Raw genomic sequence first — 288,358 nt, forward strand, 5'->3', positions numbered from 1 at the left:
GGAAGTGGTTTAGAGAACTACCCCAGAGATCTATAACAGATATAGAAGCATTAGATGAAGCATTTTTGAAGCAATGGGGAGATAAGAAGGACTTGCTGTATCATCATACAGAGTTTGGAAACTTGAAAAGAGAAAAGGGTGAGTCTTTGCCTGACTTCAATAAAAGATTTAATAGAATGTATAGTAAAATACCAGTTGAGGTAAAGCCTACCCCTACTGCTGCCAAACTCACATATGCCAATGCTTTTGATTCTGACTTTTGCTTATTGTTGAGAGAAAGACGATGTGTTACGCTGGGTGATATGCAAGAGGCAGCCTTGGAGGTGGAATCAAATATTATGGTAGCAGAAAAGTTAAAGAGTCAAGGTGACAGAAGAAGGCCTAGAGCTGAGGCTTCTTCTTCCACTGCATCAACTTCCGAGCCTAAGTTAGACAAAATGACCAAAATGATAGAGTCATTGGCTGCTGAAATTTCTAAGTTAAAGGTTGATCAGACCTCAGGCAAAACAAGGCAGCAAAACACATTTGTCCCAAGAAATCCAAACCCCTTCAGAAAAGCAAATGAACAGCTGCAGATTATGCAAAGGGGTGAAGAAGCAAGAGAAGATCATAAAGTAAAAGCTCCCTTTCAGAATGCAGTCATGGAGGGTGAACGATCCGAAGAAGACGAGGATGAAATTCACTTCTTGGAGGATAAAGGGAATGCTGCATTTTTAACATTGGCCGAGTATGAAGAGTCATTGCTGCAAGGGCAAAACAGCCAGAGGTGGGACAGTGGTGTTGTTCTGCAATCTGATGAACAGCAGCAAAGATATAATCTAAGATCCAATGCAAAGAATGTCAAAGAAAATACTGCGCAAGAAGCAGCTGCTCGAACAGTGCCACAAAATAGCAGGCAAAGAAGACCAGCAGCTGATCCTGTCACCCTCAGAGCTCCAGTTCAAGAGGTAAAAACTGCTGATAAAGTATCCTCTTCTTTTAGTTTTGAGTCAGAAATTCAGAAATTGAAAATAGCTGTGCCTATTGCTGAGTTGGTGAAGAGTGAATTGTTTAGGAAGACCATCTTTAAAGCCCTCGAGCTAGAGCCTAACCAACCCTCCATTGACTCTGTCAATTTGCAAGACGACAAACCTGCTATTGTGCTTAGCCCTATGATTGAACCTGCAGATGATACTTCTCCATCTTTTTATGTTTCATTAACTATCCATGATAAAATCCTCCACAATTGCCTGCTAGACACAGGGGCCAGCCACAATCTAATGCCAAGAACCGTCATGGAAGGGTTAGGCCTTGATATCACTAAACCTTATCATGATTTGTTCTCGTTTGATTCAAGGAAGGTAAAATGCCTTGGATTAATTAAGGATCTGGCTATTACCTTAACCCAGCTGCCCATGAAAAGTATGATGATGGATATAGTGGTGGCTGATGTTCCTCCTAAGTTTGGTATGCTGTTGTCTAGAGGGTGGATTAAGAGACTAGGAGGGACATTACAGAATGATCTGTCTTATGCAACTGTCCCAGTGTTTGGAGGAGAAAGCAGGAGGTTATATAGAGAAGCACAGCTGGCATATGTTATTAGTGATGAGAAGAATCCTACAAACCATCCCATATATGCAGTGGACACTGATTTTGGGGCTTGCATCCTCCAAATAGAAGAATCTCAGAAGGCTGCATTGCATATCTGGAAACCGGTAGCTCAGGCTGAACATGACATGGGTGGTCAGATTTGGGAAATGTTTTTTGATGGAGCATGTACCAAGGAGACTGCAGGAGCAGGGGTGGTGCTAGTGTCTCCACAGCAAGAAACAGTTCAGTTATCTCTAAAGCTGGTTTTTCAGGTGACAAACAACGTAGCAGAATATGAAGCACTGCTGCTGGGCCTTTATGAAGCCAAAGATAGAGGAATAAAAAATCTGAAGGTTTTTGGAGATGCTGATCTAATAATTCAGCAAGTAAACAGAATGTTCCAAGCAAAGCACCCAAGGCTGAAAGCTTATAGAGATGAGGTATGGAGAGTCAAAGAGTTCTTTGATTTTTTCTGCATTTCATATATTCCTAGAGCCCAAAATCAGCTTGCTGATTCCCTTGTTGTCTCTGCTAGTTTTTTCATCCCTCCATCGCCTCCCAAACTAGTTTATGAGGTACAAATGAAGTATAGACCCTCTGTGCCTGATAATGTCCACCATTGGAAGGTTTTTGATGATGATAATGAGTTAAGTAGGTTCCTTCAAGTCATTGATGAGTTCTCTGAAATGCAAATTGATCAAAACGATGATGCTTTGTTAGAAGATCCCAAGTCCCAGCTTAGAAATAAAATTGGCAAGAATAGCATAGTCCAGCTTCCTAGTAACCATATTCCTAAGGGTCTAATTCCTCTGGAGAAATTGTTTGACCACAATGATGTGCCTTACAGAGCTGCCCAAAAAGAAGATCAGTCTCAAGTCTGCAAGCATGATATAGGAGGTCCAGGTCAGCCCAAATTCATAAATTTGTCCACTAAGCTATCTGCTAATCAGAATGCTGAATATTGCAAATTAATGAGGCAATTTGCTGATGTGTTCGCTTGGGAGTACAGTGATCTGAAAACCTATGACAGGAGTATAATACAGCATAAAATTCCGCTTGAAAAAGGCACTATTCCTTTCAAACAGAAGCTGAGGCCAATGAACCCTATGCTCCTTCCTCTGGTCGAGAAAGAAATTAAGAAGTTGTTGGCGGCCAAAATTATAGTGCCTCTCAGATATTCTAAATGGGTGGCCAATCTGGTTGTTGTGAGGAAGAAGAATGGAGAAATCAGACTGTGTGTTGATTTCAGGAATCTAAATAAGTGCTCCAAAAAAGATAATTATCCCTTGCCCAAAATGGAGCATTTGTTGCAGCAGGTCTCAGGTGCCAAAGTGATGTCTTTCATAGATGGGTTTTCAGGCTTCAATCAAATCGCTGTGCATCCAGACGATCAAGAAAAGACAGCATTTACCACTCCTTGGGGCACGTTCATGTATGCAAAAATGCCGTTTGGGCTAATGAATGCTGGAGCCACCTTTCAACGCGCTATGGATATTGCTTTTGTGGGTGAAAAGGATAAATTCGTGTTGATTTATCTTGATGACATAACTGTTTATTCTGGCAGCCACCATGATCATTTACAGCATTTAAGAAAGGTGTTTTTGAAGTGCAGGAAGTTTGGAATTTCACTCAATCCCAAAAAGTCCCATTTCGCTTTAGAAGAAGGCAAACTGTTGGGGCATGTAGTGTCTGCTGCAGGTGTTCAGATTGACCTAGAAAGGGTAAAAGCAATTCAGGCCTTGACTCTTCCACGATCAAAGAAAGATATACAGTCTTTTCTTGGCAAAATTAACTTTGTACGGAGGTTCATCCCAAATTTTGCAGAGCTGGTCAAGCACATAACCTCTATGTTGAAAAAGGGAGCAGAGGTGAAGTGGACTGATGCGGCCAGAAGATCTTTTGAGTCCATTAAGATGGCTATTGTAGAAGCTCCCACTTTAATAAGCCCTGATTATAGCAAGGAGTTTCATCTATTTTCATTTTCCTCCAAGGATACCATTGCAACTGTCCTGTTGCAGCAAGATGAAGCAGGGCAAGAGCATCCAGTTGCCTTTTTCAGCAAAAATCTGAGGGATGCTGAACTAAGGTATGATATTATTGAAAAGCAGGCTTATGCGCTTATCAAATCTTTAAAGGCTTTCAGAGTATACATATTGCATTCCAAAATAGTTGCATATGTCCCTTCTGCCGCAATAAAGGATGTTTTAACGCAGCCTGATGCCGATGGAAGAAGAGCGAAGTGGATTGCAAAAATAACAGAATTCAACATAGAGCTGAAACCCACCAAGCTAGTAAGAGGTCAAGGGCTTGCTAAGCTGTTGGCTGAAGAAAATTGCAGGTCTTTGGACATTGATTTCTTGTTCAATATAGTAGAAATTGGCCAAATAGAAGAACATGAAACAGCCGAAACGCAGAAAGGACAGTCAGTGGCCAAGAACCTAGCCTCATGTAGCTGGTATGCTGCAATAATTAATTTCCTGCTAAAGCTAGAAGTTCCTTCAGAATTTTCTCAAAGTCAAGCAAGAACGTTAAAGCTCAAGGCAACGAAATATTGCATCAATGGTAGCTTGCTTTATTGGATGGATCCATCTGGAGTGCTTTTAAGATGCCTGGATAAACAACAGTCAATAGAAGTTATGCAGCAGTTCCATGACAGCATGTGTGGAGGACATCATTATTGGAGGACAACAGCCCAAAAGATTCTCAGAGCCGGGTACTATTGGCCCTCTCTATTTTCTGATGTATTTGCTTTTGTTAAATCTTGTGACAGGTGCCAGAGATTTGAAGGTAAGCAGCAGCTGAAATCCCTGCCCCTAAAGCCAATCATTGCGAAAGGACCTTTTCAGCAGTGGGGCTTGGATTTCATTGGTGAAATCAACCCACATTCCAGTGGCCAGCACAGGTGGATATTAGTCGCCACTGATTATTTTACAAAATGGATTGAAGCAATCCCAACAAGGAAGGCTGATCATAATGTGGTAATGAAATTTTTATCAGAAAACATTTTCAGCAGATTTGGTTGCCCACATAAGCTTATAACAGATAATGCAACAGCCTTCAAGGCAAAAGAATTGGTGGAAATGTGTGATTCAATGGGCATTAAACTTGTTCATTCCACCCCCTATTACCCCCAAGGGAATGGTCTAGCAGAATCCTCTAATAAAAGTCTGATCAGGATTATAAAGAAGCTGTTAGAGGAAAATAAGAAGAATTGGGATGCCAAGCTCAAATATGCACTTTGGGCAGACAGAGTGACTATCAAAAGATCCACAGGTTGCTCTCCCTTCAAGCTGGTATATGGTACTGATGCCGTTTTTCCCATTCAACTTACCCTCCCTGTGGCAAAGTTGCTCCAAACAGCGCATAATGAGGAAGATAACATGGCCAATAGAATCACTGATTTAACAGAATTATATCAGATCAGAGAGCAGCTGATTGAAAAGGCTACATCACATCAACAAAAGGTCAAGGAAGCCTTTGACAAGAACACAAAAAGTAACAACTTTCAGGTTGGGGATTTGGTCATGAAATGGGATGCTTTTAAAGAAAAGAAAGGCAATCATGGGAAGTTTGATGCTCTCTGGACAGGTCCTTTCATCATTTCACAGATTCAAGGGAACAATACCTTCATACTGAAAAGTATGGGAGAAGACAGAGTCTTTGATGGCCCAGTTAATGGGCGATTTCTGAAGAACTATGTGATTTAAGGTCTTTTGGCCTTAAAAGATGTAAATATTCTGCTTTTATCAGTTTTTAGTGTAGCTGTAATAGACTCCATGCCCAATGGAACACTAGGAATTTTGGCTAATTTGTTTGCTGCTGGAAAGGCATTGATCTGCAGGTTCTTGAGACCTCACAGGGAGGATCTCATCCCCAGAAGGAGCCAGTGTTAGCGCTGCTATGCAAAAGGCATAAAAAATGAATTTAAACACTCTCGAAGGCTGCAAATACCTTCATAATCATCCCGAAGGAACCATTGATGCTGTCAAAATCCTCATTGTTGGGCCAAAATGATCTATCGGGAGGCCTGAAACACTCCGAGACAAGCAAAAATTTAAAATCGCAGGCCTAGCAGTTCAAATGAGCGACAGCCGTTTGATCCGGCCGATCATCGGTCCAGATCGCATCGGCGGGTCGCAATCGGAGGCGGCAGCGGCAGTGATGTGGTATCACCGATGAGCGATCGCCGATATCGCATCGGCATATCGCTATCAGCATTTCAATGGAGCATGGCCTGTGCATATATGAGTGACCGCCGATGGGCTGGACCCGGCGACCATACAGCGTTATCTTCTATAGTGTTTTCGGATCCGCAATGTTCGCTGATATCGCATCGGCATTTCGCTGTCGGGATGCCAAAGTGGACAAGGTCTTTACCTTCAGTTATTTGCCGATGCGATGGGCCGGATCCGATGGGTGTACTGAGGTCCTTTTTATAAATTTCAAATCCGCGCTTAAGCCACTTTTAATGATTTTGGGCGCATTTTCTGTGTTTAATGAAATATAAAAATACAAGGGGCGGACCCGATAGAAAAGATATATGTGTGAGGGCCTTTGACATTTAAAAAATAGTAAGGTGGGCAGTATTTATAAATGGCGCGGAAATGATTAATGCAAGCATGCAGCAGTACAGCGCAGTAGGCAGCTGTCTTCAATCGACAGTATGGCCTAGCAGGAAAGAAGATGTGCCCAAAACAGATCAACATTTATCAGTCATGATTGACCCGTGGTTGGGACTTTCAAGTCCAGATGAAGCATTGTGGGCGGGAATGAACAGTGTAGCAGTGTTTCAGTGTCGCCAAGCCAGGCAGTCATATTAGAGCCGTTCAATAATTCAACAGCAGCATTTAATCAGCAGTATGGCCGAGGAGGAAATAGGACGCCACAGATCCAGTCAAAGCATTCAGTGGTTATGGGATTTGCCCATACTTCGTCTCACCTGCCCTAGAAGGATCGCAGAGCACCAGAGAGGGACAAACCTATTCAAAGCACTGCCAGATTTGTACCAGAGGCCCATTCTTGAATGTAAATATGGTTGGTGGCCATTTATAGGCTCCTCCACGCATTGTTCAGCAGAGATATTTTGTATTGTAACAGTATATATACCCAGAACAGAGATGTAATGGATTGATGAGTGTTTGATGAATGAGAGCTTATTGTAGCCTTTTAACTTCTGGAGACTGTAAATACTATGAGACCTGCAGCTTCTGGTCTTGATTTCTATTAATACAAGCTTCTTTTGCTATCACCTGCTCACTTTCCACTTCTTCTTCTTGTTCTAGACTGCGCCTGCTTGCATTTATTTGATGTGCTGTGAATTTTTGGCATCGGAGGGGCTGTCATCCCACCTCTATGTTAAAATTTAGTAGTTTATTGAAACTTGTTTGCAGGTTGCTATTGTTCAAATAGCAGAGAGCTGTCCTCCTCACTGCCTATTGAATAATAGTCGTGCTGATCCTCTAACTGATTGCAGCTGGCCATCACAGAGCTTTGTGCATCTGCTGGTGCAATCAGTCTTCTCCATCATCACCTTAACTTTAAGCTGTGAGTAGTTGGTGGTTGAAAGCCTTGTAGTCTGGGGGTCTTCACCCATGTCTGGGGTAAATCATAGTAGGAGTGGTTATCTGGCTTAAAGGTACTGCACATCTTCCATTTATCCATCATTTTATCCAACAAAACTGTTGAATTTTTAATGTTCCTGAGCATCACTGATTTACAACCTAGGTGAGTTTCTTGGGGTGATAACAGTATCATCAACTTATCGATGTTCATCACAAAAGAATAAGTCAACATACTTTCTAGAACTCGTCATAGCTCTCAAGGTACCTATGTTCTAAGCACTTGACAACCTAAGATTATAGGCCCTTTTATAGTGCACCTGCGACTTCTTCATAATTGCCTTAACTCAACCTTGACAGATCTCATATAAGTCAGTGGTTACCCTTCTTCTAGACCCTTCACATTTTCACATTATCATGAGGGAACTCTGCCCTTATACCAGCATCTAAACACGTTATTGTTAAGATAATTTAGGGATTTGGCCCTCCTTTATTAGCTCAAATAACTTTGGCCTAGTTTCAGATAAGTTTTTACCATCAATTTTTCACAAAATACATATCCTTTATTTGTCTTCCATCTCTCTCTTATTTGGCCCAACAAACACTAGAAGGACCATGTTGAATAGATCTCCTTATCTCTGTTAAGCCTTCTTTAGCTTTGGCTCAATCACAGAGATGTTTCTTCTTGATGTTTTCTCTTAGGATGAACCAACCAATGTTCAATACTTGTACTCAATCGTGCTCCCTCTCTCCCTTGAAAACATTCAATTTTGCTCTCCAAAAATACCTTGGATCTAAGAAACAATTTCTGTGGAACTTGGTCGTGATTAGGGCATCCTATACCTGCATAAAACGTAGATATACCACACCTACAGAGCTCCTTTACCTGCGCTACCCTTGTGGATGAATTCAGTCTATTCCTCGCAGCTTACCAGGCTGCTCGACCTCCCAAAACGCATACTTCCTTCCACCTGTGCAACACAAACTTCTCTTCCTGATCAAAAAGAGATTCTCCCTATTATCATGCATAGTATTTACCCACAAACACTGGACCTATCCTTCTAGAAGACTTCTTCTCCTTCGTTACTTTAATCTTCCCATATCATACCCAAAACACTCATGAGACAAGCCTCAGATCACGTCTTCTTCTCTTATTCGTTCAGGTTACTAGGGTTACGAATTTCTAAAGTATTCTTGGCCTCCTATTTTAAAGTATGCATGAGAAAGAATGCCTTTATTGAATGATTCAATTGAAGTAACAAGTCCTCCTTGAGTATTATCCCTTAACAACCCATCTTGCCTTTCAAGATCATCCTTCTCATGGACTATTTCTTAGAAAGAACTATGTCAAAGGACACATATCATTAGAGTAGTTTATGTCATAGTCATGCATTTCCTTTGGAATAGACAACACATATTATTGCATAGATAGGATTACCTATCTTCCATATAAAGTCATTCCACTGTAATACAATATCATTGTATCATTGCTACTAATCAGATTGTATCATTCTATTGTTGGTCGATTGCATGACCATATTTGTAGGAGCTCGAATCATGTACATTGTAACTTCTGAAGGGACTTAATTGGGTTTATGTCATGTATCATTGGTATTACTTCACTTTCCTCCATAGTAATTCGGAATGTATTCACTTGTAAGACTATAGAAACTTCACATTGCTATACTTCAGAATTCTCATTTTTGTTGAAATATTTTGAAATTGAATGCTAGCTAGGACTTGGTATGCCACTACTCCTTTCTTCCATTGATGGGGGAACTTTTGTAAATGGTATTTTCAACTAATGCCAACATCATTGATAAGAAATGGGGTAAGCAAGATGAAAAGAAAAAGGTATTTCAACCTCCTTTTGTCAAGAATAGTCATAATACATATCAATAGAGCCAGCCATTATAGAGTGGATCTAAGATGCCATAATTCTTTGCCAAAAGGGGAATAAAACCAATAAAATGTTGGGGTGTGAAGCATACATTTGTGCAAATATTTCCCTCAAAAAGAAGGAAAAATAAGGAACATGCATAACATATAGGAGGAAACTACAATAGAATATGTGAGTAGAAACATCCAATAATATATCTTATGGATATTTGATAATAAAATCATTATTCCAACATGATTGAGGTTAAAATTAAGATTATCAATCATCCTATTGCAATTTTAATTGATTCAAGAGCAAGTCATAGTTACATTGCCCTAGATTTGGTTGAAAGATTCATTTGAAAAAAAATCATGGTTGGTTTAATTGAGTACTAGAACAAGAAAGAAAATTAATGAAATTAACAAATGTTTACCATTAGATATGGATGGTGTCCATGTTGTTGACAACATGAACATAATATTGAGTGGTTGATATAGTGTTCTTGTTGAAATGGATTGATTAAATGTGCATATGGTTCTGGGATCTTGCATATGGTCTCAAAGTATGATCTTGCACTACGTTACACAATTCCTATGTTAGTTATAAATTGGCTTTCTCAGCGTTACATCTTGGCATCTCTGTGCTTATATATATTGGAATTATTTGTGATCTTGTTGGTATCACATTGTTATGTATGGCATCTATGTGATTTGATTCACATTGGTATCGACATATCTGTAATACGAGTATGTGTCGTTGTGATATAATTGACATTGATACATTGGAATCAATACAAAGTATGTATGTTCTCTTTGTGATATATGGAAATATGAAGGCTCTGTGATGTATATCTCGTCTCACAGTTGTATATATATGAATGATCTCGCACAGCGATTGTATGTATATCTTGGCTCGTAGTTGTATGTATGTTTCAGCTCACAGTTGTATATATATGAATGACCTCACACATCAGTATATGTATATGCATGGTATGTCTCACACTTTGCAGTATATGTATGGTCTTAATCTCGCTCCAACATTATATATGTACGATCTCGCTCGCTCTAGTAGTATATGAATGGTCTCAATATGTATGGCCTTGGATCACAGTTATATGTGTATTAGTATGTCATTATATGCATAGTTGTATATGTATTGGAATGATCATATGTATCTATTAGTGTAGATCATTTGTGGCATCGTCTTATGTATCTCTGAGATATGTCCAGAGAACTGGTCTCCAGTAACCCAAGAGAAATCCTAATTATTATATGTGTAGAGGCCTTGTTGTATATGGATGTACTTTGTATCTCAGCTAAAAAATGATTATCTAATAGAAGAAGAAGAATTGGTTGGGTTTTCCCCCTTGTGGGGTTTTCCCTAGTCTCTGACCAAATCCTGGTGTCCCTATTGTGCATGCTTTTCTTCTGTTGATATTTTTTGTTTGTTCATTTATTGTTCTGTCCACATAATTGCTAACGTTGGTAATGATGGTATGGGGTGAATGCAATAAGTAAATGTTGAAAATGTTTAAATCACAATTATCTTCAGCAGAAAACAATATAGCCGTAATAAAATTAACACAATAGGAGTACTGGGATCCCCATATTTCAAATTTAAAGTATTTCCCAGCATAATTTCATATAATTAACCAGTTACTTGGATATTAGGAGGATCTCGTTCATTTTACCTAGTTTCCTAATACATAAATCCCTTATACCCATGTTATATATCAATATTCTCTTGATTGCTTGGATTATAGGGATTTTTGTACACAAATTCTTCAATTCTTCCAAAATATCAAAGGTTGGTTGTGTAGATATCCTAGTATTTGTAAGCCTCTCAATAAATGGTGGAGATTGAACTGATCAGATTGTTGATTTTCCGTTTGATTCGAATCTTGAGATTTTAATTATATAAATATTCATCTTTTCCTTCCTCCAATAGTTGTTTTTCTTCACTCACATCCTTAATCTGAATTGACTTTGGATCTTCTAAAATTCTTTCTGATATTAAAGATGTGGCTTGATAATTAACTACAACAACAGTAAGGGTTGAAGTTTCCCCAGATTCATTCGTATAAATTGTTTTACTTGATTGAACAGCTTGATTTGATTTTGGTTGTTGACTTTCCCGACCCATCCTAATATTTGGATTTGGGTTCAGTTGAGCAAGTAATTGATTTGGCCTAGGTGGTTGATTGAAATTCTGCATTTGTGGCAAAGGGAGAAATTGTTGTTGTGGACAATTTTGATATGATTAGTTGAACTGTTGTGTAAGTCATTGATTGGCTTGTATAGGAAAAGATTGCGGAGTAAAATTGTTGGTTGTAAGGAAGTGTATAATTCCAAGGATTTGGAATAGATGGTTGCCAAGGTTGTGGATTGTTGGAAAATTGAGAAGAAGGTAATTGTTGTCCTTGTTTGATCTAAGGATTATACCAAGGTTGATTAAAAGATTGAGGATCTTGATTTCCTCCATGAAATGGTGGCCAAAATTTTTCAAATCATTTTTTATTAATAAAATCAACTTGTTCAACATGTTGATATCTATTTGGTATACTTCTTTCAAACTTGGTAGTTGTGGGTAGTTATTGACATTATTATTTTAAAAACAAATGTTGTAGACTTCTATTGTAACTAACAAACACTCATTCCTAGGATGTTTCTTGGTGCAGAGGATAAAATATAGCCAAATATTTTTCATCGTCTTATTGTTTCTTCTTTATTTGTAAAGAATCTAACTGCATAAAAATGAATTCAAGATATCAGTTTTCATATTTTCCAATAAATTTCCAATCTTAGTTTTTGTTACTCTTGAACTATTTTTAGTTGTAGGAGTCACTAAACTTCTTTCTCCTCTACCTTTCCTCATGTTTGCTCTCAAGTAGTTTTTAAAGAGTTACCTAATCTCATCATGAGTTGATAAATGTCTCCAGAAGCTATAAGATTTAAGGCCTCCATTAATTCCTCTCTAACTCCTCTCAGCAAAACTAGTTTGAGTGACTCATCATCCAATTTGCATGTTGTTGACCTTTTGTAGCTGAACTGAAAACATTCAGCATAATATTTTAAATTCGCACCTGGTCTTTGAGTCATTCTAAAAATCTCATCCCTTGTCTTTCTTACTTTAAAATAATCCTTATATTTAGTAAGAAAGGTACTTTTCATTTCTTCCCAGCTACCTATGCTTCCTCCTCCTAATCCCATAAACCATTCAAAAGAAACATCTTTCGAAGTTGAAGGAAATAACCTTAACTTCTTAGAGTGCATCGTATAATCATAAGTTCTAAATAGAACTTTGAATCTGAATAAGAAAGTAGCAGGGTCTTCTATAGGTAATCCATATAATACTAAAATGGAGGGGTTAATATTTTTCGTTTTGGCATCATCATTACTTTCCTTTATTGGAAAAGAAGATTCTTCCTCTTCTTCCTTGTCTCTTCTTTCTTCTCTTCTATTTCCTTCCTCACAATCACACATATTGAAATAAATGGACTCTAATTCAGGGTTAATAGGTTCATATTCCTCTATTCTAATCCCAAAACATTGTATTCTGAAGGTTTGCACTTAATGATTACTTGTGCTTCTTCTTCAGAAACTCTTAAACTAGAAGCAATTTCTTGCTCTACTTCTTCCTTTGGTATTGATCTTGGAGGGGGTTTTGGGAGAAATCACCCCAGCTCATCCCTCTTCCTCCTCATTCATTCTCAATTCACTCTTCTAGTTGTAGGTTTCTATACCAAAATGATTCCAAATTTTGGTGTTTCCCTCGCAATGACACCAAAAATGACAAGCTTCTACAACGTTCTCATATACATCTTACTTTAATATCAATTCAGGGTTGTTTTACTTATAAAATGTTCAACAAAATATACGCATTTTGAGCTTTATGCATTCCCTAACTCGAGATAATGATGAAACTATTTAAAATTATTTATAAATAATTAAAATTAATTACAAGAAAAACTATATAAATCATTGTAGCTGAAATTCTAAATTAGTTCCTATTTAAATACAAACATAAGATAAAATAAAACTAACTACAACAATTCTAACTAACAACAAATAAAACTAACTATAAACAATATTAAGTATTCTATTGTGTTGAAGAAAAATAAATCCAAATAAAGTTGCTACAAAAAGAAAATACAACTAATTAAGAGTAAAAATGTAAAGAACATAAAATAGAGTATGTTGTTGAAAAAGAAATGCTATGAAATTGAAATAAATATAGAAAAAAAATCTTGCACTAAGAAAATGGATGAAATATGTTCAAAATGTAAGATGAGTAAATTTGTGTAGTGGAAAGTATGTGTAGTAAAAGAAATTAAATTACAAGAAAATGTAGAAATGTATACCAGTAAGAAAAGAACCACCACGGTTGTAGAGTGGTCCATATTCTCTAATTTGTCGGTGGGTTGCAATGTCTTACATACTCACAAGAATAGGAAACAATTGATTTCTATTAACAGAAGATGATGATAACAAAGTCCAAAACAGGAATTTCCCCTCTCTGAGTGATTATAGCAGAAATTATTGATCAATCCAAGTCATAGGCCTATTTTTATGGAGCCTCAAGTAACTCAGGGAAAAGGAGCGGAGGAGAACTCATCCTCTTTCTTTCGTATGCTCATTTATTTCAGGAAAAAATTGTGTCTTAGTCCAAGGAATAACAACTAAGATGAACTCTTGGCCTATGAAAACATGTTGCTTTTCGCTTTAGAAAAGGGATGCACCCATATTTATTTTTATGGGGACTCAAAGCTCATAATAAACTGGATCAACAAAACACGAGTATGAGAAAACATATTTCTCATGCATATTCTAAAAGAAACTATGCAGCTCATAGACTCTTTTAATCTTTTTTAATGTTCTCACATTTACATGGAATGGAACAAGGTAGCAGAAAACCTCTTGAAAGAGGGTTTGGATATGGATCAAGGTCTATGGGGAATAATGGAGCAACGAGATGGAAATGCTTTTGAGTTTTATCACAGGCCTTACAAGGATGGTCTTTTTGAGATAGAAAGGACACAAAACTTGTAGAATCCAAATTATAAAGTTCTTTTCTGTGATTTTCAATTTACCACTCTATTTTTTTCCTTGTTGGGTGGAACTCAAATTTTCACTCCAGTCCTGATGTGATTAATAGAACAAACACTTGGTTTAATTTTCTAGTCAAATAGTTCGGATATTAGCTAAAGAGTTGTTTTTGAGCTCACATAGCAGTTTTTTTTTTTTTTTTTTTCTGAATTGAATACACACAAGGTGTGCATATACAGAATGAAATTTTCTATCATTTCTCAAAAGAATGAAATTACGGTCTTTTTCCTTTGTAAAAACAAAACAAAAAGACGTACAAAACATTGAACCCTTTGATTTTGGTTCTCATAGTTTATATACAAAAAAAAAACTCTTTCTAACTGACACAACTACTTGCCACTTTTAAGTGGTTCTTGTCAAGAATAAAGGAGGAAATCATTTTCAGTTATAGCAGTTAGATGTCTCAAAACTTATCACATATCCAAAATAAAACCTAACATAACTACTTTTCCTAAATTACCCTTCTTCAGCGAAATTTCAAGCCTCGTGAGCTGAATAGCCTGAAGTGGGTGTTAGTTTTTGTAGCATCGGATGTGTTCTAGCCTCGAAATTTTGTGGAGAGGCTTAAATACATGAGATCTCCAAAACCCAGAAATCGTTTCTGGAAATTCTGCTTAGAAATGGCTTAATTAGATTATTAGTCAGTTTTTAAATATTTCCTAAGTCTAAACTTAGGGAATATGACTAATTAATCATAATTAATTAAGTTAAGGTGTAAATGTTCTAGAAACTCATACAGATCGACTTCAAGTTAATCCTATCCAACGATTAAGATCTAATCTTGGTCTTTGAAGTCTCAATAGAGGACTATAAGAAGAAGTCGATGGGGCTTGGAGAAATCACTTGGAGGGTTTGATTTCTTGGCAGATCAATTTCCAGAGTAGCATCAGTCAGTTGTCAGAGAGAGAGTTAGAGATTGAAGAAATGAGAGAGGGCCAGGGACAATGAAGTCAGAGGAAGGATTCCATTTCCACTTAGTGAGTTTGCAGAGAGGCAAGTGAGCCATAAGGAGGCTAACGCAGAGCAATGCAGTAGCCTCTAGAGGCAATTTCGAAATTGCTAGGGAAAGTCGACTTTCAGTACCAGAAGTTGGGCATAGGTTTTAGAGGCCAGGAAAGACACTTTCCCAAGCAGTAGCAGACTAGACTTATTGAGGAGAATTTGGTTCAAGCTTAGTGCAGAAGTGACTGCGCTAGGGTGATGCAGTAGTTGCACAGAGCCAGCTTGGACGGCTCAACTTCAGCTGAGGTCATAGCCCATATTTCTCTGTGGAGTGAGGAAATTCCTCACTAGATTTTTCTTGCCATTTTTTCTCTGCAGGATTTCCAATTTTTGCATCCTTTTGTACTCATATTATTTCGCTCCTGCATAATAATAAAACCCTCAGCTGTTGCACCGGTTTTCCCAAGTTGGGTTTTTTCAGGGACATTTGTCCAAAAATAACTGTGTAAATTTAAGGGTGTGCGCTAGCATTTCTTCCAACATTTATTTCTTCTATAGTTTATTTGTGTATGTTGCAATGTGAATGATTCAGTATTTCTTGTAGCAAATAGTAAATAAATTATTAAAATTAATTTAACAATTAGGAGAATTATTTCCAGTTGCTGCAATAGGGTTCGGGTTTTCAAATTTTCACATGGTACCATAGCACAAATGATCAGCTGGAGAGCTCAGTAGCGAAGTAAGAGGGAGTTTAGTTGTTTATTGACGGGTAGCATATCGAAACCCCGGAGGCAGCATAGTCACCTTGGCCAAGAGGTCGAATTTCTTGAGGAGAATCGATTTTTCTGAGAGAGGTACAAAAAAATTCGATCTCTTTAGATTGAGAGTTTCAAGAGGCAAAGGGAATAGCCAGTATTTTTTGCAGAGCGGATCTCCAGCTGGACGCAGTAGTTTTGCAACATTTTTGTATAGCATAACTAGCGTTGGGTGGAAAAAGAGCACACAATAAGGGAAAATTTTCCTCAGGGAACTTCTAGTCTCTAGAAGTTCGATTTCCCTTGCAGATCAGCAGTCGTTGTGAGCAAAGTTTCTCACTCCAAAAAGGAGTGTGAATAGCCTAGCAGCAGCTGAGCAAAAGGGAAAAGGATATTTCCAGCATTTTCTAAGATGGCCACTACTGGACTTCGAGATTAGGACAGGTTGAATGGTGCTTCCAATTATGTCATCTGGAAGGCAAGGATGTCCTTCCTTCTAAATGAATATGGCCTAAAACCATTCATAGATGTAGTGGTAGCTATCCCCACGAATGCAGATTAACTGAAGGAGTACAAAAGTAGATGGTGTGGGTGAAGAGTTTGATCCTTTATGGTGTTCGGGATCACATTGTTTCACACACAGCTGGCAAAGGGACTGTCAGATAAATGTGGGAGACTCTCACCACACTATACCAGGGAACTTCCAAGCAGCGAAAGATGTACTTAGAGGAGAAGCTTAGATGCACCAGGATTCAGAAGAGGGAACGCATAGACCCCTTCCCCACTAGGATTCAAGATATCTGAGACCAGTTGTTAGCTTTTGGGGGAGTGCCTCAACCCACAGAGCTAGTGCGATTGGCACTAAACAATGTCTCTAGGAGTGGTAGGTATTTTTCCAAAGTATCTTGGGTAGAGACACCTTGCCGAGGTGGGATAGGATGTGGGCCAATTTTCAGTAGGGGGAGTTAAGATGAGACCTAGTGAAGAGCTCCATCAGTGGCAGAAGCAGCGAATCAAAGGAGGTGAAGTAGGAGGAGAATGTGGCCCTCGCATGAAAGGGTCCTAGTCAGGGGCAGGGGGAGAAGCGAAAGAAGAAGAAGGACTTTTCAAAGGTAAAGTGCTTCAGATGTGGTGAGCTCAGTCACTATAATACTCAGTGTCCTCTCAAGAAGAAGGACAAGGAGGAGAAGCAAGACCAGCAGGCAGCATCATCAGAGATCAATAAGTTATCCTCCAAGTTGGAGGAACACTTCGCCATGTTTGCTGACATACCCCCAGGAGTGAAATGGGGTGATTTGGTGTTGTAGCCCCAAAGTGCTACAGACAGGAAAGATTCTTGAGGAGGTCCACCTCTTGAATCAGTGCCTTTCTAGGGGATCCCACAGTATTTCAGTAGCAAGATGGATCGTTGGCAGCAATGCAGGTGACACAATGTAGAGTCAACAATAACACAGATGTCTCAATGACAGCGTAGAAACTTGTAGCAGTCAGAGACTCGGGAGACAGATGCATCATAATGATCAAATTTGAATCATTATTTAAGATGATTTTTAGTTGTAGTTGCAGCAGCAACAGATGAAGAGGGAGGTGCAGTGCAGATGCAGTGTTGGCAACAATTCAGTAGTGTCAACAGCAACACAGATGTAGCACATATCAGATTTGTGTAGTAGTTGGTGGGCAGCAGCAGTCAGACATCAGCAGTGTGATAGGAGATGATGCAGAGACAGGGCATTGCTACAAGAGGCAACAACTCTAGAACACATTCCTCACTAACAGGGAGTGTTATGTTTTGTAGCATTGGATGTGTTCTAGCCTTGAAATTTTGTGGAGAGGCTAGAATACATGAGATCTCCAAAACCCAGCAATAGTTTCTAGAAATTCTGCCTAGAAATGACTTAATTAGATTATTAGTCAGTTAAATGACTTAATTAGATTATTAGTCAGTTTTTAAATATTTCCTGAGTCTAAACTTAGGGAATATGACTAATTAATCAAAATTAATTAAGTTAAGGTGTGAATGTTCTAGAAACTCACATGAACCGGTTTCAAGTTAATCCTAGCCATCGATTAAGATCTAATCTTGGTCGTTGAAGTCTCAACAGAGGATTATAAGAAGAAGTTGATGGGGCTTGAAGAAATCATTTGGAGAGTTTGATTTCTTGGCAGATCGATTTCCTGAGTAGCACCAGTCAGTTGTCGGAGAGAGAGTCAGAGATCAAAGTAGTGAGAGAGGGGCAGGGACAGTGAAGTCAGAGGAAGGATTCCATTACTGGTGAGTGCGTTTGCAAAGAGGAAAGTGAGCCAGAGTGAGGCTGATGCATAGCAACATAGTAGCCTCTAAGGGAAATTTCGAAACTACTCAGGAAAGCCAAGTTTCAGTGCCAGAAGTTGGGCATAGTTTCTGGAGGCCAGGCGAGACACTTTCCCATACAGCAGCAGACCAGAGTGCTTGAAGAGAAGTTGGTTTGATCTGAGTGTAGAAGTGATTGTCCTAGGGTGACACAGTAGCTGTGTAGAGCCAGTTTGGATGACTCAACTTGATCTGAGATCAAAGCCCGGATTTGCCTTTGGAGTGAGGAAATTCCTCACTAGATTTTTATTGCCAATTTTTCTCTCTAGGATTTCCAGTTTCGAAATCCAGTTGTACTCATATTATTTCACTATTGCATAATAATAAAACCCTCAGTTGTTGCACTGGATTTCCCAAGTTGGATTTTTCCGGGGACATTTGTCCAAAAATAATTGTGTAAATTTATGTCTGTGCTATCATTTCTTCCAGTGTTTATTTCTTTCGCAGTTTATTTGTGTAGGTTGCAATGTGATTGATTCAGTATTTGTTGTAGCAAACAGTAAATAAATTGTTAAAATTAATTTAACAATTAGAAGAATTATTTTCAGTTGTTGTAATATGATTCAGGTTTTCAAATTTTCACAGTAAGTTGAGACAAAATCGTAAGGTTGAGTTGGCAAGAAAAATAATGATAATAATAAAAAGGAAATATTTACAAAAGGTAAAAAGCATTATTGTTGACATAAGTTTCAAAAACAATGGTCTTTTTTCTTGAAAATGTTTTTGGTTACAGAGAATCTTCGTAATATGGTTGTACAGATTGGTACAAACTTTAATGTTGTAAAGAAAAATCCTCATCGTGGATACCGTCCAAAAGATATGCTCAACTTCATGATTGTTGATGAATATTTCTGCAACTGTTATTTTCACATTTGAAATCATGAAAGGATGTCCTGCTTGATACCTGTAAACTCATAGCTAACCAACATTCACCAGGGAATCAAAAATTGTTAACTTATTATGTGTTCATTACCATTGGATCCAATCACTCTAATTATGATGAATAAGTGGAATAGGAATGGATGGAAATGGATGAAATAGGTGATTTTTATAAGGAAATGGTGATAAAAGGAGTGATTCGAAGTGACAAATGCAACCTTATTACAATAAATTCTACAACCATTAGTATGTGCAAAAATCTTATTGGTAACCACTGTTATTGAGAAATCCACTACAATTGGTAATCCTTGAAATCCCAACATTGAAATTTTTGGTGAGCATGCATTGGAGTAGAAGGAATTCAGATAGTCTAAGGGATTGTTAACCAAAGAAGGAGATCTCATCCCTTGGGTTGTGTAGATTGATAGGGAAGAAGGTTGTGGTTTTGGAATTTTGTAGGTGTGATTATTGATTGCAAACTTTAGAATTGTGTTTTGAGAAGAGAATTAGAGACAACCATAAGAAGAATTTGTTGTTGTGGATTCATAGCTTCATCTCGAGGGTGGCCTCTGCTTCAGAGAGAACTATTGGAACAAGGAGCTTATGGTTGAGTGGAATGTCCTTTTTTTGCAACCAAGTGGTGGACAATTCCAAACAGATAAGTGTTCATGAATATAATTATGCATTTTGTTGAATTAATGTTGAATTATTATGGTTTATATCATGGATTGGATTAATTTTGAGTTCGTCCAATTTGAATACATGTATTAGTCTGCATTCAAAACATATAGTCTCGTGGATAATTGAATGGTTTCATTATGTTGCATAAATATACATTTTCATCCCTACATATGGTAATTAGTTAATAATAGAACTCTAAGATATGGTATAAGAGAAAAATTTAGTGTGAATTTCGACAAAAAAAATAGTACCCCATATCCTCAAAATGTGCAATGGGTATTGGATATGTTACAAAACAAATCTCTCCTCGTCTGAAATTGATTTAAATACTTTTCCTAGATTATATGATTCTCAAGGCATTGAATAGAACACATAGCATTTTCTTTGATACCATAATAACACATGCTTCCTATTCTTGATTGCATATATTTTTTTATCCCTATAAACCATAGTTGAAAATCCTTGAGGGTTATGTTTTCACATGGACGTGAATTAATCGTAGCATATTCCATTCTAATGATTTGAGACCTAGCTACTAAAAATTCATATGTCACAATGATTATGTTTATAACTTTCCATTGTGTGTATGGTCTACGAGTTTTGTTATAATACATTTGTTATCCATATGCTACATAAAGGTCAATGGACATTCTATTGGTTGACTAGAACCCTTGTTCTTTTTATCACCTTTGTTGTAAGTCTATGTGAGAGTAAGATTAGAAGTCTAGTGTTCATCGTTAAATGAGACTCAAATATTCTTCTAAATGAATCATCTGAGAATTTAAATCTTGGAAACATAACACCATCATAGCAAAGTGGGGCACCACCTGCAGTTCATATCAAAAGGTCATGAGGTCACCCTACATGATTTAATGACCATGATGGTTCTACTACCTTCAGCAGGGGCAAGCTAGCCACTTTTGTGAGGTTCAAAGCCTAGTCAACACCCCACTCTCACCAACACAATTGATCTCTCATGGTTATGTTCATCGTTAAATAATATGGGGTGGTACCTATTTGATACGGTAGTGATTACAATATGATGTAACCTCCTGCATGAGGTTTTTTACTCAAAGGTTTGAACTAGTCATATATCTTTTCATAACGGTACAAGGACCGGACTAGCCATATAGCTTCCCCTACAAGTACAGGGACTATCCATATATAAATCAACCATCACATTCTTTTAGTTACTTGAAGTTTGTACACAAACTATCTAGCAAAATGATTTTCTTTGCTTATGTGTTGCTCTTCTTTCAGGTGTAGACTCTAGAGAGTTAATTTCCAATTCCCAGCATTTTCCTTGCTATACGTCCTTGATGATGTTTTTCTTTGAAACTTGTCTCATTTGGTACTAAAAAAATTGTGAGTGAATTTGTCTTAAGTTTCTCATCTTGGTATTCCAATTTATACATTCTAGCAAAGTCAAAACCCAAGACTTTGTAGTGGACTTTCAGGATCATCACAGATTAGATTGCTAGAAACAATAATTAGATGGTTGCATAATGTCAGCCATGCACAACCAAAGGACCTCTACCTAAACATTTTTTTGTAAATTTCACTTCAAGTTTGTAATATAAGGCTTAAAACTAAATGAACGAATTGTTTAAAAAGAATCACATTGTACATTTCAGTGTTACCAAAATCATGATTAAATCACGATAAAGTCACCAAATTGTAAGCTTTTCAACCAGACGATTTTATCAACCGAGTTTTTGGCGAGTTTTTCGAAATTGAAAAAAACAGAATTAAATCATAAAAATCATGACAAAGTCGCGAGTCAATTAAAAAAATCACGGGGCTTCGTCTGAGCCAATGTTAAGTAAAAAAAAATTGTGTTTTTTTTGTCATTTGGCACGATTAGCTCATCGAGCCACTCATTCAACCTATGAAGAGAAGAGACCAGAACCTAAGCACCAAGGAGGAGGATATTTGTTGTATTTTTCTCCATTTCTCAATGATTTATCTCTAGCAATCACGAATTTGCAAGTAGATGCCAAAATTTCTCATGTTTCTTTTATTTTGAATGGGGGATCAAGATTTCAAATGAGTGTTAGGTTGAATTCATTTGTGTCAAACCCACAAAATGTTGCAAAACATTAATATTAAATATTTAAAACCCACAAGGGTGGCAGCAGGGGGAGGAATTTTGATTAATCCTAAGGGAATAATAGAAGTCAGGTATGTTGGGGGCCTGGGAACCAAATTGAATAATCAAGCAGAAACATATGGGTTGCTTCAAGGCTTAGTCATTGCCAAAGCAAAAGAGGTCAACAATATTCTTATCTTGGGAGACTCCTTGCTCACTATTCAATTTCTCATTAAGGGGTCCAATCCCAAAGAAATTTTTTTGGCTAGAATCCTTTCCAGAATTCGAGATATTCTGAACAACTTCTCCTCCAAGGAATACTTCCATATCCTCTGTGATAATAATAAAGAGGCGGACAACCTGGCCAATGAGGCAGCCTCCCTTGGGGAGGAAGAATTAATGTTAAATAATATTAAGCAATGGTGTATAATCCCCTAAGGTTCACTGGGGGTCAGAGGGGGCCTCTAGGGAGCACACTTATAAGGCAATTAAGACAGGGTGTAAGGTGGATCGTGGGGCATAATGAAATGAAGGGACGTGGAGTAATGTTGATTGACTTGTATGTCTCTCTCTCCAGATGGCAAATGGTAGTGAGTTCTCCTTGTTGATCGTGGTGTGGTACAGGGTTGAGCGTCATGCATGCATGAAGCTACTGGTTTTGCATGAATTGGAAATTAATTTCATGTATTAGGAGGAGGAATTCACAAAATCCAGGATGGAAAATCTCGGTTTAATCCCTCAACAATTAAAGGAGTTCATGTGGAGTGGAGGTGGTCGGGATGAATTGATCAGGGATCGACTGATATTAAGGGAATATCTTGTTCAATTCGCCAGTATGATTCACTTCCAGGAGGCTCTAGTGTGGCGTTCTGAGAGTTTCAATGCCATTGATGGTGAATGTAGTCAGGAGTGATGGAAATTATGGCGTTGGTTCTAGTATGTGCAGGGATCAGCAGGAAGTTGTAGAAGAATTCGTTCTGGTAGATACATAGGTTGCAGTAGAAATTTTGGGTGTTGAGAATGTGGATGTAACGAACAAAGTTCGTATACTTTAGCGGTATGCTCTAATACCAATGTAACGAACAAGGTTCATATACACAGCGAAGTAATCTTTAGAATACTTCAAAGACAAACACATCCATTATAGGACAAGTAGTTGTATATTGAATATTTTATAAAAGAGTTGATGAGATGATTACAAATGAGGGTGAGTGCCTGCTTATATACCCTAAGCAGGTGCCCCTTAATTAATGGACATGTCCTTAGAACGTGTCTCTTCAATACTAACTATTAGTTAGTTAATCATTAATTATGATTATTATTATTTACATTACTTTTATTATTTTTATATAAATTTTATTCATAACATTACCTTCTTCTTGAAAAAGCTTTGTCCTCAAAGATTACTAATGAAAGGGCTTGATCTCTTTTCCTGTTTCAAATATCTTCTCGTCTCAGTTATTTCATCTCCGTTTATACAAGACGATGTGATCCTTGGAGTGATAAATAAAATTGTCAGATTGAGAATGGATCTGACCATCCTAGATTAATTTTATATGGAATCTTTTGATCACTATAAATTTGTAATGAATTATTATCATAAAACTGGATTCTGCAAACTTCAGCATTCCTTGGAACATAAATTTGTTGTTTCCATTCTGAATGGTTCAAATATGTAAACAAACTTAGTTGTCCTCTCTTGTGATTCGAATGTCGATAACGAGTTCTTCTGGTTGGACTTTCCCTTATCATGTGTGTGGCAGTTTCCTGTTTTACTTTAGATATTGTTGTTGTTGAGTTGGATACTGAATCATCACTTGGAATTTCCATTGTTTGAATTACAACATCTGAATATGTCTTAACTTCTATTGGTTGCTCACCTTTTTGAGTTGTGATATTGACTGGATTGGTATTTGTTCATTTATCTTCAACTTGGATTGTTATGGCTGGAGACTTCAATACTTCTTCTTGAGTAATTTGTTCTAATTTTTCATTTAGTGACTTCTTGTCACTTTTAAGCTTCTTTATTTTCATAAGAAGGTTTTGATTATGATTTTTTAGACATAAAATCTCTTCGCTTTCTAGATAGTTGGCTTTATTCTTAGTATCCTCCTCATCTTTTAAACTTTTGATTTGTTCTACTAATGTTTGATTAAGGTTCTTTAAACGTAAATTTTCCTCTTCTTGTTCTGATAAGTGCTTCTTGAGTTCTTTCTTTGTGGCCTTAGCTTTCTTGACTTGTTCAAGTAGTTTCTCAATGTGATCTTGGAGGCACGAAATTTCCTTGTCTTTATTGGAGATGACTTCTTCAAACTCCTACTTCTTTGGTATAGTTTTTTATTATCTTGAAACATTAATTTCGAAATATCCTTAAAGTCTTCTGATGAAGGCATTATCGATTTTGACTTCATTGTCATGTCTTGGAAGGTGAGCATCTTATTCTTATAAGGAAACATCAAAAAAAAAATTCTAAGTTTAACATAAACGTACCAAATTCCTTTAACCAAGGTTGACCAAAAATGATCCCAATTTGAGTTAAACATAGTTACGACACAAAATTGAGAGATGTATTCATAATGGTCAATTATTACTTGAAAATCCTTAATTTCATAATGGTCAATTATTACTTGAAAATCCTTAATTTCATATTCTTTGTCGCCAAAAAAAAAAAATTCTTTCTCCTATGCTTGACTTTAGAATTAATAGTTGATATGCCAAATTAACATTGACGTAATTCCCCTCAACACTTGTGCTGATAGCGATATTAATCTCCTTCCCTTGGGTATTCCCTTTTAATATAAGTCATCTACAATCTGCAATAGAAAGCCCGTTATAGGAAAACCTTTCTTCCTTCATCATTTTTTTCTAAATGTGTATAATTAATTTTTTTAACTAAATAATTTTTTTAATATAATTATTTTTATTAATACCACTTTAATTATATCACCTTTCATATAATAATGAAATGTATTTTTTCTATATTTTTTTCATAACCTTTTTCTTAAATCACCTTTATTTTCTCTTTTTATATAAATTATCTCCCAAATAAATTTAATCTCTTTTCATATTAATTCTTAAACTCAATTTTTACCTCAAATATTCCTAACCTTTATGTAAATAATCAACTTTTTAACCTTATGGTGGCGGCTAAGATCAAATGTCACGACCATAAAATTGCAACGCTTAGCTTGGTGTTCAATTGATTCAATAGGTGCATGTGTATCCTAATACCATAATCTCGATTTATGATTTTGTGATGTTTTATATTCAATAGGTGGCTACAGCAATGGGTGCACTAGCTTGTTTTAGTGGTGGAAGGATGTCGAATGGTTAGGTGGCCTCAGTGGGTATAGGAGATGACTCAGCAAAAAGACGGAAGGGTGTCGGGGGCTGTCGAAATTGAACGGCACAGTGGCGTGGATGGTGCACGACGAGGATAGGGCAAGAATGACGAATTGTCCGATGAATTAGGAGGAGTATTAATGCTATTTGAATGGGAAATTGCGGTGGATGATGGCATGACCATTTATCACGTGGTTGTGATTGTAGCTTCAGGACAAAGGTCTATCTATGGACGTTGGAGATAAGCGATGGTGCAAGTGGAATCAGCGGCAATGGATGGGTGTGGTTGTGCGGCGGTGTGAGAGGTTGGTTGGTGTGAGCAGAGGGTTGGTCGAGGCAATAGATAGCAGAGTAAGGAAAGCGGGCGATGGGAAATTTGTGTGTCAGTGGATAGAGCGGTAACTCCAAATGGTGGTGGAAATGACTAGTCCCCAGTGTAGAGCGGCGTTGTGGATGGGCGGTGTAGTGAAGTTGTGTCGTAGGATCATTTTGGGTTTATTGTGGAGCGGTTGCAATTGTTGGTTGTAGGGAAAGACAGTGGTCAGGGTGTCACTAGTGGTGGCCGCTAGAGGCAAAAAAATGAGAGGGTGGTTGTGCAAAATGTGGCATTGTCGATTGATGAGAGCGGCTACTCGTCCGAGAAGCGAGAGGTAAGTTTTGTTTTATATATATATATATATATATATATATATATATATATATATATATATATATATATATATATATATATATATATATATATATATATTAATAATCATTTTTATTTATTTATTTATGAATTCAATATTTTTTTTTAAATTTCCTCCATTTTTATTAATATATCTATTTGACTTCTTTTATTTTTTTATATTTAAGATTTTTTAATATATATATATATATAGATAATTTCTTTTTAACCTTCTGTTTTTTTTTCTTTTAATTTTTTTTCTATAATTTTTCCCTTCTATATATTTATATAATCTCTTTTCTTTTATGATTTTTTTTCTATAAATTTTTTTTTTACATGGCCAAAGGCCTGGTAGCGAACCCGACAGAATGGAGAACCTCCAACTCTATAGCGAAACGCTTAATCATGACAACAACTACGTTGACGAGGACTTTAATGGCCGATAGTCAGGATCAGAGAACATGGCTCTGATGCCAATGTAACAAACAAAGTTCGTATACTTCAGTGGTATGTTTTGATACCAATTAACGAACAAAGTTCGTATACTTCAGTGGTATGTTTTGATACCAATGTAACGAACAAAGTTCGCATACTCAAAGGAATTTTTTGATACCAATGTAACAAACAAGGATTGTATACGCATCGAAGTAATCTTCATAATACTTCGAAGACAAAGACATCCATTGTAGGACAAGAAAATGTATATTGAATATTATATAAAAGAGTTGATGAGATCATTACAAATGAGGGTGAGGGCCTGCTTATATACCCTCGGCAGGTTCCCCTTCACTAACGGACATGTCCTTAGAAGATGCCTCTTCAATACTAACTATTAGTTAGTTAATCATTAATTATGATTATTATTATTTACATTTTTTTTATTATTTTTATATAAATTTTATTCATAACAGCAGACATGGGCAGCAGTTGTTCAAAGGTAAATTCTATTCCTTTCCCTGGAAAGACAGACATTGGTCTCCTATTCTTATTGTTTTAGCTAATAGTTTCCCATGGTGTATTTGGAGTGTAAACGGAATCCCTGAAAGGGATGGAGGACATAGTTTGGGCTTGAAGGGATTTTTTCACCTCAGTTCTAAGCTCAGGGTGAAGGCAGAGAATGTGTTTTCTTTAAATTGGGGGTTCCTAGGGCTCGGTCGAAGCCGCTTATGGTTGGACATTGGAATTCTTGACTTGTATTTTGAGCCTTGGATGAAGTTGGATATGGGGTTAACTTGGAATCATGACATCACGTTGGATTGGAAAATTTTCATCTGCCAGTGGTCTTTGACTGTTCTGCCTTTTTTTCTCTATTCAGGATTTTGTATGGCTCTGTCAGTTAATTTTCATACTTCTATAGAACTTGACTCTGTGTTGGAGACCTCCTTGTCTAGCACATTTTTTCGATGTTAGGCAACCCATGATTCCTTCTATCATCTTTTAGTTCAAGTTCACCATCTCTCTCTCACTCAAATTGAACACTCAAATAAGATCATCACAATGCAAGTTTAGATCTACAAGGTGTTGGATGAACTTTTTTACAATACAAAATATGTTAATGGATATAAAGTTTTATGGGGAGAACTCCTCGACCAAGGATGAATAGGAGGAACAAGGGGATTGCATGGAAATCGACCCCAAACATTCTACTCTAGACTTTGATTAATCAACTCTTCAATTGGTTGGTTATGTGCATTTTGTTCTTCTCAGCATACCCGGCCAGAAGTTTTCCATGGGAGATTCGTTTTGGTATGATTGTATCTGATTTGAGGCAAATTTGGCCTATTGTTTTTTGATATGTTAGTATTTTAACTCATTTAGGCAGTATCATTTTTTAGTTTGCCAGTCTGTATTTGTATTTTGTTGTAATAATCAAAACTGCATTATGTGTTCAAGTTGTCAAACGTAGAGGGATAGTATTGTGTCACTAAATCAGCTAGCCTTGAATGCTAGATATAGTGATGTTTGAAACTGAAGTTTTATCTCTCGGGTATCACGCTGCGACCGAGCACGGATTTTCAAAAAAATTACTCATTTCTATTTTATTTTTAAAAACATATTATAACCCACAGTGATGGGCATCTTCCTGTAAGGGTTTTAGTGTTAAGCGTTTTAATGCGAATGAAAAACCTTAATTGTGAGGGTTTTAATGTTGGGTGTTTTCCTTTAGTTGTTAACCCAATCAACCAATTCAACCCTTCAAGCCATGCATTCCATGAATATATTATTCTGTTTGAGCATGGAAACATCCATGCATATGAATTATTTTTTTTGATAAATTGTTTTTATTTTTTTCATGTGATAGATAGTTTTTAATTTTTTTCAAATTCTCTTTTTTTTTGCCCTAGGTTCAACTTAAAACAAAATGTCAAGGCAATTGGACCCTATGTGGGGATATGGTGAGCTTGATGTTGTACCCGAGGGGGTTTCAATAGACAATATTTTACTTGCAAATAGTGAGGCAAGCATTTTTCAAGGGGAAACACCAAATTGAAATTCCATTTGGGGAAAATTCTGAAACAAAATATAAAACTTTGCCCATCAGCAACTCTAGAAATCATTCATAAGGCCATTAAATCACTACAAGATAAAGCTGACACCAAAGATAACAGGGCAGCAGTGAGAATTCAAATTGCAGGGGGGAGTGGGGGAAGTGATAATGCTTTTTCAATATAACCTTCCACATCCACATTACCCAACCCCTCAATTATATCATCTTATTTTGTTCCTAGTGTTTGAAAATCAAGATGGATGAAGATTATAGTTGATTTTCCTTAGCATGATAATTACTTGTTAACTATGTTGGCCTTTTATTAAATTATTTATGTTCTCTTTTCATCAAGCAATTATCAAAATGTAAACATCAAGATCAAAAGAGGTAATAGACACAAGATATAGGCTCCATGCCAAGATAAAACCCCACAACTTGGGGAAACCCAGAAAAATCTCCTTCTTATAGAATCAAATCAAAAGAGACCTCCAAGACCCAAAGACTAAACCTCCTCCAATCACCATGTCAACCTCCAAAACCCAAAGACTAAACCTCCTCCAATCACCAAGTCATCCCTCAAAAAGTCTTCTCTAATTGAGTCAACATTTTTCCAAGTCAATGATGGTAAAAAACTCATGAACGTTGCTTCTCCTTAAAGTCTCGGTCTTCTACTTTAAGTCTACAATTCAAACATGTAATCGTTTGCTTTGCAACTTGCACAGGAACCCTAGCATACTCACTTGTGTGAGATAAACTGTTCAAGGATCCACTCTTTCCTTTCTTTCTTGAGATTTTTGTCTTCCTTTAGACTTCACCCTAATTTTTTGGCTCCTCTTCTATACAAATCGAACTTCATTTTTCTCCTCAAAATGTGGATGAAATCTTCCTTATATATAGTCATCAAGAGAGTGAAAAGGTGCCCAGTAGAGTTGACTTACCATGGCAGGGCCGACTTGATGTTGGAGGATAGAAGGACTCAAAAAATATTTCTTCTTTTTAAATACAAATTTGCCCAAAACGGTCTTTTACATAATACAATAATTCTTTTTGACTCAATACAAATATTTCTTGACTTGACAAACCCTAGGAGCATGAAATGCATGCTTTAACTAGATGACCATTAAATGGAGCATGAAACCCATGCTTGAAAAACAATATTTCCTTTCTTCTTTTACATATTACATAAGATATACATAATGACATAATTATGAAGACCAAACCTAGTTACTTTTCCAACACTCTGCCGTAACTAGGGAGGTATTCATAATGATTCAACCAGTCCATCTCAAGTTGAAATATTCTCATAAGAAGGGATCCAAATTGATAAGCATCAAAATATCAACATAGTTAGCATTGTTCCATTACCAAGGCCTTGACAGGTACACTCTATCTCTCACAAGATTAGAGCAAAATGTTGAGATGCATTTCATGGGACATCACACCACCTCACCAAGGTGCATACTCCACCTAGGATATGCAGAGTATATCTACCATCAAACCATTTTCCTCAAAGAAATTTTTGTCCGTCAGACCATTCTTATCCAAGTCCATGTGATTTAGGATTTCGATCCTAATCCATCACATTACATGACTTAAGAAAGTATGTCCAAGATGCTTATCCAATCCATCATTATCCTTATCCATGTCCATGTACTTGACTTAAGACATCAGTCCCAATCCGTAACAGTACCTAACACAAGGAGAACCAAACTAAATCAAATCATCATTCTCCCTATATGTGATGCATGCACTAGACTTACGGTTGTTAGTCATGGTATAGTACATGACACGAGGAGAACCAATGTCCAACTTTACTCCCTCTCAACCAAGGAGACTTTATCAACAAGCCTCAACTTGTGTCAAAAGTATTCATACTTCTCTTACATCATCTACTTGAAATTGTAGCTTTTCTCTTACCATCCCTCTTACCATTTAAGATTGATCACCTTGCAAATTCAAGGGTTATGTTGACGGTGTTGGACCTGCAACATGTCAGGGGATCTCCCCGGTAAGAAGTCCCAACTAGACCTCAAACCGTTTGGTGTAGGAGTCCCAGCAATGGGTCGTACGGTATCACCTTGACCGCAATTGCGCGCAGAGGCAAGTAAGATGTCCATGTTGGTAGTAGGGGTGTGACATGCATAGCAATGCAAGGAGGTGCATGAACGATTCTAACACATGGAAAGTGAGGTGAGTACGCCCCTTGGAAACCTATGGAAGCACGCGGCTTGGAAGGGAACACACGAGTGAAGATGCATCAAAAAATGGAAAGCAAGTAAGCTAGCAATCCAAAGTGATGGTTAAACCAACAGCACATCTCAGTAAGATTCATACATACTTATACAGAAAGATTCCATACATGCATGTGTAAGAAAACAGATAAATATATCATTAGATTAAACAAGATAGTTGAAATACAATAACAACATATGCATGAAATGTGTTGGCTCTGTTATATTAAGAAGTGAAAGTTTCAATCATACATTACAACCATGACCAACCACTAGTCCCGATAGCTAAACGTTACAGTCAATTACGGCTGCTCCTCCAAAGAGATATACTAGCTCCCCACTATGGAGAAGCCAAGGCTCGTTACAATACTTTCCAAGCTTTCTCTAAGATACTCCTATCATAAGCTTGGCTGACCAAAATCCTCTAAAATGAGTTATGAGGTGCTATAAATATCAAAGGGTGGGGTGACCCTTGACATTCCCCTTTGTGACTATTCACCTACCCTCATGACTCTTCAACTACTCTATGACATGCATAGCAATCCAAGGAAGGTGCATGAACGATTCTAACACATGGAAAGTGAGGTGAGTGCGCCCCTTGGAAACCTGTGGAAGCACGCGGCTTGGAAGGGAACACACGAGTGAAGATGCATCACAAAATGGAAAGCAAGTAAGCTAGCAATCCAAAGTGATGGTTAAACCAACAACACATCTCAGTAAGATTCATACATACTTATACAGAAAGATTCCATACATGCATGTGTAAGAAAACAGATAAATATATCATTAGATTAAACAAGATAGTTGAAATACAATAACAACATATGCATGAAATGTGTTGGCTCTGTTATATTAAGAAGTGAAAGTTTCAATCATACATTACAACCATCACCAACCACTAGTCCCGATAGCTAAACGTTACAGTCACTTACGGCTGCTCCTCCAAAGAGATATACTAGCTCTCCACTATGGAGAAGCCAAGGCTCGTTACAATACTTTCCAAGCTTTCTCTAAGATACTCCTATCATAAGCTTCGCTGACCAAAATCCTCTACAATGAGTTATGAGTGCTATAAATATCAAAGGGTGGGGTGACCCTTGACATTCCCCTTTGTGACTATTCACCTACCCTCATGACTCTTCAACTACTCTATGACTGTTACATTCAACTATCGACACTTGGACTTCCACTTTACAAGATGTTACATACAATGTGCACATGTACCCATGTGATCCAAAATAGGGTTGAGCAAGCCATGCAAGACATCACTAACACTTGGATAGTTGTGGTAAGACCAAATCTTCAACATCCTTGCAATGATCGATGGTGGCGAACTGATGCCAAGCTTGGTCGTCTGTGATGGTGTCCATGCACTTCAATGGTGTCATCCTACTGAAAGAGAATTCTTGCCTCCGTTGCATCCGGGTACACTCATATGCCTCCTCTATCCAACTCGTCTGATAACATGCGCATCACTGTCTTGAGTGCAGTTGGAACAGCAACATACTAATGCATGGTGTCTGTGCTAATCTCCAAGTGTGTGTTGGTGACCATGCGCATCAACTTGTCAAAATACATGTTCAGCTCCAGTCGGACTTGCTTCTAGTCTTCGCCTCGATGAGTGTGCCAAATGGGTGGGATCACATGCGTGTGCACAATGACATCCATGCTCCTAAATACCCTTACATGTGATTGACAACACTGCTCACCCTGTCTACTCCATGCCAGCTGTTGGATGGGTCCATAACCTGTATGGGTGCAGTTTCATCAGTCTGTGCATGTTGCACCTCCTGCTATGCCTATTCCCGCTGCAACTCCTTCTGTTGTCTGTGCAACTCCTGTTCTTCCTTGAGTTGTTGCTTCAGCACCTGTAACTCCTTCTTTGTTTCTCTCTCTGCCTTCACGCGATCCTCTTGTCGCGTCGTCGCCTCATAGCCTCAATATCCAAAGTTGCTTTCATCACAAGTGGATTTTCTTGAGCTTGCAACTTTGTTCTGCCTCTGCGTTTTCAACAACCTTCCTCTTGCATTTGTCGCATGCAGGTGTGCTACCTTCCACTACTACTGATGGTGTTGCTCGTTGTGATGTCTCTGCCATTTCATCTTTATATCCTTGTCCATGAACAACTTGATGTCTTCATAGATAGGAACGTTCATAGACACTTGATTGACTGCATCCCCAGTTGTGCTCTGAACGGTGTCTTCGACTCTGCTCTCCTGGAATTCATTATACATGTGTTGTTGAGAGGCAAACGAACACCTGTGATATCTGGAGACAAGGCAACACTCGTGACAAGCAATTTGTCAGTTGAAAACCAAAACAAACTCGAGCATTGACATGCAACATACTTGTGTGACTATCTGTGAAGATTGCGCAATTTTCACAGGGAGGTTGGGAGACAGACTGCCAAAACTGCGCAAGGCACAGTCTGGGTTGTCGGGAGGCTGACTAACTGCTAGAACTACGTAATGCACAGTCCAACCTAGCCTGCCAAATACTAAAACTGCGCAATGTGCAATTTCAGTCAGCAGTGACATGCAAACCAGCAAACTGCATTGCACAGTTTATGGGGCCAGCGAGGCACTGCCTCCCAGAATTGTGCAATGCAAGCCTGGAGGTCAGTGCTGGACTAGACTTGCACAATTTCTGGAGGGAAGGTAGACCCTTCCCTTCTAGAAATGCACAATGCTAGACGGGCGAGGCAAGGTCCGGGCTAAGGCAGACCAGACCCGCCGATGGGCGACTGAAAACATGAGAAGTTTGGATGCATGGTGAAACTAAGTGTAAACAAGAGTGAATGATCATACATGCAAATAGAAATTCCAGGATTCAGAAAACGGGAAATCATGCATGTGTGTGAAACGGGTCACCACAACAGCGACCGTCAGTGCAAAAATAGTGTCATGCATGCGACAGCAGTGAGATGCGAACGAAAACTGAAACGGTGCTTCTACAAGCTAACATACATTGAAATGACAAAAAGCGCTCATTGAAATCAAGCAGACAACACTCACACAAAGTGAAACACAAAAAGCGACAAAAACGCAACGCAAGACATGAAAAACAAACTTACCCTGAAACAGCTAAGTTGAAAGTGTCGAAGACTCCTGGATGCGATGTGGGATGTCATAGTTGCAAGATCGATGTGAGGAATGAGCTCTGCAGCGTCCGGTTCATGAGTTTTGATAAGATCAAGGTTATGACGCGCATGCCACAAATCTAGGAAAAAATGACACTTGGCGAGAGGTTTCTGAAATGAGCTTTGTATGTAACCTCCAATTGCTAAAAATAGATTCCTGCATCTAGGGATGCCTTTTGCATGCTGCCTTTTTCTATTTCAGGAAGAGAAGCCCATGCATGCAAATCAGTTTTGCTCGATCCTGGAGGGAACCGGTCAACCTGAAGGCACATGCGACAGCCTGCTTGACTGAGAGAGGGATTTGCGCAATTTCTGAGAGGAACTGGGTTGGTTGTCCCAGAGGGATTGCATAATTTTTGGGAGGAGCAGGTGATTTCTGCCCAAAATTGCACAATTTCTAAGAGGAGTTGGGCTGGTTGTCCTAGAGGGATTGCACAATTTCTGGGAGGAGTAGGTGACTGCTTCCCAAAATTGCACAATTTCTGGGCTGAGCTACAGTGTTGGCCAGATTGTGCAATTTTTCCAAGGAAGCATGTCTGACTGCTCTGCGCAATTTTGGAGCTCAGTAGTCTGCCCAACTGATTTTCGCAATTTCTAGGCTGAGTTGCAGTGCTGGGCCAGATTGCGCAATTTTCCCAAGGAAGATTGTCTGACTGCATTGCGCAATTTCTGAGCCTAGCAGGTTGCCCAGCAAATTTGCGCAATTTCTGGAGGGAAGGTTGGTTCCCCTCCAAAATTGCGCAATTTTCTAAGGGAGTTGCTCAGCCAGCAACTAGCCCAAGTCCGGAGTGGCAGCCTGTGAGGGGAGTGAAGCAAACTAACATGCACAGGCTAGCAAGCTGCTAAAAAACCAATGAAGCCTATGTACTTGACAGTGCAAGACATGCTGCTAGGATGGTTGGTAGGGAGGCTCCAAAACAAAGCTAAGGCAAAATTTTGGAGGGTGGTTGTAGCTACTACAACAGGTTCCAACTCTACCTCCTAATAAATCATTATCCTGTTCTTGAGGTATTTTTCTACAACATCTTCAACTGTGTCCATCTTCCCTACTTCCTACCTTGAAGATAGTCCATCACACAGTTCTTTCAACATACAAGATTATTATAAGGTTAGCCAATCCATTATTTAATACAACTTGTTGGAAGGGTTGTCTTGGTACTCGGAGAAGTACTTGTTCTAGGATTGGGTATGTGTTGTCTCGTTGGAAGAAGATTCTATAAGAAGATAAGCGTTTACCATGTTTTCCCCTTGAAGGGGATTTTCTGTAGCTGAGAGCCTATTGTTTGTGTCCTCTATTGTCACTGTTTCGTTCTTTATATTTTTTTGATGAAAATATCTAACTAAAGAAGACAAGAATATTAACTAAGTTCACAAGAAAATATTAAGGTTAAGGAAAATCGATATAATAAGCTACAACTTTGAATTTTTCAACATGGTATCAGAGCTAAGGTGAACTAGAACGCAGTTGGAAGGAGTATCTTGTGGACACAAAGAAGGGCTTGATTGTCAAGGGGAATGATCTATGGAAAGAAGTAGAAGACTTGTTGATCTAGAAGGAGAATTTCTACATTGAAGAAGATCAAGGTTAAATCAATCTCTCATCAAAGGAAGGCTTGAGAAGGAGACTGCAAGGAAGGTTGTCTCTTGAAAGAAGGAGATCTATATAAAATCTCATTGAATGGCATGTTCAAAGGAAGCATCAAAAGGATCTTGGTTTCATTCATCACTCTTGAAAGTTGTTGGAGGAATCCAAGGGAACATCTTTCAAGGACATTATTCAGTTCCTTCAAAGGTCTTGAAGGCATCAAGAAGGGTTGAAGACATCATTGAGGAAGAAGAGTATCTTGGCTATAAAGTATCATATTATTACATTATGTCTGAATCTACTGTTCATATGGGTTATGTCTGCAAGGAGAGAAATAAGTGTTGAAAAATGTAATTAGTGTCGGTCTTCATAATTATATTTGAGACATGATGTAAGGTATTTGTCAGAAGAAAGAAAGAAAAAATATTATTAAAGGAATTGACTTATTAAGGCATGGGTTTCATGCTTGGGTCAATTGTTTATAGGTCAAAGCCTCCATTGTAGGCTTCTAGGGTTTATGTCAAGTATCCTTGTCCATGTCATAATATAAAAGACCCTTCTTGGGCTCTATTTCTCAAGAAATAAATTTATTTTAATGTAAATTAGGTCTTATGGGCCTCCTCAACCAAGTTGGCCTCAAACTAGACAAGTCAACCTAATTAAGGGGCAGAAACTCCTATATAAAGGTAGCAACTCGACCTCATTTGACACACTCACTCATCAAGTTCGATCTAAATCTTCTGGGGCCAGAAAAAGTGTGAAATTCAAGAAAGAAAAAGGAGAAAGCTAGCAAAGGAGGAGGGCACTATCTATCTAAAAAGGTCAAAATTTTATCTCTTGTATCTCTCACGTGCAAAGAAATTGAAGCCACTGAACGGTCAAAATTGCAGTTTTGTTGTTGGGCCAAAATTCTGTAGTTGGGGGTTGGAGTTTTGTAGTTGTGAAGTCGAATTTATAGATTATTGTTGAGTTGAAGTTGTTGGATAAGCAGAGACTATAGAAGTGCGTTAAATATTATTGGAAGGCTGACTTGGTGGAGGAGGAAAGTCCTTTGTTCTAGGGTCATGGTCTATGTCAATTTGAATTTACTAAAGGAAGAGTTTTGAATGGGTTTTTCCCTACAAAGGACGTTTAGCCCTTGATGAGAGCCTACATTTGGTGTCCATGATCTTCGTGTTTTTGTTCTAATAATTGCTTGATGAGAAGAAGATAAAGGAAGGACATAAAGAAATTAATAAGAACATAATAATATCACAAGTAATTATCAAGATAAGAAAATATTTTTGTCTTTCTGATTTTCTAACAATAAGCTTGTTGGAGCATCAAATTACCTAGCATGGAAGAAAAGGATTGACCTGGCACTCACAGAACATGAAGTAATGGGTTATATTATTAATGAAATTAGTGAATCGAGCAAAGAGAACTCTCAAGAACTAGCAAAGTACAAGAAAGGGGAAGTAAGGGCTCAAACGATCATAGTTGAATCAATCAAGGATCCTCTTGTTGCATTTGTTGCAAATTTGAAAACTTCCAATGCTATGTACAATAAGCTAGTGAACTTGTACTCTGTAAGTACATCAAGACAAAAGATGTCTTTGCGGAATAAGATATACAAAATGAAGAAGTCAAAGGATGAGGACATGGCATCCTTTTTTATGAAGATCTCTCAATTAAGAGATCACTTGCAAGGGCTAGGGGAGACTATTTCTAACTCGGAAATGACCATCTATGTACTAAATGCATTGCCACCGGAATGGAGTAGCTTTGCAACCAACATCTACTCCAAGAAAGATTCAACTCCATTTGATGAGTTGTGGGCACAATGCATTTTGGAATAATCCAAGATCAAGGTGAAAGATGACATTGGATCAAATGAACAGTCTCAAGCCTATCTAGCTTGAATCAAGAAGATGAAGAAGGGGAAGTTTGGAAAGTCCAAGAAGAAAGATATGTCCAAGGTTCAATGCTTCAAGTGAAATGAGTATGGACATTATAAGAGGGATTGTCCCAACCTATAGAACAAGAACAGAAAGGAAAGAAGTGAGGCTCACATAGTTGAGGAAACAGGTGAACCTAAGAAGAAGTTTGAGAAAGAACAAGTGAAAGATCTCTATTATTGAAGAAGGCATCTTGTTTGTCAGGTTCTTGGTAAAAATTGGTCTTTCCTTTAGGATAACATGAATTGTTGTATACTTTTGAAGAATCTTGATTTTGAATAACATCATAAAGAGAAGCTTGTGATATTAGCATATGTAGAGTCTACTTGGTTAAGTTGCTTTGCAAGAATCGGAGCCCATTTTTTCATATTGTTCATCCGAGCATTATCTAACAATATATTGGAAGTAGTCATATTGCTTAGGTGGATCATTATGATCTTGGAAGAACCATCATTTTGAAGCTTCTTGGGAGAAGCATTATGACAAGGTTAGTATACATTCCATGTAATGTGGAAACAATAGGGGATGAAGGAATGCAATGGGTCAAATTGTAGGCTCATTGTGAGATATACATATCTAGATAATGGACTAAGAAGCATAGGAATACACATTGAAAATAACTCTTGGATAAGATTCATGTGGGAATAATCTTGTAACATGCTTTCTATGATTATGTGATGTTTTAAAGAAAAAAGATTTGACTTAATTGAGGATATATAAAGAATTAAGACTTTCACTAGGCTAGAATAATGATTAACATCCAAGATAATCTTTGGAAGAAAAAGTTGTAACTTGGTAATCAAGTTTGATCCTTAGGAACTTTGATGCATGAAAGAAGACTCATATGGATATGGACCATGAGGACGTTGATTGGACGAGAAAGTCATCATAGTGAGGTAAGTCTAATTTAAATTACTGTTGGTTATCTAGTTAACATGTTATTTTTCTACCTGGAAGAATGTTGGAGGAATATGTGATGATGTATGAAGAATATTGAGGGAAGCTCAATATATGGTACCTGGCAACCGTAAAAGTTCAAATGTGTCCATCTTGGGATAGAAAAGTACCAAGGTGAGAAGATAACTTGAAGGTCAAGGAAGGTCACTTTCATGATCAGCTTGGAATTTGAAAAGGCTCAATGCAATGTCTTCATCTATGATGTCAAAAACGAAAGTGATGAGCAAAAAGAATTACCTGGAACCTATCACAAGATTGAATAGTGAAGATGGCTCCATGATACCTCGAAAGAAAGCAAGCTTGATATAATGAGATGCATAGAAAAGAGGGAGCCAAGCATCTATGTATATTTGGCAGTTGATACTCTTATGAATACAAACTATAAAGGCTTGTGGTGTTGACTTCCTAAATAGAAAGGAAGTCTAGAATCTCATGTAGACTTGAGAGGGAGAAAAGGAGTCTCCTTGAATAGGAACAAAGGATATATTCCTTAGTCAAGAAGGAACAGGGATATCCACTCTGGTTGAGAGGGAGTGACGTTGGACATCACATGTGCATTCATTCTTCAGGTAATGAAGAATAACGAAGGATTGGATAAGCATTTGTGGTTTCTATAGCATCCAAGAAAGGAAAGGGACTAGCACTCTTTGAGGATAGGACGGGTATCTAAGAGAAGAGTCGTCGAAGAGGACATATATTCTTTAAGAATTCGGGGCCAAGAATCCAAGATAAAAATATTCCTCGAAGGACATACCTTGTGAACATCTGAATGGGGTATGTTCCTTGTAGAGGTAGTGTGGTATCACACATAAATCCTCCCATCATAATGCTCTTGAATGAAGTTGAGCTTGTCAAGATAGGCCTCAACGACATTGTTGGTCATAAAGATGATGCTTACAATTATCTTATCAATCTGACTCTTCTTATGGGAACTCTTCCATTTAAGAATGATGTTGTACTGGTTGTACAATTATGAATACCTCCCTAGTTAAGAGGGAGCGCTGAAAATGTAACTAGTTTCGGTCTTCATAATTGTTGTACTCGGTTCAATATTTATCCTATATAACAAACAAACAAAAGAAAAGAAAAAAGATATTATTTTAAAGCATGGATTCCATGCTCTTATTGATGGCCTTCTAGGTAAAATCATGTTCTTCATGCTTCTAAGGTTTGTTACATCTTAGGATTTATTGTCGTGAGTCAAAGAAGTCAACATCATGTTTATATGACCCTTCTGTGCAAAATGTAATTGGAAAAAGAATTTATTTTGAGTGTAGAAAGTCCTGGCAAATCCAAAAGTACAATTCGGCCTTGGAAGCTTCAAGTCAACTTAAAGAAGGGAATTCGACTCCTTGGAAAGGCTATATAAAAGAGCAGTTTGGCCTCTTTTAGCATCCAACCACTCACAAGTTCGATCTCAAGAAGGAAGTTCGATCTGTAGCTGGGAAGTAGAAAAAGAAGAAAAAAGGAAGGACAAAAATATTGTTTTCAGGCTCAATCTCTCTCACATGTGCCAAGGATTAGGGTTTTTGTAGCTTCCAAGAAGGACTATGTTTCAGTAAGATGAAGTGCATTATCTTGTTGTTGGAAAGAAGAATACCCTATCTTGACCCATTGACCTTGGGAGGAGTTTTCTTTCTCTGGGAAGGTCTCAAGAGGAAGACGAACTAGGGTTTTTGCAACAATAACAAGGGCCGAAATTACAGGACGAAAATTGCAGGTCAAGTTGCACGGTTGAAGCTGGCAAGTCAAAATTGCAGGTTGAAGTTGGTTGATACAGAATCATGGAAGGGCTTGTTGGAAGGGATGACTTGGTACTTGGAGAAGGACTTGGTCTAGGATTGGGTCTTTTTTGTCTCATTGGAAGCAAATTCTATAAGAAGAGAAGAGTTCACTGAGTTTTCCCCTTGGAGGAGTTTTTCCTTTGAGGGGTTTTCCCTTGGCTGAGAGCCTAATTTTTGTGTCCTCTATTGTCAATGTTTCGTTCTTGATATTTGCTTGATGAAAAGATCTAACTAAAGAAGACAAGAAGATTAACTAAGTTCGCAAGCAAATATTAAGGTTAAGAAAAATTGATATAATAAGCTACCACCTTGAATTTTTCAACAAATTGGGGTACAAAGTGTAAATTTTCTTACGGCTTATTGTTCTTTGCTTTAGATAATTGCATTTTATCATTTACATATAGAATTCACCCCACAACTTCATAACATTATTCATATTTACCACATTATTCAACAACATATGAAACTATATAGAAAGAACAATATCATCATTAATGTAGCAGAACATAAAGGAAAAATAGAAGAAAAGCAATCACACATAGAGACACCAAGATTGGTCGGAGACCAAGGAAAAACCCACTATAGGGAAAACCCTTTCAAATTCTTCTTCTTATTAGATAGTCATTGAATGATTCGGCAAAAGAGAGTACAATGATCCATATATTCAACCATAAACCTATCCAGCAAAATCAACTAAACAATATCCATAAAACGAACCCAATAATGCTAATAATCCAAAACACTGATTTAGAAGCCTGCAATCAACTATCATTGTATGTGGTCAATTGTCGAACTTTGCGGTTAACTAACGAAATCCTCAATCAATTGTAAAATTTAAACCCTAGGTCTCAACCACACGAAGAGTGTAGTGTTTGTGGTTGAAACCTTTCAACCACACGCATAGGCCTACATGCCTACGGTTATAGCCGAAATTTGTTTGTGACAAGCCTACGGTTGTGACCCAAAACCCTAGAGACGTGTGCAAGCTTCAGGACTGGTAATTTCAAACCTATGCGAGCCAATCTCCGTGAACTGCCTTAGACATGTCCAATGAGGTTGAGGTCACTTGTATTTATAGACTTCTAAGAGTGTCCAATTTTTTTAGGGACGACCTGATCAAATATGCACATGTGGGATTTAATTCAAAAATACCCTTTCCCTTGTCCAAATTGAGCGCTTCAATAGTCAAAATTGGTCCTCTCGAAAAGAGGAATCTCGTCCCATGGTTGGCATTTGTCACTGAGTTTGCAAATTAAAACTCCCTCTCAGCTAGGGAGAAATTCCAACTGCATCGTGTAATCATCGCAAGTCTCAAATCATATCCAATCTCAAGTATCTCATCAAAAGTCATCATTGTTCATCTTGGTCCATCTTTGTTTATCTCTTGATTGTCTCTACTCATATGTTGAACATTCTCGAATCTAAAAGAAGAAGAATTTGATATCAAAGGGGATCCTAAGCTACCACCCTCTATTCATTGAGGAGCCACTGCTACCCCCTGGAATCACTGCCAACAGGGAGCCTAATTCTAATACCCGGGAAACATTATATAGCTTAACATCAGGGAGAACATCTCAACCTGAAACCACATCGGGGAGCTTAGTCTCAACCCGAAATGACAATGAGGAAGGTTCTACGGGACACTCTCACCTCAATGTCCAGGATTGTGGGGAAAGTCCTATTGGACACTCTCAACCCAAGTCATCTCATAGGGGAGAAAACATCTTCCACCTTATATCAAGGAATAGGATTCATTGCATAGGGGAGCACATCTCATGCCATCCTATTTCCCGCTGATCTTATCATAAGTACCATGAATCAACCTTACTTTCATATGTATGCACGAGCCATCTGTGAAGGTGATATTCTCATCATACCTTAGGGCTTACCTTGCCATCCAATATTGCATTTGAAATAATACACCATACATACCTTGTAATATTCAGATACATGTGCACTTTCTTATTCGACATCGATAATTGGAGCACTTTGTCAACTCTTCACCAGGTGCCTCCTTTCTAGCACTAGCTCTGCATTGGCCATCTTTTCATGCACCTCAGATGATCCTCAAGAAGGATCCACTTATCACATCTCATCAAGAGGTTAGAAGTTTCCAAATACCCACATATACATGCAGGAAGTATAAGCAATAATCAAGTCAATAAATCTAAACAAAAGTAAAGACATAAAGGAGTAACATGAATCGAAAAGTACTTATGTTCAATGGGAGGTGATCATATCCCTCTTGAACCAGCCTTCAAAAGTCATGACTGTCCATTGACCATATAACATTGTTGCATTCAATAATTCAACCAACTTCATCAATAATCAAGGCCTAATTGAGACTATCCCATCTAGGGCTACATCAAACATGTCACAAGTGCTTAGGGCATCTTCACACTGCTCATGTTAGGATTTCTAGAGTGCATATCTCAAATATTTGTCATAAACCAGGGTTTCTTCCAAACTCTAACCTCATAATATCCATCAAACCATAATAACCAAATAGCCTAGGGTTTCTTTCAAACCCTCATATTCTTTTAGGTCTCTTCCATCTTCTCTTGCTTCCATTAATTGTGTCTTCATAGGGGTGATCTTCGATGACTTTTTCTGCAGCCCAACTTTGATACCATGTTATATTTTCTTAGGGCTTATTGTTATTTGCTTTAAATAATTGAATTTTATCATTTAGATATAGAATTCACCACACAACTTCATAACATTATTTAGATTTACCACATCATTCAAAAATATATGCAACTATATAAAAAGAGCAATACCATCATCAATGCAACGGAACATAAAGGAACAATAGAAGAAAATCAATCACTGAAAGAGATACCAGGATTGGTCGGAGACTAAGGAAAAGCCCACTACGGGGAAAACCCTTTCAAATTCTTCTTCTTATTAGATTGTCATTGAATGATTTAGCAAAAGAGACTACAGTGATCCATGTCTTCAACCATAAACCTATCCAACAAAATCAACTAAACAATACCCATGAGATGAACCCAACAATGCTAATAATCCAAAACCTTGATTCAGAAGCATGAAATCAACTATCATTGTTTGTGGTCAACTGTCGAACTTTGCGGTCAACTAACGAAATCCTCGGTCAACTATAAAATTCAAACGCTAGGCCTCAACCGCACGGGGAGAGTAGTGTGCATGCGGCTGAAACCCTTCAACCACATGCATAGGCCCTTCAACCACACGCATAGGCCTGCATGCCTGCGGTTATAGCCGAAATTTTCCTATGACAAGCATGTGGTTGTGACCCAAAACCCTAGACACGTGTGCAAGCTTCAAACCCTACAATTTCGAACTTGTGCAAGCCAATCTCTGCGAACTGCCTCAAACCTGTGCGAGCCAAAACCAAAGAAGAGAATAGAAGAATGTATCATGATGATGTCCAAATGAGGTTGAGGTCACTTGTATTTATAGACTTCCAAGAGTGTCCAATTTGCTTTAGGGTCGACCTGATCAAATATGCACATGTGGGATTTAATTCAAAAATACACTTTCCCTTGTCTAAATTGAGCACTTCAATAGTCAAAATTAGTCCTCTCTAAAAGAGGAATCTCGTCCCATGGTTGGAATTTGTCTCTAAACTCCAAAATTAATACAAATCCCCTTCCTATGAGGAGTTAAGAGGGCATATTCTTCAAAATGAAAAGGTTGATTACACTGCTAGATTGGAGAAGTTTAGGGCATTATGGGAACACACTGGATGCATTATGATCTCAGATGATTGGACTAGTCAAAAGGGTAGGACCCTTCTTAACTTCTTGGTTAGTTGTCCCAAAGGGCCAATGTTTATGAAATTTTTTTATGCATCTGCACATCTTAAAGATACAAAATTATTATGTGAGTTGTTGGACACTTTCATTCAGGAGGTAGGTCCATGGAATGTTGCCCAAGTCATAACGGAAAATGCTACAAATTATGCCATTGCTGGCAATTTGCCTATGTAGAGGTATCCTAAGTTGTTTTGGACACCTTGTGTTGCACATTGTATTGACTTGATGCTGGAGGATATAGGAATGATTCCTTTTGTGAGAGATATTGTCGAATCATTTAAGAGCATAACAAAATTTATATATAATCATGCATAAGTTCCTAGCTTCATGAGAAGATTCACTAACAACAAAGAGTTGGTGTGTCTGCCATCACACGGTCTGCCACCAGTTTCACATCTCTTCAATCTCTGTGGAATTCTATGTTGGATGTGAAGACCGTGTTTCTTTCACCATAGTGTCATGTTGTATCTTTTAGCTGCAAACCAAAGGGAGTGGCCATGTGCATACTAGTTTCATATCAAGAGAGATTTTGGGCAAGGTTAGAGGAGGTGTGTGCCATTTTCGAACCTTTGGTAAGGGTTCTTCGATTGGTTGATGGAGATAATCCCACAATGGGCTACTTCTATTGTTGAAGAATCAAGGGAAGTTATGTATAATAGGATTCTTCTAAACTTGATAACAATTTGTGAAGTACTTTTACAATTTATCTTAGCTTGATCTCCTTATTATTAGTGTGTGTGTTTACTTCATCAAACTGCTACCAAAACATAAGAAACAAGAACACAAGATATTGGCTCTCTGCCAGGGCCAAAACCTCTCTCTCTTAGAGAGGAAAACCCTTTTTCAAATTTCTTTTATTGAAGCTTATTATTGATCAATGTCAAACCCTATACCCTTGACTAGAATATCCTCCAAGCACAATTCAAGTCCTTCCTCCTTCCTGCACTTTGTTCCCCGACACTTAGTCCTCCTTCCGGCACTTCGTTCTCCTTCTTCCGGCACTTTTCTCTTCTTACAATTGTTGGTAGTCCTTGTTCTACTTGCCCTAGAAGAGACACTTTTCCTTGGTCTCTAGTGAATCCCTTCACTAATGATGATTTCTTCCTTCTTCTTGACCAACCGAGCTCCTTTTTCAATGTGTAGGTATAGACTTGATATGACATCTCTACAACCCTAAATTCTCACACATGCGGGAGGTTTAGTAGTGTATTTGGTTCCTTTCTCCTTCGTATGAGAGAGTCTCTTCTTCGCTCTAATGAGAGGCCTTGTAGGCCTAAGTTTCAAGCCCAAACCAAGATGAATATATGACTGTGATTTTGTTGTTGATATAACTGCAGACTGCCCTCCTTTTTCTCGCACGTGTGACTATACTTTTCCCTAGAAACAATCCCAAAACTTCGATTTTCTTCCTTCTTTCTTCGCTGCACTTGGAGACCCCTTAAACTTCGTCCTTCTTCACTTTTCCTTGACTTCTCTTGCTCGCTGATTTCAGAGGTGAGTATTGGTCATTATGAGGGAGTGGACAACCTCTATATATAGAGGATTGTCCCTCCTTTAGGCTGACTTGAGGCTGACTTGTTGACTGTAGGCCGACTTGGTGTTTCTTCATCATTTTTGTTGCTAGGAGGATGTTGTTGCATGGAGAGGACTTGACTTTGCTTGGAGATATTTCCTTTGACTCTTATACAAGTTTATACATAGTGTAACATGCCCTTAAGGGTCTTCAATAAATACATTGACTCTTTGACTTCTTAGAAGCACTTAAATATGTGCTTGACCTACTTGAATGAGAAAGAAACTCATTGATAAATATAACAAAAATAATATTTCTTTTCTTGAATAAATACAAATATCAAAAGTACATTTATGAAGACCTAACCTAGTTACACTTTCTTCAACACTCCCTCTTAACTAGGGAGGTATTCATAAATCATTACAAGGTGTTTGGTTATTTTTTCAATCTTGGAGAATTCACATAAGAGAAGCCGGATTGCCAATCCATCTGTTATAGCATCATAGTAACCAACATTGTCCATAGCAAGGCCTTGACTAATAGCTCTATCTCTCATTAGATCAGAGCACAATGTTGGCGAGACCAATGACTTATAGACACCTTAGTCATTGTCTCTCAAGGTACATACCCACCCAGGTGTTCATTGAGTATGACCTTCGAGGACTATTCTTGTCTTAGGCTCCCAGCCCTCAAAGAACATCGGTCCTCTTGCCTACTCTTGTCTTGGATGCCCTACACATCCTCAAAGAGTATTGGATGCCAGATGATTACCCAATCCTCCCATTCTTTCTTCCAAAGTGAAGACAAGAATGTTGTGTCTATCTCTTCCTCTCAATTGAGGAAGATATGCCCAAGTATCCTCTGACAAGGTACTTGTCCAAGTTCCTTTGTAATTGGGAACTTGTTATAACTCCCTCTTAGCTAGGGACTTGTCCATTCATCAGCAACTTCTTCTTCGTGGGTCCTTCAGCTGCTTGATCTCCTTCTTTGATGTCATGAATTCTTTGTTCTAACTTCTTCTTGGTAGGGCACCGGCCATCGATCACTTTCCTTCTTGGCTTGTCATGTCATTGCTTCTTCGTGGAAAGTGTCCTTCTAGATGTGTGTCAGGTTCTTTCATCATTTGGCTACTCCTTTGTCATATGTCTATGATTTTAGAATACTTATCACATAAATGCTTAGTTGTACTTGCTTGTTTCCATGCTTCGATTTGGTAGCCCTTCATGACTTCATCCTGACTTGCTTCAACATTAGATAGTGATTTTGTTGGATGGCCTCTTCATCATGACATCTTCGTAGAGTTGAATCAGCTATCTACACCTTAATATCTCCAAGGCCTTCCTATGTGTCAAGGGTCCTTTGATCTTTTTCTTCCTTTGTCAGAGTTGTCATGCCTTCTTTTGTGAGATGTCTTTAATGGATCTTGTTGGATAGTGATTCCTTATGACCATGGTGTTCTTCACATGCTTGATCTCTTTCTTCATTTGCTTTTTCTTGAGTTGTTTAGATAACAACCATATACTTCCCCATGAGAGCACTTTCTTCTTTTCCTGCTTACTTGAACTAGTCAGCGTTTCTTCTTCACATATCTTTTAGTTAGCAATCTTGTTCTCCTTAAGAGAGTATTTTCTTCTTCACTTGCTTCATGACCTTATGCTCCTTATGTGAGCACTTCTCTTGTTGACTTGTACATGCTCTTGAGTATGTCTTCGGTGAAAGAGATCTTTTTGTACTTGATCATGTCTTAGATCTATTCCCATGACTTTAATAATATATAAGATGACATGACTTTACCTTTTAGTGCATACATACCTCATCTTGATTCTGATTTGATCATCTCGGCTTCATTTGATGGTCCTTCTTGATTGATGTAGCCCTTCTTTGCTTCATCCATTCTTGCCTGCACATCATTCTTCCTTGTATTCCATGAATGGAATTCTTGTTGACACATCTGCTCTTATTTATGAACTTTCTTTTGAAGATTCTTGTCATAGGATCTTGTACATCCTCATCCTGCAAATGTCTCTTTCTTTTGATAATGGTGGCCTTCTAGGATTTACAATCACAATCACTTATTCTTTTATTATTTTATCATGGATGAGGTATTATAATAGGTATGCTCCTTCTATATGAATATTTTGAGCTATATGTACACTATGCTCCTATATTCTAGAAGATATTTCTAACCATGCATTTTGTTCTATTTCTAAATGCTCCTTCTACATGAGTATTTTGAACTCTATGTACATCATGCTTCTAGATTCTAGAAGATGTTTCTAGCCATGCATTTTTATTCTATTCCTACATGCTCCTATACTACTCAAAACTTTGAAAGAAGACTTTAAGTAAAGAAGTAGACTTAGTCATAGTAGAGATCTGGAGGATCTTCCTTCTTTTGCTTCTTGTCTTCTTTTACCTCTTGAGTCATGTGAGCTTCTTCCCTTTTTCTTTTGTTGTTGTTGTCCTTCTTAAGTTTTGGACAAATCCTTTTGTAGTGTCCATATTCTTGGCATCCAAAGAAATGGATTTTGGACATATCTCTAGAGTCTATTGTTTGTTCTTCGTGGACCAAATTTGCCAAATTTCCCCTTTTCCTTGGCCATGGTTGCAAATTCTTGCTCCTTTGATCCCACATCCTCTTTTGCTTTGAGTCTAGTTTCCTCTATCTTGCATAGAGACCATAATTCACTTAGTGGGGTAGCTTCCTTCTTGGCATATATGCTTGATGTGAAGTTGCCCCAATCCTCAGGTAGAGCATTGAGTACTACAGTTGTCATTTCTCTGTCAAACATGACTTCTCCCAGCTCTTGAAGTTGATCCCTCATCTCAAAGATCTTCATGAAATATGGAGCTATTCCTTCCTTTGATATCTTCATCTTATACAAATCATTTCGAAGAGATATCACTTCTCTAGTTGTGCTTATCGAGAATAGCTCTATTAGCTTGTCATAGATTTCTTTTGATGTTTCAAGTTTGAACACACAAGGAATGAGAGAGTCTGATGGATTCTATTAGAATCCTTTGAGCTCGTGTCTCATCCTTATTGTACTTGGCTAAGGCTTGAGTTTGTTCCTTAGCAGGGATAGTGATATTCCCTTTGATGTGTTTTATAAGTTCATTCTCCTTGAGAAGTAAATCAGTCCTCTTCTTCCATACAAGGAAGTTAGTGGTCCCAACCAATTTATTTCTTTCCTTGCAAAAAGACATTGATGTATAATCAGAAGGGGACATATACTTACTTGATAGAGTTTGAGATGTAGTGGACTTGCTTTCTTCTTGAAGACTTGATGGCTTGCCTTCCTTGGATCTTGATGTTCTTTAAGTTGCTTTCTTCAAATGGACTTGATTGATTGCTTGATGACTTGGCTTGATGTAGGTCCCTCCTTGATTTGCTCTTCTTGTAGGTGCCTTTATACAAAAGGCTTCTCCTTTTGCTTTGTAGTCTTCTTGTAGTCCTTTCTTGTCCTTGATGAGATTGAGACTTCTTGGCTTGATGCTTCAACTTTTGTAGATGTCCTTCCTTGATGAGTGTTCTTGAGATGCCATTTTCTTGATGTGTCACCTAAGCTCTGATACCATGTTGAAGAATCAAGGGAAGTTATGTATAATAGGATTCTTCTAAACTTGATAACAATTTGTGAAGAACTTTTACAATTTATCTTAGCTTGATCTCCTTCTTATTATTAGTGTGTGTGTTTACTTCATCAAACTGCTACCAAAACATAATAAACAAGAACACAAGATATTGGCTATCTGTTGGAGCCAAAACCTCTCTCTCTCAGAGAGGAAAACCCTTTCGTAAATTTCTCTTATTGAAGCTTCTTATTGATCAATGCCAAACCCTAGACCCTTGACTAAAATATCCTCCAAGCACAAGTCAAGTCCTTCCTCCTTCCTGCACTTTGTTCCCTGACACTTAGTCCTCCTTCCAGCACTTTGTTCTCCTTCTTCAGCACTTTGCTCTTCTTACAATTGTTGGTAGTCCTTGTTGTACTTGCCCTAGAAGAGACACTTATCCTTGGTCTCTAGTGAAGCCCTTCACTAATGATGATTTCTTCCTTCTTCTTGACCAACCGAGCTCCTTCTTCAATGTGTAGGTACATACTTGATATGACAGTTTTGCAGCCCTAAATTCTCGCACGTGTGGGAGGTTTAGTAGTGTATTTGGTTCCTTTCTCCTTCGTATGAAAGAGTCTCTTCTTCGCTCTAGTGGGAGGCCTTGTAGGCCTAAGTTTCAAGCCCAAACCAAGATGAATATATGACTATGATTTTGCTATTGATATAACCACAAACTGCCCTCCTTTTTCTCACACGTGTGACTGTACTTTGCCCTAGAAACTGTCCCAAAACTTCGCTTTTCTTCCTTCTTTCTTCACTGCACTTGGAGACCCCTTAAACTTCGTCCTTCTTTACTTTTCCTTGACTTCTCTTGCTCGTTGATTTCAGAGGTGAATATTGGTCGTTGTGAGTGAGTGGGCAGCCTCTATATATAGAGGATTGTCCCTCCTTTAGGCCGACTTGTTGATGGTAGGCCGACCTAGTGTTTCTTCATCATTTTTGCTGTTAGGAGAATGTCGTTGCATGGAGAGGACCTGACTTTGCTTGGAGATATTTTCTTTGACTCTTATACAAGTCTATATATAGTGTAACATGCCCTTAAGGGTCTTCAATAAAGACATTGACTCTTTGACTTCCTAGAAGCACTTAAATATGTGTTTGACCTACTTCAATAAGCAAGAAACTCATTGATAAATATAACAAAAATAATATTTATTTTCTTGAATAAATACAAATATCAAAAGTACATTTATGAAGACCTAACCTAGTTACATTTTCTTCAACATCTATGAGGCCATGGATAGGGCCAAAGAAGTCATCGATACCTATTACGAGAATAAGGGGGATGAGGGGTTTGACAAACAACAATCATTGTGGAGAGATTGATGAGCAATGGAACAATACCCTCCATCGCCCCATTCATGTTGCAGGGATCTACCTCAACCCCGCATTTTCTTACTCTTGTGGTTTCAAATTTGATGGCGAGGTGATAGATGGATCTTTCACCTGTGTTGAGAGGATGGTGTCATCTGAGGCAAAACGTGAAGAGATTTCTAACGAAATTGATATATATAGGATGTCAAGTGGCACATTTGGCTTTAACATGGTTGTTAAGGAGAGGGAGACTAAAATGCCAAGTAAGCTTCAATTTGTTTCAATTTTCAAATTTCATTCTCTTAATAATTTACTTCAAGTTCCAAATTTCAATGTTTTTTTTATTTCTTATGTTTCTCTTATTTGTTTTAACTTGTAGATGTTCGGTGGACAAGCTATGGTGGCAGAGCACCTGTAAGATTCCCTGTTAGAAACAACCCCAACAACCATTGTATTTGAGTTAATGGAGTTTTGCCCAGTGGGAATTTTTTTCAAACAGTTAGTGGATAGGCTATTCTAGGTGTAAATATTGCCATGTTATATGAATGATAGAGAGAAAAACCAAATAAATGTTTGCACAAGCAACAAGCTCACGAATAATAGTCATGCATATTTCATCACAACATTCAACAATGATTATTGGACAAAATAGCCAGTTAAATCAGTGTTTTTCCTCAACATAGAAAACTCAAAATATATATATATATATATTCAATATTTGCAAACAGTACACAGTGACCATGGCAAAGTACAGAGAAATGAAATACATAGGAGAACCTGGTTATGAACAACAACTAATCTTCTTATTTTCGATGCCCAAATGTATGAAGTGTCACCACTACATATCAACTCCAACTCGACCCTTTTTCATGACAAGATTTGTTAGCATATGGTTCAGCTACAGGACATAATTCGTGCCTCTCCTACACACACTTTCAACCATCAAAATGTAGGCATACTCATCCCTTATCCGTTGAATAGCACTTGGCTTAGGCAGAATATGGAAGGTAATAGCACATGCAACAAACCAAAAGGGAACTTGTCCCTCAATCTTCAGCAACTCGCACTCATTCTTCACCAAGGAAACCAACCACTGTAACAAGGTTTACGCAGTCTCCTTCAGCAATATATAACGACCTCTTCAAGGCATTTCGACCTTCAAATCAATGTCCATGTGACCAACAATCTACTCATATAAACTCGTGCCCTTGAATGGATGAGTTTGGCACCATTCAACCTTTTTAACCCAGCCAACTCGTGGTCCTTCGAACACTATATTTTGGATCTTCTTTGCTCACAGATTCCCACTCCTTATAGTTCAGATTTGGCTTATAAACTTGATGCATTCATGGGTATTCTTCAAACTATCAAAATGAGGTAGAAAAACACTATATGAAAAGGTAAAATCAATTGATAAATCCTCTTTACTTCAATGTCTTATGAAAATCATTTTTTGCTTTAAACCTCAATGGTGAATTATGAGCGATTTCACTCTCAATACAAACTAGGGTGTCTAGTTTCAACACTGAAGTTAGCAATGACAGCTAGGGTTTCCAAAACTTCAAGTTTTTCTCCAAAAACTCTCTTAGAGCTCATTTTCTCCAAAAAGCAAGTCATAGAATGAAAAGAAACTCTTCATTTTTCTCTTTTTATAATTGAGCAGTCACTTTTGTCTCCATTTTGTTTTTTTTATTTTTATTAAGTCACTTTAGGAGACTTTCACTTTATAAAATTAAAGTGATTTTTCATTAGCTTAAGATGTCTCCGTATTTACCCCTTACACAATGATAAAATTTTCCTAAGCGAATTATATTCTCTTATTAAAAATTTCCCTCCCCTTAACCTCCAAAAACTTATTAAGCTAGCAAAATCCGTCTTATTTTTCTAAGCGGCCGAGAGGCTTGTCATGGAATCAATCCATATCTGGATAGAGGTGGAGACATTATAGGAGGTAGCAACTATAAAGGAGACAGAGGTAGAGGAGGAGCAAGAGGAAGAGGTGGTGGAGCAGGAGCATGAGGAGGTGACACCATCTAGCATATGTAGTAGCAGAGGACAAAATCGACCTCCTATTTTTGCTTCTAGAGGACATCAAAGTCCATTTCTAGCCCCAAGGGCGGGACCTTCTTCCTCTAAAGGAAAATCCATTCCCTATTCCCATAAAAGGGATAGAGGAACTCAGTGACTCACTAGTTTATGACATGTAGATTACTCATGGTGATGAGATACATTTATTATATTTTTTGTTGTTATTTTGACTCTTGAGACTGAGTTATGACTCGGGATTCAAGACTTGATTCATTGTGAATATGTGATGTAGCACTGGACTTCTTATACATTTTATATGTTAGTTTTCATTTCATATTAATGTGGCAATGCATTTATCTAATATTGTGGATACTTTAGATGCTAGAAATTTATTTTGCAAAGTTTTTGATGATTTTTTCTAATTTCTCTCAACTTGTATGACTTTTTCAATTTTTGGACCCTTGCCTATTTATTCCCAAGTCCGACTTTTGCAATATTGGTACATTTTCTTCCTGTGCTTTTATACAATGACATTGTTGTTGGAAACATCAACAATACTGGGGTGAATCAGTATTGAGCACCTTCAAAACTTTTTACTTTATTAACAGTCAATAAACTAGTATGAAAGAGATCATCAACAAGAGTACATCAAATAACATGGAACCTCAATAATGAGAATAATATTGATACAACCATAATCATATACATATATATGAGGAGATAACAATCTCTAGGATTTATGAGCACCAACTCAAAGGAGGCTACAACCCCCTGGGATTTTGTCAACTGCAACTGTCAGGGAGCACCAACTCCCTTGGGTTTTCCTGCACCAACAGGCAGGCTACAACCCGTTGAAACACAAGGTTCAACTTGTGCGTGTTCTGTTGCGAAGTGGTCTGCTTCAAAGGTACAACAAGTCACCCTCAGATCTGCTTTCAAACCTACTCAAGTCTGCTAAAATGAAGACCTCAGCTTCTTGTTGAAATCTGCTTCAGATTAGCCTCCGTTATGACATCGATCCTCTTTCCATATTCAGCCAAATGCTAGCATAATACAGCTGTCATTGTAATCCTTTGGTCACAAAGTTTCCTTTAACATATAATTATTCAATAGCCTTAGAAAATTTGGATAACAGAGAGCTCAGTCTGCTGCTGATGCACAGAAAACAAACTCGGCCTCTTCACCCTTGGTCTTTGCTCTTCATACCACAGAATTCGTCTTCTATTAGTCTCAGTCTGGTCCAGTAAGTTCTGAATTTGATACTTCTTTGAACAGATGCCACGAAAATTGTCCTTTTGAATTCCCATGGCTAAGTTACTTATCCACTTTGGAGTGAGGCCTATTTTAAGGCCGACCTGAACCTAAAAATATAAAAAATTGCCCTTTAAAAAACATGTCTATTGCTAGAGTCAACTTGAAGTTGTTTTGATATTAATTAATCATTTTGACTTTAAATATGAAGATTGTCTTGTCTACAATAGAAGCCGACTTCTCAATTATTTAATAGACCACCGTGATTACAGTTTGAAACATACTGACCAATTTTTGGTTTGAAACATACTGACCAATTTTTGTCATGCATTTTACATGGGGTCAAACTCATTCAATTTGGAGCAGATTTATTGAACAAATTTCAAACCTAAATATCTCTCCAACCAAGAAGACCCATGAGGCATGCAACCTATCAAATAAATGGCGTGATGAGGGCAACGAAATGGTGATATATCGACAAACAACTGCAGGGGTGTCTTAGGGTTACTTCCAACTCATCAATGGCATGTTCACCCTTTGACATCAGTGACAACTTTCTTCGAACAACATGTACCTGAAAACATGTGTACCATTTCATTTGATATGAACACTTGCAGGAGCTAGTAGGCCACAACAATATTTTGAAGGACACCTATGGAAGCTTTGCAATAATGCCCTTTTGTAGACGTGTCACAATATCTGATAAATGTGAAAGCATTTAAAGAGCAAATATCAAACAATTATGCGGCAGCACATAAAATTGCCAATAAATGCTGTCGTCTACATCAACATACTTCACAAACAAATAACAACTAGGTAACCATAGAAATAACAGACTTACCTCTTTCACTGAGAATACCAGAATTTCATTTCCAGTATCATGATACTCTTTATGCACATATCATCTATGTTCATTTCGTTAGAACAGGCCCCGAACTAAGATAATACATATTTTACAAAACGAGCCGCGAGACATTATATGAGGTTAGTTTAACAAGCAATCCATGTCCACAAATATGTGAGTGGTTAGGGCTCTATATCGATGTAATATCCCCAAAACACAATCTATTCTGTTATGATGCCATTATTTACCGCACTCAACTATTATAGGTATATAAAGAACATTGTAGAAGGTGTCATTTAAGACAGAAATAATGCAGAAACTTTCAAAAAAAATCCACCATATTTACTGAAATTGAACTTCAATAAGGAACTAAAGACAGTTATTGGAATGTGCTAGTAGAGCCAACAGCACAAATGTTTTGGTATGCCAGCCAAGCTGCAAAGACCAGTCATATTATAGAATGGAATGTTTAATCATGTCTTTGGTGGAAGACTTCAAGGGGATATCTTATGCTCCCCAGCATCTGATGAAAGCACGGCAGATCCTTTATCTTCTTGAACATTTTCACCATCTTCCGTATCATTGTCATCTAAATCATACTTGGCAAATGCATCTTTATTTTCCTGAATACATTTCTGCAAGGCTATAAATGGGGAAACACAATCTGAGCCCTGAAAAACAGAAAACAGAAGAGGCCGAACTGTAACTCAGAAACATATGATGTGTCTAATTAAGGAACCAAGAAAGAAGACAGGTATGGCTATCATTTTTGACAACTTAGAGCTCCATTAATGTGAGTGAATCAAGAATATTATCATACCAAAAAGAAGGTCAAAAGTAAATATGAGGATTACAAAAACTTAACTGCAAAGACAGACTTATAAAATAACTCTTATGTCTGATGTTTGCAGATTCACCTAGTTGAATCTCCATCTATTGATTGATCACAGCACATCGGCATGAAAACAGAAACGTAGAATTCAACCTGAAATTATACTCTCCAACACGTTTGATTGTTTCCTGACTCTTTATCTCTCCAACTTGGGCCCTCATAAGGTCATGTTCCACCATTTAAGGATTGGTTACTAACTTCGAAGTTTTCAGATTTAATTGGGGATGATGGTTTGATTTGTCGCAGGGCAGCATCATCTAAAGCAATGGGATTCCATCAAGGCAGTTAAATTCTGTTGATCCTATTGTGGCCTGCAATGTCAGTTCAACTAGCTGAGAATGTAGTATCATCGTAATCAGGATATCATTACCAAAATGGATATTTTTAACAAACCAAGTGTTATAGACTAGTGGTTGAGTTGAAAAGATTTTAACATCTCCAGCCTATTCTGAATCAGATGCCAGACCTCATAAAAATAAAACAATTACATGAATAAATCAGGAATAAAGGATTGGAACCTTTGGCATCAATAATGAGGATTTGGGTGCTTTTGTATCTTAGAGTACCAATAAAGTACAAAAAGAAAAGGCAACTAAAACAAAATACAAAAAGGCAAAGGTTTTGGAGATCCCAATTTCAGTGTTCACCTCTCTTAGCTAAGGTGTAATCTGTAGGTTCTGTTACCCACCACCAATGGGTGACCCCTATAGGAGAAATTTTCTCCTATAGTTGTCTTCAGCCGGCAGCCAGCAGCCCCTTGCAGCCACCTGATAGCTCGATGTGATACTATTATCTGCCACCTGAGCCAGTTGTTGTGTACCCTCGCTCATATGCCATGATCGATGTTTGAAGGTGGGCCATCCAACCCCGAAGGTATGATTTTTCATTTGCTTGTTTTTCTTGGGCACACTTGGGCATGGATTAGTGGGGGGCTTTTGAGGAAAGAAAAGGCTTGGGCTATACTCTTGTTTCCTTACCTCAACTTTGGGGGTTAATCTTGTATCCTAGTCCTGTGGGATCTCCTTTATTGGCCATTAGCTTTAGGAGTGGCACTACATGGGAAACCTTGATTTTGGTTGCATGGTCCCGCTTCCTGATACCATATATCTCACTTCCCTACGCTCATTACAAGCCCTTTTCACATTTTCCCCATTTGGGTCCACATTTTTCCATTGGGTCCACAAGGTGTTAGCCTCCCCCTCCCCTTGTCCACAACTTGGGTCGGGCTTGGAACAATGCCCCGAAGGTTGATGCAACTAAAAAGAAAGATAAAAGCATAATATGGCCACACACAACAAGAAATGTACCACAAAATGCAAAAGATGGTCGGGACAAAAAAAATTTAGCACATGGGCAAAAGCCAAGCATGAGCTCTACTCCTTATCATTACGGCCATCACCCTGGTTCCTAGGGCCCCACTGAGTGCCCCTCTCATCATTAAGGAACTCGTGCTTGTCCCAACCCCTAGTGGGCTATGAATTGCCCCACCTTAAGGGGTTAATCACTGCTATACCTTACACATCATGTTCTCATCTCCTTGAGCCTCGAGCAATAAAATGAAGAAAAATCAATAAAAGGAAAAAGAAATATGAAGAAGGGTTGAAAAACAAAGGTCGAGGTAACTTATGTACCACAATTTCTCCCTCTTGCATTCATACACCCAAGGCATGGGCCTCCCTCATCATAGCTACCCTTGTACCATGGCATGTGGCTTGGAGCCTCCCCTGTTGCCCCCACTCTATTCCATCACTATTTCACATGACACCTGCCATTTGATGGATGTACCATGGACTTGTCATTCCCTTAAAGGTTGAAACCACCTAATAGGGTCCTTTATTAACCTCTCTTGCCAAGGAAGGAAACATTTGGACATGTCTAAAGCCCCATTTGGAAGGGAAAGCCACTATGAAGTGTCCACTTCTGCTCTTGATTAGCAAGCTTACTCAAATGTAGTAATGAATTCTTGTATTGGAAGTTGAGAGATGCATTGGATCTTATAAAGGATTGCAGATGGGTTTTCATCTTGGACTTCGTCTCCCTATACGGGATCCAAGCCCTTTGGAAGGTCACAATGGAATTTATAGGGTGAGGGTTGAGAGCCATGGGCCTCCAACCATGCAGAGCATTGATTGGCACACCATGGGCTTATGTAGCACCACCACATTTCTTGTTCGTGCCCCAATTATACAGAGATGATAATGCACAGTCGTCTACACATTGCACTCAACAGTTGGCAACTAATCCAAGCCCTCCGGAAGGTCACAATGGCATTTATAGGGTGAAGGTTGAGAACCATGGGCCTCCAGCGATGCAGAGCATTGATTGCCACACCATGGGCTTATGTAGCACCACCACATTGCTTGTTTGTGCCCCAATTATACAGAGATGATAATGCACAGTCGTCTACACATTGCACTCAACACTTGGCAACTAATCCAAGCCCTCTGGAAGGTCACAATGGCATTTATAGGGTGAGGGTTGAGAGCCATGGGCCTCCAGCCATGCAGAGCATTGATTGCCACACCATGGGCTTATTTAGCACCACCACATTGCTTGTTCGTGCCCCAATTATACAGAGATGATAATGCACAGTCGTCTACACATTGCACTCGACACTTGGCAACTAATCCAGGGCCCAAAGGAGGTTTTGTCTTTCCTGGGGAGACATGGGAGGGCATGTGTCATCTTCTAGCCCTCATTGATGGAGCATCGACTTGATCTTGAGCCATGTGGAGACCCATGAGACCCACTTGGAGCCCACAGAGCCCAAATTGAGGTTTGGAGATGTTTTGCAGTATTTGGCGGGCATCCCCCTCTTATTCATTATTTTTTAGGCCCTCACTTTCATCCTCGGCACATGAGCCCTCAACGCTTCCCATTTTGGCCTCCACATCAGCCTAGTGTGGCCCTAAGAAGGCTTATTCAATTTATTTTATGAGCTAGCATGGTTGCCTTGTAACCATGGGTGGGTTACTACACATTTTAGGCATTGGAGGGGCTTCTTTTTATTTTTTAACTCTTAGATCATGTATAAATAAATGAGGCATAGCCTCATTCTCATCCTGATCATGATCACTTGGATTTTCGGCTAGCTCATTAAAGATTTTCGGCCTACAATTTTGTGGATTGATTTGGACGAATTAAATGCATTTTGATGTTTGGAAAAATCTCGTTATCTCTCCTAGAGCTTCTTTTGGCATTTTGAAGGATGGATATATTCCTCATTGTCTAGTAAGTGCTATTTAATGCTATATTTCTGCTCTAATGAATGTCTAATGCATGGAATATTGTCTTATGGTCTTTAATGTTCCCTAATTAATGAAATTTTGTTAGAACATTGAAGCTATTGGAAATTTTGCATGTGTTACTCATGGATAATGAATGAATGAATGTTCCTAGAGGTTATATTGCATCTTGCACCCTTGAAACTCCATTAAATTTTGCCATCGAAGTATAAATATCTAGAGTAGTTGTGTAGTTGCCTCCATTAGGGCTAGCAAAGTTGCTTCTAGGTCTCCTTGAAGAGCAAAGTTCCCAAATCAAGATCATTTTGACTCCAATTCTCCCAATAGCTAGGCACTAGTCCTAAATCCTTGGTGATCACTCTTAACTCAACAAATCATCTTTATTTTCACCTCTTCCTCGCTTCTTTCTCTTATCCCTGTAAGGATAAGGAGGCCTCCCTAGGGCTTGATGCAAATTGCATTAGAGAGGAGATTTTGCAAAGCCGTTTGGACAGCTTTCTGCGTTGGTGTTTCCTCTAGCTCTCCTCCAGATTTGAGGCAATTCTCATGGTGGATTCTCCACAAAATTTGATGCCCTAGCCATTGCATCAAGAGGGAACCCTAGGTGCTAATCCTTCAACTTGGGGATTCTTTGAAGGCTTGTGCTTTAGTACTTGTTGAAGTATATCATTCATAGCCTTTTCTCTTACCTACCTTGACCTTGGATGAACTCATATATCGCTAAATATCTTGATTCTTAACCCTAGGTCTCGTGTTGTCTTCCTTTCAAGGGTTTTTCTTGGAAAGTATTACTAGCTTCTCCCAAAGCTCGCACTTTCATTGAACCTTTCCATTGAATGAGCCACCATGCCTCACTTCAAACCTATCCTAGATACATCTATCACAAATCTGAGAAGAGAAAGGGACTTAGGCTGTGGTGACTTAAGCTCTGTCCCAAGGTGTTATTGTGCCGTCTAGATTCTGCCTATTTACAAGGCCTGCTAGTTTGTGCAGCAACAGGTCCATTAGAATTTAAATCAATATTCAAGGCTCCAAAAGTGATATGTTTCTCCCTTGAGGTGTAGAGTCTAGACAACATTTAGTCTCCTTTGCTTTCTAGGGCACTTCCTCCAAATTGTCTCTTACCTATGCATCTTCCCTATGGTCTCTCTAGAGTGAATACAGTGTTTGGCCAACTTTTGACAATTCCTACAGTTTCGATGAACCCTACCATGTTGCACTTCATACATTTTCCTTCTACCCCACTATGACCATGCTCATAGAAATCATTGGATGGCCGATGCTCAGTCAGGATGAAACAGGTAACCTTACTTTGCTCTTCAATCTTCTTATTTTACACTGCCTGCTATAAAAGGGGATACTTGTCAGTATGCTAGAGACTCATCTCTTCTTCAGCAAATAAATATAGATATTAAGAAATCCAACTTTCTTGAGTCTTTATCAATAACATTTCCGTATTTAGAGAGATGTTACCACAGGCATCAGAGGCAAGATCTTCATGGCATACCTGAAAGCCACTTGGACTGAACCAAAAGACCCACTCTTTCTGAAGCTTCAATATTATTTCCTCTTTTACATGCAGTTTTAGGATGGCCGCATCTGTACTCCTGAGTATATCAGAATGCAGTTGCCTTGCTGCCTGAGAATCCCTCTAGTGCAGCTTAGAATCTGCTATCATCATTTTTTTTGGAGAGTCAAGACAGATCATCACTTACCAAGAGAGTATCATATCTGTAAAATCTGCCTAAAGGAAACTCAGACTGAAGAACAATTCATCTTGCAATGTCCTGTACACTATGAGATTAAAGGGAGGTATTATAGTTTTTTCATGGACTACCAGGATTCCTTGGAGACATTTCCACAAAAAGAAGACCAAAGGTGCTTGTCCCAACTACAAGATCAGTCAGACAGTGCACACACAGTGTCTCCATCCAACTTCTTTCCAGCATTGGATGTTGAGTGAGATGCTCGGCTACAGTGCTCCTGACCTACTTCATCTTCATCTTTGGGGTTCCTCACTCCTTGCTCATTTCTCAGCTAGGTGTTTTGCGTTGGTTTGCTTCTCTTCTCTGTTTCCTTCTTTTTCCAATTTTCTTTCTAGAATTTTGATGTTTCTTTTGTCTTTTTTTCATGGATGCTTTTGCACTCCCTATGCCTCTTCACTTATATGTATGTTTTGCGGTCCAATTGGCCAATCTTGGTCACTAGTGGATATTAATATAGAAACTAATTACAATTAAATTAAACAAATTGGCAGAACAAATACCAATTGCACCACTATTGGAGAATAAAGTGGCACATTGATAGGGACCCAACCCTTTTATCAGAGCGATGGAGCAGAGGGAGAAAGGAATAGTGCATCATTCCTCCCTCTCACCCTACCATCTCCTACCTCAAACCCTAATCGGGTTCCTTTACATATATCACAGGAAGAGAGTAGAAGGCCTAACATGGTGGGGTCATGGACGGTTGGAAATTGAGAATGGAGCAAATGCAGCTTTGGATCATAGCATGGTGGGTATATGCAGATTCTCTTGGTAGTGATTCCCTGTGTGTCAATCTCATATACTCTCTGTCCTGCAGTTTTTGCATGACAGCGGCTTCTGGTGCAGATTAGGGTTGTGCCTCTTGCTGGGGTTTTGGCACTTGGTTCAACTAGTGCTGACTGTGGATCTGACCTTTTGGAGGCTTCTTTTGGTGATGGTATGGCTTGGATCACGGTGGGGATGGCTCCAATGCAGATATGGCCCTTCGTGGCAGGTGTTGTTTGGTTCGGAATTCAGATGCTCATGTGAACAAGTTTCTTGGACCATCGACAATTTATGGGTATGATTTGACTTGGACACTGCTTGGGGGATTAGGAGTGCACTATAGTGGTCAGATCTGTGATCAAGGCCTAGCATCTGCCCCGAATTTTGTTTCAGTAGCAGCATTTTCTAGTCGATATGTAGCTTATTAGGGTCTAATCTAAGGCTTTTGAGCCACTTTGATTTTGATTTTAGTCATGGAGTGTGCTTTCGCACACACTCCATTGGCAGTCTATGGGGGGTGGTTCCTTTTTAGGCTCCTATTGCTCCTTTAGATAAAGCCAGTGCTCTGTATAGGGAAGAATTTAGTTTGTAACAGGCTCATCTAGGGTATTCCTAATGATGACAAATAGGCTAGATGCTAGGATTTTATTGCTTGTACTTGTAGATGTTGCTTATGCGACACATTTTTTTATAAAATGTTTACTTAATAGAGTTTACAGGAAGCATTTATTGAAAAAAAATTGCACCCAATTTCAACAACTACTGTCAAAGAGCAACAAGAATATCCTCTGTGAAATGTTTCCAAAACCACTTTCCCTCATCAAAATCCATTTTATTATCAAAATTGGAAACCACTGAACCTCTCTACTTGTGGCCCAATTCATGAACATTGTCTGAAGACAAGTTCTCAGAAACGAATTCTATTATGTTGCGGCCCTATTTCAAAACACAAGTGTCTCACTGCAGTACATGGATGGTCATCTCTTCCTAAGTCACCTGGTTTGTGTTCATGTTCAAGTTCGACTACCTTTAAGTTCAACAACAGTAGAAATTTTGGCAATAAAATTCGGCATTAAGTTCAACATATTACAGACTTTGAAAATTAAAAATATATATAATAAAAATTAAAATTCAATACTCACTAAAAATAATGAATATAGAGGCATGCATAACCCTCAATCAATATGGCAGAGGCAGACATTCAGAAGTTTGATCAAGATTTAAGGCATGAAAGGGAATCTGTGGAAATATATCAGAATGAAAAGGAAAGGCTTCAGAAAGAGGCCAAGCGACAAAACCAGCAGCTAGAGAATATATAGAATATCATGGCAGCACTGGATAGAGTTTAGAGAGTGTTGCTGCAGTTTCAATGATGGTGGAATCCCTTGTGGGCATTTTCGAGAATTTGCAGTCTAAATATTGGGAGGATTATAAGCTCTGTAATTTGTCATGTATTGCATCTGTGTTTGCTTTACCATTGCTAACAAGCGTTTTCCAGGGCTGGGAACCACTTCAGCATCCTTTTCATGGTTTAGAGATTGTCCAGTACATGGAGGTCGAGTTCCTATGCACAGTGAGCATCTGCATTCGAGCTAAATTGGCACAGAGTGAAGTGGGCAACGATATTTAACTAGGATTTCAATTTAGAGGTTTGTCATACATTTATAAAATAAATAAATCAGTTTGCCCGGTCAAACAGCGTTGAATTTCAACGATTAAAATCAATTTTTTTTCGAGTTCAAATTCGGCTTCATGTGTGATTTAAAGTTCGGCGATGCTATTCAAATTTGTTTGATTTAGTATGGGGAAAATTTTGAATCTGAAAGATTTTGTTCACCAAACCCAGTGACTTAGATCTATTCAATGCAGTTTAATTAAAAAGGTTTGCTGTAACTTATTTAAAACTCTGACTGCATCAAGTTTTAGGAAATGACGACAACATGTGACTTTGCTTCTGAGCATTGTTAGCAGCGCACTTAATATAACCTGAGTTATGATTTGCAACTGACTTCAGTATAAGGTGATGTGATGACAAGATGTTCTAGATAGGATAATATTGGCAGCTGGATTTCCTTTCCTTTGTGTGGTAGATTTATACATACTCACCAAGCAAATTGGGCTTTTGGAGTAGTAGTGTAAATTGTCTGCCTCAATCAAAACAGATGCTACTGATACAATTCCAGTTTCAGACTACGCACATTCTGCTAGCAAGCAATATCTTGCATATGATGAGATGAGGGTATGGGGTTGGAATAATCGAAAGAAATTTGTTGGGGATACAATTCCTCCCAAAAATCTAACATTTTTTGGAGAAAAATAAACAAAGAACCAGATTGAACCTAGTAAAATTTTGTGCAGCTAGATAGAAAATTTAAATAGTGAAGAGAGCAAAAGTTCAAGTTCTTAGAAATACTGAAAGGGGGTTGAATCAGTATTTCCTTCCAATTAGTTAATTTTTAATCTTTGGAGCATTAAATTCACATTAGCATTAGATGAAACATAAATCATCATCACTGTTGAAGTTTCTAAGTCTACCAGTTAGAAACCCTCCATGCACTTTATCTGATTTATTCCTACCTACTTGTTCTGTTACTTAACAAGTTATTTACAATGTAAATACTGAAAATAAACACTAGTGCATGCTCAACATATTACAGATCAACAACTGAAGGAAACAGAAACAATCACACCAAATGACACCGTTATTTTTGGACCAATGTCCCCGGAAAACCCAATGTGGGAAAACCGATGCAGCTATCTAAGGGTTTTCTTATTAAGCAATATCAGAGTACAATCTGGGTGCCAAAACCGGCCTACCCAACAGAGAATTTCCTTGGCAGTAATACCTCTCAGTTTGAGACAAATTTCCCGGCTGAAACCCCGAATAATCCTTCCGGCAGCTCCTCAACTCCAATCTGCCCCAGAAACCCCAGCGTCTGCCTTTCTGGACTGCGTCAGCCCCTCTCTGCCTAGCGCTGGCCCTGCATCACCCTGAATGGGTCTGTGTCAGCCTTAGGAGGCCCTGCGTCAGCCTTCTGGCCCTCTGCATCAGCAACGCTGGCCTCTTTGAAGCTCTGCACAGCTCTGGCTGCCTCTGCATGGCCCTACGTGAGCCCTGGTTGCTACTGCGTCACTCTCTCTAACTCCTACGTTGCTCTCCCGGCACTATCTTTGCCTCTCTGTCTCTCTGTACTCAATGCCCCTCAGTTGCAACTCCGATCACTGATTCTATCTCTCTTAGCAAACCCCGCTCTAGAGAATAGAATGACTGATCACTCTAGTGTGTTCTCCAAGTGACCCTCAAATCCCCTCTTATACTTTTCTCGTTGACATATCAACGGCCGAGATTAAGTCCCTAATCAACGGCTAAGATTAGATCTGGCTTGATCCATGTCTTTTGGACCATTCTAACACAGTTTCATATTAATCCACATTTATATTTTAATTTCCCTAAGTTTAGACTTAGGGACTCCATTAAAAATATTAATTATTTTAATATCTCCTTAATTGTTTAGAATTTGCCCAACCCCTTTTGGGTAATGGAGATCTCACGTGTCTTAGCCTCTCCACCAAGTTTCGTGGCTAGAGCACATCCGATGCTACCCCAAATCAACACTCCCTCTTAGCGAGGATTGTGCTCTAGTAATACTCCTCACTGAGTATCACCCTAATCATCTGACATCGGTCCCTGTGTTGATGTTAGGCCTATTGCCCACCATCCTCTGCACTGTTGTATCTTGTACTGTTGCCCATGGTTCTGCCACTGCCACTGCTGCATCTGTACGACAACTCCCTCTACATCTGTGCTGTTGTTGGTCCTTTCTCCCAGCACTGCATCCGCATTGCACCTCCTCTCATCATGTTGCATTGTGCTGCCCACTATTGCATTGCAACTCAGTTACTGAGAAGTAAGTAACTGATCTCCCAACTCTGACCTCTCTGTTGGGCTAGAGACCCTCCTGATGCTGAAGCTCCCTCTACCACTGACAAGTGCTCCCTCTCTGACCTCTGCGCTGCTGCAACAACTCCCTGCATCTCGCACCATTGCACACCTCTTTGTGCCATCCTGCACTGGTGCAACACTCCTGTGCCTCTCGCACTGCTGCAGCCTGCTAGCCTCGCGCTATCTCAGGACTCCTGCACTGTAGCTCTCTTTGCTGCTCCATCTGCATCCATCTCTACCCACATCAACCAGTCTTGCTACTCCTCTTCGGGGCTCCTGTAGCAAGGTCTAATCCAAGAGGCTGGGTACCTCGAGGATCCTGCCCCTCATCGCCTGTAGTCCGCCTAACTACAGCTCGATGTCTCCCCACTTCCGCTCAAGTGGTGCGTGTGCACTCATGGCACAGTCATCGTCTATCAAAACTTCCTTCTCTGCCCTTGCTGGCGCTACCTTAGTCTCGGAAGACTCTCCCTTACTCTTCTTCCTTGGACACTGGGTCGCATAATGACCCAACTCCCCATAGTGGAAGCACTTGATCTTGGAGAGATCCTTCTTCTTCTGCTTTTCCTGCTTTCCCTCAGATGCTAGGGCAACATCTTCCTCCTCCTGCTTGACTTTGATCCCCTTGTTGTTGCTACCCATCCTTGACTGTCGTCTAATCTCTTCTTGGCGAAGAGCAGCCCACATCTCGTCCCAAGGTGGAAGTGTCCCTCTGCCCAGTATGCTCTGGACAAATACCTCCCAGTCTTCTGAGACAGCATTCAGGGCTGTCCTCACCATCAATTCCTGATCCAGCGTGGCTTCTATAGCAGTCCACTAATCTCAGATCTCATTCAGTCCTCTGAGGAAGGTGTCAATCGGTTCTCTCTTCTTCATCTGATAGGACCGCAACTGATTCTCTAGTAACATTCTTCTCCGCACAAAAGTATGTTGCTACAATTTCTTGAGGGCCTCCCATATCTCATATGCCGTTTCCTTCTCGACAATGTGTGGTACTACATGGTCCTTGACCCCGTCAAGGATGATGATCTTGGCCCTCGCCATTGCCTCCTCATACTTGTCGTTATCATTTGGGTCAACTGGGATAGCTATAACATTCAAGGCGAAATTCTTGACACGATTTTTGTCAAGTACGAATAAGATTTTGGCCTTCCAGACTGCGAAGTTCGACGCTCCGTCCAGTCTGTCCTGGTCTCTTACTTCGTGTAGTGCCATGATGCTCTTCTACTTCCCTCCTGGAAGTTCTCAATCTGACTACCTTTGAGTCTCGATTTCCCTCCTGTAAATCCTTCTGTCGATCGTCTGTGCAACCGCACCACTGATCCGGGTTTCTCGGTTAGAAACCCTCGGTAACAACTCCCTCCTCTTGGCCTTGCCCTGTCAAGTACTGTTCTGACTACAGTACCTCACCAGCTCCACTCTACAATGTTCCCACAGCCTTCTAAATCCCAGCAACCTAAAGGTGAGAGCTCCTCGGCTTTGCGCAATCCCGACACCAGCAACCCGGCCTCCTCAGCCAACTGCGTCAGCCCTCCTAGCTTCTAGGTGGCTCTGCGTGATGCTCCCTTTGCCTTCCTTAACCTCTGTGCTGCCTCTTCCTGGCTCACCCTTGATGACGCAAGAACTGTGTCACCCTTACCTTGTTGCTGCTCTACTAGAAACAACTTTTGTCACCTCGGGACAGCTATTTTCTACTGCTATTGCTCCGCTCGGCTGATGTCCTCAGTCCTCCTGTGATCTGCAATCACGCTCTGATACCATGTTGAAGTTTCTAAGTCTACCAATTAGAAACCCTCCATGCACTTTATCTGATTTATTCCTACCTACTTGTTCTGTTACTTAACAAGTTATTTACAATGTAAATACTAAAAATAAACACTAGTGCATGCTCAACATATTACAGATCAACAACTGAAGGAAACAGCAACAATCACAGCAAATGACACCGTTATTTTTGGACCAATGTCCCCGAAAAAACCCAATGTGGGAAAATCGGTGCAGCTATCTGAGGGTTTTCTTATTAAGCAATATCAGAGTACAATCTGGGTGCCAAAACCGACCTACCAACAGAGAATTTCCTTAGCAGTAATACCTCTCAGTTTGAGACAAATTTCCCAGCTAAAACCCCGGATAATCCTTCTGGCACCTCCTCAACTCCAATCTGCCCCAGAAACCCCAGTGTCTGCCATTCTGGACTGCATCAGTCCCTCTCTTCCCAGTGCTGGCCCTATGTCACCCTGAATGGGTCTGCGTCAGCTTTAGGAGGCCATGCGTCAGCCTTCTGGCCCTTTGCGTCAGCAACGCTGACCTCTCTGAAGCTCTGCGCAGCTCCCGGTTGCCTCTACGTGGCCCTGCATGAGCCCTGGCTGCTATTGCGTCACTCTCTCTGGCTCCTGCGCTGCTCTCCCAACACTATCTCTGCCTCTCTGTCTCTCTGTACTCAATGCCCCTCAGCTACAACTCCGATCACTGATTTTATCTCTCTTAGCAAACCCCGCTCTAGAGAATAGAATCACTGATCACTTTAGTGTGTTCTCCAAGTGACCCTCAAACCCTCTCTTATACTTTTCTCGTTGACATATCAACGGCCGAGATTAAGTCCCTAATCAACAGCTAAGATTAGATTTGGCTTGATCCATGTCTTTTGGACCATGCTAACACAGTTTCATATTAATTCACATTAATATTTTAATTTCCCTAAGTTTAGACTTAGGGACTCCATTAAAAATATTAATTATTTTAATATCTAATGAACTGTTTAGAATCTGCCCAAACCCTTTCTGGGTATTGGAGATCTCATGTGCCTTAGCTTCTCCACCAAGTTTTGTGGCTAGAGCACATCCAATGCTACCCCAAATCAACAATCACAGCACATGAACAGTAAACAACACTATTCAACAATGCACGACATCAAAACAGTACACGAGAGTTTTAGAAACCCTTCTAAGAGAAAAACCGTCGAACGCTTCTTAATATAGGTCTTCAAAAATTTACATCAATTAGGAAGCTCCAACTTCCAAGATTTTCAGCATCAACTGAAGGAGGCTCCAACCCCCTGGTTTACAAGCTCCAACCTGAAGGAAGCTCCAACTCTCTGATTTACCAGCTCCAACTAAAAGGACGCTCCAATGCCCTAATTTACTAGCTCCAACTGGAAGGACGCTCCAACACCCTGATTTCCCAGCTCCAATTGAAAGGACGTTCCAACCTGCCCTAGTACCACTTGCCGCCCTAAAGTGTTCTCAAGCTCTGACCTAAAGGAGACTCCACTCTCTTCCTTGCACCACCCTGGCACCCTGTCCAACAAGCGGACAACGTTTCACAATTTTTACATCGGATCCACCTTTGCTTGGCAACAATACAAAACACAAAATTCTCTGCAAATACAAACTCTGCTCTACAATCAAATCTGCTTCTGCTCAAAATCTGCTCAGCATCTCTGCATCAATATACTATCAATCATTACTTCAATTGATTTGCACACTTGCTTCATAACCTAAACTTATATCAAGATCATGCCCATTATCCTCTGTTATCAACTCTCAGTTATTCATAATCACCAACAAATAGGTATAGCATGACAGCCCTGCAAAACACAATATCAGCTCATGCCCTGCATACAAACAAAGCCAACAATCTCTGATCTCTGCCACGGTCCTCTAAGATAAGATCAAATCAGCAAGACAATATTTTTCACTTGTGAAACTCCTGCAGAAGTCCTACAACAATGACTGCACATCAATGTAAACCCTAATGGCAGTACACACTGGCATAACCCTTGCTCATCAATTCATTCTATAATAGAAAATCCTAGCTTTACAAAGATTCAGTTAGCCTCTGCCTCATACTCACTTTTACAATACCATAACTTTATCAACATCAAACTCTAATTGCCAAAACCCTAGCAGCAAGATGGATCAATATAATAGTTGTAATATCGTCAAGCAACACAAGTTCTCCACTGCTTATATCTTTCCACAATGCACTGATACTTCCACCCTTAATTTTCACTGTAGTAGATGAGGCCTCTTCACAAAGAGGTCTGAAACTGATCAATAGGTACAGTGGCCAAACATTATATTAACTTTGTTCTGAATTACACCACAAATTTATAATGAGATCTGAGACCCTTATTCAACAAACTGATAGAGAAATTCACTTTGCCAGAGATTAGGAACTACTGAGAATACTTGTAGTAGAGGGATTAATGTATGTTACTGATTTAACGCCAAAGATACCCCTGCTACAGTCTGCAACACATCTAGTTGAAGAGCTCGAATTTTGCATCAAGTTGCACACAGTGGATCATACCTCAATTGAATGCACAATGTGATTTTTGAGACAGATCCCAGATTTGTTGGCAAGACGCTTTAGATAGATTAGACATTACCTATTACAACCAACCCAAAACGTCTACAAATGATGCTTAATATGAATACAAACTGAGTCAATTGATGACTGATTAGGAGGCAGAAACTCTCAACAACAATGGCTTGAGAACTCCACATATATTTCACCACAACTATGCCTCAAATCAGCTAGCAAAAGAATCCTCAGGAAACCTGAACGTAACCTTACCTCAGTCCACAAAAACTACTACAGAATGGATCAGATGAGCCTTACCAAAATGCCAAGTTGCCTCAGTAGTTAGGCTGAAACTTCACCTTGGATTTCAAAAAAAAACAATGAAAATACTACACTACAAATGCTCTCGGATCACTAGTTAGGGCTTGAAGATATACACCAGATTAGCTCATGAGAATTGATACAATTGCTTCTCTGAAGAACTCGCACTAATGCTTCAAAGGACACGAACAATCTCAGGTCTGCATTGACATACTTCTAGTGAACAGTCTGCAAGGATAGGCTCAGAAATTTAAATTTAGATGTTCCGCTCCAGACCATGTGACCTCAACAAACTCGGACAGAATGGGAAACAAAGAGACCGTATAGAAATAACCTCAGAGATGCAAATTAGATCAACCTCAGACTTGTCACATTTGCATTAGATGTCTCTAGAAGTTTCCCTACCACAGGGTTGAAGTTCCTCCACAGATAACCTTGGATCTATCCTCAATAAATCATGCAAAGAGCCTCAGAATGTGTATGAAAGTGCCCACAAAATGCTCCAGATAAGTCCAAATAGGAGGCCGAATGACCTCAAAACCCCAGCAAAGCCATTAGTCCTTAAAGAGATGCTAATTTCCTAGAAATCCAGCAAAGACCTGAAAACCAAAAATCAGAAATTCGACCCACTTCAAATCTCCAAGACTACACAAGGCTGCAGATGGTAACTCACACTAGATCAGCATTGACTTTTGGCTTCCTTAAGTCTTAGACTTGCCTCAGAAGAATTGGTTGAATAGCCTTAGACAAACCACTGTTCCTCAGCGAATAACCAATCCCAAAAACAAAAGAAACATCCCTACCCAATTCTCCAAACTTCAACCACTCTTGAGATTTTTTGCTGCTCCACAGGGTCACAGAAGGATCACTGAATTAGATTGCTTTTGATAAGCACATAATTACACCTCATGGAGGGCTGAAGTGCCCCTATATATATATATATATACTAGCGAAGAGGCCTTTGAGAGGGAGGCTTACTTGTCTTTTGAAATTCAAATTTTGAATTTTATTATGGAGCCAAAAACCCCACACGATTTTAGAACCAACTTTAATTATTTTTGAAAACTTTTTCCCTTAATAAATTTTCTTTTCACCTCAAAATATTTAATTAAATCCTTCAATAAAAAATCCATCTTGGTCTCATGATTTGACAATGATGAGCTGCTACATCATCTCATTTTGGGGACTTTGTCCACAAGAAGGGGACTTCAATCTTTGATCAAGCATATCTCCCAAAACGAGATGAACCACGAGGCATGCCATATACCATTGGAATCGCCACGACGAGGAGAATCAAATGAAGGTGATCTTGCAAGCAAATACACTGATCTTCATCCTCAAAATCTTCAACAAGTGCGGGGCTTCTAGGGCTTTCTCGAGCTTCTTGTCATTTGGAGCTTCCAATCAATGCAAACTAGAGACCGACGTTGGCATCAATGACAACACCATTCAACAATCTCCCCTTTTGTAATTTATGGCAACACACATACTCCCCCATCTTCATGCTTCTAATGTTCTCACAATTGTCGTTAGACCAAAACCGACAAACATTAGTCTCTGCTACAATCGCCAGAGTTAGGATCCACAAGAGGTAGTTAGTCCATGTCACAAAACACACGGGGAGCATTGAACCCATTGTCCAACAATCCCCCCCCCCCAATGCAAGTTGGGTGAGTTTCGAACTCGAGACCTATCGCTCTGATACCACTTGTTGGAATCATGATTGTCATTAGACCAAAACCCGCAAGCATTAGTCTTCGCTACAATCACCAGAGTTAGGATCCACGAAAGGCGGTTAGTCCATGTCACAAAACACACAAGGAGCATTGAACCCAATGTCCAACACAAGCATGGTACGAAGATTTCGGGATTTTAGTGAGACTAAGGTTTTCTATGCAATATGGAGGATGAACTTGTAGATTTCTCTAAAGATCCACTGAGGGACTAGCAAATCTGGTCTGATCTAGTGGATCTCTAGCTCAGATCAGAACCCCATCCGATCAAAAGTATCGATCCTAGAGTAGAACCATTAGAGGTAGAAACCATCACAATTCTGGGTGAGTTGGAATCAAGCCAAGGGAAAACCCCTCCAAGGGGTAAACCCAGAAAAAACTTCTTCTCTTCTTATAGAATCAATTTCAAGGAGAAATCCAAGACCCAAAGACCAAAGCCAAGACCTCCTCCAAGCACCAAGTTGGCCCTCCAACAAGATCTCTTCCAAACAAGACAAAGTCTATCAAAGTCAACGAAGGTCAAACTCTTTAAAGTCTACTCCAATCAAAGTTTTGGCCCTCAGTTCACGTCTGCAACTCTCGGCCCTACAACTTGCAGAGAAACCCTAGACTTTTGCACGTGTGGGCAAAAATAGGTCATATTTCAGAGCTTCTTCCTTCGCTTGGACTTTCTTCTTATTTCCTTGTCCTTCGCTATTTTTCTTCTTTTATTGTTGCAAATCGAATCTGTGAAGTGAGTCCAAATGAGTCAAATCCATCTCCTTTATATACCCTTCTCAATAGGTCAAATAGGCCTCTCCTAGGCCAACTTTTCACAGGTGGGCCGACTTGGCCTTGGAGGTCATTTTTGGCTTTCTAGACTCAAAAACAAATTCTTTTTCTTGTTACAAAATGCCCAAATGGATCTTAAACCAATAATAATGACTCTCTTGGCTCATGACATATATTCTCTTGACTTGACAAACCCTAGGACCATGAAATGCATGCTTGATCTAGTTGACCATTCAAATGGAGCATGAAACCCATACTAGAAAATAATATTTTTTCTTTCTTCTTTTGCTTGTTACATAAGATATAAATAATGACATGAGTACAATGACAATTATGAAGACCGAAACTAGTTACATTTTCCAACACTCCCTCTTAACTAGGGAGGTATTCATAATTGTACACAAGGTACAAGGATACTCTCAAACTGAAATATTCTCATAAGAAGAGTCAGATTGATAAGCCATCTTTAAGCATCAATATCATAACCAACATTGTCAACATAGTAAGGCCTTAACTGACAATCTCTTCTTATATCAGAGCATAATGCTGGGAGGCTTTACGTGAAACACCATTCTACCTCTTAAGGCACATACCACATCCAGATGTTCACTATGTATGTCCTTTTAGGACTATTCTTAACTTGGATTACCCATCCTCAAAGAATAACAGTCCTCTTCGACCACTCTTGTCTTGGACACCCTGTCCAATCCTCAAAGAGTGGCAATCCACTTCCTATCTTGGATTCTTTATCCTCAAGGAGTATCAATCTCAAATGCTTATCCAATCCTCCATTCTCCTTCCTAGTGCCTTCACTAGACTTACGGTTTTTAGTCTTGGTGTGGTGCATGACACATGGAGAATATGATGTCTAACATCACTCCTCCTCAACCAAAGAGGAGATCCTCATTCCTTCTTGATTAGGGAATAGATCCTTGCTCCTTCTCAAACATTTAAGGAGACTTGTTACTCTCTTTAAAGCATAGAGGAGATTCCTTACTTCCCTTTAACTAGGAAGACATAACCACAAGTTCTTTAGCGTGTCTTCATCAATACATCAGCTAATAGTTCTTCATGGATATCTTCAAGTAGTAGCTGCATGGCTCCTCCTTTCCTTTGCACCTCATCATATTGAGATTTTATAGAGCCAAACGGAGTTCGGGCCATCAACCTTTCATATCACTTTCCTCTAGTCATCATCGAAGGCATTATTTTAAGTCAATCAAAGTAGAGCTTCATCATAGCTCCCTCTAATCATGAAAGTGATCTTCATCATCATCGAAAAATGAACATCATGTTATCTTTTTGTACTGCTACCTTTTAATCCCAAGATGATGTAGACATCTTGATTACATAATCCTCCAAGGATTACCAAAGCCATCCACTCATCCATGTATTTATTGAACCAAGTTTAAAACACAGTTGTGGATACATTGCCATTATGTATTTTTGAAACATTCTTCCAGGTAGCAAAACCATATACTGACCAGATAACCAATACAATATCATAATTATCTCAACATGATCTTATTTTGTTAAAATATCAAATCTTGTTTACTTGTTTCCTTTGAGATCAACATCCTTCTGTGTGGTCTATCTCCATATTGTACAAGAATCCTTCTCCATACTTTCACTTTTAATCTAAGTGCCCATGGAGCAAGCTACAATATCTTCTTTCTTGGAGTTGTTATTATCAACTCTCTTTCTTTCTTCAAGAGACCATATTTGATGTTGATCAATATCATCATGTCTAAGTCATGCTATCTTATGGAAGAGTCTTGATCTTTAGCCATTCCAAAGCATACCAAACTTCTTTTTCCAAGCATCGAGTAATCATATGAAAGACTTCTAAGCACATTCTTACGACCAACTCTTTCTGCGAGATTCCTGTAGACATGATTTCTACCTTCTAGAGAAGAGTTACTAAAGACATGCATACCTTTTTCGTTAATATAATAATCTAGCCATCCTTCCTTTGAATGAGCTTGCTTCTATTTGAAGATAAACTTCCCTTCATAAGAGGAGAAATACTTCAATTTTGTCTTTCAAACTGCAATTTGACCATCATCATCCCTTCATCCTTCAAGACTATTGTTATTCATGTCATAATGCTTCTAAATATTAAAGAACCTTCCTTGAATGATGGTTCTTATTGGAGGATCTTGATGATCCTTTCTGCAAGATGACTACCTCTAACATTATGTTAGAAACTGCTTGGATGAACTATGATATACTAGATGGCCCAAACCTTCTCATTCTTTCCAGCTAGATGACTTCTTCCAAAGCAATTTGATCATTTAGACTCTAAATCTTCTACTATAATATGCTTCCTTCTATTATGTCATGCTTTATAAAAAACGGGACTCTTCTAGAGAATGCAATGATGCATGCTTACTCTAACTACTACTTTCTAATGAAAGAAAGATAAACTGCAAATGAACCTGATAGAGATGGAGTTTCCTTCAATAGTATAGATCCTTGGGATCTTCTCCTTTCGGCTTTCTTCTCAGGTTCTTCCTTTTCTTCAACCATGTGAACTCCACTTCTCTCCTTCATTTTGTTGTTCTTCTTGTTTGGACAATCCCTCTTAAAATGTCCATACTCATTGCATCCAAAGCATTGAATCTTGGACATATCTTGTTTTCCTTTGGACTTTCCAAACTTCCCTTTCTTCTTCTTGGATTTTACAACAAAGGCTTGAGACTTTTCATTTGATTCAGTGTCATCCTTTGCCTTTATCCTTGTTTCTTCCAAGATACATTGAGCCCATAGTTCATCAAAGGGAGTAGTATCTTTTCTAGAGTAAAAACTGCTCCATTCAAGCGGAAAAGCATTTAGTAAACAAGTAGTCATCTCTGAATCAGAAACGACTTCCCCAAGTCCTTGCAACTAGTCCCTTAATTGTGAGATTTTCATAAGATATGTGGACATATCTTCATCCTTTGACATCCTTGTTCTATATAGTTGATTCCTCAAGGATATTTTTTGTCTTAATGTACTTATAGAGTACAATTTTACCAACTTATCATAGATTGCCTTAGATGTACTCAAATCAGCAACAAAAGGAATGAGATGATCCTTTGTGCCCTCACTTTTGCTTTCTTGTATCTTGCTAATTCTTGAGATTCTCTTTGTCTAGTTGAGTAATTTCTCCAAAAACATATCCCATGACTTCATTTTCTATGAGCACCAAATCAATCATTTTCTTCCATGCTAGGAAGTTTGTTGATCCAGCAAACTTGTTGCTTTCCTTGCAAAACAAAGTCATTTGATTTATAGATTGAGACATGGAGAACAATATGGTACTTACTTGTCAAACAAGTGTCCTTGATGATGCCTTCAACTTTCTTGAAACCTTCAAGAGACTATAAAGATGTCCTTCAATAGCAAAGAGCCTTCAAGAGAGAAAGATAGATGTTCTTCTTCAAGATGTTGGAGTGCACTAGAGAGCCTTCAACTTGATGTAGTAGCCTTCCTTCTTAGACCAATAGGTCTTATTCCTTATGCCCTTCCTCGTGTCCTTAGCAAATGATTCCCTTTAACAAGCAACTTCCTTTTATGCCAACAAGATGATCTTCAAGCTACCTTCTCTTCACCTTGGCTCTGATACAATGTTGGACAATCAAGTATGACAGTTATTTAAACAATTCTCCTTGTCCTTGATAAAATCTTGTGAACTTATGTTAGCTTGTTATTACTTTTAGTTAGATTCTTTTCATCAAACAATTATCAAGAGCATAAACCATGAAAAATATATAAGACAATGGACACAAAGTATAGGCTCCAAGCCAAGGCAAAACCCCTCCAATGGTAAAACCCAGAAAGAACTTCTTCTCTTCTTATAGAATCAATTCAAATGAGAAATCCAAGACCCAAAGACCAAAGCCAAGACCTCCTACAAGCACCAAGTCAACCCTTCAACCAGATCTCTTCCAAACAAGACAAGATCTATCAAAGTCAATGAAGGTCAACCTCTTCAAAGTCTGCTCCAATCAAAGTTTCAGCCCTCAATTCAGGTCTGCAACTTCGCCCTGCAACTCTCGGCCCTACAGCTCACACATAAACCCTAGACTTCGACACATGTGAGCAAAAATAGGTCAAATTTCAAATCCTCTTCCTTCGCTTTGTCTTTCTTCTTATTCCCTTGTTCTTCGCTCCTTTCTTCTTTTCTTGTTGCAGATTGAACATGTGAAGTGAGTTTAAATAAGTCAAATCCATCTCCTTTATATACCCTTCTCAAGAGGTCGAATATGCCTCTCCTAGGCTGACTTTTCACAGGTAGGGTCTGTTGCACCCATTTTTTCAACATTCCAAGGAAGCAAGATCCAAGGACTTCAAAGTCAAAATCATCAACCAGCACTCTGTTCTATGTCATTGTAAACCCATTCTACAAAATTATAATGTAAATGATGCTAGTACGACCATTTTATTATGTAACAACCTAGGTAAGCCTATGTTTTGGCAACAAATTTCATCCTAGGAGCTTTTTCGTCTCACTAATTCATCTGTGTTTCTAAACACGGATGATTGGCAGAGTTTTTCCCTCCAACCTCACCCCAAAGCTAGGGTGGAATTTATCGTCGAAGTCTTAGGTGAGTCCTGTTGAAAAGTAACTAGGTTCAGTCTTCATAATGACGTGTAATTGTGATTTTATGTAATTGATGAAAAGAAAGAAAAATAAAATTATTGTAATGCTTGTCTCATGGGTTTCATGAGCAAGGAATTTTATTTTAGTAATGGCTCCCAATGTGAGCCTTTAGGAATGAGTAATCTAGTCATAAAAGTCAAATCTAGTCAATGTCATGTATGAAGGACCCTTCTTGGGCATGATACACTTGTATATGTGTCAATAGAAGTGTCAAACAGCCCTCCAAGACAAGCACAAGCATCCTCTTATAGGTCACCCTCAAATAAATAATAATATCTTCATAAAAAGGACACGTCGATTCACCACAAAGTCATGTCGGCTAATTATGAGACTCCAACCACTATAAATAGGCAACTTGGCCTAATCTCAAAACATAGAAAATTCAGAGAAGTGCGAGGTACAAGGGTTTGCAGTTAGAGAAGTGTGAGGTATAGTAGGTCTACGGTTAGAGAAGTGTGAAGCCTCATCAAGGAAGCCTCTCCCCAAGTGAAGGAGGACAGACTAGAAGACAAGACTGTTTTGGGCTAAAAATATCTCCACTAGTGCAAAATTGCATACCTATAATTTTGCAGTAAGGAGGCCGAAAAAGAGACCTATAAAATTGCAGTAACAAGGCCGAGAAAATCGAAGTTGAAGACATAAATTACAGCAAGGGGGTAGAGAAAGTAACAACAAGCAAAGGGTTTGACTATTGTTGACTCAAGGAAGAGGAAGAAGGCTTGGTGTCTTGGTTTTGGAGTGGCAACTAGGTCAAGAGTCTTGCTCTTGGTATTCGTCAATTTGAATCTCTATAAGAAGAAAAATTTGTTCGGGTTTTCCTCTCAATAAGTGAGAGATTTTGGCCCAGGTTGATAGCCTATATTCTGTGTCTCTTGTCTCTTTATGGTTTATACATTAGTAGTTGTTTGATGAAGAAGAACACTAATAATCTAAATAAAAGAAAATCATAATCTAAAGAAGTAAAAAGCACTCACAAGCAGTTACTAATAGAAGAGAAATCACTTAATTGCTATGCCCTAGATTTCTCAACATGGTATCAGAGCTAAGGTGACAAAGTCAAGGAAGGGCATCTTATCAAGGGACACTCAAGGATCAAATCTCGAGGAAGGCATCAAAGCAAAGATCATATTTAAGACAAGATCTACAAAGGAAGCATTATAACCCTAGATCGAAGGAGTCTACAAAGAAGTCTTGGGATCATCATCAAGAAAAGAAGACCAAGTTGAAGAGATCTACGAATCAAGGTCCTTACCATTAAAGACATCACCAAGAAGTCATCATTGATCTTCATCAAAGGATCCAAAGAGATCTCACTCTCTGTGGGATCAAAGATCACTCTTGAAGAAGAAGAGAAGTTTTCTACTCTCTATATCATTATCAACATCAAGAAAAAAGCAAGGAGAAAAAAGCATTCTACCAAGTAAGTATATGACCTTATATGAATCTGTCAAAATGTCTTTTTGCAAGGAAAGCAACAAATTGGTTGGGGCTTCAAATTATCTTGCATGGAAGAAAAGGACAGATCTAAATCTCATTGAAAATGAGGTCATGGATCATGTCAAAGGATCTATCACCAAACCAGGAGAAGAAGATGCTCAAGAACTTGCAAAGTATATGAAAGGGGAAATTAGGGCTCAAAGGATTCTCATTGAATCCATCAAGGATCCCCTCATCCCATATGTATCTAAACTCGAAACTTCAAAAGACATCTATAACAAACTAGTAGAGTTGTATTCCATAAGCATTGTTGGAGAAGTCATCTCATTAAGGCAAGAACTCTACAAGCTGAAGATGTCTAGGGAAGATGGAATAGCCTCATACTTTATGAGGATATCTAAGATCCGGGATCAACTACAAGATTTGGGAGAAGTCATGTCTGATAGTGAAATGACTACAGTTGTATTAAATGCACTACCGGAGGAGTGGGGTAACTTTACTTCAAGTATTTATGGGAAGAAAGAAGCTACTCCATTCCAAGATCTATGGTCACTATGCAAGATTGAAGAATCTAGATTAAAGGCCAAATCTGATGTGGGAGTAGGTGAGCAAAATCAAGCTTATGCTACAATGACAAGAAGAAAGGGACAATTTGGAAAGTTTGGTCCTCGAAAAAAGAAAAAGAACATGGCTAAAATCCAATTCTATGGGTGTCAAAAATATGGACACTACAAAAGAGATTGTCCTAAGATCAAGAAGGACAATGTTAGAATTAAATTCTTCTTTGTTGTTTGACTGTAACAATACACCAGATAAATTCTAAATGTAATATATATATATATATATATATATATATGATAAAAATTGAATGATGATTACAAGGTTGAGGCGGTGCTCCTTAAATAGGAGTTGACTGGCCACGTCTAATCAAAGAGACATGTCGCTTGGGGACTAATGTCTCTTCATTAGCTAATTATTTGTTAATTGATTGATTTTAATTAATAATATATTTATTTAAATAATATTTTAATTAATTGTTATGAATTTAAGTTCATAACATTGCCTTCCACTTAAGATGCTTTGTCCTCAAAGCATAGGTAGGCTTGGGTGTTGATGCAAGAAACGTTATGATTTCCAAGATGAATCTTCTTCTGGTAACCTCTTCCATTTGATGAGGTATTCCTTTATTGTCTTGGATCGTAAAACCTTTTCTCGGGTAGTGAGTATACCTTCGAGTTCAAGGATTATTCTTCCTTCTTCATCGGTTTCTATATTTCTGTTTGTGCTATTTGGTTTTGCCCTAATACTCTTTTGAGACTTGATACGTGAAAAGTATTATGGATTCAACAGTTCTTCGGTAACTTTAACACATAAGCTACACTACTTATCTTTTTTATTATCTAATATGGTCCATAATATTTAGGTGACAATTTATTCTTTCCTTGTTGTTGTTTTAGTGATAGTTGTTTATAAGGTTGGAGTCTAACAAAGACCAATCTCCCTCCTCGAACTCTCTTTCAGAATGGTGTTTGTCGGCTTGTTGTTTCATTCTATTACGAGCCATGGTTAGATTTTCTTTTAGTAAGTTGATGATCCTTTGACTTTCTCCTAGGTGGTCTTTAACTGCTGGTACCTTAGAATCAAGGAGTGTGAAGTCCTTCCACCTGGGTGGCTCGTAACCATATAAGGCTTGGAAGGGTGTCATCTTAGCTGACGTGTGGTACGTGGTATTATACCACCATTCTGCCAGGTGTAGCCACTGTGTCCATCTATTTTGTTTATCTGTAACGAAACAAAGAAGATATGTTTCCAAACATTTATTAACAATTTCGGTTTGCGCATCTATTTGGGGATGATGGGCCGAACTCATGTTGAGGGATATTCCTGCTTGATGGCAGAATTCCTTCCAAAATTTTCCCTTAAACCTTACATCTCTATCGTTGACGACGACCTTAGGAAACCCGTGTAGTTTGTAAACATTTTTACAAAACATATCAGCAATTTGTTTAGTTGTGTCAGTCTATCTAATAGCCATAAAGTGGGCATATTTAGTGAGCCTATCGACAACTACAAATATTTTATCCTTTGAGTCAGATGCAGGTAGTCCTTCAATAAAATCCATCGAAATATCCTCCCACTTCTGATTTGGAATGTGTAATGGGTGTAGCAATCCTGGAGTTTGAACATTTTCGCTCTTGTTTCTTTGACATATATCACATTCTGCAACATACTTTTGAATCTCCTTGCTCATACCCTTCCAATAGAATCACTGTCGGATGTTGTAGTAAGTCCTGTAAAATCCGACATGTCCGGCCGCTGGCGAATTGTGAGACTCTTTTAGTATTTTCACCTTAAATTTGGATGCGGGAGTTAGGTAAATTCTACCTTTGTACCATAAGATGTCATTCTTCCACTCAAAGTTAGTATACTGACTAATATCCTTAATCATGGAGTCACAATACTCATCCTTGGCATATTCAGCTCGTATTTCATCCAACCATTTTGGAACAACTATCATGGCAGCACATGTTGTGTGGTCGCCATCCTTATGTGAGAGTGCATCATCAACGACATTCTCCTTTCCTTTCTTCTGTAATATTTCTAAGTCGAAGGCTGACAACTTCTCCATCCTCTTCTGTTGTTCTGTTGATAATGTCTTTTGCTAAAGTAAACACTGAAGACTGTTGTGGTCAGTTTGGATTGATTTACTTCCGAGCAAATACTGGCGCCATTTTGTCAAAGTGTGTATGATGGTGAGCATCTCCTTTTGGTATGTTGATTTTAAGCCTTGTCGTTTATTAAGCTTCCTGCTCTCAAATGCTATACAGTGGTTGTCTTGCATGAATACAGCTCCAATTCCGAAACCAAAAGCATCACATTCTACTACAAATGGTTTGAAAAGTCAGGAGTTGCTAGTACTAGTGTGGTTGACATTACTTCCTTCAATTTCTCAAAACACTTGTCTGCTTGGTCATTCCACTAAAAAGTATTTTTCTTTAACAAATTGGTCAAGGGTGTTGTTAGATGTGCATAGTTTTTTATAAATCTTTTGTAATACCCTGTTAAACCTAAAAATGCCCTCAGCTTAAATATGTTCTTGGGTTTGGGCTATTCTTTGATTGCCCCGATTTTGTTGGGATCCACTTGGACTCCTTCCCTCGATATAATATGTCCTAGGTATTCAACTTCCTTCTGCCCAAACGTACATTTTGATAGCTTGGCGTAAAACTAGTTCTTTTCCAAAACAGACAACACTTCTTCTAGATGTTTGAGATGTTCTTTCCACGTCTTACTGTAGACTAGAATATCATCGAAGAAAACTAATACAAACTTCCATAGATAAGGGTGAAAGAGCTCATTCATGGTTGCTTGGAAGGTGGCTGGTGCATTTGTTAATCCAAATGGCATGACCTTGAACTCGTAATGCCCTTCATGAGTCCTGAATGTTGTCTTTTCGACGTCTTCTAACCTTACTCATATTTGGTAGTAGCCTGATCTTAGATCTAACTTGGAAAAATATTTTGCACCGTGTAATTCATCTAGCATTTCATCAATGAACGGAATCAAAAATTATGTTTAATAGTGATTTTGTTTAAGCCTCTGTAATCTATACATAATCGGAAGGATTTGTCCTTCTTTCTGACCAATACTACGGGTGCAGCATATGGACTTCTACTCTTCGTAATGATTCCATGCTTCAACAGGTCTTGTATTAAGCATTCTATTTCTGTCTTGTGGTGATGGGGATAACGATATGGCTTAACATTAACTAGTGTTGAGTCTGGTTTGACTTCAATAATGTGTTCAATTTGCCTTTTTGGGGGTAACTTCATTGGTAGATCTTGGAAAACCTTCTCGTATTTCTGGATCAAGGATGAATCTCTGATGGTTGGTGAGTCCCTTCTGTCAATAATAATTCCAAGTGCTGACATTGTGCAACAAATATTGGTGCCCCCTTGCGAATAAGCTTTTTCATCTATTGAACAAAGATGACTTGTGTTGGTGGTGCCTGAAACCCGAACAACTGATATTTCCTTCCATCCCATTTGAATCTAATGAATTGTTTTATGTGATTTGCTGAATATGTGCCTAGTGTTCTTAACCATTGTACACCCAAAACAACATCTACTCCTCCTAGGGGAACCGTATAAAAACTGGACTCCATTGCATAGTCGCTTAATTGCAACTTAACCTTATGGCACTTGCCCACTCCATCTATACGTTTTCCATCTGCTACCATAACTTTTAAGTCTGCTACCGGGTAAGCAAAGATGTTCAGTCTTTTTGCAACATTGACATCTACAAAGTTGTGTGTACTTCCTGAGTCTACTAGAACGATAACACTTTGCTTCTTGATGTGACCTTTAAGCTTCAGTGTCTGTGGTTGAGCTATCCCTATGATGGTTGCTAAGGAAATTCGTGGCATATCGTCTTCTGATTCAGGACTAGGGTTTGCATTTTCGTCATTGTCCTCTTTGTCAGAGTTGTCTTCTAAAGATTCCTCTTCTTGTTCAGCTTCACAATTGTACATTTTTGTGTTGCGCACTTGTGTCCTGCGTAATACTTGTCTCCGCACTTCCAGCATTTGCCATCATTTTTCCTTTCGACATTAGATTGTTGTTTCCCTTCATTTCGCAATGGTGGTGGAACGTACTTGCTAGTATTCTCTAACGAGGGTTTACCTACCTTCCCCTTGGAATAGTTGTTAGTCCTATCGTTATTGGCATTTGGTGCTTTGTGAAGTTTATATTTTCGTTCGGTAATTATGGCTGTGTGTCTGGCCTCCTCAATGGTTTTGGGTTTATGCAATTTTAATTCTTCACGAATGTAATCTTTAAGGACACATCAATACATTTTTAGCAGCTCTTCATCTGAGAACCCTCTCTACCTTACAGCTAACACTTCCCACTCGTGAGTATATTCACTCGCTAATCCTTTTTGTTTCAGGTGAACAAGTCTCTCGTAGACGTCATCCTCCTCCTCGTCATGAAACCTTTTTAACAGGGCGTTTTTAAAGTTTTTCCAATTGAACGAGCAACCCGTGCATTTAGACGACCACCACAAAAACCAATCGTATGCTTATGCTTCTAAGTAGTTGGATGCAGTCATGACTCTTTCTTGCTCGCCGAGTGGAGGGTTTGCTAAAAAAATGGCGTCCATCTTATTTACCCATACGACAACGCCCTTATAGTTCTTACCATCATACTTAGGTAATTCATTTTTTATTTTAAGATGGTTCCTTTCAGATGATTTAGTATAATATTGGCTTCCCTCGAAGTGAATTTGTGGTATTCGTTGCTTCTCATGTCTTAGGGACTCATGCTCTGGAGAGGCCTCACCTTCCGGAGTCTTGGGACTCTGTGTAGCTAACGGTGGATCAGTCTCTTGAAACGACGGCTCAGCAAGTTTTTTAAGTAAGAGATGTCACTGGCCATCTGGTCCTGCTTACTAACTGACTTCTCAACGTTGTCTACGCATTTATTTAACTTGTTGATGTCCTCTTGAATTTTTTTCATATCGTCATTATTGTTGCTTGCCATTTTGTTTCGCTTTTTTCTTAAAGACCCAATTTTTTTATATATTTATACAAATTATTATTATTATTTTTTAATTTAATTAATTAAAATATATTAATTAATTAAATCACAATTATATAATATAGTTGTTATATATATATATATATATATATAACCACAACTATTTGCGAAATTTACCTCCCATTATCGCATGGGGCATCTGGATAGCCAGAACAGGAGCATCTTCTTGGATAAGGATACCCCTTTTGAGACTATTGCTATACAATGTACTTCTATCTACACAAACATCCCCGAATCAGAAGAGGAGAGGACTCCCAGACAGGTCAAAGAGGAACAAATTAAGGAAGGTATACCCTGGGCATTTTTTGACGGGGCATCCCAGAACAATAGGGCAGGAGCAGGGTTGGTCATACACTTAAATGAAACCAGAACCTAAAAGCCTCTGTGGGATTAGGCACTGGCTCAAATAATTTCGCAGAATTGTCTGCTCTAAAACTGCTTTTATGTTGGCTTATCCACAGGAACATCTTCACAGTTCAGATTTTTGGGGATTCTTTGAATGTTATAAAATGGTCCAATGGGCAAAGTAGATGTCAAAATTATATCTTGATACCTTTATTAGAAGAGATTCAACAGTTAAAGCTTTCCTTTAATGTTTTCTCTCTATGCCACATCTACAGGGAACGCAATGATACAACAGACAAGCTTTCTAAAGAGGGTCTGCAACAAGATATGGGTCGTTGGAGAATAGTGGAGGAGAACCATGGAGAGATCCGTGTTTCGGATCAGCCTCCTTACTCTTAGTCTGTTTACTTTTTGGGACTCTTCAGGCTACACAAAGCCTGTTCCTTGGTTTTGTTTACAGCTGTTATGGTTTATTTAACAAATTGTTTTCAGTTTTGCATGACATTTGTATCTATTTTCTGTTTGGGTTGTTTTCCTCGGGGAGGAGACCCGGGAAATAGATGCACTGATTTTACTTTTCTATGGAGACTTTCAGTATATGGAAATGTATATTTTGCTATGACTGACCTTGAGACGGGAGTTGTTTTCCTCAATATGAGGAGGCTCACGGTTTCAGATCAGGGGTACCATTTTCTCTCAGTTTTGGACAGGAAGGGAAGTCTCTTCTTGTAGAGCTCTATGATTATCAAATCATACAGCAAACAGAATGCTTCGGCATATACTATGTAACTTTTTATTCTGATTATAAAAAGTTCGATTTTTTTCTTTGGAAAAAATATATAACCACAACTATATATTATATAGTTTTTTTTAAATAATTGATTGATCGGAAAAAAAATAAATAAATAAATAAAAAAAATAATAATTAAATTGAACCAACGTTACGATCTACTTGGTCACGTCCGTTGACCTTGACTGTGACCTCTTGTATTACCGCATGTTAACCCTGGCCCATTGGTTGACAACCCGAGCCACAACTGCAGACACCAGAACGATCGAACGGCGGTACGGTCACGACAGGCTGTATCCGAACCCGCAGACGCTTGCCACGAAGCCACGGGAGAAAACACGCAAATGTCTCACAGACAGTCGTTCCTTCCGCTACTCAACCTGGAAACCGCGGACGCAACCCTGTTCCGTCTGCAATAGCGAAACAGCCGAACAAGCCAGAAATGGGAGGCCTGTAGGGCCTAATAGCTAGTAGGCTGTCGTGTGGATGTCACCAGAAGGAGTCTAGCTCTGATACCACTGTTAGAATTAAATTCTTACTTTGTTGTTTGACTATAATAATACACCAGATAAATTCTGAATGTAATATATATATATATTGATCAAAATTGAATGATGATTACAAGGCTGAGGTGGTGCTCCTTAAATAGGAGTTGACTGGCCATGCCTAATCAGAGGGACATGTCCCTTGGGGACTAATGTCTCTTCATTAGCTAATTATTTGTTAATTGATTGATTTTAATTAATAATATATTTATTTAAATAATATTTTAATATTTTAATTAATTGTTATGAATTTAAGTTCATAACAGATAATAACAAAAGAAGAAGAGAAGAAGCTCATATCACAAAAGAAGTGGAGGAAGCTGAAAAGAAGAAGTCCAAGATAGAGGAAGTAAGAGATCTCTACTATGACTGAGATAGTCTTCCTCACCTAAGTTCTTTTCAAATTCCTAAGTCTTTTGTTGTAAGATATGGCTATCATAATTCACTAAATGGGATGCATCAAGGCATCATAGAAGCATTGAAAGAAAGAGCTCGGGACATCATCATAGAGAAGCATGAAATATGGTTAGAATCTATGGAAGTCAAGGATATAGCTCTTGGGAATCTCATTGGAAACATAAGTGGCAAGGTCATCTAGTACAAGGTTCATCATACATCTGACAAAAGGAAACATTTGCTGATGGAGATACTTTAGATCCTCAAGATTCTCTGATGGAATCTTCATTGAAAGGTTCACTAATCATGAGGAGAAGCAAGTGTTTCATCAAGAACTCCAATCTTGTGGAATTCATGGAATGATGATGTGATGAGATAAAAGTGAAGCAGTTCAAGGGATTGAAGCTCTTTCAATCAAGGAAGTTGTTGCAGGAAGTCTGAATGACCGAAAGGAAAAAAGAGGTATGTATGCTTACATTTGATATTATGGAAATCATGTCATATGGTTGCAAGTAACATGGATGAATGCTCTATCTTGAGCATGATCAAAAGAAAGGATCTCCTCCCTCAAAGAATGCAGGAATGCATGTGTCACACAGTCATTAGATGAACTCAACATAATATGTCCTCATATGAAGTATGAGGTGGTTGAATACAATTGAGGAACTTTGATTGGAAGCTCCTAGGAATGTTATGTGCGAAGAAAGGAAGGAAGAGATCATGGAATATGAAACCATGGTAAAGGCAATCAACATTCGAAAGACGAAGAAGATTTGACTAGGGTATCTCCATGGAAGATGTGAAGACTTTGATGGAGTCTGAAAAAGGAAAGAGACCCTTGACAATATATATAAATCTGAAAAAGGAAAGTGACCCTTGACAATATATATATCTTTGGGAGATGTGTCAATATGTATGCAGGATGTTGATGCAAACTAGAAGATGTCATGATGAAAGACCATCACAAAGGTAATGTTGATTTTAATGTTCATTCCTTTATTTTTGAATATCTGGATAGGTTTATGCAGGGTTGCCAAGGGAAGATCTATGGATGTCTTCCAACATCGATGCACATGTAGTAGGATGAAAGATCCTTAAGTAAACATGGCATGAAGAAAGCAACATGGCATAAAGGAAGACCAGATATGGACTGATGGATCACTTTCCGATGATGACATGGCTGACTCATGAATGAAAGTGATGGATGGTCGATGCCCTATGTAGAAGTCCCAAACATGAAGACTCCTAGATAATGAATAGAAGTTCATGATATCGTGAGGAGTTCTTCAAGCAGTTGGTTGTCCCATCATCTCCACCTGAGGCGCCGTTGTAGGTCCCTAATTAAGAGGGGGCCTGGAAACAAGTTTCTTACTGGAAGAAACTTGGAACTTCCTAAGCCAAGAGGGAGCTTAGGTACATTCCTTCTGTAGGAATGAGTACATTCCTTTATTGGAATAGATATGTTCTTCCTAATTAAGAGGGAGAGGTAGACACATCATTCTTGTCTTCACTTGGAAGACAGAATGGAGGATTGGGTAAGCATCTGGCATCTGATGCTTTTTGAGGATGTATTAGGGCATCCAAGATAAGAGTAGTCGTTGAGGACCGATATTTTTTGAGGACTGGAATCCAAGATAAGAATACTCCTAGTGGAACACACCCTGAGAACCTGGGTGGGGTATGTTTCAAGAGAGACAATGATGAGGGTATCTATACATCATTGGTCTCGTCAGCATTGTGCTCAGATCTCATGGAGAGATAGAGATGGTAGTCAAGGCCTTGCTATGTGACCATGCTAGTTGATATGATGTTATACAAATGGATTACCAATCCGACTCTTCTTATGAGAAATTCTTCAAATTGAGAAGGACCAAGTACCATTATGAATACCTCCCTAGTTAAGAGGGAGTGTTGAAAAGTAACTAGGTTCGGCCTTCATAATGACGTGTAATTGTGATTTTAGTAATTGATGAAAAGAAAGAAAAATAAAATTATTGTAATGTTTGTCTCATGGGTATCATGAGCAAGGAATTTTATTTTAGTAATGGCTCCCATTGTGAGCCTTTAGGATTGAGTCATCTAGTCATAAAAGTCAAATTTAGTCAATGCCATGTATGAAGGACCCTTCTTGGGCATGATGCACTTGTCTATGAGTCAACAGAAGTGTCAAACAACCCTCCAAGACAAGCACAAGCATCCTCTTACAAGTCGGCTTCAAAGAAATAATAATATCTTCATAAAAAGGACACATCGGCCCACCAAAAGCCATGTCGGCTAATTATGAGACTCCAACCACTATAAATGGGCAGCTCAGCCTAATCTCTAAACATAGAAAATTCAAAGAAGTACGAGGTACAGCAGGTCTGCAGTTAGAGAAGTGTGAAGTCTCATCAAGGAAGCCTCTCTCTAAGCGAAGAAGGAGAGACTAGAAGACAAGACTGTTTTGGGCTAAAAATATTTCCACTAGTGCAAAATTGCAGACCTATAAATTTTCAGTAAGGAGGCCGAGAAAGAGACCTATAAAATTGCAGTAAGGCAGCGAAAGTCGAAGTTGAAGACCTATAAATTACAGCAAGGAGGCAGAGAAAGTAACAGCAAGCAAAGGGTTTGACTATTGTTGACTCAAGGAAGAGGAAGAAGGCTTGGTGTCTTGGTCTTGGTATTCGTCAATTGGAATCTCTATAAGAAGAATTTTTTTGGGTTTTCCTCTCAAAGAGTGAGAGGTTTTGGCCCTAGCTTATAGCCTAGATTTTGTGTCTCTTGTCTCTTAATGGTTTATACATTGGTAGTTGTTTGATGAAGGACATTAATAATCTAAATCTAAAGAAGTAAAAAGCACTCACAAGCAGTTAGTAATAGAAGAGAAATCACTTAATTGCTATGCCCTAGATTTCTCAACACGTCATAGTGTTTTAGTCGAGTCTATTGTAAAAATGATTTGGGAATAATTTAAGTTATTTGGTTAAATTATTTTATTATAGATCACTTGGTCTATTAGATCATATTGTGTCACAGAATTGGGTAAGAATGTTAAGGGTCTATAACAAACGGGTATCCCCCCTTTGAGGGTTGAATTTGTAAAATCTTATGTAAATAATATTTGAGTGCGTGGTCCCTCATACTTAGACACCATGGCTAAAATATTTGAGGGTGGGAAAAATAATTAATCCCTTCATGAGTCAATTAATTAATTTTTCTGGCAAAATAAAATTAAATGTTAAGCCAGAAAACTAAGTAATTTAAAGTCTAAATTAAATATTAGAGAAATTAATTTCTCCAAGTAGAAAAATTCGTGGGTCTAAAGGAAATTAATTTTTGGAGGTCCCCATCAAGGGAATATTGGAAATTTCAAGGAAAATTTGACCCTTAGACCTTGGTGATTAAGTCAAAGTCAAATTTTTTAGGAAATAAGCTCGAAATAATTATTTTTGAGCTAATAAAAAATGGTTTTAATGAGAAATTCGAAAATTCCACAAAAATAATTATTTTCGACGATGGCGATTAAAATTTGATCAAGGATTTATCGACAGTCCAAATTATTTTGACAGGGATCAAGCCAACTAGCCATTATTTTCTACTTAGAGGATTTTCTCTATAAATAGAAGGCACTGTGCTTCTATTTTTCATCTTTTGATGAGCTAAGTTTGATGTAATTTGTAAACTGGTGTAAGGCCATTGTTTTGCTGGGAAGGTTTTGATCATCATAATAAAAGACTTTGAGGTGCAGTTAATGGTGTCTTTGTCTCATTGATTTGTGGTACATGTTGGATATGTGCATTCCTATATTGTGCTTCAAATATTAATTAAATCGTTATTTCATTTGTAGATGATAGGAACATTCTATTGGTAAGTTTTGGGCTTATCTTAGGTGATCTGATTCATTATATGTTCTAACGGTTTCTTCTTGAGAAAATATATAGAGTTTGCAGGTTCCCTGACCCTTGGGCTCCAAGTTCACAAACTATGGGCACAGGCTGACCATGTTTGGATTCTGAATATTTTATATGATTTTCTAACTTCACTAAGGCTGTGGTTTAACATTTATTTTTCGAAATACATCTAGCCATCATCAAAATTTTATTTAAAAAATCATTCCTCAAAAAATCTTTTCAGGCATTGTATATTTGTATAATTTGTAAATGATTCTTGTAAATAAATTTTATTTGATTTTCTAACCCTTTTTTTTGCAGTTGGGGTTTGGGGTTTTGGAATTTTGAATTTTTTGTATATATTGGGGTTTTGGGCATTTGTAAATTTATGTGTAGGTGATTCTCAAGAAGATTTGTTAGATTAGAGCTAGATCTAGGCCCTTGAGGGTAAGGTCTAGCCTCTGAAATTTTTTTGCAGGGCCAGTTATTGAAAATTTTGCAGTGAAATTGAAGATCTGAAGCAAAATAATTATTCTGACGAGGGTTTCCAAATTTTCAGGCCCCCTAGGCCTAGCGTCACCCCTTCTAGCCTCCGCGTCAACCTTCTCAACCTTAGTGTCAACCTTTAGGGCCTCCTCAAGGTTGGTCGTAGACTTTTAAGGCTTGCAGCTCCCTTTAGGGCCTCCTTAATGTTGGTCGTAGCCTTTTAAGGCTTGCGGCTCCCTTTAGGGCAGTTGTCCAGCCCTTAGAGGGCCTCGATCTGCCTTCTCTACCTCTGTCGTGGGCTTCTAGCCCCTCCAAGCCCTCTCGGACTCCCCTTTTGCCTTCCCGCAAGCCTGAAAAGGCCTTCCAGCCTCCTCTCAACCTCCTCGGTCCTCTTTCCCCTCTGTCTCCCTTTTGCAGCCTAGCCGCAGGCATTTTGAGGCCTCGGCCTCCCATAAACCCCTAGAAGCAGCCCTAATTTGGGCTTCCTTGCCTCATCGCAGGCCTATTAGGCCTTATCCCTTGTCTCCTAGCCTTCATTCTTTGCCTCCTTGCCCACTTTCCATCTATGATTGGTCATTCGATTTCTGGACTGAATATTGGTGGGTTTTGCAGGGATATTTTGGCATAATTTTGGTGTTTGCAAGTGTTCCAGCCATAGGACAAATTTGGGCAATCTTCTTCTAGGCCTAGGGCCTAAGGGTTTGAACTCTAACCCTCATTTTTGCTCACTGTTTTACTTCAGCAAGTTGAATAATTCATAACAGTGATAAAGGACACTATAAGTTGGCATAAAATCAACTCATAACTTGCTTGACATCTTAAGGAATCAATTGCATGAGTTGGATTAACTTTGTTTAAGCAAATTTCATATTTTTTATTTACTATCATAAGTGTGATCAGATCTGATATAACACTGAAAATTTACATCATAAGAGGCCTAAAGCATCTAAAATTTCATATTGTCAAGATTAGTGTGACTCTTGGGTTCTCAGTGCTCATATTTGACTAGTATATGCTTATCATTTTACACTTGAGTGAGCCCTAAATCATAAGTAACTTACTGTTGTCATAAATCTATCTTAACATTGGAATACAAGTTACATAAGTGCTTTCATTGCTTTACGTTCTAATTTGTTGCTTGTTTAATGGTTTGAAGTGTTGTCGTGGAAAAGGTTGCTAAGCATTGGAATCTGACATTTGCTTGTCTCTTGGAAGCTCTTTCAAAGTCTCTAAAGATCATTATCCTTGCACTAAATTCACTCATATAAGCACTTAATCCATAATCAAATGTCATTTGTGTGTCTCTTACGTGAATTTCTGAATTTGGTCATTCTTGGTTAAAAGCATCTCATAATAACCATTTTATTGTTGACTAATCATTGAAGAATATTGGTTAACACTTAATTGTCAAATTGGCATAGATTATTATAGTTGAGCATCATTGAACAATTTGTGATCTTGAGGTTCTAAGAATCTAGTTGGTTGTGATTCAATAACAATATCTTGGCATCTAAGTGTTCTTTGCATAAAGGCTTCTAATCTGTTTGAATGTCTCTTGATAATTGGTGTTAAGTAACATTGTCATATTTTGAATAATTGAGTAATATTGGCATTTATTTCATTGATATATCCTGAGAGTTTCTAAGTAAGAGCATCGATAATCTTGTGGTAATAATCTTTTCATCTTGTAGGAATTGGCTAGATTATTCTAATTACGAGATTTTGGCACATCCCATAGTTGTTGGAAAATTCTATCTTGTGGGTTTCTATCGTATCTCATTGGCACTTAATAACTTAGCACATTTTCTTATAGTTAAGATTGTAGCTTATTAACAAGTACTTATTGATATAACGCATAATCAAACCATAACTAAGTACTCCAAGAACACTTAAGCAATCTTAACTTAAGAAACACTCATTATCCTTGCATATCATCCTAAGTCAGTCTTGCATTCAATAATTTACCTCCAAGCATAAGCTTGGTTGATAGACATTTAAGACCACCCTTTCTCAATTTTGCTTGAGAAACTTGGACTCTCTTTAGTGGTTAACACGGTGACCTTGCAGTCATCAGAGCCACAGTCTCTACAGTGTTGGAGGCATCAGGTGGTAGGAGCACAGGGGGAGGTATCGTTAATCAAGCCTTTGCTTGCTTCCCATTGGCTTCCATCGCATAACCTACTCTAAAGACTAATTCCTGTTAGTTTTTCGCAGCATCGGATATGCTCTAGCCTTGAAAATTGGTGGAGAGGCTAAGGCACATTGTTGATTTGGGGTAGCATCGGATGTGCTCTAGCCACGAAATTTGGTGGAGAGGTTGGGGCACATGAGATCTTCAATACCCAGAAAGGGTTTGGGCAGATTCTAAACAGATCATGAGATATTAAAATAATTAATATTTTTAATGAAGTCCCTAAGTCTAAACTTAGGGAAAATAAAATATTAATGTGTATTAATATGAATCTATGTTAGAATGGTCCAAAAACATGGATCAAGCCAGATCTAATCTTAGCCATTGATTAGGGACTTAATCCCAGCCGTTGATATCTCAACATGAAAAGTATAAAGGAGGCTTGAGGGTCACTTCGAGAATACACCAGAGTGATCAGTCATTCTACTCTCTAGAGTGGGGTTTGCTAAGAGAGATAGAATCAGTGATCAGAGAGTAGCTGAGGGGCATTGAGTACAGAGAGACAGAGAGGCAGAGATAGTGTCGGGAGAATAGCAGAGTAGCCAGAGAGAGAGACACAGGAGCAGCCAGTGCTCATGCAGGGCCACGCAGAGGCAGCTAAGTGCTGCGCAGAGCACCAGAGGGGCTAGTGTAGCTGATGCAAAGGCTTAGAGAGCTGACACAGGCCAAGATAGGCTGACGCAGGGCCAGCATTGGGCTAGGAGAGGCTGACACAGTCTAGATTGGGCAGACGCTAGGGTTTCTGGGGCAGATTGGTGCTAAGTAGCTGCCGGAAGGATTATCCGAGGTTTCAGCTAGTAGATTTGTCAGAAACGGAGAGGTATTACTGCCAAGGAAATTCTCTATTGGGTAGGCCAGTTTTGGCACCCAGATTGTACTTTGATATTGTTTAATAAGAAAACCCTCAGATAGATGCACCGGTTTTCCCACATTGGGTTTTTTCGGGACATTAGTCCAAAAATAATGGTGTCATATGGTGTGTTTGTTCTTGTTTCTTTTAGTTGCTGATCTGTAATATGTTGAGCATGCACTAGTGTTTTTTTTAGTATTTACATAGTAAATAACTTGTTAAGGAAAATAACAAGTAGGTAAGAATAAATTGCATAGAGGGTTTATAACTAAGTAAACTTAGAAACTTCAACACACATGAGTTCTAAAGAACCCAGAAACCGTTTGGTGAAATTCCACCCAGATTGTATTTTATTAAATAATTAATATTTTTAATGGGGTTCCTAAGTCTAAACTTAGGAAAATTAAAGTATTAATAGGTATTAATCAAACTATGGGTGAGAATGTTCAAGAAAGCGAATCAAGTCAAATTTTAATCTTAGCCATTGATTAGAGACTTAATCTCGGCTGTTGAAGTCTCAACGAGAAAAGTACAAGAAGGAGGCATGGGGTTCATTTAGAAACACACACAAAGAGAACAAATTGATCTAGAGTTCGATTTCTGGGGCTAGGAAGCTGAGAAATTCGAACTAGGTGATCATTCTGCAGTAGAGGGCCAGAGATAGTTTGGGAACACTAGGCAGAGAGGCGAAGAGCCACTAGTGGAGGTAGCGCAGCATCTAGAGGGACTGACGCTAGGCCAGTCTGGGCCCACGTAGGCCTGACGCAGAGCCAAAAGGGCCAGCGCAGAGGAGAAGTTACCCTCACGCAGAAATTCGGAATTCAGTCGAGGAGCTGTCGGAACAGCCGGGAGAGGTTGACGCAAAAGCTCCAGGAGGCAGAAGAGAGCGCAGGGCTAACGCAAAGCTTGTAAAGCTGATGCAGGGCCAACATAGAGATAGTCAGGGTTAGCCAGTTCTGCAACCGGATTAGCCTGAAAATGTTAGGTGAAGTGAGGTAATCTCACTCAGTTTTCCACCATTATATTTTTCTTTGTAACTGGATTGTCCGAAGGGCATCCAGCATTGTATTTAGAACTACTACTTAATAATATAAAACCCTCAGAGTTGTTGCACTGGTTTTCCCACATTGGGTTTTTCCGGGACTATTTTCTCCAAAAATAACGGTGTCCTATGTATCTTGTTCTTTGCTCATTTTCTTGTTTCATGTAATCAAATTAAATTGGTGTAGGCCGCAGAAGTAATTTACTTCAATATTTTTCAGAAAATAACTTGATAATGTATATTAAAATCAAGTAGGAGAAGTAAATTCAGTTATGCTGCAGTAGGGGTTCCTTGAGTATAGGAATTTTCACAATTCCAAAACAGTTAAGACGAAGCTCACATCTAGAGTAGGCATCAAACTTAAAATCAACCAAGATCTTGCATCACACCTAGGTTCTAGAATTTTCATTTCATATAGGATAGTTAAGCATTCAAGCAGCGATTGTCCATTCGGTTACTTGGCATTTAATTGGTAATAAGCAAGAAGTTGACTTCATAAGGCACTGGTCTCACAATTCAATCTGATCTAATCTTTTAATCTTGCTAAAATTAACCAAGTAGCTAGGCCACTCAATTGTGTCTCTTCACATTTCCATAGGTACTACCCCCCATAGCCTGTTGTTGGGAGACAGCTAGAACGGAGAGGTCGAGGATCAAAGCGACAACCCCTGACCTGAGACGTTGTCGTAGTGCCTGTACAATCTGAGCGAAAACAAGGTCAACTTGGTCTTGGAGGTCATTTTCAGCTTTCTAGACTCAAAAAAAAAAATATTTTTCTTCTTACAAAATGCCCAAATGGGTTTTATACCAATAATAATGACTCTTGAGTCATGACATATTCTCTTGTCTTAACAAACCCTAGGAGCATGAAATGCATGCTTGACCTAGTTGACCATTCAAATGGTGCTTGAAACCCATTCTAGAAAATAACAGTTTTTTCTTTCTTCTTTTGCTTGTTACATAAGATATACATAATCACATGAGTACAATGACAATTATGAAGACCGAAACTAGTTACATTTTCCAACAAGAACATGGCTCCTCTAGAGGCTCTCCGTAAAAGTTCGCCAAAGGAAAATTCTCTACTAGAATATCTTCAAAGGAAAGTATGTAGAACTTGGAGATCCCACTAGAAAATTGAGATCCTTGCAAGACTAAATCGGGCAAGCAATCATCTGTTCTTTCTTCTAGTCAACCAACAAATGACAACTTGTGGTTTAGGTCTTGGGAGGTAGGGTTAAAGAAATGAATTTTGAACATGTTAATTTTAGATAACCATGATATGTTCTATGCTTGCAACAATTACTTCGATGTCCTTTAGATGGCCCAATGACATTTTCCAATTAAATCTCCAATAGCAATCACATTAACCATTAATCACATTGATAGTAATTGTAGATAGAACATAAACAATAAATGCAGAAGACAAGCCAAGACAAGAGAACACCAGTATTTGGCAAATGCCAGGGAAAAACCCCAAGATGGGGAAAACCCATTGATCAATTCTTCTTATTATTATATCAAATGTTTAGTAGAGAGAGAGAGAGTACAATAATAGATTCAAAGTCAAAATTTACTTGTCAAATCATTGTCCAAAATAGCCCTGTCAAATCTGCAATTTTGTCCTTGGTCAACAGCAGTGTGTGCCCTAACCAGTCAACGGTCAAGGGTCAAAACAACCCTTTAGCAGCTCAATCAAAGTGCATCCAACTCAGCCTCCTTAGCTAGTCAAACAACAATCAAAACAATCCTCTTTGGAGCGGACAAACCTAATCAAACAAAAGTCAACTTTGCAATCAAATAGGTCTGCGGTCAACGCAAGTCAAATAGCCCAGAAAATCTTGGTTTTTGTGCCAACGAATGCAGCCTATTGAGACAGAAATTCTCCCTGAAAATCGAAGTCAAAAGGTACGCAAAAAGTCAAAGACAACATTGGTCAAACTGCAAAAAATTTCAAAATTTTGGCCCTGTAATTTTTGTCCTCCTTCCTTCCACACGTGTGAGAAAATCAGCTGCCCAATGAGGCGTACGAACCAATTAGACTAGGAAAGAGAAGAATGAGTGAGTTGATGAGGTGCCAAATGAGGTTGGAGGTCACTCTTATTTATATGAATCCATGTGGGTGAAAAGACATGTCTCTTGGGCTTCATGAGCCTACATGATGGTGTAGCCGACCTTGACAATTTGCACATGTGGGCTTCACTTCAAAAACACATTTCTCCTTGTCCAAATTTAGTGATCTTTAGGTCGATTTTGGTCCTCTCGAAAAGAGGAATTCAATGCAATAATTATCTCCATCAAATGAGTTGTCCAAAGTGGAATTTGGCCCTAGTTTCCAATTTTAACACTCCCTCTCAACTAGGGAGAATTCCACTTGCCAATATCTAATCATCGATCATCATGCCATCCTGTCATCATGTACCATCTTTGCATCTCATCTCAACTCTGTTGAACATTGATATAGATAATGAAGAAGAATCGATCAAGAGTGAGTCACAAGACCTTGCCACTCTCCACTGACAAAAGTCAGTCCACATAACCAAGGATAGAACCCCAATCAGACTTGATCTCAGATCAAGTTGTTGAACACCATGCATCCTAGACATAGGGAGTACGACAGTACACGATGCGTCCATCTATAGTGCTATGGTCCCTATCCATTTTTCCCAACTCATTGGCCTGATGAGAGGTACTTCCCATGAGTCTCGGACTACATGGATAGGATGCATGTTGGGGCATCCGCAAGAGAAGGTGAACCCCTCATCCTGCTCATATGCCATAAGAGAAGGTGAACGACTCATCTTATGCATATATCATCAGCTATAGGGGAAGGTGAACCACTCACCCTATGCTCTCATATATCATCATGGCCCATGGGATATCACAGGGGAAGGTGAACCACTCACCCTATACACAGCATACCTATAGGGGAAGGTGAACCACTCACCCTATACACAGAGTACCTATAAGGGAAGGTGAACCACTCACCCTATGGTTGCTCATAGCTCCAAGAAGTACCCCAACCCCCCAAGAGCTCCCAGAGCTCAATGTCCAACTCAAGCGGGACCCTCATGGGATGGTACTTCCATGACTCTAAGTCTCTCTCGAAAGGCTAAGAATTTGACCTTCCTAAAGGGCTTCGTGAGGATGTTAGCAATCTGCTCATTAGTCCTGATGTGTTGGAGCCTTATTGCTCCTTATTGTACCATATCCCGGATAAAGTGGTACCTGATATCAACATGCTTGGAGCGGTCATGGAATACGGGATTCTCTGAAAGGCAAATCCCACTCTGGTTGTCGCAATAGATCACAGTGGTATCCAACACGTGCTCAGATAGCTCACTGAAGAGCTTCCTCAACCAAACAGCTTCACAACAGGCCATACTAGCAACAATATATTTGGCCTCGACAATGCTTAAAGCAACCAATTTTTGCTTCTTGCTCATCCATGAAATTGAAGCAGACCAAAATGAGAAGCAGCATCCTGACATGCTCTTTCTATCTACCACATTGCTAGCCCAGTCAGCATCAGAATATCCATGTAGCCTCAAATTCTCGACAATGTATCTCAACCCATAGTTGATTGTGCCACGAAGATATCTCAAGAGATTCTTAGCAACAATCCAATATATGCGATGAGGGTCAACCATAAATTGACTCAAAGTATTTACAGTGAAGCATATGTCCGAAAAGGAGTTTACCAAGAACATCAGGGCCCCCACAAGTTGTCTATACTCAGAAGGGTTTGCCAATTCGAACCCAGCAGCACTTCCACATAGCTTCTTGAAGTTGAGTTCCATCGAAATAGACACAGACTTGCATTCCACCATCCCACATCTCTCTAGCAACTTCACAATGTATTTTTCTTGGGAAAGGAAAATCTTGCTTGGCTTTTGTCAGACCTCCAGGCCTAGGAAATAATGCATCAGTCCTAGGTCCTTCATCTCACACTCGGAAGTCAACTCTCTCTTGCATTGATAAATGAGAGGGTTTGTACCTGTTAGAAAGAGATCATCAACATAAAGACCAAAATAAGAAGCATGTCCTTTTCAACCTTGAACTATAGGTTTGGATCAGCATAGCTCCTTATAAATCCCAGCTTCATAAGATAGCTATCAATTCTCTCGTACCAAGCCCTAGGGGCTTGCTTCAACCCATAGAGGGCTTTCTTCAGCCGATAGACATGTGTCCTTCTATCTTGAACTTCAAACCCCTGAGGTTGTTCCAAGTAGACTTCCTCCTTAAGCGAGCCATGCAAGAAAGCAGTTTTGACGTCCATTTGATGTAGGCTCCATCCTTGATTGGCAGCGAGAGAAATAATAGATCAGATAGTGGTATATTGAGCAACCGGTGCAAATATTTCATCATAGTCCACTCCTTCCTTTTGAGAGAAGCCACGAGCTATGAACCTAGCCTTATATTTTTCAGCACACCCTTAACTCCATGTTTAATTTTGTAAATCCATTTAGAAGTGACCACAGACTTGTCCTTAGGTCTAGGCACCACATCCTAGACATCATTCTTCATGATTGATTCATATTCCTCATTCATCGCATCTTTCCATACTTGGTGCTTTACAGGCTTCTTCGAACGTGCAAGGTTCAACTTGAACAATAGTACTCATGGAAGCCAAGTACCCTTGATACCTATTCGGCTTCTTACTTTCGTGAAATGTCCTTCTTGGAGCAATATGTCTTTCAGCATCTTCGAGAGTATCTTCGAGCCATAGTGGTCATTTCCTTGAGGTAGAGGGATCACTAGTAGGTGGATCAATAGGATCCATCAGGCCATCAACATCAGGCACAGGCTCATCCGTCATAGGTTCATCTTGTTTTTCCATGGCATCATTATCGTCCTTTCTTGAGATGGGGAGATCTCTAGCTTTCCCAAGGGCAGTGTCTTCATCAAAGGTGACATCACGACTTATTTCTACATCTCTTTGACCAGGTATATAGATTCTATATACTTTTGAATTTTCACTGTAGCCGACAAAAATACCTTTCTTCCCAGAGGCTTCCAACTTATTTCTTTTCTCTTTAAGCACATGAAAGTATACCAGACAACCAAATATTCTAAAATGAGAAACATCAGGTTTCATCCCAGTGAAGACTTCCTCGGGTGTCTTGATATCCAAAGCTTGATGCAGGCTTGAACATACACGGCAGTGTTGGTAGCTTCTCCCCATAAGAACTTCGGTAAACCTTGATCATAGATCATGGCACGAGTGGCTTCCATAATTGTTCAATTCTTCCTTTCAGCAACACCATTCTGCTCAGGAGTATATGGAACAGTTGTCTCCCTCTTAATGCCAGCCTCTCTGCAAAAGTCATTGAATTCATTTGATTCATATTCAGTTCCATTGTCGGTCCTCAACGTCTTGATCTTCTTCCCTATTTGATTTTCCACCAATGCCTTGAAAGAACAGAACCATTTGAACACTTCATCCTTCCTCTTCAAGAAATAGATCCATGTTTTGCGTGAGAAGTCATCCACAAAGATTGCATAGTATATGTATCCTCCCAATGAAGTTATGGGCAGGGCACCAGATAGGTCAGAATGGACCAATTGAAGAATATCAGTTGTCTTGCTTTCACTAGAAGGGAATGGTCCCTTTGTATGTTTCCCAACTACACAACCCTGACAAACTCCTTCATGGTTCATATTAAAGTCGGGCATCCATGTGACCATCTTCCTTGCCCCAGGTAAGGCTTTGTAATGTAAGTGGGCATATTTCCTGTGCCATAGCTCAAATGGAAGTGAAGTATCGCTTGCCAAAGCTCCCAAAGAACTTCCACCAACTTGATAAAGACCATCAACTCTAAATCCAAGATTAAATGCATCTTTAGGGTTTCTTTGCCAAATATGTACCTTTCCATCAATGAATGCTACCTTGAAGCCTTTGTCTTCCATCGCAGAAATCAATACTAGGTTCTCCTTCAAATCAAGCACATACAACACATCTTGTAAATGAATGGTTTGACCTTGATTCAAGTGAAAAGTGACAGTACCTATCCCTTTCACAGGGTAGGTGGCATTATCTCCAAGTATGATCGCTAAATTAGTCTTCTTCTCGACCAAATTTGAGAGGGCCTCTTTGTATCCAGTGAAGTGCCTTGAGGCTCCACTATCAATCAACCAATGATCGAAGGTATCTGAAGGAGAGGCAGTAGATAGGGCGGAAATAAAATAAAACTCATCTTGTTTTTCTACAACATTACTTTCATCATACCTAACATTTCTTGTCCTTTTGGGAGGTCGACCATTTCCATTTTGAGCAACGTGTGAAAATTTCTAAATCTAGACATAGAAATCCCACTGTAGTTACTGGTTTAGCATCTCCTACTTGTTATTTTATTCAACAAGTTATTTAATTTATAAACAGTGATGAAAAACACTACTGCAGACTACACTGACATACAGATCATAAATTGAAACAATAGATGAGACAAACACACAAGGGACACCGTTACTTTTGGACAACACGTCCCCGGAAAAACCCAATGCGGGAAAACCAATGCAGCAAATAGAGGGTTTGTATTATTAAGCAAGAAGAATCTGAGTACAATAGGTTGCCTCTCACACCGGCTAACCTTTCAAAGAAATCACGGTAGCAAGAAATACATACGAGGGTTTACCTCATTCTCCAAGTCACAACTAATCCACTGAGTGGCTTGACTCCAACAAACACTGCGAAATCCCAGCGCAATCACTGCTTGGGCCAGCGTCTTGCCTCTAGGAGACTGCGTCACCCCTTCTGTTGGATCGATTTGCTGGAGGAAGACTGTTGTTCAGCCCTCCCAGCTCAGAACCTCGCTTCTCCGGCAAAATCTCGGACTTCTAACGAATACTCTGCACTGCCACTGCAAGAGACCCTCCTGGCCTGCGTCAGCACTGCGTGAGCCCCTTCCTAGGTTGTGTAGGCCTCTGCACTGCCTCTCTGATGCTATTGCTGCCTCTCTGCCACGTACTCTTTGGCTCAGAACTCCTTTCCAATCCAAATCTCTGCTTCTACCCCTCTCACTACAACTCAGATCACTTATTCGATTTTCTCAGCAAACCACACCCCAAAAAATTGAATTGACTGATCACTTGGTGTATCTCCAACTGACCCTCAAGCCTCCTCTTATACTTTTCCTGTTGATGAATCAATGGCCGAGATTAACCCCCTAATCAACAGCTAAGATTAAAACAGACTTGATCCTCGTCTCTTAGAAGCTTCTCACCCATATTTTTATTAATACCCATTAATATTTTTATCTTCCTAAGTTTAGACTTAGGAACCACATTAAAAATATTAATTATTTTAATAACTCACAATTCAGGGGGAATGTCTCCAAACGATTTCTGGGTCTTGGAGATCTTATTTATTCTAGCCCCTCCACAAAATTTTGTAGCTAGAGCACATCCGATGCTACCCAAAATTAACACTCCCTCTTAGCAAGGAATGTGCGCTAGCAATACTTCCCTGCAGAAGTATCACATTGATCCACAACATCGGTCCTCTGCATTGTTGATGCTCAGCCTGCTGCCCTTCATCCACTACGCTGATGCAATCTCTACTACTGCCCATGACACTGCCACTGTCACTGTTGCATTTGTACTACAGCTCCCTCTCAATATGTTGCATCATGTTGCCCATAGCACTGCCACTGGTAACTGCTACACTGCAACTCAATTGCTGAGAAAAAAGCAACTGAAAAGCCACCCAAAAGCTGACATGCTGGTCAGTCTGGATACCCCATGATGCTGAAGCTACCTCTATTGTTAATCTGTGTTGACCCTCTAATGCTACTGCACTGCTATTGTATCTGCTCTATGCCTCCCGCACTGCTCAACACTCTACCATGCTGCTTCAAACTTTGGCACTCTAGCTCTACCACTGTCGCTCCATCATCCCTCACACCAACTAACTCTCGTCATTCTGTTGCTGCCATTAAGGGATCCCATAGCAGTATCTGATCCAAGAGTTTGGGTGCCTCAAGGACCCTACCCCAATGTAGTCCTCCCGACTACAGCTCCATGTCGCCCCACCTCTTCTCCAAAGGCGCATGACCACTCATGGCACAATCTGCATCATCGTCCTCCTTGTCAGCTTTCGCTGGAGCAGCGTTCGAGTCAGACTTCTTTTCCTTGCCCTTCTTCCGAGGGCACTGAGTGACGAAATGTCCCAGTTCCCCACACCTGAAGCATTTGACTTTGGTTATATCCTTTGTCTTCCTCTTTTGTTGCCCTTGATGTCCTGATGATGCGAGAGCTGCATCCTCCTCCTCCTTCTTAGCTCTAACTCCTTTGTCGCTACTCCCCGCCTTAGTTAACCGCCTGATCTCTTCCTATCAAAGAGCTACCCACATCTCCTCCCAACTGGGGAGAGAAGCCCTACCCAAAATGCTCTAGACAAAGGTCTCCCAGTCTTCAGTGACTGCATTCAGGGAAGTCTTGACCAAGAACTCAAGATCTAGTGTAGACCCTACGGAAGTCGGTTGGTCTCAAATCCCTTGCAACCTGAGAAGGAAGGGATCGATTTCTTCTCTCTTCTGCATCTAATACTGTCTTAGTTGATTCTCTAGCAACATCTTTCGTTGGACAGAAGTTCCCTCATACAAGGTGGTCAAGGCCTCCTACATTTCCCTTGATGTTTCCTTTTCAACAATATGTGGGACCACATGATCCTTGACCCCGTCCAAGATCATGCACTTTGCCTTTGCCTAAGCCTCCTCGTATTTCTTGAGAGGATTAGCATCGACCGGAACAACAACTACTTTCAAGGCATAATCCTTGATGTGATTCTTGTCCAAAACTGCTAGGATCCTAGCCTTCCAGATACTCCATCCAATCTGTCATGATCCCTCAGTCCATTAACTGCCATCTCTGCTCAAACAAGTGTAGAACAGGTTCTCTTCTCCCTCTCTTGTTGCTGCCCCAGCAAGACTCGGATCTGGATTTCTTTGGCGCTAGAAATCCTCTAAGGAACAAGTTCTTTCTAGACTCCCTCTGAGTCCTGATTTCCTTCACGGAAATCCTCCCGCCAAATAATGTCGAATCACCCCTTCTCCAATCCTCCTTTGTTGTTGCTCAGCAACCCGGACCTAGATTTCTTTTGGCAAGAAATTCGTCAAGGCAGTGACTCCCTCTACCTCGGTTTCGTCTCCACAGACACTGTTCTACAACAACAGCAACAGCGTCCCACCAACACCACAGATCGAATCTGCACTGCTCCTACTACCCCAGCAACTAATTGATCTGAGCCCCTCAGGCTCTGCGTTGACCCAGAGAGCTGACGCAGTCACTGCGTGAGCTCCTCTCGGCTACTGCGTCTCCTCCTCTTGGCTCAAAAAGTTGACGCAAGCACTGCGTGAGCTTCTATGTCACTCCTCTGGCACTGCGTCACTCCTTCAACTGCTCCTCTGGCTCTGAAATAGCGTTGTCACTCGAGACAGCTACCTCTCTGCAGCAGATTTGCTGGATCTCCCAGCTAATGGCTTCAGTGTCCTATGATCTGCAACGCTCTAATACCATGTAAAAATTTCTGAATCTAGACACAGAAATCCTACTACAGTTACTGGTTTAGCATCTCCTACTTGTTATTTCATTCAACAAGTTATTTAATTTATAAACAGTGATGAAAAACACTACTACAGACTACACTTACATACAGATCATAAACTGAAACAATAGATGAGACAAACACACAAGGGACACCGTTATTTTGGGACAAGTCCCCTGAAAAACACAATGCGGGAAAACCAGTGCAACAGATAGAGGGTTTGTATTATTAAGCAAGCAGAATCTGAGTACAACAGGTTGCCTCTCACACTGGCTAACCTTTCAGAGAAATCACAACAGCAAGAAATACATACAAGGGTTTACCTCGTTCTCCAAGTCACAACTAATCCACTGAGTGGTCTGACTCTGGCAAACACTGCGAAATCCTAGCGCAATCACTGCTTGGGCCAACGTCTTGCCTCTAGGAGACTGCGTCACCCCTTCTGTTAGATCAATTTGTTGGAGGAAGACTATCAAAACCCATAATAATTTTATCTTTTTCCTTCCTATCTACTTTTCCAAACCCTTTTAAGGCACACTGCTAGGGCTAGGCATCGGGTTGAATTCAATGAAGGTCGAACTTAGGACGTTGTGGCTTTTGAAGCTTTATTTCATCTTGATTGATCCTTAAAACTCAAAATCTAGCTCTTTTCACAGTGAAATTTGCCCTAATAGGGAAAACGTCATCTACCCTAGGCAATTTGTGCCCTAGTTAAACCCTAATTGTGGTTAAAGGTTTCAACTTGGGGTTTGATTTGAAGGTTTGCATCCTCTCTTTGTTTAATTCATCGTTAGCCAACCTTTTCTTTGTGCTTGCATGCCTAGACACTCTTTTATTGAACATCTTCAAACGCTAGGTGTCAAATGCCTTTTCTAAGGCTTTGGATATGGTAAACTGCTCCTAAACATTGAGAATTGTGCCTTTGTCCACTAAAGAAGTACCTTGTTGAGCCTTTGATCTTTATCACGTTGAACCAATTAACTTAGAAGTTAGAAAATCCTTTAGGTGAAAACTGAGAAGCCTCCTATGTGGTGAAATTCCCCAAGAGCAGAAGGTGGATTTCTGAAATAACAATGGTTGTCCACCTCATTGTTGCATCTAGACCTGGCCCTTGCCTTGTGAGGTATCTCACAAGGCCTGCTAGATTTTGAGCTAAGTCACTTGACACGGGGACAAGGACACGAAGGACACGAGGATTCAAGTGTCGGACACAGACACGTTGACCCCCCGGAACAGGACATGTTATATATTATTTTATTAAAATATATATATATATATATATATATATATATATATTAAAAATTAGATATTTCTTACATAAATTCATACAAATTCATTGATTCAAACATAGATCTTCATCTAGATGTAAGTTTTACAAAGATACAAAGTAACATTATGCATACAAATACAATTGTGACATATTCATCAATGATCCAATAGGAGAAAGACAAGATACTGTAGTTTTCTCATTAAGTCATCAAAATCAAAATGTGTTACATAGGTTGTACAGTTGCAATGGCAAATAGAAATAGCAAATACAAAACAACTGCAAGTCTACAAGCCTCAAGGCAGTAGGTAGCTCATAAGTCATCAATCCTCATCATCAAAATCAGCATCACTGTACTCATCATCATGGTCACCACTGCTCCTCCTCCTCTGCTGGTGTGGAGTATGACCCCTCTACAGTGTCACCATCATCAAATGTGACAGGCTCTAGCACCGGCTCATTTAGATCCAAGTTGGCCAATGCCAACTCAACACTGTTGTCCATATCCATATCATCAGGAAAGACATCCCACATCTTTGTCTTTCCCTTCAACCACTCATCCCTCTGCCTGTAAATAAGACGAAGATTGGTGTGCGCATACACCATTGTCTCTGCCCTAGACTGCTCAAGCCTGCTCTTCTTGACACTATACAAATTCCCATATGTGCTTCAATTCCTCTCGCAACAAGAGGATGAAGTCACCTAAGAGAGGAGCCTCATGGCTAACTGTTAGAGAGGAGGGCTTGTTGCCCCATGAGTTGCCCACCAAGAATAGAGCTTCTTAGCCCCCTGTCGCTAATCACATCATATCCTGCAAATCAACAAGCGCCAGTGGAAAACTCTGTAAAGGTATCCTCCGCCTCATCAAGGGATGCTCTATCCTGAAAAATCCAGTTGAATGCATCTTTCCTCCCCTGTGAGATGTCACCATCCATGTGAGGAGGGAATATGTGGGAAGGTCCACCATTCAGCCACTCATGGTTATAGTATTTTGGGTTCAATGAGTGAGCCAAAAAATGTAAAGGTGTGCAATTCTTGTCCCATCTGCTGACAAGAATATCTTGTATGGTGGTGAAGAAGGCCTCTGATGATGTCTCATACTCGGGGCACTCACTCTGTAAAATAATGCTCCTCACAGACTCAATCATGGAATCCCATCCCTCATAAACCTCTCCTAGGATGGGTTGGTCTGTATTTGCAAATCGAAGAAAAGAAATGATAGGGTCCATGATCTTAATAAGTATATCTACCCTCGCTCACCAAGCATCATCTAACACTGTGTCCTTCACTCTTTTTGAGGTTGTTTGATCTGTCTTTCTCCAAAAAGACCAAAACTTTGAAATAACCATGGCCCCAAGAGCGATCTTGAACTCCCTCAACCTCTTCAACATGATGAATGAAGAGGAAAACCATGTATCCACAATCTTCAACAATGATAGATTGGTGTACTCCTTGTAGATAGTGAGGGCATTTGTATGATTTTGTACAAAGTTGCGGATATGTTGTGCATCCTCAATAATGCTTCGAATCCAAAGCACATCAGAAGCAATAGATTTAAGTTCTAAGTTCAATGAATAGACAATGCAAGATGTCCAAAACACTTGTGTATATTTAGCTTCCACAATCTTGCCAGCAGTCTTGCAAATAGGTGCATTATCTGTAATGATTTGCACACAAGAATCAACACCTACATCTTCAATAACTTTAATAAACAACTCACCCATATATTGTGCATCCTTGTATTGTCCAAGTGCATCCACTAATTTCAAGAAAATTGGACCATTCAAAGAAGACACCATGAAGTTGATGAGTGGGTGTCATGTTGGATCTGTCCATCCATCAGAAACAATGCTAACCCCAGATGTTGGCCACGCTGATTTAATTAGCTCAAGCATTTTGTCCACCTCTTTTTTTGTCTTCGTCAATAATGAGGTTCTAAGCTTCACTGACCCAGGAGACACATACCCTGATGGAGCCCCTTGAGTTAGAGCTCGACACATCTCAATAAATAGAGGTGAACATGCAACATTAAAGGATATGAAGTTCTGATAGAAAAAAAAAAAGCCAATGGTGAGATCAAGCTCTTCCCGTTTCTCTTTTTGAAAATTCTTGTCCATTGGACCAAGTGCAATTGTTTTTCTTTTTGCTGCTTGTCCCCCACCAGAACTCTCAAATGGGAATTTGTTGTTGCTTTTCCTCAAGAATGGAAGGGGGTCATCATTCTTGTTTTTTTTAGATTTTGCAGCCACATTTGCCATACCAACATTAGCCTCTCTTTCCATTTCTTTCCTCTTTTCTGAAGACACTTGTGCACAAGCTACAATTCCACAACTTGGTAAAGCCAACAAATGAGCTTTCACATGATAATATGTGCTCATGAAATGATTGTTGCAATAGCTGCATTTCCAAGCAACATTGCCTCCTCCCTTCATCTTGTTGCCTGGCCCTTGCTCTCTTGTGACATATTTCCACAATGGATATTTGTTATCTTGAGGTTGTTGTCTTCCCTCAACATTTGAAGTTGTTGTTGCAGCGCCACTTCCAATAGAGGGAACACTTGCAAACCCTGATGAAATTGGAACAGAAGGGGCATCTCTAATGGGGACATTCTTCCCCTTCCTTTGCCCCTTCCCTGTTGCCCTTGATTTGAGCCATGAATGCTGTAAAAAAATAAACAAAAAATGCACAAGTTTGTAAAAGAAATGCACATGCAAATTGTTGTAATAAAAATGCAAAATAATAGAGAGAAAATGCACGCACTTGTTGCTTGAATCTCCTTGAAAATGCTCCCACACCCTTTGCTCTTTGCTCTCACACACCCACAGCAAACCCACAGCCAAGAGAAAAGGTAAATGTGCAAATAGAATGGCCAAATCGGCCTTTTAACGCCACGCGCCAGTCCCTTTTTTGAGATTCGTGTCCCAGAATCGGAACACGATCGTGTCCGATCGAGACACGATCCAAACATGATCGTGTCCCAATCGGACACGAATCCGACTAAATCATGTCCAATTCGCCCAATTCGGGACACGAGAGAGCAGGGGAACGAATCTGGTTTCTTAGATTTTGAGGTAAGAGTACCATTGTCTAGTTTCATACCAAAATGCTACATTGCCTTATGCTAAAATGGTCAATTCCAACCTAGACAACTTTAATTATCCAGTAAATGTCAAGCTCGAAATCTCTCAACTACCAACTAGACCAACAACTTTTCTTATATTTGTGATTAAGTTACTGGATCCGGCACAGGGGGGTCCAGGATCCACGGATTTGATCTAGATCCGGCACAGGGGGGTCCAGGATCCACGGATTTGATCTGGATCCGTGCAGGAAATGGCCACATGACGAATCGCGATTTGCTGGAAATGGATCCTAGATAGTGGAAACGCATCCCATGTTGAGGAAATGAATTCTACAAAAGGGAAACGGATCCCGCAAGGAAATCCGACCCTGCCACGGATTTCAACCTAATTGCAATGTGATTTTTAGATTTTAGGTTTTGTTTTGTGGTTAATAAAATGAAGTGGTCCATGCTTACATTACTCCACGAGTTTGTCGGCCGCACCTTGCTATATTTCAGACAGCAATAGAGAAGTTTCAGACAACAACAGACAATGATTCACCAGGCAGAACGCAAAAGCAACACGACCCCACTCAGTCGGACAAGAATCTCAAAAACGACCCAAATTTGCCAGGGAACCCCACTCAGGTTTGTCAATGTCCATGAATTCGTCAACAGTTTTAATTTTAAAATGCTTCTGGCTAAATTTTGGTTGTAAGATTAATAATTTAATGACATTTTTTTTTGAATTGGCTATCAAATAAATCATAAATAACAAAGCATTTTTTATTTTTTTATTATCACTAGTTAAACCCACTAGATTTTAACGGGTCCCCAACCTATTACTTAACCCAGCTAGATTTTGTTGCTATCTTTTTAATTTTTATTTTAATTTTTTTTAAGTTGTTGCTCCTTGTTCTCAATTTGAAAGAGATGATTGATCGTGTTGATTGATAGCGTCATCCATCGAATGGATAGCCTGGTTGTTGCCAAAGTAAAGCAAAGAAGGTTGATCTTGAGCGTCATGCCCTTAATTAATAGAAACAGTTTTGAATTGGACATCTCGTGAGCTCACCCACATATGGATATAGAAGGGGAGGTGGGTGGGAAATGAAGGCTAAACTCAACTTATTGAGTTTTCCCTATTTGAACCAGTCGCTCGATCCATCCATTCAATCGATCGAACCAAGGAACCATATCTTTCTTCCCTTGCCTAACATAGCATACATTGTCTCTTAATTTCAATTTTTTATTTTATTTTAATTAAATTAATGAAAATGTAATCAAAGCATGCGGATAAAACATTGTAAATGTTGTGTATTTTAGATAAATAAATTTTTATGTATTTTAATTTTTAAACCTTAAAAGTTAAATCTTTAAAAACTTGAACTTTGGAAATATTATGTAGTTTTAAATTTTTTATTTTTAAACCTTAAATCTTTAAAAACTTAAGTTTTTGAAACCTATAGGCTATATCGCAAAACCTTGAAAAACGACGGTGCATTTCTATTAAAAAATGGCTCTGGTTTTCAACTTTTCTTCCCTAGTTTTGATTAAGTTTTCATTGTTGTAAATTATTTATTATTATATTTTATAAATTATTATTCATAGTAGTTTAAATTTTCGATTTTCTCATATATGCAGTCACACACTATAGCCTACAACCTATAGAAATGGAACCATCACAACAGAGTGAAAGGAAAAACATCAAAACAAACCCAAAATCTCCTTTATGGCAGTATGTGGAGATTATTGGAAAAAATCTCAGAGGTGGTTCATATAAATGGAAGTGCAATGAATGTCAAGATATCAAAAATGGCCATATACCAAAGTGAAGGCCCATCTGACTGGACAAACTAACACAGGGGTGCAAGTATGCACCGGGCCAAAAGATGCAAATGGAAAACCTGGCCAAGGTTTGAGTCTTGCAAAAATTAAATTCTATGCATCTTTGCAAGATGCTACTGATAGGAAGCTTGCTAAGGGAAAACACCCTGTGCAAAGCTCTACAACTAAGCCTCCATTGCCATCTACGCCTGCCGCCACAACTAATGAAAGGCCCTCTTGAAGCAGCTTTAAATAACCAGGGTAGAGACATAGCTGATGAACATGTAGCTCGTTGCATTTATGCAAATGGGCTAGCATTCAATTTGGTGTGTTCCCCTTATTGGCAACAAATGATTAAGGTGTTAGTTTTTGTAGCATCAGATGTGTTTTAGACAAGAAATTTTGTGCAGAGGCTAGAATAGATGAGATCTCCAACACCCATAAATCGTTTCTGGAGATTACGCCTAGAAGTGTCTCAATTAGATTATTAACTGATTTTTAAATATTTCCTAAGTCTAAACTTACGGAATATGGTTAATTAATCAGTATTAATTGAGATAAGGCGTGAATCATCTAGAAACTCACACAGATCGACCCAGAAATGATCCTAGCCATTGATTAAGTTTTAATCTTGGTCGTTGGTGCTCCAACAGTGGATTATAAAAGAAAGTCGATGTGGTGATGGAGATCATCCAGTGCAGATACTCAGTTGCCCAGGAAGTTCGATTTTCTCAGTAGCAGCAGCTCAACAGAGAAGATAGAGCTAGAGGGTGAGTAGTAGGTGGAAGAGGAGCAATAGCATTCTGGGAAGAAGTTTTTCAGTTCCTGGAAGAGTCGAAGGAAGGCCGAAATCTTCAGAGGGCCAGTGTAGGCACTGCGCAAAGGGTGATGCAGGTAGCTTAGCGCAAAGGCTGGGGAAGCCATTTTCGAAGGCAGAAAATAGTTGTGGGGTGAGAGAAAATTCTCACAATATTTTTGCCAGTATATTTTTCAGATTAGATTGCCAGTTGGGCATCGAAATTATTGTACTTAGAATTGCTGATGAATATTAATAATAAAACCCCCATCTACTGCACCGGTTTTCCCAAGTTAGGTTTTTCGGGGACAATTGTCCAAAAATAACTGTCAAATTTATTGTGCGCTAGAATTTCTTAGTTTCCGGTATTTCATTTTTCATAGTATTTTTATAGTGAAAATTGCAACTGTGATTTTATTTGTTATTTTTCGTAGCAAATAAACTACATAATAAATTTTTGAGTTAGAAGAATAATTTCCAGTAGCTGCAATAGATAAACTTTCACATGGTATCAAAGCCAAGTTGATCAGTCGGGAAGCTCAGAAGCAAAGAAAGGAATTTCACTATTCAGAGGGAGCAGCAAATCGAAATTCCCAGAGAAACTACGCAGAGCCCAGAACATGCAGTTCAAGTTGCTAGGGAAGCAGTTTGATTTTTCAGTTGAAAGGAGGCAGGAAAATAGAATTGCCCAGATTAGTGATTCCAACAGTGAAAGGGAGCAGTTGCAGCACAAATTTTCATTGAGCAAAATCTTGGTTGGACGCTAAGAGTTTTTGCTACAGGCTGTAGAGCAAAATCCGCATCGAGCGGAGAAGAGGAATAGCACACTAAATTTGTTCAAGTATAGCCATGGAGAGAAGTAACATTCAGGAGACTTCAGATTTGTCTTCTAGATTGGAAGACGAATTTGCTTGCTTAACAAGATCAACTTCACAGGGACTCTGGTATATAGACAATGAAGCATCAGCTCACATGAGAAGGGTTAGAGAATATTTCTCTAGATACAAAGAGTAGCAAATGGATTTCCAGATTACTATGGGAAATAGAACGAAATGTACTCCAATAGAGAGAGGTACCATAGATTTTCAGGGGGAGTCAGAAGCAAGCACCAGCACTTCAGATGTATTGCATGTGCCAGGATTGGGTATGAACCTAATTTCAGTATCCCAGTTACAGGATAAGGGGTATGATATTCACTTCGTGGGGAAGAAAGTGTATGTCAAACACCCAAGCTGGAAAAATGTAAGACAGATTGGAGTTCGAAGCAACAGGTTGTACCGGTTACAAATCGATTCTCCAATGGCAATGATAGGTAGAAACAGTAGCAGTGGGAAGGAACTAAAAGAATTATGGCATAGGAGAATGGGACATCTACACCATGGAGCACTCAAGATGCTCAAAGAAACCGTAACAGGGGTTCCTGAACTTGGAACTTAACACGATGATGTGTGCAAAGGATGTGTACTTGGGAAGTATGCTAAGGCGGCATTTCCAAGAAGTGACAACAGAGCTGATGGCGTGTTAGGACTTATACACTCAGATATTTGTGGCCTGATGTCCACTAGAGCTCTTAGCGGTTCAAAGAAGCATTTTAAAGAGGTTCAAATGCAGGATTGCAAACCCATGTCTACACCCATGATTACCAACTGGAAGAAGATAGACGCATCAGATGACAAGGATGTCGACCCCACCTTGTATAGACAACTCATTGGGTCTCTCATGTATCTGGTCAACACTAGGCCAGATATTTGCTTCGCAATCAATACCCTTAGTCAGTTCATGGTGGAACCAAAAAGGGTACATTGGGCAGCAGCGAGACATATTCTGAGGTACATTCATGGCACAGTCGAGTATGGGTTGAAATATACCCAAGAGGATGACGTCAGACTTTGTGGGTACAGAGATGCAGACTAGGCAAGCAGTTCAGTGGACAGGAAAAGTACCTTCGGTAACTGCTTCAATGTTGAATCAGGGATGGTTTCTTGGTGTAGTAGGAAGTAGAAGTTAGTAGCACTGAGCTCTGCGGAAGCAGAGTATATGGCAGCCAGCACAGCTACATGCGAAGCAATATGGCTTCGGAAGCTGTGAGTAAGCTTGTTCAGGCAGACGATGGAGGTGACCAGTGTCTATTGTGATAATCAAAGTTGCATAAAGCTCTCTGAGAATCCAGTGTTTCATGACAAGTCGAACCACATCGATATGCGGTGTCACTTCATCAGAGATTGTGTACAGTGAGGGGCAGTTCAGCTACAGTATGTTCCCACAAAAGAGCAGGGTGCAGATATACTCACGAAAGCTCTAGGGAGAGCTAAGTTCATCTATTTCAGAAAATAGATGGGTATGGTGGAGAACCCATTTCAGTAGCAGGGACAGGCTAGTTTGGATGTTGTAGTTGCAGTAGCAACAGATTGAGAGGGAGTTGCAGTGCAGATGCAGTGTTGGCAACAGTTTTTCAGAGTCAGCAGCAGCACAAATGCAGCGTATATCAGAGTTGCGCAGTAGTTGGTGGGCAGCAACAGCCAAATATCAGTAGCGTAACAAGAGATGATACAAAGACAGAGTGTTGCTGCAGGAAGCAGCAATGCTATAACACATTTGTCGCTAAGAGGGGTGTTAATTTTTGTAACATCGGATGTGTTTTAGCCACGAAATTTTGTGGAGAGGCTAGAATACATGAGATCTCCAAAACCCAAAAATCGTTTCTGGAAATTCCGCCTAGAAGTGTCTCAATCTAGGAAACTGGATTCGTCCTAAACCCCCTGCGAATCCCGAATCCGGCGAATCCGACACGATTCGGTCTGGATTCGTGTCCAAATCACAGGACACGTCGTGTCCGAGGGCGTGTCGCGATTTTCAGGGGCGTGTCGCGATTTTAGGACACGTGTCCGGTTTCCAGGACTTGCTAAGCTCAGTGCGGGTATGAAAAGGGCGTGTTTTCTCATTAATATTTTCATTTGGTAAGTGATTTGTGTTGTTGCAGCAAGGAGTAGAGCATTTTGGCAGCTTCATAATCAAGTCTAGGCCCTAGTATTGATATGCTATTCATGGTAATGTTAAATTCTTAAAGTAAAAGTGACATTCTCCTTAATCTTCATTTTCATCCTTTTACTTAAATTTTTAACATTACCATGAAATGACTCAGGATGTTTGAGAGTGGTTCCGGCCTCATTGGATTTCATATGGAGAAAGTAGAATTTTAGATTTCATTCAAAATCCAGCAGACTTATCAGTTTTTCAAGATTTTAGGATTGGGGGATTGCAATGTTTCCATTGAATTTTTTCATGTATTAGGGTATGGAACTCGTATTTAATCAGGAGCACCAAACCAAGAGCTTCTGAATATGTCACTCCCGCTCCCGTTTTCGCTCCCGCTCCCCGCTTTCGCTCTCGCTCCCAAGTAACATTGTTCCTGATGATATGGGTCTGGACACCATTGTTGAGTTGGCATTGGCCAACATGGATCTCAATGATCCAGTGCTAGAGCCTGTTAGATTTGATGACTTAGAGGGGTCAGCCTCCATACCAGCAGATGCAAAGGCGACTATGGATACAGGGGAGGAGGAGGATGTAGAGGAGAGCAGTGGGGACCATGATGATGGGGACAGTGATGCTGATTTTGATGCTAATTGATGCCTTGAGGCTTGTATACCTGTAGTTGTTTTATATTTTCTATTTCTATTTGCCATTGGCATTGCACCAACACTACCTATGTAACACATTTTGATTTGATGACTTAATGAGAAAACTACAGTTGTCAGTGTGTTTATCTTACTATCTTGTAGTTGTAAGTTGTCTTTCAGTTATGAATTATGAATCATGATTTAAATTTTTAATAGATTTATCATTTATGTGACCAGTACCACTGACATTTATTTGAATTTTGTATGTACTATGCATGCTAATAGCTATAGATGAAGATCTATGTTTGAAATCAATAAATTTGTATCATTAATTAAAATTTGTGTAAGAAATATGATAATATCTAATTTTTAATATATATATATTTTAATAAAATAATATATAATATTAGAATATTCCTATTTAGTATTTAATACTCATTCTGTTAGCTGTTGCTATTTTTATTCGTTTAAGCAGTTTCTTAGATGAAACTGAGTGTTTCCATATTCTACATAGAAACTTGATGTTTCTATTATTGTAAATATCTCTGTATTATCATTGAGCTTCTTGCTCATTCTGAATTAATTCATTCAATATTCTTTTATGGTATCAGAGCCAGAAACAAAAAGAGATTTCTTGAACAGTTATTCTCTTCGCATCCTAATCTCTTGAGTTCTTTCATTCCTTTCTAAGGTCGAGCCCTCTGTAAGCCAGGTAGCCTTCACTGAGTCTTAGCCTCGGCTTTGCTCACTGTGATAAAAGCTTACAGTCGTCTATCTCGATACAGAAATGGATTCTTCTCCTGCATTATCATTTCTTCATGTCTAAGCATTTTTTTGAGAAACTCTAGGATCTGGTTTAGAACAAAATTGCTGATTCTGTTTGGATAATCGCAGTCGGTTATCTTGGTGTCAGAAGTGGGATCTCCACAGGGTTTTAAGAAGGGACAGGGCGTGCAGCCATATTCACATTCTCTTCAATCAAACGGTGGCATCGAGAAATTCCGCAGAGCCTTGCGCGTCATCCGCTTAGTCCATTTGATGGGATCGTGGTCAAACGTAGAATTGTTTGCCGTGGCACCTGTGTGTTGAAAAGGGCACTTACGACTTCTGATTAGACGAGGGAGACGGAATTGGCGTCAGCGTGTCGGGTATTATTTTTTTTCTCTCGCCCACGTATAATCGTTTTTTGCGTGTCGGGCATTATTTTATTTTTATATCGACCTTGCCCTCGTATCATCGTTTCTCTTTGGGTTTCGCTCTGCGGAGTTCTGTTTTGCCAAGGGTCAATCGATCGATTTTAGAGCTAAATCGACCTGATTCCAATCCGGAAGCTCTCGGATCACCGCAGATCTCAGTGATTCTGCGTGTTGGAAGTTTTTTGAACGGAATCGTCTGGCACTGTCGGCTTGGACTCAGCGGCAGTCATTACTATCAGCGTTTTTTTTTAGAACTGATATTTGAATTTCCCGTATAGTAGCGGCAGTCATCAGGGATTCAAACGTGGGTTCTCCATTGTTTACGACAGCAGCAAAAAAAAAATATATATAGCAGAAATTCAAAAACAGTGTGTCGGTGCTACTGTTCTCAAGCTGCCTCTGTATTAGTTTGACGTTGCAGAGTAAAACGAAAGGTTTGCAATTTTCTGTGGAGATTTATTTCTGCTGGGTAGATATATATATATATATATTTTAAAAACCTGTCTTGCAGAACAAATTCTGTTTTTTTGATTTGCACCAGGATAAGCGGGCAGCTTCATTAAAATTTGTGTCAGACTTCTATTTTGAAAATGGCCACGCTCACCAATCTGATGTTAGAAGGAAATCAACGTTTTAATGGCAGCAACTATAACATTTGGAAACAAAGAATGCTGACCATTTTTGAATACAGGCGTCTTGATCAGCTCATTTTGGGCAAAGAGCTTCGTCCCGGTACAGCTGGTACCGATCAAGATAAATTTGATGATCGAAATCGAGAGGCTGTTATGCTTCTCAAGCTCTCTGTCGCTGATGATCAGTTACCGCAGATTCCTTCTGGCAAGACAGCTGCCGAGATTTGGGAACAGTTGAAAGAACTGCACGAAACATCTGACAAAAGCAGAGCTTTTTTCCTCAAAAATCAGTTGTTCTCCATCATGATGGACGAACATATGTCTTTACAGGAACATCTCAACAAAATTAAAGACATTCGAGATCAGCTCGAAGCTATTGGTAGGACCATGGAGGAAGAAGATATGGTAGTCATTACTTTGAAAAGTCTACCAAAATCTTATGAACATTTCATAGAAACTCTCAACATTACCACCACAAATGTTGATCTGAAGTTTCCAGAGCTATGCACCAAACTCCTGCAGCAGGATCGGTGGAAACAGCAGTTTGGTAGTGGTGCTTCATCAGTGTCTTCGGAAAATGCATTTGCTGCAAAATATCAGTCCTCTCAGTCCTTTCAGCAGAAAGGCTCTTCTCAGCCTTTTGATCCTGCTAGGAAGAAAAGTGTGCAGTGTAATTACTGTCACAGGTTCGGTCACATGAAGAAAGATTGCCGACAGAGGATTGCTTCTGAACAGAAGAAACAGGGAGGGCCCCATCAGACAGCAAATGTTGCAGAACATTCTGAGCAGACAGATTCTGCCTTTTACGCCTTTATGGCTAAAAGGTCTTCAGATCATGTTCCTTCCTCTGCCTGGTACATTGATTCTGGTGCATCACGCCATTTCTCTCACAGGCGTGACTGGTTTATTGACTTCTCACCTTTCAGTGATTCCGTGGTATTTGGCGGAGGTGAAAAGTACACAGTAGTTGGCAGAGGTACAGTTCAAATCCAGTCTGGTGGGCGCACACTCATCTTTCTGAATGTATACTATGTCCCTGGTATGGAAATCAATCTGCTGTCTGTCAGTCAGATTATGAGGAATTCTCCTCAGCTTGATGTAGTATTCAGTGCACACAAGTGCTCTATTATTGACAGGGAGACTAGTCTAACAGTTGCTGTTGGCCTCGAAGACCATGGTCTATACAGACTACTTGACACCGGTGACTCTTCAGAAGTGGCTCTAGCAGCACGTGTCTCTCCCATCAGCACTCTATGGCATCAGCGATATGGGCATCTAAATATGCAGTATCTCTCTCAGCTCTCTCGGGAGGGACTTGTGTCAGGATTACCTGATATTCAGACTCAGCAGTTGGGGGTATGCAGCGCCTGTCAAGCGGGAAAGCAACATCGGTCTTCATTCAAGGATGGAGAATCTTGGCGCGCATCTAAGGTACTCCAGTTACTTCATGCTGATATTTGTGGTCCTATGAATACAGCTTCTATCACTGCTTGCAAATATTTTTTACTTATTGTTGATGATTTCAGTAGAAAGATGTGGGTGTATTTTTTAAAAAATAAATCTGATGCACTTAGTACATTTCAGAAGTTTAAAACCATAGTTGAAAAAGAGTCTGGTTGTAACATCATGACTCTTAGGACTGACAATGGGGGGGAATTTTGTTCTTCAGCTTTTGCCAACTTCTGTGATATTCATGGAATCAAACGTCAGTTAACCACCCCCTACACTCCTCAACAGAACAGTGTTGTCGAGCGTCGCAACCGCACGGTTGTTGAAATGGCTCGTTCCATGCTACAACACAGAAGTGTTCCAAAAAAATTATGGGCTGAAGCAGTATTTACTGCTGTTTATCTTCTTAACCGATCACCTACTCAGGCTGTTAAAGGGAAGACTCCTGAAGAGGTTTGGTCTGGCCGTAAACCTAAGATCAGTCACCTCAAAGTATTTGGCTCAGTTGCATATGTTTGGATTCCACCTGCTAAGCGCTCTAAGTTGGATTCCAAAAGCCAGAAACTCATGATGACAGGTTACAGTGATCATCACAAGGCCTATAGGCTGATAGATATAGCCACCGGTCGTCTTAGCTTCAGTCGTGATGTAGTATTTGATGAAGACAGAGGATTCTTTCAGTCTTCTTCTTCTGAGCAGTGTTCTGAGGATCAGCCTCACAGTGTTCTTCTTCCGGTCGGTCCACCTGATGGGAGGGATGATATAGCATCAGTATTTGATAATACTCTATCTGAGCTTCCTCCAGAAAACAACCCTCCTCTTGATGCCCCTATTGCTCTTGAGTCTTCTCCACCTCCTCCTGATATTGGTTCCTCTACTCTTCGGCCAAAATGGTGGGCTAAAACTATTGGTGATCTCCGAGATGATGAGCTTCTTGAAGGTAGAACTTCTAGACATAAGAACAAACAACAGTCTACAGTCAATTTTGCTCTTATGGCTAACCTTCACAGTATTTTTGAGCCTCAAACCTATTCAGAGGCTAAGGGTACATCTAAATGGGAACAGGCTATGGAAGCCGAATTCCAGAGTCTTCAGAAGAATCACACCTTGACACTTTCTGATCTTCCTGCAGGGAAAAAGCCCATAGGCTGCAAATGGGTATATAAAGTGAAATACAAAGCTGATGGAACCATAGACAAGTATAAAGCTCGTCTTGTGGCTCGAGGGTTCTCACAGAAGGAAGGCATCGACTATGAAGAAACTTTTGCTCCTACAGCCAAGATGAGTACCATAAGGCTTTTCCTTGCCCTAGCAGCTCAGTTCAATTGGAAAGTTCATCAGATGGATGTAAAGAGTGCTTTCCTAAATGGTGATCTTCAAGAAGAAGTCTACATGACGCAGCCTTCAGGATTCAAGGTTGCTGGTCAAGAACAGAAAGTGTGTCGATTAGCTAAAGCCATTTATGGATTGAAGCAAGCTCCTCGGGCTTGGTACATGAAAATTGATCAGTACCTGACAGATCAGGGCTTTCAGCGGAGCCCATCTGATGCAAACCTGTATATCAAGCATACTACTGATGATATCTTGCTTGTGGTTGTCTATGTGGATGACCTTATCATTACTGGCAGCTCTGCACATTTGATCCATGGGATCAAACAAGATTTATGCAGAACTTTTGAGATGACAGACTTGGGACTTCTTCATTACTGTCTGGGGGTTGAAGTTTGGCAGACTGAAAATCATATCTTTCTCTCTCAGTCCAAGTATGCAAAAAATCTTGTGGACAGGTTCAGAATGCAGGATTGCAAACCAGCCACGACTCCTATGGAACCAGGGCTCAAACTTTCATCACAGTCATCCTCTCCCCTTGTGGATGAAACTTTATTCAGGCAACTAGTGGGCAGTCTCATCTATCTTACTGCCACCAGACCTGACATCAGTTTTGCAGTAAGTTATATCTCCCGCTTTATGTCAGCTCCTAAAGCTGATCATTGGATAGCAGCAAAGCGTGTGCTACGATATGTGCGTGGTACTTCTGATTATGGCCTCTTATATACTCGCAGTTCCAATCCTATTCTCAGTGGTTACACTGACTCTGACTAGGCCGGTTCGGTTGATGACCGTAAATCTACAGCTGGGTATGTGTTTAGTCTAGGATCTGGTGTTGTTACTTGGACTAGTAAGAAGCAACAGGCAGTGGCTCTCTCCTCAACAGAAGCAGAGTATCGGGGAGCAGTTAAGGCATCCTGTGAGGCAGTTTGGCTTCGACGTATGCTTGCAGATATGCATGTTTCCCAGACCAGGCCTACTTCTTTGTTTTGTGATAATCAGGGAGTTCTCAAACTTGCCAAAAATCCGGTCTTTCATGAAAGAACAAAGCATGTGGAAACTCATTGCCACTACATTCGCCAGCTTGTTGAAGACGGCTCAGTTCAGTTGCAATATGTTCCCACAACAGAGCAGCCCGCCGACATCTTCACCAAGCCTCTTGGTCCTGATAAATTTGTAAAATTCAGAGGGTCTATTGGTGTTGTAAATAGATTGAGTATTAAGGGAGGGTATTAGAATATTCCTATTTAGTATTTAATACTCATTCTGTTAGCTGTTACTATTTTTATTCGTTTAAGCAGTTTCTTAGATGAAACTGAGTGTTTCCATATTCTACATAGAAACTTGATGTTTCTATTATTGTAAATATCTCTGTATTATCATTGAGCTTCTTGCTCATTCTGAATTAATTCATTCAATATTCTTTTATATAACGTGTCCTGTTCTGGGGGGTCAGCGTGTCCCGAATCCGACACCACGAATCCCGAATCCTACGTGTCCCGAATCCCCGTGTCAGGTGACTTAGGTCTCAATTAGATTATTAACCAATTTTTAAACATTTCCTAAGTCTAAACCTAGGGAATATGGTTAATTAATCAATATTAATTGAGATAAGGCATGAATCATCTAGAAACTCACAAGAATTGACCCAGAAATGATCCTAGTCATTAATTAAGTTTTAATCTTGGTCGTTGGTGCTCCAACAATGAATTATAAAAGAAAGTTGATGTGGTGATGGAGATCATCCAGTGCAGATACTCAGTTGCCCAGGCAATTCGATTTTCTCAGTAGCAGTGGCTCAGCAAAGAAGATAGAGCCAGAGGGTGAGTAGCAAGTGGAAGAGGAGAGCAATAGCATTTCGGGAAGTATTTTTTTTAGTTCCAGGAAGAGTCGAAGGAAGGAAGGCTGAAATCTTCAAAGGGCCAGTGTAGCCACTGCGTAGAGGATCATGCAGGCAGCTCAGCGCAGAGGTTAGGGAAGCCATTTTCGAAGGCAGAAAATAGTTGTTGGGTGAGAGAAAATTCTCACAATATTTTTGCCAGTATTTTCTTCAGATTAGATTGCCAGCTGGACATCTAAATTATTGTACTAAGAATTGTTCTTGAATATTAATAATAAAACCCTCATCTACTGCACTAGTTTTCCCAAGTTGGGTTTTTCCGGGGACAATTGTCCAAAAATAATGATGTCAAATTTATTGTGTGTGCTAGAATTTCTCAGTTTCCAGTATATTATTTTCCGCAGTATTTTTATGGTGAAAATTCCAGCTGTGATTTTATTCGTTATTTGCCGTAGCAAATAAACTGCATAATTAATTTTTGAGTTAGAAGAATAATTTCCAGTAACTGCAATAGATAAAATTTCACATAAGGTGGTTAATGAAGCGCCAAAAAGGTACAAGAGCCCTGGATATGAATAGGTTCGCACTACTTTGTTAGCATCAAAAAGAATCTATGGATAGACAGCTACAATGATACATGGGCAAAAATAGGGGTGTCCATCATTTATGATGGATGGAGAGACCAAAGAAATTGCCCACTAATTAATGTTACTGCAATATGCCCCTAAGGGGCAATGGTTTTGAAGGTTGTTGATTGCAGTGGAATAGAGAAATATGCATCTTTCATATCCACAATTCTTATTGATGCAATAGAAAGTGTGGGGCCACACAATGTTGTCCAAGTTATTATGGACAATGCACAGGTTTGTAGAGCTATAGGTTTGATTGTGGAAGGTTGATATGATCACAACTTTTGGACTCTGTGTAGTATATTCATTGAACCTTACATTGGCCAAGATTAGTGAGATTGAATAGATTAATGAAATATATGTAGCAGCAAAAGAAATCCAAATGTTCATAACCAATCATTCAATGTCCTAGGCCATATATCGAGGTTTTGCAAAGTTCGAGCTATTGAAGGTACTCTTTTTTTAATCAATATTATTTGTATTGGAAATTCTTAATTTTAATTACAAATTTATATATGATTTCTCATTTGAGATTTGACTTTTTGAAACTTGTAGGTTGTTGAAACTCGTTTTGCCTCCCACACTCTTGTCATAAAGAGGCTTGTGGAGGTGAGACAAGCATTACAAGCAATGGTCATTGACCCTCTTTGGGAATCATGAAGGACTTCCACTTATTATAAAGGGCAAAAAATCAAGTCCAACATTCTTGATGATGCATGATGGAACAAGGTCCAATACCTTCTGCAATTTACTGCAATTTACTGGACCAATCCTGACCTTAATCAAGACATTTGACACAGATAAACCTTGCTTGGGGGAAAAATGAAAACATTGATAGTATGCTAGAGAGGATAAGAGAAATTATAAAAGCAAGTGAAAATGACCATTTTGAAACATTTTATTATGAAGTGAAAGACATAGTTACCGAAAGATGGAACAAAATGACCACACCATTACACCTTTTGGCTTATGCATTGCAGCTCAAATATTATCATTCCAAAATTTTGTCTTTACCTAGTAGAACAACGTCAAACAAGGATTATGAAGTAGTACAAGGATACAAGACAAATTTGAAGAAAATGTATGCAGGTGTGGGAGTTGCAATGGAAGTACGTCAAGAATTTGGAGGATGAGTACAATCTACTAGTAGCTTTTCAAATCCAATAGCTATGGATGATTGAGTGTAACTTGATCCTATAACTTGGTGGAACTTCCATGGTGGGGATAGAATTCATCTCTCAACTCTAACCACCAGGTTGTTATTGCAGATTGCTAGTTCCTCATCAGCTGAGAGGAATTGGAGTACATATGGTTTCATCCATTCAGTGAAGCGAAACAGGTTGGGAGTGGCAAAGGTTGTGAATCTTGTGTATGTTCATTCTAACCTCCGTCTTCTATCACATGCTAAACCAAAGTATAAAAAGATCCAAGCAGGATGTGGGATGTGGAGCCTGAGATCTTTGATTTGAACATGACATTGAATGCCATGACTCACCTCAACCTACTTGAGGATGTTGTTCCACCACCAATACAACCTTCTGATGCAACTTCCTACATTCCAGGACCCCCGTCATCTATTCATGATGTAGAATCGCAATATGCAGAAGAAGAGAATGCAGATCCATTCGAGGATATGTAGTTAAACCTACTGCGCATTATCACATTAGTAGAGTGATCATGAATGAGACACTCATTTTTGTACTTACTATTATCATTTATGATATTATCCTTTTTGTATGAAGAAGGATGCATCATTTTAGTGTTTTAGTCTTCATATTTACAATATATCTAATGATTTTAGTTCTAAATGTTGTGACTTATAAATGGATTTGATTTTTGAACTCTAAAAGTGGTTTTTTTTAATTTAAAAAATATTATTATATTTTTTGTACTTTATGTATCCTTGCCGTATCCGGATCCTAGAATTTCAAATATCTAGCAGTTCCTGATCCTGATACGTATCCGAATCCTGGTATCTTAGATTTGTAACCAAACCAAATATTCAAAAACATTTAGGACCTCAAACATTCAGGAACTAACACTACTTTGTTTTGTAAAATACCATGTGCTCTTGGTCATTTCCTATGCTTATAAGTTTCTTAATATCTTCTTCGAAATTGTCCCTTTTCTAGTCTCTCTTTTACTCTGTTTGACAACTAATTTTATTTCTGTTTTTCAATTCTACCGCACAAGAAAATTTAAAAGTTCCAAATTTCAAGTACCTCTAGGGAAAATGTCATGTCCACCACACTTGATAGCCTATAGGTATGTCTCACGTTTACTCTCTGATATAGCAAATATTTGTACAGTATTGCATCTTTGCAGCCATTTACTAGAAGAACATGTATCTCATAAATCTGGCAGTTGTAGCAGCACAACTATGACCTAGTGTGGTTGTTATTGGGAAATTTTGTCAGGAATTACTGTCATTGTAGCAAATGACTTCAATGTAATAAACACACATTTTACATGATCCATTTCTATTATGTCTTTCATCTTTCTTATGCGTTCCAAAATCCAACAGCTCACTCCTACTGTTGCTGAATTTAGTGCTGCTGTTATCTAGAATCTTCTGTCCTATTATTTGCTAAATCTAATGTTGTTACTAAAGTCAGACCCAATGCTAAGACTTGGTCAAGGATTTGGCTGAGGGTCGACTCAGATTTGCTCGAAATCGGACTGGTTTTAAATTTATGACTCTTTACCAAAAAATACATAAAAAATTTATTTTTAAAGAAAAATATATTTTAAAGATTTGAAACCATGATTCCAAACCATTGGAGACAAAATATGCAGATTTTGCTAATGTATATGCTATATAAGGGTGAATATATCAAAATAGTGCTGAATGCAATACATATCAGAAACAAAATACACAGTCAATGAGGCTCTAAATGGCCTCTAGAGTCCAAAAAACAACAAGAGTCTGGTCAACAACTCCCCCAAGGTTGATAATGGGGTTTAAAGTTTAAACCTCCTAACTTAAGTGCCAAACCACTGCAAACAGTCCACGAAGTTTGTCAAACAAACTCCAAGCTTACTCTAAATCACAACTCTTCAATGCTGCTCCAAAAACTCCAAATGCTCACAAGTGCTCGATAAGAAAGGTGTGAGGCAAATAGAGAGAGGGGAGTGTGTGGAGTTATCTATATAGACTTTTTTTAGGTTTTAGGGGATGGAATTTAGGGTTTGTGTAAAAAAAAATTAAAACGAACTTTTCCTCAAACTGTGTGCTGCAGTGAGGAAACAGAACAACTAAACTGAGTATGTATGGACTCAGCCAAGTTGGACCAGCTTGGTACCAAGCCATACATTAACTCGGCCAGTTCAGTAACAAACAAGTCCCCAAACAGATTAGATAGCCAATTCGGTAGTTTTTGGTCAACTTGGTCAACTCAGATGAGCCTGAGTCCCAGTTGACCTATTTTTAAAACAATGATCAGAACCCACTGGATTTGGTATACAAATTCAGTAATATCAGTCTGCCATTAGATATGTTATAATATCCACTAGACAGTTCAGTCTTGCATCAGAAAGTCTCTGAATTTATAACATTCAGGTTCATAATGCTGTCTGTTTCTGGATTTATAATATTCAGGTTCATTACACTGTCTGGATATATATTATTCAGGTTCATAACAGTCTGTACGAGTGAGAAGGTCTTTTCATAAGATCCCAAAATCATTGGTCATATGATACACTTTTGACATATTATGTGAACGTTATTGTCATTCAAAGTTATAGATTAAGATTCATCACAATTTTTAGATTTCTCTGAAAATAAAGGAAATGTGTAATCTGGAGGGAAGTCATCCCATGGTAATGAGAAATGAGAACTCATTTTACCTCTCTCTCTCTCTCTCTCTCTCTCTCTATATATATATATATATAAGCTCATTTTACCTCTATACACACACATTATCCATTCATCTATACCAAGGTCAGCTTGGGAAAAAATTGTGGTCAGCCTATAACGAGTTTAATGTTGGGATATTGGTAGACCTGTACCTTCATGGACACACTATAGGTCGGCTCACATCACTCTTCTAAGTTGTCCTACTTTTCTCATTGTTATGCACTAAAATTCACCCCCTTCCGAACTTTATAAGGCGGAATTGTGGACTAAATTAATTAAACCCTTAAGTTTAAGGAGATCGAGATAGACGGTAACACGTTTGCGGATCTGAGCGGTTGATTCACTCCCTTATGAAATCAGCGGTAGAAATGGCTCATCGGATTAGTTCATGCCAAAAATTTAACTTTATTGTAAAACCTGACGAGCGTAAGATCCGATTAACTCTCATTTTCCTCGATCATTCGATGCGCAGTTGCCTCCCTGATCCTCTTCATCGCACCCAAACATGCGCGGAAGTTAGAGGCAGACTTACCGCCCGATGGATCGAGACCAAGCTGATTCGACAGTTCCCGATTCGCATCGGGTATGAAAATGCGCGATAGATAACGTGTTTCGCCGACACGATATCATCTCAGCCGTCCAATTCTCCGAACATCAAAGGTTGTCAAGTTCCTAAATGTGCAGAGTTTAACCATGCACTTATGTCCAACATGCGGGACCCATATTCTCAAACGACGAGTCTGCCAGTCATCGCTCGACAGTGGTTGCATTGCATTAATTGTTGATTTTGGGTAGCATCGGATGTGCTCTAGCCATGAAATTTGGTGGAGAGGCTAAGGCACATGAGATCTCCAAGACCCAGAAATCGTTTGGAGAAATTCCACCCGGATGAGGAGTTATTAAAATAATTAATATTTTTAATGAGTTCCTAAGTCTAAACTTAGGAAAATAAAAATATTAATGTGTATTAATAAAATATGGGTGAGAAAGTTCTAAGTGATGAGGATCAAGCTAGTTCTAATCTTAGTCGTTGATTAGGGACTTAATCTCAGTCGTTGATTCATCAACAGGAAAAGTATAAGAGGAGGCTTGAGGGTCAGTTGGAGATACACCAAGTGATCAAAGAATTCGATTTTCTGGGGTGAGGTTTGCTGAGGAAATCAAGTTAGTGATCAAAGTTGCAGTGAGGGGCAGTTCAGCAAGGGATTTTCATCCGAGGCTGAAGAATACATAGCAGAGAGGCAGCGTAGTGCCGGGAGAGACAGTGCAAGCCCTAGAAGGGCTGACGCAGAGGACACAGAAGGCTGATGCAGGTGATGCAGATGCCGTAGAGGCTGACGCTGGGCCTTAGAGGAAGCGTTGGGGAGATTCTGTGGGGCAAACTGGGAGCAGATCAGCAGTTTCTGAGCCAAGAGAGGGTGATGTAGCTCCTGGAGGAGTGACGCAGTTCCAAACTGGTGTTTGGTGCAACTTTCGCTATCCAACATTGGGAACAGTCGGAGTCACTGTGGGGTTTGATCATCCGGTTACTGATTTGCCGGAATATCTCTCTCCAGATAGAGGTACTACTGTCGAGGATATTCTCTGTTGGGTGAGCCATTTCTAGCACCCTAGTTGTATTCACAAAATTTGCTTAATAGTACAAACCCTCTATATGCTGCACCGATTTTCCCAAATTGGGTTTTCCCAGGAACTATTGTCCAAAAATAATGGTGTCCCTTGTGTTATTGTATCAGTTTATTTCAGTGCATGATCTGTATATTTGTGAAGGCTGCAATGGAGAGAACAAGTAGGAGATTGTAAACCAGTAATTGCAATAGGGATTTCTGATGTGTTAGATTCAGGAATTTTCACATTAATTATCCCCTGTAACCCTCATTTAACCTTAATGTCGCCAACATTTTACAATTCATTCGTTTTTCCTTTGCTTTTGCATGTCACTCCGGGAACTCATCAATGGCGAAAGCTAACCTCTAAGCAAGCGCAACATGCAGAATTCGTTTCCATTAAACTGGTAAGTTACTCTCGCTTACTTTGCTTTCGTCGGGCTGGTAATTTATTTGCAAAAGTTGATAATGTTTGAGTCTTCAGTTAAGGAAGCTCTGGTAAATGAGCTAGTCGAGGTTCAAGACACTAAAGTTTGTATTACAGACGTTCTCACTCTTAAAAGGACTTTAACCCTTTCCACCAGTGTATCAGATGATGATATATGCCTATTGAAGTCCGGAATCTTAGACACCACCCTCCCTCCTATTCATTTCGACCCCGACTCCATTCTATTGCTTGCTAGGCACTATGACCTCGAACAACAAGTCTTCTTCTTTCAGTCAAGCCGTAAGGTTTTCCTGAAATTAGATGAAGAAATATTGGCCAAGATGTTAGGCATTCCTGCCCAAGGAATTGATATAATCGATAAGGGGTTAGACCAAGAATTTATTACTTGGGCGGAAGATGATAAATTGGAATTTATGAAAACCTTATTCAAAAATCTCAATCCGAAGCTAAAGTTGCAATTTCCCATACCAACGCAATCGTTGAAACCCTTTTTTCAAACGTTGACTTCTCTTTTTTCCATTATCTTCGGGTTAGCGGGCAATACAAAAATGGATGAGTCCATCTTCTTAGCCATACGACTCCTCACTCTCCAACCAAACCGCCAAATGATTAATTTCCCTAAATATCTAACTCAAGCCCTTACAGTCGACCTGTCTACTACTATCCCATTTAGCTCCTGTCGCCACTGTACCTATTTAATTCATCTAGTCCTCTTCAATTACCCCTCCTATTTTCTATCTACCAAGCTCCTTATGAGCGTTATGAATGTTGATAATAAAGAGAAGGAAATTTACAAATGGACTGATGTAATCTATCCTCAGTGTATTCCTCACTCATACTCCCAATATATGGATTGCTTTGCATATCCTCTAAAGGTTAAAATAATAGAGGCAAAGGTAGATAGAATTTCAGAAGAGCAGAGAAGAATATTAAGGCTTACTAAAGAGCAAAGTATAGGGAGTTGGTTTTTATACCCTAATTTTACTGTGATTCGTTTATATGGTTTTGAAAAGCATCCCTTTCAACTACCAAAGTACGTTTTACCCTTATTGTTTGCTTATGAAGTTCTTAGGCAAAAGATTGTTGTGAATGAATTACATTTTGTCTCTAAGAAAAAAGGAGCATTATTTAACTATCCATATGCAATTTCACCTCTAATTGCTAAAAATAAAAATGTTATAGATATCCTGGAAAGGGAAATGTTGTCTTTTGGATTCCTGCAGGACAATATCTGGCATTATGATCCTTTGGGAATCATCTCGGGATTAAAGAAACAAGCAGGGTTATCAACCTATGTTCATGAGAGCAAGCCTGAAATGGAAAAGGTGGCAAATGTTTTGTTACCTATGGATGATATCATACAGACAGTACCACCTGTACCTACAGAAGACGAAGGAACAACTCATGTTGCTCCCAGCTTTACTGAAATACAGATGCAGGAAATCAATGCGGAACCAATAACCCATGTCGCTCTAGCCACTACAACGAAAAGAAAAGCAGAGGTTGTGACCTTGTCTGAAGTATCGCGATGGGTAAAGGCAAAGGAAGATGACATTGACACTGACATGTTTGAACAAGAGGTAGAGCAATTGGATAAGGAAATCCAACAAGTTATTAATGACATAAGGCCGAGAGATTCAGGGGCACAGGCCCTTGACATTAAACACAGTTTTACTGAAGGAAAACAGATAATGGAGACATGTGCGAAGTTGGCTTTATTATTGAAACAATCTCAGTCAGCAGAGGTTGCTGTGAAAATTCCTTAAACCGGAATCCCTACTGCAACAACTGATGATATTTCTCCTACTTTTTAGATTTACATGAACAAGTTATTTGCAGTTTCCTACGGCAAACATTGAAATACATACATTGCAGCCTACACCATTTAAAATAATATGTCGAAACAAGAAACTGAACAATAGAGAGATACAACAAAAATTACTGTTGTTTTTGGACAAATGTCCCTGAAAAAACCCCAACTTGGGAAATCTGGTGCAGCAGATCTGAGGGTTATTAAGCAGAAGTTATTTTTTAATACAACCTCTAAATGCCTTGCAAACAATCCAGTATAGAGAATATACTCGGCAGAAGAAATTAGTGAGATTACCTCACTCTACACTACAAGCCCAGCTGATCCGACAACTGAACCAGCGAGTCCCCGACTACTTCTGCGTTGCCCCTACGCAGTCACTACGTGGGCCTACATCAGCCTCTAAGGCCCTGCGTCACCTCTTGTTGGATCAATTTTCTCTCAGGAGCTGACTCCAGCCCTTCTTGACTCAGAACGTCAAACCCCCAACAAATCTCGGACTTCTGTGTGAAGGCTCTGCGTGGGCTCTGCGCAAGCCCTTCCTGGCTCTGCATCACCCTCTTTGGACACTGTGTTGCCTCCTTTGTGTGTCTCTCTACCTCTCTACTGAGTATTCTTAGCTTCGAAGAAAATCCTCCAGCGAAAACTATCTTTGCCCCTCTCCGCATGATCATTACGAAATCACTATGCTGCCTCTAGCTTCAGCAATTTGATCTGACTGATCAACTCTCTGTGTGTCTTCCAAATGACCCTCAAGCCTCCTTAAATAATCTCCTCGTTAACATTCAATGACCCAGATTAGAAGTTGATCCATGGCTAAGATCATTTCTACTTGATCCTCATCTTCTTCTAGAAGTTACACCCACAGTGAGATTAATACCCATTAATTATTTTAATTTCCTAAGTTTAGACTTAGGGTCCTGTTGTCGCGCGGATTGACACGACAACGCTCAGACCGGGGGGTGTCACTCTGATCCCCGGTCTCTCCGTTTAAGCCTGTCTCCCACGGCTAAGGGGGGTAGACCCTGAGGAAAGATGAAGGCCAACTGCCAGACAGTTGGGCCAGGAGACGAAAAGCACTAAAATGACTTGACGAATTGAGCAGACCAGTGCCTTAAAAGATCTAAATGATTACTAGCTAGATGATCGAAGAACATGAACCACGACCAGCAATCATCAGGAAAAGAGAGCAATGCTTTAAATATTTAGTAAAACCACAACGCTCTTCAAATAACGATATCCAGCAAACTAAAAGAAATAAATTGCTTCAAACAACAGAGAAACCAGATATCAATTTCGTGTTCAGATCTCAGCGTGAAAGATACAGCATGAATAAAAAGACTGAAACTGGCAAAATAAATTTTCCACAAATTTTTTTTTTTTTTTTTTTTTTTTTTTTTTTTTTTTTTTGATGCAACTATATATATAAAAAAAAGAATTTTAAATCTAAATGTTAAATCCTAAAGAACTAAAACCTATATAACAAAAACAGAACTATTCAAAATCTAAACAAGCAAATATTTTAATAATTAAAATCTAAAACTATCCAAATCATAACCAAAACATTTGATTTTTTTTTTATTTTTTATTTTTTTTTTTATATATATGAAATTAAATCTAAAGAAAAATTTGAAACGATAAAAAAAAATGAAATCTAAATGAACTTAACTATAACTAAAACCCTACTCTAAAATGAGACCACGCATTGAGCACATATGATATAATCAAAGCTAAACAGCTCGAATCCAACTGCCTGCGCCCGAAAACAAAGGGGACTAACGCATTCAAAAGAAATTTCGAGCTACGGGTTTGGACAGGTGAACGACAATCGACGGCGGCAGCAGCAAAAAAAAACGTAAGGCATCAACCACCCAATGCGAACGCCAACATAACAGATCAAAGGAAAATGTATTTTCGTTTAAATGTTTGCAGGATTGATGGCGGAAAACGTAACCATGTAAAAAAAAGATCATAAAACCAACGAATGCGTGAGAGGATTCAGAATCGTAACCCTAGTCTACATGCTGCCATATCCGCGCATATTAAAAAAAAAGATTATGAGCACGACTGCAAACGCTGAAGATCACAGATACGCTATATTAAAATTTAAGCCAGAGACAATGACGGAAATGCCCCACAGGAAATCACGCAGACGGGTTCATCGAGGATTTCAGACGCAGTTCGAATGTCAAAATGAAAATTTGGGACACGTTATTACTCTTTCGAATTTTCGTTTTTGTGAAAGGAGCCGCTTACCTGATCGTGTTTGCACCAAGAGAACTGACCCCAAAAACTTTGCGCTGAAGAACGAGACGTATTTAGGTGAATCGCCGTCACGTTTAGAGGGAGAAGCGAAAGCGGAAATGTTCATTCACTGCGTTTCTTCCTTGGCTAGACGAGGGTGTTGACCACCTGAGGCTTCTACGCAAATACTAACTGATGCTTTATTTGAAACCTTTCACGCTGGAGTTTGTGGATTGTCCGAATTGATTTCGCCTGAGCACTAATGTATTGTTGCCAGACTTTGATTTGAATCGAAACAATTTGCCCTTATGCCGGTTCCCCAGAAATGCTTTTATTTTCAGAACAGCAGTATGGTAACCCTGAAAGACAGACAACAAGCTCTCGGCAGATATATGCAGAATTTCAGAGTAAAACCCTTGAAAAATTACCTAGAATCACAAAATTTTTACAGCTCTGACACAGCCGAATTTAGCAATGATTGCAGTAACATTTTCAAGATATTAAACGTTTGAACTTTACTGTAAGCAGAAATAAAATTCTCTCATGTAAAACAGAAAATAAAACTCTTAATGATTAACCCAGGGCCAAAACCAGCTAGGCTCTACAAAGAAAAGCCTGTGGGAGTCGGCTGGTTCAGCCTAGAACTTCCCCAAACGCCCACAAATAGCCTTCAGCTAAAATTTTCCTGCACACCTCAAGCAAACATCAGCAAAGAGGGCAAGAAATGCTGCTCGATTTCAAGAAATAATGGAGATACCTGCCATTATTTCAGAAACCCTACAACATTCAAACCCTAGCACGTGAGCAAGATACCTGCACTCACAATGCTCTGAAAAACCAGCTATTTTAACTGCTGAAAACTAAAACATGCAGAAAAGCAGTAATCTCACAGCAAATTCCAGAGAGTAACACCAGCCAGTTTGAACCCCAAAGTCTTCCTTATTAATCAGAAATCAGATTACAAGAGAGCTTTCAGTACAGACTCACAGATCAGATCAAACCCAAAAATGACCCCCTAAGACCCTATATAAAGGAAATGATCCCAACGGCTAGTTTTGGGTGATCCACAAAAATATTATTATTTTATTGCTTAGGGTTTTTGCTTTATGTTTTTTTTTTTTTTTTTTTTTATTATTATTTTTAATTTTTTCAAATTTTTAAATTTTTTTTTTTTTTTTTTTTTTTTTTTATATATGAATTTATTATTTTTATTCATTAAAAAAAAAAAATTTAAATTTATTTTAAGATGGATCATCAAACCCAGCCGTTGGAATCATCACCTAGCACCTAGGACCTAGGACTCATGAGGGGATTTACAACATTTTCAACCCTCAAGACACATTTCATCATGATTTTTTACAATTTTTACAATTTACATCTCAAAGGGATGAATCCACTTAATACAGACCCTCATAGACCACCCAGTTCTGCGACACAGCTATAATCTAGCAGATTAACATGCTAGGGTTCTCCTAAAGTCCTAATAACAAAATGCATCCCGGCTTTGGGGTCGGGTTTGAAGGAAAACTCTGCCGATCCATGGATCGGTGAGACTAAAAACCTCCCGGGACGCAGATCATCATTAGAAAGTTAGGTCCACCTAGGCAATTTTACATACATGACTCTGATCTGCTTAGATTATTTACAATTCAAACATGCAGACTGGGTTTACAACAAAAATGATCAAGCTGTCGATGACTGTAGGCTGGCACGGACATGTCGCTCAGGAGCTACCCTTCTCTGCCAACAGGAAGGAGGTGTACTGCATGGGTAGTTGACCAGTAGTGGTCAACATCTGGCTCTACTTGGGGACACGTTGCTGCACTGGTAGGAATGTGAGAATCCAGAATCTGCATCCATACAACACACAAATAAAAATAAGTAGCGTCCATTCCCAAATCATCATATGCATTAAGTACAGGAAAAATAAAAGCTCTTCATTTATTGACTAACTAATAACATGAAAAGTAAATCTAATCCTAAAAACAGAAATGAAATGCTGAAAAGACAAGGAGTAGGGATAGAAATACAATACAAAAGATGCCCCATGGCATCAGATATCATCTCTGAAGAACAGCTTGAGCATTTGGCCGTTCGCTGGTAGATGAAGTGGTTCACCATCCAATCTGCTCAAGTAGAATGAGTTTGGCCCAGCTATATCTCTAATGATGTATGGTCCCAGCCACAAGCTGTCAAACTTCTTATGTTTTCCCGGTTTTTTCATTCTTGCGATCCCAAAGTAAAACCATATCGCCAAAATAATTCGCCCCTTCTCATCATAAGGAAATCCAACATGGATTGGTTTTCCATAAATATCTTCTGCATTTTCATTATCATTCTCAAAAAGATACACACGATCACATGCCCCGGCAATGCACTGTGGTTGGGTGTAAGTGCATCCTAGTTGAGAACTCTTTGTATCAAGACTCAGTGAAGGGTCCAGCAGCCTTTCCGTGACATAGGAAAAATTCTCCCAAGGTGTCATTGAGCTGGTATTTTGATCTTTACCATCTTTGCACAAATCACACTGGCATGGATTCATTGCATCTTTATCCATCACACAGGGTATTGGCACTGCTTCTTTGCCAAAGCTCAAGTTATTAAGTAATATGATAGTTTTTCTTTGGTGACCCTTTTTACTGTCAGATGAATTGAGCACCAAGTGGGTCTCTATATTTTCCCATGCCTCCTTGATATCAGTGTTTTTTGCATCCCCCTCAAGATCATTCACCTGTAGTGTAAGAGAATCAAAGCATAATTTAGGAAGAGGCATCAGCAGAATAGAAGGTTTGGGATCAGCCTTGGGTTTGCACCTTTTGGGACAAATATAACTTTCCCTGTGCCACTCTACTCTGATATTTTCCTCACTACAAAGCTTCACAGCCTTTAGAATTGTTTCCGGATTAGCATCACTCGAATGGAAATTGCAATTATTCATAGAATTGTTAAGCCTCTGTTGCTTCCTGTCAAACTGTTCGCAGGATACCGGGACTTCCGACTGCTCTTTCTGCATGATGGCATGTATGTTTTCACACTTTTCTGCGCAATTTTCAGAAGGCAAACCATTCATCTGGCACTGAGATAACTCTTTAGATCGAGAACCAGAATCAAACTCAGCAGTATCAAATTGATTAGGTAGATCAATTTCGTGCTCTCTGGCAGTCAGAATAGGTTTCTCTGGATGACAGTTCATGTGCTCTTCCACGTGATATGTAGTGTTGCTTTCTCCCTGAGTTCCTGGTTTTCTACGAGCTTTGAAATTGCCAGTTCCTTCCATTCTTTCATGTGGATGAACATCTAATCCAGTGGAGTTGTGCAAGTCAGTTATTGATTGGCTTGAGCTGAAATGCATAAGTTTTCTGGCATGCTCATCATTACATGCTCTATTATTGTCTGAATATCTGTCATCTGCATTGTTCCAGTTTGCTGATTTTCTAATTTGTGAGTTACTTCCACTGTCAGCTGTGGATGGTATCCTTCTGTATAAATTCAAGATTTTTTCTGAAAGTTTACCATACACCAAATTGACCTCCCCCTTCTTACACTCAAAGTTTAGCTGTGATTTTGCAAGTTCAAGTGAGGCCTCGATATCCATCTCATATTTCAAGGAACTGGCCGCCACCAAACACGTGCATATCTCAATAGCTTGTGCCAAGCTTCTCTGTTTAATGAAAAGCTGATAATTGTTGATCACATAAACAAGTGACTCCTCCACCACTTTTGTAACTCCTTCCGGTAAATGCAATACATGGCACAATTGTACAATCTCTGACTTCATTCTGATATAAAGATTTTGTTGTGTAGATTTTAATGCTTCATTATCCTCGCTTTTCTTTCTGGCAATTACAGCTACATGTTTGTATCTTACCGCTGTTTGAGACATTCTAAAGTTTGGCTTGTTAATCCTCCACTTTGGTTTGAAAAGCTCATTCCTTTGATTGAGATGGGGCTTGAATGTAGATCTGGAATCTAGATGGGTAGATCGATGATGACGTCCAAGATCTGGGAGAAGACTAAACTTCATCCCACAGAATCTACATGAAAATTTTTTCAGTGTGTCACAAATAAAAGTCCTCACTTCACCTTTGCCTATATCCTCACCATGAATAGACATACTAATGTGATTTCTTTCCATTTTATGCTTAGGATCAAACTTCCAATCTGATTCTTGCTTGGAATTACCTAACTTTAGAGGTTCATCTTGCTTGTCTTGCTCAGTCTTGAAAGGCATTGTTGATTCTGCACTGTTAACCTGCTCTTTAGCACCAAAGGAATTGTTGAGTTGCTCAGGGTGAGTGAGTAATACATGCTGCAACAGCTGATCACAATTCACAATGATAAAACGACTGTTACAGGATATAAAAAAATACTTTGTACATTTCTCAAGAGGAATTCCACCATGGTGCACCTTCACATGCCTCTCAAGACCTCTTTTGTAGGTAAATGAACTGCTACAATTGAGACAAGCATATCCTTTAAAATGATGTTCAGCTGCCTTCTTATGAATGGTGAGACAATGGGGACCGAGGGTTTGTAAATCAGAAAACTGCTCACCACAACCTTTGCACCCTTGGTGTTGAACTTCAACAGAAGAAGAATAATGAACAGCATCACAATCCTCCATCCAATCCACAGGGCTGTGCTCAGCTGTGCCATTGTTCACTGCTGCAACAGAACCAAGGGTTTTATGTGTGTCATCAGCCTCATGAACATCATCAATTGATGGAATGCTTGCTGTAACATTCCCTTCTATTGGCTGAAAACTGAAGTATGCTGCCATTTTCTCTTTTTCAGCTGTTACTTCCATTAATAATGCTTCTGCATCTTTCATATTTTTTGACAGCTTGTCATCAATGCAATCCAAACCTCTGTTCTCAAAATCTGAATCATAGTTACCTCCTCCTGACTGGCACATATTCATGTATTTATGTAAGAGATCCTTAGGCTGACACGTTGCTTCAGAGCTTGTAGTTTTGAAAATTCCATTCAACATTGATGCAGTATATCTATGACGAAACCCCAGTGAGTTTGGTAAATGCTTTTCATAATAAGATGAACCTTGTTTTGCCCTGCGTGTGCATTGGCCACCATGATTGCAGCAACTTCCAATACAACGCAAACAATTTGTACTCCTATATGAGACTTTAGAAGCAGCCCTTTCTGGCAGCGAAGAACCATGCAATCGATTCCTTTCAACTAGATAATTTTCATCATGCAATTTCTGGGACACACCTCCTGAAACTCTTTCCAGGTCTGAAATGGGCAGAAAACTTTGTTCATTTTGACTTCCTTTGTGATGAAAGTTTGCAGAAGTTGCTTCCTTCTCAGATGACTGTCTCTCAACAGACCCTCTTGCCCTCTTTGGGTTACTTCCTAAACTACTGGAACTTGGGTTTCCATCACAGCTGTCCAAACTATGGCTGTCCCGAAGCATATGTTTCAAACAAAAAGATGCTCCATTACGGGTTCGGTGGGTACACCTCCTTCCATATTTGGTCATTCCCTGACATATCGAAAATTTCAGTTCTGCATGCATGTTTGCTGATGAAGACCCAACCTGATTAACTCTAGGAACATTATCTGGAGTACAAAAACTTAAATGCTTCCAACAATAAAGTCCTCCATTGATTGCCCTAATCTTATCATCGGGAGGAATTATGAAATTGGACATGATAGAGTGTTTCCCGATGTCAGATTGTTCTCTAATTATTTCGTTATGAGGCTTCTTAGGATCTTCAACATGAAATTTCCTCTCGGGCTCTCTATTTAGCCTAATAAAACCATCACCGCTAGGAGAAGGAATCATAGCATATGACCAATTCATTTGAATGCTTCCTCCTAGATCAGAGGCCCACTTTCTAGATAACAACATACCCCAAGCATCAGGTACATCAACGACAACAATATCCATAACAACCATGATGTCTGGGTAAACTGAAAGATGAACTTGTAAATCCTTGATTAAACCATGTACTTCGATTTTCTTGGAATCCATGGCACATATATTATAGTAGGGTCTGGAAACTCTTAAATTAAGCTGTTCCATGACCCTTTTAGTCATAACGCAAGCAGATGCGCCTGAATCCAACATGCAGTTATTCAATTTATACCCATTGACCAATAAGGTGATAAAGAAGGGTTGATGGTCTTTGTTATCAGCATCTACGCTTTGCAGATAAATAGGAGCATCATGATAATCAACCTCGCGAATCTTCTGTTGAGAAGCGTTGACTTGAGGACCCTGAATTGCTTTTAGTAACTTGTCTTTTTGGGAAGGGATCTTAGCGATCTCAGATACAGGAACCCAGATTTTAGCATTATTAAACCAACTCCCCAAATCGACATCTATTCCAGAGTTTATGCCAGGGTTTAGAGTTTGAGAGGGAATTTGATTCCCGCTCTGATCTCTATCCCTTCTCTGGTATGTTAAACCCTTATCTCTAGCAATTTCTAAAATTTTCTCAGGAGAGGGTTTCTCACCATATAACCTGGCCAAAATGTCATCTTCCTTCTCAAGGTTATTTATACTAAAAGCAGATGAAGGATTCAAAACATCATAGCTCCTTTCCTTAACCTCTATCCAATCATTCATGGGCAAAGGAAACTTGCTCCCTACTATGTTTATTTGCTCACCTGTCCCAAACATTCCATTATCGAAAAGTCTTCTGATACTGAGACAAGAGGATTCTTCGTGAAAATCATCACAAGCACGACAGTAAGGAGGAGCATTATCCACCAGATTGGTAAGCGGATTAGGGGGCCTCTGCTCACTAGATTGACCCTTTCTTTGCCAGTTACTATTTCTGTTATTATTATTTCGAGGCTGAAAATTTTGCGGTTGCGCTCTTTCCATTTGAATTAACCTATTCTGCAAAGTGTTTATCTCCTTATTATGATTGATTTCCATAGTTTCAATTTTTTGAAGCAATTTAAGAACAAGCTCACTTTCTGGCTCCTGGGCTGCTTTTCCCTTAGGTTCCTTTAGTTTCGTAGCAGCCCTATCAAAGCCTGGGATTTCAGACTTCCCAGAAGCTGCCTTGTCCTTTTCAAGTTCTACAGCTAAGGCTTGGCAATCTCGATAATCAGTAAGTTTAGCACGCCTTAACTCATAAGATGGTTCAGGACCAAAGGCATCAATATAAAAATCTTGGAGAGTTTTATCTGAAGGTTTATAGTCTTGAGGTAATTCTCTAATAATACCATTAAACCTTCTATTAAATTCTTCAACAGTTTCGTCTTCTCTCTTTTTCATCAGAGTAAGAGCTCTTATAAGATGTCTTCCCTCTCTCTTATCTCCATATTTTTCTCTAAATGAATTAATGATTGATTGTAAGGAGTCAAAAGAATTAGGAGGTTTTTCTGTAAACCAGTCATGAGCATCACCTCCTAGAGTCAAGATAAAAAGGGTCATCCGGACATCTTCGTGATCAAAATCAGGAGATCTAGCATACTTAGCCATCCATATGTTGAAATCTCGCAAATGGGAATTAACAGTAATGGCATTATCTCCATGAAAGCTAGGCAATTTGTCTATCCCAACAGATGGAATATCATTGGGGGCTCCAGGAATGTTAGAAAAATCACAAGGGCCCAACAGACTCATGGTGTTGCGCCTAACTCGACCCCTAAAGAGCAAATGAATGTCAGAAAGGGCTTCTTGTCCAAGATTTGTAAGGAGTGTACGAGAAGCGAGTTTGTGTGATCGCACCCTGTAAACCTTTTCAGGATCAGGAGTGGGGTTGCACAGACTGCCTGGATGTCTTCTAGTGTACACTCTTGCAGATAATATGGGAAGTGGAGTCGCCACTTGAACAAGAAGTTAAGCACAGACAAGCTTGAAATGAAAGAACCAAGGACAGAAAAACTCTATCCCCGGCAACGGCGCCAAAAAATGTTGTCGCGCGGATTGACACGACAACGCTCAGACCGGGGGCTGTCACTCTGATCCCCGGTCTCTCCGTTTAAGCCTGTCTCCCACGGCTAAGGGGGGTAGACCCTGAGGAAAGATGAAGGCCAACTGCCAGACAGTTGGGCCAGGAGACGAAAAGCACTAAAATGACTTGACGAATTGAGCAGACCAGTGCCTTAAAAGATCTAAATGATTACTAGCTAGATGATCGAAGAACATGAACCACGACTAGCAATCATCAGGAAAAGAGAGCAAAGCTTTAAATATTTAGTAAAACCACAACGCTCTTCAAATGACGATATCCAGCAAACTGAAAGAAATAGATTGCTTCAAACAACAGAGAAACCAGATATCAATTTCGTGTTCAGATCTCAGCGTGAAAGATACAGCATGAATAAAAAGACTGAAACTAGCAAAATAAATTTTCCACAAATTTTTATTTTTTTTTTTTTTTTTTTTTTTTTTTTTTTTTGATGCAACTATATATATAAAAAAAAGAATTTTAAATCTAAATGTTAAATCCTAAAGAACTAAAACCTATATAACAAAAACAGAACTATTCAAAATCTAAACAAGCAAATATTTTAATAATTAAAATCTAAAACTATCCAAATCATAACCAAAACATTTGATTTTTTTTTTTTTTTTTATATATATGAAATTAAATCTAAAGAAAAATTTGAAACGATAAAAAAAATGAAATCTAAATGAACTTAACTATAACTAAAACCCTACTCTAAAATGAGACCACGCATTGAGCACATATGATATAATCAAAGCTAAACAGCTCGAATCCAACTGCCTGGGCCCGAAAACAAAGGGGACTAACGCATTCAAAAGAAATTTCGAGCTACGGGTTTGGACAGGTGAACGACAATCGACGGCGGCAGCAGCAAAAAAAAAAACGTAAGGCATCAACCACCCAATGCGAACGCCAACATAACAGATCAAAGGAAAATGTATTTTCGTTTAAATGTTTGCAGGATTGATGGCGGAAAACGTAACCATGTAAAAAAAAGATCATAAAACCATCGAATGCGTGAGAGGATTCAGAATCGTAACCCTAGTCTACATGCTGCCATATCCGCGCATATTTAAAAAAAAAAGATTATGAGCACGACTGCAAACGCTGAAGATCACAGATACGCTATATTAAAAATTAAGCCAGAGACAATGACGGAAATGCCCCACAGGAAATCACGCAGACGGGTTCATCGAGGATTTCAGACGCAGTTCGAATGTCAAAATGAAAATTTGGGACACGTTATTACTCTTTCGAATTTTCGTTTTTGTGAAAGGAGCCGCTTACCTGATCGTGTTTGCACCAAGAGAACTGACCCCAAAAACTTTGCGCTGAAGAACGAGACGTATTTAGGTGAATCGCCGTCACGTTTAGAGGGAGAAGCGAAAGCGGAAATGTTCATTCACTGCGTTTCTTCCTTGGCTAGACGAGGGTGTTGACCACCTGAGGCTTCTACGCAAATACTAACTGATGCTTTATTTGAAACCTTTCACGCTGGAGTTTGTGGATTGTCCGAATTGATTTCGCCTGAGCACTAACGTATTGTTGCCAGACTTTGATTTGAATCGAAACAATTTGCCCTTATGCCGGTTCCCCAGAAATGCTTTTATTTTCAGAACAGCAGTATGGTAACCCTGAAAGACAGACAACAAGCTCTCGGCAAATATATGCAGAATTTCAGAGTAAAACCCTTGAAAAATTACCTAGAATCACAAAATTTTTACAGCTCTGACACAGCCGAATTTAGCAATGATTGCAGTAACATTTTCAAGATATTAAACGTTTGAACTTTACTGTAAGCAGAAATAAAATTCTCTCATGTAAAACAAAAAATAAAACTCTTAATGATTAACCCAGGGCCAAAACCAGCTAGGCTCTGCAAAGAAAAGCCTGTGGGAGTCGGCTGGTTCAGCCTAGAACTTCCCCAAACGCCCACAAATAGCCTTCAGCTAAAATTTTCCTGCACACCTCAAGCAAACATCAGCAAAGAGGGCAAGAAATGCTGCTAGATTTCAAGAAATAATGGAGATACCTGCCATTATTTCAGAAACCCTACAACATTCAAACCCTAGCACGTGAGCAAGATACCTGCACTCACAATGCTCTGAAAAACCAGCTATTTTAACTGCTGAAAACTAAAACATGCAGAAAAGCAGTAATCTCACAGCAAATTCCAGAGAGTAACACCAGCCAGTTTGAACCCCAAAGTCTTCCTTATTAATCAGAAATCAGATTACAAGAGAGCTTTCAGTACAGACTCACAGATCAGATCAAACCCAAAAATGACCCCCTAAGACCCTATATAAAGGAAATGATCCCAACGGCTAGTTTTGGGTGATCCACAAAAATATTATTATTTTATTGCTTAGGGTTTTTGCTTTATGTTTTTTTTTTTTTTTTTTTTTTTATTATTATTTTTAATTTTTTCAAATTTTTAAATTTTTTTTTTTTTTTTTTTTTATATATGAATTTATTATTTTTATTCATTAAAAAAAAAAAAATTTAAATTTATTTTAAGATGGATCATCAAACCCAGCCGTTGGAATCATCACCTAGCACCTAGGACCTAGGACTCATGAGGGGATTTACAACATTTTCAACCCTCAAGACACATTTCATCATGATTTTTTACAATTTTTACAATTTACATCTCAAAGGGATGAATCCACTTAATACAGACCCTCATAGACCACCCAGTTCTGCGACACAGCTATAATCTAGCAGATTAACATGCTAGGGTTCTCCTAAAGTCCTAATAACAAAATGCATCCCGGCTTTGGGGTCGGGTTTGAAGGAAAACTCTGCCGATCCATGGATCGGTGAGACTAAAAACCTCCCGGGACGCAGATCATCATTAGAAAGTTAGGTCCACCTAGGCAATTTTACATACATGACTCTGATCTGCTTAGATTATTTACAATTCAAACATGCAGACTGGGTTTACAACAAAAATGATCAAGTTGTCGATGACTGTAGGCTGGCACGGACATGTCGCTCAGGAGCTACCCTTCTCTGCCAACAGGAAGGAGGTGTACTGCATGGGTAGTTGACCAGTAGTGGTCAACAGGTCCCATTAAAAATAATTAATTATTTTAATAAAACTGACTCCGGGTGGAATTTCACAAAACGCTTTCTAGGTTCTTTGGAATGCATGTGCCCAAGCCTCCCTGCAAAATTTGAGACTTAGAGCACATCCAATGCTACCAGAAATCAACAGTTCCAGCATTTAAAGATGCAATTTCTACAAGTGGACCCCGATTTATTTCTGCCACTGACTTTGAAACGAATATTTTGAATCTCACAGTTGTCCAGCCAGAAATTGGGGAAAATCAACAAAGTGTTGGGATCTCGAATTTCTTCCCTAGCTATTAACTTGGGGAAGGTGTCTGATATGGATGTTATCAATCTTCATCGACACATAGGCGAAATTGTGGCTCGGAGATTGCTGGACTCAACTGCAGGAAATAGAAAAATGCAAGCAATGTTTAAAAATGCTTTGATCGTTTGCATGTGGCATGTGTGGCTCTAAATACAAAAACAAACCAAATAAAAGAAATAGAAGATATAGTAGTCCGACAGTTTAGACAGTCTAAAGACACCAAGCCTGTTAAGAAGTTGTTGGAAGAGAAAGAAAAAGAGATCAAAGCTTTACAAGCTATTCTAAAAATACTTGATCACGACCCTCATGTTCTAATTCAAGCATTTGAAAGAAAAGAAGAGGTTGAAACCTGTCTCCAAGAGATGGAAATAGCCTTGCAGCTCAAGGAGGAAGAACGCCAAGAGACCCTTAAACAAATGGAGCTACTGAAGACAGAATCCCGCGAAAAAGAGGAGCATCACCTCAAGCTCTTGGCAGAATACAAAACCTTGAGAATTTGTGTGAAAATTTCTAAACTGAAATTCTACTACAGCAACTGATTTATTTCACCTACTTATTATTCACAATAAGTTATTTACGAAATCCCTTCAGCAAATATTAAAATAAATTCTACTGCAGTTATCACACAATTACCCAGAGAAAAAATACATGCACAAGAACCAATCACATCAACACAGTTGTTTTTGGACAATTGTCCCTGGAAAAACCCAATGTGGGAAAACCGGTGCAGCAGATGAGGGCTTTATTAATCTTCAACAGCAATTGCTTTTACAAGGAATGATTTTACAAAGAAACTGAAAGAAAACACCTGAGACTTTCCCTTTGAGACTTTCTGACACTTTGGAGACCCTGCTCCCACTCCTGCATCACCTCTGTGTCACTCTGCGTGGCTCAGCGTGGTTCTGGCTTTACGTCCCTCTACATCAGCCTATGAGAGGGTTGCGTCTCTCCTCTAGACTGCGTCTCTCTCTGTGCTATCTCCCACTGTCCCTGCATCACCTCCTCCTCAGTCACTGCCTGTTGCTGATGCCCTCCTCTTCCTCCACCCTGCAACTCTCCCTCTGAAATCGATCTCCTCTCTTGAGAATCGATTTTCCTTGAGATACTGAGTATCTGTCGATGTGTCTCCAAATGATCTTCAAGTCTTCTCTTATACTTTTCCTTTTGATGAATCAACGGCCGAAATTAAGTCTCTAATCAACGACTAAGATTAAAACAGACTTGATCCTCATCTCTTAGAAGCTTCTCACCCTTATCTTTATTAATACCCATTAATATTTTTATTTTCCTAAGTTTAGACTTAGGAACTCATTAAAAATATTAATTATTTTAATAACTCCTCATTGGGGTGGAATTTCTCAAAACTATTTCTGGGTCTTGGAGATCTCATGTGCCTTAACCTCTCCTCCAAATTTCAAGGCTAGAGCACATCCGATGCTACCAAAATCAACACTCCCTCTTAGTGAGGAATGTGCTCTAGCAATGCTTCACTATAGAAACATCACATTGATCTTGCGCATCAATACCTGTGTTGATGCTTGGCCTGCTACCTCACATCCCCTGCACTATTGCTTCCTATACTGCTGCCCATGACACTGCCATTGTTGCATCTGTACTGCAGCTCCCTTTCAACATGTTGCATCATGTTGGCTATAGCACTGCGACTGCTAACTGTTGCACTGCAACTCCTGACACTTATCCATTTCTGCTATTGAAATGGATTCTTTACCATCCCCATCTTCTCCCTGAAATAAACAAACTTTGCTCTTCCTAGACCCTGGGTGAGGATGTCTGCCACCTGTTCTCCTGTAGGAGTGTACTTCAATTGTACTGCTCCTCGTTGGACACAATCTCTGACAAAGTGACACCTGATATCAATGTGCTTCGACCAATCATGAAATACTGGATTCTCAAAAAGCTTGATGCAACTCTGACTATCACAATTGATCTTGGTCGCTTCCATCCTTCTCTTGAATAGATTCACAAGTAATTTCCTAAGCCATATGGCTTCGCACGAAGTTGTGCTAGTTGCCATATATTTTGCTTCAGCTGAGCTCAGAGCCACAGATTTTTGTTTCCTACTACACCAGGAGGTTATTCCTGATCTAATGTTGAAACAGTACCCAGTTGTACTTTTCCGATCTACTGAACTTCTAGCCCAATCTGCGTCAGTGAACCCACTCAACCTGATGTCATTGCCTCAGGTGTACAATAGTCCATCCTCAATTGTTCCTTGTATATACCTGAGAACATGTTTGGCTGCTGCCCAGTGTGCCCTCTTAGGTTCCACCATGAACTGACTGAGGGTGTTGACAGCGTAACAAATGTCTGGCCTAGTATTGACCAGATACATTAGGGACCCTATAAGCTGCCTGTACAAGGTGGGATCAACATCTTTATCTTATGATGCATCAATATTCTTCCAGTTGGTGATCATTGGAGTAGCCATAGGTCTATAGTCCTACATCCTGAATCTCTTCAAGATTTCTGTAGCATATCTCCCTTATCCAAGGAAGATCTCACCCTTCTGCTACCAAACTTCCAACCCCAGGAAATAATGCATCTGTCCCAAATCCTTCATGTCGAATTTTGTGGCTAAGTTCTTCTTGCAGACTTTGATGAGCCTAGATGATCCTGTCAGGAAGAGATCATCCACATATAACACTAGGATTAGAGGCTCATTCTCTACGACAAGATAGTAGATATTAGGGTCTACGTCACTCTTGACAAACCCCATCTTCTGCAAGTAGCCATCAATTCGACCGTACCATGCTCTCGGTGCCTGTTTAAGCCCATACCAGGCTTTCTTTAATCTGCATACATAAAATTTCTTCTCATGTGTCTCAAAACCTTTTGGTTGTTCAATGTATACTTCCTCTTCTATTACCTCATTCAAGAATGTTGTCTTGACATCCATCTGATGAATCTTCCACCCCATCTGTGCTGCAAGAGATATCATGGTTCTAATAGAAGTATACCTGGCTACTGGGGCGAAGGTTTCTTCGTAGTCTATCCCTTCCTTCTGAGCATACCCCTTAGCCACAAACCTAGCTTTGTATTTCTCCACACTGTCGTTTGCAGCATATTTGACCTTGTAGATCCATCTCGAACCTACCACATATCTGTCCTAAGGCCTAGGTACCACTTCCCAGACATCATTGACCATTATAGAGTCGTATTCCTCCACCATAGCATCTACCCATACTTGATGTTGAACGGCCTGAAAACTGGAAGGTTCCCCAACCTGAGCTACTAAGGCCTGCTATCTGTCTAGCTGTCTTCGCCCCCTTTTATTATTCCTGGGTGCACCAATGAAGTCCTTTGCATCTCGTAGAATCTGTCGGAGTTCCCGGCTCGTTCTTCCACTAGTAGTAGGCACATCTATCAGCTCTTCCTCTTCCTGAGATTCCTCCTGTTCTGAAGCTTTGTCTTCAAGAGAGTTTCTAGTGCTAGTTCCTACTAGTCGAAGTGGTTTGACCAACGGCTCGTCTTTCGACTGCTCCTCGGAAGGCATTTCTCGAGATTTCTTGAAAGCTCTGTCCTCCATGAACTTTACATCCCGCTGAACTACTACCTTCCTACTCCCTGGAAGATAGACTCTATATGCCTTAGCATTCTCGCTATATCTCACAAGATATCCTTTCTCAATGGTTTGATCTAATTTCTTTCTCTTTTCTTTGGGTATAAAGCAATACGCTAAACTCCCAAATATCTTGAAATGACTGACTTCAGGTGTTTTCCCTGTTAATACCTTCTCTGAAGTGATTTTGCCCAATGCCCTGTGTGGAGTCCTGTTCTGGACATAAACTGTCGTGTTGCATGCTTCTGCCCACAGAAATTTAGGCATATCTCGATCATACAGCATTGCCCTAGCTGTTTCCACAGTAGTCCTATTTTTCCTTTCTGCTACTCCATTCTGCTTCGGATTGTAGGGAGTTGTCCACTCTCTTATGATGCCTTCCTTAGCGCAAAAATCGGTGAAGTCCTTGTCAACATACTCTCCACCATTGTCTGAGCGCTACACTTTTATCTTCTTTCTTGTCAGATTCTCCACTATTGCCTTGAACTCTTTGAATCGACCAAAAACCTCATCCTTGGTTTTCAGAAAGTAGATCCAAGTCTTTTAGGAATGGTCATCGATGAAGGTGACGAAGTATTCGGCACCACTAAGAGATTTTGTGGACATCAGTCCGCAGATATCTGAGTGTATCAATCCTAGCACACTCTTAGCCTTATTGTTATTTCTGGAAAACGCTGCTTTGGCATACTTGCCCAAAGCACACCCTCTGCATACATCATCTCGTTCGATACTTAGTTCTGGAACTCCTGATACTGTTTTCCTGAGAATTCTCAGAGCCCCATGGTGTAAGTGTCCCATCCTCCTATGCCATAGTTCATTCAAATCTTTGTCTCCATTACTGCCTATCAGTGCCATTGGTGATTCTAGCTGCAACTTGTACAACCTGTTACTTCTGATTCCAATCTGGGCCTTCTTTTTCCAACTCGGGTGTTTGACATATACTTTCTCCTTAATGAAGAAAATGCCATAGCCCTTGTTTTGAAGTTGAGATACAGAGAGTAAGTTCATCCCCAATCCTAGCACATGTAGCACATTAATTGCTCGAAGCCATTCTCCTACTTCGGTTTGAAATACAACGGTACCTCTTCCTACTGGAGAACACTTTGCCTTATTTCCCATGGTGATCTAAAGATTCATTCTTTCTTCCTGATAATCTGAAAAACATTCTCGGATTCTTGTCATATGCCAGGAAGCTCCATTGTCTATATACCAAACCTCAAAGGAGGCAGAGCTTGCTAAGCAAGCGACTTCTTCTTCCAATCTGGAAACGAACATAGAATACTCGTAATTCATGTCCCTTGTGCATTCTTTTGGAAATCTACGTGAGTACCCTTGACTGGATGCCTCTGCTTCATGCTCTTGACCCATAGTTGATTTCCCTCTCCTGTTGCTCGATCTCTGCTCTAATACCATGTGAAAAATTCTACACTGAAATTCTACTGCAATAACTGATTTATTTCACCTACTTATTATTCACAATAAGTTATCTAAAAAATCCCTTCAGTAAATATTAAAATAAATTCTACTGCAGCGATCACACAATTACCCAGAGAAAAAATACATGCACAAGAACCAATCACATCAACACAGTTGTTTTTGGACATTTGTCCTCGAAAAAACCCAATGTGGGAAAACGAGTGCAACAGATGACGGCTTTATTAATCTTCAGCAGCAATTGCTTTTACAAGGAATGATTTTACAAAGAAACTGAAAGAAAACACCTGAGACTTTCCCTTTGAGACTTTCTGACACTTTGGAGACCCTGCTCCCACTCTTGTGTCACCTCTACGTCACTCTGTGTGGCTCTGAGTGGCTCTGCATCCCTCTGCATCAGCCTGCGTCTCTCCTCTGGACTATGTCTCCCTCTGCACTATCTCCCACTGTCCCTGCATCACCTCCTCCTCAGTCACTGCCTGCTGTTGATCCCTCCTCTTCCTCCACCCTGCAACTCTCCCTCTAAAATCGATCTCCTCTCTTAAGAATCGATTTTCCTTTAGATACTGAGTATTTGTCGGTGTGTCTCCAAATGATCGTCAAGTCTTCTCTTATACTTTTCCATTTGATGAATCAACGGTCTAGATTAAGTCTCTAATCAACGGCTAAGATTAAAACAGACTTGATTCTCGTCTCTTAGAAGCTTCTCAGCCTTATTTTTATTAATGCCCATTAATATTTTTATTTTCCTAAGTTTAGACTTAGGAACCCATTAAAAATATTCATTATTTTATTAACTCCTCATCCGGGTGGAATTTCTCAAAACGATTTCTGGGTCTTGGAGATCTCATGTGTCTTAGCCTCCCCTCCAAATTTCAAGGCTAGAGCACATCCGATCTTACCAAAAATCAACAATTCGGAAACCCTAAATCCTACTGCAGCAACTGATAATGTTTCTTCTATTTATTAAATTAATCAACCAAATTATTTGCAGTTTCTTACGGCAAATATCGAAACATATACATTGCAACCTTCACAAAATAAATATTGTAGAAGAAATAAAAACACTGGAAGAATAGATGCACAAACAATAATACACCGTTATTTTCGGACCAATGTCCTCGGAAAAAACCAACTTGGGAAAATCGGTGCAACAGCTGAGGGTTTTATTATTATGCAGTAGTAAATCTGAGTACAAATCTATGGAAGCTCAAATCTAGCTTTCCATACAGAGAAAATGACTGACAGAAGTCTAGTTAGAAAAATCTCACTTCCACTAGTGATCCAACACTGACCTTATCTCAAGATGAGCTGCTCCTTGCTACCTCTGTGTTGCCTCTGTGTCACCGTACACAGATCTACATCACCCAAATCGGACCAGTGTCTCTCTCACTCTGTTGATCAGCTGCTGCTCTGGAAACTCGAACTTCCTGGCCTTCGAGCTCCCACTACGGCTCCTGCCATTGAATCTCGACTTCTCCTCAGCAAAATACGGATCTCCCTCTGAAGCTTTGCGCTACCTCTCTGCATTGCATTAACCTCTCTGTGGAATACGTTGTCTCTCTATTATGCACTAACCATACTGGAAAAGCTTCCTTACAACCTTATTATCCCTGCCCCTCTCTCACTACTTCAAAACTACTGAATCACCTCCGACAACTCACAGCTGCTACCTGGAGTTCAATTTCCCAGCAATATCGAATTCCTGGTGGCCCCAAGTATGTTCTCCAACACCCATCAAAGTTCTTCTTATAATCTCTCATTGAGGCTTCAACGTCCAAGATTAAAACATAATCGATGGCTAAGATTAACAAGAACTCGATCCATGTCTTCTTCTAGAAGATTTCACCATGACTTAATTAATACCTTTTCATTAACCAAATTTCCTAAGTTTAGACTTGGGAACCATTAAAAAAAGTTAATTATTTTAATTAAGTCGTCTCTAAGTGGAATCTCAAGAAACGATTTTTGGGTTTTGGAGAATACATGTATTCTAGCCTCTCCACCAAATTTGGCTAGAACACAACCGATGCTACAAAAATCAACACTACCTCTTAGCGAGGAATGTGTTCTAACGCTGCAACCCACTGAAGCAACACCCTATCTTTGCACCACCTCTTGTTACGTTGTTGATGTTTGGTTGTTGTTGCCCACCAACTACTACGCAACTCTGATAAACGTTGCATTTGTGCTACTACTGACCGTGCTTAACTGCTGTCAACTACTGCAACTGCCTCTCCTTCTGTTGCTGCTGCAACTGCAACAACTGCAACGGAAAAGCATCCAAAATACTGAACCAACTATGGTAAGTATGATACACCTGTCACCCGAGCCCTGACTACTACTAGACTCTGCGTTGTCACTGAAGCCTCTGCATTGTTGCTGACTCTGCTCTGTGCCAACTGCACTACTGCCAACTCTGCTCTGCGTTGCTCAGTCTCTGACCACTACTAGCTACTGCATCTGTCACTCTGGCACCTGACTACACCAACTGCCACTGGTCTATCCTGCTGCTGCATGTCTTGGGCTCCCATAGCAAGGTATTGATTCATGAGGTGGACCTCCTCAAGAATCATGCCCATTCTGTAGCTCTTTGGGGCTACAACTCCAAATCACCCCACCTCATCCCTGGAGGTAACTAGGTGATCATGGCAAACTCTTCCTCCAATATGGAGGACAAGTTGTCGATCTCTGCGGATTCAGCCTACTAATCCTGCTTCTCCTCCTTGTCCTTCTTTCTGAGAGGACATTGAGTGTTGTAGTGGCCAAGCTCACCACACCTGAAGCACTTGATCTTGGAAATGTCCTTCTTCCTTTTGCGCTACTCCTGCTGCCCCTTAGATGCAAGGGCCACATCTTCCTCTTCCTTTACTTGCTTCATCCCACTATTGCTGCTAGCACCACTAATGGTGCTCTTCACCAATCTCGCCTCATCTCCTACTACTGCAGATCAGCCCGCATACGATCCCATTCTGGTAGTTTTTCTCTGCCCAAGATACTCTGGATAAAAACTTGCCATTCTTTAGAAACGCTATTCAGAGCTAATCGTACCAAATCTTTAGGCTGGGGCACTGACCCTATTGAAGACAGCTAGTCATGGACATCCTGAAGCCTAGTAAGGAAGGGGTCTATACACTCCCCTTTCTGCATCCTCGTGCATCTCAGCTTCTCCTCAAGATACATCTTTCGCTACTCGGAAGATCCTTCGTATAGCATAGCTAGTGCCTCCCACATCTGTCGGGCAATATCTTTGCCAGCTATGTGAGACACCACGTGATCTCGAACCCCATCGAGAATCAGCCTCTTAGCTTTTTCCATCTCCTTCTTGTACTTCTTAAGCGGATCTACATCTGCGGGTACAGCTACCACACTATCGATATAAGTCTTGAGATCATGTTCATCTAGAAGGCAAGAAATTCTAGCCTTCCAAATCACATAGTTGGAGGCTCCGTCCAACCAATCTTGATCTCTCAACCCTGCTGATGCCATCTCTCTGAAAATGTCAAACTCCTCCTCTTCTCCTTTGCGCGACTGTTGCCCAGCGATTCGCACTCCCTTCTGGAGTGAGAAACTTTGCACACAACTACTGTTGTTATGCTAGGAAAATTCGAACTTCGGGCTAGAAGCCCCTGAGGAAAGAATTCCCTCAGTGTGTGCTCTTCCTCCCTCTTGACGTTATTTTGCACTAGCAAACTGCTGCAAAATATCTGCGTCCCAGGTGAAGATCTGCTCTGCAAGGAAACTGTTGCTACTCCCTCTGCCTCTGTCAATCTTCGATCTAGAAAATTTAGTTTCTCTGTCAACTCTCTCAGAGAAATAAATTTCTTCAAAAGCTGACCCTCTTGGCCTTAAGGGATTTCGTTGCCTTAGAGGGTTTCGAACTGCTGCCTTTGCAGAGATTCAAACTACCTCCTTCTTTCTGCGTTGAGCTCTCCAACTTACAATCTATGCTCTGATACCATGTGAGAATTCAGAAACTCCGAATCCTACTGCAACAACTAATAATGTTTCTTTTATTTGTTAAATTTAATCAACCAAATTATTTGCAGTTTCCTACGGCAAATATCGAAACATATAGACTGTAGCCTTCACAAAATAAATATTGTAGAAGAAATAAAAACACTGGAAGAAATGCACACACAATAATACACTATTAGTTTTGGACCAATGTCCTCGGAAAAGCCAACTTGGGAAAACCGGTGCAACAACTGAGGGTTTTATTATTATGCAGTAGTAAATCTGAGTACAAATCTATGGAAGCTCAAATCTAGCTTTCCATACAAAGAAAATGACTAACAGAAGTCTAGTGAGAAAAATCTCACTTCCATCGGTGATCCAACACTGACCTTAGCTCAAGATGAGTTGCTCCTTACTGCCTCTGTGTCACCCTACACAGATCTGCGTCACCCAGCTCAGACCAGTGTCTCTCTCACTCTGTTGATCAATTGTTGCTTTGGAAACTCGATCTTCCTAGCCTCCGGGCTCCCACTCCGGCTCCTGCCACTGAATCTCAACTTCTCCTTAGCAAAATACGGATCTCCCTCTAAAGCTCTGCGCTACCTCTCTGCACTGTGTCAACCTCTCTGTGGAATACGTTGTCTCTCTACTATGCACTCACCTGACTAGAAAAAATTCCTTTCGGCCTTACTATCCCTGCCCCTCTCTCACTGATTTGAAACCACTGAATCACCTCCGGCAACTCACAGCTACTACTTTGGAGCTCGATTTCCCAGCAATATTGAATCCCTGGTGGCTCCATGTGTGTTCTCCAACCCCCATCGAAATTCTTCTTATAATCTCTCGTTGAGGCTTCAACGGGTAAGATTAAAACATAATCGATGGCTAAGATTAACTAGAACTCGATCCATGTATTCTTCCAGAATATTTCACCATGACATAATTAATACCTTTTAATTAACCAGATTTCCTAAGTTTAGACTTAGGAACCACTGAAAAAAAGTTAATTATTTTAATTAGTTTGTCTCTAAGTGGAATCTCCAGAAACTATTTATGGGTTTTGGAGAATACATGTATTCTAGCCTCTCCACCAAATTCATGGCTAGAACACAACCGATGCTACAAAAATCAACAAGCCTCAGTTAATCGAGCTCTTAACTCTGCTCAAGCATCTAAAACTGAATATTCCCAGCTACTACATATTAAGATAACTTGGTTAGAACAAGAACTAGAACTAGCCCATTCAGAGAAGAAAAGAGACGAATATAGAGGAGAGAATTTGGTAAATCGAAAAAATGATGAGATTGAGCAAATTCAAACTACTCTAAAGGAAAAGCATAATGAGATTAAGACCCTACAGGAAGTGATCAGAGTTACCCACACAAGTAAGCAAGTGTTAATACAGGCTAAAGGGGAAATATGGAGGGAAATTGGACAAAAGATTTCTATAGTCAGAGCTTACGTTGAAATCCTCTCCGACTATGAAAAGGGTATTATTAAGAGTGCAAACTTAGAAGCAAAAAGTACAGCCTTGGCTCTTGAGGAAAGATTGAAAGATATCAATTCACTCATTGATCTTATCAACACCTTGGAAGATGAAAATTTGGGAGAGTTGGGTCTGCCTGCCAGAGATCAATGTGTTTTCTCTCTCTGTATGTTAAAAGAAAAGCGTGCCGCGATGCAAGTGATGCGGGAAGAATTTGAAAAGGCTACTAAGGAAATATATGACTTTAGAGCCGACTGGAACTATCTTGGCAGGTTTGGCGTGCCTTCGTTTTGGGGAAAAGATAATTGGGTGATATCTCAGGAGGAATTCTGTGATAAACTAAAGAATATAGAACAAGACCTTGGTTGCTTGGCTATACAAGGTGAAGAGGCAATTTCAGCAACTACAATCATAAACGATCTTTTGCCAATTTTAGCAACTACAATCATAAACGGGAATAATTTCAGTAATTTCCAGAGACTTTGCCATTTTGGCTGGGATTAAAAAGATAATACAGAGCCTTCCTACAGCCCATTATCATATTAGATCTCGATTGGTGGTGGTTATAACAAAATATAAAAATGTGCCTTGGTTGCCGACTACAGAATGGGATAAAATGGCTAAACTGAGGAACCATTTGAAACGAAATCTCATTATTGAACAGGTCTCCTCAACAACTCAAGTTGTTCAACCAGTTCCACCAATGCAATCCATAACAGAGCAGCTAAAAGACTGGAGTGAAATTCCTTTAATCACGACTCAAGCACCAATAGTCAGGATGTGTGGGGCCCATGCTTTCTCCCCTACGGGCACAATGAAGAAAGTCAAGACTTCAAAGCCGCGAAGGCGTCATAACGTATAAACATTTTATTTTATGAGTTGTTTTATTTTAATTTGAATTTGTTACATTTAAGACAGTTACTCAATCAGTTATTTTTTAGACTAATTATTTAAGACCTTGTTTCTCGTAAAAGGGGGGTTGTTGACAAAAGTGATAATTTTCAATTTTGTGAAAACTGCTTGTACATGTTACACAGTCTATTATTACATCGCTGAAAGCTTTCCCTTGTGTTTTAGATGAATTTTGTTGTGTTTGTTTATGTGTGTGTGACAATCGCAGAAAGCTAAATCTGAGACTTGTTCTCGTTTAGAAATTATTTTGTTTGGTCGTTTATGTTCTGATATCATACTATCGATCTGAATGACTAGATGACAAACATTTGATTGTCGTTTGTCTTAGAAGCTTGTCTCTTAACTTATGACAATTTATGTTTTACATTTACGATTGTTACAGTGTTACATTTTGTAATTTGTCTGTGTATGATGTTATTCGCATTTCAAAATCTATAAGTTTCTATATCATCTTTGCAAGTTTTAGGTTTCAATATTTATTATTGAACATAGCTATCTTCAGAGATTTGGGATGGAAGCTTGGAGAACATTTGTACATGTTGCAATGATCTCTCATTATCTTTGAATGATTCAGCATCTCGTACCTTTTATGTCTGTTCTTATTTAGTTTTTCTTTAACTTTTTATAATCTAATTTCAAAATTTAATTGTTAAGGTTTATCTTTTGCATCTAGGTTATAGCTTTCAGAGATTGTTTTTTTTAATAGAAATTCCTCTTCTGTTAATACCATAAAGTTACTACAATGAAGAAATTATCATCAATTGACCTTATTATATTTGCTTATCGAAAATTATATAATTATCATCAGGGTTACCCCCTGTGGTGCACTGGAGGTCAGCCTATAGCACCTAGAGCGCGGGAGGGCTTTTGAGTCCTTAGTGAATGAGTATTCAAGTCATTCATATGAAGGGACGATTTGAGCACTAACACTCATCAAAAAATTTCTTCTTTTTTGAGAATTTAGAATGTCATTTAATACATTTAGAATGCATGAAGCTAACTATGTCTTTACAGGAAGACTCCATATTCAAGGCCGTCAGAAAGCATAACAGTGATAAGGACATTATTATCTATCTAATTCAACTGATCAAATGACCTTTTAAGAAATAAGCACTGGTTGGTTTAAGAAATAAGAACTATCCAAATGTATCAGCACGAATCAGCAACAGTCAAAACTCACTGAGCATCTGACAAGAATTAGACTTAAGCTAGTAAATATGGCAAAAAGTTACACATACTATTTGCAATCAATTAATGCACAAAGCGAATTTTTTTTATAGAAATGGAGGCTCTATGTGCTTCTCTACTACAGGAAATAAACTCAAATGTTATGGTCCAATGTCTTACCTTTTCTTCTGCTTGGCTTTTGATGAAACATACAAATGCTTCAGTAAAAGCCTCTCCACAAGGTCCATCTCGTAGTTCAGCAACACAGGGGCATTCTAGTGCTTTTTGAGCTTTCACATCCAAAGACTGGAAAATAAATGCACACCATTCTACTATAAATATCAAGATAGAGAAAAGTGGTTCTTCATGATTGATGCTTGCAGCTTAATGAGTTGATTTTGGGCTCTCAAATCTTGATTTGGCCAAAATAAAAATCTTAAGGTCAAGCAGAAGAGTAAAGGACATTGAGATTTTCCATCCGTGGCAGACAGAAATCAGAGGGACATTCTAGTGCTTTTTGAGCTTTCACATCCAAAGACTCGAAAAGAACTGCACACTATTCTACTGTAAATATCAAGATCGAGAATAGTAGTTCATCGCGATTGATGCTTAATGAGTTTGATTTTGGGCTCGAATCTTGACCTGGCCAAAATACAAATCTTATGGTCAAGCAGAAGAGTAAAAGGATATTGAGATTTCCCCTCAGCCGCAGACAGCAGTCACTCACTTAGTCAGCATCATGAAATATAAATGCAGACATCCCAATCATTTAAATATGAGAATTTTCAACCTGACCAATTCAAATTTTAAATGGGTAATACACTTACTCAAAAGGGCAAGGGTTACCAACCTCGGACTCATCACCGCCCATGGCTGTAGCTTCTGCAGCACGCAAGAACAGGACAAGTGCTGTAAGTATAACCCCCAACATTTTGAATAATAATTTCCATTACATAACTGTGTTATTTAAGTTTGAATTTGATCATCTCTTGAAGTTCCAAGCATCAGATGCAGTAGAGACAACTTCACTACTTTTATTATATATCTACGTGTGTCACTCTTTATCACCAGATAACAGGCATACTGTCACTGCCTCTTGAAATTGATAAAACATACAAGAATTTCTAGAACATAAGCATGAAACAGCAAAATCATTTTCTTATAGTTTAGACAATAGCTGGCATAGTTCAATTATTGGACCTTATTACAAATAATTTTTCAGTTATTTACAAATAAATGCAGCCATGGTGAACTTGTTTAAACCAAAGAAAAACAAGCAACATACATACATAAAGAAAAAATTATACCTCTGGAGAATAACCTGGTTGCCTAAACAAACCTTAAAAAAGGAATAAGCATTATCTGACTAGAGAGAAGTTATGCTTGTCAACTGCATAAGCTGAAGATAATTGACTCATCAGGAAAAGAAGACACACAGAGCTGACTTATAAGCAGAAAAGTATTTCAAGTTTCATAAAGTTGATCACAATTCAAGAAGACCGAACAAAACATAAGGTGATTTTCTCATTTAGAGAAAATTAGAAATCACAGATCTTTCCAGAGATTAATAAAGACCTGAAAATTTGCAAGCAACATGAACAACGAGTTTCTTAAATCCCATTTGGCCTACAAATATGTTTCTTGATTTCAGTTTATCACTTTATTTGATATTTTTTGATCTCCACTTCTTTCATCAATGTTCTCATGTGTCGTCTAGCATCAACAACCTTCAGTATGCAAGGACCTAAGTATATACTATATAATGTGATCACAGATCATCAATCACATGTAAAAGGCAAGTGAAATAGAGTATTTGTAATAAGAAGAAGAATTAGTGCTTATTATGCTTTCAGAGGTCCAAAAGACTTTCCCTTTTCATTCATATCTAAGTGACAGGCAGTGCCTAACTCCCCAAGATTCAACCCCTAAAATGCCCTGAGATGTCGAAACACGTAACATATGGGCTAGAAACATAGCAGAACATTTCAGAAAGTGATAAACCTTTTGAAATGTTCAGAGGTCCAGAAGACTTTCCCTTTTCATTCATATCTAAGTCACAGGTAGAGCCTAACTCCCCAAGTTTCAGCCCCTGAAATGCCCTGAGATGTGGAAAGTTGGAAACACGTAACATATGGGCTAGACAAATAGCAGAACATTTTAAAAGGTGTATCACGAATTGAAGCCATGTGGCGTTTCAAACACATTTCACCTTGAAGCACATGCACTCAGAGTCCTTAGTCAGAATTTTTACTTGGTAAATGACTTTTCGTACCCACACAAGAATGTAAGCTTGGAAGAAGAAATGATAATATTAAAAGTTTATATTTTCATTTATCTTTCCCTTTTTACCATTTTTACTTGAATCTTTTCATGATGTTTGTGAATGGTTCCAGGTTCTAATTTCATCAGACTTCATACAACGAAAGTAAAATTTCATATCTCATTCAGAATTCAACAGACTTGAACAATTCTGAGGAGTTCAGAATTTGGGATTGATATACAATAAAATCTTCATGGTCTTAACTTGTGTTGAGCCCCAAAACTACCTCTCTTCCAAGCATTTTCTTAAACCCTTTCTCTTCTATTTTCCCATGTCAGTGCATCCTAAGCTATCAAAAGTTGTTACATGTTGAATTCAGGAGTATATTTGAGTGATTTTCAAATTATATCATTGTGTGTGCTATTTGATCTAGGTTTTGTTTATCAGCTATGGAATGTAGCCACTTTCCACAGCTAACTGGCAATTCCGCAGCCATTTCCATTGTTTTATAGGTTATAGGTGTCAGGAGGAGGAATGAGACACATGGGCAGCTCAGGAATTGTCCACACGTGGATGAGGTCCTATTTACTTAGCCAGATTCGGAAGGAAAGGTCCCGGTCAAAGGGAGGTCAACGGAGAGTTCTATGCCAACTAGAACTCTGTTCCTGCACGTAAAAGAAGCCCGAAGCCGTTCCTAAACTCGTGGATCCGTTTTTGCCACTTGCATGCCATCTATATAACGCAATCCAACATCCACCTCGCATAGATTTACTACTCATGGCAACCGAGAGGCTGAATCCTCGGATTTTGACTTGTTCATGTGTCTATCATTAAAGAAATTCCTCTGAGATACAGTTATCCATTTTCTCTATAAATATAAGCGTTTGCAACACAAATAGGACGTTCTTAATATTGTTGTTATAGTGTTATTTTGTTGTTCTGTAACCGAGAGACATATTACTCTGTTTCATAATACAAAACTTTGTTTTTCACATGGCTGTTTGAGCGTGTTTTGAAGTAACAGCGTGCTAGTCCAAAGTTGTGCAGAGGGCCCCTGCGTAGCTGAGGTCCTTCTTTTGTTTTTGTATAGTTTTCATGTATATTTTCTCTCATTCAAATTGTATATTTCTCATGTTTTGCTTATGATCTTAATCATTCTAACCTTGTACATGTCTTTGCAGCTTGTCACATTTCTTACTAACACTGATAGGTGCACTTCAGAATAGGTCTTTAAGTCTGGTTATGCTCGAGCTTCTTAGTGTAATTTTTGCATCAAGTGGTGTTATTGAGACTTACTTCCTCTGTTAAAACTCAGTTTTCAATTTCAGTTGTTTATGCTTTTACTTTGTGAGATTTGTTTACTGTTCAAGATAGTTTAGATGTCAGTTCTTTCATGCTATATGATGATATTTCCAGAGCCTTTAGCTTAACCCCGTTTTAGAAGTTAATTGGCGAAATATTGTGATTATAGATGAAGTAATTGGCTTTGCTTTCATTAGTGTGCAATTAGATAATTTAGATGTCAGTTCTTTCATGCTATATGATGATATTTCTGGAGCCTTTAGCTTAACCCCGTTTTAGAAGTTAATTGGCGAAATATTGTGATTATAGATGAAGTAATTGGTTTTTCTTTCATTAGTGTGCAATTAGATAATTTAGATGTCATTTCTTTCATGCCATATGATGATATTTCCAAAGCCTTTAGCTTAACCCCGTTTTAGAAGTTAATTGGCGAAATGTTGTGATTATGGATGAAATCATTGACTAGTCATTAGTTTCCAGTTTCTTTACTTTTTGGTTTAAGTTGCAGCAATTTATTAGATTTCAATTTTGCAATTAGGATGAACAGCAGAGATAGTAATCTCATTTTCAGTACTTCATTTTTAGTTTGGTTTATATAGCTGCATATTCACACTCTCATTCAAGTTCTGATTTTGTAGACAGCATGTTTAAGATCTCCTAAGTTCAAAGTTTGGAAATTATCACAAGAAGCAAGAGGATAAGCCTTGTCTTCAACTCTACATCCACACTTGATCTTTGAAAAGTATTCTTAAACTTTTGCTTTAACAGCAGATTAGGATTTCCATTGCATTAAACCACTTTAGGAGACCAACAGAACAAAACCCCAAAACAAGATAAAACTGAAAACAGTGAGGTAAGAAAAGGGTTGTCTAGCACATACAGTGCACTACACTTCATCAGTTTACGACTCCTGGATTGATAACTTATGTAGCAATTTAGGACATACTAAATTGACTAAACATTTTGGCGTCATTGCTGGGGAAGTGTAACTAGGTAGCCTATCTCTTACATTCAAAAAAAAAAGGGAAAATTAATAATTTCTTGAGTATGCTCTCCTCTTGCACCTAGTGTGATCTAGAGGATCAGAAAAAAGAATTATTAGTCCAATAATTTCTTGAGTATGCTCTCCTCTTGCACCTAGTGTGATCTGGAGGATCAAAAAAAGAATTATTAGCCCAATTAAAATCACCAAAAACAAAAAAAAAATGACATGCATAGAGAAAGAGATTCTAGGGGAAGGTTTATAGCTAAGGGAAAAAGTTCGATTTTTACAACTCCAACTACTTCAAGGAATAGACAAGATACACCTCCATCCCAAACTCATACTCCCAGCCTTAGGATTCTTGGAATTCAAGGGGCAGCAACTGAATTAGAAGATTCTCCCACTCCATCTACTAAATCTGACCTAGGAGAAGAACCCTTCTTCACCTCCATAGGGGAGCCTATTGCAGTTGAAGAAGTAGAATTACCTAGAGAAGAAGAGGAGGTAGAAACTCTCTCTCATCAGCCATTAATAGAAGAGCCAGAAGATTCTGAGGAAACTATCATGGCAGAGGAAGATAGAGGCAGAGGTAGAGGAAATGATGGAGGAGGTAGAGGTAACAATGGAGGAGGTAGAGGAAATAGGGAAGGAGATAACTCATTTGGATTCCCTATAGTAGATGAGGAAACCCATACAACAATGAAAAACATTTCACCATCCGTCCTCCCAAACTTTTATGGATTGCGAAGTGAGGATTCTGAAACATTTCTATTTGAGTTTGAAGTCTTATGCCGAACCTATGACTATCTAGAAGACTCTCAAAAACTCAAACTGTTCCCTTCAACATTGAAAGGGGCTGCTCTGAAATGGTTTATGGGATTAGTCACTCAATCTATTAGGACTTGGAATGATATAAGGCAAGCATTTTTGGATAGATACTTGGATTATTGTGTGCCTACCAATCATAAGGATGAGGTATTCAAAATGATACAAAAAGAAGATGAGAACTTAGAGAATTTGCTTGAGAGGTTTCAATACAACTTAAAGAGAGAAAAAATGAACAATTTAGATGAGGAAACCTTGAAAGCCCTTTTATTGAAAGCCATTAGAGATGAATGGATAGATATTTTAAACATGATGGGGAAGGGAGACATCTCTCAAATTCCATTAAGTAACATAGCAAAACTATGTGTTCATCTCTCAAGAGGAAAATCTAAAACTGGAAAAGGGCCTAGAGATCCTTCTCTTATTAGAGCAAACAAATCTGCAACTGGGACAGTAAGTAGGGCAGAAATTGGCAATATGCTTGATGAGTTCAAAACTAACATTCTAGGGAGCCTTAGTGAACAGCTAGACACCCTCAAAATTCAAAACAAGCAGAAAATAGAAGTTGATGCCTTAGCCATCTTTTGCCCAAAATGTAGAAAGAAACATGCTCTAAGAGAATGTCCCTTAGATGCAAAAGTTGTAGAAACATGTATGATTTGCTCGGAAAGTCATGAGACCAAGGATTGTCCTTCAATCCCAGGTCTTAAAGCTATCTTTCAGGAGGAAGTAGTTCCAAATTCTGTAGAACCTCTTTGCTTTGTTTCAAGAAGACCTTGGCAAGGGCAACAAAATCAAGGATTTAACAATCCAATGAATTTTCAGCCCTCACCAAATTGGAATTCTTGGCAACAACCTTGGCCTCAACCTCAAAATCAGTATCAATCTCAATCATGGGCACAAGGGGTACAAAATCCTTATGGGAGATTTGCTCAATATTATCAATATCCTCCATCTTATCAGAGTTATCCTCCCCCACAAAACCAACAACAAAGTCCACAACCACAACTTTCATTACCATTTCCACAACAACAACCTCCTCAACAAAATCAAAATCCTCAACTCTTGCTTCCATTTCAACAGAAGCCAAATCAACTACCAACCCAACCATTACCAAATCCCAACAACAAAAACCCTCAGAATGCTTACATGGTAGAAGGACAACCATTTCCTACCTACATGATTGTTCCTCTAGATCTTAATGATGTTCAACTTAGATCTGGTAGGATTTTAGAAAAGGAAAAACCTTCTATAGATATTCAAGAGCAAGATGCTTCTGAGGAGGATTCTCTGAAAGTCAATAAAAGTTTTGAAGAAGCATCCCTTCAAAACCCAACCATTCAAAAAGAAAAACAAAAAGAGTCAATCCACACAACTCCTATAGTTGAGCAACCTGTATCTACATCCACACCTCCTTTTCCTGAGAGATTACAAATTGACAGGGGGGTGAAAAACAAATCTTGTTGCCTGACTATGATTTCCTAGATGAATTAAAGAATGTCTGTATCAAGATTCCCTTGCTACAAGCCATTAGAGAAATTCTTATTCTAGCAAAAACAATAAAGGAGTTGAGTATCAAAAGAGCAGGTAAGAAACCAAGAGACACAAAAAGAATCCCCCTGGTAGGAAAAATAGCAGATATCATGATGGGAAAGATTACCATGCAGAAATATGTGGATCCAGGAAGTCCAATTGTCAAAACACACATAAATGGAATGGAAATTCCAAATACATTGATTGACTTAGGGGCTGCTATAAACATTATGAGTAGACAGACTATGGAACAGCTTAAACTTCCTAATCTTCTTTTCACACCTACCTTACTGCAACTTGCAGATAGATCAGTAATCGGTGGTGTACTAGAAGATATTTCGGTCTCCTTGGATTCTTGGGAATATCCGGTGGATTTCATGATTTTGACTCCCAAGAATAATCTAGGAGGACACCCACTCATCTTAGGAAGACCTTGGCTAGCCACAGCTGATGCTTTTATTAGTTGTAGATCTGGTGACATGTACATTTCTGATGGTAGTTCAACAAAGAAATTTACTTTGTATCCTCCAACAAAAGCAATTACAGAAGTAGGAGACAATGAATGGGTCGATGATGAAGATGTTATACAACCTATCTTTACTCTTTCTGAAGTTAGTGAGGATAGTCAAATCCTGAACACATTAGAAAATTTTGAAACATCTTCAGAATATGATCACACACAATTTCAATTAGATTCTGATATTGAATATTTGTCATCAAGGCAAATGTCTCTCTACTCTATGGAAGAGTTTGGCAGTTCTGTAGTTGAAATTTTTCCAAGTAGAACATTGAATATCAACAAAAACTTGGAAAAGTTACAACAAGAAGAATTAACCAAAATCTTACAAAAACATTCTGCTGCATTTGCATGGGAGTATACTGATATGAAAGGTATTGACCCTAAGACTTGCATCCATCATATCTATATTGAGGAAAACAGTAGACCAATCAAACAACTTCAGAGAAGGATGAATCCAAATCTTAGGGAGATTGTGAAAGAAGAGCTCCAAAAATTACTCAATGTAAACTTCATTTACCCAATCTCAGATAACCAATGGGTTTCTCCCTTGGTGATAGTGCCCAAAAAGAATGGTAAATGGAGGGTGTGCATTGATTATAGGGAAATGAATAAAGCAACCTTGAAGGATCACTTTCCTTTGCCCTTTATAGATCAAGTATTAGATACATTAGCAGGCAAAAAGTACTTTTTATTTTTGGATGGTTTTAGGGGTTATAATCAAATTCAGGTAGCACCTGAAGATCAGGATAAAACCACATTTACTTGTCCATGGGGAACTTTTGCCTACCGAGTGCTTCCTTTTGGATTATGTAATGCACTTGCAACATTCCAAAGAGCAGTACTAGGAATTTTTTCTGATCTAATCCATGATTGTGTAGAGATATATATGGATGATTTTACAGTTTATGGTAATACATTTGAAGAAGCCTTGGAAAATTTGGAAAAAGTCCTCAAAAGATGTAAAGAAACAAACCTTTCATTAAGCCATGAAAAATGTTTTATGATGTTTACTGAACGTATTGTTTTGGGACATCATATTTCAGGGGATGGGATTAAAGTAGACAAATCCAATGTTGAAGTCATCTCCAAGTTACCTATTCCAAATTGTCAAAAAGATGTTAAAAGTTTTCTAGGATTTACTGGATATTATAGAAGATTTATAGAAAATTTTACCAAAATAGCATCTCCACTCTTCAAACTGCTTACAAAAGACTGTGAATTCAAGTGGAATCTTGATTGCCAATCAGCATTTGAAGCCTTGAAAACAAGAATATCTGAAGCACCTATCTTAAGAGGACCGAATTGGAAACTTCCTTTCCATATTTCTACCAATGCTTCAGATACAGCTCTAGGAGTTGTACTGGGACAAAAAGACTTGATTCCTTATGCCATTTACTATACAAGTAAAAATTTGACTCCCACTGAGATAAATTATACTGTGACTGAAAAAGAGTTCTTAGTTGTTGTTCATGCAATTAATAAGTTCAAACATTATATAACAGGCTATGAAACTTTTATTCATACTGATCATTCTACAATTAGATATTTGATGAACAAACCTATTACTAATGGCAGAGTTACAAGATGGCTCCTACTTTTACAGGAATTCAATATTACTGTGTTAGATAGACCTGGGAAACAAAACACAGTTGCTGATTTCTTGTCTAGGATTCAGAATATCAAAGAAGACTCTCCTGTAGAGGATAAGTTTCCTGATGAATACTTATTTGCAGTAACTACTAAAACTCCTTGGTTTGCAGATATGGCTAACTATTTGGTTACAGGGAAACTACCTCCACATTTATTTCCTAGAGAAAGAAGAAAGATTATTCAGGATAGTTCAAGATATTCATGGATTTCTAACGAATTGTATAAAACAGAGCCAAACTTTGTGATCAGAAGATGTGTCAGGGAAGATGAAATGCCTGATATTCTCAAAGCATGTCATGATGAACCGTGCGGTGGACACTTTGCTGACAAGAAGACAGCTTATAAAATCATTTCTTTAGGATATTTTTGGTCGTTCCTCTTCAAAGATGCAAAACAATATGTTAAAAGGTGTGACAGCTGCCAAAGAGTAGGGAAACCTGCCCCCTCAAATGAGATGCCATTACAACCTCAGATACTCATCGAACCCTTTGAAAAATGGGATTTAAACTTTATTGGACCTATTAATCCTCCATCCAAGCAGAAAAAGTATATATTGGTATGTATTGATTATGTCACTAAATGGGTAGAAGCCAAAGCATTATTTTCTGCTAATGAAAATACAGTAGTTAATTTTCTTTATGAGGATATTTTTACTCGCTTTGGTGTTCCAAGGGAAATTGTGACAGATCAGGGAACTCAATTCACATCCAAAATAATGGAGAAGCTTATGGAAGAGTACAAGGTCAAGCATAGGAAATCCACTCCTTATCATCCGCAAGCAAATGGTCAAGTGGAGTCCACAAATAAAGTAATTGAAGGAATCATTACCAAGACTGTGCATCTACATAGAAGAGATTGGGCAAAAAGGCTTCCTGAAGCCTTATGGGCCTACAGAACTACATGGAGGAACACAACGGGACACACTCCTTATGAACTTGTTTATGGGAAGGAAGTTCTACTCCCCATTGAGTTCCAAGTTAAAACCTTCAAGATGGCAGTTCAGTTGGGAATGGATCTATCAAAAGCTCAAAAGCATAGACTAGAGCAGTTGAATGAACTAGATGAGATCAGACAAGAAGCAGTTCAAAGAACTGATCTAGTTCAGCAGCAGAGAGCTAAGTGGCATGACAAATACATCAAGGACAAAAGGTTTCAAGAAGGAGATTGGGCATTGCTATTTGATTCAAAGTTCAAAGATTTTCAAGGTAAATTTCAGACTCATTGAAAAAGTTTTTAGCAATGGAGCAGTAAGAATCAGAACAATTGATGAGCACCAAACTCCTCTCCTTGTGAATGGTCATAGATTGAAGATCTATCAGAAGCCAATCTCAAAGGAAGAGTTTATCAAAATCTTTCAAGATAACTCTACAATGAGGCTGGTGAAGAAGAATCATTCTTCTCCACCAGCCTAGTCTTTGTTTTTTCATCATCATCTAAAAAAAAAAATAATAATGTATAAGCTTGAAAACCAATCACTAATTGGAATTCTTATACAGAAAATACAGGGCGAAAATCAGAAGATTTTGACGCCCTATATTTTCCAAAAAATCTCTCATTTCACTCATAGTTTGTTTCATTCCATTTCATTTCATTTCGCTCCATCTCGCCACCACATTCCATCAATAAAATTTCTTTCAGTTTCTCTTCATATTCACCTTTCCATGTATCATCCATACAGTCATTTTTCATTTCCATTCATTCGCCAAGTCATATGTTATTCACAATGTCATTTTCCGCAGCTGTTTTTCAATTCCGCAGCTGTTTTTCAATTCCGCAGCTGAATTCTAATTCCGCAGCTGAATTCTGATTCCGCAGCTAATCCTGTTACTCTGCAGTGACAGTCAAGTGATTAGCCAAAAAAAAATAATAATAAAAGCAAGATGCAGGTATGGAAGGAGAAGATCTTTGAAGACATCAACACCTGAAAAGCACCTACAGAGGCAGGCAATTAAAAGTTAGCAAAACGAAAGAGGTATGATTCCAAGATATGGACAAAACCGTTTCAAATAGCATTTCAAAAGCATAATTTGTATAGTTTGTAAATCACAACTCCTTAACGTATAATGATTTGACTTGATGGCTGCTTTAACTCCACCATATCCTCCGCATTAATCCTAACGGTCTCATAATCTATTTCCAAGTTTAACTTGTACTTAGTCGTACACCCTCATTACATTTGTTAAAACGGCTAATCATGCAGACGTGAGCTGATTGAATACGGCTCTCTTCCACCGACGTTCCACTCCGCAGCTTTTTTATGAACTCAAAATCATAAACTCCGTTCAGTCCCACAAATTTTCACGAGTGACACTCTGCCTCCACGCTTGCACACCAGTTTTTTTTTACAGTCTTCATGTCATTGTTTGTTTACACAGATTTCTACTCCGTAAACCCTCTTTCATTTCATGCTCAGTACTCTCCCCATTTCGTAACCACCGATTTTCTCCACGGCCCTCTTCTATTTTCCGCGCACATAACCGTTTTGCTTCTGTAAAATTGTCATTTACAGAGGTGTCTTCACAGTGAGAAGGAAGAATGGGTCTTATAGTGAGAACAGAGCCCAAAGGAGTTAAATTCATGGAAGGATACCCGCAGCTTAAGAGCACATTGAAGAAGGTAGGATGGTTGCAGTTCATTAAGAAGTTCAAGGGTCATCACAAGGAGGTCACAAAAACGTTTGCAAGATCTTTCAATGGTGCAGAAGTTGAAATTAGAGACATCAAATTTCCAGTAACAGAATCATCAATTGCAGCAACCACAAAGCTTCCACAAGAAGGAGAGAGATGGTTTAAGAACAAAGACTTCCATGAAAAGGTCTAGAGGGTCATTCTTCATAATCCAGGTATGGACATATCAATCTTTAAACGAAGAATTCCTATCTCAGCCTTAAAAGATAAGTGGAGTAGTCTGTTGTTGATCATTCAAAAATTCATTACATGCGAGGGCAGGTATGGCTCCATGTATATGTATCATATCAGATTATTAATGAATTTCTTGGAGAATGAAACTATCGACCTCCCTTACTTCTTGTTGAATAATTTGAGAAAAATGTCTACTATTGTGCAAAAGAATATAGATGATGTGGAACCTCATCTCTACCATCATGGCCTTATCAAGATCTTGGTTGAAAATCATTTGAAAGAGAGGGAAGATACATGGGAAAAATTCCTAGTTAGGAACTTCTTCCAAGACCCTCCTGAAGTGCCTGAGGGGAGTTCAGCAAAGAGAAGTAGGAGGAAAAGAACAACTTTAACAATCCAAGATACTCCTACTAGTGTGACTAAGGAAAACAGTGAAGAAGAATTGCCTTCTGAAACATTGACTGAAATTAGGAAACAAGCAAAACAAAAAGGAAAGAGGAAAATTGAAGACATTTACCAGACTCCTGAGCCTTCTTCAGAGGAAGAGCAAGTGCTTTCTGAAAGATTAGTTCATCTTAAAGAACAGTCAACTAAAGCAAAACAAAAAGGAAAGGAGAAACAGATCATAGAAAAGGGAGACATAATCTCACAAGGTCTAAGAAGAAGCTCTAGATTGAAGGGCAAGTTGAAGAAAACGCAAATTAAAGGAGCTCAATTCATAGACCTGGGAGGTGAAACTCCAGATCAGTCACCAGAAAACACTCCACCTGATCAAAGTCCACAGTATTCTCCTTCTCCTCAGTTAGATTTTGAAACTAATCCAAGGAAAACAACTCCAGAAATTGATCAATCCCAGCAACAGATATATGATTTCATTGAATCATTGGAACAGCAGAACAAGGAACTTCATCCAATCAGCCAGGTACAACTCAGGAAACTTTGATTCAGTCATTGAAGCAAGAAATTTATGAGCTGGAAGTCTTAAACAGACATATCCAAAGGGAGAATGAAACCTTAAAAGAGCAAAACAAATTGGACAAAGTTATCCATGACAATACCATGCTGCATTTAGGATTATGGCATAAGAAAAATAGAAAACTAAAGAAGAAGAATAGGAGGTTGAGTAGAGCCCTCATCAATCTCAAGTACAGATGTCTTATGATGAAGCCTAGAATGACAGTGACAGCAAGAAAGAAGAAGAAGAGGTTGGATGTTTTAGCAGAAGTTTCAAAGCAGATGCATTGAAGGGAGGATAGTTACAATTTTGGTTGCATGAGGACATGCAACATCTTCACAGTGGGGGTATGTTGAGCCCCAAAACTACCTCTCTTCCAAGCATTTTCTTAAACCCTTTCTCTTCTATTTTCCCATGTCAGTGCATCTTAAGCTATCAAAAGTTGTTACATGTTGATTTCAAGAGTATATTTGAGTGATTTTCAAATTATATCATTGTGTGTGCTATTTGATCTAGGTTTTGTTTATTAGCTACGGAATGTAGCCACTTTCCGCAGCTAATTGGCAATTCCGCAGCCATTTCCATTGTTTTATAGGTTACAGGTGTCAGGAGGAGGAATGAGACACATGGGCAGCTCAGGAATTGTCCACACGTGGATGAGGTCCTATTTACTTAGCCAAATTCGGAAGGAAAGGTCCCGGTCAAAGGGAGGTCAACGGAGAGTTCTATGCCAACTAGAACTCTGTTCCTGCACGTAAAAGAAGCCCGAAGCCATTCCTAAACTCGTGGATTTGTTTTTGCCACCTGCATGCCATCTATATAACGCAATCCAACATCCACCTCGCATAGATTTACTGCTCATGGCAACCGAGAGGCTGAATCCTCGGATTTTGACCTGTTCACGTGTCTATCGTTGAAGAAATTCCTCTGAGATACAGTTATCCATTTTCTCTATAAATATAAGCGTTTGCAACGCAAATAGGACGTTCTTAATATTGTTGTTATAGTGTTATTTTGTTGTTCTGTAACCGAGAGACATATTACTCTGTTTCATAATACAAAACTCTGTTTTTCACATGGCTGTTTGAGCGTGTTTTGAAGTAATAGCGTGCTAGTCCAAAGCTGTACAGAGGGCCCCTGTGTAGCTGAGGTCCTTCTTTTGTTTTTGTATAGTTTTCATGTATATTTTCTCTCATTCGAATTGTATATTTCTCATGTTTTGCTTATGATCTTAATCATTCTAACCTTGTACATGTCTTTACAGCTTGTCACATTTCTTACTAACACCAATAGGTGCACTTCAGAATAGGTCTTTAGGTTTGGTTATGCTTGTGCTTCTTAGTGTAATTTTTGCATCAAGTGATGTTATTGAGACTTACTTCCTCTGTTGAAACTCAGTTTTCAATTTCAGTTGTTTATGCTTTTACTTTGTGAGATTTGTTTACTGTTCAAGATAGTTTAGATGTCAATTCTTTCATACTATATGATGATATTTCCGAAGCCTTTAGCTTAACCCCGTTTTAGAAGTTAATTGGTGAAATATTGTGATTATAGATGAAGTAATTGGCTTTGCTTTCATTAGTGTGCAATTAGATAATTTAGATGTCAGTTATTTCATGCTATATGATGATATTTCCGGAGCCTTTAGCTTAACCCCATTTTAGAAGTTAATTGGCGAAATATTGTAATCATAGATGAAGTAATTGTCTTTGCTTTCATTAGTGTGCAATTAGATAATTTAGATGTCATTTCTTTCATGCCATATGATGATATTTCCGGAGCCTTTAGCTTAACCCCGTTTTAGAAGTTAATTGGCGAAATGTTGTGATTATGGATGAAATCATTGACTAGTCATTAGTTTCCAGTTTCTTTACTTTTTGGTTTAAGTTGCAGCAGTTTATTAGATTTCAATTTTGCAATTAAGATGAACAGCAGAGATAGTAATCTCATTTTCAGTACTTCATTTTTAGTTTGGTTTATAGAGTTGCATATTCACACTCTCATTCAAGTTTTGATTTTGTAAACAGCATGTTTAACATCTCCTAAGTTCAAAGTTTGGAAATTATCACAAGAAGCAAGAAGATAAGCCTTGTCTTCAACTCTACATCCACACTTGATCTTTGAAAAGTATTCTTAAACTTCTGCTTTAACAGCAGATTAGGATTTCTATCACATTAAACCACTTTAAGAGACCAACAGAACAAAACCCTAAAACAAGATAAAACTGAAAACAGTGAGGTAAGAAAAAGGTTGTCTAGCACATACAGGGCACTACACTTCATCAGTTTACGACTCCCGGATTGATAACTTATGTAGCAATTTAAGACATACTAAATTGACTAAACAACTTGGAACACTTATCTCATTCAAAATTCAATAGACTTAACAATTCTGAGGAGTTCAGAATTTGGGACTCATATACAATAAAATCTTCATGGTCTTAGCTTGGAACACATTGGGCCAAGACTTGAAACTAACGTATTCCTTGGTAATGAGAGATACTAAAAACTAATGAGAGATACTAAAAACATACTATATTACATTATCATTTTATCAAGTTTGCTTGATCATGCAAAAAAAACATTAAATCTATTTTTTTATATATATTTTCAAAATTGGGGGGGGGGGGGGGGGGGGGGTGACATTTCCATGGTGTACTCGTTTCCATGTTTCATTCAACTTTGATTCATACAGCATTTTCCATTAACTGCGATCAAGCAATCAAACAACACGATCGATCAATCAATCACATAACACCACCAAACAGCCAAAAAGATAGGTCGGCCAGGGTAAAAGTTTAAAACCACTGCCTTGCAACATCTTTCATACCCTGAAAGGGAAATAATAACCTGAGAGAGAAATCAATGTACACAAGCTGCCAAAAGAAGGAAAATGAACGAGTAGCCAAAATTAAGAGAGAAAATCTGCGTACAAAGAAAAATGTATATGGCCATTCTAATAAAAAAGAATATAGTTGACCCAAAATTCTCGCCTTTGCCTATCTGGCTCTTTCTTACTTTACAGCTTAGACAATGCAATATTGTTTTTGGCTTCTTAAAGTTGTTCTCTATTACCCGAGTTTGAGGCCACTGGCAAACAGCTGCCGCTTACAGGATATCTATGAAATATGGCTGTTTGGAGTAAGATATAACTTCCCATCTAAAAATAGATTTAAATCACTGCTAACTAACAAATTGAACCTTCCGACAGATAATCTTTGAGGCTAGAGCAAGATTACATGCATAGAAGTCACTTTGGACAGCATGTTCGATCTAAGGTTTAAAAGGTACATTTTGAGGGCTCAAACATAACTCCATGCTGATTAGGCGCCTGTATTCTCACTGTAGCTTGGGAGATCCGCACCATGGAATTTTCCAACCAGTGACATTGATCATGTGCCCCACAGGGCCTTACTTCTATGGCAAACTTAAGTGGGTATGCAGTGTTGGTATTTTAGAGTCCGTAGATTTCATTTAATTTAACAAGAAGGAAAAATGCAGAAACAAACCGGAAACTGAATTCATAAACATAGATATAGAATATATGTGGTAAAACTCTGACAATGTGTTAAGGAAATTTCCATGGAGTAAGGAATTAGAATAGTTCTATTAATTAAAGTCAAACAATATGACTATAGGATATGTTTTGTCTCTTGAACTACAATATTTTAATCAACAGGCACCATTACTAACTGCCTATTGTTATACAACAGCTTGATCAGTAAAACAAGATTTGCTGAAGTAAAAATTATATTTACAGATTTTTTTTATTGTTGTCATTTTTAACAATCTCCACCTTGACAACAATTTTCCTACTACCTTGCCTATGCTCATGCCCATTCATCATCTTTTCTGCAAGCCAAGAGAAGCCAAACACCACCGCAGCTTCTCTACCAAAACTGGTTTCGTGAACATGGCTGCACAATTCTCCTATATGTAGAGCTTTTTGAGAGCTACTTCGCTGCCATCAATTACCTGTCTTACAAAATGGTATTTTACATCAATATGTTTAGTGTTGCTATGATAAGTGGGATTAGTAGCAATGTTTTTAAAACCGGAACCGGTGACCGGACCGGTCCACCTAATGAACCGGTTTACCGACCGGAACCGGTCTAACCGGGACTGGTTTGGTCTAAACGAACCGGTTTTAAAAAAATACATTAAATAATTAATTTTTAATGAAACAAAACTATTTTTAAGATGTAAAACCATGATTCCAAGCCAATAGAGACAAAATATGCAAAGTTTGCTCATTTATATACCATGCAAAGGTGAATATATCAAAATGGCACCGAGTGCAATACATATCATCGACAAAATAGCAAAATACATAAGAAATGAGGCTCTAAATGGCCTATAAAGTCCAAAAACAATGCTGCAAGCTATGAGGCCATTGGCCTACTACAAGTCTACAGTGTACACATGATCAATCATCAAGTCCATCACCACTACTAGACACAGGATCATCATCAGGAGCTACACAGACATCATCTGGTTCAGAGTCTGAGGATGCCTCAGCCTGATCTGCAACATCAGTATCAATGCCACCAATGACAATAGAAGTGGACCTAATGGAAGCACGAGTTTGTCGACCTGCACGACTAGTGCGTTCCATTGGTTCCTTGCCTTTCCTTGATGCCGCTACTGATCTTGGTTCTGATGCCGCCACATAATCTGCCTCATCCCCCGCTAAAGCCATGTCGATATCAAAATCAGCCTCAAACACAGGATCTTCAGTCTCCTCCACCCATTCTGATGTTGGATCAATATCGTCCAACACAATGGGATCTAGATCAGGTGATTTGCTCATCATTTGGTTCCTCCTCAGTCGAAGGTTGTGTTGCACAAAAACAAGATCATTTAACCGTTTTTGTTCCAAACGGTTTCTCTTCTTCGTGCGTATGCGCTCAAAAACAGACCAATTGCGCTCACAACCTGAAGCACTGCAAGTTTGACTGAGGACTCTAATTGCAAACCTTTGCAATTGAGGACACTGGCCACCAAATGACTCCCACCAATGTGCTGCAAAGAAAAAGACAATAATTAGTAACTTAGTTTATAATTTGAATTGTAAAGAACATAAACAATTTTAACTTGAAATGAAAAACAAAATGGAGATTGGAATTGCTTACCTGGTTGGTCCACATCTCTTGCCATCTTTGCCAAGTTTTTGCCAAAAGTACCACTTGCCATATTGAAAATAGTAAGTTGTCTATGTATTTCCAACTGGTCTACATGGTTAGGGACCATGCGCTCCAAGCAATCAATCAATCCAGCTCTGACCTCCCCATCATGCTGATCTCCTAGCCGATTTTTATAGTGATACCTTGGGTTCAAAAAATACCCGGCTGCATGTATAGGACGATGGAGTTGATTGTTCCATCTGTTATCAATGATCTCCCATATACGGCCATATTTAGCTAACCTGTCCTTGTAAGCTGCCCGTATCTGCTCCTTTGCCTGATCCATAGCTTCATAAATGTAGCCCATGGCCAATCTTTCCCCATCCACCAACCTTAGCACCTTAACAAGGGGCTCGGTAATTTTCACAAGCTCTACAGACCTTTTCCAAAAATAAGTGTCTAACACTTTCTTTTTGGTGTCTTTTCCATCTGGTCTACGAGCCCACCGAGATTTAGACCATTCTTCAGAGGAAAACATTTTCTGCAAGTTTTTATGTTGACCATTGAGACATTGCAACGTGAGGAAGTGAGTTGCAAATCTCGTAATTGCAGGCCTAACAAGCTCTTTGCCTCCAGTGTGTTTCCTCATTAGGCTCAATACCCATGAGTGGTTGTAAATGTATTTTGTAATGCACTTGGCATGCTCTACAGTGTTTTTTACCCACTCCACTTTGCCTATATCCTCAAGCATGAGGTCTATGCAATGTGCAGCACATGGAGTCCAAAATATGGTCTTATATTTGGCCTCAAGCATCTTTCCAGCAAGAACATAGTTTGAGGCATTATCAGTGATGACCTGCACAACATGCTGCTCCCCAACTTCCTGAATAATGTTATCCAAAAGCTCAAATAGAAGGCTTGCATCCTTTACCTTATCAGATGCATCAACTGATTTCAAAAACATGGTTCCTTGAGGGCAAGAAACAAGGAAATTAATGATAGTGCGGTTCTTTCCATCGGTCCATCCATCTGACATAATGGAACAACCTGTTTTGAGCCATGACTCTTTAAACTCAACCAAATACTCATCAATGGAAGATATCTCTTTTTGCAAAAGAGCTCCCCTCAAGTCATGCATACTAGGGCCTTTGAAGCCCTTTCCTGCAGCTATAACAGAGTCCCACATAGCTTGGTAATAAGGTGAGCGAGCAGCATTAAATGGGATATCTGAATCATACCACCATCTAGCAATGTATTGGTGAGAAGTTTCTTTGCATTATTTTTTCCAATGTTGATCCAAAGTGGGTTGAGAACTTGGCTGGGAGGAAGTGGGATTAGATTTAGAAGAGGCAATGTTGGCAGAAGATGAGAAATAACTTTGGATGTTTGCTCTCTTTGTTCCTTTTGATGGTTGGCCAACTCCAACAGAAGGATGAACATAGTGAAAGGGGTCATTGGTGGAAGGGATAGAAGTGGAGTCTTGAATCTCATAATCATCATACCCACTCTCTTTCATGGCTTCTATTAATTCCCTCTTCCTTGCAATTTCATCTTGGATGGCCTTCTCCCTAGCCTTATCCTCATAAAAATTTTCAAGCTTGGCAATGTATTCTACCCTAATAGGACCTAACAGTTCTTTTGGTGCATCACATGGCTTTACTTGGCCTCTTACCCAGCCAAGTGTTGTTTCAACCTAAGAATACCCCCACCTCCAATAGATTTATGGCATAATTTGCATATCATTTTTCCATCAATTACATCACAATGAATCCATGCACTGTCCTTTCCTTTTGGAGCCATGTTTGCTTGAAATAATAACAATTTGCAAAGAAATCTGCCATTTAAAAAAAAATTGCAGCTAAGCAAAATGGAAAACCAAAGATAAATGTAGAAAAACAAATGCACATGCAAGGCTCAAGCTACAAAATTTGATAGCATAGAGCTAGAGAGTTTATAGCATACATGATAGATCATAGAAGTGAGAAGTTTATAAGTATAACACATTAAAAAAAAATTCATGGACAGCAGACTCAAATGAGGAATTATCAAGTGCAAATCCTTACCTGGAAATGCAAACTAGCTCCCTTAGCCTCCTCTTGAAGATGGCAACTCCACTGACAGCTACACACTATCTCCAAAATAGCTCCAACTCCAACTCCAAGATGACTACTTCAGCAAAAACTCCACACTCTCCAAGCTCACAAACAAACTCACAAACACTCCAAATCAGTTGTGTGAGACAAATGAGAGTGAGAGGGGTCTCTTATAGCTTGGAGAGGGTGTTTTTGGAGGGAAAATACCTTTACCTCCCCCCCAAAACCCCTAAACCACAAAACAACTGCGCTTTTTTTCATTAAACGGTGGGCTTGCCATAAACCGGCCGGTTTTTACCGGTTAGGGCCAAATTTCGGGCAAACGAGGGAGCTGACCGGGTTTTCAGGCCGGTTCGGACCGGCCAGCTATCTAACCGGCCGGTTTGACCGGTTACCAGTTTTTGTGAGCGGTTTTTAAAACTATGATTAGTAGCCAAATGAATAGCGCTCTGACTGCCACAGAATACATTCACTTTTTCCTGCATCCTTCCAAGCTCTCCCCGTAGACCCTTCAACCAGATTGCCTCTTTACAGGCATGTGAAGCAGCTATATACTCTACCTCAGTAGTGGACAAAGCAATGTTTCCTGAAGCTTTGACATCCAACTAATTACTCCCCCTGCTTCAGTAGTGGACAAAGCAATTGTTTCCTGAAGCTTTGACATCCAACTAATTACTCCACCTACGAGAGTAAAGACATATCTTGAAGTAGATCTCTTGTCAAAATCACTAGCATAATCTAAACCACTTGTTGGTATTTTAGAGTCTGTAGATTTCATTTAATCTAACCAGAAGGGAAAATATAGAATCAAACTTGAAATTGAATTCATAAACATGGACACAGGATATACGTGATAAAACCTGACAGTGTATCAAAACAACCTCCACCGGGCAAGGGATTGGACTACTATTATTATTAATAAAGTTCAATCAATGACTCTCCGATACGTTTTGCCTCTCGGACTACAATATTTTAATCAATAGGCATCGTTACGAACTGCCTATCGTTATACCAAGGCCTGACCGGTAAAACAAGATTTACTGAGATAAAAATTACATTTACATAATTCTTTTATTGTTTTCATTTTTAACATGCAAAACAGGAAAACCAGCCGGGCTCGACTACTAATCTCGTATAAAACCTTGTCTAGTTGCAGAGAAAATATATCATCAAGTCATGACGAATGTTCTTGAAGACGTGCTCTGGTCCGAGATTTCCTATTATAGTATTCCAGTCTATTATTATGATTTTGACCTGGTAAAGCTTGGTACTCAAGCAGGCTGTCCTTGAGATTAAAAAATAACATTGGAATAATCATCATTGATGAAGATTACAAAATAACATTGGAATAATCATCATTGATGAAACAAAACCAGCATTATCAAATATGGAGAAATGGAAATAGATAGAGATTGAAAGTACAGTAGCAAACGCATTGTCACCTGCAATCAACGCATCCATCGATGAATAGGGAGTATCAACACTAGTCTTCCTATTGTCGTCTCCAACATGGTCATTGTGCTCCTCTTGATGATGAATATCGCTCTGAATCTGACCCATCAGGAGCCGATATCCAAATCATAAATATTAACTAATACAAGTCACAGCATGGTTTCTTGTCCATGCGCTCAAGAATCAGATGTGAAATTTTAAGAGCAGCTCTGCAAATTTAGGGTGCACAGCTTTCTCATTCGAACACGAAATATGGATGAAGTATTTGGGTTGCTTCCCGCACCGCTTGACCCTGGCTAGGACTAATGGCAAAGTGGATACTGTACTTCTGCATATCTCAATGTCCAACTTGTCAATTGTCCATCCAGTCAAAATATTGGGCAGTTGGGATTCATAAAATTCAGAACTTCTCGTAGGATGAATAAACCACTGGTCAAACATGAGGGTTTAGGGTTTATTATGTTAGAGCGTTCCTTTTAAAAAAGAAATGAATGTCAATAGCGGAAGGAGAATCTTCTTAAAGTTGGGAATAGTTTCCATACGACACGCTATCTATTTGGAGATTCATGGGTCCCTCTCCTGTGTGTTGGAGTATATGAATCGATTTGCTTTAATGTAATTTTTTACTATTAATGTAATCTAATATAATATATTATGTTATTTCTTTTTTAATTATTATTTAACTCTGTTATTTATATATCTAGGAAGAAGATTCTTATTTTCTCATCAAAAGAAGATTGTGCTTAACTAAAGTAATCGCTAAAGGAGGGTGGGGAAATAAACATTGGGAGACTGGGAGAGAGTGGTAACAATTTAATTGTAAACTTAAGGTTCATGGCACTAGTCTCACTTTAGCCATTATCTCAAAATAAGCTTTTATTCTTCATTCGTATGTCCCTCAGATCAGCAAAGGATCCTATCGATCCTAAAGATATAAAAGGGGTATATATTATCCCTTGTTCCTGTGGGACCTTTTATATTGGTGAGATGGGTCGCTCCATCAATCAAAAAATTAGTGGACACGCAGCTGACCTTAAGCATAGGAGATCAAAGTCTTCGGCTTTAGCTGAGCATGTGGAAAAAAACCAATCATCATGTTTGTATTGAAGATGCTAGTGTCATTGCTAGGGTTTCTCAATTCCATCATCGGAAATTTAGGGAAGCTCTGGAAATTGAAAAGAGGCCGAGCAATTTCAATAGAGAGGATGGTTGGAAAATCAGTAGATGTTGGGTCCCTGCTCTCTCTTCCTAGTCGCTTCCTTCTTTTCCACCCCTCCCCCTCTCCTCCCCTCCCCTCCCCTCGTTTCTAGTCTTTTTTTTTTAATTATTATTATTATTATTATTTAACCATTAGTTATTTACTATTAAATAATTTTAATTTTTTTTTAACCTAATATTTAGTTATTTACTATTAAATAAATTATAATAGTAATATTATTAATAATAATTCATTTAAATTATTATTATTTATTTTTTTTATTTTATTTTATTTTATTTTTATTTTTATTTTTTTATTTTTATTTATTATTATTATTATTATTATTTAATTATTTATTTATTTATTTGTTTGTTTGTTTTTGTATATATATTTTTATTTTGTTTCTAGGATTTTATTGTATTTATTTGTTTATTTTTATTTTATTTTATTTATTTTTATTTTTATTTTATTTTATTTATTTATTTATTTATTTTAGTTTCTATGTATTTATTTAATTGTTAATCCCTTTTTAACAACCAATTAAATTATATTATATTATTTATTTATTTGGTCCCATATTTCAACTAACTTCATATTAAATTATTTTATTTATTCATCCCTTTTCGAGGTTAGGACCCTATTCCTTTCTAGCTGTTGGCCTAGTTAGCCGTTGGAGACTCTGCTCATGCTATTTAACATGCAAAGCTGGATCTGGTTCTTCAACTTGTCCTGACGATGAACCACATTGGCTGGTTCGAAACGCGTCGACAAATGATAGATCTTGTGATTTATGCCGAAAAATCTCTCATAAGCTTTCTCTCCTCTTTTATATGCATAACAGTAGCACTCCTCTATTGCTCAGCATCTACATTTACAATTTATGATCTCTTGCCCCTCCCACTAAGCCATTTGTCTTTTGCACTACTTTTGAGAAATAAGTAACATATGGGAGCAACGACAAGCTATATTCTCTACATCAAGGAACCTTATTAGCTAAGACATGGATATCACCTTCTCTTCTATAGCCCCGACTTCCTTATCTACCTCACCTGCTTATAATAGTTGAGGTTACTTTATGATCATCCAACCAACAACATGTGATTAAAGGACTAGGTGGAGCCCCAACTTGATGTTTTATGCATGGCCAAGCTCCCAGAAGATGCATTTTGCTCCACTATGAAAGGAGTATACATTAAGGTTGTAAAACTTTTCTTATAGATTTTTAATTATAAAATTTCCACTCCATATTTGGTCTTATAACAAATAGTCCTTCTACATTAGTTTTGATTTTTTTCCTTTACAACACACAAAATCACTTGTATCAATAAACCTATATAATTAGAACCAAATACATAAACTTCCATACTTCAAAATACTAATTGACACATCATGATATGCCTTCATTGTCATCACGGTCTATGACCTGTAAATTGTTGTGGATATTGCACTGGGAAAATTCATCACAATAGATCTTATAATATTCTAAAATCGTAGATTATGTAGATTTATTTGTTAGGGTGGTTCAAATAAACTTGACTCGGTCAAGTTACCAACAGTTTTCAGCTCCATGTTTATGAGAATGTATGGTATTGACCATGGTATTCATGTGGAATATAGGTGATTTAAAGGTGAAAAGACTTTAGGTAAATAGGTCCTAATGACCAGTGAGTTCCCAACAACATTGTCTTTAGACACCGCAACTTCTCTTGTAGTTTCATGATCTTATGTAGATTTATTTGTTAGGACAATTCAAGTAAACTTAACTCGGTCAAGTTACCAGTAGTTTTCGAACTCCAGGTTTATGAGAACCCATGGTATTCATGTTGAATATAGCCTATTTAAAGGCATAAATACTTCGGGTAAATTGGTCCTCGTGGCCTTTGGGATCCCAAGAAACTATGCATTTAAACACCGCCACTTCTCTTGGTTTCGTGATCCTAACTTTATTTCCTTATATTCTAAATTAATTAATCCTTTATTCAAACTTGTGAAATAATTAAACAAGAAACAGAAAAAGCTGGCACATAAAAATACCAACCCACAAATGAACACCAGATTTATCTTGAGAAATCCAATAAAAAGGAGAAAACCTAGCTAGAAGGTGAAGCCTATCATCTTCTCTTTTTGCTTTAGCTATAAAATTGCACATACAAAAGAATGGGTACTCCTATGGAGTTGCTTTTGACACTATGACATGAACAATTGTTATGTAATCCTCCTCCTCCTCTATTATACTCACAAAATACCACTCCTAGATGTTTTGCTCGACTATGGACCAACTACAATGCAAAAGAATGGAACCCTTTCTCCTCCTAACAACTTGATATTTAACATAGCCAGACAACCATCTAGGGTTAGGGGTTTAAATTCCATGACCCTGAATGTGATAAGGTTTTGGGCCTTATGTTATCTTCTTAAAAGTCCTCATGTGACTAGCCACACATGCGTGGGTAATGGAGGGTTGACATGGTATTCACTCATACTGTTAGGCCCCTATACTACTAGTGTAACCCCTTATTGTTATTAGTACAACCCCCTTATTATATTGGTGTACCCATGTAGTCCCCATATTGTTATTATTGTGCCCCATAGAAGCCCACTATTGTTATTATTGTGCCCTTACATTATTATTGTTATGTCAGCTCTGATTATATTATGACTCCTTAGACTCCTATATATAGAAAGGAGGTCTTGTCATTTGTATCATCCAAGAATTGTTCATTTGTGTAATGTAAAGGAGGTTGCCCCCTCAAAGAGGCTTATTTCTAAGGCATTCATCTATCTTTTCTATCTTTTTGTGAGCTGGTTTCATAACATTTGGTATCAGAGCTTTGGATTCTAGGGTTTCGCTACTCCAAACAAGTCATCGTGGAATTTTCACTATAACTTTTTTTGCGACGTTTCAAAAGCAAAAAAAAACCCATTTGAGAGAAATTGTGCTGAACCTTGGGTCTGAATTTCAAAGCTTGTCTCACTATATTTTCAAAGATATGATCTGAGGAAGTTAGGGTTTTTGCAAGCTCCAGAATTTCAACTAAAATAGGTCATCGTGGGATTTTTCGCTATAACTGTTTCGCTACAAAGTTTCAGACTCTAAACCAAAAACCCATTTGAGAAGAAATCAGTCTGAACCTCGGCCCTGAATTTCAGATCCTGTCTCACTATAGTTTCAGAGATATAGTCTAAGGAAGCTAGGGTTTTTGCAGACCCCCGAATTACATTCCAAACAGGTCACCTTGGGAAAATCGTCATAACTGTCTCTCTGAGTGTCAAATTGAAATTTCATAAGAAGTTACAGAAAGAGGATGAACTGTAGTTTCTTGTGTATATTTTTCAGATCAAAACAGTGATAGGTGGCACTTCATACAAGTTCGCTCTTTTGAAAAGGTCTATAATCAAGTCACCGTGGGAGATTTGGCATAACTCTTTCTTGGCTAATCAAATTCTGATCAGACTTGTAGGGTTAGAAAGAGAACTCAAAGAGCTACTGCAAGAAGAAATTCCAGAACTTGGAGATCTAAAATTACAGAGTTACAGTCGTTTCAAGATCGAGCTCCTAAAATTGGAAAAATCGAGATGAAGAAGTTTGATGGCAAGGATCCGATAAATTGGATACTATAGATGGAGAATTATTTTGATCTACATGGTGTACCACTGTTACAAAAGGTATGTATTGCATCTTCATATTTAGAACAAGATCAATTTTTATGGTATAAAGGGCTTTGTTCTCGTAAACCACTTGTTACGTGGTCAATTTTCACGGAGGAAATTATAGCACATTATGAGGATACAGAAAGCAACACCTTCTTTAGAGAAACAACACAACAATTGGAAGAAAAAAGAGAAAAAGGGCTTTGTTACAAAGTGGAAAGAAAAATTATGGCAACAAGGAAGTCTACCCCTCACAACTATAAAGATGGAAGTGTTGTTTCTCCTAGCCTTCCACAACCTACAAGGGTTACACCACAACAATTGGAAGAAAAAAAAGAAAAAGGGCTTTGTTACAATTGTGATTAAAAATGCACCAAAGGTCATAAGTGTGCCGAGAATAAATTATTTTACATAGAGTATGAAGAGGAGGAAGAAAAGGACCAAGAAACATCAAAAGAAGAGGATATACACCAAGACCCAACCCCATAGAAACAAGAAATGAATCCGACCATATCTTGTAAAGCATTGGCAAGAATTACCACGCCTCAAACTCTCAAGATAGAAGGACGTATCAAGAAGAAAAAGGTTCAAGCAGTCAAAGATCACATCGAGCATCAACAATAAGTTCTCCAACTTTTAAAGGATAACGCCACTTTGGTGCAGAATCGAATGAAACAACAAGTAGATCAACATCACAGTGAAAAAAATTTTGATGTAGGTGATTGGTTATTTTTACGGCTACATCTCAAGCAAGCTATTTATGAGAAGGAAATGTTGGCAATACTACATGCACTTAATAAATGGCGACCTTACCCAATGGGAAGACACCTCAAGGTAAAAATGGATCATGATAGTCTTAAATACTTTTCAGAACAAATATTATCTTTAGAAGAACAGAAAAAATGGGTCACAAATATGTTGGGTTATGACTTTGACATCATCTACAGAAAAGGGAAGAAATTTTTTGTTGCATATGCACTCTCAAGAAAGGATGAGGATGTGGAAGCATTGTTTTGTGCTATTTCTATTATCCAACCAGATTGGATAAACGAAGCAAGGGATGAATGGAAGAAGGACAAAGAAGTGTGGCCACTCATTCAAAAGTTGCAAAATATCCCAATTCAAACAATATTTCCAGAACTTGAAGAGGAAGGAAAAATCATATTGGAACCTGGAGCAGTCACAGAAACAAGAACCTGACAGCTATGAAATTGATCAATTTCAGAGTATCTCATCAAGTGGAAGAACTTACCCACTGAAGATTCCACATGGGAGGACAAGAATTTTATACAAAAGCATTAAGAACTACTCAAGCGTTGAGGACAACACTTTTTGAAGGAGAGGGGCATGTTAGGCCCCTATACTACTAGTGTAACCCCTTATTGTTATTAGTACAACCCCCTTATTATATTGTTGTACCCATGTAGTCCCCATATTGTTATTATTGTGCCCCATAGAAGCCCACTATTGTTATTATTATGCCCTTACATTATTATTGTTATGTCGGCTCTGATTATATTATGATCCCTTAGACTCCTATATATAGAAAGGAGGTCTTGTCATTTGTATCATCCAAGAATTGGTCATTTGTGTAATGTAAAGGAGGTTGCCCCCTCAATGAGTCTTATTTCTGAGGGGTTCATCTATCTTTTCTATCTTTTGTGAGCAGGTTTCATAACACGTACCATGTGGGTCAACTAGGTAGGTCAACTTGCATGAGGCATAACTTGTTTTTATTTTAACATGCTCTTAATGTTTTTATTGAAGTATGAGGCATAATTGAATGCAACCTTTAAAAAGATGAGAACTTTGGAGAGTTCTTGTTAAGTTGGTAACTTTGTTTTTCTTGTGGATAATTCGAGCAAGTAAGATAACAGCTTCAACCTCAAGGTAGAAATCATTATGTTTATGTTGCTACAACAAAAAAGACAATTAGATGCTTTAGAGATTGGGGTTCGTGAATTGGGACGCTATTGGGGTGGGGACGTAGCAATGCAGTGAACAGATTTTCATTCCTTCTCATCTCCATCAGGTCTAGATAGGGCTTTGTTAAAACAAGTGGAAAATGTGAGGTTGGAGCTCATCTATGAAATTCCCTCTGCCCAACAAACACCATAGATATCACTGAAGAGGACAAAAGAACATTATGAGCTCTTCTTCACCCCTAAATCAATCTCAGTTGAGTCTTCTTGAAAAAAAAAATATGTTGTTTGCTCTCCTCTACTTAGAACTCTTCAAGCAACTTCACTTTGAACATTATTTCCTCTTGTTGAAATATGTAACTAGGTTCGGTCTTCATAAATTTATTTGAGTCACAATGAAATGTACTTATCAAAAGAATGAAGAAAACATTATTATTATTATTATGACTTATTAAAGCATGGGTTTCATTCTTGGGTCATCTTGTTTTAGGTAAAAATCCTCATTGAAGACTTCTAGGATTTATTCTGAGTCATTAGAGTCATTGTCCATTAAAATAGACTCTTCTTGGGCTTTTGAATCATGTAAAAAGAATTATTTTTTAGTCAAAAATGAATTTTGTCACCTCCACACCAATTCGGCCTTAAGAAGATCAAGTCGACCTCAAGAAGGGTAATTCGACCTCACTGGAAGGCTATATATACAAGGCAGTTCGAATTCATTTGGAGCAATTCACTCTCTCTCATAGTTCGATATCCTGAAGCTGGAAGCTGGGAAGTGCGAAGTTGGAAAAGAGCTGGAAGAAGGCTGGAAAAGGGTGTGAAGTTTGGAGAGAAGAAAGAAGACATCAAGATCGAAATTTTGGACCATCTATCTCTCACTTAGGAGGAGTATCTAGGGAGATCGAAGTTTTTCTTTGTCTAGTCGAAGTTGTTGCTACTGCTGCTGCTGCTGCCAATTGCTGGGTCGAAGCTACTACTGCAAGTTGATGTTGCTAGGTCGAAGTTACTTTTGAAGGGTTATCATCTGCAAGAAGGATTGAGGGTTGACTTGGTGTGGAGGAAGTCTTTGTCTAGGTCAAGACTCTTAGATTATCTCGAAAAAATATTGAAGGAAGAATTTTTGACTGGATTTTCCCCTAGATAGGGGTTTTTCCCTAGCTGTCTGCTTACATCTGTTGTCCTTGAGCTATTGTTTTGCTAATTGCTTGATGAACTAAATATAAAAGAAGAACATAAAGATCAAATAATCACAAGTAATTATCTATATAAGAAAATCTTTCTGCTTTTTTTTATTTTCAACCTCTCTTTTGTTTGGTTTTTGTAAATGGTCTCCTCATAGAAAAATCAAAGGACTTTATTGTGTCGAGAGGCACTCTCCAGCACAATATGGCAACAATGTTGTAATGTGAATATAAACATTTTGACTTGGTCAAAATAAAAGAGGTGCAAATCTCTCCAAAAAAAATAATAAATAATAAATAAATAAAATAAAAAAATAAAATAAAATAAAATAGAATTAATAATTATACTTTTAACTATAAAATTATAAAGTTAAAGTAAACTATAAAATTATAAAGTTAAATTAAACTATAAAATTATTGTGGTTTACAAGCCCATAGTATTTTTCCATGGTAATTATTATGATGGAGCGTATTTAAAGGCTTGAGGAAATCCATTATGGAATGTAAGAGTACCAACTTAGATCCATTTGAACTATGGACTTGATCCCTCTTGAGGTTTGGTAGATTTTGATTTAAGATGGATCTAGGCTGGTGAAATTCTTCTCTTTTGTAGGGAGCCTTCTTTGTATATGTCTACTATTAGCATAGGTTACAACTCATTTTATTAATATGAATTTATTAATATTTGTTTTCCAAGAAAAAATTGTAATTTTATTCAACCTGAAAATGAAGGAACAAAATTACATTATGTAGATGTTGTTAAACATTTGGTCATGTTAGCATTTCAATTGATGAGCAATAAAAATACACAAAAATTTTGCTAGGGTTAAGTGTGATAAAAATCACTTAACTTCCCTTTTTTTCCTTTCTTTTTTTGAACCTATTGCTAAACCCCGTGGTTGGGTTCAACTACTACAATTGCCAATTCATTTATGGTTGCCTGCAAAGGAACTTCTTTGTCTGAGTTAGAGCTCTCAAATACATGAGTTTTTTTTTGCTGAAGCAAGAGCCGAACCTTATATTTCATTAAATCAAAGGAGAATTCACAAAGTGTACATAAACTTAACAAAAAATATCACATGAGAACGGGTGATCCTGCTAAGGACAAGGACCCTCTCACTACCTCACGCAAGTGCAAAACACTAGAAAAATCCAGAAAGACCAAAACCATTTGGACAAAGCACCTCCCGGAGCCAACCAGCGACAGCGGTCAAACCTGACCCCCAATGAACATAAATGAAGGAAAGGACAAGGACAGTGGTCAGACCCGACCTCCAATGAACATAAATGAAGGACAAGGCGCACCAATAGAAAGCGAGGAGATGGCCTGCGGGCCTTGCTAAATTGTGCGAACCATCCCAACCGTCCATTCCGGATGCCAGATCCTACGACTAGGGACAATTTCGCAACACCGAACCCACCCACTCTTTATCTCGCGATGGAGGGTGGTATCCGCACCGGCCACCAAGCCACGTGTCGAGCACCCTATGGGATCACTCTCACAAATGCAAAACCACTTACCACTTTGAGTACTCGCGATCACCGGAAACCCGCCAATCGCCCGGACCGCTGACCCGGAGGCGGGAAGAGGACCTCTACTACTGTACCCCATCGAATGCCCCTTCTGCCATCTCGTACTGAGAAACCTGAAGCTGCTCCCGAGTCTGTTAGAGAGATAAATCCACGGAGTGCCAACCAAAAACCTGGGAAACCCGGTCGGAATGATCTGGGAGAAGATGAGCCCACCCCTGCCTCTCATCCATTCTGGCTCATCCTTCAGGGCTGAGTAAGTATCCCCCAGCGACATCAATTTGTGGTTTTCAACCCAGCTTGAAATCAGAAAACCTCCCTGTCCTCAGCAGCTTGATCCTCGTAGATAGCCTTTAAACGACTTGGAGGAATTTCAAGCCACTTTTTCGCCATTCCACATTCAACACTGCTCACACCTTGATTGGCCAGTAAGTCGGCCAGTTTATTGGCATTACGACGAACATGGTTGAAACTTATGGTTCGAAGGCCCTGAAGATGCAGTTGGATTTTTTGATAAACCTGGACAAGTTTCCAATGATTCGAGACTCTTTCCGGCCTGGAACCCCCACTGATTCTTTTCACTGCATTGATGGTTATCTCAGAGTCTGCTTCCACAATGATATTTGAGCAATGACTCTGTGATAGAAACTCTAGACACTGCTCCAGAGCCATCACTTCCGCCATATTATTAGTCGCTCTACCTAAATGGTAGTGGAAGATAAATATAATGTTGCCCTCGTCATCCCTTAAAGCTCCTCCATAACCCGCAGTTCCTGGATTGCCTTTGGAGGCCCCATCAATGTTGTATTTTAGAAAGCCTTTTGGTGGGGGTTGCCAGTATTCCTTCTCTGTAACCATGGCTTTATCCTTACTGTTTCTACCTTGAGGGGTTGTCCCTTGCAATCCCAGTTGCCGGAGAATTCTCTACTCTTCATCTGAGGGGGGATTCGTGGGGATATTTTTAACAGTAGAACTGACTATCTCTCTAATCTGTTTCAAGATAAGATCAAGAAGATGTTGTACTAAAGTCTTACCATTCTTGAAAATTCTTTTATTTCTTTCTTTCCAAACATTCCAGATAATAAAGCAGGGAGTAAAGGCCCAGACCAAATTTAGGACTTCATTCTCCTTGAAGTCTTTTCTCCAGTGGTTTAGGGTATTTATGATACTTCCTCTGTCCCTATCTGACTGCTGGAAAATTGAGGAGAACGAATCCCACAGCCAGGTAGTATAAGAGCAGCTATTGAGAATATGTTCCATTGTCTCCTCTTGCTCCTCACAGAGCTGACATCTAGAAGGCCCCATAATTCCCCTTCTCCTAATATTGTCCCAAGTCAATATTTTCTTGTGATGAACCAGCCACATAAAAAGCTTGATTTTCATCCAACTTTGCTGCCTCCAGAGATGCGTCCAGGCCTTGTCTGGAACGCTATAATTCAACCCAAGTAGAATACCTTTAGCCTCCTTGAGATTAAAGGCTCCTCGCTTGTTATTACCCCATCTCAATTGATCCTGCCCATCTGTTATTAAGATCATCCTCTACTTGAGCAAGTCCCCAAGAGCCTCTGCTTTGATTTTTAGGGGGTTGTCCTCTCCGCATTCAATGTTTTTCCAGCTTCTCCACTTTTCGGAGGAATGAGAGAGCTCCCAAAAATCCTTAACTCTGATTAACCCTTGGGCATCTGTTTCCTGCTTAAGGCTTATAAAATTCTCTGTTAACAATGTTGGTTCCTGCTACCATTTGTCCTCCCAAAAAAGAGCAAGATCTCCTGCTCTAATTTCCCAGAAACTGTTCCTTTGAACTAAGCTTCTGTTCTCCCAGGCTCTGTTCCATATGTAGGAGCCTTTTATAGTTCCCGACATTCTTATGAGATCATTATTGTGCCACGAGCTAGCATATTTCTCTTTCCATATCCTGGCCCATTGAGCTTTTGGCTCCTGCACCCATCTCCACCATAGTTTGGCTCCTAGAGCTTTACAAAGAATCTCTTGATCATCCAAGCCGAGTCCCCCCTGACTTTTGGGTTTGCATATTTTTTCCCAGGAAACTAGGGCCCATTTCTTTCTAGTTTCCTCCTTTCCCCACAGGAAGTCTCTTTGTATGTCTCTGATTTGGTCTAAGACACCTTTTGGAGCTGGGAGAGCTGATAACATGAAAACTGGGATGGATTGAAGTACAACCTTTGTCAGAACTAACCTGCCGGCTAGGTTCAAGGCATGGAAGGTCCAATTTTTTACTCTGTCCTGCATCTTATTAATGACTGGTTCCCAAATACTCTTTTGCATGGGTCTGGCAGTAAGAGGTATTCCTAAATATTTAGAGGGGAGGGAATCTCGTTGGAAGCCGAGAATTCTTGAGATATTTCTTTGGATAGCAATGTTAGTGTTGAAGAAGAATATTTTTGATTTAGAGAGGTTGACTTCCATACCTGTAGCCAGTGCAAAATCCTTAAGAATTTGCTTGTAGGCCAAAGCCTCTTTGACTGTTGGAACGCCTTGCAGTAAGGTATCATCCACAAATTGTTGATGAGTCAGCTCAGAACCGTTCTCAGAAGTTTGAAGACCCCTAATTCTTCCAAAAGCCTTGGCCTGCTTAATGGAACGCCCAAGCCCTTCCATCATAAGAATGAAGAGGAAGGGAGAGAGAGGGTCTCCCTGCCTGAGGCCTCTAGAAGGATTGAAGATAACAGAGGGAGAGCCATTTACTAGAATGGAAAAGCTGGAGGAGGTCACCAGCGCCATGACCCATCTGACCCAGTTGTGATCGAACCCAAAGGCAGAGAGAACTTTCTTGATGTAATTCCAATTCACCTTGTCATACGCTTTGGCAATATCCAATTGCATGATCATCCCCGCCTATTTTTTACTGGTGAGCGTGTGCACCACCTCATGAGCTTGAATAATGTTGTCTAGAATCTGTCTTCCCTCCACATAACCTGATTGCTCTTCAGACACTAGCGAGGGGAGGAGAGGTTTGAGTCTATTGGCCACTACTTTGGATATTATCTTGTAAACCACATTACATAAGGCAATAGGTCTGTACTTGTCTGCTGATTGAGCTGTGTCCTGCTTGGGAATAAGGGAAATAAAGGAGGTGTTGAGAGCTTTCAGTATAGTTTTGCTTCTCCTGGAATCCTCTACCACATTCACAACGTCCTCTTTGACAATATGCCAACACGCTTTAAAAAAATCCACATTGAAACCATCTGGGCCTGGTGCTTTGCCATTCTGCATATCTTTGAGAACCTCGCTGACCTCCTCTTCCTCAACTGGTCTATTGAGGTTGAAATTGTCCTCTCTGGACACCAGTTTGGGGATATGCCCTGTTATTCCCCTGATGTACTGATCCCTGTCTGGAGTGTTTTCCCGAGTGATGTTCTGGAAATGTTGTACAAGCACAGCTTCAATGTCTTTGTGAGTGGTCTGAATTTCCCCTCCCTCATCTTTAATCATGGAGATTTTGTTGTGAGCTCTGTTAGCCATTGTGGATCTGTGAAAAAATCTGGTGTTCCGTTCTCCTTCCTTGAGCCATTGAATTCTGGATTTTTGTCTCCAAAATATTTCCTCTTGTTTGCATAAATTTTCCCAAACTAGATGGTATTTATCAGCCTGCTCACTTTTGTCTTTGTCAAATCCATTGCTTATCAGAGCCTTGTTGAGTTCTAGAATTTTGATTTCCACTGATTGTTTTTCCTCAAAAATGTTCCCAAAATCTTTCCGGTTCCATTCCTTTAGTCTGAACTTAATGTGCTTTAGTCTTTTATGCAGAAGGTACATCTTGGAACCTTGGATTTGCAAGTCTTCAGCCCACCATTTTTCAATATTACTAATGAAATCCGGGTGGGAGAGCCAGATGTTTTCGAATCTGAAGGGTCTGTTCCTGGGAGCATCTATACCCTTAATTTCCAACTGAATTGGCCAATGATCTGAACCTCCAAAAGGAAGCACTCTGGCTGTTATTTCACTATTAAGGAACATTAGTTCCTCTGATATCATGAATCGATCTAGCTTAGACGCTACCAGTGCCTCACCTCCTCTTTTGTTGTTCCATGTAAAAAGAACATTACTTGAATCTGACTCAACCAAATTCATATTGTCTGTGAATGATTGGAATGCTAAGGAGTCTTTGTTGAGCACTCTAGTGCCTCCTTTTTTTTTCCGATTTGATCATGTTAAAATCTCCTCCCAAGATCTAAGGCATTCCAGTCTATCAGCTTCTGAGGTCATTAAGGGCTTCTAACAATTTGAGTTTATCATCTAATTTTTGGGGACCATAAACATTTGTAACTAGGAATGTTTCCGAGACCCCAACCGGTTGAATGACCACTGATAGATAATTTCTTGATGCCTCTGCATCCATTATGCTGATCCTTTGGGGATTCCAAAGAGTAAGAATGCCCCCCGTTGTGTTCTCAGCTTTAACCTCTAGAAACTCATATCTGATGAGCCATTTGTTGTGTATGAGTCTTATTTTCTGAATGGAACATTTCGTTTCCTGGATAAAAATCATATCCGGCATATCTTGTTTCATTCTATAACTAAGCAATCTTTGTTTTCTTTTACTTCCTAGACCTCTAATATTCCAAGATGTAAATTTCATATTTAAAGATTTGTAAAGGAGTAACTGGTTAGGTCTTTCATCTTACCCGAATCTATCATGAGCTTTCCACACTCCATCAAAAGTTCCTTCTGCTTTTTCCAGCCTCTCTTCTTACCCGCATTTCTAGGAGCTAGTCCTGGGGTTGGTTTCATTGTTTTCACTCCTTTGTTTTCCAGCTTGTCAGTGGTTGTTCCTGTTTCTAACCCTCTTTCCTGAGACTTCCATAGAAACAACTGCTGTATTCTGTTGCAGTCCTCTTGGGGTAGTGATTCTATCCCTCCCGTGGTTCCCTGCATCAAGAACCCTTCCAGATCTAGGTGTTCCTTTTCTAGAATTTCTTGCAGTTCATGGTCTTCCAGATCTGTTTCACTTTGGGTCATTTCCATATCCATTTCTGCTTCAGTCTCACTATTCATAGTTTCTTTCCTGTTACAAATCTCTTGTGTTATGTTGTAGTTCTCCTCCTTCTCTTTTTCCTTAGGTTCTTCCTCCATTGCTTGATTTACCCTTGTCATTTCTTCCTCTTCTTCCAGTGCTTGAAACTGGTTCAGGTTGATCTTTTGCTCCTCACTGCGTTGTTGTCTTGCTCCTTTTCTGCCTCCTTTTCCTTTACTTACCACTTTCTGAAAGTTTTCAGTCTCCTTCCCAGTATTAGGTTTTCCTTTATTGTCTACTTTACTAAGAGGACAGTCTCTAATCAGGTGACCATGTTCGTGACATCTACGACATCTGAACGGGATATGCTCATAATCCACCGTTTGGACCCATTCCTCATCAAAAACTTCCAGGATTAGTTCATCCGGGAGAGCGCCTGATAGATCCATTTCTATGCAAATCCTAGCATAGGAGGTATATTTACCCCGTCTTGTGGCTTCCGAAGCTTTCACAAAACGACCTAGTTTATTGCCAATGGCAGCAAGCGACCCATGTTGCCAATAATCGAGAGGTAGGGAATAGAGCCTTACCCAAACAGGTACTGAGGTGAATGTCTCTCTTTCTGGAATGAAGTTCATCTTCCACGGCCTCATATAGAGGCCTGCTGCTGCAAAAAAGTAGGGTCCTCCTTCGAATATTCTGTCTTTATCTTCAATGTTAGTAAATACCACTGTAAAAAAACCCTTTGACCCCAGATGTAGATCAATACTACCTTTGGGTTTCCAGTGGTATTTGATCCATGTCTGTAATGCCTTTTTAGAGGGCCAAATTCCCATGAATTTGCAGATTATGGCATAAGTCCCCATATGTTCCCTGTGCTCCTACAGAGCAGGATCATTCAACACTACTCTAGGAGTAATCTCCGTTCTGGGTCTGCACGGTCCCTTCTGATATTTGTCCCTTGTTCCCTGGCTTTTGTCTTCTTCCTCTTTGTCCTTTACGCTACTGTTTTCCTTGGACCTGGCCCCATCTGAATCCTTTTCATTATTTTTTCCCCCTTCTTCACCAAAACCTCTGACTTTTCCCAGTGGTGACTTGCCTCTGCCGGTCATCACTTCCTTGTAGGAGGGAGTGGAGCTCCCTCCTCTGCCGCGCTCCATGGGGAGCAACCTAAGAGCCCCTCTGTAATCCTAGTTTCGCGCCCTCGAGTTCGCAGTTTCCTCCGCACCTCCCGAGTACATGATTCGAGATGTTCTCTCAAATACATGAGTTATCTTTATACCTTTCATACCTATTTCGTTGAGTGTTTCCTCTTTTTACTGCTTTGTCGCTTTGATCTCTACTAATTCATTAACCTTCTGGATGTGGCGGTTCCTAATTGTTCCTCACCACCATTTGCTTGGTTACCATGTTGCACTTGTGCTTCCTTATTTGGATTGTTCTCCATGTTTTCTTCTTCTTCTTCTTAAATGAGAGGGTCAAATATCTGCCATCCCTTGGGATTATGTGCTTGTTGCTTTTTCTTTTTTGGGATCTTTTTTGCCTGTGGGAAAGTGCACTGCAAGTGCCATGTTTGAAAACACATTCAACATTTATGTTGTGTTCTCATAATCTAAGACTTGGATCCACTAAAAATTATTATGTTTCAGATGGATGTGGTCAGTTAGACATTTACTGAGGTCTATCTCTACATTAATTCTGAGAAAAATGAAGATACCTTTTTATGTTCTATCAAGGTTCATCTTTTTGAATTTTCCCAGAGTATTTCTAATATCTTATAGGACCTGATGGTGCTAGAAAGGAAGAGGGGGGTTTGGTAATATCACTCAAATCGGCATTGTTGTGACAAATATGCTTGTGGCATCGAAATCTGGGAACCATGGGGTAATGAAGAGCCCTTCCCTGCCCAACATTTGGGACATTATCTAGATCTTTCTATATATATAATTTGACTATGAAGAAACATTTGGCACATAAATAGATATCACAATTGGGTATCCAAGAAGAAAAAACCCACTGATGTAAATCTCCAGATTTCATCCAAAATCCCGCTGACCTCTAGTTCACACAAGACATTACGATCATCTATCATCAAGTCAGTGTCTTTCAGATCCATAAGAATAGGGTGAGGAGGGCCCATTTTATGAGATACATGCCCCAACCCATAGGGACTTCCTATTTGCAAACATGTTGATGTTAGTTTTTGTAACATCTGATGTGTTCTAGCCACGAAATTTTGTGGAGAGGCTAGAATGCATGAAATCTCCCAAACCTAGAAATCGTTTATGGAAATTCCACCTAGAAATGACTTAATTAGGTTATTAGTCAGTTTTTAAATATTTCGTAAGTCTAAACTTAGGGAATATGGCTAATTAATTAGAATGAATTAAGTTATGGTGTGAATGTTCTAGAAACTCACATGGATCGACTTCAAGTTAATCCTATCCATCGATTAAGATCTAATCTTGATCGTTGAAGTCTCAAAAGAGGATTATAAGAAGAAGTCGATGGGGCTTAGAGAAATCACTTTTGCAGTTCGATTTCCTGAGTAGCAACATTCAATTCCCGAAGAGAGAGCCAGGGAAATCGAAGCAGTGAGAGAGGGGCAAGGACAATGAAGTTAGAGGAAGGAATCTAGTTCTGGTGAGTGCATTTGTAGATGCAGAGGAGCCACAGTGAGGTTGACGTAGAACAACGCAGTAACTTCTAGAGGCAATTTCGAATTGTTGAGGAGATGCAAAATGTAATATCCCTCCCCTTAATAATAAATAATAATATAATAATATAATAATATAATAATAAATAATAAATAATACAAATAAATAATAAATAATAAATCACTTAATAATAAATAAATAATAAAAATAATAAATCATAAATGTTAAATAATAAATGATATTTACAAATATACAAGAAAATAAATAAAAATAATAAACATAAAAATAGTAATAACTATACTAAAGCTCTAAATAAGAATAAATAGAAATAAAACAAAGAAAACAATAAAAAAATCAGTAAAGCTCTCAAAAAGAAGAAAATAAAACAAGAAAGCTAAAAACCAAAAGAAAAGTAAAGAAATAAAACAAGAAAGCTAGAAATCAAAGTCGCATGTAGACACATGGGGTGTATGCATGTGGTTCCCATCCAATGTTTGCTCTATTTATTAGATGGTGAGGAGGATGGGAGGCATTCCATCTTTCCAAGATTCTATCTTTCATTCTCTTTGGAGAATGGTGTTCTAAGACATAGGAGTCACTGGCAATAGTACATTGATTGAGGGCTCGGGGGTGGCCAGTTGTAGCAAATCCTTGCACAATTGAGCCTACGGTTGGGTGGAGAGTCGTCCCCAAAACCTGGTTGCGGTAAGCCTACTTCTACCACAGGTAAGCACAAGTAAGCACTATTCATAGTTTGAATTTAGTTAATTAATTACATGATTGTTTGGCTAGGTAAGTGCCACTTTGATTTAAATTTAATGTTAATAAGTTAATTAGATATTTATTTTGGCTGTTACATATGGTATCAGAGCTTTGGCTCAACCCTTAGGGCCTATGGGCATCTTAGAAAAAAAATTATTTTGTTGGAATTTTTAACTTGACTTGTTTTGAAGTTACAGGATGGTTACTTCCAAGAGGCCGCATATTTTTTCTACAAACCCTCGCTATACACGTAAATTTTTATTCAGTGCATACTTACTGCATAGTTATATTTTGATGGTGTTCATTTTTAAAGTCATTCCTATGAGTAATCTCCACAGCTAATCTTATCATGTACATATTTTCATATCCGGGCTCCTTCTTGTTGTCCCCTGCATCTTTACTGGTTGTTTATTCCAATTTTCTTAATCCAGAGACCACCCAATTATTTATAATCAAATTTCTTGGGAATTATTGGGGATTCTCAAGTAGAGCCCATGGAGGCATGGAAAGCTTTGTAATTGTACACAACGTGGGGTTTTAAAAGAGAAATTTTTTATTTTACCTTAATTAAATTAATCCATATTTTTTTTTAATGAAGTGAAATAATTTAATTTAAATAGATAAAAAAAAAAAGAATGCATGCAAGTAGTAGTTGTCCATAACCCCAGATTTTCTCTATTCTTGTAAAGCCCCTCTTTCCTTGATTATTAAAACTCGTGCGTGATAACCCATAAATTATTCCTTTTACGCTAGGGAGTTTCCTCCTAATATATTATGTGAATTTTAATGAAAACAAATTTACAATACTCGATTCTCTTCCGTGAAAGAATGAAATGCAATAAGATTTATTTAATGGTAACTTTCGGTACTGTTAATAAATTTTTTTGGGGGCCTCCACGCAGAGGGAACGGAGTTATGGATTATTAAATTTTGGGTCCTTCGTAAGATAGTCAAATAATTTAATTTTCAAGTTTTCTATCCTTATGTGATCCACCCCGCAATTGATGCAATTGCGAAGGAAGTTAAATTTCGAGAAAGCTCATGTTGTTTTAAATTATTACTTCGAATATAGTTTCCTGTGCCCACCATGGCCTAGTTCACTCATGGTTTAAAATTAATACAATCAGTCTACTTAGCAGTTTTGGTTATCAAGCTTTGTCATAAACGACGAAGTCTATTTTTCTTTATTATTTAATAACTCGAGTTGTCGCTAAGTTAACTCGATTGTCCAGCTGTCGTCGAGTCAGATTATTTTGACTTTACTGAACACAAATACAAGTGAATTTTGACTATTATTTTGCTGAAGCTATTTTGGTATTAAATTTTGGAGTTACTCAACATTTTCAGTTATTATGCCCCATTTTTTTTAATCTTCAAAGTGGGATTATTAGTTTTTACCAATCACGATGAGGGAATGCGTTATTCCTCTTTTCGTTCCTTGCCAATAGAATATATGCTGGAAATTCATTTTCTTAAAGTTTATATTAGTCCTTGTATTTTCTCTCATTAATATTTTCAGGAGGGGTATTTAAACGTTCATTTGAAAATTCTCTTTTACTATTTAAGGGATTATTCCTTTGTAATCTCATAATAAAAATACATTTTCTTGATTGAGTTTCAGATTTATTTCTATTATATCCCATCTCCTTATTTAAAAGGGAGGATTTCTTGCGGAAGTGACTAACTCTTTAATTTAATTTTCATTTCATTGTATTTATATCTAATTTATTGGATTGCTTCACTTGGTCATTAATAAATCTAGACTTCATTGCTAATTGTTTGATCTCATTGGCTATTTGTTCTAAATTATATTGAGTAATTCGTCTTTATCTCACTTGTGTTTTAGATTGAAGTAGTATATCTTTAATTTCCTAATTAGTAATCTCATCTACGATCATTTACTTATGCTTTCATTTGCATAATTCTCACTTGCTCCATTTGTCATAACATATTATAAGTGAAGATTTTTAAGAGCACTTTCTATTAAGGCATTTGAGTTATTGTTCTAACATTTTCATCTAATTGTCATTTCCTTTACTTGCTTTATTGATTAATCCTTACATGCTTCATTGAATCATTGTTGTAAGCTAATAATCTTGTCATAAATCTTGATTACAAGTGAATTGGTATTTGTTTTTTTGAAGCATCTTGTTTTGAGAGATGAGGGTTTGACATTGAGAGAACCTGGTGACAATTGAGAGAGAACTCTGTGTGAGCTAACACAAAGCCAGATTATCTTCCACCCCTTTATTGGCAAGGAGGTCCGCTAATCTATTTGCATTCCTTCTGATATGAACGAAAACAATTGCTCGCCCTTTTGCAATGATTGCTGCTAGTTGTTAAACACCTTGGTCCAAGCACCAACAACTTTTGCATTTGTGAGCTGGAGAGCCACCAAGTATGCAGTTGGCTATTTGAGTGGGTGGAGATTATGTGATCGGGCTATGATTATTCCTTGGATGAGGAAATGGTACTATTGATATTATTGTGTGTGCATATTTCTCGACATTGTTGTCGAAAGGAACAATGGAATTTGCAGGAACACGCATATCCATGGCCGCAAGCTTACAATCTTATGTCTTATGCAGGCAATTTATGTCTTATCCGGGCAATTAATATGGCTAAATGTATTGTAATTTAAGGGATTCGATATGGTGTTGCCTTCGCGGGTGCGCTTGCAGGCAGGCCATATAATTAATAAAATGATTTTATTTTGGTGTTGGGGAGGAATAACCTTCCCAGTCATCCGATCCGGTTCTGGGTCGGGTGACAGTGTCTCTTCTTATTATGGTGTGGAATATTTCTTTGATGGTTTGATTTCTTAAATTTCCTGAGAGTAATTATTTAATAGCCATAAAAATCTCAAGATACATTCAATAAATTTGTTTAACGATTTATTTTGTTAAGGCAATCCATTTAGTTCTTCTAACATAAGTTATGATTGCTTAAACAGATACTTAAATATTTCACTCTACAACACAAAATTTAATCTTTTAATCTTGGATACTGATAATCTACCCATAATTGACGATGTATAATTCTCTAAAAGATTGCACTATTGAAATGGTATACTGGCATGTTTTTTGTAACAAATCTTTACTGCTGGTGTAACTACTCACCACCGGTTCATTTTACAACACAATTTACATAGCACTTGATGTATTTGGATAATTGAAGTGGAAATTTGTCACCAATTAAAGTGCTCTAAAATAGTGAAATCTGTTCCAATTGACAATGGATAAACTCTGATATCTTATTACCTTTAGATGATCATTGTTCACTAGCATCTGTTCATTATTTCATTGTTCAATCTGATCTAAAAACACAAAGATAACATTCCTTGAATGTTGATCATACTATTCACTAATTATTTGGGTTGGATTGTTGTTCTCATTGTCCTTTAGCAATAGCAGTTTCTTGGCATTTCTCTGGTCTATTATTGCAAGAACACAACTCTCTCAATATGATCTTCTAATAAATTTAATTTTACACTACCATTGCCATTCAGATTACATGTATCTGCTCATTTACTACTATATTCTCAATGGCAAATCGTACAGACTTGGATTTAAGTTTAGATGTTGAGTATAATGTTACATGAGGTTTCGTGATTCAAGTTTAATTACATATAGTGGATAAAGATGTCGAAAGAGAAATGGAAAGGAGAAACTTTCTAATGATAGTTCATGTGATTATGGCCAACTTGGATCGTAGAGAAGAAGTATCACAACAGGGGTAAGAAATCAATAAGAACAAACAACCGATTTTAGAACATAATGGAAGAGTTGGTATAATCATGACTTGGTACTCTAAAGGTATCACTATAAGGTCTATCTAAGGATGATGCACATAAAGAAGAAAATATTGGCAATCAACTAATGAACTTGAAAAATGAGGGTAATATTGAAGGTTATTTTAAGGAACCTATAAGGTATGATAAATAGAATGATTGGAGAAGATAAGTTGTGTGCATAACAACATCTATAACAATGGGAGAGCCACATTGTAAAGTTTTTCACAGGTGACTAACTATATGAATGAATTATGGATAACAAGACGTATGATAAGGAGATTTTATTATGTTGATGTCTTAAAACAGGAAAAGATAAGTGGATTACACTTGGTAGCTATCTTAATGAATTTATTTATCAGGTCTTACCCAAGTTGGAAATAGTAACAACATTTCCAAGGTATATCAGTGCTATAGGAGAGGAGGAAAAACCACAATGATTGGAGGTGAGAAATTCAAGTCAATAGAATGAAGTGAAGAAACTTCCATTTTTGAAACCAGTAGCCATGGAATAGTAGGAAATCAAGACAGGGAGAAAAAGAAAAATATATCTATGAATATCAGATAGGAGAAAATGAAGGGATGTTCTATCAAGAAGAAAGTTCTTTTAAAGGTATTAATGAGTAGAGCTAGAAACATGATTGGTAATGGTCATAATGATGATCTACATATTTTAAAAATGTGAAGGTGTGAAGTTGCATGATGACCAAATGATAATAAACGAGGAAGATATAGGAAGGAATGTTGCTAGAAATTTTAGACGGATACCTTGAGAAGGATTGTGTACATAGTGACAAAAGAAGTGAAAGTCAACTAATAGAGATTGTACTTGACTCATTATTTCATGAGTAGGACTTTCCATAACGTTAAAAGAGGTCGTTTCCAAGTTTCTCATGGACAATGATGGTAGTAGTGCTTCCAACTGTTTCAAAATCTAAAATAATGATACTATTTAATAAGAAAGAGTCTTTTGCCCAACTTGATGAAACTGAATTTATGATAAAGCAATCAAGTGGTATTGAGATACGAACTTTACGAACTCGACGAGATCAGAAAATATTTCTGTGGATGAAGCGCTGATTGTTAAATAAGTCAACATGGATTAACAAATCCTTGCAAGTAAATTAAGCATGATATAAAATTAAATCATGATGAAAAATGTTTATATGCAATTGCATATAGCGGTATTGGAATCAGTAAGCCAAAGGGTAAATGGATGTAAAATCAAAGGATTTAATTTTGAGATAGATGAGTTAAATAATGATGCTATCACTAGGAAGAATATATGATGAGAGATTAAGACTCAAGATGATGAGGCTCATGTGAAATTTAACGATATACTTAGATGATTATACCGTTCGTGTAAATAATCAACTACCTAGTAGAAAGAAGTCGAACTGATTATTGAAAAGTAATTGACAACTTGATGAAAACATATTGACAATGTTTCATGCTATCATGGTAGGAAGATAATGATGTACATATGGTTCTTATAGTGATAAGGTATCCATATGATAGTAGCGATATGCAGAGGTATTATGATGTTATGTCAAGATATATTGACATATTCATTTACTAAGTGATGATAGGTATTTAATGTTCAATACTCATGATGGATATGATATGCATAACGTGGCATAGGAATTATGATGCTATAATATGAGGATTATTGACATGTGGTTCATTTATGAGAAGTCATGATATGTCTTTAATATAATTATGTTGATGGTATAACTGAAGCATGCGATAGTTCCGTACAAATCTATGACATGCATGAGCATGCAGTTCCTTATTATTCATAATGTTGCAATTAACAAAGATGAATGTTCTTATGATGACATGCAAGAGTTGGCATGTGGATTATTTCCTATGATACTATGATGGTATGGTTAATGCATTGGATGCATGTGGAGATGTGATGATTCACAGGACTCCACAAATGGGCTGAGAGGGCTGGTTTATTTGATGATCTCGTGCGAGCCCATACGCATGAGGGAGAATAAGTAACACCATATGGGCCGGGACAAAACTCAATCAACACTACATATGCCAGTGGTTCCTTTGTCTTGTGTATAGCTCTTGATGGATAGCTCTAGAAGAGTTATGGGACCATCTTGAGGAGGCCAAGTGCCTGATGTTCTAGGCTAGGTGCCTGTTATTGGATTGGGATGCCGAAGTCTGGAAGGCATGTAAAGGACTTCGATGCCTGGGGCTGTGCGCCTTAGTAGTTGTGGAGGGAGTGGGCCAGCCTTGTGAGATGCCCGGGGTCATTGAGTACCTGACCGGATGCCTACCTTGGGGCAGATGAGGTCTGAGTCAGGCGCGAGCCTTAGACTAGGATACAGACCGGGTCAGGCTTAGCCTGGTGCCGAAAGTGGGAAAAAGGACAGAGATTCCTTGAGATTTTCTGGGGTGTTGGGGACTTTCGATGCCTGCTGGTTATACTAGTTCAGCAGAGGGTGTTGGCAACAGGAAGTAAATAAAATAATAAATAATAAATAATAAATAATAAAAATAATACATAATACATAATTCAACATAACTTCGGGACAAAGTTCCTTAAAGGGGGAGAGTATGTAATATCCCTCCCCTTAATAATAAATAATAAATAATAAATAATAGATAATACAAATAAATAATAAATAATAAATCACTTAATAATAAATAATAAAAATAATAAATCATAAATGTTAAATAATAAATGATATTTAAAAATATACAAGAAAATAAATAAAAATAATAAAAATAAAAATAGTAATAACTATACTAAAGCTCTAAATAAGAATAAATAGAAATAAAACAAAGAAAACAATAAAAAAATCAGTAAAGCTATCAAAAAGAAGAAAATAAAACAAGAAAGCTAAAAATCAAAAGAAAAGTAAAGAAATAAAACAAGAAAGCTAAAAATCAAAGTCGCATGTAGACACATGGAGTGTGTGCATGTGGTTCCCATCCAATGTTTGCTCTATTTATTAGATGGTGAGGAGGATGGGAGGCATTCCATCTTTCCAAGATTCTATCTTTCATTCTCTTGGGAGAATGGTGTTCTAAGACATAGGAGTCACTGGCAATAGTAGGTTGATTGAGGGCTCGAGGGTGGCCAGTTGTAGCTAATCCTTGCACAATTGAGCCTACGGTTGGGTGGAGAGTCGTCCCCAAAACCTGGTTGCGGTAAGCCTACTTCTACCACAGGTAAGCACAAGTAAGCACTATTCATAGTTTGAATTTAGTTAATTAATTACATGATTGTTTGGCTAGGTAAGTGCCACTTTGATTTAAATTTAATGTTAATAAGTTAATTAGATATTTATTTTGGTTGTTACATATGGTATCAGAGCCAAGTTCAACCCTTAGGGCCTATGGGCATCTTAGAAAAAAATTATTTTGTTGGAATTTTTAACTTGACTTGTTTTGAAGTTACAGGATGGTTACTTCCAAGAGGCCGCATATTTTTTCTACAAACCCTCGCTATACACGTAAATTTTTATTCAGTGCATACTTACTACATAGTTATATTTTGATGGTGTTCATTTTTAAATTCATTCCTATGAGTAATCTCCACAGCTAATCTTATCATGTACATATTTTCATATCTGGGCTCCTCCTTGTTGTCCCCTGCATCTTTACCGTTGTTTATTCCAATTTTCTTAATCCAGAGACCACCCAATTATTTATAATCAAATTTCTTGGGAATTGTTGGGGATTCTCAAGTAGAGCCCATGGAGGCATGGAAAGCTTTGTAATTGTACACAACGTGGGGTTTTAAAAGAGAAATTTTTTATTTTACCTTAATTAAATTAATCCATATTTTTTTTTTAATGAAGTGAAATAATTTAATTTAAATAGATAAAAAAAAAAAAAGAATGCATGCAAGTAGTAGTTGTCCATAACCCCAGATTTTCTCTATTCTTGTAAAGCCCCTCTTTCCTTGATTATTAAAACCCTTGCGTGATAACCCATAAATTATTCATTTTACCTTAGGGAGTTTCCTCCTAATATATTATGTGAATTTTAATGAAAACAAATTTACAATACTCGATTCTCTTCCGTGAAAGAATGAAATGCAATAATATTTATTTAATGGTAACTTTCGGTACTGTCAATAAATTTTTTTGGGTGCCTCCAAGCAGAGGGAACGGAGTTATGGATTATTAAATTTTGGGTCCTTCGTAAGATAGTCAAATAATTTAATTTTCAAGTTTTCTATCCTTATGTGATCCACCCCTCAATTGATGCAATTGCAAAGGAAGTTAAATTTCAAGAAAGCTCATGTTGTTTTAAATTATTACTTCGAATATAGTTTCCTGTGCCCACCATGGCCTAGTTCACTCATGGTTTAAAATTAATACAATCAGTCTACTTAGCAGTTTTGGTTATCAAGCTTTGTCATAAACGACGAAGTCTATTTTTCTTTATTATTTAGTAACTCGAGTTGTCACGGAGTTAACACGATTGTCCAACTGTCGTCGAGTCAGATTATTTTGACTTTACTGAACACAAATACAAGTGAATTTTGACTATTATTTTGCTGAAGCTATTTTGGTATTAAATTTTGGAGTTACTCAATGTTTTCAGTTATTATGCCCCATTTTTTTTAATCTTCAAAGTGGGATTATTAGTTTTTACTAATCACGATGCGGGAATGCGTTATTCCTCTTTTCGTTCCTTGCCAGTAGAATATATGCTGGAAATTCATTTTCTTAAAGTTTATATTAGTCCTTGTATTTTCTCTCATTAATATTTTCAGGAGGGGTATTTAAACGTTCATTTGAAAATTCTCTTTTACTATTTAAGGGATTATTCCTTTGTAATCTCATAATAAAAATACATTTTCTTGATTGAGTTTCAGATTTATTTCTATTATATCCCATCTCCTTATTTAAAAGGGAGGATTTCTTGCGGAAGTGACTAACTCTTTAATTTAATTTTCATTTCATTGTATTTATATCTAATTTATTGGATTGCTTCACTTGGTCATTAATAAATCTAGACTTCATTGCTAATTGTTTGATCTCATTGGCTATTTGGTCTAAATTATATTGAGTAATTCGTCTTTATCTCACTTGTGTTTTAGATTGAAGTAGTATATCTTTAATTTCCTAATTAGTAATCTCATCTACGATCATTTACTTGTGCTTTCATTTGCATAATTCTCACTTGCTCCATTTGTCATAACATATTATAAGTGAAGATTTTTAAGAGCACTTTCTATTAAGGCATTTGAGTTATTGTTCTAACATTTTCATCTAATTGTCATTTCCTTTACTTGCTTTATTGATTAATCCTTACATGCTTCATTGAATCATTGTTGTAAGCTAATAATCTTGTCATAAATCTTGATTACAAGTGAATTGGTATTTGTTTTTTTGAAGCATCTTGTTTTGAGAGATGAGGGTTTGACATTGAGAGAGCCTGGTGACAATTGAGAGAGAACTCTGTGTGAGCTAACACAAAGCCAGATTATCTTCTACCCCTTTATTGGCAAGGAGGTCTGCTAATCTATTTGCATTCCTTCTGATATGAACGAAAACAATTGCTCGCCCTTTTGCAATGATTGCTGCTAGTTGTTAAGCACCTTGGTCCAAGCACCAACAACTTTTGCATTTGTGAGCTGGAGAGCCACCAAGTATGCAATTGGCTATTTGAGTGGGTGGAGATTATGTGATCGGGCTATGATTATTCCTTGGATGAGGAAATGGTACTATTAAATGGTACTATTGATATTATAGTGTGTGCATATTTCTCGACATTGTTGTCGAAAGGAACAATGGAATTTGCAGGAACACGCATATCCATGGCCGCAAGCTTACAATCTTATGTCTTATGCAGGCAATTTATGTCTTATCCGGGCAATTAATATGGCTAAATGTATTGTAATTTAAGGGATTCGATATGGTGTTGCCTTCGCGGGTGCGCTTGCAGGCAGGCCATATAATTAATAAAATGATTTTATTTTGGTGTTGGGGAGGAATAACCTTCCCAGTCATCCGATCCAGTTCTGGGTCGGGTGACAGTGTCTCTTCTTATTATGGTGTGGAATATTTCTTTGATGGTTTGATTTCTTAAATTTCCTGAGAGTAATTATTTAATAGCCATAAAAATCTCAAGATACATTCAATAAATTTGTTTAACGATTTATTTTGTTAAAAGCAGTCCATTTAGTTCTTCTAACATAAGTTATGATTGCTTAAACAGATACTTAAATATTTCACTCTACAACACAAAATTTAATCTTTTAATCTTGGATACTGATAATCTACCCATAATTGACGATGTATAATTCTCTAAAAGATTGCACTATTGAAATGGTATACTGGCATGTTTTTTGTAACAAATCTTTACTGCTGGTGTAACTACTCACCACCGGTTCATTTTACAACACAGTTTACATAGCACTTGATGTATTTGGATAATTGAAGTGGAAATTTGTCACCAATTAAAGTTCTCTAAAATAGCGAAATCTGTTCCAATTGACAATGGATAAACTCTGATATCTTATTACCTTTAGATGATCATTGTTCACTAGCATCTGTTCATTATTTCATTGTTCAATCTGATCTAAAAACACAGAGATAACATTCCTTGAATGGTTATCATACTATTCACTAATTATTTGGGTTGGATTGTTGTTCTCATTGTCCTTTAGCAATAGCAGTTTCTTGGCATTTCTCTGGTCTATTATTGCAAGAACACAACTCTCTCAATATGATCTTCTAATAAATTTAATTTTACACTACCATTGCCATTCAGATTACATGTATCTGCTCATTTACTACTATATTCTCAATGGCAAATCGTACAGACTTGGATTTCAATTTAGATGTTGAGTATAATGTTACATGAGGTTTCGTGATTCAAGTTTAATTACATATAGTGGATAAAGATGTCAAAAGAGAAATGGAAAGGAGAAACTTGCTAATGATAGTTCATGTGATTATGGCCAACTTGGATCGTAGAGAAGAAGTATCACAACAGGGGTAAGAAATCAATAAGAAGAAACAACCGATTTTAGAACATAATGGAAGAGTTGGTATAATCATGACTTGGTACTCTAAAGGTATCACTATAAGGTCTATCTAAGGATGATGCACATAAAGAAGAAAATATTGGCAATCAACTAATGAACTTGAAAAATCAGGGTAATAATGAAGGTTATTTTAAGGAACCTGTAAGGTATGATAAATAGAATGATTGGAGAAGATAAGTTGTGTGCATAACAACATCTATAACAATGGGAGAGCCACATTGTAAAGTTTTTCATAGGTGACTAACTATATGAATGAATTATGGATAACAAGACGTATGATAAGGAGATTTTATTATGTTGATGTCTTAAAACAGGAAAAGATAAGTGGATTACACTTGGTAGCTATCTTAATGAATTTATTTATTAGGTCTTACCCAAGTTGGAAATAGTAACAACATTTCCAAGGTATATCAGTGCTATAGGAGAGGAGGAAAAACCACAATGATTGGAGGTGAGAAATTCAAGTCAATAGAATGAAGTGAAGAAACTTCCATTTTTGAAACCAGTAGCCATGGAATAGTAGGAAATCAAGACAGGGAGAAAAAGAAAAATATATCTATGAATATCAGATAGGAGAAAATGAAGGGATGTTCTATCAAGAAGAAAGTTCTTTTAAAGGTATTAATGAGTAGAGCTAGAAACATGATTGGTAATGGTCATAATGATGATCTACATATTTTTAAAATGTGAAGGTATGAAGTTGCATGATGACCAAATGATAATAAACGAGGAAGATATAGGAAGGAATGTTGCTAGAAATTTCAGACGGATACCTTGAGAAGGATTGTGTACATAGTGACAAAAGAAGTGAAAGTCAACTAATAGAGATTGTACTTGACTCATTATTTCATGAGTAGGACTTTCCATAACGTTAAAAGAGGTCGTTTCCAAGTTTCTCATGGACAATGACGGTAGTAGTGCTTCCAACTGTTTCAAAATCTAAAATAATGATACTATTTAATAAGAAAGAGTCTTTTGCCCAACTTGATGAAACTGAATTTATGATAAAGCAATCAAGTGGTATTGAGATACGAACTTTACGAACTCGACGAGATCAGAAAATATTTCTGTGGATGAAGCGCTGATTGTTAAATAAGTCAACATGGATTAACAAATCCTTGCAAGTAAATTAAGCATGATATAAAATTAAATCATGATGAAAAAATGTTTATATGCAATTGCATATAGCGGTATTGGAATCAGTAAGCCAAAGGGTAAATGGATGTAAAATCAAAGGATTTAATTTTGAGATAGATGAGTTAAATAATGATGCTATCACTAGGAAGAATATATGATGAGAGATTAAGACTCAAGATGATGAGGCTCATGTGAAATTTAACGATGTACTTAGATGATTATACCGTTGGTGTAAATAATCAACTACCTAGTAGAAAGAAGTCGAACTGATTATTGAAAAGTAATTGACAACTTGATGAAAACATATTGACAATGTTTCATGCTATCATGGTAGGAAGATAATGATGTACATATGGTTCTTATAGTGATAAGGTATCCATACGATAGTAGCAATATGTAGAGGTATTATGATGTTATGTCAAGATATATTGACATATTCATTTACTAAGTGATGATAGGTATTTAATGTTCAATACTCATGATGGATATGATATGCATAACGTGGCATAGGAATTATGATGCTATAATATGAGGATTATTGACATGTGGTTCATTTATAAGAAGTCATGATATGTCTTTAATATAATTATGTTGATGGTATAACTGAAGCATGCGATAGTTCCGTACAAATCTATGACATGCATGAGCATGCAGTTCCTTATTATTCATAATGTTGCAATTAACAAAGATGAATGTTCTTATGATGACATGCAAGAGTTGGCATGTGGATTATTTCCTATGATACTATGATGGTATGGTTAATGCATTGGATGCATGTGGAGATGTGATGATTCACAGGACTCCACAAATGGGCCGAGAGGGCAGGTTTATTTGATGATCTCGTGCGAGCCCATACGCATGAGGGAGAATGAGTAACACCATATGGGCTGGAACAAGACTGAATCAACACTACATATGCTAGTGGTTCCTTTGTCTTGTGTATAGCTCTTGATGGATAGCTCTAGAAGAGCTATGGGACCATCTTGAGGAGGCCAAGTGCCTGATGTTCTAGGCTAGGTGCCTGTTATTGGATTGGGATGCCGAAGTCTGGAAGGGATGTAAAGGACTTCGATGCCTGGGGCTGTGCGCCTTAGTAGTTGTGGAGGGAGTGGGCCAGCCTTGCGAGATGCCCGGGGTCATTGAGTACCGGACCGGATGCCTGCCTTGGGGCAGATGAGGTCTGAGTCAGGCGTGAGCCTTGGGGCCAGCCTTGGACTAGGATACAGACCGGGTCAGGCTTAGCCTGGTGCCGAAAGTGGGAAAAAGGACAGAGATTCCTTGAGATTTCTCGGGGTGTTGGGGACTTTCGATGCCTGCTGGTTATACTAGTTCAGCAGAGGGTGTTGGCAACAGGAAGTAAATAAAATAATAAATAATAAATAATAAAAATAATACATAATACATAATTCAACATAACTTCGGGATGAAGTTCCTTAAAGGGGGAGAGTATGTAATATCCCTCCCCTTAATAATAAATAATAAATAATAATATAATAATAAATAATAAATAATAAATAATACAAATAAATAATAAATAATAAATTACTTAATAATAAATAATAAAAATAATAAATCATAAATGTTAAATAATAAATGATATTTAAAAATATACAAGAAAATAAATAAAAATAATAAAAATAAAAATAGTAATAACTATACTAAAGCTCTAAATAAGAATAAATAGAAATAAAACAAAGAAAACAATAAAAAAATCAGTAAAGCTATCAAAAAGAAGAAAATAAAACAAGAAAGCTAAAAATCAACAGAAAAGTAAAGAAATAAAACAAGAAAGCTAGAAATCAAAGTCGCATGTAGACACATGGAGTGTGTGCATGTGGTTCCCATCCAATGTTTGCTCTATTTATTAGATGGTGAGGAGGATGGGAGGCATTCCATCTTTCCAAGATTCTATCTTTCATTCTCTTGGGAGAATGGTGTTCTAAGACATAGGAGTCACTGGCAGTAGTACGTTGATTGAGGGCTCGGGGGTGGCCAGTTGTAGCAAATCCTTGCACAATTGAGCCTACGGTTGGGTGGAGAGTCGTCCCCAAAACCTGGTTGCGGTAAGCCTACTTCTACCACAGGTAAGCACAAGTAAGCACTATTCATAGTTTGAATTTAGTTAATTAATTACATGATTGTTTGGCTAGGTAAGTGCCACTTTGATTTAAATTTAATGTTTATAAGTTAATTAGATATTTATTTTGGCTGTTACACAAAATTTCAATTCCAGAAGTTGGGTAGAGGTTCCAGAGACTAGGAAAGATGTTTCTCCAGACAACAGTTGGTCAGACGACTTAAGGAGAAGTTGTTCCAAGTTGAGAGTAGCAACAACTGCGCTAGGGTGATGCAGTGATTGCGCAGAGGCAGTTGGATGACTCAATTTGAGCTGAGGTCAATGCCAACATTTGTTTGTGGAGTGAGGAATTTCTCCTCACTATATTTTCTTTCCAGTATTTCTCTGTAGGATTGCCAGTTTCGGCATCCAGTTGTACTCATATTATTTCATTGTTGCATAATAATAAAACCCTTAGTTGCTACACTGATTTACCCGAGTTGGGTTTTTTCGGGGACATTGGTCCAAAAATAACTATGGTATTTTATGTGTGTGTGCTAGTATTTCTTCCAATGTTTATTTCTTCCGCGGTTTATTTGTGTAGGTTGCGGTGTGATTGATTCAGTATTTTTTGTAGCACATAGTAAATAAATTGTTAAAATAAATTTAATAATTAGGAAAATTATTTCCAGTTGCTGCAATAGGATTCAGGTCACTGATTTTTCACAGTTAAGAGAGAAAAACCCTCGTCGGAGCATCGATTTTAGGAGCATGACAATGAGATCTAGATAATGTTTACTATTACATTGTGTGTCCACAATAGACCAAGAAAAAGGTCATTTCTCAACCCTATAAGTCGTTTACAAAATGTTGCAGAATAATAAAGTAAATCCATATAACAAATTCCCAAACCTCAAACAACCTTTGATGAGGAGAAAAATGGGACTATCCCTGTCTGACCAACACCCTCCTCTTCTGTGAATCTCGACTTCATAGCCTATGGCAGTGCCTTCCAAAAATCTGTCGAGAGTAGAAACCCTAACACGTCGCACAACCTCTGTCGTTTCCTCCCCATGAATTTACCAGTATATGTTAAGAAAAAGGTTTTCTTAATAATAAAAGAAGAATTCATTAACATAATGTATTTAAATCTTTCTAAGTGATTCAAAGTGTATAATCGTTAATTACGTGTATAAAATTTTGTAAGTAACAAATTTCAAAAAGAGTTTATTATCTTATGTTTTTCCCTGTGACAAATTATCTATATATATATATATATAGCACTAAGAGGCGCTCTCTAGCCCAATATGAAATAGATGTTGTAATGTCATGCAACATTTTGGCTAAGTTAAATTACATAAAAATAAATAAATAAAATAAAATAAAATTGAGGTAAAATAGCCAATTTACCATTGGCAAATTTTTGGCTCCAAATTTTAACATCCCACATGGTTTTTCTTATGGTAAAGAGGTTTTATCCCTCTTAGCGCTTGGTAGATTAAGAGTTAAGATGGATCTAGGTTGATTATCTTATTGATCCCTTCTTAAAGTAAAGAGTGTGTTTTTTCATTTGCAAATAAAAACATTTTGATATTGCATTATTTTAGTTTTATGATATAATATTTTTATTATATATATATATATATATATATATATATAATCTTCTCTTTTTTTAAATTTAAAAATTTAATTATATAATTTTTTTTGTTTGTTTTATTTTTAGTTTTAGTTTTTATGTGTTTCAAGGTTTATCGAAGAACAAAGATCACTTTCTATAATCTCAATCACGGAGCCTAATCCCAAGAAGAGTCGAGAAAATTGAATTTGTGACCTCTCAATAAGATAGGTGTTTTAACGACGGGAACTCGGCCAAACAAACTAGCCCTCAAAACTTTTTAATTATATATTTTTTAATTGAATAAAAAAGTTATTAATAAAATAATATTATTTTTAAAATATAAAGAACAAAATTAAAAAACATTTAATATGAAATTTTACATAATATTGTAACTTTTACCTATTATTATTATTATTTATTAAAACACAAGGGTTATTATTATTATGATGTTATAATTTTGGTGCAAATAATTTCAAATATTTGTATTGGAATGTTTTATAAGGAAAATTATAAAATAAATTCTATAATTATTTTTATGATTTTTTGTTTATTTATATTTTAATTTTATATTTAATTTGTAATTTTTTTTTTTTAATTTTAAAAATAAGTCATTTTAATTTTATATTTATTTTATATTATTTATTTACTTTAGAAAAAGATTTAACTTCTACAATTATTTGAATTTAAGAAGATGGAAAATTTTAAGTTGTATGTTAATCCCTATTTTTTCTAAAAATAATTCACCTATTTTTTTTTAGTATAAATCAATCTACCTTGAATATCGTCAAAATCTTATAGACATTATATTTTTTTCGTAAGCTTGGTAGGACTATATCTTCATCATGTCCAACTTCCCACCCCGATCGAGTGGGGGGGGATAGCACAATTTGAACCTAAGACCTCTGATTCGATGAGACTTCATTTCCACAACCATTACCAATTGAGCTACCCCAAGCAGAGAAATCTTATAGACACTATATAAAATCATGACAAATTTGAATATTTAAAAAAATATATCATCAAATATATTACAATTTGCATATTATGGACTAGCAAGATCATCCAATATTTTTAAATTTTAAAATAAATTTGCATCCTTGATTTTTTTCCTATTTAAAATCAAAATATTTTTTTGATTGTCGTTAATAACTTCACTTGAATAATGTACCTTTTAAAATACAATATCTCTATATTATGTTAAGCCTAAAATAACCCCATCTAACACATATAAACCCCTCTACAAACACTTGAACTTTAGACTTTAAAAAATCTTCAAAGATATGAGAATATTATTTACCAATTTGCTTACAAACTTAAACTCAACATATTGATTTGTTTTTCCGGGGACATTGGTCCAAAAATAACTATGTTATTTTATGTGTGTGTGCTAGTATTTCTTCCAATTTTTATTTCTTTTGCAGTTTATTTGTGTAGGTTGCAGTGTGATTGATTCAATATTTATTGTGGCACACAGTAAATAAATTGTTAAAATAAATTTAACAACTAGGAGAATTATTTCCAGTTGCTGCAATAGGATTCAGGTCACTGATTTTTCACAGTTGAGAGACAAAAACCCTCGTCGTAGCATCGATTCCAAGAGCATGACGGTGAGATCTAGATAATGTTTACTGTTACATTGTGTGCCCACAATAGACCAAGAAAAGGCCATTTCTCAACCCTATATGTCATTTGCAAAATGTTGCAGAATAATAAAGTAAAGCCATATAACAAATCCCCAAACCTCAAACAACCTTCGATGAGGAGAAAAATGGGACTATCCATGTCTGACCAACACCCTCCTCTTCTGTGAATCTTGACTTCATAGCCTATGGCAGTGCCTTCCAAAAATCTGCCGAGAGTAGAAACCCTAACACGTCGCACAACCTCTGTCATTTCCTCCCCATGAATTTACCAATATATGTTAAGAAAAAGGTTTTCTTAATAATAAAAGAAGAATTCATTAACATAATGTATTTAAATATTTTTAAGTGATTTAAAGTGTATAATCATTAATTACGTGTATAAAATTTTGTAAGTAACAAATTTCAAAAAGAGTTTATTAACTTATGTTTTTCCTAGTGGCAAATTATATATATATATATTTCTTTCCACTGGAAAAATCGTAATTTTCCATTATGATTGAAAAATTACATGTTGTAGATGCCTTTCGGCATATGCTGTAAAACAAATTTCAAATAAGTTGCCCAAATAAGATGCATAGATCCTTCATCACTACGCAGGGTGTACGAATTTCAAGAATTTAACATGTAGAGAAAAAAATATTATTGTACAGGTGGGGGAAGTCAGACTTTTCGCCCTTTTTTCTTCTCAACTTTTCTCCAACTCCCCTGTGACTATGTTGGATTTATAAGTGCTAGTGTTGTTTCAACCATAGGTTGTGGGTTGTCTTTATCAGAATCTGATGTGTCTGATATGTGTTGACGTTTATTTCTGCCCATATCCATAGTATCTGATATCCTTGCCAGTGTTGTGTCTATATTTTCCTGTGGATTTGTGTCTTCTACTGCTGGTTCTTTGTTCATTTGATTGGTCTGATTGGGGTTAGCAAAATCCATCTCTTCTTCCTCCTCGTCATCCGAGGGAGGTGGAGGAAATTGCCACCCCTTTGCTTGTTTTTCCATTTTCTTTTTTCTGCGATTGTCTTTTTTGACTGCTGGACACGTGCTTTGTAGGTGTCCTGTTTGTCAGCAAATTCGGCATCTGAAAGCAGTGTTTTCATTATCTAGAACCTGTGTCCAGCTCCTTTGTCTATGCTTCAGCTAAATCTAGTCTGGCAGTCCTTTGCTGAGGTCTACTTCCACACATATTCGTGAAAAAGTATAAATTCTTTCCTCCACTCGCTGGGTGTCCATTTTGATGTAATGCCCAATAGTATTTCCAATTCCAGCTAGTACTTGGTGATTCCAGAGATGTATTGGGAGATTGTGTAGCCGCACCCAAACTGGCATCTTGGAGACGACCATTGTGTTTGCATCAAAATCTGGGAACCATGGTGTGATGAAGAGCCCAGTGGATCCCCAGAACCAAGGTCCTTCCTGTATTACTATGTCTCTGTCTATTGCTGATAAAAATTTCACTATGAAAAAACCCTTGGAACAGAGATGTATTTCGCATTGTGTGGTCCAGTTCGTGAAGATCCAGTGAAATAGATCAGCCGGTTTGGGCCAAAAGTAGTTAAATCTACATATTATTGCTTGTCTTTCATATATAGTGCAATGCTCATCTATTTCTGGTGTATCTATGTTGTATTCTGGGGTATGATTCAGCTGTTCCACAATGTATGGCCTGGCGTCCATACCTGATTGATTCGGTGCTGCTCCTTCTGTGTTTTTCCCTTGTAGGATGTTTTTGAAGGAAATGTTGCCTGGTTTTTTCCCTATTGAACCAGTACCACTTCCTTCAGCCTTGTAAGGATTCCTGCTATTGACGGATGCACCCCCTCTTATTCTCAGATTGAGGATGATTGTTGACAGGGGTGCAATTTTGTATTCCCAGAGGTATTTTGAGTCTTGTAGCACTCTGCCCCCATGTATCAGATTTTGAGATCTGATGGGGTATCCCAGCTATTGCATTATAATTTTCTGCATTTGCTTGACAGAATCTGTCTCTTTTACCCAAATTAGTTTCGATTTTCCTTCCGGGATTTTTACAAATACTTGGAAACCTCTTACCGGGGATCCAGATCTTGAATTTGGTAGATCTAACCCTGAGATTTTGCTCTGTGTCTTTTGCTCACCTCTAGACAGCTTATACCGTGAGTGGGCTTCCAAATCTGGCCAGAAAAGGGGTCGATCTACAGTACGAGGGTCTGAATCGAAGAGCCCAGGGCTCGATCTATGCACAATGCCATGGATCAAGGAAAATGTTGCCCAATCAGGGCTCAATGGCGGTCGCTTGAACAGACGGAAATCAAGATCTGCATCATAAAAGTGCCCAATCCGCGAGCATTTCAAAAGCATAGCCAACCCGTTTAAGCGGATCAGGGGTTTATCAACTATATTCTCCGCCTGAGGAAACACGGTATGCAACAGATCCAGCCGGATATGTACCTCCGTTCTTCTTATAAACCCTAACTGCAGCAAATAACATGAAACCCTTACTCTCGGCGGCGCGAAGATGACCAGTGCTAGTCCTGCGGATTTAGGCTTCTGGCTTATGGAGTCATCGAAGGTTTGGCAGATGCGAGTAAGGTGGAGAGCCATTGCCGTCGTAGAGATAGAATCCAGATCCAAAAATCTCCCGTCCAAGAGCTTCAATTCTCCCCACAAGAACCTCTTGTTCCGTTAATATTCAATTTTATATATATATATATATATATATATATATATATATATAGCACTAAGAGACGCTCTTTAGCCCAATATGGAATAGATGTTGTAATGTCATGCAACATTTTGGCTAAGTTAAGGGAATCGCGATTGAGCTCTGGAGTAGCCATGGAACCCTAGCTACGTCTCGGCGCCTTCGCGCCCTTGCTGCTCTGCGGCCCGTGGCTTTGGGCCCTCTGCCCTCCTCCTCTGCGTTCCTTTTGATTTTTTGTGGATTCAGAGCACACATCTTCTGCTGGGAGGGACGATTAAGCCGGGCTCGCCCTCATGGAGGCCCCGAGCTCGCCCCAGGCAGGCCTGCCTTCATCTGCCAAAGCTTTCTCTCGGCTCTTGGCCAGCTTGCCGCAGAAGAAGAAGAGTGAAGCAGCCAAGTTTGTCAAGAGGCTGGAAGACATTCCTGAAATCTCCTTGCCGCCAGAGACCCCGATTCAAGTCGCCCTTTCCTTAGCTGAGCGGGCTCTCATGGGCCAGTTCACAGGTCTTTGGCCTTCTCCTAAGACCACAGAGTCCTGGGTAAATAGGAACTGGGCTCCTCTGATCAAGTGCAGCGTCACCTCTTACTTCTTAGGACGAGGGTTTTTCCTCTTCGAATTCACCTCAAAGGAAGACAAGGATCTAATCTTTCAGAATGACCCCTATTTCATGGGCCCCTAGGGATTGTACCTCAACAGATGGACGTCGAATTTCGACCCTGCAGTCGATGTCCCCTCGGCTGTCCCGGTATGGGTCAGACTCCCTAATCTCCCAGTCCATTGCTGGAACTGGGACTCGCTGAAACACATCGGAAACGCCCTTGGGAAATTCATAGATAGGGCAAACAACAAAGATCAATATGACTGTGCTCATATCTGCGTAGAAGTAGACCTAGAGGTGGGTCTCCTGGAAGCCATCAAAATCAAAGTAGGAAACTGGACCCATTTGCAGAAGCTGGATTATGAGCAGCTGCCTTTCAAATGCCGAAAATGTCATGTCTATGACCACTTTGCCAGAGGATGCCCAACCAATGTGGAACCAGATAAGGGTAAAGAAGAAGGTTGGAACCAGGTCAAGCGCACCAGGAAAATCCAAAAACAGGTTGGTCCAAATGGAAGAGGTCCTCAGGCCCCCCCTAGCAACCCCCCCCCAGAATGGATCAAGAAAATAAATTTGCCCCAATAAGCTCGCAAATAGAGGAATCTGAGGAACCATAAAATCAAAAATCAACCCCTCCCTCTAAGGGTACCCCCAAAGGTCCTGGAAACGGAGTTAAGCAAGCTGTAAGTGGTGTTCCAGCAATAGATATGGCAATGGCTAAGAGCTCCAAAGGAAACACTAGCGAAGTAGAGGAAGATGAGCATGAATCAGAGTGCTCGGAGGAAGAAGGGGAAATAGGAGAATCCCAAGCTTCGATAAGGAGACCCACAAGAGGGCACAAATTAGATCGGGAAAAAAGAGAGTAGGAAACTTTCAAGGATAAGCTTCAAGGCAGCCAGCCAACCCTTGAGAAGCTACTAGCATCAAAAGCAAAGATAGCGAGAAACCAGTCCCAAGGCTCCAAAAGAGCCAACCAGAAATACAAATGATGAAGATAGTCTCTTGGAACTGTAGAGGTATGGCGAACAGAACCAAAGAAGAAGCCATCAGAAGTTTAACAAGAATAGAAACTCTTGACATACTTCTCATCCAGGAGACCAAACTGGAAGACTCTGTCTTCCTTCAGGCAAGTAAGAAAATTTGGAACAAATGTGAGGTGAAAGCAATCTTAGCCCGAGGGGCTTCCGGAGGGTTGGGCACTCTTTGGAACGCTAGCAAATTCACATTCGTCTCTGAAACCCTCAATACTCACTGGCTGCTCTTAAAATTGTAGCACATAGATTCAAAAGAGATAATCAATCTCTTCAACGTGTACACCCCCGTGAACGCTGTGGAAAAAAAGGCCTGCTGGGACTCCATAAGAACCCAAGCAGATCTAGTTAATCTTGAGAATATCATCATAGCAGGAGATCTCAATCTCACTCTCTTATCAGCAGACAAGAGAGGAGGCAGCATTGTTCGAGATTCGGCAAGGGAATGGGCAGAGGACCTTATGCAGGACTGGGACTTGCTGGACATCAAGCCAATCTCTGGTAAGTACACTTGGACTAATAAAAGAATTGGTCTTGGCCACATTGCTGCTAGATTGGATAGATTCTTAATTCAAAGCTCTTTTCTTCTGCTTGGATTAGAGGCTAGAGTGCATATTCTCCCATGCAGCACTTCGGATCATAAACCCATCAAGCTGGAACTCATGTTTCAGCTTGACCTTGGACCTATACCTTTTAGATTTAGCCCACTCTAGGCTAAGGAATCAGACTTCATGCAATTAGTTAAGGACACTTCGTTGCAGCCGGTCAAAGGCTCCCCCTTTTTCGTCTGGGAAGAAAAGCTCAGAAGAGTGAAAAGGGCTTTGAAAAGCTGGGCCAAATCTCTGCTAAATCTAGCCAACGAAAGGAAAAAAATCCAACACATGCTGGAAGTCCATCAGCTCCAAGCCAAAACAGCTGACATAACAAAAGAGATTCTAGATAAAGAAGCCATGTTTCAGCAAAACTATCATAAGGCATGTCTAGCTAAGGAAGAATACTGGAGACTTAAGTCTCACAGTATTTGGCTTAAAGCAGGGGACAAGAACTCTTCCTTATTTCACAAACAAGCTCAGGCAAGGAAATGTACCAATTCCATTTCCGAAATCAAAGATGGTACCATCATTCACAAGGATAATGCAAACATAAAAAAAGCAGCTTCTCTTCATTTTAAAAGTCTGTATAGCGAAGATATAAATCTGGACCAAAACTCAGAGATGATGGACGGGATCCCCTCCCTGATTTCTGCTGAAATGAATCACCTCCTTGAAGCTAAAGTCACCAAGAATGAAGTCAAGGCTGCCTTATTTGCCATGAACCCAGACAAAGCCCCTGGGCTGGATGGATTCTCAGCCAGATTCCTCCAAATCTGTTGGTCCATTGTGGAAAAGGATCTTTACAAAATGGTTCTAAAATCCCAAGTTTGCCAGAAAATCGGAGGAAGCACAAACTCTGCTTTTCTTGCTCTCATCCCCAAAGAGAAGGGAGCCAACTCCTTCAACAGGTTTCATCCGATTTTGCTTTGTAATATAGGTTACAAATTGATCACCAAAGTCATCGCTAACAGACTAAAGCCCATCCTCCCCAAAATCATTCCGGAAAGCCAAGGAGGTTTCATTCAAGGTAGACAGATTGTGGACAACTTCATTTTGGTCCAGGAGGCAATCCATTCAAGCCTGAGTCGCAATGAAAAAGGTATGGTTGTCAAACTTGATTTAGCAAATGCTTTTGATAGAGTTAGGCATAGTTTTCTGCTGAAAGTCTTACATAAGCTTGGATTTGGTGAGAAATTTATAAATTGGATTCGAGCTTGCATCTCAGAGCCTTGGATTGCCCCATTAATAAATGGCAGAGCTGCAGATTTTTTCAAAGCCATGAGAGGGCTCAGGCAGGGGTGCCCTCTCTCACCTATTTTATTTGTTCTTCAAGCCTCTGTTCTCAGTTTTTACCTAGACAAAAAAAGAGCAGATCAGGATATTGCTGGGCTCTGTATTGCAAGAGGTGTGAAAACCATTAATCATGCCCTATTCGCGGATGACTCACTGCTATTGGGAGCAGCTTCTAGGCTTATTGCCTCCAGATTTAAAAGAGCTTTGGATGAGTTTTGTTTGGTATCGGGAAGCATACTAAACAAAGACAAATGCCATATCTATTGCTGGAACACCACTTCCAGCTTGCTCAACTCCATTTCCAGAACCTTTGGTTTTGCAGCATCCTCAAATTGGACTTCCTTCAAGTATTTGGGCCTCCCGGTTTTTCTCAAAAAAGCTTACAATAGAGATTGGCTCCCCCAATTGGAGAAATTCAAGAACAAGCTGCTTGCTTGGGGTTATTCCTGGTTTAACATTGCTAGTAAGTCTGTCCTTATTAAATCTGTTCTTTCCAGCCTTCCCTTGTTTCCGCAGACACGTAATTTTATTAATCAGAAAAAATAATTACATAATTTGATTTTGCAAGAGTTTACACCCCCTTTAGTCAATTTTTATTGTAACAATTTTAATTATAAATCAACTTTCTTTGATTCAGGCTGAGTATGAAAGAGGTCTTTAAAAGTTTTCAAAGCAGACCATGCATCTGTAGCATTTTCTATATGGACATACATTTCATCATTCACAGAAAATTTAATAAGAGCTAAGGCTTTGGCATTCTTAACTTTCCAATTTGCTAGAGCAGCTGCATCTGTGGGTTTATTCGGCTTAATATCTCCATCACAAATACCCTGCCATAATTCATTGTAAATGAGAGTGCTTTCGATGAGACGGTGCCATGTTTTGTAAGATTTTGTGCCTTCAAGTTTTTCGATATCAGAAAACAAATTAATCAACTTAGACATTGTAGCGTTGAAGCTTCGAACCAAGAATCAGAACAAAAATGTCAAGATGGACAACACAACACACCACGCAAAAAAACACGATCTATCGGGGCTTGGCCTTGACCCTCGTATAGTCGTTGATGCAGGAGAAAAATGACTGAGCTTTGCACTTGGCTCTAGTCAATTTCTCAAAAATTACAAGGTAGCTTTCAAAATTTGACTTTTACAATGATGCTCTTGCAAAACTTGGTAAAAAAAGTTACCCCCCTCGAAGCAAAATTACTTTGAGTTACAATGTGATGATCCCAATTGAAAAATAAAAAAGAACTTCTTGAAAACAAATTACCCAACACACCTTATCTCTCCAATTTACAAATTACAAATAAAACTCCTGAATGCTCCAAAAAACAAATCACCTTATTATTCTACAAATGTTACAAGACCCTTATTACTCCAATAATAAAATATTACATAAAATTATGTATATTTGAATCAAAAATTCGTTGTAGCTGTATTAAAAAAATCCACAATTGATCGCCCACAAAAGAGGCCCTTCCAGAGACTGGCAATCGGTTTCATCCCTTTTCTTGCTTTCTTTAGCCAATCATAGCGCTAAGGTTCCGTTTAGCAGAGAGATTAAAAAACTTTAAAACTTGCACTCAGAAGTATTTAGGTCTGGCAAATAACAAGACCGTTTCTATTACTATGCTGGAGAATGCCATAAGCAAGTGCCCTGAGTCGCATGAAAAGCAGGCCGTTCCTCTGTCAGAAGATAAATCAGAAAAATCTGAAGCTGTTAAATGCTCTGCCACTAAGCTACAGGCCCACGGTGATGTCCAGAAAAAAGCTGCTGTAGTCTCTCAAACAACAAAACCAAGAACTATATAAATCACTTTAAAATTTGTTAGATTTCTGTTTTCACAATCTCCCAGGAAATCAACGCAAAAAGTTGCTAGCTGTTCACAACCTTTGTCAAGCAGAATTTACAATAAACTACTCCGTTGCCATATAGTTTCACTTAATCCTTTCCCATGAGCATCAGATAGCAACTTTAGTGGTCACAATATACCTTCAGTATTCCGATGAAGAACACTGAAAGCAATTTTCACTGTTTTATGGATAGGTTGGTTAATCTGAAAACGAATTTATACTTGCAGCAAAAATTGTGTCTTTAGATTTTCCTCTATAAAAAAGAAACGATTCTCACATCCGCACAAGGCATTTGATAACTGTTGATAATTTACTATATTCAAATCCACTCAACTCCGGCTCAGCATGACAGGCCTCTTCACTGCATATTTCTTCAGCTAAAATATCATTCCACAATATTGACCAATTCGTACTCAACAGCACAAAGGACCAATTAGATTTACCAGCGCAATTTAAACACAAAAAATCTTAAACTACAGGAATTCCGTTGGTGAGTTTATTTTAATCAAACGCAGAAATCTTAGGGAGTTGAGGTTTGGAAGGACGGATGTCTCCACAATCATTGCGCAATGGCTGTAAAGAAAATCCAATAGCAGAGGCAGCGCATGGCACCGTGACTCGGCACTACTAGCATGAACAACATTGTTTCTACTTTTGCATGGACACTTGGGCTTGCACACAGGGTAAAACTTGATGGAAATGCAAGGCTACTTGAATTTGCAGAAAAGCTGGAAGTTGCTTGAGTACGAACTGTTGAGGCCGAAAAAAATGACAAAAGATTTGGCAAAAGTTTGGCGGAAGTTGAAGCCGAGAAAATAATAGAAATTCAAGACACATCGATTTTGATTATAATTCAAAAAATTGATTTTCAGATTTTAAGATCTAAAATCAATAAAATAATAAAATTTCTTCTTTTTTGAACAAAAATTTGACAAATTTCATACCCAACATTAGCTGAACAATTCAATGGAGGTTTCCAAAAATTTGTAGAGCTGGAATCTCCTCCAAACATCCACTGCAGCATTATTGGAGCTCTAATACCACAATAATGGCAGAAGTGTCCTCAGAGACATAATTTTATTAATCAGAAAAAATAATTACATAATTTGATTTTGCAAGAGTTTACACCCGAACATCAAAACACTCTTGCAATGAGCTATTTATAAGCTCCATGTCCTAACTACCCCTAATTATGGATCACTTATTAAATAAGAAGTATCCATTTACAATAAATGCTATTCAAACCAACTAGCTAACAAATCTCCTAAAATAGAGCCTAATATACGACACATTTGGAGAGTCATATCTAGTTACAACAATATACTAATTCTAAATAATTAAACATTATAGAATAATAATTATTAATTTAATATCTTTATTTTATTCTAATTTTATAACCTATGATAAGATAGTATTTTTGGATCATCTAACATCAGTGTTTTGTCCTTCTCACTCCAACTGGTATTCTCAGAAAAATGGAGGAGACCATTCGAAAATTCTTTTGGAAGGGGGGCAAGCAGAATGAGAAAAAGATTCTGCTGGTCAACTGGGAATGTATCTCCAAACCACTGTTGGAAGGAGGCTTGAATTTCAAGAATCTTGGCTACCATAATGTAGCAATGGGAGCTAAATTAATCTGGAGAATTATTGCCCCTAAACCTGGCTGGGTGCAATTAGCTCTTTGGAAAAAATACTTCAAAGGCCAGCGTTCTCACTGCCTAGATCACCCTAAGATGCATCCAAATTTGCCCTTTCTGAAGCTTTGCAGCAAAGCCTGCTCTCTCATCAAAGATCATGCCTTCTAGGTTCCCGGTAATGGAAAAAGGATCAACCTTTGGACAGATAAAATTTTGAATAACGAGTCACTAGAATACTGCCGTTCATCCAAACGCTGCGCAGATGGATGAATGAGGCTGGAATGCGAACTCTGTGGGACATTTCAGCTTGGCAGAACTCACGCTGGGCTGGCTGGAATCTTCAAACTCCCCCAGAACTATCTATGGAGCGCGAGATTCTGATTTCCAAGCTCCACGGCTTGTCTCCATTGCTGGCTCGAAAAAGGGACACAAGAGGATGGGGCACGCAGACTGGTGGATACACTATTGCTCAAGGTTATGCCAAGTTGTGTGAGCGCCCCCATGTGGCCACAAACCCTGAGCCTTGGAAAGGGATATGGCATTATCCCACCTTGCCTAAAATCAACTTCTTCAACTAGCTGCTATGTCACTCCAAAATCTTGACAGATGAGAATCTCCAGAAACGTGGTTTTCACGGTCCTTCAAGGTGCAGCCTTTGTAAGGTAAACCAGGAAAGCGTAATTCATCTGATGCTTGAATGCACCTTTACTTTGCAGATTTGGACAGAATTGTTGGGAACCCTGAGTTCCAGCATCGTGTTGCCTTCCTCCATCCCCGATATTTTTACTAAATGGCTGCAAAGGTATCCCGGGTCTCCCCCAAAAAACAAAATTATCAGAGCTGCTTGGACTGCTCTCCCTAAAATAATTTGTTGGCAGGTTTGGCTTGAGAGAAATAAAAGGATTTTTAGAAGCTACGAACAGGAGGCCAAGCTTGTGGCAGTTAAGATTAAAAGCCAGCTTAAAGAGAGTCTGAGAGATATTAAAGATGACTTAAATCTCAGCCAACAAGATTTAAATTGGGGCTCCTCTCTCGAACTCCAGTTCCAAAATAGTGCAAATAGTATCTCCCTCCCCAAAGATTGGCAAATAAGACTTTCAGCAAATGACTTCAAGGATTGGGCCACAAATCAACAGAGATTCTCCCTCTTTTTTGATGGGGCAGCAAAGGCCAATCTTAGAAGAGTTGGTGCTGGAGGCGTCATTTTGAATCCCGATGGCATAAGGATACACAATTTCGCCTGGGGCCTGGGCATAGCTTCTAGCATTCAAGCTGAGGCTTTGGCTCTTTTCCAAGGACTCAAGATTATGAAAATGCTGAACATCAGGGAGGCAAATGTAATTGGGGACTCCCAGGTTATAATTAACATTATGGTGACTCATTCTAAGCCAATGGATCTAAGGCTGGCAAGGTTGATTTTCAGAGTAACAGATCTTAGAGACTCTTTCCAGAAGTTGAATTTCTATCATGTGTTGAGAGCTAATAATAAGGAGGCGGACATCGAAGCCAACAAAGCAGCCCTCCTTACGGCTGGAGCCTTACTCAGAGGAGGACAGGAATCATGGGAACCAATTCCTTAATTTAGATAGTTGTCATGTTTTACTGCCTTTTGTTAAATCAGTTTGTATGTATCCATAAAGTTGGGAAAATCTCTGAAATAGATTACATAGTAGCAGGCAAAAAGAGATGTGAGCTAAGCATAAACGCCATGGCCTTGCATGGTTGTGCGGAACTTGTGGAATTAGACTCACCTTTTGTAATCCGCTTTTTGGCATTAAGGCCAAGTATCTAATATATCCTCTATCCATTTCTGTAAAAAAAAAAAAAAAAACATTTTGGCTAAGTTAAATTACATGAAAATAAATAAATAAAATAAAATAAAATTGAGGTAAAATAGCCAATTTACCATTGGAAATTTTTTGGCTCCAAATTTTAACAACCCACATGGTTTTTCTAATGATAGAGAGGTTTGATCCCTCTGGGCACTTGGTAGATTAGGAGTTAAGATGGATCTAGATTGATTATCTTATTGATCCCTTCTTAAATTAAAGAGTATGTTTTTTCATTTGCAAATTAAAGTGTTTTGAAATTGCATTATTTTAGTTTTATGATATAATTTTTTAGGCGCTTGGTAGATTAGGGGTTAAGATGGATCTAGATTGATTATCTTATTGATCCCTTCTTAAATTAAAGAGTATGTTTTTTCATTTGCAAATTAAAACGTTTTGAAATTGCATTATTTTAGTTTTATGATATATTTTTTTATAATATATATATATATAACATCATTTTTTTTTAATTTAAAATTTTAATTATATAATTTTTTTGTTTGTTTTATTTTTTTATTTTTATTTTTAGTTTTTATGTGTTTCAAGGTTCATCGAAGAACGACGACCACTACATTCACAAAATTTTAAACCAGGCACATCTACTCGAAAAGATCACTTTCTGTTGTGTCAATCACAGAGCCCAATCCCAATAAGAGTCAAGAAAATTGAATATGTGACCTCTCAATAAGATAGGTGCTTTAACGATGGAAACTTGACCAAACAAACTAGTCCTCAAAATTTTTAATTATAATTTTTTTTAATTAAATAAAAAAATTATTAATAAAATATAAATTCATAAAATAATATTATTTTTTAAATATAAAGAACAAAATTAAAAAAACATTTAATATGACATTTTACATAATATTGTAACTTTTACATATTATTATTATTATTTATTAAAACACAATGGTTATTATTATTATGATGTTATAATTTTGATGCAAATAATTTTAAATATTTGTATTGGAATGTTTTATAAGGAAAATTATAAAATAAATTCTATAATTATTTTTATGATTTTTTGTTTATTTTTTATTTTTGATTTGTAATTTTTTTATTTTCTATTTTAAAAGTAAGGTTTTTTTTTTTTTTTTTGACAGAAACGGTTATGGAGTTTTTATATTCATCTTGGCCTGAATGCCGAAAAACTGTTTACAATGAGGATGTCTAAATCCTGGTGCATCTCACTGTTGAGAGTGAGAATGCTGCTGAAGCTTGAGGACTTCTTCCTTGATAGGGATTCTATAAATTCAATTTCCGAAATTTTTCCCCACTTGGAAATACAAACAAATTTATTTAAGATCAAGCAGTAAAACATGATGATAGTCAGCTTATGGGATGGGTTCCCATGATTCTTCTCCGTCTTTCATCTTGACCCCGGCAGAGAGGAGGGCAGCTTTGTTGGCTTCAGTGTCCGCGTCTTTATTATGAGTTCTCAGCACATGGTAGTAGTTCAATTTCTGAAAAGCGTTTTCCAAGCCCTTAATTCTGAATATCAGCCTGGCTAGCTTAAGATCTAAAGCTGGGGAATTGGAGACCATTGCGTTTATAATGATCTGGGAGTCACCTATAACAGTTGCTTCCTTTATGTTTAGCTCCTTAAGGATCTTGAGGCCTTGCAAGAGTGCCAAAGCCTCAGCTTGAATGCTGGTTGAGTGTCCAAGTCCCCAGGCATAGGAATGAATTTTTTCCCCAATTGAATTTACAACAACACCTCCTGCACCAGCTCTGCCCGGATTACCCTTAGTAGCCCCATCGAAAAAGAGAGAGTGCCTTAAGTGCAGTTTGAGCCAATCTTGAAAGTCTGCTTCCGATTTCCTTATTTTCCAGTCTTTAAGAGGAGGGATGATTCTAACTACTGGTTGAAATTGTAAATCAAGGAATGAACCCCAAGCGATATCCTGCTGGCTGAGGTTAGAATCATATCTTATATCAGTCAAGCATTCCTTTAAATGACATTTGATCTTGACTTCTAAGGCCTTGTGATTCTGATTAGAATTTCTGAAGATTCTTCTGTTTCGTTCTAGCCAAATCTGCCAGCAAATAACCTTTGGAAGGATAGCCCATGCTGTTTTGATTATCTGGTTTTTAGGAGGGGGACCAGGATATTTGATTGCCCAATTTGAAAAAAGATCAGCAGTGGAGCAAGGGAGCAGAAAATTGGGATCCAAGGTGTGAATAAGGGAGAACCAGATCTGCTTGGAGAAGTTGCATTCCAGAGTTAAATGAGCTGCTGTCTCAGCATTTTCCTTGCATAACGAGCAAATGGAGGGACCGTAAAAACCTTTTTTCTGCAAAATGTCAAACGTTAGGATTCTGCCATGACAAAGGAGCCAGGCAAAAAAATCAACTTTGGGCCATGACTGGAAACGCCAGACCCCCTGCCAAGGTGCTGGATTGGGGGGGACGTGTGGTCTCTCGATCAGCTTGGCATATCCCGTGGAGACAGTATATCCTCTAGCATTCAACCCCCAACCTTTCGCATCTCTTTTCCTCCTGTGCGTGGGCGCCAATCCATGAAGAAGGTCGAGCAGCGTGGACCATTCGTTGGTCAGATGGACCAGTACCTCAATTCTTTTCCACCCTGCCCAATCAGAATCGCTCCAAAGAGAGATGTCCCACAGCGAACACAGCCCCTCTCTGTCCATCCAGCATCGCAGCGCTCTAATGGGGGCTCTGTCTTTAATCAGATCCATCTGCATGATTTTATCAGTCCAGATGTTGATCTTTTTGCCGTTTCCAGGGATCCAGTAGGTGTGATCTTTAATTAGAGGAGCAGCTTTAGCATACAACTTGAGGAAAGATGAGTTAGGCAAATGGATCACGTTGTCTAGGCAACTAGAACGAGGACCTCGGAAGTATTTTTTCCAGAGGGCCAATTGGGCCCAGCCAGGTTTGGGCGCGATGATTCTCCATATAATCTTAGCTGCCATAGCCACATTCTGCTGACAAAAGCTTTTGAAATTTAATCCACCCTCCCACAGTGGCTTGGAGATGGTTTCCCAACTGATAAGGGGAATCTTGTTTTCGTTCTGTTTTCCTCCCTTCCAAAAGAACCTCCGAATGAACTCTTCCATTTTTTTTAATATGGATGCTGGAGCGAGCAACCCAGCAAATTGAAATAGAGGGAGGCTGGAAAGCACAGATTTGATTAGGACAGATTTTCCAGCAGAGTTGAGCCAGGAGTAACCCCAGGCTTGGATCCTTGACTTAAATTTTTCTAGCTGAGGGAGCCAGTCTTTGCTTGCAAGTCTTTTATGAACAACAGGAAGGCCCAGGTATTTGAAAGAAGTCCAAGAAGAGGAGGCTGCAAATCCCAAACATCTAGATATAGCAGTGAGCAATCTGGGCGAAGTATTCCAGCTGAAGATGTGACATTTATTCTTGTTTACAACACTGCCTGAGGCCTCACTGAATTCTTCCAGAACTGCTTTAAATTTAGTGGCAGAGGAAAGAGAGGCAGCACCCAAGAGCAGAGTGTCATCCGCAAATAAGGCGTGATTTATGCTTTTGACCCCTCTTGCAATACACAGTCCATTAATATCTTGAGCTTGCATCTTTTTGTCTAGCAGGAAGCTGAGAACAGAGGCTTGAATGACAAATAGCAGAGGGGAAAGGGGACACCCCTGCCTAAGCCCTCTCGAAGCTTTGAAAAAATCCGTGGCTCTTCCATTTACAAGAGGAGCAATCCATGGCTCCGATATGCATGCCCGGATCCAGTTAATGAAATTTGTTCCAAAACCAAACCTGCTCATGACTTTTAAAAGAAAACTATGATTTACTCGATCAAAAGCATTTGCTAAATCAAGTTTTATCACCATACCTTGTTCTTTTCGAAGAAGACTTGAATGAATTGCCTCTTGTACAAGGGTGAAGTTGTCCACGATCTGCCTTCCTTGGATGTAAAAATAAGTTATTTTAATTTTATATTCATTTTTTATTATTTATTTACTTTAGAAAAAGGTTTAATTTTTATAATTATTTGAATTTAAGAAGAGGGAAATTTTTAAGTGTTATGTTAATCTTTATTTTTTCTAAAAATAATTTACCCAATTTTTTTAGTATAAATCAATCTACCTTGAATATCGTCAAAATCTTATAGACATCATATTTTTTTTTTGTAAATTTGGTAGGACTACATCTTCATCATGTCCAACTTCTCACCCCGATCGGGGGGATAGCACAAGACTTGAACCCAAGACTTCTGGTTCGATGAGACTTCATTTCCACAACCATTACCAATTGAGCTACCCCACACAAACAAATCTTATAGACACTATATAAAATCATTACAAATTTGAATATTTTTACAAAAATATCATCAAATATTTTACCATTTGCATAATATGGACTAGCAATATCATCCAAGATTTTTAAATTTTAAAATAAATTTGCATCCTTAATTTTTTTCCTATTTAAAATCAAAATATTTTTTTGATTGTCGTTAATAACTTCACTTGAATAATGTACCTTTTAAAGAATACAATATCTCTATATTATGCTAAGCCTAAAATAACCCCATCTAACACATATAAACCCCTCTACAAACACTTGAACTTTAGACTTTAAAAAATCTTCAAAGATATGAGAATATTATTTATCAATTTGCTTACAAACTTAAACTCAACATATTGATTTCTTATTATGTTAAAGTAATATAAAATTTAACTAAGATTCCTAATCATTGCATTGAGAAGCATATTGTGATGTGTGATTTCGTCTATGCTCAACATTGAGTTGACACATATGTCTTTTTAAAAAAATTAAAAATAAATAAATGTTTTTTTTTAAGAAAACTTAGAACAAAATGAATTGTTTGTCATCTGAAATAAAGATTTACTCATTTTAGATTATGAAAATAAAATTTAAAATCATTACCTATTTTTTAATAATTTATTTTCCATAATTAACCATGATTTATTTTAAAATAAGGTTATTTTTATTTTCATCTTTCATTAATATTTAATATATGGAATTATTATAGATCATAGGCTGGAATATAACCCCTCAATCAAATAACATTATCGTTATTATATAGCCCTGAGAGTTAGCTCAATTGGTCGAGGTCTTGTTGCTAAAGCACCTTGCCATTGGGAAGTCACAGGTTCAATTCTCCTTGATGCCCTTGGGGTTAGGCTTGGATTAGGGTGGACCTACCTTGATTTCCCGTCGTGTGTGTGTGTCTTATTATTAATAACATTAATTAATAATGTTAGTTATATTTCTGTTGAAGCCTTGAAATTCGCTGCAACAACATGGGGGATGACCACCCCGTCCGGACCTTAAAGCAACTCCTTTTTCGTTTGGAATGGTGGATCCGACTGGTTTAACTAGGTCCAGTTACATTTTCTCAATCATATGTTATTATTTATCTCTGCTCTTATGGGTTGAATTCTGATTTTTGAGTAACTATTTACCCAGAAATATGTCTTTTATTACTAGTTTAACAAATAGTGATATGGTGTGAACTAATTCCTCATATTATTGTTTAATTATTCGAATTACTAATTAAACAATCAATATCATTTTGTGAACTTCTTCCTAAATGTTGTTGGTTTATTATTTCAGTTAAGAGGTCTTTGAATAGAATATGTTTTGGTATACATAATGTCAGTTAATTGAACTACTTCGTTAGCTTGATATTCATTATAAGCCAGACATATTTAAATCTCAATCATTTAAATATCTTGCTCTCAGTTGGGTTAGATCTATATCTGCTTAATTGAGATAGGATTAGGATTTAGTTCCTTTTGCTTGCATTATAGAATAAGTTTGCATTTAGATTTAATTTTACATTCTTATAAGTCCTCTTCCCAAAGAGGCAAACTTTAGTTGTGGCTTGGCTGAGCCCCAGATCAGCTTAAGGATCACTTTCTTGCCTGATTAGCAAGAGGGTTGATCTGATGTCTCTTCTCCATTGGTGGATGAAAGTCATATTGTAAGTCATTTTGGAGATTGAGAGAAGGTAATTGGACCTAGTTGAACCAGTCGAAACCACCATTCCAAACGGAAAAGGAGTTGCTTTAAGGTCCGGACCGGGTGGTCATCCCCCAATGTTGTTGCAGCGAATTTTGAGGCTTCAACATTTTTGGCGCTAGAAGGAGGGCCTGAAACTTGTTGTCTATTGGAGTCTTTGTATTCTAACATTTTATTTATCATGATGGCTCCTCTTAAACTTCCAATTTGGAGTTGTATCCATGGATGTGCATCTTCCAATACTCCACCTGAAGTGGCAAGACTCTTGTCTTAGGTAAATTTTAATGGTAAAAAAAATACTTCTGCATTTAATCATGCTTTACAATTCATTCAAAAATTTTCAAATTCTACTTTTCAAGGAATTGATGAAGGTATTTTATGCAGGATTTTTACTCTTACATTCACGGCAAAAGACAGAAGCTGGTGTCAATCACTTCCAGTTGCCTCAATTCACAGCTGGGATCAATTTGTTACAATGTTCCTTTGAAAATTTGACCACTATAACTACGAACAGGTATGTGACGAAATCGAAGATTTACGAAGGTTTGAAAATGAGTCTTTGATTGATTTTACCATTCGATTTTGTTTAAATTGCTTGAGATTTAAAATTAAAGAAAAACCTTCAGAAGAGGAATTATTATATTGGTTTGAATATATTTATTCTCTTCCTCCCATTCATAATCCATGTGAAATTATTTCAATCTTTGTTCAGTCTTCTTCCAATCTCATTAACATAATTGAGAATTCCAATATGGAGGTGCAAACAAATGATGATGAAGTGGCTTCTATTATGTACAATCAATTTCTTCATTTAGTGCACACTTCCTACAATATTAATAATGTTCAGGATGCACTTTCACATGTCAGTGAATCTCAATCACAAAGCTTGGGAAATTTTACTATTCAAATTCAAGAAGATACTAACAATAATATTGAAGAAGATACCACTTTGAAATCTGAAAATTAGTGCATGTCAGATTCAAAATATCAGAGCATAAGTCAGCAAGTACAAGAACCGATTAAAATTCCCAATAACGTGCAATCTACTGGTCAAATTTCTGAACTCTTTTATGATGAGCAAATGTCAAATTTGGGACAACAAAGCAATATTCTTCAAGAAAGCACAAGTACACAAATGAATGATCTCAAATCTGAAATTTACAATGAACAGAATGCACAAGAGTTCTCAAATAGAGACATTTTTAAATCCATTGCTTCTGATTCTCATTTTTCCCTTTATCCTGATATTTTTGTTGATTGAAATTTATCTCCTCTTAACATCAATGATATTTCAGAAAACAGAGAGGTTGATCTTAATGAATTGCCAATTAATTTTTATCAAGATAGAGAATTAATTATTGATCATTCTTCTGTCATTAATAAACATGTGCTTCATATTCCTTCTTGTTTTGATACATTGGATGAGATCGAAGGGAATTTTAATGAATGTCATGAGGTCATTTATGATAGTTACTTTGACATTGAGGATATTGATTCATCTCATTCTCAATTGAATCCTCATGATCAAAGTTGGATTACATGTGAAAATAAAGAACACTCTAATTCATAAATTGTTTCAAATAGTTCTCATTTTCAGACAATTAATCATACTCATGATCTCAACATTCAAGAAACCAACCCAATCTATGATTTATATGGCGATCAAGCTCTCATTCCTATTCATAGTCATGATTCTCTTTCTAATTCACAAAGTGGTATCAACAATCATTCTAATTGCATTATTCTGGCCAATTCTCGTGAAGAGGAAATTGTTTTAAATCGATCCCAACTGTGTTGTTACAGTAATTATAACACTAGTGTAAACTATGATTTGATTTTATTATTTTTCCTTCACTTATTTTGTTTAAATTCAGATTTGTTTTCTGTTTTTAATTTTCAATTTTTAGATAATTTGTGCTGGCATATTGAGCAGCTCAGTATTGAACACTCAATTGATGTGTTGTCTGAATGGGAAAATGAAGTTTTAGATTCTAATCGTGAACATCAAGAGCTATTTCTCTTCCAATTTCAACTGATGTTCATTTCTTATCGATTACTTCTATCTTCTCAAAGGCAGTGTCAACAAGAGAGTGTATTTTCACAATATGACTAGCAATCTAATTCAATTAATAATCTTCCATTGTATCTAACAAATTTTCATCCATTTTTCATAGACCCCTTTGAAAAATATTTGGAAAGTTTTCCTTCACAAAAGATTGTTAATAGTTTAACACTTGTACATAACACTAACAAATTTATGCAGACCATTGTATCTAAAAGCTTATTCTCACGATCTGGCCTGTCATCCCCTCTTTTGAATCCCTTCCAATCATTAATAGAAATTCATCAAGGTTTCTATGATCCAATTGAAATTCAATTGGAAAGGGAATTTCAAGAGAAGGTAATTGTAAATAAACTGCTAACAGTAACTATACATTTTAAATTCAGATTTATTTTCTTTAGTTTAATTTTATTTGTATTTTTGTTACTAATAATTGATTTGTACATACATGCAAGAATTAAAATGCTTACATGGTTACATTGGAAGTATGACTATACCTAGTCATGTTTCCTTCATTAAGTTAGAATTAAGAATAGATTAATTTAGATTAGATTTCTTTTCTGTTTGCACTTATTTCATTATTTCAGATTTTCAATAAAGCAAGTAATGAATCTGATTTCTTCTAGGCATCCCCTTTCATTTTCGGAAAGCAGCTTAAAACATTTTAGAAGCTCTTAGATCATACATATTTCTAAAGCCCTCAATTGTCTTGTTTCGCAAAAAATTCATCATATTGATCATACATTAAGAAATTCCCAGAATTTGCTATAACTTGACAATTTTTTGATTCACAAGTATGTCTGAAAAAGAGCTTATTTTCACCACTCTTGTCTTCCGATGTAAATTTGAGGTGGATGCAATATGAAAATTCATTATTTAGAATTTTTAGATTAAACAAGTAGGTGATGTTGAACATATGCAAATTTTGAGAAAATTTGGGAGAACTTGAAGATCCATGAGGTAAAATTTACAGTCAATTTTCTTCCAGTTATGCATTTTAAAAGGTTCATCTTCATCTATTGTTTGATTTTCTTTTTCAGGATTTATTGCTTAGTTATGTTCTGCTCATTTTTTTTACAGGTCTTCATTGCTTTGATTTTATAGACTTGAAACAAGCATGCAACTATTTTAAATCTGCAACATGCTCAGGGAAGTATTATTTCTTTTTCATGATTTATTGCTTATTTATATTCTGTTCATTTTTTTTTACAGGTCTTCATTGCTTTGATTTTAGAGACTTGAAACAACCATGCAACTATTTTAAATCTGCAACATGCTCAGGGAAGTATTAGTATTATTTATTTATTTATTTTTATTTTTATTATTATTATTATTATTATTTTAATTATTAATTATTAATTATTAATTTTATTTTTATTTTTTTTATTTGTTATTTTTTTATTTTTTTTTTATTTTTTTATTTTATTTTATTTTTATTTTTATTTTTTATTTATTTTTATTTTTTATTTTATTTATTTATATTTATATTTATATTTTATTTATTTATTTTATTTTATTTTATTTATTTATTTTTATTTTTATTTATTTATTTTATTTTATTTTATTTTATTTATTTATTTATTTTATTTTATTTTATTTATTATATATATATATTTATTATTTTTTTTTTCGAGGAAAAATCGTAACTTTTCATTAATTTTGAAAAATCACATATTGTAGATGCCATTGGCATATGCATAACTGTTGAGGATATGCCCTATTAATGTAGGGTCGGTGGTAGTACTAATATTGTTCTTCACCATTCTGTTCCGGTATCATCCACAGGCCTCTCGGATGTGCCGTAGCCTCCTTGGATAATTTGTCAGCAACCGCGTTACGTTCCCTGTAAATATGTTGATAGGTAACAAAGTTAAATTGTGCCTTGAAGTCCTGAATTTCATCCAAGATGTTTCTGAGTGAATGTGCATGACAATTATTTATGTTATTGAACCAATTTATGATGATTTTGGAATCACCAAAGATCTGTAATTTATTGCATGAGTGAGCCAAAGCAAAATGCAAAAGATGTCTGAGGGTGATCAGTTCGGCATAATTGTTTGTTCCCTCTCCCAAACCCAGTTGAATTTTGTAGTGATGTTGTTCAGTTAGATGGAGTATAATTCCACCTCCACACCCCTGTGCTTGAGCGGCGCTGTCGAAATATGCCCACGGAGTGGTGGGATCAATCGACTCAGTGGAAATATTGTGATTTGTAGGTGTGTGTGTCTCATCTGGGATCTCATGGTAGGCAACAATGATTTTTGCAGTGTATGGCCATCTGGCCTCTGTTTCCTTGAAAATAATTTCGTTTCTGATCAACTAGATTGTCCAACAGACAAGGAGAGGAAGGCAGTGAATTTTTGAGTCACTGTTTGCCGCTATCGATCCCAAGCCTCAGGTATCGTTTGTCCCTGCCAACAGCCAGATTTGGAAAGCATGTTTAATACTTGCAGCCATAGTTGAGCACACATCGAGCAATGGAGGAACAAATGATCGTTTGTCTCCTCGGCCTGTTTACATAGCACACACCAATGTGGACTGAAGTGGGATCGATGCATGAGGTTTGCTCCAGTTGGGGTTTTATTTCTGAGCATGTTCCACATGAATAATTTCGTTCTCGGTGGTGCTTTGAGCTTCCAAATCTTCCCCCACTAGTCTAGGAGTGCAAGTGGTCTGTGTGCTGAGAGAAGGATGGGATATCTAATTTTAGGAGAGTATACACCATGCTCAGCCGAAGTCCAGATAAGTTCATTAGGGCCTTCTTTGATGCGCACATGGGCTTCTTTCAGGGCATTAATATACCCTTCCCAAATCTGCTGCCAGTGTTCGGGGATGCCCAAGTGCAAAGCTGATAACCAAGCCTGTTCAAAGATGGAGTTGTTCTCCAAATCAACAACCTGTGCAATTACTTTGATATTCCTCTGATTGAGAAACAAAATGAGGTCTAAGGGTAATTGATACATATTCCCCCCTCCCATCCATGGGTCCATGCTTATATGAGCCAATGAACCATCATTTATTCTCCAAGTTAGACCCTCTCTGATAGAAGGCAAGGTATTTAATATTGCTTTCCAAACCATAGATATCCCTGATCGAGGCCAGGAGGGTAGTCGAATCCAATCCAAGAGGTGATGAGGCCATATATATTTGTGGTAGGAGACTTCAGTCCAGAGGTTTTGTGATGTGAGCAAGATCCATCCCATCTTGGCAGCAAGAGCATGTGCAAAGACTGATAAGTCCTTTAGTCTCTAACCACCCCATTTCTTAGGGAGGGCAATGTGTTTCCATCCCACCCAAGCAAAGGGTTTGCCCTCTTTATACCTGTTCCAAAGGAATTTGCAGCAGATCTTCTGAATTCGAGCGAGGATTCCTTTAGGAATCCAAGCCAACGACATCCAATAGACTGGGGTAGCCTCCAAGACTGATTTGATGAGGACTAATCGACCAACTCTGGATAGGAATCTGTGGTTCCAATTTTGTAAGCGTTTTTCAATTTTAACCACAAGCCAGATCCAATCAACTATTCTGTAGCAATGTGGCTTGATCCAAAACCCCAGGTACTTGAGGCCATCCTCTAGATGATGGCTCTGAAAAGGAAATTTCTATTGAGCGTACCTTGTTTCCAGAGGAGATGCATTGGAAAGGGTGATGGTAGACTTGGAGTGATTAGCTTCCATGCCAGTAGCCAAGGCAAATAGGGTGAGAATTTCATGGAAAGTAGATGAGTCCCTGATGCTTCCATTTAGGAAGATGAGAACATCATCTACGAAAAGTAGATGAGTGAGGTAGCAGTAGTCAGACATTTTTAGCCCTTGTATCCGCCCTTCCCGCTTGGCTGATGCAATGAGTCTGCTGAGACCTTCCATGAAAATCAAAAAGAGGAGCGGGGAGAGTGGGCATCCTTGCTGAAGACCTCTCTCAGCATGGAAGAAATGTGATGCAGAACCATTTATGAGAACACTGAAGGTGGCCGAGGTGATACAACACATAATCCAGTCGATAAAGGAGGGAGGGAATCCCAGGTGGGTGAGGATCATCTTAATGTAGAGTCAACTGACCCGATCAAATGCTTTAGCAAGGTCAATTTTGAGGATAGCCCCTTTTAGCTTTTTTGTTTTAAGGGAGTGAAGGGCTTCCTGAGCTGTGCCAATAGCTTCATGGATTTGTCTATTCTGGAGGAAAGTGAATTACTCAGGGGAGATGTGGCAGGATAGGATGGGCCTGAGCCGATTAGAAATAATCTTGGCAATGATTTTATATAGACAATTACAAAGGGAGATAGGCCGAAATTCATTGAAGCATGAAGGAGAGTCGGATTTTGGGATCAAGGCTATGAAAGTGGTGTTGATGGCCTCATACAAACGCCCAGAAGTCCTGCATTCCACCACCACCTTGAGCAGGTCTTCACCAATGATCTCATAAAAGGCAATGTAGAATTCGATTATCCAACCGTCCGAACTTGGACTGTTATATTTTTTTAGCCATTTCAAGGTACTTTCTAGTTCCTCCTGGGTGACAGGGGAAATGAGCTCCTCGGCCATTTCCAGATCCACAAATCTAGGGAAGTGTCTCGCAATTCTGACAATTTCAGCAAGAGTGGCACTAGGAGGAGCCTTGTAGAGTTTTCAGAAATGGGAATTTCCAAGTCGAGAGAGTTGATGATAAGTTGTTTCCATGCCCCCATCCTCCATGGGCATATTCCAAATAGTATTGTTGACTTTCCTTCCCTTGGCAAAATTTTGAAAGAACTTGGTGTTCTCATCTCCTGTTTTTAGCTAGATAGCGTGACTCCGAAGTCGCCATGTTTCTTCCCTCTCCCTCATAAATTTTTATCACTGATTTTCCAATTGATGAGATGAGTCTTTGCCTCAGCTGAAGTAAAACCCCGTCCCTGATCATCCAGAAGAGTGACCAATGACTATTCAATATCTCCAAGGGTTTGGTCATCCTTCATTTTTTTATCCTTAGCCCAATTAATGGATAGTCTCTTGATTAGTGAGATTGGTGCAAAAGCCTTCCGCCAGAGATCTCCCCGAGGTAGGAGGATTTGATAGCCAGAAATCAGAGACCAGTTGAATATATGAGGGGTCCGATAGCCAAGTGGAGTTGAATTTATACGGTGCCCTTGGTTTCTGAGAGGGGCCAATGATCTCCATATAAATGGGGGAATGGTCCGATAATCCTCCTAAACCAACCCATTGTCTATATAAGGAAAGTCTTTGAACCAGAGTGTCCTTTATGAGGAAGCGATCCAATCTCCTGGCCAGAGCTGCCTCACCAATTCTACAATTTCGCCAGGTGGGGAGGGGCTTTACCATGGGGATATCCATCAAATGATGTTGTTCAAGCAGCATCTCCATAGTCTCCGAGAGCGGATCCACCTGAGCATTTGTCCCCCATGATTCCCCATATCCTATGGAGAAATTTAGGTCACCGCCCAAAATGAGGTTATCAGAATTTGTGAGGGATAGATTAAGGAGGCAGTTCCAGAAGGCCTCTCTGTTTTGACATGGGCCATATACATTAACCATCCAAAGATCCATGCCCAAATCTGTTGAGAAGATGTCCATTCCAATAAAACCAGCTCCACCCCAGGAGGTCTTGAGGTTAATAGTATGGGGGTTATATCCCAGGGCCAGTCCTCTAGATCGCCCCATGACATCAAGGGATTGAAAGATCCACCCAGGCTTTAGGGAGCAGAGAGTATAGGAGGTAAGGTTAGTCTCACCCAATGTTTCTTGTAGGAAGATAATGTCTACATTCTCAGATTCGAACAGTCGTCTGAGGGCTAGCTTTTTGGGAGAGCTAGCCAGACCCCTGCAATTAAAGGAGAGCCACTTCATGGGGGAGATTTTGGAAGGGTGTTCAAAGCTCTAAGTACCCGGTCAAGTGATGATTGTCTACCCGAAGCCACTTCCACCCCGGCTAATAGTATGGCTTTAGATAAATGTGATTTATGACCTCTGATGGATTTGGGAGGGCAAGAAGAGGGGGTCAGTCCTAGCCCAGAGGATACAGAGCAGACCGCGGAGAGGGGGAGGCAGGGTCTGAGATTGTAAGGGTGGGGAGGACCTAGGAGGGAAGAAGGTAATTCGGCAGAATAGGGAGGAATCTCAAGACGGAAGGATGGAGGAGTGCTCGAGAGGACTGAACAATGAGAGACGAGGGGACAAGGGATGGTGGTGGGGGTGTAATCCCGAGTCGATGCAGATGCAGAGTGCAAATGCAATGCAGAACAAGCAGGAGAAAAAGAAAAAATAGAGTCAAGGAGAGGAGGAGTACCTGAGGAGTGAGCGGCCTCAGTAGCAGCCCTCGATCAAGTCATTGGTGGGGGGGGAGGATAAGGCACGCTCGAAGTCGACAATTGAATTATAGATCCCTTCTTGTTCATCATTGAAGCAGCTGAAGGAGTCGGCCCTGGAGTGGATGCAGGAGCCCTAACAACCTTGCCTTCTGGTAGCTTAGGAGAGTCTGATTTATTTCGCACTAATAGGCATTCCTTGTAGAGGTGCCCTACTTTGTGGCGACCGCGACATCTGAATGAGACTCCTTCATAGTCCAAGATTTGGATCCTGGTGAAATTCTTCCACTGCAAGGTGATTTTCTCCTCTAATCCCTCTCTCGTATCAAGATGGACAAGTATGCGAGCCATCGATCTATTCCTGGATTAGATATAAGACCTATCGTAGTCCAAATAGGTGCCCAGCGCATTCCCTAAACGGACAAACACATCCTCGAACTAGTATTATAGAGGGAGTCCTCGCAACCTAACCCATAATGGTCCAACCCCGATCTGTTCTCTTTCAGAGTAAAAAAGGGGGCTCCATCGCTTCAGCATGACTGGGGCCATTTCGATGTGCCAATATCTAGCAAGTGCCCAGTTGGTGTATTCCTCCTGCAAGAAATAGAGTGCAAACCATCCGCGAGGCAATGTCTTCACTTCAGGAAGATCTTTGAAAATGTTGCCCCAAATCTCCTTGACCCAGACGCTGAGCCGTTCCACAGAATAGGCACGTCCTCGAACCCTACCCATCAGAACCTTACCAGTCATAGTGACAACTTCTCCCATGTTCAAACCTTCCCCAAATTTGAGGGTGAGGTCCTTACCCAAGGCCTTCACACACTTTATCTTTCGCTTGCCCGACCTGGGAGTAGTCGAGTGGTCTTGTAGAGGGTCTGGAGAGCCCTGATTCTCCTGGTGATTTTGCGCAGAGTGTCGGACCTTAATGACCGGGGTCTCGAAGCATCCGGATGGGGCTGTGGTGGAAGACGTTGTAGTAGAGGTAGAAGGGGCAAAAGGCTTAGGTAGGGTCTGCTCAGGCACAACAGAGTGATCGACTCTAGATGTGGGCGCGAAGGGTGGAGAGTGTAATAGATCCTTGGAAGGCGAGGGTTTGAAGGGAGGGGATGACAGAGAACAAGAAGTGAGTAGGTGGAGGGTCGCCGGCGAGAGCAGAGGGCAGTCAAGCTCCGGGGAATCAATGGAGAGGGTGGCGAAGGGGAGGCCAGATGTAGATGGTCCGGGGAGAGTAATGACGGGAGGAGAGACAGATATGAGCGAATCAGTTGGTTCCGAGTGGGCAGAATAAGCCGGCGTAGGGTTAGGGCTACGAAAAATAGGGATATCAAGGTTAGGGTCGACAGAATAATCCACCTCCTCTAGTTCCATATCCTCAATGATGCAGCAGGCTCAGCGAAATTGGATGGTAGCATTGACAATAGGAAGCACAGAGGGTAGTCAGCAAGTGACGGAGACTGACAGTGTGCCTGTAGTGATTGAGCGGTTACAACAGAAACAGGGCAACATTAACCATAACCTTTGCTTGGAATGACTGCTAGAGATAGGGTTAGGGTTTCAATTCTCGCCTTCAAAGATTTACCATGGGCCTTTGGGAGTAAGCATAGAAGTGTTAGTTGTTTTGTTTAGACTTTTAAATACATTATCGGGAAATTCATGTTGGATCATTATAATATCACAACTCTCCTCATGAGAAAGTCGTGATAACATCTTCCTCTGATCGAATAATCAGATGGTTAATCAAATTAAATTTCTTTTTTATAAAAAAGAAAAAATGAGTTGGGCACTTCTATTTTGGATACTATAAAACGTCCCAATCTCATCGTATTGCCGTATATTATTATCAGAGCATCCTAATATAGGGATATTTCATATAAAGCATCAATTGAAGTATTGTGATATCCACCCAATCCTGGACCTGATACCACATTTAATTCTATTTCTGAAAGATGTTGCATCCATTTATAAATCATAATTTTAGTTGAAGCACATGTTTTAAAAGTTACGATGTCCTGGACGTGATAAGGCATTTAAATTCAGTTTTAAAAAATATCGCATCCACTCATAAAATCAAAATTATAGTAGGGGCATACGTTTAAAAGTTCTGAAGTCCCGAATCCGATACGATATTAAAATTCACATAATAAATTTATGAGGTCTGTTCTTCATCGCATATCGGCGTATTAACAATGCTACATCCTATACTTAAATTTGTCGATCGCCTATTTCTTTTAAAACCCAAAGTCGGTCCCACCAATGAGTCACATCATCTATCGCAAGTTCCCATCACGTGTTTCCATATTGCAACAAATATATCGCATCGCAAAAATCAAATGAAGCCTTGCCTTAAGATTCACTGATGCGATAAACTCTGATATATGTCTCTCTGCCATTGTGAATTAACTATCATATATTACTCAATCGCATATCGACAAAGGTAAAAATCGCAGATTGAAATTTATGCATGGGAAAGAAACTTGCAATGTGAAACATCCGATAAGGCGTTGTGTTGTATAAAATATTTTAAGGCACTCTTGGGTGATCATTATGGTAATGAAGCAATTAATAAGAAAATTGCATCATGGTTAAATCATTTTTATTTCTCTTATATTTGAGTTTTAGATATATCACTCTATATTTAATATATGAAATTCAAGACCTCCCCATCTACACATCTGTATTTCATTATCTTGGATTTGGTCTTAATTCTGAAATATTTATGAAAATCATGGAGTTGATATGAAACTTATAATATTATGAGAACATTCATTGCTGCAATTCATTAAAAAACATCATTTCATTCTCATCTCTGATGAATTCAGTTCACTTCAAATTCCTGGAACATGAAACATTGTTTTCTTCTAGTTTGTTGCTTGTTTTAGTTTAGATTTAATAAGTGATGATTGTGGGTCAATAAGATTTCAGTCAATTCAACTTCTTCATCATTTTAATTTTAATTAAAGGAAGAAGTTATCTTTTGTTGGAGAAAACGATAACTCTCAGGTAAGATTGAACACAATTCTCCAATTGGTAAGTTCCATGTGCCCACTTTAATTTATTTACTTTTGGTTTTAGCTTTGTTTTTAATTTTTTACTGATATAAAACTCTGTTTTGCAGCTCCTCATAAAACTTCTCACGCTTCCACCAGATTAGATTTGGAATTTGCTCTCCTTTGTTCAGTAATGATCCTCATCGAATCAACTACACTAGGGAGTTTTTGAAGCTTTAGTTTGTTTCTTTAAGCATTTCTTTTGTTAGAAAATGGTTAAGATGATGCTTTGAAACAAAAAAATTGACACCAGACATAAATTTTTTCGTTGTCGCTGAATTTTATCATCACTGTTATTAGAAGCCAAAACACTTATAACTCTGCAAGATAAAATTTATCTAAATCTCAACAAAATAAGGAACATTCACATGATTATTTTCTTTTACTTTGTTTCGTTGAGACATTGGTATAAACTGTCTTGTTGGAGTTTATCTTTTAAAAATTTGGATTTTTCCACCTTTCACCTTCTTCATTCTTATTTTTGTTTGCTGATTTCTTTTCTTACATTAGCTTAGGAATTATTTTTCTTTTTCTTTTTAGTTTCGTTTTTATTTTGGTGACTTTGCCATGATATATGTGAAATGACCTTTCTTGTTCACAACGGTTGACATACAGGAGGAAATCTTAACTCTGCCTATATCAGTGAATTTCATTTACCATTAAAGTCATATCCTTATGGAACCATAACTCATCTTGCTTTAAATTTTTTTCATGGAGGAACACACATCTTTTCTAGGTGATTGAGTTTACTTTTTCAAGGAAAGAATTGATTTGAGTTTAACACAATGAATCTCTCCCACCTCTCCACATAAAAGCCTCTGATTGATAGCTGCAATGAAAGAATTTGGAGGGAACATTATGGAAGTATTATGTCCATTAAACATAAATCTCTATTACCATCCCACCTCATTCACTCAAATACATCATAAGCTACAAGCTTGTAAATACGATTATCAAAAGGGTGATTAAAGAGGAAGCATGAGAAATAGAAGTAAACTCATCGGGGCTATGAACGCTTGCTGGGAGCGAGACTAGGCTTGTATGATATAAAAGGCAACTTCATCGGGGTACTGTTTAGGCTCGCTGGCAGCGAAGCAATGTCAGAGACAATCATAAAATGGATATATGCTTTATCAAAAAATCCTATCTCTACCTTCTTCTATTATTATATGAGATAGTTTAAAAAAAAAAAAACAAAACAAAAAACAAGTTTTTCCAAATTTGGATTTATGACTTTTACTTCAATCTAGACTCATATTGCTTAATCTATTTTATGTGGGACCTATGAAAATATTTCACTGTTAGATGATTTCGTGAACTCCATTATTTTTAACCTTTGGATAAATTAAAGTTCATTATCTTTAACCAGAGATAATTGGTTCTTCCTAGTGTGTCACCATTGTTGTAGGGAAAACCCAACACCCCCCATTATTTCAAATAATAGGGACCCTTTCCATTAATTTTTGGCTAAGCATCTTTTATGATTTTCATTTAAGTTAATTGTCTTACAATTTTATCATTTTTTTCTTGGAATTTATGTTTTGATTGTTTCATTGAATCCGACTTTTCACAAGCTTTCCATCGATACTTGTTTCGACTCATTTGGTCAACCAGTTTGTAAATGACACTCCTTTGAAGTTTGATTGTTTTCTCTCCTGAACTAAAAATATAAATAAATGTAGTAGCTAATTAAGTTCAATAGTCATTCATTGTAAATATTGACCCTTATTTAGTTTTTACTAATATTCTTTCATTTTTTCCACTAACGGTTGTACAAAATGACCCAACTAAATTATACAACGAATAAAAACGTGTTTCGAAATCTTGGTACTTTACTCCAATTTATTATTTTAAAACAAGTTGCCAAGATTGGATTCTCAAAATTGCAAAATGGTTGAGGTCCAATTTGTAGGATGGTTAATTAACGTGCTCCCACTTCACCTTTCCTTCCAAAATCCCGATCTAAAAAAAATGTGATCCAAAATTGCGATTTTAAAAAATAGTGCGATCAAAATTTGTGATGCAATATTGCGATTGCGATACATCGCAAATCGCAAATAAAATTGATTTTTTTATGTGCTTATATTTAACATTTACGATGGTGCGATTTTAGAAAAATGAGAGAGGTAAAAATGTTTTAATACAAAGTTTTACACTCCTTATGACTCTCAGGCCTACGTCACCTCATCATTACCCTCCACCTCATTACCTTATCTCTCCACCTCTCCTCACCTAAGGTAAGCCTCCTTATCACTCCACTCCTCCATTAACTCCCTCCTCTCCTTCATTAAAAAACTCCTCACCTCTTCACGTAATATTTATTTTAATAATAAATGATTTGTTATTTAATAGGGTTGATTCTAATGGTTTGTTAAATGAATAATGGTTGATTTCAATGGTTTGTTTAAAATATTAAAATATAATATTATATTATATTATACTATAATATAATATAATTATAATTCATATTATAATTTATATTATAATATAAGTATTATATAATAATATTTTAATTATTAAATTTTGTTTAATCTTGTTTAATTAAAATTATAATAAATTAATAATATAATTACAATTAATTAGTATTAATTAATTAATATTGGAGTAGTCTAACAAGGCGGAGGAATTGTCTGGTTTCCGTCGCCGCCCGGAAAAACGTCCGGCTCTGGCCGCCGGCAATTCCTCCGCCCTCCGCCACCCTCCGCGAGCTCCGCCCAGCTCCGCCACCCTCCGCATTAAAGTCGACGTCTGATAGGAATCGGTGGAGGCAGGATTTGCAGAGCGCCCGCTTCTGGAGGTCACGCGACCCTCGCAAAGCTCGATATCGCCAGAGGAAAGGAGAAGGCTGCTGAGGTTCCTGCAAATCGATTCACTCAGAAAATCACTACGCAAGATCCTCCATGCCTGCATTTCCCGCAAAGAGTTATGCACCACGACACCAATATCAAGTACGTCCATAATTACATAAAGTCCAGCAACATTCTCGTCACGAAGCCTGGAGCGCGGATCTGCCATTTGGGCACCTCTTATCTCGCCGGGGTATATGACACAGAAGGGGTCGGGGTTTTGCCTCAACGTTCCAGCATGAAGATAACCGGAACACAGGGCTACATGGCGCCGGAATACATCAACAGCGGCATCGTGTCACATAAAGCGGATGTGTTTGCCTTGGGTGTTGTGTTGCTGGAGCTCCTTTCTGGGCACGAACCGATAAGGTATGTGGCGGATGAGGGCGGCCGCGGTATTAGGAGAATAGGGCTTATACAGAGCCTGAATATTGTTATTTCAGAGGCCGGCGATAATTTTGCAGGGAGGCTGAGGAGATGGATGGATCCTCGGCTCAGGGGCTCCTTTCCTGTAGATTGCGCGGAGAGGGTAGCGAGGCTTGCTGCTTCCTGTGTGGATCCGGACCCCGGAAAGAGGCCTGATACAAGATATGTTGCAGGGGAGCTGTCCAGAGTGTTTATCATGTCCGAACAATGGTCTGAGCGAATGAATGCCAATAAAACATGTGTCAGTGGCACCTTCGAAGCCAGATAGAGTCATCTGCGTTTCATAAATATTCCAGAGTAAACGGGTTTGGATTATATTGGTGTGTATTGCTTTGAACATTGCTGTACTACAAAAGGGAGAGAAAAAACCATGGTGGTTTGGATTATATTGGTTTGTATTGCTTTGAACATTGCTGTACAGCAAAAGGGAGAGAAAAAACCATGGGATATAATGATCCGAAGACTTCCTGTAAATATGGTTTGGATGGGTCATTTCGATGGATTATAAGCAGGATATTCAAGTGTTTCAGATCTTTTATGAGCACCACTTTGAAGCCTGGCCAGAGCTTAAACCTGTTGAGATGAGATCTACCAAAGAAATGTTTAAGTGCAAGTTTTTCTTTAATTTGTTCTGGAATGTATGATTCTCATGCCCCCTTCAATTTTTTTGGACCTATGAGGCAAATTGTATTCTTGGTCAAGAAAGTAATAAACTTCAAAATACAGACAATACTTTGTTTGATCTTTGGATGTGTATTTTCTGATGCATGTATTTATATTTATTCGCTTCAGTTGAATTCCTGGAGTTTTAGCTTTCCAGGTTTAAAAGAAGTGTTCATGCAGATGTGCCTTTAGGTTGATACTGCCATGGATTTTGCATCTTTTCAGTAGGAAATTGAGAACGGTTTGCATATTTTTTATTAATTGAATCTCTCTTTAATATAGCTTTTCTTATTTTTATTAATTGAATCTCTATGTAATATATAGCGACTTTCTATTGAATCTCTCTTTAATATAGCTTTTCTTATTTTTATCACTTGAATCTCTATGTAATATATAGCGACTTTCTTATGAAAGTGGAAAACGAGGATTCCCATTTAAAGAGAGCCGTGCTTGGGTGGGAAAACTTTGGCAATGATGTCTCAAATATTTTGTGTAAATATAAGAGAATATGTTCCAAAAGCTGGGATTGCTTGGATTCATGGCAAGCAATATCATTAAACATCGATTAATCACGTTAAATATGGCGGATGGATGTTTGAAAAGAATGACAGTATTCTCCAGGACAACGGGAGAATCTTTTTTTTCAAAGTTTTTAAATTTGAAAAATTATCATCTTTTTCTTGATTTTATACTACATACATATAATGTGATGATTTGATTCTGGTTATGTCGATATATTTTTAGCAGCTAATTGATTCTGGTTATGTCGGTATATTTCTAGCAGCTACGTTGCCTTAGCCTGGATGGCTAGGGCTAGATCTAATGTCTAATTGGGATGTTTTTATAAGGTTTGATTAGTTTATAATTTGAATGTTTTTATACGGTTTGATTGGGTTTAATAATTAAGAGTATATGTTTTCTCTTACTAAGTCAGAGGTTTAGGTTCTAGTTTAGAGGTTTAGGTTCAAAATTAGAGGTGTGTTTTCTCTTACCAGGTCAGAGGTTCAGGTTCAAAACTAGAGAATGGTTAAGAGTATGTGTTTTCTCTTACCAAGTGAGAGGTTTAGTTTCAAAACTAGAGGTGTGTTTTCTCTTACCACGTCAGATGTTCAAGTTCAAAACTAGAAAGGTAAAGTATATATGTCTTTTAAGAATATTTTTACATAGATAAAATTATGTTTTTTGACATAATAGATATAATATGCCAACTTAGCATTTCAACAATTACACACATTTATCACAATTAAATGGTGAAATAGAACATGTGAACTCCATATTGAACATCAACTAATTAGACATATCCATTGCACTTATCTCTATCACAATTTAATGGTACAAAACACTTTTGCTATCACATTTAGAGGGTAGAAAACACCTTTATACACAAAATAAAGTTGATATATCACTTAATATGGATATTGTTTATTTATTTATTTATAATCGGTATTGAAATATATGTTTCTTATTGTTAATGTTTTTAAAAGCATTATATGACAATTCTATAAATGGAATTACACACATTTTTTTAATTGTGAGTGTTTTTTTCCCATTATATAAACATTACTTGTCAATTTTATATTGATTATGAAAGGGATTATATATCTCACATTTCATTATTATGAAAGGTTTTAGATATATTTCTCACAATAAAGGGTAGAAAGAGTATAAAATTATTATGTTATTGAGACCCCAACATAAATCCATCTTAATTCTAGAATACAAACTTATATATATATATTAAGACAGATTTATTCTAAATATCTCAACATGTGACTCTGTTTTTGAGTGCAAAATATGAGGAAATGTTCCCAAATTTAATTCCTCTTTACACTCCATATAATAAATTGAATTGTATCTACTTATTATTCTTATTATTAATTTTACTTTTAATCATTACTTTATTATTATTATTTAATGATACACTACAACATCTCTTTGTCTGGTTGCTATATCTACCTCATATTGGATTATAGAGTTGTTCTTACAATAATGATGAAATTAAAAATACATTAATTTATAATTAATATATAAATTTTTAATATAAATCATTGGGCTAAGAGTAGATTTATAGCCCGAGTGAATGTTGACAACCAAGTATGGTAGATGTAGGGGAGATATAGAGGAGCATTTAATGAATGAAGTGTTAAACATAAAGTTAATTAAATAATAATAATAATAATAACATAACAAAATAATAATAATAATAAAACATATTTTTAACTAAATTATTATAATAATAAAATAAAATATAATATAAGTTAGATTAAAAAATCAAATAAATAAATAAAGAGTAATTGAGTTGTTTCAAGGGGGCAACTAAATTTGTGATCGAATTAATGTGAAATCTGTAAAAACTAAGAGATCCAAGGTTCAAATCCCCAGTTGTGACCCATTTTGCAGAAAGGACGACAGGTCGTAGACCCCAGAGGTTTAGTTGTGACTCAGTTTACGGAGAGGAAAACAGGTGGTAGACCCCAGAGGTTTACTAGTAGTTACGTGTTAGGCAAGCAGATCCAAGGTTCAAATGCCTTTGTTTGTGAACCAATTTACAAAGGAGGACAAGTCCTAGACCACCAGAGGTTTATTGATAGTGATGTGTCAAGCGAGTTGAGATACCAAAAAAAAGAATAATATGATTGAATTCAATTTGTTATATTGTAATTTTGTTTTTATTAATAAAATTATTAATAATTAAAAAAAAATCATAATTACATATCACATTAAAATAAATTTTTGTAACTACAAACTTTACGTTTAAAATTTAATTAAAAACCATATAAAAACTTTCTTTCTCATCAATTAAAACATTATTTATATAATAAACATCATCACATTATATGTATGTAGTATAAAATCAAGAAAAAGATGATAATTTTTCAAATTTAAAAACTTTGAAAAAAAGATTCTCCCGTTGTCCTGGAGAATACTGTCATTCTTTTCAAACATCCATCCGCCGGATTTAACGTGATTAATCAGTGTTTAATGATATTGCTTGCCATGAATCCAAGCAATCCCAGCGTTTTGGAATATATTCTCTTATATTTACACAAAATATTTGAGACATCATTGCCAGAGTTTTCCCATCCAAGCACGGCTCTCTTTAAATGGGAATCTTCGTTTTCCACTTTCATAAGAAAGTCGCTATATATTACATAGAGATTCAATTAATAAAAATAAGAAAAGCTATATTAAAGAGAGATTCAATAGAAAGTCGCTATATATTACATAGAGATTCAATTAATAAAAATAAGAAAAGCCATATTAAAGAGAGATTCAATTAATAAAAAATATGCAAACCGTTCTCAATTTCCTACTGAAAAGATGCAAAATCCATGGCAGTATCAACACAAAGGCACATCTGCATGAACACTTCTTTTAAACCTGGAAAGCTAAAACTCCAGGAATTCAACTGAAGCGAATAAATATAAATACATGCATCAGAAAATACACATCCAAAGATCAAACAAAGTATTGTCTGTATTTTGAAGTTTATTACTTTCTTGACCAAGAATACAATTTGCCTCATAGGTCCAAAAAAATTGAAGGGGGCATGAGAATCATACATTCCAGAACAAATTAAAGAAAAACTTGCACTTAAACATTTCTTTGGTAGATCTCATCTCAACAGGTTTAAGCTCTGGCCAGGCTTCAAAGTGGTGCTCATAAAAGATCTGAAACACTTGAATATTCTGCTTATAATCCATCGAAATGACCCATCCAAACCATATTTACAGGAAGTCTTCGGATCATTATATCCCATGGTTTTTTCTCTCCCTTTTGCTGTACAACAATGTTCAAAGCAATACAAACCAATATAATCCAAACCACCATGGTTTTTTCTCTCCCTTTTGCAGTACAACAATGTTCAAAGCAATACACACCAATATAATCCAAACCCGTTTACTCTGGAATATTTATGAAACGCAGATGACTCCATCTGCCCTCGAAGGTGCCACTGACACATGTTTTATTGGCATTCATTCGCTTAGACCATTGTTCGGACATCATAAACACTCTGGACAACTCCCCTACAACATATATTGTATCAGGCCTCTTTCCAGGGTCCGGATCCACACAGGAAGCAGCAAGCCTTGCCACTCTCTCCGCGCAATCTACAGGAAAGGAGCCCCTGAGCTGAGGATCCATCCATCTCCTTAGCCTCCCTGCAAAATTATAGCCGGCCTCTGAAATAACAATATTCAGGCTCTGTATAAGTGCTATTCTCCTAATATCGCGGCCGCCCTCATCCGCCACATACCTTATCGGTTCGTGCCCAGACAGGAGCTCCAACAACACAGAACCCAAGGCAAACACATCCGATTTCTGTGACACGATGCCGCTGTTGATGTATTCCGGTGCCATGTAGCCCTGTGTTCCGGTTATCTTCATGCTGGAACGTTGAGGCAAAACCCCGACCCCTTCTGTGTCATATACCCCGGCGAGATAAGAGGCGCCCAAATGGCAGATCCGTGCTCTGTAACCAGGCTCCGTGACGAGAATGCTGCTGGACTTTATGTAATTATGGACGTACTTGATATTGGTGTCGTGGTGCATAACTCTTTGCGGGAAATGCAGGCATGGAGGATCTTGCGTAGTGATTTTCTGAGTGAATCGATTTGCAGGAACCTCAGCAGCCTTCTCCTTTCCTCTAGCGATATCGAGCTTTGCGAGGGTCGCGTGACCTCCAGAAGTGGGCGCTCTACAAATCCTGCCTCCACCGATTCCTATCAGACGTCGACTTTAATGCGGAGGGTGGCGGAGCTGGGCGGAGCTCGCAGAGGGTGGCAGAGGGCGGAGGAATTGCCGGCGGCCGGAGCCAGACGTTTTTCCGGGCGGCGACGGAAACCGGACAATTCCTCCGCCTTGTTACACTACTCCATTAATATTAGCTTTCTAAGTTGGGATTATAATTTAATTAAAAATTTTATTTTTTAGCCTAGGCAACAGAAATTCCAGAATTCTGGCAATTTTAATATACCAACTTCAGAAGCTCATAAATGAAGTTTTACTTGGCCAAATGAGGCCCAAGACGGCTCATTGGAAAGATAAAATCATGGAGAAAATTTCTGAAGTAGTTTCATTTCCAGATTTGATCATTTATTGGGTCTAAAATCCAGCAGAAGATCAGACTTTGAATTTTTAACAAAATCAATTTTCTGAGTTTTATTTTTTGCATTCTCATTTGCCCACGACTTCTTCTGAGTGCAGACCCATTCGTCAATAATCTCCTTGGCCAATTAAATCATCACAGACATCAATAGAAAACTCATATTTCCTTTTCAATTATTTATTTAATTGAATTTGATTAGAATTGATTTTTCTAGATTTGGCATTTTGATTTTATTTTTTGTATTTTAATTTTGTTTTGATTTGTTTTGCAAGAAAACAATTGAAGAGATGAAGAGAAAAGAATCTCAATCAATGAGAAGGCTCCAGTAATAGAAGAATGAAATTTTGAGCCAATGAAAATTGATTAAACAAATTTCTTCTTCAACAAACTTTCTTGTTAATAATTCTTTTTAAACTATTATAAATAACAGATTGTAGAATGTAATAATGGCTTCTCTCCTCTGCAATTCTGAAATTCTAAAAGCACTTCTGTAATAGGGATTTAGAGTTGTAGGTGGGAGGAGAGAAAATCTCAGGTCTGGGATTATTGAGGATTTTTCTTTTGCATTTTGAATTATGTATGATGGGCAGAGTTTGCACTTCTGCAACTCTTGTTGTAACAACATAAGTTCAAACAATGTAAAGGATTGTTGGAGACCAGAGTCAGAGAAATAGATTTAATAAATTGGTATTTCTAATACTATTGTTTTAAATACTAGTTTCATCTTATGATAGCATGAATGTGTCATTTTATTCATATTTGTGCATTATTGTCGGTAAGAGTAATTTGTTTCAATCATATGTTATTATTTATCTTTGCTCTTTATGGGTTGAATTCTGATTTTTGAGTAATTATTGACTCAAGAATTTTAATACTAGTTTGACAAATAGTGATATGGTGTGAACTACTTCCTCATATTATTGTTTAATTATTCGAATTACTAATTAAACAATCAATATCATTTTGTGAACTTCTTCCTAAATGTTGTTGGTTTATTATTTCAGTTAAGAGGTCTTTGAATAGAATATGTTTTGGTATACATAATGTCAGTTAATTGAACTACTTCATTAGCTTGATATTCATTATAAGTCAGACATATTTAAATCCAAATCATTTAAATATCTTGCTCTCAGTTGGGTTAGATTTATATCTGCTTAATTGAGATAGGATTGGGATTTAGTTCATTTTGCTTGCATTATAGAATAAATTTGCATTTAGATTTAATTTTACATTCTTATAAGTCTTCTTCCCAAAGAGGCAAACTTTAATTGTGGCTTGGCTGAGCCCCAGATCAGCTTAAGAATCACTTTCTTGCTTGATCAACAAGAGGGTTGATCGAATGTCTCTTCTCCATTGGTGAATGAAAGTCATATTGTAACCCATTTTGGAGATTGAGAGAAGGTAACTGGACCTAGTTGAACCAGTCGGAATCACCATTCCAAACCAAAAAGGAGTTGCTTTAAGGTTCGGACCAGGTGGTCATCCCCCAATGTTGTTGCAGTGAATTTCGAGGCATCAACAATTTCCCTAATCAAAAATATACATTGTGAGGACTTTTGAGGGGTCTGTCCATATCGCACCATAACACTTCAATAATAAAATTGGGTGACCACAACCTCCAAGACTTGATCTTCTAAGAATTTTTTATCTTCAAAGTTGTTATTTAGATTCTTAGAGTTTTTTTAAACAAATGGTCAACCAAGATATTAATTATCAGTATATGTGCTTTGCTTGGTATCATTTCAACTTTGTTGTTTCTTTCCTGATTTCCTTTATAATAGTCTCTAAGTGAAGGACTGCCACTTCTACATTTCCATTTTTCCGACCTATGACTAAATTAAGAAAATTAGTTATTATTAAATATTAATTGATTTATAATAACTAAATATTAATTAATTTATTATAATTAACTAATATAAATATTAATTTAATAATATTATTATAAATGTAATACCCTCCTCCCACATCTACCCAAGCAACTGGCCAGCCGGGGTAAACATGCGACAAGAGGCTACTATGATATGATTCAACCTCCTAGGTAACCTTAAGGAAATGAAATCGACAAAAACACAACACACAGACCTCCCTTAGGTGCTTCAGGACCCCCAGGAGCTAATCCACCACTCCAAGTGGCCAATCCCTGAGTTAACCTAGCATTTAAATGAATTAAACCTAGATTCGCTCCCATGACAAGGCATGCATGCGACTGTAACCCCAAAGTCGCTCTCATAAGCTTGCCTGCCAATGACCAGAGACCCAATTTGTCGGTGCTATGCCAAAAACTCCAGGATTTGAGCCATTTTTTCAAGCCCAAAGCCCAGGTCATTACCCAAAACTGAACCATCTCTTCAAATAAGCAAAATAACATGGAAATGACAGTACTAAAAGAATCACTTGTTCAATACCTTGACTAGACCCCTACTAGCCATGATAGGCATTTTGTCAAACACTTAGTAAATATGAAACCTACAAGTGTAAATGACAAATCTAAGCATATGGGTCTCATACTTATATGAGATTCGCTATGAAGCATAGTCTCCTTATCACATTAGTTGTCATTTCATCCATTAGGTCATAAATAAATTGATCATTCAATAACATGTAAGAACATGATGAGAGCCACTCATAGTTGTTGTCATAAAACATGTCAATAACCAACATAATAGGGACGAAAATACCAATGAAATCAAAACCATATAAATCACATATAATCCATCACAATGATCATAGAGATACAAGGAGAAATAAACTTTCATTACTGATGCAAAATCCAAACCTGGGATGGGACTTCTACGTTCCACCCGACCATAGAATGGCTGAGCCAAATCTCTCTTCATCCATTCACCCCCATGCCATATTCCAAACATGAATGTGGGATATCATAGAACACATCAATCAAAACTCATCTAGGGCTTCCAGAGGCCATCCACCTCAACCCATCAAACTGTGATTTCACCTCACGGTCGGACATCACAAAACCATCATCAGATTGGTCTCCATCCAATCCTTCCAATGCTTCCAGAGAGTTTGTTCCAACCAAGGCTTATAGGAACTAATAACTCAACCCAAGATAAAGAAACATGAGAACCAACCAAAACAAAACAAGGAAATAAACCTACAATCTCCACGACTATCTAAGAAATGGAAAGGCTAGGCAAATCCATTATCAATATAGACAATCCTCCATGCTAGTGATAGATAATAACCAAGAACCCACATGCATGTGCCATGCATGCCAAAACTAGTGATGAAAACATACATGCAACTCAGTACCTGCAAGCAAAACTACTGTAGTTGCTAATCCTGATGCCCTCTTGTGCTTTCATTCTCTTCCTTTTCCTTCTTGCTCCAAAAATCCAAGTATGTCACACCCTCAAAGAGTGCTCCAAGAAAACTCTAAGTATCCACGAGTATGAGAGAGAGAATAGAAGAGATCTCCAACACTGAACTAACAAAAGGTTACCAACTGATCCTCAGAAGCCTTTTTATGAATGAGGCCTCTATTTTCTTCATTTTCTATTATTTTCCTCCTCACATGCAACTTGTGACCTTTCAACTTCCTTTTCTCCTAATTTCCATTATTTTCATAAATAAAATGCCAATAAATGCCTCATTCCTTTACAAACCCTTAGCCATTTCCTTTGCCATTTCCCTTAGCCATAATAAACTGAATCAACATCCGCTAGGATGTTTCTCCCACCATTCAACTTGGAATATGTGTCCCATCACCGTGGCCTTATGTTTTTGCATGGATTTTTAAACGAGGTTGTTATCGAACCCCCCCCCTTGGGGGAACATCATCCTTGGTGTTCAATGATACCTATAACCAACAAGACTGCTAAAAACAAAAGATATTGCCCATGGAGCTTTAGAACACAGCTCGTTGCAGTATTTACAATGAACATGACAAACATTTCATTTATTGGAGATTTATAACACAACTCATTACGGTATTTACAATAACCACATATACACATACACATTTGCTTCAACCAACAAATAACCATATTGTCTATGAAGCTTTATAAGTCTAGCTCAATATAGTATCTACAATAATATACGCATATACATATTTGCTCAATCAACAAATAAAAAGATACGGTGCCTGCATCTGCAACAATGGAATCTAGAGGCTCACACCTCCACCCTCAAGTAATACCAGGATTCACCTCCTTCCTAGCAAGTCCATAATACATTGCCATAATCAAACTAAATCCAATGTCCAATGCTATAATATTGTGCCACTTGTCATTTCAGTGAACAGTTATCGGCTCATTGTTCCAGGGCACACTCCCAATGTGCATTTGATTCCATTTGGCAATGCTAATGACCAAAACAAATCCATCCCTGGTCTTCCCTTCTCTGCTACACAGTCCCTCGGGCAATCCGGTCAACCCCTTCCGTGCAATCACTCACCTTCCAAGTTCCGTTGGCACCCCCATCTCAGGCAGTCCATCCCTTGGCAAGGCTTCCTCACATCAGAATATACAAAAACCAAGGCATATCCCTGCCTCAAAACCATCATATCGGTCATAGCATGCTCATGGAAATCAATGGACACTATTGGGTACTAGTGTCCCACAATGGCCATGTTCCTGAATGCTTTACTAGCATACTGTTGCATTTTCCAATTCCTTTTGTTGTTGCAAATTCTTGCAATCGATTTCAATCACCCAACCAGGAATTTCATGCATTCCTGTACCAAGCACATAACTTCCATTAGATTTAAAATAAATTGAAATAAATTCACATCATACCTCATTGGTAGCTTCCCAATAAGGTACTTTTGCAATCATGTTCGCTTCATGTCACAACAAGTAAAACTGGCATATTTGACCAAATCAACACGTATAAAAGTATCTCATCAGATTAGCTCAAAACATAACCATCATAGATCTAAATCATAAATCACATGTAACCATCATAAACCATAATCATAGTTCACATGTAATCATCATAGGCCATAATCATAAATAACATGCATAATTAAACTGAAATAAAATAGTGGTACTTATCCTTTAGTCGACCCTTAGCTTCTACCTCGTCTTTATTCCGTATGCACTCCAGATCGGTTGCCAAACCCGACAAACACCAAGTGCCTTCTCCTCAACCATGTGAACACACCCATAGTGTACATCCCACACATACAACGACACATGGCATACCACACCATGCAATACATTTATCTACACCTGACATTGTAACACCCCATCCCAGCTCTACCCAAAGTAACCAGGCCAAGCGGGGTAAACATGAGGAGAGATGTTACTACAATTAGATTCGACCTCCTATGTCACCTTAAGGAAGTGGAATTGACGAAACATCACATACAGTCATCCAACATCATCAACAGACCCCTCAGGAGACAAGTCAGCCACTCAGACAACCTGTCCCTGGGTCCCACTGCTATTCTGCAACTTTTAGGCCATAGTCACTCTCATGCTATGGGCAAGGGAGTGACCAACAACCTAAAGTCGCTCTCACAGGCTTGCCTGCCAACGACTGTGGTCTAGAATTTCCAGTTCTGTGCCAGCGACCTTGGAATTTGAGCCACTTTTCTAGCCCAGAATCTTAGCCTCTGCCCAAAACTTGTTGCAACTTTAAGAAATAATTAAAAACATGATAACCATGCTGATCAATCAAAATCACCCTCAGGACTAGGTTTGAGCATCCCCAAACGGGACTAACATTTTGTTAAACACTTCGCATCAATGCAACCTACAGGTCTAGGATTCAAGACATAACATAAATGACTGAAACAACTTATGAAACATAACTAGAAGGATCACCTCCTTCTCCATTGAACTACTACATCATCAATTAGGTCTTGGCTCCATCCATTTAACAACTACAAGTAAATATATGAAATAACCATGACATGAGCTAGTCATTCAACCATGCTTATAACCAACATAAAACCATATAAATAGTAGAGATAAAACAACCATTAAATCCGCATATAAATAAGTTCAAAGTGAGAGAACTTAGCTTTCATTAATCATAGGCAAATCCAACCAAGTTCAGGACTTCCACGTACCACCTAACCATAGACATGGCTGATCCAAATCTCTCTTTCATCCAGTCACCCCTGTACCATATTCCAATCATGAATGTGGGATCTCATAGAACAACCAATCCAAGAACAACCAAGGGAATCCAGAGGTTAAACCACCTCCACCCTTATCAAACTGTGATCACACCAAAACTAGTGCTTCGATCACAATAGGAACGAACTATGAATGCAATCCAGAATCCATCACTATCCTTGAGGATTTTTTTTTGTCTCCTTGTCTCTCACGCTTTACCGCAATCCAAACCCGGATCACTAGACCCTAAATCGAGGCTACTCCCCTGGGATTTATCGTGTATCCCACCAAAACTGGTCAAGGGATTCCTAGGCCTTTGGGAATGAACCTTGAGACCACCTCTACCTCGGATTCCAAAATCCATCCGACAATTCCAAAGTTCCAAAACCAAAATAAACATCCCAACATAACTTGGAATACAAAAAAGGCTAGGTTAGCCCGAAAACCATAGTCATAACTTGAAAAAACCATGCCATCAATAGCAACAAAACCATACACCAACATGAAAAGCCATGCATGTCCAAAACAACTAGGAAATCACACATGCAAAAGGTTACCTGCAAGTATTCCTGCTAAAGCTACTTTCCTTTCCTTGTTCCTTGCTTGATTTTCCTTTCCTTTCCTTGCCTTCCCTTTCCTTTACTCCAAACTAGAGTGCTCCAAGAAAACTTTAAGTGACCAAGAGAATGTCAGAGAGAGAATAATGAGAGAGCTCCAAACTTGAACTGACCAAGAGCTTAACACTAAGCAACTTGCCAACTAATCCTCAGAAGCCTTTTTATTAATGAGGCCTCTATTTCTTCATTTTCCTTCATTTTCCTCCTCACACACAACTTGTGACCTTTCACCTTCATTTTCTCCTAATTTCCATTATTTTCATAAATAAACGTGCCAAAAATGCCTTTGCCTTGGCCTTTGCCAATTTTCCTTAGCCAAAACACACATCCAGTGATGCCCACTAGGATATCATTGCCCAACATTCAACTTGGAATACATGTCCCTTACCCATGGTCCTGTTTTGCCTTTATTTAATTTTATTACATGAACTTTTCACTAGGGTTGTTACAGAACCCTCCCCCTTGGGGAACACTGTTCTCAATGTTAAACCACAACAAGACCTTAGTAAAACCGCTGAAAAGTAAACATACTGCCTATGGAGCTTTATAACTTAGCTCGTTGCAGTATTTACAATGAATGACCTACTCAAAAGTAAAACACCATGACAACATGATGAGATAACAACCATATCGCATATTGGAGCTTTATAACACAACTCATTATGATATTTACAATACCCACATATGCACATTTTCTAAACCAACAAATAAAAGGATACGATGCCCGTGTCAATCAACAAGGGAATCTAAAGGATCACACCTCCACAGTCAAAGTAATATGAGGATTCACCTCCTTCCTAGGAAGTCCAGAACCCACTATCACAGTCAAAGCTACATCCAATGTCCAACGCTACAATATTGCGCCACTTGTCCTCCCAGTGAACAATTATCGGCTCATTGTTCTAGGGCACACGCTCAATGTGCATCTAATTCCTATGGAAATGTTAATGACCAAACCAATATATATGCGACCTACCCTTCCCTACGACACAGTCCCTCGGGAAATACAGTCACCCTCTTCTGTGCAGTTGCTCACCTTCCAAGTTCCCCAGAATCCCCTAACCCAGGAAATCCATCCCTTGCAAGGCTTCCTCACATTGGAAGATACAAAACCAAGGCATATACCTGCCTCAAAACAATAATACCAGTCATAGCATGCTCATGGAAATCAATGGACACTATTGGATACCAGTGTCCCACAATGGCCCTACTCCTTAAGTGTTTTACCAACATACTACTACATGTTCCAATTTCTTTTGCTTTTGCTGCTAATTCTTGTAGTCGATTTCAACCACCCAATTGGGCATGTTCATGCATTCCTATTCCAAGCACATAATTTCCATTAGATTCAAATATATTGAAATAACTTCAAATCATACCTCATTGGTAGTTCGTCAATAAGGTACACTTGCAATCATGTTCGCTTCTTGTCACAATAAGTCAAACTAATTGTTTGATCAAAACATCATGTATAAACATATCACATCTAGTTAGCTCAAGACACAATCATCATAGATCAACATCATAAATCACATGTAACCATCATAAACCAAAATCATAGATCATATATAATCATCATATACCATAGTCATAATTGACATGCATAATAAAACTAAAATAAAATGTTGATACTTATCCTTTAATCAATCTTTAGCTTCTACCTTTGTCCTTATTCTATACGTACAGCGAATCAGTTGCCACACCAGACAAATGCCCAGTGCCTTCTCCTCCACCATGTGTACATACACATAGTACCGCATGTACACAACACAACATGTACGACATGCACATAATATCATATGTATACCGGTGCCATATGTACAACATCTACATAGTACCACCTGTACAACACAACACCTACACAACGTGTGCACAACATCACATGTACACGACACCACCCGCACAACGTGTACACAATACCATATGTACATTGCACCATCTATACAACGTGTACACAACACCGCATGTACATAGCATCGCATACACGACATGAGCACGACACCACATGTACATAGCATCACATGCATAACATGTACACAACACCATATGTACAACATGTACATGGCACCACATGTTCACAACACCACTTGTATAATCATGCACACAACACCATATGTACATAGCACCATATGTACAACATGCATATAACACCATATGTACATACCACTGCATATCCAACATGTACATAGCACAACACTGCATATCCAATATGTGCACAACACCATATCCACATAACATTGCATATCCATCATGTACATAGCACCATCTATACCCAACACTACATATGCAATATTCATACAACACTATTTGTTCCATCATGTACATAACATTGCATAAGCAACATGTGCACACGCTATTTATACACAACACCGCATGCACACAACATCATATATGCAACATGTACAACATATATAGCATATGCACGATAATAGTACCTCACATCCAAAAGCACATTGTCTCTACCAAGAAACCTTGCTCCCAGTGTCTTATCTATGCTTGTCCCAGCATGTCGCAAACCACACTGCTTTCATTTTGTTGATGTATCCTTCCACATTGCCTGTCATAAACATATGCATAATACAAGTATACAATATCAATTCATATCCACATGATACTGACCTCGTATATTTGTCATGACTACTCTTCCCACTTGATTCCTCATGAACCAGGAATCTCTTCATGCCATTCACTTGCATAAGAAATCATTCCTCCACAAGAATGATCCCTAACAACCCTATCAGATAGTGACAACATATATACATACATATATAATCATTAACATAAAACACTTATCATCCTGTCAGACAACGACATACATACATACATTCATACATATAGAAACATCAGCATAATCATGATCATAAAATAATTACTAGATAACATAAGGTCTAGATTAGGAGAACTTCACTATTGTGCACAACATGCACAACATTGAGAACAATAGTTCCCAACATAACCAAGACATATGACACCTCAGATCCATTTACTTTACCTTTTCTACTTTCCTTTCACATATCTGTACTGCCACCATCCGTTTACCACTATGGACCAACCAGTCCAACTGACTGTCATAGTCTTACCTTCTGTTGTGCTTACTCATGCACAGAGCTTCATCCGAGTCTCACATTACCTATTGAGTACCACACAACTTTCCCCGAGCTCCATCAACTCTTCCTCTTCCCCAAACCAATTCCCAAGACTCAAAACATAAAAGGCAACCCAAGAAACAAACAAGAAGAAGATCATGAAAACCCATAACAACAATACGACACCGCAACAAAGAGGCATAACTATGCACTAGACACATGCAAAATCACAAATCAAGTGCAACAATCGCAAAAGACCAAAAGCACAAGACTATCAATAGACACCATCACTCAATTCCCATGGTTCTTAGTGCTTCCAAAGGAAAGCTCAACCTGAGCCTTCTTTAATATTCATGGCAATCTCTCTTGCCATGCAACTACCTACATTACACTGCCATAAACAAATAATGTTAGTGCATAAATCAACATAACAATACATTAGTTACCTGATCTTGTCATGCCAAGCTTGCTGCCTTGCAACTGAACACATCCAGGCCATTTCTCAAGGGACTCCATTTATCTTGACTGGTCCACATGTAACCAGAGACTAGCTAATATACCTGTCAAGTACATATTCATGAATCTAGCACATATCCACATAATGTCAACAAAATCAAGGTCAAGAAGACTCCATGTATGCAAAGTAGTCATTTGTTTGGAATTAGGGTTTCCAAACCTAGCCAAAAAAATTCTTTCCCAGTTCCTTTCTTTTATATTTTTCCTTGCTGCAATTGAGGCTTACTATGCGTTGTCGTATCACCCAACTGTTAGTTATATAAACACATCAACTATTACCTTGTCACGCTAATACCAAGCATGTTTCTTTTAACTACTCACACATGTCAACCATATGTTCCACATATCAAGACAATCATATCTATCAATTCGAAATCAACCTTTACTAGGACTAACAATCATGTCATAATCCATAGTCAACTCATAGTCATCAGTCATAATACATAATGCTACAACTATCACCTATCATACTCAAGTACATGTCAACTATCTCAACTCATATGTATTAGCACAATCATCTTAAAACAAGATCATTTGAACACATACTCATATTATGCCATTCATCAAACATTCAACCAACTTGCAACATACCATGTTAAATAAATCATCTAGATGACATAATCAAACAGTTAAGCACCAAATATACAACATAAGTAAACTCGTACCTTACTGTGTCTTAGGGGAGGCTATCTTGTTTGCACAATCAATCTAGTTAGCATGATATAACTTCACAACATATCAACTCAAACATAAATAAGATCATGATATCCATAATAGTCACTAGCTAACATGTTTACATCATAACTCATACACAATTATCATTCACACATATGTAAAGTCAATCTAGATTAGTACAACACCATATCAAAAATATGTCGTCTCATACCTGAATATTGTAACCATAACCATCTGCATCGGTCAATCCAATTTAGCATGATACATATAACATCAAGGTATCAATGTTATAACCTTAATCATCAAACTAATTATCATTCTCATCAACAAATTATAGCCTAATCGTCAAGCTAACTATCATATAACAACAAGAAGTTAACCTATAACATACTCATCAACAACATATAACATAATCATCAGGTTATCTAGTTTAAAACAACAATAGAAAAGCATACAACTATAGATCATTATCATTCTTGACTATTCAACACATGTGCATATAACTACGCTAATCAACTCACATCTATCATGAATGTAACCATAACATCAAAAGACATGTACATAACCCTAATGTATATAAACCTAATGCATATAACAATCATTGACTTACATACCTGCATGCCAAACATACAATACTTGTATGACAATCTGCTCTTACCCCAAAGTCTAATGTTGCAACCTCATTATGATGCTCTACATCTCCTGCTTTATCTCAACCAACACATTAGCATTGTAACATACCAATATCACCCTGATGAGCTAAATTGCATACCATGATTTCACAAGGTATGTTTGACCTACTATTCATGCATAACTATAACCAAGACCATACATGCATGACCACAACCATTACTCCATTGTACACATTGCCTCATGCAACTATCAACCTGCATAAGCAATGCTTAATCAACTACACATATGCATAACCACATGTATTCGAGCATAAGTGATCAATTATTGCAATCAACCTACAAGATTGATTGATGTAATCAAATAACCAATAATGCAACCCAACATACAAGGATGTAATCAAGCTGCATATAATCATGTAACTAGTCATATACTCCTGATGATGCATTCCATAAAATCAACATCAAGTTCCTCATGATAACCTTACTACCATCATGACCAATCATTATGTAATGCAACAAGCACATGGAATGCAAGTGTAAGAGACACATATGCAACTGACATGCATGCATGACCAACACTTCCACCCAAGAAGAGTGCAACCACACTTTGATAACAACTGTAACACCCCCCTCCCATGTCTACCCAAAGTAACCATTCCAACCGGGGTAAACATGAGGAAAGATGCTACTACTATTAGATTCGACCTCCTATGTCACTTGAAGCAAGTGGAATCGACAGAACATCACATACAGTCATCCAACATCATCAACAAACCCCTCGAGAGACAAGTCAACCACTCAAATAGCCTGTCCCTGGGTCCCACTGCTATTTTGCAACTTTTAGGCCATAGTCACTCTCATGCTATGGGAAAGGGAGTGACCAACAACCTAAAGTCGCTTTCACATACCTTCCTGCTAGTGAATGTGGTCCAGAATTGCTAGTTCTATGCCAGGGACCCCGATATTTGAGCCACTTTTGTAGCCCAGAATCCTAACCTCTGCCCATAACTTATTGTAACTTTTAGAAATCATTAAAAACATGATAACCATGCTGATCAATCAAAATCACCATGAGTACCAGGCCTGAACATCCCCAACCGGGACTAACATTTTGTTAAACACTTGGCATCAACTACAACCTACAAGTCTAGGATATAAGACATAGCATAAATGACTTAAACAACTTATGAAACATAACCAGAAGGATCACCTCCTTCTCCATTGAACTATTACATCGTCAATTAGGTCTTGCATCCATCCATTTAACAACTACAAGTAAATATATGAAATAACCATGACATAAACCAATCATTCAACCATGCTTATAACTAGCTTAAAACCATATAAATATTAGAGATATGACAACCATTAAATCCACATATAAATTAGTGCAAAGTGAGAGAACTTAGCTTTCATTAATCATAGGCAAATCTGACCAGGTTCAGGACTTCCACATACCACCCGACCATAGACATGGCTGAACCAAATCTCTCTTTCAACCAGTCACCCTCGTGCCATATTCCAAGCATGAATGTGGGATCTCATAGAACAACCAAGGGAATCCAGAGATTAAACCACATCCACCCTCATAAAACTGTGATCACACCAAAACCGGTGCTCCGATCACAATCAAACCTAACTTGGAATGCCATTCAAAATCCATTGCTATCCTTAAGGATTTTTTCATCTCCTTGTCTCTCAAGCTTTACCGCAATCCAAATCTAGATCACTAGGCCCTATACCGATATTGCTCGCTCAGGATTTACTATGTATCCTGCCAAAACCGGTCAAGGGATTCCTAGGCCTTTGGGAATGAACCTTGCGACCACCTCTGCCCTAGATTCCGAAATCCATCTAACAGTTCCAAAGTTCCAAAATTGAAATAAACATCCCAACATACCATGGCATCTAGAAAAAGGCTAGGCTAAGCTGAAAACCACTGTCATAACCTGGAAAAACCATGCCACTGACAGCAAGAGAACCATACACCAACATGCAAAGCCATGCATGTCCAAACCAGCTAGGAAATCACACATACAAAAGGTTACCTGCAAGTATTCCTGTCGAAGCTACTTGAGTTCAGATTTCCTTTCCTTGTTCCTCGCTTTCGTTTCCTTTCCTTCCCTTGCCTTCCCTTTCCTTTGCTCCAAACTAGAGTGCTCCAAGAAAACTATAAGTGACCAAGAGAGTGAGAGAGAGAGAATAATGAGAGAGATCCAAACTTGAACTGACCAAGAGCTAAACACTGAGCAACCTACCAACTGATCCTCAGAAGCCTTTTTATTAATGAGCCTCTCTTTCTTCATTTTCGTCTTCACATGTAACTTGTGACCTTTCACCTTCATTTTCTCCTAATTTTGATTATTTTCATAAATAAATGTGCCAAAAATGCCTTTTGTCCTTTTAATTCCTTTGCCTTAGCCTTTTCCAATTTTCCTTAGCACACACATCCAGTGATGCCCACTAGGATATCTTTGCCCAACATTCAACTTGGAATACGTGTCCCTTACCCATGGTCTTGTTTTGCCTTTATTTACTTTTGTTATATGAACTTTTCACCAAGGCTATTACAGATATACAACACATACACCTACACCCAGTGTACAACACAACATGATACATACTCCTATGTTCGATGTACAACACAACACAACATGTATACATACACAATGTAGATCACAAGACATACATTCTACACACAATGTGCGACACCACAAAATGCATACACATACACCCGATATACAACACAACTCATATATCTATATCCGATGTACAACGCCACACAATACATGTACCCACACATAATACAAGACAACAAGTACACATGCCACGCCACCACAACTACACAATACACATACATAGTACTGCATGCTCGCAACACAAAATGTAGGACATGCGCTCAATCCCACACGTATGCTAGTGCCACTTGTACTAAGCACCACCTGCACAACATGTGCACAACATCACATGTACACAACACCACCTGCATAACGTGTACACAACACCATATGTACACTACACCACTGTACAACGTGTACACAATACCACATGTACATATTACCACATGAACGACATGTACACACCACCACCTATACACAACGCCATATGCACGACATGTACATAACACCACATGCACACAACGCCACTTGTACAACATGTACACAACACCGCATGCATACAACACCACTTGTACAATCATGCACACCATACCATATGTACATAACACCACATGTACAACATGCACACAACACCACATGTACATAACACTACATATCCAACATGTACATAGCATCATCTGTACACAACATCGCATATCCAACACGCGCAAAGCACCATATGCATACAACACTGCATATCCATCGTGCACACAGTATAATATGTACACAACACTGTATATACCCAACACTGAATATGCAACATGCATACAACATTATGTGTACTAACACCCTGTACATAATATTGCATAAACAACCTATACACACACTACATATGCACAATACTGCATGCGCACAATCATCACAGATGAATCATGTACACAATATACAACATATGTACAACAATAATACCACACACCCGAAACCACACTATCCTTACCAAGAAACCTTGCTTCCAGTGTCTTATTCATGCTTATCCTAGCATGCCACAAACTGCACTGATTTCATTTCGCTGATGTATCCCTTGCTATAACCTGTCCATAACATAGACATAATATAATCACATAATATCAACTCATAACCACATGATACTGACCTCATATATTTGTCATGACTACTCTTCCAAATTGATTTGTCGTAAGACTAGGAACCCCTTCATGTCATTTGCTTGTGTAAGCAATCATTCCTCCACAAGAACGATTCCTGATGACCGTGTCAGACAGTGACATAGATACATAGACACATATATACATATACATAAATGTTAGCATAAAACAATCATGATCCATGATGACCCTATCAGATAACAACGTACATACATACATATATGCATATAATCATTAGCATAAAGCAATCATGATCACCACATAAATTCTAGATATGAAGGTCAAGGTTAAGAGAACTTCCTTTATTCATGCACAACATTGAGAACCATTTTTCCCAACCTAGTCAAGCCATATGACATCTTAGGTCCATTTACTTTACCTTTTATGGTTACCTTTCTCCTGACTGTTCTACCATTGTTCATTAACACCAATGGACCCAACCAGTCCAACTGGTTATCATAGTCTTACCCTCCGTTGCACTTGCTCATGCACAAAGCTTCATCTGAATATTACATTACCTTTCGGGTACCATACAAGTCTCCTGGGATCCATCAACTTTCCTCTTTCCCAAAGAATTCCCAAGACTCAACATAAAAGGCAAGACAAGAAACAACCAAGAAGGAAACCATGAAACCAATAACGACACCACAACCCAAGTGGCATGGCCATGTACAAGACACAAACAAAATCATACTAAAGCACAACAAAGAACCAAAAGACCAAAAGCACAAGACTAGCAACAAAAACCATGACTCAATCCCCATGGTTTTCAAGGAAATCTCAAACTGAGCCGTCTTCAAGATCTCATGGCAGTCTCTTTGCCATGCAATTCCTTGCATCATATTGCCATGAACACATAAATATCAGTGCATAAATAAACATAACAATACGTCAGTTACATTATCTTGTTGTGCCAAGCACGCTGCCTTGTAACCAAACACATCCATGCCATCTCTCAAGGGACTCCAATCCTTTAACAGATCCACTTGTAGCTAGATACTAGCTAATATACTTGTCAAGTACATGTTCATGACTATAGCACATATCCAGATAATGTCAGACAAAATCAAGGTTAAGAAGACTTCCTGTATGCAAGGCACTCATTGTTTGGAACTAGGGTTTCCAAAAATAACCAAAGTAATTCTCGTCCAATTCCTTTTTTTAACCCTTTTTACCTTGTTGCAATCGAGGCTTACTATGTACTGCCGCATCACCCAACTATTAGTTATATAAACATATAAACTATTACCTTGTCATACTAATACCAAGCATGTTTCCTGCAACTGCTCACACATGTCAACCACACGTTCCAATTATCAAGACAATCATATCTATCATTTTGAAATCAACCTTTACAAACAATCATGTCATAATCCATAGTCAAATCATAATCATTAGATACAATGCTACAACTGTCACCTACTATACTCAAGTACATATCAATTGTCTCAACACATGTGTTAGTACAATCATCTCAAAACAAGATCATTGGAACACATACTCGTATTATGCAACTCATCAAACATTCAACCAACTTGCAAACATACCATGTTAAATAAATCAACTAGATGACATGATAGACACCAAACACTCAACATCAAATAGACGACATAATCAAGAATGAAGCACCAAGTATACTACATAAGCAAACTCATACCTTAGTGTACCTCAGGGGAGGCTATCTTATTTGCACAATCAATCTAGTTAGCAAGATATAACTTTACAACATGTCAACTCAAACATAAATAAGATCACGATATCCATAACACTAACTAACTAACATGTTCACATCATAAACTCATAAGCATTTATCGTTCATGCATAACAACCACGTGTGCAAAGTCATCACAAATATGTCGGCTCATACCTGAATATTGTAACCATAACCATCTGCATAGTCCAATCCAATTTAGCATGATACATATAACATCAAGATATTAATGTTATAACCCTAATCGTCAAGTTAACTAACATATAACAACAATCAGTTAACATATAACATGCTCATCAACAACATATGACCTAATCATCAAGCTAACTATCATATAACAACAACAAGTTAACCTATAACATACTCATCAACAACATATAACATGATCATCAAATTATCTAACATAATACAAAAATAACAATGCATACAACCACAAGTTACTATCAGTCATGACACATGTGCATATGACTATACTAATAAACTATCATCTATCATATATGTAACCATAACATCAAAAACATGTACATAAACCTAATGTATATAAACCTAATGCATATGACAATCCTTAACTTACATACATGCATGCCAAGCATACAATACCTATATGACAATATGCTCTTATCCCAAAGTCTAATGTTGCAACCTCATTATGATGATATGCATCTCTTGTTCTATCTTAGCCAACACATTAGCATCATAACAACCAATATCACCATGATGACCTAAATTGCATATAATGACTTCACAAGGCATGTTTTCCCTACTATTCATGCATAACTATAACCAAGACCATACATGCATAACAACTACATAATCAACCATTCACACATGAAGACATACTCCATGACAACACCTTCAACCTTCATATGGAGACATCACTACAACCATGATCAGCACCATGAAAATGCAACAAGCACATGGACTACATGCATAGGGAACACATATGCAACCAACATGAAAGCATGATCAACACATAGCCCAAGGAGAGCACAACCACGCTCTGATACCACTCTTTAACACCCTCCTCCCACATCGACCCAAGCAAACTGCCAGCCGGGGTAAACATACGATGAAAGGCTACTATTATATGATTCAACCTCCTAGGTAACCTTAAGGAAATGTAATCGACGAAAACACAACACACAGACCTCCCTCAGGTGCTTCAGGACCCCCAGGAGGTAATCCAGCACTCCAAGTGCCCAATCCCTGAGTTAACCTAGCATTTAAATTAATTAAACCCAAAGTTGTTCCCATGACAAGGCATGCATGCATCTGTAACCCCAAAGTTGCTCTCACAGGCTTGCCTACTAGTGACCAAAGACCCAATTTGTTAGTGCTATGCCAACGACTTCGAGATTTGAGCCACTTTTTCAGGCCCAGCACCCAGGTCACTGCCCAGAACTAAACCATCTCTTCAAATCAGCGAAATAACGATAGTACTAAATCAATCACTTGTTCAAGACCTTAACTGGACCCCCACTAGCCACGACAGACATTTTGTCAAACACTTAGTAAATATGCAACCTACAAGTGTAAATAACAAATATGAGAATAGGGGTCTCATACTTATATGAGATTCGCTATGAAGCATTGTCTCCTTATCACATTAGCTTCCATTTCATCCATTAGGTCATAGATACATTGATCATTCAATAACAAGTAAGAACATGATGAGAGCCACTCATGGCTGCTGTCATAAAACATGTAAATAACCAACATAATAGGGACAAAAATACCAATGAAATCACAACCATATAAACCACATATAATCCATCATAATGCTCATAGAGATATAAGGAGAAATAACCTTTCATTAATGATGCAAAATCCAAACCCGGGATGGGACTTCCACGTTCCACCCGACTGTAGAATGGTTGAGCCAAATCTCTCTTCATTCATTCACCCCCATGCCATATTCCAAGCATGAATGTGGGATCTCATAGAACACATCAATCAAAACTCATCCATGGCTTCAGAGGCCATCCACCTCAACCCATCAAACTGTGATTTCACCTCACAGTCAGACATCACAAAACCATCATCAGATTAGTCTCCATCCAAGCCTTCTAGGGCTTTCAGAGCGTTTGTTCCAACCAAGGTTGTCTGGAACTAATAACTCAAACCAAGCTAAGGAAACATGAGAACCAACCAAAACAAAACAAGGAAATAAACCCACAATCTCCATGGCTATCTAGGAAATATAAAGGCTAGGAAAATCCACTGTCAATCCAGGTAATCCTCCATGCCAGTGACAGATCATAACTAAGAAACCACATGCATGTGCCATGCATGCCAAAACTAGTGAGAAAAACATACATGCAACTCAGTACCTACAAGCAAAATTGTTGTAGCTGTTGATCCCGATGCCCTCTTGCGCTTTCCTGCTCTTCCTTTTCCTTCTTGTTCCAAAAATCCAAGTATGCCACACCCTCCAAGAGTGCTCCAAGAAAACTCTAAGTATCCAAGAGTATGAGAGAGAGAGAATAGAAGAGAGCTCCAACACTGAACTAACAAAAGGTTACCAACTGATTCTCAGAAGCCTTTTTATGAATGAGGCCTCTATTTTCTTCATTTTCCATTATTTTCCTTCAATTTCCTCATCACATGCAACCTGTGACCTTTCACCTTCCTTTTATCCTAATTTCCATTATTTTCATAAATAAAATGCCAATAAATGCCTCATTCCTTTCCAAAGCCTTAGCCATTGCCTTTTCCAATTCCCTTAGCCATAATAAACCGAATCAACATCCACTAGGATGTTTCTCCCACCATTCAGCTTGGAATACGTGTCCCATCACCATGGCCTTATATTTTTACATGGATTTTTAATCGGATCTGTTACAATAAATAATTTAATTGATTAATTATAATAAATTATCAATTAATTAATAATATTTTGCACTCCAAAAAGAAGGTTCACACCTCTCGGCACATGATAAATCCCGAGTTAGATCGATGTAGGTTGGTGTAGTCAAATGAACATAGATGCATATCAAGTCACTCATTAGAACATGTAAGTTTACTTTAAGTATTTTTAAATAGAAAGTGTATATGCCGTTTTTGGGTAGATTTTATGTGAAATATCTAGCAATTTGGAAAATCACAGTTTTGCTTTGTTTTTTTGTTTTTTGTTTTTTGTTTTTGTTTTTGTTTTTTTGTTTTTTTGTTTTGTTTTGTTTTGTTTTGTTTTTTGTTTTTTGTTTTTTTTGTTTTTTTTTGTTTTTAAACCGAAAAGAGTATTCGTATTACATAACTCTATGTTTGGCTCGTAGCAAATACATCAGGCATTATATAACTAATTCATCAAAATTTTCTAATTTTTTTCTCATTTCCAACTAGAATACATGATTTTCTTGAGGATAATATATGTGAGCAACAAAAAAAGGTGTTTTGTAAGTGAATACCTTACAAAATTACCCCAACAAAACACAAAATTTACAATACATAACGCTACTAGGGATTTTTTTAATAGACTTCATTCACCGTTGGGGAATTACAGTAAGCCTAATTTGGCCATTAATCTTTAATTCACCTATCTTCAATTTACACCCTTTGTTGGCATACTTGTCTGCTTCTCTGTTGAAGTCTCTTAAGACATGGAAATATGCTTTAGATGGGATATCTTCCGCAATTTTCTTCATGATGTTTTCCATAGATTTCTCCTTAGGGAGGGAGCCTTTGACGAGATGAAGTTAGATTAGGGGAGAATCTCCCATAACCGTAATGTGTCCACTTGATGTTCTTTGGCTAACAAAAGTCCATGGTAGAGACAATATATCTCTACGTACGTATTTTTCATATAACCAAAACTCTATGAGTAAGTAAACACTTTGTCCTCCTCAAAACTATAAAGTACTCCTCCACCCTTTAAAGAAATCTCAAGGCTTAAGCAGGAAAATAAAGACGGAGATCAGGATAGGAGGACTCAAAGGCATTCGATTATGGGGAGCTGACCTTATCATCACGCATCAGCAATTTGTTGACGACCTAATGTTGTTTGGAGAAGCATCACTCCGAGAGGTAAGGGGCTTTAAGCGAGTATTAGAGGCTTTCATGTCCGCTTCAGGTATGGCCATCAACAATGATAAATCTTGTACCTTCATTTTCAATACACCTGTCGCTAAGGTGATTCCCAAATCGTCATTGATATGCTGCGGAAACTGCAGCGGGGAAAACCATGGGATCACGTCGCCAAGAGCTGGCGGGTGGCTGCTATTATCCAGGATATTGAGGAACAGGTGAGGAAGATAGATTATATAACACTTACCCATGTCTTACGTCGTGGCAATCGCGCGGCAGATTATCTAGCCAATTGGGCCACTGCTGATTCAGCTCGGGTGTTGGATGGTAGTTGGAGCTCGATCTATGAGGATCCACGCTGGGCTGAGCTGGCAGCCATCACTCGCCAGGATAATGATGAGGCCATGGGGTGCGACAGGACCTTTTAGCACCCTTCACATAATGATCTGGGGACGAAAGGAACGGCATCATAAAGATCGCTGCGGTGGGATCAGGTACGAATTTGCAAACCTTCCCATTTGGCAGAATGATTTAATGAAGACATGCGCTGAATTGCCCATCCCAAGGCCGACGGCAGAGTGGGTATTGTTGTGGGTAAGCGGTGGCATCGGGAGGACACAATGCTCATCACATCAAACCCCTCATTCCGCGACGTGTAATAATGACCTTCCTTCTAATGACGACGGAGGGTGGTGGACAGGTATCAGCCTCCATGCAACCGGTTTCCTCTGCCATGCTTATATAACACTTGATGCAGGACAGGAAGATCGATAAGTTAACTCAGCTCATCCGAGATGGTGGCATTGTTAAGGCGGAACCTGATCTTCAGCCAGATGACCTGAAACAGTAGCGTCTGACGGTTTTTTACATATCACTCTTTTTGGTAGTTTCGTTATCATAGAAAGCTTTTCATTTCAGTTCTGTCTTCGTAGTTTCGCAGTTTTGATTAGTATGTTAAGGTTGAACAGTAGTATTCTCTTTCCTGTTTAGACAATCTGACCATATACTCACCTGGACATGGGACATGACTTATTTTTGAAGCTCACCTGGTTTCCCTTCGGGGCAGGTGACGGAATTTATATGTACATAGTTTCTCTATTTTTCTATTAATGGAATCATACCTTAGCTTACAAAAAAAAAAAAGCTAAATCTATTTCTACATTCAAAAATAAAATTTAAACAACAAAACATCATAATTTCACTCTAAATCATCACAAAAGGTACTTAAAAATATGCTTCTTAAACCATCCTCATGTAAAATATTTTAATTTTAAATTTTTCAAGCACATGTGAATAAGTTCTCAACGAATTTGTTAATTAATTATCTATTCATATTTACGACTTATTTACCTCATGCAGACGAGTACTAAAGGGTATACCAATATCTTTTTATGAATATAAAATTTAATTAACATTTTGAGTCGTCATTGTAAAAAGAGGACAAATTTATGTGACATAAAATAATGAAATCATAATTGGTATTGTTTAAATTGTATTTTTAAACCTATAAATTGATTCAATATTTAAAAAAAATTAAAATATATAATTCAAATTATTTAAAAAAATTAATCAATTTAAGAAAATTATTTAATTTATATTTTTAAATGTATAAATTAATTTAACATTTAAAAAATACTAAAATTATATAATAATTAAATTGTGTAATTTAAATAGTCATTTTGAAATCATTAAAAAAATTAACTTAATCTCATTACAATGTCTTTGGCTTTTAATTTCAAGTTCAAATTATATATATATATATATATATTTTTTGAGAGCACTTTCGCACATCTTTGTCTTCCACTTGACCTTGATTGCAAATTTAAGTTGAAGGCATAATATTTCTTGCGTTGATTATGATCTTTATAAATATTTTTGTATAATTGAACATTTCAGCATGATATTTGATTAGTGATGGAAACTACTTAATATAATAAAATTATTACTAATTAAACTCATTCATATTTTGGTCATAGTGCTAAAGTGTATGAATGATTTGTTTAATGTTAATTATACATTAGTACTCTAATCAATATCAAAATAGATTAATTATTTATTAATGCTTGGAATAAATTATTTATGAATTAATGTTTTAATTAATAATTAATAATTAATTATAATATTAATAATAAATGATTAATATTTATTTATTATTAAAATTCAATGAGAATGGATGACATATTATATTTTTTAGGAGAGGAGACATGACATGAACCCTCATACCCATTTCATTCAATTGATGTCGAATCGCTAAGACTGGAAAAGTCATGTTGATATGCTCTGGTCATCAATGCAACTGATGGTGTCGCTCTGAGTTTTCCCTTCTCGTGAATTGAAAGGTTAACTAGCAAAGGAACATAAAACTGGGCAAAGAGGGCTCTCTCAGCCATGCATGAGAGGCTATTGATCGACATAAATATGTTGGACACATGAAAATAAGGGGGTTTGATTTGGTTTTGCTAAAGAATTTATGTGGAAAAGCCAGTGCTGAAATATCTCACGGAGAGCATTCTTCTCCATTGAATTGTTGTCATTTAATTTCCAATTGTTACCTGGTATTGCCAAGCCTGAGTGTGGGGTGAAATTTAATGAACATGCTAGGTGCTTACTAGGAGGTCCCGTTGCTAAAGCACCTTGCTATTGGAAGGTCATGAGTTCAATTCTCCTTGATGCCCTTGGGGTTAAGCTTGGAATAGGGTGGACCTACCTTGATTTTTTCGTAGTGTGTGTGTTATTATTATTTTTAGAAACATTAATTAAGATAATTAGTTTTTTTTTTCCCAAAACAACTTATATTTCCTTAGTCGAAAATATACATTGTGAGGACTTTCGAGGGTTTGTCCACATCGTATCATAACACTTCAGTAATAAGACATTATGTCCACACACAAAAAAACTTGCAAAAACAGTAAACTAGTTAATGTCTTGAAACTAGGTGACCACAACCTTCAAGCATCGATCATCCAAGAATTTTGTGATCTTCAAAGTCGTTATTTAGATTCTTAAAGCTGCCTTAGACAGACAATCAACCAGAACATTAAATTCTCAGTATATGTGCTTTGCTTGGTACCATTTCAACTTTGTTGTTTCTCTCTTGATTTCCTCTATAATGGTCGTCTCTAAGTGAAGGACTCCCACTTCTACATTTCCATTTGTCCGATCTATGACTAAATTTGCTAAGATTTTGCAAATGGGGTAGAAGCTAAGTGGGCTTGATTGTGGGGAAAACTCCACAGTTAAGCGCGCTTGAGCTAGAGGCGATCTGGGATGGGTGACCTCCCGGGAAGTCCTGGTTACCGGGTGCAAGCCCCATAAGTGATGATTGACGCTATGTGATTCGTTTCACTAGTTTCAATCCCACTTCTTCACCCTTGTTAGCATCACCTGATGCAATGAGTGCTAAGTGAACTATTCAAAGATCATAAGAAATTAGTCAGTTACGACTACCTCTCATGGAAATGGTCATAGATGAATGACTTACTTAACGCAGTTGAATCCCAAAATGATAATCTAATATAATGCAATGCGAAAACCTCTCAATACTTAAATTCAAAAGAGTGAAAGGAAATCTACTTGAATTGTTCATGAGGCACAATACTTACTAAGGTTTTGCAAATGGGGTAGCAAGCTAAGTGGGCTTGATTGTGGGGAAAACTCCACAATTAAGCGCGCTTGAGCCAGAGGTGATCTGGGATGGGTGACCTCCCGGGAAGTCCTGGTTATCGGGTGCAAGCCCCGGAAATGATGATTGATTCTATGTGATTCATTTCACTAGTTTCAATCCCACTTCTTCACCCCTGTGAGCATCATCCGATGTAATGAGTGCTAAGTGAACTATTCAAAAATCATGAGAAATTAGTCAGTTACGACTACCTCTCATGGAAATGGTCATAGATGAATGCCTTACTTAATGCAGTTGAATCCCAAAATGATAATCTAATATAATGCAATGCGAAAACCCCTCAATACTTAAATTTATTTATTATTAAATATTAATTGATTTATAATAATTAAATATTAATTAATTTATTATAATTAATTAATATAAATATAATATTAATAATTTTTTTTTTTCCACTGGAAAAATCAGTAATTTTCATTATATTTAGAAAATTACATATAGTAGATGCCGTTGGCATATGCTGTAGTGTTCATACAAAATCCACCACGCAGGGTGATGTATCAGAGTTTATACAAAATGAAATAGAAACAAAACTGAGTCTGTCTGTATAGCCTGTTCGAGATCACGTGGGATCTATTTGCATACAGTATGATATCCATATCTATATACAGTTTTTCATCAAAGACAAAATTGCAATATTACTGTCGGCTACCGGGACTGTTGTCCCGCTGATCTCTCTGGTCTATGTATGGCCTATGATAAAACCTGTGCTCTTCCGTCCCCTGCTGCTCCACAATTAGCCATTCGCCTTTGGATAATTTGTCAGCCTCGCTGTTATGTTCTCTGTAAATGTGTAGACAAGAGAAATGATTAAATGCTGCCTTGAGTGTAAGTGCATCATATAATATATTGCTGAGAGTGTGTGTATGACAAATAGTGGCATTATTGATCCAATTAACAACCGTCATTGAGTCCCCAAGTATGTTAATATTTGTACACTGATGTGTCAATGAGAAATGTAATAGATTTCGAATGGCCAAGAGCTCTGCGAAATTATTTGATCCTCTGCCAAATCCCATTTTTACAAGGTATCTATGGTGTTCATTGATATGCAGAACAAATCCACCTCCACATCCAGTTTGATTCGCAGCCCCATCGAAGAAGGCCCACGGGGTCGATTTATCAATTGTGGGATGAGCCTGTATCGTCCTGGTTCGAGTGGGGGGAGGGTCAGGTAATTCTTGGTACACGGCAACGATGGTTGCTTCTGTACGGGGCCAACACACAACCTGATCCTCAAAAATTACTCGGTTCCGTGCTAACCAGATGTGCCAGGTTGCCACGAGGGGGAGGTTTAGGAGCTTGGAACCCGGGTGGCAGTGATTCCAGGCAGTCCATGCACCCGAAATGTCATCACCATTCCAGTTCCCCGAAATGCCAAGTTGTGTGCAGATGTTGTTCCATAAAGTGTGAACTGCCGGGCAATGGAGGAATATGTGGGCCGAAGTCTCTGATGCCGCTTTGCAGAATGTACACCAGGAAGGTCCATAGATGGATCTGCGAGTAAGGTGTTCGGCCGTGGGGATGGTATCTTTGAGGACACACCAGAAAAATAATCTGGTGCGTGGAGGAGCATTCAGCTTCCAAATGTCACGCCACCACGATGGCGATGGCTCCGGTTTTCTGTGAGTAATAAGTGCGCTGTACCCAAACTTAGGCGCGTAGATACCATTGTCCGCCTTACACCAAATAAGTTCGTCAGATCCTTGTTTGATGCGGATATGGGATTCGGTCAATGCAAGAACATATTCACTCCATTCCTGATGCCACTGCGGAGGAAGGTCAAGTTGCTGAGCCGATTTCCAAGCTTGAGTGAAAATGTCTGTGCGCAGCTGATCAGCAATATGAGCAAAATTCTGAATGTCTCGATCATGAAGGAATGAAATGAGATCTCGGTTGAGGATGTGTCTGCCCCCACTATTAATCCAAGGATCTAGTCCAATCCTGCCCAGTGTTCCATCGTTTATTCTCCATACTAGATTATCCCGGATGAGGGGAAGGGAGTGTATCAGGGCCTTCCATATTGATGAGCATCCCTTCGATGTCCAAGATGGTAGTCTAGCCCAATCCAGAATGTTCAGAGGCCAAATGTATTTGTGATAGGATACTTGTGCCCATAGATTTTGGCTGGTTAATAGTGTCCATCCCATCTTAGCAGCAAGAGCTAAATATTAATAATATTATTATAAATAATTTAATTTATTAATTATAATAAATGATTAATTAATTAATAATATTCTATGCTCCAAAAATAAGCTTTGCACCTCTCGGTGCATGATAAATCCTAAGTTAGATCGATCTAGGTTGGTGTAGTCAAATGAACAGATATACATATCATGTCATGTATTAGAGCATGTAAGTTAACTTTAAGTATTTTTAAATAGAAAGTGTATATGCCCCTTTAGGGTATACTTTTTAGTTGATTTTATGTGAAATATCTAGCAATTTGGAAAATCTCAATGTTTTTTTTTTAACAGAAAAGAGTATTTGTATTATGTAATTCTATGTCTAGTTCGTAGCAAATACATCCGGCATTACATAGCTAATCCATCAAAATTTTCCAATTGTTTTCTCATTTCCAACAAGAATACATGATTTTCTTGAGGAGAAATACGTGAGTAACAAGAAAAAGTGTTTTGTAAGTGAATACCTTATAAAACTGCCCCAACAAAACACAAAATTTATAACACATAAAGCTACTAGGGTTTTTTTTAATAGACTTCATTCACCACTAGGGAATTATAGTAGGCCTAACTTGGCCATTAATCTTTAATTAACCTATCTTCAATTTACACCCTTTGTTGGCATACTTGTTTGCATATTCACAAGTTCAGAACATACTAGTTAGATTTTAATTTAATAATGATATACCAAGTAGATTACACGTTTATATGTGATACAAATTCCTTCTTAGTAAGGGTTCTTAACTAACTAAGAAAGGAGTTGGACATGCTAGTGAATTTTAATTTGATAATGGTGTGGATAGTTCAAGGTATAAAAAATTGTAAAAAATGATAATGTTTTACTTAGTAGCTCAATCATATAAGTTAAATGGTTGATTAACGTGGATAGGTCTAGTAGGCCCAATATCATTGAAGTTAAATTGTATTCTCCTACAATCAAGTGAATTTTCTTTAATCCTACCTTTTTAACATCAATGTTTTGTTACCACTATAATCCTTTTTCTTTTTGCAACAATAGTTATGAAGTGAATATTTTCTATTGTCACACTACCCTCAATCAAGGATTTCATTGGCAGGCATAACTATTGTATTGAAAATCCAGATGCTACAAAATCTTAAGGCTATTTTGATGACGCTTCCTAGGGGGAAGAGCCTATCTACGAGGGTGGTTTTGTTCTTCAGTTAGTTGAAAATCACTTTTTTTTCATGTTAAAATGGGCCTGGGAAGGGGGAGAAATAACTGGGCATAGGTCCATGCATGTTGTTCTTTATTTTCATTCAAATTTTTGTGAAAAAAATACATTTTCCAATACACCTATAACACGTTCACTAGGATATGCATAGATCCTACATGTGGCATAAGATCTAAAAACCCTCAGGGTCGAAATCCCCTGGACACAAAATAGATAAAATAGGAGTAGGGCACACAAACCATTCAAATAAAAAACCCCAAAGGGGCCTCAGAGAAAACCCAAAATGGGTAACAAAACATTACAAACAGGAACCAGGTAAGAAACCCTCACCAAAAAAATGGCATTCGTTAGGAAACCCCAACAAATGTAAGCTCAAAAGGAAGGGCACAAAATTCCATGCTAGCTCAATATAGAGGCCAAGAAACATGCCACATATAAAAATAAAAAGGGCGCAAGGTTGTTAGAAACCATTATGCACTAAATAAGAGTTGTAATTAAGGGTTGTTGTTTAAAAAAAGGGATTAGTGTCTCTTGCTAAGTTGGTGCTTAGCTTTGGAGATTTGTGTCTCCAGTAGGTTGGTATCTATGGATATTTGTAGTGGTGGGAATTGGTGTCTCTATTAGGTGTATGCCTATGAATATGTGCATATATGGAGATTGGTTTCTTAGTAGATCGACATCTACAAATATATGTAAGAGAAGGTCGGTGCTTACCAGGGTTTGTACCAGATTGGATTAGTGTCTCCAGTAGGTTGGTTCCTACCAAGAATTAGAAAAATAAGTTTTTTGGTTTTCTCATGAAAGGTTTCCTCATAAATCTTGTGTTCCATGTTCTGCAATTGATAAATATCATATGTGATTTTTTTCTTATGGTTCATGTATGTTCAAATCGTTAAAAAATTTCTTATACTAATTCAACCCCCCTATTAGTATAAATATGTGCTCAACAATTGGTATAAAAACAAGTTCCTTCAGAAAAATTCTAACCACTACAAGGTAGTTCCTAGAAGCACATATGACTAGTTAAGAAGGTTTTTCCAAACAAAAAAATTGATGTATTTCAAAATTAATGGAAATAAATGATGGATTCAAAAGAATATGAAAATGTTGAAATAGAAGGGGAGGTGGACCTTTAAGAAAAACTCATTTGTGCCTTAAGCGAAATAAAAAAGTTTAATAAAAAGAATTTGAAACAAAAGAAGTAGTTGCAAAAATATGAAGAGAAGGATTGTGATACAAAAGCAAAGATGTCACAAATTCTTAAGGAGATAGAGAATACATTTATCAACCTAACTATTCAACGAGAAGAGGCAAAAAGGAAAGAAGAAGGTGTGAAATTCTAGCTAAAGGAAAAAAGAGTAAATTGCGAGAAGATGGAAGATTAAATTGTTTCCATAAGAATGGAATTAGAGAAGTCAACTGCTCGGTTGAATAGAAGCTTGACATTTGAAAAGAGTGTTGAAGTCTTAGATGATATTATCAGTTGTTAAAGGTCACCATTCATTAAGACTAGTCTTGGTTAGGATATGAATAAGAAGACTCCTAAAGACAATTCAAATTCTCAAGCTACAAAGCAACCAAAAAACGTAAATGAAGGAAAATATGAAAGTTATGTTGATGTTCTCAAAAGATTCGTCAAATAAGAGGGAAATACGAAGAAAGACAATGAAGTCCCATAGAAACCTGACTTTTCTAACAAGGACAAACAACAAGGATGAATTCAAAAGATATTTTCCATCCAGGTGGTGTCTCATAACTCAATACCAAAACTCTTCACTTATTGTTTTTCTTGGAATCACTTTGGTCATAAAGTAGTAGATTGTAGAGCATATGCGAGAAATAATCATATATGGAACAAAAATAGAAGTACTAATGGGTTTTCAAATAGAAACTATAATTAATTTATCCCTTATTTTATTATGATGTTGCATGTTATAAGTACAAAAACTATGCGAACATACCATGTTTTTGTAGAAATGGTATTATATAATTCCCTAAACAAAATAGGGAACAATATACCCTTGTCAAAGAATCCATAAAAGTTCAGGAAAAGAAGAAAGAGCAAGAAGAGCTAAAGAAGGAGAAATCTATGCTTGTACTAATTGACTTCATGCCCAAAACAAAGGAAACCAATGGTACATTAACAGTGGCTACTCAAGCCACTTGACATGTGACAAGAGTAAGTTTCTCACTTTGCAAAATGTTAACAAAGATCGTGTGACATTTGGAGATAATGCTACTGCAAGGATAGCTGGAAAAGTTACTCTCGGTCTCAATAATCGAAAAACTAAAAATGTCTTGTACGTTGAAGGTTTGAAACATAATCTTCTTAGAGTTAGACAAATGTATGATCATTGACACATTCTCACATTTAATTCATAGTGTTGTGAGACAAAGAAGGTAGGCATAAAAATTAGTTGCAAATGCAAATAGAACATCAAATAACATATATATCATCAATGAGATCAAGGGAGTAAGATGCTATATGGGACAAATAGATGAAATTTGGTTATGGAATAGAAGAATGACCATAATGAACTTTGAAATTTCAATGAAAATCAACATTAAAAAAGTAGTGAGAGACATGCCAAAGATCACAAAACCTTCAAACAATGTTTGCAAGCAATGCCAAGATGGGAAGCATACAAGAACAAGCTTCAAGATAAAGGAGAACTCAACAATGCAGTAATTGGAACTTATTCATACAATTTTTTGTGGGCCTATAAGAACACAAAGTCTGCAAGGTGAAAATTACTTCATGTTGCTCATTGATGATTACGCAAGAACTCCACAACATAATGGAGTGGTAGAAAGGAAGATTCAAACCATAGAAGAGATGGATAGAACAATGTTGAGTGAAGCAAAGATATTAAACATGCTTTGGGGAAAAGTAGTCAGCACCACAATCTATATTTTGAATAGAGGGAAAATTAGAGTCAATAACAACAAGACACCTTATGAACTATGGAAAGGTAGACCAAGAACAATCAAATAGTTCAAAATTTTTAGGAGCAAGTTCTATATAAGGAGAGATGATGAGGATTTGAGAACATTTGTCTCCATAGTTGATGAAGGTACCTTTTAGAGTTATTCATCAAGAAGCAAGGCTTATGGATTTTACAATAAAGCATTGTTCAAAATTGTAGAAAGTACAAATGTTAAAGTGGATTAAGAAATTCCTCAAAAGGAAAAATCATAAACAAAAGAATATCCAAATGAGGCGAGTTGAAAAGAATAAGAAGAAGAAGAAAATGGATAAGAAGAAACAAAATGTCAAGATAAAAAGACACCAGTTAGATTCATCCAAAAGAATCATAAAAAATCTATTGGTGATAAAGATAAGGGAATGCATATTAGATGAAGATTAGGAAGTGGGATAGAACATGCCATTTCTCCTTTCTATCTAAATTTTAGCCTAATAATTTTACAAAAGCTAGCGAATACAAGTACTTGGTTGATGCTATAAAAAATCAGAATCAAATTGAGAAGAATGAGACATGGGAACTTGTTCCAAGACCAAAATATAAAATGTGATTAGCACCAAGTGATTTTCAAAAACAAGTTGAATGAAGACGATTAAGTCATAAGAAATAAAGCAAGGCTAGTTTGCAAAGGTTGTGCTCAAGTTGAACATATTGAATAAACCTGTGCCTTGGTTGCAAGACTAGAAGCTATCAATATGTTTTTTGCATTTGCATGTTTCAAAATATTCAAACTCAATCAAATGAATGTCAAATTAGCTTTTGTCAATGGAAATCTAGAAGAAGAAGCATACATTGAATAGCCAAAATAGTTTTTATTATTAGAAAATAAGGATCTTGTGCGAAAATTGAAGAAATAGCTTTATGGGGTAAAGAAGGCTCCCAGAGAATGGTATTCAAGACTTGACAAAATCTAAAAAAACAAGGATACAAAAGAGGAATTGTTGACAATAATCTCGATGTCAAGTCAGAAACACAAAATAAGTTGAGTTTCATGGTTTATGTAGATGACATAATTTTTGGAGGTAGTATGAACAAAATGTGCAAAGAATTTGCAATAGAAATACAAAAGGAAAATAGGAAAATTTGAGATGTCTATGCTTGGTGAACTGTCATTCTTCCTTGGTTTATAAATTACTTGATCTAACAAAGGCATATTCATTTCACAAACCAAGTATATCAAGGAGATGTTGAATAAATTCAAAATGGAAGATTGTGCATTGGTCATCATATCCATGGTCATATGTTGTAAATTGACTAAAAATTATGAATCTCCATAAGCAAATAAAAAATTATACAGGTGATTCGTAGCCTAGTATATGTGACAACATAAGGGCCAAGTATTATGAAAGCAGTAGGATTGGTTGCACAGATTAAAGTTGCATTGAAAGAAACTCATGTGCGAGAAGTGAAAAAAAATCAATTATTTAAAGTCCACCTTTGACTTTGGCTTGTGGTACTCTAAAGGTGAATATTTTACTCTAACAACATATATGAATGCAAATTGGGAAAACAATGTTGATGATAGGAAAAGTACAAGTATTGGATCATTCTTTCTAGGCAACAATCTATTGTCTTGGTTAAGCAAGAAACGATCTTCACTTTTTATATTCACAACGAAGGTTGAGTGTATATCAACAACATCATGTTACACACAAGTTCTTTGGATGAAGCAGACATTGAGAGATATTAAGGTATAATATTATCATCCAATCTCAATACTTTTTGACAACATAAGTGAAATAAATATTTCAAAAAATCCTATTATGCACTCGAAAACAAAGCATATTCTAATAAAGTATGACTTCTTACAAGAACAAGTAGCGTAACATAAATCCAAGTTGGAATATATTGCCACCTAAGACTAGATTACAAATATTTCCACAAAATTGCGTCCAAATAAGACATTTGAATATCTTAGACAACAATTAGGAGTAATATCCATCTCATCACCCTAGTGGACTATGTGTTATTTCTATTCCTGTTGGATTATGTGTTTCATTATAGGATTGCCATAAATGACAAAGGGGGAGATTGTTGAACAAATTGTTCTCATTGATGTCAATGAGCTTACATCATTGATATTATATATAAGCATCCAAGTATATTAAAAATGGGGTTCTCATGAAAAAGGAGAAGTCAAAAAGTGAAATGGTGGTTTCAAACTCATGGTTTAGGAAGCCCATGGTATTTCGAAAAGTGAAATAAAAAAGGGAATTGATTATTTAATTAATGAATTGATGTGACTTTTTGAATTAACATGTCTTTTCATGAAGGTTTGTGATAATGTATGAAAGGAGAAAACATTGGAAGGAAAATGTGTGAGAAAAAATGTAATTTGTGGATTGAATGAGCCACCTTGGAATTTTCACTATAAATTTTTTAGGCTACTACAAATGGTAAAATTTTGAATATATTGAGGAGAAATCAAGGATAACATCTATTTAAAAATTCGTATCTTGGTTCACTATACTTTTAGCAACATACATTATGGAATTTAGAGTTTGTGATTGGTCCTGAATTTTGCTTTAAATGAGTCAACTTGAGATTTTCGATATACCTTATTTTTTGGGATGTTTCATACCATAACATTATAGAAGATGAAGTCAAGATCTCTATGTACATGTGAAAATTTCAAGCATTGTTTTGTTATACTTTTTGAGGTATGCCCTGTGGAATTTAGGGTTCCTAAATGCCCCTAAATTCAGTTTCAAACAAGTCAATTTGGATTTTTCATCGTAACATATTTTTTGGGACATTTCTGGTTCTGAAATTATGAGGAGACAAGGATGAGATCTCTTGTACATGTGGCCAAACTTTTAGACATTGGTTCATTATACATTATGAGATATGCCCTGTGGAAGATATGGTTCTTGAATGCTCCTAAAATAAATTTCTAATAGTCTAGTTTGACATTGTTGGAAATACTTGGGGGGGGGGTTTGAATCAATATTTATTTTTTCAATTATTAATTTTATCAGTTAAAAACATTTATATTTGGAACACAAAAATAGATAACAGGAATAGAGGCTTTTATTAATGTGATCTTTGTAATAAATCAAGTACAATATATATATATATATATATATATATATATATATATATATATATATATATATATATATATATATATATATATATATATATATATATGTATATATGTATATATATATATATATATATATGTGATTTCAATCAGTTGCCAAGCACCAACTTGGACTCTTTGTGAGGCTCCAACCTCCAGAGCACCAACTCTATCTTGTCAAGGCACCAACCTTGAATTTAGGAGCACCAACTCCCAGGACACTAATCCTTTCAGTTCTGAGGCACCAACCTCAAGGGCTTCAACCCTCTGTTGTAAATTGTCTGGATCTGTTTGGTTGTAATTCTCTGCTCCCAACCCTGTTGGGCCTATGACTTACTTCTGTCCTCCTGTTCCTTCCATTTCTGCCAGAGCTTCGGCTTCCTTTATTTTCTTATAGTTTTCTAGTGACCCTAAACTTTCCTTGTTCTCTATTTTATATTCCTAATACCCTTGACCTTTGGCTTCCTTTCTCCACTGGCTCTTCGGCTTCCTCAACGCTTGCTTGATCTTTCAGCTTCCTCTGCGCTCACTCTTTGGCTTCCTCTGTCTCTTCAAATCCATCAATACACACAAGACACGTTAATGTGGAAGAGAGGCCGAATTACAATAGTGTTGCATATTAAAAAATATCAGAGAGGCCCTTTTTAATATTCATACAATATACATTAATTGTTCATGGAAACCATATAAGAGAGACTATAGCCATATAGAAGTCCCACATGCCACATCATCCTTTTATTGCAATCGTCGCTTTCAGAGGTTTGCACATAACATAGCCGATTCCCAACTGCCGACGGAGCAGATGCGATATGGTATTAAACAGTTATTAATAAGTTTGTCGAGTCCATACCCTTATCGCAATCCCCGGATTGACATTCCTTTGTACATTGCGATTACTGTGGATGTGACATTTGATTAAGCCATGCTATAATGGTGTAGTCGGGTTCGCAATTATATCGCAATCGGCATTTTAATGTGGCAAGGCTTTAAAGAGGCTTGCGATATGGTAGATGCGATGTAACTTTAAAGTGTATTACAATGGAATCCTCGCGCCCGTGTATTGTATTGCATCTATATATATATATATATATATATATATATATATATACTCCTCCATTCTTAACTTTGGTTAATGCAGACTTAACCCATAACCCTTTATCCCCTTTAATTATATTATAACCCTCATATAATGGGAATATACACAAACACACGGGAACTTGAATTTTCCACTTTTCCATAGCCTTGGCACGTTTATCAATGCTTACCTTTATTAGGCTCATTCTCCACCATAGATTAACTCGTGCGACTCCCCAATAGAGTATTGACAGCCTTTGCATTTGTTTCATACTGCTTTTTACCTGTCGTATTTGTAGGAGTTGCTGCTGGAAATGTGTATCCTCCTTGGACAAATAGCATGAAGAATACCTGCCCGATAAAGCGGTTTTCTCTCTCCACCCTCATGTTATGTGTTGCTCGGTTAATGGAATCGGGCACTCTCCTCTAAATACCACTTACCACCTAGTGTCTGCCCGAAAACCACTGCCACTATTACAAACCCGCCTTTTGGAATATAACCACGTGCATTCACTCTTCATCCGTCTTCTTGATTTCTGCTGATATTATATACTCCTCCGCTCTTTTGGCTCCTCTGTTAACTTCTTTGGCATATATTACATGCGATACTCCCGATATGGCTCCTCCTCAATCTCCCGCTCTTACACTTACTTGGCTTTCCTGTGGCTTCCGATACCACTCCAATACCTCTTCTCTGCTTTGATAGCTCTGCTCTGATAGCTCCTATGACTTCCGATATTCTCTCCAATGGCTTGACTGTCTTGGCTTTCCTTTGGTTTCTCCTCATGGCTTCTTGCTCCTGTTTCTTCACGGATCTGCTCTACTTCTCCTTGGCCTCACATCATTGTTTACTCATCCAGAATATTGCCATATTGACATCAATGACAATCTAGGTCAACAATATCCCCCTTTGTTATTGATGGCAATATTCTTCTTCTCTCCCCCTTTGACATCAATGGAAAAGGAGTGCTCAGGGACTCCCCCTATCGAACTGCTCCCCCTGTCCTGCAACATCTTTATGAATCAACTTAAATGATGCTAAAGAGATAACTCCCATCTTTTGACGAAGATGTTCAAATGCTTCTCGAGGAAGAGGTTTTGTGAAGATATCAGCTATTTTCTCCTTAGTATTGATATATTCCAAGATGATGTTTTGTTCAGATACTTGTTCACGAAGGAAATGATACTTGATTGGTATATGTTTGGTCTTTGAGTGCATCACTAGATTTTTGTTGAGGGTGATCGCACTTGTGTTATCACAATAGATGGTAGTTGGTTGATTTGTACCTATGTTGACATCTTTTAGAGCTTCCTTCATCCATAGTATTTGAGTACAACAATCTGCAGCAGCTATATACTCGGCTTCAGCTGTAGATAGTGATATGGATGTCTGTTTTTTGCTGAGCCAAGATACTAAACAATCTCCTAGGAAGAATGCATTTCCACTGGCACTTTTCCGATCATCGACACTTCTAGCCCAATAAGCATCGGAGTATGCAGTCAAAGTAAGAGTTGAGCTCTTAGGGTACCAGAGACCGAAACCAGGAGTTCCTTTCAGGTATCTGAGAATTCTTTCACAACCAACAAATGGGATTGTTTAGGAGCTGATTGAAATCTTCCCACCATTCCTACTGCTTGCATAATGTCGGGTCTCGTAGCAGTTAAGTACAAAAGGGCTCCAATGATTGACCTGTAGTGAGTTGCATCTACCAGAGGGGAGTCATCATTTTTGCTCAATTTGCAACTTGTGGTCATAGGTGTGCTCATGGGTGCACAGTATTCCATTCCATATATTTTAAGCATGTATTTAAGATATTTGGCTTGAGATATAAACATGCCCACCATGGTTTGAGATAATTGTAGTCCAAGGAAGTGAGATAACTCTCCTATCATTGAAATCTTGAACTCTTTTGACATATTTTGAGAAAACTCATGGCTCATCTCATCATTATTACTAGCAAAAATCAGATCATCAACATAAACAAGTGTGACTAGTAACTTATCCTCATCTGTCTTTATGTAGAGATTACTTCCTACCACCCCCTTCTTGAAGCCTTGTTGTTGTAGATAGTGATCCAATCTTGCGTACCAAGCTCTAGGAGCTTGTTTCAACCCATATAATTCCTTTTTCAACTTACAAACGAAGTCTTTTCCTTCTGTTAGATTAAACCCTTCTGGTTGCTCCATGTAGACTTCTTCCTTGAGTTCCCCATTCAGAAATGCTAGTTTTACGTCCATTTGATAGATTTTGAATCCTTTTGAGCAAGCAAATGCCAGGAACATCCTGATAGCTTCCACACGAGCTACTGGTGCAAATGTTTCTTCAAAGCCTTCAATTTGTGAATAGCCTTTACAAACAAGCCTTGCCTTGTTTCTGATGATTTGTCCATCTTCATTCATTTTGTTCTTAAACACCCACTTGGTTCCTATTATGTTTTTTTCCTTTGGACGACGTACCAGCTCCCATGTCTCATTCTTCTCAATTTGAGACATTTCTTCTTCCATGGCTTTTACCTAATGAGTATCCTTACCTACTTGAGTAAATGTTTCTGGTTCTATCATGGATAGAAGAGCAATATCATTTTTCTTTGATGTATTTGTCATCCTTCTTCAGGTTTGCATCCCTTCATCTATATTGCCAATAATTTGCTCTTTCGGGTGATATTTTTGGAGAAGTTTCATCTTTGAAGGAGTTTGAGATGGTTCTTTTTCCTTGGGTATTTCTTGATTTTTTCCTTCTTCTTTAGGTTCTTCTTCTTCAATGAGAGGATCAACTTCATGTTCTTCAAATTATTTCTCTGGAAGGTCTTCGTCAATCTTCACATCAATTCTTTCCACTATTTTCCGTAGTCGGTTATTATAGCACTTGTAGGCTTTGCTTCGTGTAGAATATCCAAGGAAGATCCCTTCGTCAACCCGAGAATCAAACTTTCCTGGTGAGCCATCATTGATTTTTATGAAGCACTTGCTTCCAAAAATCTTAAAATATTTTACTGAAGTAGGTCTTCCTTTCCATAATTCATAAGGAGTCTTTTCATTATTTGGTCTTAATTGAGTTTGATTCAGGGTATAGACAGTTGTCCCAACTGCTTCTCTCCAGAATTTTGGCTGTAAGTCAGCTGCTATTAACATTGTTCTAGCCATTTCTTGAACTGTTTGGTTTCTT

At 38.1% G+C, this 288,358-nt stretch overlaps 3 protein-coding genes across 3 annotated transcripts; 1 reads left to right on the top strand and 2 right to left on the bottom strand.

The window, feature by feature from the left end:
• Nucleotides 1-54,398: 54,398 nt before the first annotated feature.
• Nucleotides 54,399-177,263, bottom strand: MIA40 (Cox19-like CHCH family protein). The gene is made up of 4 exons (XM_089395904.1): nucleotides 176,786-177,263; nucleotides 156,091-156,122; nucleotides 155,421-155,546; nucleotides 54,399-54,976 (listed from the first exon to the last, which is right to left on the bottom strand). Exons 1-4 carry the CDS (start codon nucleotides 176,901-176,903, stop codon nucleotides 54,800-54,802), a joined length of 453 nt encoding a protein of 150 aa, XP_089252030.1. The 5' UTR covers nucleotides 176,904-177,263; the 3' UTR covers nucleotides 54,399-54,799.
• A 66,694-nt stretch (nucleotides 177,264-243,957) lies between these two features.
• Nucleotides 243,958-244,386, top strand: LOC149208008 (lysM domain receptor-like kinase 3). Its single transcript, XM_089398212.1, has one exon. It carries the CDS (start codon nucleotides 243,958-243,960, stop codon nucleotides 244,384-244,386), a length of 429 nt encoding a protein of 142 aa, XP_089254338.1.
• A 4,295-nt stretch (nucleotides 244,387-248,681) lies between these two features.
• LOC149208009 (lysM domain receptor-like kinase 3) lies at nucleotides 248,682-249,143 on the bottom strand. The gene has a single exon (XM_089398213.1). The coding sequence runs from the start codon at nucleotides 249,141-249,143 to the stop codon at nucleotides 248,682-248,684; it is 462 nt and encodes a 153-aa protein (XP_089254339.1).
• Between the last annotated feature and the right edge of the window lie 39,215 nt (nucleotides 249,144-288,358).

The sequence above is a fragment of the Pinus tabuliformis genome, chromosome 1_2, assembly GCF_031772625.1.
Source record: "Pinus tabuliformis cultivar Carrire ecotype Pingquan chromosome 1_2, CPIR1, whole genome shotgun sequence".
Taxonomy (NCBI): domain Eukaryota; kingdom Viridiplantae; phylum Streptophyta; class Pinopsida; order Pinales; family Pinaceae; genus Pinus; species Pinus tabuliformis.

Bases quoted from the DNA above. Each gene is read 5' to 3' on its own strand.
- LOC149208009 (XM_089398213.1), bottom strand. From the start codon at position 249,143: ATGGCACCGGAATACATCAACAGCGGCATCGTGTCACAGAAATCGGAT.
- LOC149208008 (XM_089398212.1), top strand. From the start codon at position 243,958: ATGGCGCCGGAATACATCAACAGCGGCATCGTGTCACATAAAGCGGAT.
- MIA40 (XM_089395904.1), bottom strand. From the start codon at position 176,903: ATGGGTCAGATTCAGAGCGATATTCATCATCAAGAGGAGCACAATGAC. The intron at 156,123-176,785 runs GTGACAATGCGT...TGCGTGCTGCAG, and splicing joins GATGGATGCGTTGATTGCAG to AAGCTACAGCCATGGGCGGT. The intron at 54,977-155,420 runs GTAAGACATTGG...TCTGTTTTTCAG, and splicing joins AAAGCCAAGCAGAAGAAAAG to GGCTCAGATTGTGTTTCCCC.